At 53.1% G+C, this 282,510-nt stretch overlaps 2 protein-coding genes and 1 long non-coding RNA gene across 10 annotated transcripts; all 3 read left to right on the forward strand.

The window, feature by feature from the left end:
• Positions 1–1,564: 1,564 nt before the first annotated feature.
• PMVK (phosphomevalonate kinase) lies at positions 1,565–15,672 on the forward strand. Of its 2 annotated transcripts, XM_002715454.6 has the most exons (5): positions 1,565–1,972; positions 7,186–7,249; positions 10,889–11,041; positions 12,605–12,734; positions 13,790–15,672. In XM_002715454.6, the coding sequence occupies exons 1-5, from the start codon at positions 1,878–1,880 to the stop codon at positions 13,924–13,926; spliced, it is 579 nt and encodes a 192-aa protein (XP_002715500.1). In that variant the 5' UTR covers positions 1,565–1,877; the 3' UTR covers positions 13,927–15,672. The 2 variants fall into 2 exon arrangements, with proteins under 2 accessions (XP_002715500.1, XP_089156018.1); XM_089299892.1 differs by lacking the exon at positions 10,889–11,041 and having other exon boundaries at positions 1,798–1,972.
• Positions 15,673–41,803: 26,131 nt separating this feature from the next.
• KCNN3 (potassium calcium-activated channel subfamily N member 3) lies at positions 41,804–219,448 on the forward strand. Of its 7 annotated transcripts, none has more exons than XM_089299889.1 (9): positions 41,888–41,996; positions 105,887–105,982; positions 154,577–154,995; positions 189,063–189,107; positions 193,328–193,469; positions 201,211–201,321; positions 211,148–211,275; positions 212,051–212,120; positions 219,125–219,448. In XM_089299889.1, exons 2-9 carry the CDS (start codon positions 105,893–105,895, stop codon positions 219,419–219,421), a joined length of 1,302 nt encoding a protein of 433 aa, XP_089156015.1. In that variant the 5' UTR covers positions 41,888–41,996; positions 105,887–105,892; the 3' UTR covers positions 219,422–219,448. The 7 variants fall into 7 exon arrangements, with proteins under 7 accessions (XP_089156017.1, XP_089156015.1, XP_089156012.1 ...); XM_089299886.1 differs by lacking the exon at positions 41,888–41,996 and adding an exon at positions 62,134–63,466; XM_089299887.1 differs by lacking the exons at positions 41,888–41,996; positions 219,125–219,448 and adding exons at positions 62,134–63,466; positions 212,224–212,501.
• A 17,534-nt stretch (positions 219,449–236,982) lies between these two features.
• Positions 236,983–255,035, forward strand: LOC149125499 (uncharacterized). The gene is made up of 3 exons (XR_016211425.1): positions 236,983–237,058; positions 251,406–251,504; positions 254,889–255,035. It is a non-coding gene; the product is annotated as an uncharacterized LOC149125499 (long non-coding RNA).
• The last annotated feature ends 27,475 nt before the right edge of the window (positions 255,036–282,510 follow it).

The following is a 282,510-nucleotide window of genomic DNA, read 5'->3' on the forward strand; positions in this document are numbered from 1 at the left end:
TGACAGCAACTGAGCGGGAAGGGGGCTGGGGGCCAGGGGCCAAGTCTCGGTCAAGCAGAATGAGACACCAGGATTGGGAGTGCAGCAGAGGGGAAGGGGGTGGTCCAGCCTGGGAGTCTTCCAGGAGCCAGAGCTCCCAAGAGGCAGGAGGAACGGAGGGAGGGAGGCAGACTCCACATCTGCACTTAGCCACAAGGCACGGAGCGAGGAGGGGCCAAAAGCCCCTGTTGCGCAGGGCAGTGGGGCCAATGGGGCTGAGCTGAGGCCGGTGGCAGGGAGGAAGTGTCCGAGCAGAGGCTAGCTTTCAGATCACTGCCTGGATTTCCAGGGGTCTTGCTTCCAGGGTGGGGGGTCTGGACCCCACAGGGAAGAGACCCTGGGAGCAAGTTCTGACTCAAGTCAGCAGGAAAGCGAGAGTGGAGCAAACCCTTTCCTTTCAGCCTCTGCTGGCAGAGCTGAGGGCTCGCCTTTCAGTGGCGTCCCAAACAGGCGTGGAAGACAAACCCCCTGTGGCATTACCACCTGTGAAACCACAAAGCGCCAAGTCCAAAGCAGTCTATTAGGACTGGATGACACTGCGGGACTTCAAGGCATCTAAGGGTATGTCATCACATATTTTCCTCTCTTCCTACGCAACCCTGCAAGATGGGCCATTATCAGGGTGAACTCAGAGTGGCCTGCTCAAGGCCACGTCCTTAAGAAGCATCAGGGCCGGGACACAAGCTCTCTGCCCTCTGCGCTGCCTTCTGAGTGCTCTGAAGAGGGCTGTGCTTTCTGAGTCGCTTGCAATCCTCGAAAGGCCTGCTGCCGCTCTCTGCGCTATCACGGAATGACTGCCTTCTCCCCACAGAGGCCTCCACGCTCCACCTCTCCTTACAGGACTTCCTAGCTGGTACGGTGGGGGCAGTGAGGAGGCCAGGCCCGCGAGTCACAGCTAAACTGAGCACAGCTCCGTTTGCTCAACTGGAGCAGAGGCAGAACTGGGGACTCAGGGAAGGAGCGGATCCCCACCTCTCATTCTGCCTCCCCAGCTCCTGGCTGGGCTCCGGGGGAAAACTCAAGTTATCTCGTCCAGGGGTGGCTTCCAAGCGCCTACACTATCGCTGTCACTCCCTCTCTGGCTTCCGAAAACCCCTGGACGGAAGAAGGGCTTCTCGCTGGGCTGAAAGCGCCAAACTGCAGCAGCGCCTCCAGTTATCAAACCTGTTCCACAATGAAACCGCGTGCGTCCCACGACCCCCCCCCGGCGTGACGTCACCAGACCTAGCCCGGTGGTGTCACCGTCTCGCTACCTCTCCAGAACAACCCATTTTCACTGCGGGGAAAATGAGGATTTGCCTTGGCACAGGCATTAAGATATACAAACACGAAGGCAGTTTGAAAAACGTCTTTGACGTTTTACTCTCTGTCATTTTTCCCATAATGTTTTTAGGGCCGTGTGTAAGGGAATGTGAGGTTCATCCCAGGAAATATTAACGTGTAACCCCTCTCGGAGGAAAGTAGTCGCGTCCGGTCCGCCCGGGAGTGGGCGAGGTGGGCGGGGCCGTGACGCACGGCGTTGGGCGGAGCTGGACTCTTCCACGTGAGTCCGGGCAGGGGAGCTGCTCTACGGGGCAAGGCGGTAGTGGGAATGAACATTTGTCTCCGGGTCTCTCTCGTCCTTTCCCTCCATATTTGTCTAGACATGAGTGAAAGCCCATAGAAGCACAGTTGCGGGCTGCCCGCCCTTTCCATAGCCATGAAGAAGGAGAGCGGGCGGAATCCCTTCGGCTGCAGCTTCAACCTGGTGGTCGCGTCCATTTCGCGCACCGGGGCGGGGGGGCGACCTTAGGAGGTAGGGGAGGCGTAGGCTTTAGGGATCCCAGAGTGGTGGCCCCATGGCCCCGCTGGGAGGCGCCCCTCGGCTGGTGCTGCTGTTCAGCGGGAAGAGGAAATCCGGGAAGGACTTCGTGACCGAGGCTCTGCAGAGCAGGTGTCCGTGGGTTGGGGGAGGAGGAGGAGGAAGGGAAGCCCTCTACATCACGTGACACGAGGGGTGTGTTTGGAACTGAGGTGGTGGTGGGGTCCTGCGGGTCAGGGCAGGAAGATCACTGGGGAAAGGGGGAGAGGGGAAGATTGCCTTTGTGACAGCCAGTGGTCTACACACCCATCCCTAAAAGCAGGCGACCACCTTTCCAAAACCCTTAAGCTGTAGATTTCGAATTGCCTTAAGAAGCCCGAATGACAGTTACTGGCAAGGCGTTGTCTATGCGCTGTAGGGTTCCTGATTCTCACTGCACTGTTGCAGGATAACTGTCACAGATGGGGAAACTGAGGCTCAGGTAGGGGATTCACCTGCAACCCCTTCCCAAGTGTGTCTGATTCCCAGGGCAGGATCCTTGTCCAGGACGACGCCTAACAGTTGGGGTGTATTGAGCCTTTATTACTTGCCTGGTGTTGTGTGTATATATAAATATATATATATTTAAATGTTTATTTATTTGAAAGAGTTACACAGAGAGAAGGAGAGGCAGAGAGAGAGAGAGAGAGAGGTCTTCTATCCAATGGTTCACTCCCCAATTGGCTTCAACAGCTGGAGCTGCACCTATCTGAAGCCAGGAGCTAGGAGCTTCTTCTGGGTCTCCCACGCGGATGCAGGGGCCCAAGGACTTGGGCCATCCTCTACTGCTTTCCCAGGCCATAGCAGAGAGCTGGATCGGAAGTGAAGCAGCTGGGACTCGAACTGGTGCCTATATGGGATGCCGGCACTGCAGTCGGCGGCTTTACCTGCTACGCCACAGCGCTAGCCCCTCTGTGCATATATTATGTTACCTCTTTGTTAGGTGCAGTGTGGTATTGTTAACAATTCCACTTCACAGATGAAGAAAGCCAGCCTCTGAAATGGTAAACAACAAATGGAGACTGGTGCTGTAGTGCAGTGAGTTAAGCTGCCACCTGCAATATGGGCACCAGTTGGAGTCCTATCTGCTCCACTTCTGATCCAGCTCCCTGCTGATGAGCCTGGGAAAGCAGTGGAGGATGGCCCAGGTCCCTGGGACCCTTCCACCCACGTGGGAGACCGATGAAGCATCTGGCTCCTGGCTTCAGCCTGGCCCAGCCCCAGCCATTGTGGTCATTTGGGGAGTGAACCAGCGGATGAAAGATCTTTCTCTGTCTCTGTCTCTCCCCCTCTCTCTGTAACTCTGCTTTTCAAATGAAATAAATAAATCTTTATAACAAAACAAAAACAAAACTAACAAATGAAAACATGCCAGGGTTACAAAGTGAGTAGCAAATCTAGGATTCAATTCAGCTCTGACTACAAGGACTGGGTTCTTTCTGCTTTACCTCACTGCCTCCCCAAATACTAACACAGCCGACCCACTGATTCCACAACCACACATTCCACCAATTGCAAATCAAAAATCATTACAGGGCTGGTGTTGTGGTATAATGGGTAAAGTTGCTGCCTGGAATGCCAGCATCCCATACGGGTGCTTGTTTGTGTCCCAGCTGCTCCAGTTCCAATCCAGCTACCTGCTAATGGCCTGGGAAAAGCAGCCAAAAATGGTCCAAGTGTTCAGACCTCTGCCACCCATGTGGGAGACCTGGAAGAAGCTCTCAGCTCCTGGTTTTGGGCTGCCCCAGCCCTGGCTATTGCAGCCATCTGGGGAGTGAACTAGTGGATGGGAGATCTGTGTCTGTCTCTCCCTCTCTCTAACTCTGACTTTCAAATAAATAAATAAAAATCATCAAAATAATTGAATGCTATGTACATGTACAGATTTTTTTCATTTTTCTCTATACCATACAGTGTAACAAGTATTTACATAGCCTTTATTTGGTATTAAGTATTATAAGTAATCTAGAGATAATTTCTTTTTTTTTAAAGATTTATTTACAGCCAGCACCTCAGCTCACTAGGCTAATCCTCCGCCTGCGGCGCCAGTACCCCAGGTTCTAGTCCTGGTTGCTCCTCTTCCAGTCCAGCTCTCTGCTGTGGCCCGGGAAGGCAGTGGAGGATGGCCCAAGTGCTTGGACCCTGCACCCGCATGGGAGACCAGGAGAAGCACCTGGCTCCTGGCTTCGGATTGGCGCAGCGCGCCGGCCGTGGCAGCCATTTCAGGGGGTGAACCAATGAAAGGAAGACCTTTCTCTCTGTTTCTCTCTCTCACTATCTAACTCTGCCTGTCAAAAAAAAATTGTCATGGGACTATTAAAAAAAGGATTTATTTACTTATTTGAAAGAGTTACAGAGAGAGAGATACAGAGAGAGCGAGCAAGCGAGCTTCCATCTGCTGGTTCTCTCTTCTAATGGCTGCAACATTATGAACTGGGCTAGGCTGAAGCCAGGAACCTGGAACTCCATCCAAGGTCTCCCATATTGGTGGCAGGAGCCCAAGCACTGGGCCTTCTGCTGTTTTCCCAGGTTCATTAGCAGGGAGCTGGATTGGAATTGGAGCAGCCAGGACTCGAACTGTTGCCCATAACGGATATTGGTATCACAGGTGATTGCTTAACCCATTGTGCCATGATGCTGGATCTTAGAGATGATTTAGAGCCTAGGGGAAGATGTCTATAGTTACATGCAAATGAACCATATAGTTACATGCAAATGAACCTTTTTTTTTTTTTCCTGACAGGCAGAGTGAACAGTGAGAGAGACAGAGACAGAGAGAAAGGTCTTCCTTTTGCCGTTGGTTCACCCTCCAATGGCCGCTGTGGCCGGCGCACTGCGCTGATCTGAAGCCAGGAGCAAGATGCTTCTCCTGGCCTCCCATGGGGTGTAGGGCCCCAGTACTTGGGCCATCCTCCACTGCACTCCCTGGCCACAGCAGAGAGCTGGCCTGGAAGAGGGGCAACCGGGACAGAATCTGGCGCCCCGACCGGGACTAGAACCCGGTGTGCCGGTGCCGCAAGGCGGAGGATTAGCCTAGTGAGTCGCGGCACCGGCCGAACCATCTTTTTTAAAGATTTATTTATTGGAAAGGCAGAGGGGTAGGGAGGGAGGGCAGGGAGAGAAGTCTGCTGGTTCATTCCCCAGATGGCTGCAACAGCTAGTGTTGAGGCAGGCTGAAGCCAGGAGTCTGGAAACTCTATCTGCTCCCATGTGGGTAGCGGGGACCTAAGTACTTGAGCTGTTTTCTGTAGGAAGCTGGCCTTCCTACGTGTATTAGCTGGAGAAGCCGATTGGAAGTGGAGCATGGCCGGTGCTGTGGCTCAATAGGCTAATCCTCTGCCTTGCGGCGCCGGCACCCCGGGTTCTAGTCCCGGTCGGGGCACTGGATTCTGTCCCGGTTGTCCCTCTTCCAGGCCAGTTCTCTGCTATGGCCCAGGAGTGCAGTGGAGGATGGCCCAAGTGCTTGGGCCCTGCACCCCATGGGAGACCAGGAGAAGCACTTGGCTCCTGCCTTCGGATCAGTGCAATGCGCCGGCCGCAGCGCACCGGCCGTGGCGGCCATTGGAGGGTGAACCAACGGCAAAGGAAGACCTTTCTCTCTGTCTCTCTCTCTCACTGTCCACTCTGCCTGTCAAAAAAAAAAAAAAAAAAAAAAAAAAAAAAAAAAAAAAAAAGAAAAAGAAGAAGAGGAAGTGGAGCGGAGCAGCAGGGACTTGAACCGGCACTTGATGTGGGCTGCCGGCATCACAAAGGGTGGCTTAGCCCACTGGTGGCCACCATGTTGGCCCCAAAGCTGTCTTACATAAGGGACTTGAGTATCCTCAGAGTTTGGCCTCAGCAGGGGTCCCACAGATACTGAGGGGCAACTGTGGTGGCTTTTACTCAGTGTTTCCCCTTGAGTAGGATACTCTGTGTGGAGCATTTTGCTGGGGCACAGGCTGGGTGAATAGAGGAGGGGGAGGAGTGGGGTGAGGCAGTGCTGCCCTTGGAGGCCAGTGATTGGGGTGCCGAGAGGTCGTGGCAGAGCCGAGGGCAGATGGTGCCCCCTGAATCTTGGACCACCAAGTATCACCACTGTTTCCCAGGTTGCTTCCGTCCTTTTCCCAAACACCAGAGTCACACAGTGGTTGGAAGCATGGCCCCTAGGAGGAGACTGCTGGGACTGCGGTCCTGGCTTGCTGCCGCTTCATGTGTGATCTTGCACACGGTGCCCATTCACAGGGGCTAAGAATAGGGCGGTTGTCTGGGGAAAGCGAGATAACGTGTGAGAAAGGCTTAGGACAATTGTTGGCACCTGCCAAAGGCAGGGGTGAGATGTTGGCTATTTTTATTTCACCAGTGCTGGCTTCATTGCCTACAGTGTGGCTTTAGGCAACTCAGTTCTTCTTATACAACCTCAGTTTCTTACTCAAAACATGGAACAATAAGAACAGTTGTCCCATCGTGTTGGAGTTTTTTTTTTTTTTTAATTTATTTTTTATTTTTTGACAGGCAGAGGGGACAGTGAGAGAGAGAGAGACAGAGAGAAAGGTCTTCCTTTTGCGGTTGGTTCACCCTACAATGGCCGCTGTGGTTGGCGCGCTGCGCTGATCTGAAGGCAGGAGCCAGGTGCTTCTCCTGGTCTCCCGTGGGGTGCAGGGCCCAAGCACTTGGGCCATCCTCCACTGCCTTCCCGGGCCACAGCAGAGAGCTGGCCTGGAAGAGGGGCAACCGGGACAGAATCTGGCGCCCCAACTGGGACTAGAACCTGGGGTACTGGCGCCGTAGGCAGAGGATTAGCCTATTGAGCCACAGCACTGCCCTACATGTTGGAGTTTAACTCTGTGAGCACTCCAGGGCCAGAGCCAGAATCATGGGTCGCATTCCCATTGAATCACCTGGGTCCAAATACAGTCCCCAGTACACAGCTGGCTAAGGATGTGGAATCAATGGGTTATGATTGCCGGGGTGACCAAGCCAGGTGAGACAGAGAGGGCCCTGGCAGTGACAAGATTAGTTCATTTTACCTGTGCTGACCTAATCTAACCAGAGCATGGCCAGGCCTGGATGTCCACACTGTAAGTCGGCATTTTGTGCATTTTACCTGTTAGCCTCAGAGCTCTTTTGTATTTATTTGAATTTTGCAATAGCAACAGAACAGAAGCTGACAAACAGAAGTTGTCACTCCTAACTTACAGATGTGGAAATAGGATCGGAGAAGCTGAGACCCACAAAAGTTGCAACGTCACTGGTAGGAGAGGTGGGCGCCACTCTCCAGGCTCCTGGAAGCTCTGGGTTAACCTGGTTCTGCTCTCCCTGTCCCGCAGGCTTGGCGCTGGCGTCTGTGCTGTCCTCCGGCTCTCGGCGCCGCTCAAGGAGCAGTACGCTCAGGTAGCTGGTGGCCGTGTGGCGTCTTTGGGGTGGGAGGTGCCCTTCCCTCGGCGTAGGAGCTGTGGCTGCTGCTGGGGGCCTCTGTGCGGTCTCTGTGACCCTGCTGGCAGGAGCGGCCGCAGCTCTTGGTTTTCTGTGGGCGACTCTTTGGGGACACTTGCAGCTTCAACTTCTTTCCCAGCGGCCTCACTCACTAGAATGTGCAAGGGTGTGTGTCCTGGAGATGCGGGAAGTGACAGCTGTGATTCGGTGTGGTTAGTGAGGGTCTGCACGTGTCCCCTCACTCAAAAACCAGGGCACTGATGTCACACAAACACACACGCCCCACAGCTGGCTGGAGACCAATCCTGGGATTCTGCCCTTAGAAATTTAGACACATGGGTTGTCCAGATACATTGTTACCTGAGAGAAAACCAACAACCAGGAGTAGAAGGGAGTATACAGAGTGCTACATTTGTGTAAAACTGAAGAGGAAACCTGGGGTTGAGTGGGAATTATAAACGATGTATAAATATGCACTCAGCTACTCTGCAGATACTCTGGGGTGCCTGGGTCACGTGAGGCACTGCTGTGGCTGCTTTTATGTGCACCTGCTACCACCTGGGACCAACACATAGGGGCTGCATCATGGGTTGACTCCAGGGAGGGGACACGGGTAGGAGAGAGACTTTTTCACTGTAAATGCTGTATGGCTTTCAGATTTCGAACCATGTGGTTTAAAAATACAGCTTTATTAAAGCAGAGTTTTTAAAAATAAACAGGAACTTTCAGAAATCTTAGATTTCAGGAAAGGCACCTAGGACGTGAGATTGGTTTCTTGCATAGTGAAGAGCCACCCCCCCCCCCCCCCGCTTTGTCACCTGTGTTTTTGCTTTTGACCTCTGGGTGCACCCTGCCAGGGACTTATGCTCATGGGGCGCTGGGCAGCTGACCCAGGACTGGCTTTGTACCCATCCCTGTGGGATACCAAAGAGCAATGAGGTTCATAGTTTTAATTTTTTTTTTAAAAGATTTATTTATTTGTTTGAAAGGCAGAGTTACAGAGAGGCAGAAGCAGAGAGAGGTCTTTCAGCCCCTGGTTCACTCCCCAAATAGCTGCAATAGCTGGAGTTGGGCCGATTCTAAGCCAGGAGCCAGGAGCTTCTTCCAGGTCTCCCATGTGGGTGCAGGGGCCCAAGGACTTGGGCCATCTTGTACTGCTTTTCCAGGCCATAGCAGAGAGCTGGATCAGAAGTGGAGCAGCTGGGACTTGAACTGGTACCCATATGGGATGCTGGCACTGCAGGTGATGGCTTTACCTGCTGTGCCACAGCACTAGCCCCTGGTTTTAAATTTTTTAAGAAATGTATATAATTGCTAGAATTTATTAGGTATATTTACATATCAGGACCCATGCTGGAATTTTATCTTTTTTTTTTTTTTTTAAGATTTATTTACTTATTTGAAAGTGAGAATTACACAGAGAGAAGGAGAGGCATCCTCTGGTTTGCTCCCCAATTGGCTGTAATGGCTGGAGCTGAGCCAATCTGAAGCTAGGAGCCAGGGGTGTCTTCCTGGTCTCCCACATAGTTGCAGGGGCCCAAGGACTTGGGCCAACTTCTACTGCTTTCCCAGGCCATAGCAGAGAGCTGGATTGGAAGTGGAGCAGCTGGGACTTGAACCAGTGCCTATATGGGATGCCGGCACTGCAGACGGCGGCTTTACCCACTATGCCACAGCGCCAGCCTCCTGTTATTTTTAAAAATAATTTTATTTGGGAATAATTTTAGATTTATAGAAAAAATTGCAAAGATAGTGCAGAGAACTCTTGTATACTCTGCATCCAGGTTTCTGGTAGTAACATTTTACCAAATCATTTACATTTGTCTAAGCTAAGAAGCTTATGTAGGCACAGTATTATTGACTGTCCTTCAGATTTCGTTTGGATCACATTAATTTCCCCTGAATATTCAAGTTTTCAAAAAAATATTTTTAAGCAGGAACTTTTCCCAGTTGAAATTGGCTGCAGAATATCCTTGGATCCAGGCAGGACTCTGGTTAGAGGGGATTGGGAAAGAGAAGGCATGGCAGAGGCACCTGGGAACTTCTGTAGGTCCCCAATGAGCAGTTTCAAACCACCAATCTGCTAACAAGGTTCCCACACTAGGCCCTGCTCTGGACCCACTGAGCTGGACAAAATATGGGGATGAGGGAACAGGAGTTTGAATTTTTTTTTTTTTAAGATTTATTTGTTTGACAGGCAGGGTAACACACCCACACCCACACCCACACCCACACCCACACACAAAGAGAGAGAGAGAGAGAGAGAGAGAGAGAGAGATATGATCCTCCAGGGGGCCCCAATGGCCAAATAGCTGGAGCTGGGTCAGAACAAAGCCAGGAGCCAGCAACTCTATCCAGGTCTCCCACGTGGGTGCAGGGACCCAAGCACTGGGACCATCTTGCTGCTATCCCAGGTGCATTAGCAGGGAGCTGAATTGGAAGTGGAGCAAGCTGGACTTAGTGGTGCTGTGATATGGGACACTGGCATTGCAAGCTTAACCTGCTGTGTTACAACACTAACAGGAGTTTTTATTTTAAAAGATTTCTTCTTCTTATGGATAAAATTAATGAATTTGAAAGGCAGAGAGACAGAAAAAGAGGGGGAGTCACCCAGTGGATGGAAGATCCCTCCCTCTCACCCTGCCTTTCAAATAAATAAAAAATAAATAAATGAATAAAAATAAATAAATAGGCTTAGCCCTCAACAAAAGTGGAAAATCTGAACAAAAGCTGCATGCCAGGGCCTCCCAGCAACCAAAAAGAAATGTTCGTGCACCGATTTCCTAAGTCACTGTGGGAACTACTGCTGATGACCTGGAGGCTCCTGGAGGGAAACCGGGTCCCGGCTTTGGCACTGTCAGCTGCTGAGCCCGTGGGCCCAGGGCAGTGGTGGAGATGGACTCACGTGCTGCAGGGAGGGCAGTGGTGTTTCTCGGACTCCTGCCTGTCCTGGGGCCCCCTGGAGGGAGCCTCCTGCCTGTCCGTGTCCCAGGAGGGCAGCCAGGCCTGGAAGTGTCCCCAGGAGATCAGAGCAGCCCCTCCCTGCCTGAGACGGCCTCCATCCTCCGGGTACGGGAGGCCAGGAGTGCCTGGAGCCAAATGGAGTGATCCTGTTCCAGCCCAGGGCCGGGAACTTGGGATCCAAAGGAGGGGTTGAGTGGAACACACAACTTCCCTGGGATTCGGGGCTGGGGGCAAATGATGCAGAGGGGTGGTGGGAGGCCCTGGCATGCAGCTTTGTTCAGATTTTCCACTTTTGTTGAGGGCTAAGCCTGTGCCCAGGGGATGCAGACTAATTTCAGGATTAGTTTAAGCCAGAAATAATTGGGAAGGTTAAACTTGCAAAACAGAAAAAGCACACAGCACACTTCCAAGACGAAACCCTTTCTGGATTATCCCAAGTCCTAGCCTGCATCTGTCTGCTCTGGGCTGGGGTTTCCTTGTTTCCTGGGCCCTCTCTCCTATAGACCTTCATCTGACTTGACACTCACTTGTTGTGGTATTGGCCTTGGGGGAGGCGGGCAAGGGCGGAGTGGGTTCTTCCGGCTTTTAGGTAGAGAGTCTGGTGCCGTAGACTTCCTACTGTGCTTTGGGCAGGAGCATGACCTGGACTTCCGGAGACTCCTGGATGCCAGCACTTACAAGGAGGCCTATCGGAGGGACATGATCCGCTGGGGGGAGGAGAAGCGCCAGGCTGACCCGGGCTTCTTCTGCAGGAAGGTTGTGGAGGGCGTCGCCCAGCCCATCTGGGTAAGAGAGCTCCGGGGCGGCTCAGAAAACCTGTGCCCCGGCCCTCTGCCTTGGCCTCCTCGCTCTGTCTCTCCTGCCACCGCATTGGTCCATGACCCCTCTGTCAGTCACCAGGACAGTCGCCATAGCCTCTGCGCCAGTTCCTGGCTTGGGCTCTTGCCCCCTGTGACCCATTCTTTGCATAGCAACCAGAGTGACCTTTTGAAAACATAAAGCAAGTCCTGGCCCAAGGCGGCTTCCCCGCGGTTCCCGCCCCAGCGTTTGGGTTTGTGCCATGGGCTCCGGCCACCCTTTCAACCTCCTTCCTCTTTGAGCTGCAGATGACCCAGCCTCTCTGTGTTTCTCATGTAAGTCCTGCCCCTTCTAGAAGCAGCGCTTGGCACATGTCCCTCTAGCTGCCTGCTTTGCCTCGCCTCCCCGGCCCTCAGCTCCATGTATAGGACACCTGCCCAGGGAAGCCTTAGCTGGGGCTCTGTGACAGGTGCTCCCGTGTGCCCCTCCACTTTCCCACCCTCATCCATTCTGCTAGGAAACCCTGCGTATCTCCTTAGGCCAGGCATGGTTCTGGGTCTGCAGATCCAGCGGTGTGCATCTCTGACTTCCGGGAGCTTATACTCTGGCTGGGGGAAGGCAGGAGGTGGGCACAAAATAAGTGAAGATGTGTCAGGTGGGGGCTGATATTAAGGAGCCAATGGCAGCAGGCCTCACTGACAGGGAGGCATCAGAGCAGGACCTGAAGGAAGGAAGTGCAGGAGGTGGGGACTGGATCGTGGGGACAGAGTTGCATGGAGGCCAGGGGTGCGGCGTGTGCCTCTGAGTGTGAGGAAGAGAGCTGGGGCAGGAGTGGGCAAGGGTGTGCAGTGGGAGGGATGGCCGAAGAGCCTGGGTTTTGCTCTCTGTGAGTGGGGGAGAGGCGTGCTCAGATGGAAGACATGAAGGGCTCTCCCAATGCATAGGCAGGAGGCTAGGTCGAGGGTCATTCTGTAACCTAGACAGAATGACCGCCACTCGGCTCCACTGGAGAGAAGGGGTTGATTTTGCACGTAGTTTGAAGATGGAGCCAGCAGGGTATGCAGATGGGTTGGCTCCTGTGATTGAGCACGGGACACTGTACCAAGGATTTTGTTCCGAGCAGCAGGAGCAGTCAAGTTGTCGTTTTCTGAGGCAGGCAAGGTGCAGAACAGGATTGGAGAGAAAGTAAGGAGTTGCGCTTGGGCCATGCTGAGGCTGGGGCGTTTGCCTGCCTGCACGGTGCCTGCCCGTTGTTGGGAAGCTGCTCATTTACCATCTGTAAGGTCCGAGGGACGGGCATGTAGTTGGTTTTCTGACCACGCTACTCGCGTTGCTGGGCCCAGTGCCAGCACACAAGAGGTGCTTGCTGTATACTCGTGTAATGGTTGGGGGAACGAATGTGTCATCTGTGCTCAGCGGCACACACATCCAATGAATGAGTGAATGAATGAACACGGATGTGTTCCTGCCATGGGGTGGGGGGTGGAGGGGCACCACTGCTCTGGGTTCTGTAGCCCCCTTCCCCTCACCTGTTTGTGTCCCTCCCCTCAGCTGGTGAGTGACACACGGAGGGTGTCCGACATCCAGTGGTTTCGGGAGGCCTATGGGTCCGTGACGCAGACGGTCCGCGTGGTAGCCTCGGAGCAGAGCCGACAGCAGCGGGGCTGGGTGTTCACACCAGGTGAGCTGCTCGTGGTGTTTGTCTCCAGGGCCTGGTTCACAGCTCAGGCACCCCACATGTAGGACTGTAGGGTGCAGGCATGTACCCCCACGTTCTAAGTCTCCTGTTCTTCCCCAGCAGCCCTAGGGGAGTGAGAGAGAGCTTATCAGGGAGTCTGAGGCCTGGGGCTCAGGAGTAGGAAGTTGTGGAAAAGAATTGGAGAGGAAATCAGATTAGGGAGTGGGGTGGCAGAGGGCATCCTTTTGTGACCTTGGCCTGGTCCCTTTCCATGGGCTATCTTCTCAAGGCCAGTGGGCATCTCTGGAGGCCTGGCTGGGACCCACCCCCGTGGTCTATTGCCATTGCTTTCCAGCCTGCTGGGGGCCTGTGATGGCCAGGGGGCGAGCCTGATAAACCTCTCTCCTGTTTGATTAATGGAGCAGTGGGGGCAGCAGAGGAGCTGCTACTGGGCACCTCAGCCATGTCCCCTGCTCCCGGCACCTGCTCTGTGGGTTCAGGGCACAGCTCAGGCATCCTGCCTACCTGAGGTCACTGGGACTCCAGGGAGCTCAACTCCAGTCATATGACCATACAGGCCAGACCTGTGCTAAGCATTCTATACACATTATCTCACTTTATCTGCCTTCCACCCGGTGGCCACTCTTACTGCCATTCCCATGGTCACATGTGGGCGTCAGTGGGGAGGTTCAGTCTCTTTCCTAGGGTCACAAAGAGTGGGAGGAGGAAGTGACTGTCAGCCCTCTGCTTCTAACCCCGGTCACACACTGCCCCCAAGAGGATGGGGTCAGACAGGTTTAGGGTTGGAAGTGGACATAGACAACTTGGCCTAATGTGAAAGTGTAGTGGCCCGTTTGGGTGGTCTGTGTGGTGGCAAGAGAAGAGGTGACTCCACTGGAACCGCTGGGGGGCTCCGGTGACCATGGCTGCTGAACACAACCAAGCATTTCAGGATGGGAGCACGGTTCTGGGGGTGGGAGAGCCTGGCTGGGGACAGCAGAGGAGAGGCAAGGGGGTCTGGGGGGCCTGGGTCTCACCTTGCCATGCCTCGTTCACAGGGATAGATGATGCTGAGTCCGAATGTGGCCTGGATGACTTTGGGGACTTTGACTGGGTCCTGGAGAACCACGGAGATGAACAGCGCCTGGAGGAGCAGTTGGAGAATCTGTTGGAGTTTGTCCGCTCCAGACTTTAGGGCTCAGCACTGCGGCGGGATAGGGGTTGGGGGAGGAAGGTCCCTGATCTTGGCTCAGGAAGGGGGTTGCAGACAGAGGGCCTGGGTCTGGATTTCTGCGGGTGTTGGTGGATGTTGGGTACATCGGAGGGCCAAGGGGGACCCTGTTTTCTCCATGGAGAGAGTGTTTCAGCCTCTGGCATGAGTCTGGCAGCACCAGAGGGTGAACCAGCTGTGGGTGAAGCAGAAATGTCGCCATCCCTGGGGCCAGGCGTGTCGGCACGTGGTGGCCTCATTTCTCTGTGTGGTGCTCTAGCTGCAGGGCTCCCCAGTGTGAGTGCCAGTAAACCGCCTTGCAGCACACGCTCAGAGCGGGGTGGCGCTCATTTCCCTCACACGCTGCGGGCAGTAGGTCTGTCAGTGGCGAAGGTGGGATGGGAGTCTGAGGGTCCTGGCTTTTTTGGGCTGGCCTCAGAGAGGCTCTGTATTCCCCAGCAAGTGCACCTTTGATTTGTGAGGCCTTTGCAATTCCTGAATTTCTTCTAGATTCTTCTCTGCCGCCTTGTGAAACAGGCAAGGAGAGTCATTACCCATCCGTGTTTGGCAGATGCCAAGAACTTGGCTTGCCCGGGGCCAGAGGGTTGATAAGCATCGGTGCTCAGTGTGAAGCAGAGCAGAAGCTGCCTGACGCCTGGCCATGGCCCCCCCTGCCATGTCCCTGGGCGTGTGGTGCGAAGGCCCTGGCCGCTTGGCATCTTCAGGCCGAGCCTCCATGCCCCCTCTGCTGCCTGGCCTCATTCTCCCCCCACAGCTTGTGTTAGTTCTGCTGGATCAGGGGCCATCCAAGGACATGATGATCTCTGTGTGACCCAAACTGAACGTGGCCCAACTCTTCATCCGCTGCTGCTGCCGCCTCCCTTGCTGGGTGCCAGGCCCTGGGACACAAAGGTGAACTGGACACAGGCTCTTCCTCAAAAGAGCTTTCAGCCTGCAGGAGGGACTCAGGTGTACCTGAAACCATGCCTGGGAACTGAAGTCAGAGCCAGAGAGAACAACCGTGGAGCCCCAGGGCCAGAGCTGGGACTTCATGAGCCGAGGCCTGACACGTCCAGGTGAACACGGACCCCTCGTCTCGGGCGCTGCCACCGCTGCTTGGACATTGTGCTCTGGAGCCCAGAGCATATGCTGGAGAGCAGTCCTAGCCGTGGAAGTGACCGCAAGTCCCTAGGGCTAGTCTGGTGAATGTGCAGGAAAATGGGTCCCAAAACCAGGAAGAGTATGAAGCAGGCGGGAAGCGTGGGGTAGGACTCTGCAACTGAGAGGAGCCCTAGAGCCCAAGCCTTGTTGTTGACAAGGGCCCCTGGGCGGCTAGTGCAGAGAACCCCGCAGGGTGCCCCCAACAAAGAGACATGCAGGTACTCCAAAAAGTTAGTGGAAAATGGAATTAAAAGATAAGTTTATATAGCACTTAAGGTGCAGTGAAGGTGCCGCTTGGGATGCCTGTGTCTTATATTGCAGTGCCTGTGTTCTAGTCCTGGTTCTGCTCCTGATTCTAGCTGGCATCCTGCTAATGTGCTCCCTGGGAGGCAGTAGCCAAAGACTCAAATAATTGGGTTCCTGCCACCCATGTCAGAGACCTGGATTGAGTTCTGGACTCCTGGCTTTGGTCTGGCCCAGGCCTGGCTGTTGCAGGCATTTGGGGTTTGAACTGGTGAATGGAAACTCTGTCTCTCTGCTTTTCAAATAAATAAAATAAATTCAACATTTTAAGAGATTAAGTTGTTTTGGGACCAAAACCCTAGAAGTCACGCTTAGGTTTTCCATAATACACATTTTCCTTAAACTTTTTGGAGCCCTCTGGTATGTAGAAAATGTTTTGCACCAGAGGCTGGTGCTGTGGTATAGTGGGTAGAACTGCCACCTGTGGTGCCTGTATCTTATATGGGCTCTGGTTCCAGTCCCCTCTGCTCTGCTTCCCATCCAGCTCCCTGCTAATGCTCCTGGGAAAGCAAGAACAGAGGGCTCAATTGCAGGGGCCCCTGCACCCACATGGGAGACCAGGAAGAAGCTCTTGGGGCCTAGCTTCAGATTAGCCCAGCTCTGGCCATTGTGGCCATTTGGGGAGTGAACCAGTGGATGGAAAATCTCTCTCTCTCTCTCTCTCTCTCTCTCTCTCTCTGTAACTGCTTTTCAAATAAATCTTGAAAAATATTTTGCACCAAAATAAATTTATTTTTAAATTTTGTTTTCCATGAACTTTTCAAAGTCCCATCATATTGAGCAAATTAAAAAAAAAAAAAGATTTATTTTCTTTATTTGAAAGGCAGTTGTAAAGAGAGGGGGAGAGACAGAGAGATCATCCATCTGCTGGTTTACTGCTCAAATGTCTGCAACAGCTGGGGCTGGGCCAGGCTGAAGCAAGGAGCCAGGAACTCCATTCGGGTCTCCCAAGTGGGTGGTAGGGACCATTTTCTGCTGCTTCCCAGGCACATTAGCAGGAAGCTGGATTGGAAGTGGAGCAGCTTAACCTGCTATGCCACAACGTCAGACCCCCAAATCCAGCAAATTAAATCAGACAACAACAAAGTCAAGGGCTTAGTCTCAAATCGCAGCTGCCTGCGGGCGCCACTAATCTGTGATCCTCCTGACTATGGTTACAAGTTGTCCCCATTTCAAAGAAGAGCCGACAGACTGCGGGGTCTTGTGATACAGTTCTGCTCAGCTGGGACCACAAATTCTGCACTGTGTGAGCTGCCGTTTGAGTTCAGGTTTGTCTTGCAGCCAAGCCCACAGACTTGAGCCCGCCTCCACTCCCCCAACACCTCCTGCATCGCCACTTCAAAGGAGCCCCTTATTTGGGCAGAAATACTCTGGTATTTGTCTTTAGGAAGAACAGTTCCCGTAACTAAGGTGTGTGAGCAGAGCCGAAAGTGAGCCGCTTGTGGCCAGCCGTGCAGGAAGCCGTGGTCGCGCGGCCTGCCAGGAGCGCCCCCGACAGCTGGCAGGGGACGTTTATGTGTAATTCCGAGACTAGGCAGCAGGGGGCGTCTGTTGTGGATTCAAGGGCGGGGGGCACTTGAAGGAGGGTGGGGGAGAGGCAGGGTCGCCTCCCCTACGGAGAAGGTGGTGATGAGGACATCATGAGAACACAGGAAGCGGTGTGAGGCCAGGTACAGCGTGGGAGAGCGCGAGAACCCTACGGGGTCGGAGGGCAGTTCACGTGATGGGGCGGCCAGGGAGGCAGAGCAGACCCAGGATGGGGGGCCGCGATGTCTGGCCGAGGAGGCTGAGAGAGGCCCGTTGATGGCTCTAAGAGCGGGGGGAGCACAGGGGTCCCTGCAGCAGCTTCTGTAGGGTTCCAGGCAGGCGGCGGTGAAGGCTGAAGAACAGCTGGGGTTGCTGGCGGTGGTGTTCAATCCTGTTTCGCCTCAGCGCCCCTGAGCCGGGGAGGCGGGAGTTTTCTGGGCAGCGAGGCCGGCCCGACCCTGGGAGCCGAGCGGTGCGCCGCGCCGCGGGACCCAGCCAGGCCTCTGCGCGCGGGCCCTGGCTCCGGAGCTTCTGCTTTGTGGGCACCCCCCGCGGTCAGCACCGCGTGGCTCTCGGAGCTGGGGGCGCCGTCCAGTGAGTGTCCCAGAGGACTGCACAGGGGCCGCGTCTACAGAAGCGGGGCACCGACAGGCCGCGTGCGTGAGGGAAAGCCATGGAGCTTCCCGCGCTGCCTTCCCAGGGGTAGAGCCCGAGCTCCTGGCCCGTGTGAGCTTGGGGGTCTCGTGGCCTCGGGGCTGGACTTGCCACCCTGGCGCTGGGCGCTGGGAGGAACCGCGGGATCCTGACTTGGGAAGCCAGAGGTGCATCCCCCACCTCGTGGTGGGTTGGCGTCGATGCCTCTTGAGATGGGAAGCCTCCTGGCTGAGCAGAGTCGCTTCAGTTGCGCTTGAAAGTTCCTCCATAGTTTTTTGTTAACCGGCACTTCTCTAAATATCGGGAAGCCACCGCGTGCAAAGCTGGCATCTCATATAGGCGGGGTTCCTGCCCAGCTGCTCCATTTCTAATCCAGCTTCCTGCTATGGCCTGGGAAAACAGCGGAAGATGGCCCAAATCCTTGAGCCCCTGCACACCCGGGAGACCTGGATGGAGTTCCTAGCTCCTGGCTTTGGCGCGACCCAGCCCCAGCCATATGGACATTTGGGGAGTCAACCAGTGGATGAAAGACCTCTCTCTGTGTGTCTCCCCTCTCTCCCGCTCTCATTCTGCCTTTCAACTAAATGAATAAAAGTAAAAAAAAAAAAAAAAAAAAAAAGCAAAAGTCAGTAATGACACTGCCTTTTGACACCTTATACCATGATGACAACCTAAGCTGTGTTTGTTTCTTCTACCCTACCTCTGCCAGACTGTGCTAACTTCGTGGTTATATTTTCCCAGAACCTCTGTCATTTAGAACATTATGTATATGTTCTTTTAATCATTTGAATTATTTGTAACACATTCTCTTAATTTTTTTATTTGTAGACAACTTTGCTGAGATATGATGAGCATACAATAACTGCATATATGTCAGATGGGCAATTTGGTCAGTTTTGACATATGTGTGCTTAAAATATCACTGTAGTTATCACGGCTACATCTACAGCTCTCAAAATTTTTCCTCGTGTCCCCATTTAACCCCGCCCCTGCCTCTCCCTTCTCCTTACCTGCTCTCCAAGCGGATCTGCAGCTGACTGTATAGATTGGTTTGCATTTTCAAGAATTTTGTATAAATAATCATATAGTATATGTTCTTTTTTGTCTGGTTTGTTTTTTAAAAAAAATTATTTGGGGTGGACTTTGTGTGCAAAAGGTTTAACCACCACTTGGGGCGCCCGCATCCCATATTGGAGCGCTAATGCACCTGGGAAGCAGAGGGTATTGGCTCCAGCTCTTGGGCCCTGCCACCCACATGGGAGACTCTGGTGGAGTTCCTGGCTTCCTCCGGGGCCAGCCCCAGCTGTTGCCACTAGTTGGGGAGTGAACCAGTGGATGGGAGATAGATCTATTATCTATCAATGTACCTGTCTATATCTCTCTGTCACTCTGATTTTCAAATAAATAAACCTTTGCAAATTATTTTCCTAATTTATTTGAAAGGCAGAAAGAGGTGGAGAGGGAGAATAAGGTGGTGGTGGTGGGGGAGGGAGATAGCACTCCCATGCACTGGTTCACTCTACAGGCTGGGCCAGGGCAAAGACGGGAGCGAGGAACCACATCCAGGTCTCCCATGTGGACAGCAGGAGCTCAAGTACTTGAGCCATCACTGTTGCCTTCCACCCAGGGTGCATATTAACAGGAAGCTGGAATTGGGAGCAGAGCCAGAACTCAAACCCAGACACTCTGATGTGTGGTGTGGGAGTCCTAAGAGGTGGCTTAATTGTTTTGAGACTCACCCATGGTCTCGCAGGTACCAGTGGTCATTTCTTTTTACTGCTGGCCTTTGGTACGATTATACCACAGTCACCAGATGATGAGGGTTTGGATTCCTTCCAACGTTTGGATTTGACAAATGAAGCCACCATGAGCATTCATGCACAAGTCTTTCTGTGGACGTGTGCTTCCATTTCTCTCGGATAAAAACCTGTCTAACTTCATAAGAAACTGCCAAACTCTGTTCCAAGTGGTTGTAACACACGGCCACCAGTAGTGCAGGAGAGGGCCAGTTGCCCTGCAGCCTTCCCACTGATCCCAGTGTTTGATTCTAGCCATCCTAGTAAGGATGTAGTGCTACTCGCTATCATTTTATTTGCATTTCTCTAATATAAAGCTGATACAAATCCCATATTCCTGTTTGATAAAATCAGCAAACCAGAAATAGAACGCGATGTCCTCAGCCTGCTAAGAACACCCACAGGAGTAGACATTGTGACGCAGAAGATTAAACCATTGCTTTGGACGCCTCATCCCATGTCCAAGTGCCAGTCTGAGTCCTGGCTACTCCGCTGCCTGTCCAGCTTCCTGCTAATGTGTCCTGAGAAGCAGCAGGTAATGGCTAGCTCTTGGGCTCCAGCCACTCACATGCGAGACCCAGATGGAGTTTGGTCTCCTGCCTCAGCCTGCCCACCCTGGCTGTTGTGAGCATTTGGGGGGTGAGCCAGCACATGGAAGATCTCTCTGTCTCTTTCTAGCTCTGTTTTTCAAATAAGTGAACAATAAATAAATGGACATTAAAAAAAAGAATGTCTACAAAAACCTTAAAGCCAACAGCATACTTAATGTTGAAATACTAAATGTTTTTTCTGTAAGGCTGGGAAGAAGGCAACAGTGTCTGCCCTCATCACATAGTGAGTGTTCCACTGGAGGTTCTAGCCAGTGCAATAACACAAGAAAAAGAAATAAAAGGAATTCATGGGCCAGTGTTGTGGTGCAGCGGGTCAAGCCACCATGTGCAGCGCTGGCATCCTGTGGGAGTGCCTGCTGCTCCACTTCCAATCCAGCTCCCTGCTAATGTGCCTGGAAAAGCAGCAGAGGATGGCCAAGTAGAGGGAGGCCCAGATGAAGTTACTGGCTCCTGGCTTCCACCTGGCCTAGCCCTGTCAGTTGTGGCCATTTGGGGAGTGAACCTGAGGATGGAGAAATCTTTTTTCTCTCTCTTTCTCTGTACCCTCCCCTGCAAATCTGCCTTTCAAAGAAAATAAATTTAAATAAGTAATAAACAAGTAAATGAATAAATAAAAGAGATCCAAGGGGCTGGTGCTGTGGCATAGCAGATTTAAGCAGTGGCCCGCAGCGCCCACATCCCATATGGGTACCGGTTCAGGTCTCGGCTACTCCACTTCCAATCCAGCTCTCTGCTATGGCCTGGGAAAGCAGTAGAAGATGGCCCAAGTCCTTGGGCTCCTGTGCCCGTGTGGGAGACTCAGAAGAAGCTCCTTACTCCTGGCTTCGGATCAGCTCGGCTCTGGCCATTGCGGTAATTTGGGGAGTGAATCAGTGGATGGGAGACCTCTCTCTCTCTCTCTCTCTCTCTCTCTCTTTCAAATAAATAAAATAAATCTTAAAAAAAAAAAAGAAATCCAAATTGGGAAGGAAGAAATAAAACTATATTTATAGATAACATCTATGTAGAAAATTTGATGAGATTTCCAAAAAAACTGCTAGAATTGATAAATGAGTTTAACAATGTAAAATATCATGTCAGTACACTAAAATCAGTTGTGTTTCTACTTGTTAATGATGAGTCATCAAAATGAAAATAAATAATAGTATCAAAAATATGAAATAGCGATAAATCTGGTAAAAGACAGGTGAGGCCTACACATTGGGAGTTTTACCCAGCAGTTAAGATGCTGCTTGGGACACTTGCATCCCATAGCCAGGGTGACTGGGTTTGAGCCCCAGCTCTGCTTCCAATTCCAGTTTCCTGCTGATGAATACCCGAGGAAGCAATAGGTGATGGCTCAAGTAGTTGGGTTCCTGCCACCCCACACGGAAGACCTGCCCTGAGTTCTGACTTTGGCCTGGCCAGCCCCAGCTGTTGCAGATATTTGGGAAATGAACCAGAAGATCATTCTATCTCTGTCTTTCAAATATATGAAAGAATAAAGAAATAAAAATTAAGAGGCCAGCGCTGTGGCCTAGCGGGTAAAGCCACTGCCTGCAGTGCTGGAATCCCATGTGGGTACTGATTCAAGTCCTGGCCACTCCACTTTCGATTCAGCTCTCTGCTGTGGTCTGGGAAAATGATGGAAGATGGCCCAAGTCCTTGGGCCCCTGCATCTGCACGGGATATTTGGAGGAAGCTCCTGGCTCCTGGTTTCACTTCGGATCGGCCCAGCTCTGGCCCTTGTGGCCATCTGGGAAGTGAACCAGCAGATGAAAGATCTCTTTCTCTGCCTCTGCCTCTCTAACTCTGCCTTTCAAATAAATAAATAAGCAAATATTTAAAAAAAATTGAAAAGACCTGCAAAACTACAAAACATTGCTGAGAGAAATTAAAGAACTAAATAGATTAAACCATACTTACAGATTAGGTGTCTCTTATTAAGATATTATTCATTTAAAAAATTAAGAAATGATTACAGGGCCGGCGCCGCAGCTCAACAGGCTAATCCTCTGCCTAGCGGTGCCAGCACACTGGGTTCTAGTCCTGGTCGGGGCACCGGATTCTGTCCCGGTTGCCCCTCTTCCAGGCCAGCTCTCTGCTATGGCCAGGGAGTGCAGTGGAGGATGGCCCAAGTGCTTGGGCCCTGCACCCCATGGGAGACCAGGATAAGTACCTGGCTCCTGCCATCGAATCAGCATGGTGCGCCGGCCGCAGCGCGCCGGCCGTGGCGGCCATTGGAGGGTGAACCAACGGCAAAGGAAGACCTTTCTCTCTGTCTCTCTCTCTCATTGTCCACTCTGCCCACTCTGCCTGTCAAAAAAAAAAAAAAATTAAAAAAAAAAAAAAAGAAATGATTACATACAGGGACATGTACTGTATAGCTCAGTGAATTTTTAAAATCTTTTTTTTAATAAAAGATTTATTTGAAAGGCAGAGTTATAGAGAGATAGAGATATTCCATCTGCTAATTTACTCCCCGAATGACTGCAACAGCCGGGGCTGAGCCAGGCTGCAGGCAGGAGCAAGGAACTCCTTCTGGGTCTTCCACGTGAGTGGCAGGGGCTCAAGTACTTGGGCCATCTTGTGCTACCTTTCCAGGTGCATTAGCAGGGAGCTGGATCAGAAATGGGGCAGCTGAGACTGAAACCAGTGCTCATATGGGACGCTGGTGGTGCAGATGGTGGCTTAAGCCACTGTGCCACAACCCTGGCTCAGGTCAGTGGATTTTGACGAATGTGTCCACTTGTGTAATGTAAACCCTTGTGAAGACAGAGGTTATTTCTGTTATTTAGAAAGTTTCCTCTTGGCCGGCGCCGTGGCTCAATAGGCTAATCCTCCACCTTGCGTCGCCGGCACACCGGGTTCTAGTCCCGGTTAGGGCGCCGGATTCTGTCCCGGTTGCCCCTCTTCCAGGCCAGCTCTCTGCTATGGCCAGGGAGTGCAGTGGAGGATGGCCCAGGTGCTTGGGCCCTGCACCGCATGGGAGACCAGGAAAAGCACCTGGATCCTGGCTCCTGCCATCGGATCAGCGCGGTGCGCCGGCTGCAGCGGCGGCCATTGGAGGGTGAACCAACGGCAAAAGGAAGACCTTTCTCTCTCTGTCTCTCTCTCTCACTGTCCACTCTGCCTGTCAAAAAAAAAAAAGTTTCCTCTTGACCCTTCCCACTACATCCCTGCCCTTCCGGAAACAAATACTGCTTTATTTTCTTTACTGTATGTTAGTTTTTCCTCTTCTAGAATTTCACATAAATGGTTAACATCCAATTTTAAACCAAATTTGCGATATTCATTAATATTTTTGACTTCCCTGATTGCTCACTTTTAACTTTCCTATGGCACCTCAACTTCCCTACTTTTGAAATTTATATTTTAGGGTGTGTGGGCGATGTGTTTTCTGAACCCACATGTAGGAGGGAATGACACTTGGGCAGCGCAGGACGCGTGGCTTCCACTGTCTGCTCCTGTTCAGTGTTGCAGAGTCTGAGGTCACCTTGACTTTGTTCCTTTGAAGGTAACCTCCTTTCTCTGCCTGCATGCTTTTGGATTGTTTCTTCTTCTTCTTTTTTTTTTCATTTCCCCTTCATTTTTGAAATTCAAATCCTGGCATTCTCCAAGGCAGACTGTGGACGTGTCATCTGAGAAAAAAGTTGGCGGCTTTATTGCTCTCTGTAAAACATTCTTGAGTGATGAGATGGAGATTGAAATGGCCTTGTACACCCCAGTGCCTGCTGCAACCTGATGTAGTCACCTTGGGCGTGTGGGCTCAGATGCCTCCCAGCCGCGGCCTCTGCCCAGGGTCTCTGAGGGCTTCTCTTTGCCCAGAGGGCCTGGCCTCAGTGATGTCCAGTTCTCATCCCCTGAGAGTGGATTTGGGTTTTGGAAATTTGGGGCTAAATTCTGGTGAGAGGGGCAGGGTGAAAGATGCCACTTTTGGTGAGGAAAAACAGTGCCTGTGACATAACTACTCTAAAACTGGCTCAGAGTTGATTCTTAGAGGAGGATTTTTTTTTAAATACTTACTTATTTGAAAGAGTTAGAAAGAGAGGGAGAGACAGAGAGAGACAAGAGAGATGTCTTCCATCCATTGGTTCATTCCCTAGATGCCCGGGACCATACCAAGCTGAAGCCAGGAGCCAGTAGATTCTTCTGGGTCTCCCATGTGGGTGCAGGGGCCCAAAGACTTGGGCCATCTTTTGCTGCTCTCCAAGGTGCATCAGCAGGGATCTGGAAGTGGAGCAGCCAGGACTTGAACCAGGGTCCATTTGGGATGCCAGCACTGCAGGTGGTGGCTTACCCTGCTACTCTACAGTGCTGCCCTGAGAAGGATTTTTAAAGGCTGCCTTAGCATTCGTGCCTCTCTACCTCTGCGTAAGGAGCCCTTCCCAGTTGCTAGAGCTTGGCTCCCCCAACAAGCTAACCCAAGCAAGGGACACACCCTCTCCACCCTCAGTGTGAACCTTCTCACTCCACACCCTCAACAACTGAGAACAGGGTGTTTTTATTTTTTTCTTTCTTTTTTTGAATCTCTGATGCTTGGCACATAGTAGGTCTCAATACATGCTTGTGAAAATGTAAAGAAAAATGTGTGTTAGAAGCCAATATGACTCCTACACTCACTGTCCTGAAGTTGCCAACATCCACCATGGTGAATGTGTTTGAACTATGGCAAGCTGACTCCTGTTGCATTACTTTGATTTTTTATTTATTTATTTTCTTTTATTTGACAGGTAGAGTTATAGACAGTGAGAGAGGGAGATAGAGAGAAAGGTCTTCCTTCCGTTGGTTCACTCCCCAAATGGCCGCTATGGCTGGCACTACGCCAATCTGAAGCCAGGAACCAGGTGCTTCTTCCTGGTCTCCCATGTGGCTGCAGGGGCCCAAGCACTTGGGCCATCCTCCACTGCACTCCCGGGCTACAGCAGAGAGCTGGACTGGAAGAGGAGCAACCAGGACTAGAACCTGGCACCCATATAAGATGCTGGCACTGCAGGCGGAGGATTAACCAAGTGAGCCACGGCGCCGGCCCCTTATTTTTTTAAAAGATTTATTTGTTTATTTGAAAGGCAGAGGTACAGAGAAAGGGAGAGGGAGAGAGATCTTCCATCCACGGGTTCACTTCCCAAATGGCCACAACAGCTGGGGCTGGGCCAGGCCCAGGCCAAAGCCAGGGGCTGGGAACTCTAGCCAGGTCTCCCACATGGGTGCAGGGGCCCAAGGATTTGGGCCATCTTCCGTTGCTTTCCAAGGCTATAGCAGAGAGCTGGATGGGAAGTGGAGCAGCTGGGACTTGAACCAGTGCCCATGTGGGATATCTAGTGTTGTAGGCAGTGTCTGACCCAATGTGCCACAATGCTAGTCCCCTGTTGCATTACTCTTATTTATGCCCTAGTGTGCCAGCTCTCTGGAAAAAAAAAAAAAAAAAAAAAAAAAAAAGCAGCACCTGATTTGTAACACTTGACCACTTCTGTGGTGTAAACACTCTCAGATGGCCAATTTCCAGTGGCCAGCGTGATGTCAGCAGGCTAGCGGGATTCCTGAACTTTGAAAAACTGGCTCTTGCAAGTCACTAGCAGCCGCTCCGATCCACTACTGCAAACATTCTGCAGCTCTGTTTCTCCACCGTCACCCAGTTCATTTGAGTGGACCTTTGACTGTTTATACAGCATGTGTCTATGCACTGTATATTCTCCCATCAGTCTGATTAGTACTTTTTAATTTTGTTTTTTTAAAAGCGAGAGAGGAGAGAGCAAGAGAGAGAGGAGGCTCCCATCGATTAGTTCACTCCCCAAATGTGCACAACAGTCAGGAGCCAAGAACTCATTCGGGTTCTTTCCCCTGGAACCCAATCCCTTGAGCCAAGCCCGCTGCCTCCCAGGTATGCATTAGCGAGAACCTGGACTCTGGAGCACGCGGGACTTGAACCCAGGCTCTCTGATTGGGGCTGCGGTGTCTTAACTACCACACCACATGCCCACCTTCTGACTGTTGCCTTTATCTCATTTTATAGCGGTCAAACAAGGCCCAGAGAGGGAGGGAGGGCAGGGTGGAGAATATCATTATGCTCTTAAAGCTATATGATGAAATACATGAAATTTGTTCCCTTTATATAAATTTAAAAAATTGTAAAGTTAAAAACAGGAGCAATAAGTGTTTACGAAATGAAACAAAAAACGAGGCCCACAGACTAAGGAACTTGTCCAAGGTGGCCGAGCTTCCTGTCTCTCCCTGAGGTCAGTCTCTGGAGCCCCCAGCCTGAAGCCCTGCACACAAGGGGCTGGAGAGGCATCTGCTCTGCCCAGTCTTCTGTTCCCTGGTGTCTGCAGTCCCCGGGCCCTGTGGGTGCCACCAGCTCACTCCTGCTGGCAGCTGGGCTCGAGCAGTGCTGGCATTTGTCTTGTTCACTTGTGACCTGATAAACAGATGACAGGGGATTTAGCAACTTTTATCATCTGGGGATCAGCTGCTATCACTTTCGTGGCCTAATTCAGGGTCTGGACAGAGCCTTATTGTCTGACAGCCCAATGAGGTGGTGAGTTTAGGGTTTAACCCTTTCCTCCAGGCAAGTCCAGGGAGTATCCAGCCCAAGGCCAAGAGTGACGGCTGCCCCAGGAGATGAGAGTGATTTTGTCTTTAACGGTTTCCAGTTTCAGGGCCTGTGGAAGGAGTTGTCGGGGACCATGTAAGACTTCCTGAGACAGGCGATGCCACAGAAAGCAAGTGTCCTAAGGACCTCAGTAATGTAGCTCTAAACCCTTTATCTACAGATGAGCAAACCAAGGCCCAAATAGTGGGAGTGGTTTGTTCAAGGTTAGATATCGATTAGTTGGCAATGCCAGGACTCAGCCCCAGGGCTCCTGGCTCTTTTTCTGCCCTAGGTGTCTCTCTCAGATATGAACCTGTGAACTTTATTACAAAATGGCAGAGGAGGCCCAGCCTGAGACTGTGGAGGCTTGTCCCCATTCCCTGCCTCCTGGACGTTTCCAGCTTTCCCTAAGGAGGTCAGGCCACCTGCCACTGCCACCTGGCATGTCTTAGGTGAGTCAAATTTTACCAGGACGAGGAAGACACAGAGTCACTTCCCAGAAGGGAGTATTTCTGGGTGCTGGGGGATGAGGGGTGGGAGAGATGGGTGCAGACTTGGATGTGCTGTTTCTGGAGACCGAGGCTGGGATGCTGGGGTGGAGAGCCCTGCCCGACGCCATGGCTGCCTTCCATCTGGCCACAAGCAGCGTCTGCTAAGTGGAGACATTCCCAGCAATGTTCCTCCATCGTGACGCCTCTGGTGAATTTCCAGGCACAGCCATACCTGAGCCGATGGTGGCCTTGGCACCTGCTGCTGCAGGGACAAGATGGTCAGGAGGCCTCAGGACAGCAGCCTGGGGTTGGGCACTGTTCTAGCAGATCCGGGCTGTTCCAGGAACCATGCTTTAAATCCTGTTGTGTATTGGCCTCGCGAGCCAGGAAGGGCAGGAAGCCAAGGCCTTGAGTCCATTTGGCAAGTCACTTCTAGCACCTGACTCTGGAAGAGAGCACCAGGAGGGAGGGGCTCAGACCCTTGCCCGGGAGGGTCGGGGCGGGGGGAGCAGTGGGCAGGGAACAGCATAAGCGTGGGAGGTATTCTTGACGGTTTGCCACGTGTTTTCCCGTGTACTAGTTCATCTGGTTCTCGCAATAGCCCTATTTCAAATTGTTTAAATAGTTCGCATTTTAAAACGGAAGAAATGGAGACACATACAGGTGAATTGACTTTGCCCGGCACACTGCAGCCAGGTTGAAACCTACCTGTCGCTGTCTACCTGTTGGATCTTGAACAAGCTGGCTCACCTTTCTGAGGTTGATTGCCACCTATAAAATGGTGATAGTGCTATCACTGATAAGGGTTGTTCAGGGCACAGTGTGCTACCACCTAGCAGGAGTTTGGTGACCATGACTTTCCTTTCTGCCTTCCCCCAGGTCACATAGGCAGAAGCAGTGGAGTTGGGCCTGGAATTGAACTTCTATTCCATTTTTAGTGCTTTTGTTTGCTTTCTTTTTGTTTGTTTGTTCTCACCTTACCCTTTGGTGTATGTGTGGTAAAATTGGCATTTTTGGGAAAGGAATTCTTTTCCGAGGTAAAGGGGAAACAAATGTAGACGTGAATGTGCACACAGAGTGCAGGCAGCTGGTGACAAGTCTGGGTAGTGTTGTGCTCAGGCCGACCTGCCTGCGGCTCCACCCCTGTTCCTTTGTCCCCTTTCAGCAGGTCTGGCTGGCTCAGACTTGCAAATACCCCGCAGGCCAGTCCTCCAAGGTGCTTGGGGCCTCTTGGAAGCTTCTCCCACCTGCTCTGGCAGAGGGTCCCACATGTGGGCTCACTGATGGGTGACTGCCGGGCAGCCAGCCACGGCCATCCCTGGGGAAGACCCAGCTGTGCATTTGGTGGGGATGGGGCCTGGAGCTGCTTCCTAGCATATCTGAGGACTTGAACTCCTTCCCACCAGGGCACACGAGCCCCGGGGGTGAATCTGGGAGGTCTACACTTGGGAGATATGGGCCATGCAAGCTCCTTCCAGGTGCAAGTCAAACCTTGGTCATACCTGTTTTCCTTTTGTCTGTCATTCTTCATGGGGCCCTACTTCCATGACATATGGTGGGATTGAACTTGACCAGCTCACAAATGACAATATTCACTCATTCAACAAGTATCCATCACCCACTGCACATGAATCAGGGTGTCTTAGGCTGAATAAGCGAGTCTTTGGGTGACTCTCGGATCAGCTGGAGCCACAGATGACATAATCTCCCGTTGCGATGCTACCAGCTGCAACATACATAGTAACGCCTTCAGGAGCAGGAAGGGCAAGGTGATGGGGTGGGGGCTGGCAGTCTGTGGAATTAGGCATGCGGACTCTGGTGAGCCGTCACGATGACTTGCCCGTTCTGCAGGTGCTGCCGTCCATCACGACCCACCCAGGCATGAGATGAAGGGAGCTTGGGCGCGAAGTAGTGTCACCTCGTGCCAGCCCCAATGCTTCCACTGTCTTGCACAGGACAGCTTCACCCGCCTGGACCCAGGTTGTATCCTCTCATATGTCCTGGGAAGGGACAGACGGTCACCTCCACGTCTTGACACTGTGGGCCTCTGGGACCCATCTTTGCTTTTGGGAGTCTGTCTTCCTGCTGGTCACTGCCTTGGCCCCTGCAGTCCTGCTCCCCTCCCCTTCCAGGGACACTGTGGACATGGCTGTTTTGGTCTCAGAATACAGTGACCCATGGAGGCCCCTACGCATAATGAGATTTTTTTTCCCACTTTTTTTGTATTGTTGTTAGCCATCCCACATAGGCCCTGTTCCTGCAGCCTGAGCCTCACCCTGGGGGTGACCACTTTGGAGCTCTGTTCTCCAGCCTCCTGAACTTTTTGATCCCGGTTCCTGGAACTCGCCAGCCCTTGCTCACCTTCACACCTTTGAGTGTGCTGGGCTTTCTGCCCAGAACGCTCTTACCCCTTCTGTTCTCCTGGCACTGGCTTGGACTCTCGGCTTCCGTGCCACTTCCTGCCCCGATTTTCCTCCGCCTCTGTGCCTCCCCAAGGTGAGGTGTCCTTGCTCTGGAACCCTACTATACCCTCTGTGTAGCCTTCCACTCCCCACGGGAAAGTTTAGTTCATTGTCCCACGGCCCCGTGAGCTCTATGAGGTCAGAGCTCGGTCCCTCTTGCTGATGTAACTCCTACATTTAGCACGTAGTAGGTAGGCAGACAATGTTGTCGAATGATGAAGGAGGAAGTGAGACCATGATCATGACCGTGAAAATGATATGGGTCCTCTCGCTGAGACCCCAGGCACACAGTGGTGGTGGCCGCATTGCTGCTACCCCTTTTCCAGGCATCTGGAAGTCTGCGCAGGTGATGGCAAGTGGAATAGCTGAGCCCCAACCTGTGCCCCCACCTTGCCTCCTCGGCTCTGTTCCTCTCCTCCAGCTCCCCCTGCCTTGGTGGTGAAGGGTCTGGGTCTCCACCTGGGCTGGACTCCTCGTGAGTGCCCTGCCTCCCAGCCTGTGACTTTGCGTTGCCAGTTAGCTGCCTCTCTTGCTTTTCCAGACTCTCCACCCTCCTCCGTGCTGAGCAGCCCCTCAAGTCCCAGCTCAGTCGCCCCGCCCCACTCCTTTGCCGTTTGACCTCTGTGGCTGTCTTCGCTGAAACTGCTTCCCAAAGGTCACCCACCACAGACACAGCCACTTCCCAATTCTCCGTCATGCCCTGTTGGCATCAGCCAATCTCATCACTCTTTTCTGAAATAAACTTTTTTAAAAAAGATTTGTTTATTTAAAAGTCAGAGTTACACAGAGAGAGAAGGAGAGGTAGAGGGGGCCGGCGCCGCAGCTCACTAGGCTAATCCTCCACCTTGTGGTGCCGGTACCCCGGGTTGTATTCCCGGTCGGGGCGCCAGATTCTGTCCCGGTTGCTCCTTTTCCAGTCCAGCTCTCTGCTGTGGCCCGGGAGTGCAGTGGAGGATGGCCCAAGTCCTTGGGCCCTGCACCCCGTGGGAGACCAGGATAAGTACCTGGCTCCTGCCATCGGATCAGTGCGGTGCGCCGGCCGCGGCGGCCATTGGAGGGTGAACCAACGGCAAAGGAAGACCTTTCTCTCTGTCTTTCTCTCTCTCATTGTCCACTCTGCCTGTCAAAAAAAAAAAAAAAAAAAAAAAAAAAAAAGGAGAGGCAGAGAGAGAGAGAGAGAGGTCTTCCATCCGTTGGTTTATTCCCCAATTGGTTGCAATGGCTGGAGCTGCGCCCATCCAGAGCCAGGAGCTTCTTGCAGGTCTCCCACATGGGTGCAGGGGCCCAAGGACTTGGGCCATCTTCCACTGCTTTCCCAGGCCATAGCAGAGAGCTGAATTGGAAGTGGAGCAGCCGGGACTCAAGCTGGTGCCCCTGTGGGATGCCAGCACTGCAAGCAGCGGCTTTACCCACTACACCACAGCACTGGCCCCCTGAAATAAACTTTTATTTGTTTTTCATTTTATTTGAAAGAGGGTGGGGAGAGAAATCTTCCATTCACTGGTTCACTCCTCAAATACCTACAACAGCCAGGGTTGGGTCAGGCTGAAGCCTGGAGCCCAGAACTCCATCCAGTTCTCCCACATGGATGGCTGGAACTTGAGCCGTCACCTGCTGCCTCTGGGGTGTGTATTAGCAAGAAGCTGGAATTAGAAGTGGAACCAGGTCTCAAACCCAGGCACTGTGATATGGGATGCAGGTGTCCCAAGCAGCGTCTTAGCCACTGTGCCAAACACTGGTCGCATGGCCATTTCTTGAATACTCTTGTTCAGTTCTGTCTCTGCTCCTGCCTTTTCTGTTTCTGACTCCTCCCCTCTTCCCGTCCTAGAGATACAGGTGCGCCCCAGACCCCCTTCTTCTGCCTCCTCCCCTCCTCCCTTGGCAAGCTCCCCTCCATCCTGATGATGCTGGGCTCTTTGTGACTCACCGTGGACGGTCTAGATTGGACCCCTGTGTTAGCCATGCTTGTCATTGTCTCTCCAAAACCTGTGCCTTGCTTACGCTCCGCTCCTCTGTTCAGACTGAGACAGGGTGTCCGACTGACATGGAGCTTCAGATTTTTGAAAGCTTGGTAGACCAGAAAGGGAGTGACACTTCCACTGAAAAGGTGTCAGATGTTTTGAGATTCAGAAGTGGTGACTTCAGTTCCCTTTTTGGGATCACGGTCTCTTTATGGCAAGACAGTTGCACAGAGGGGCCCTATCATTGCACAGCTAAGTGGTGAGCAGGTTGCCTGAACACTCTCGCTTTGATTCAGACATCCCGTTTGGTGACATCAGCTCTTGTCATACTTGACTGAGCCTGGCCCAGCCTCTGAGATGGCATTCTTTTGAGGGACGGTGAGGAGGAGAACCATTTCTCGACTCTAAGGGGATCCAGGAGCACTGAGTGGCAGTGGGGGTGTTCTTGTTCATGGGGTGTCCAGGTCGAGGAGCAGGGGACAGCAGGCAGGCCCCACAGGTGTGTCCCATTGCACCCTGGAGCTGTGGAGACCTGGCACAGCCCCATGAGGACGGCTGGCAGTGGTGGCCTATCCGTGCTCAGATTGTGTGTGTCCCCCTGCACTGCAGGCAGCCAAGAGCAGGAACAAACTTGACTGACACAGCACCCAGCAGTGTCCACAGTAGAGAGAGGGCTGGACCTGCTGGCTGCTGTCTTTGGGGCAGAGCAAGAGCGCCCCCCTTTGGTAGGGCTGGGATTTCTCCACCACAGCCCGTCATCCTGGGAAGAGGCTGTTTTTGGTGGGGGAGGCAGGTTCTCCCCATGGCTGAGGAGCCCCTTTATCTCCGCGGGAGTGGACTGGGAGTGTCGGGGAGGAGCCTGTCCAGCAGCCCGTGGGCCTTCTCCCCTGTGCTGCACTTTCTGTCAGCTGTCCTCAGTCAGAGTCTAAAGGCACTGCCAGGGGACCTGCCTGTCACAGCTGAAGGGCTTGAACCTCCAGTAGATGTCTAAACATTCATATGTTAGAAATAACATGAATGAACTGTTACATAAAATATGTCCTAACCTTCTACTTTGGCAGTTCATGGAAAAATCCATAGTAGGGGGCTTTTGAAAAGTTCATGGACAGTGCATATTGCAAAAAAGCTATGCATAAATTTCAAAAGTTTTTGCACTGAAAAAAACTTATCTTTCTGAAAAAGTTGTTTATTTTAAAGGCAGAGAGAGAGAGAGAGATCTTTCATTGCTGGGACACTCCTCAAATGTCTGTAACAGCTAGGGCTGGGGCAGGCTAAAGCCAGGAGCCTGGAACTCCATCCGGGGCTCTCATGTGGGTGGCAGGGATCCAAGTACTTTAGCCATCTCCTGCTGTCTCCCAACGTGCACATTAGCAGGCAGTTGGAGTAAAGAGCAGAACTGGGACTCAAATCCAGGCATTAGGCCAAATGCCTACCCCAAATTTTGAATTCCATTTTCCATGAACTTTTTGAAGTACCCTTGTATACCTTAATGACAAAATTGGAAAATACATAACTCAAAGTTGCTAACATATCAAAATTGACTGTATTGAATTATTATTATGCCTGTCTGTTCTGTTACTGGACCAGAGATAGATGGATGATCAATAAAGACAAATGTCATTCATAAATTGTTATGTAGTTTACACAAAATCTATTTTTATTGCTTTTATTTTAGAAAAATCACAAATTTAAAAAACATAGTTCTGACTTTTAAAAATATCTCTTTATTCAATTACTTAAATTAAATTTTAAGAAGAAAGTGGTTGACCCATTTCCTTTTTAAAACAACTGTTTTTATTATTTTGTTTGAAAGGCAAAGACAGAGATCATACCTCCACTGGTTCACTCTCCAAATGGCCACAACAGCCAGAGCTGGGCCAGGCTGAAGCCAGGAGACAGAAACTCCATCCAAGGCTCCCAGGAGCCAGGTACTCAACCTAGGTCTAACCATCATGTGCTGTACCCCAGGTGCACATTAGCAGGAAGCTGGCTGGAAGCAGAGGCCAGGCTTAAATCCAGGCATTCTGATGTGGGATACAGAGGTCCCTAGCGGCATCTTAACTATTGCGCCAAATGCCTTCTGACTTTTTGTTGTTTTAAACTTCTTGGAAGAGGGGGAGAGAGAGAGATCACCCATCTGCTGGTTCATTCCCCAAATGGCCACAACTGCCAGGACTGGACCAGGCTGAAGCCAGGAGTCAGGTCTCCCACACGGGTGCAGGGGCCCAGGGGTTCGGGCCATCTTCTGCTGCTTTCCCAGACCATTAGCAGGGGGCTGGATTGGAAGTAGAGCAGCCGGGACTCGAACCGGTGCCGATATGGGATGCTGGCATCTCAGGAGGCAGCGTCACTTGCTGTGCCAAGCACCGCCCCCAACACGGAGCTTTAATAACTATGCCTGAAACTTTGAGAGGAGCACAGAAATGAATGCTCAGCCCTTCTGGCCAAGGGCGGACTCTGGTGCTGTGTCAAAGGATTTGACAGATGAGTTTGTCTTTCCTTTACCTAAGCCCCTCTCCATTGAAACCTCCTGAAGCAGGCTCATCTCCAGTGCTGCCTGTGACACCACCCACACACCTGTGTGGCACGGATTTCGCTGCCTTTGTTTGGAAGGCATGGAGAGACTTGAGTCAGAAAAGAGGATGCTGGCGTAGTGGGGCACCCCGTGCCGGCACTGAGCTCTGCTCTGAGGGAGCAAGGTTCCTCTGTGTCCACGTGTGTGTGTGAGTGTTTCATTAGAAGAGTTTTTTTTTTTTTTTTTTTTTTTTTAAACAGGCGGAGTGGACAGTGGGAGAGAGAGAGAGAGACAGAGAGAAAGGTCTTCCTTTACCGTTGGTTCACCCTCCAATGGCCACTGCGGCCGGTGCGCTCCGGCCAGTGCACTGCACTGATCCGAAGGCAGGAGCCAGGTGCTTCTCCTGGTCTCCCATGTGGGTTCAGGGCCCAAGCACTTGGGCCTTCCTCCACAGCACTCCTGGGCCACAGCAGAGAGCTTTATTAGAAAAATATTCACATACCATACAATTCACCCATTTAAAGAGAACTGTTTCATAGTTTTTAGTGTCATCTACAGAACTGTGCAAACTTCACCACTGATTGCAGGCATTTTCAGCCACCACCCCCCCAAAGAAATCCTGTACCCATCAGCAGTCACTCACTTTCTCCCTCCTCTAAGCCCCTCATAACCATTAATCTACTTTCTGTCTCTGTGGATTTGCCCCTTCTGGACACTTAATATAAATGGAATCATAATCGGGAGCTTTGGGACTTCTTCCACTTAGCATAATGTTTTCTTTCTCTTTTTTAAGCATTAATTTATTTGAAAGGCAGAATGACAAGAGAGAGGGAGAGACAGAGGAAGAGAGAGAGAGAGAGAGAGAGAGAGAGAGAGAGAGAGAAATCTTTCATTCGCTGGTTCACTTCCCAAAAGGCCTCAGTGGCCAGGGCCAGGCCAGGCAGAAGCCAGGAGCCCAGAGTTCCATCCGGGTCTCTTACATGAGTGCAGGGGCCCAACTACTCAGTCCATCTTCTGCGGCTTTTCCAGGTGCATTAGCAGGGAGCTGGATCAGAAGAGGTGCTGTTGGCCGGTGCCGTGGCTCATTAGGCTAATCCTCCGCCTGCGGCGCTGGCATCCTATATAGGCGCCAGATTCTGTCCCGGTTGCTCCTCTTCCAGTCCAGCTCTCTGCTGTGGCCCGGGAAGGCAGTGGAGGATGGCCCAAGTCCTTGGGCCCTGCACTCGCATGGGAGACCAGGAAGAAGCACCTGGCTCCTGGCTTCGGATCGGCGTAGCGGCCATTTAGGGGGTGAACCAATGGAAGGAAGACCTTTCTTGCTGTCTCTCTCTCTCACTGTCTAACTCTAAATGTCAAAATAAATAAATAAATAAATAAATAAAGAAGAAGAGGTGCTGCCGGGACTCCACCCTATGCTCTGATATGGGATGCTGGCGTCACAGGCAGTGAGTCAACCCACTGTGCCGCCACACTGACACCTAGCACAGTATTTTCAGGGTTCATCTGTGTTGTAGCAGGTTCTAGTACTTTGCTTTCATGACTGCATCAGATTCCAATATTTGATAGATTACTTTTTTTTTATTCACTGGTCAGTTGATGGACATCAAGAGTGTTTTCACTTTTTGGCTATTATGAATAATGCTGCTATGAATATTCATGCACACATTTTTAATGGACTTTTTAAAATTAAAGATCTATTTATTGGTTTATTTATTTGAAAGGCAGAGTTACAGAGAGAGAGAATGAGACAGAGAGGACAAGATCTTCCATCTGCTGGTTTGCTCCCCAAATGGCCACAATGGCCAGAGATGGGCCGATCTGAAGCCAGGAGCCAGGAGTCTTCTGGGTCTCCCTCATGGGTGCAAGGGCCCAAGTACTTGGGCCATCTTCTGCTGCTTTCCCAGGCACATTAGTAGGGAACTGGATCGGAAGTGGAGCTGCCAGGATTTGAACCAGTGCCCATGTGGGATGCTGGCACTGCAGATGGCGGCTTTACCCACCGTCCTGCAGCACCAGCCCCTGGATGTATACTTTCAGTTCTTTTGGGTATCTGCCTGCAGTGGAATTTCTGGGCCGCTGTGTTCTTCAACCATGTTGTGTGTGCATGTATGTGCAAGTGTGCATGTGTAGGGTGGGGTCCTCATGCCTGGGTGTAAGGGTGGCACTAGCAACCTCGGCTCTGCCACTCAGTGGGGAATGAAGGGAAGGGCTTTTGTCATACTGGGGCTGGGTGGCCACGAAAGGGTAGGGCCAGAGTGGTGGCTATTGCCTGTGGGAGAGACCATCAGTGAGACGCTAACACACTTGGCTTCAGGGCCGCCACCCTTGCTATCGTGCAGGCTTTAACTGCAGGGTGTGTGTTCTGTGAGTGTGTCTCATCTCCATTAGCTCCGGCATCTGTGCCCCTCCCCACCCCCTCTGCACTGTCGTGGTTTGGTCTCATGTTGTTCACTACCTCTTGGGTGCTGTTTATGTTTTCTGACCCCAGAAGCAATATACCACTACCCAGACTTAAAGCATGGCTGTGATGTGAAATGTAGCAAGTAGAACCCCCCTCCCATCCCAAATCCTAGAAGTAGCAGTCACCAACAGTGTTGTGTATCCTCTTCCAGAATTTCTCTGCGTACACTGACATGTTATTATTGCTGTTTAAAAACAGAATTGGGATAGCTCTGTGGGTGCTGCTCATCTTGCGACTCGCTTTTCCTTTCCATGAAAATATGTACAGATCAGCATCACTCCCCTAAATAGCTATATGTAGTCTATTGTGTGGCTCCACGATGGATTATGTAACCAGTCCCCTATTTCTGGACATTTGAGTTGTTCCCAAGTTTCTGAAATTATAAACAATGCTGCAATGCGTGTTTTTGTATACATACCTCTTTATGCACCTGTGGGCGTTTTTCTGTAGGATACATCCCCAGAAGTAGCAATGTTGGGTGAGAAGATGCAAACATTGAACATTTTAAATAGATACTCCAGAGGCGGGCATTGTGGCACGGAGGGTTAAGCTGCTACTTGAGATGCCCACATCCCATCTCAGAGTCTTGGCTACTTTGTACTTCTGATCCAGCTTCCTGGTAATGTACGCAGGAAGCAGTAGAGGATGGCTCAAGTACTTGGGTTCCTGCCACCCATGTGGAGGCTTGGATGGGTTTCCTGGCTCCTGGCTTTGGTCTGGCTCAGGCCTGGCCATTGTGGCCGTTTGGGGAATGAACCAGCAGATGGAAGATCTCCCTCTCTATCCATCTCTCAGCCTTTCAAATAAGTCTTCTTCCTCCTCCTCCTCCTCCTCCTCCTCCTCTTCTTCTTCTTCTTCTTCTTCTTTTAAATATTTATGTATTTATTTGAAAGTCAGAGTTACAGAGAGAGAGAAGGGGAGAGTGAACCATCTGCTGGTTCACTCCCCAAATGACTGCAATGGCCAGGGCTGGGTTAGGCTGAAGCCGGGAGCCTGGAGCTTCTTCTGGGTCTCCCATGTGGATGCAGGGGCTCGTGTACTTGGGCCATCCTCTGCTGCTTTCCCAGGTGTATTAGCAGGGAGCTGGGTTAGAAGTGGAGCCGCTTGGACTCGAACCAGCGCCCATGTGGGATGTCGGCACTGTAGGCTGTGGCTTTAACCCACTGTGCCACAGTGTTGGTCCCTTTTCAAATAAATCTTAAAAAAAAAAAAAAAAGAAAGAAAAACAGATGCAACAGGTTGAGCATCCTTAATCTGGACATCCAAAATCTGAAATGCTCCAAGATTTTTAAAACTTCTTGAGTGATGTCTTGAGTGATGACAAGATATCACAGAGTAAAATTTCATACCCGACCTCCTGTGATGGGTCATGGTTGAAATGCAGACTAAATGTATACACTAAAAATGCTGCATATAATTATGTTCAGGCTATGTTCAAAAATGTATATGAAATATAAATTAATTCTGTGTTTAGATATGGAACCCATCTGTAAGATATATCATTATATGTGTGTGTATGTGTATAAAAGCCCCCCAAAAGTGCAAAATCTAAAATACTTCTGGTCTCAAGAATTTCAGATAAGGGATTCTGAATCTGTAATAAATTTCCCTGCAAAAGCAGTTTGTATGGTTCATTCTTTTTTACATTAAAAAAAAATTTTTTTTTATTTTTTGACAGGCAGAGTGGACAGTGAGAGAGAGAGACAGAGAGAAAGGTCTTCCTTTTGCTGTTGGTTCACCCTCCAATGGCCGCCACGGCTGGCGCGCTGCGGCCGGCGCACCGCGCTGATCTGATGGCAGGACCCAGGTGCTTCTCCTGGTCTCCCATGGGGTGCAGGGCCCAAGCACTTGGGCCATCCTCCACTGCACTCCCTGGCCACAACAGAGAGCTGGCCTGGAAGAGGGGCAACCGGGACAGAATCTGGCGCCCCGACCGGGACTAGAACCCGGTGTGCCGGCACCGCTAGGCGGAGGATTAGTCTAGTGAGCCGCGGCGCCGGCCACATTTTTAAAATTTTTATTTATTTGAAAGGTAGAGAAAGAGAGAGAGAGGGTAGGAGGGATTTTCCATCTGCTAATTCACTCCCTGAGTGGCCTCAATAGCCAGGACCAAGCACTTGGGCTACCTTCTGCTGCTTTCCTAGGTGCATTAGCAAGGAATTAGATTGGAAGTGGAGCAGCTGGGACTCAACTGGCATATGGGTTGCCAGTGTTGCAGGTGGCAGTTTAACCTGCTGCACCACAATGTTGTTCCCAGGAAAATAATTTTTGAGGACAAAACACTTAAGTTGAACTCTGAGTGATAGCAGCAAAGACGCGGGGAAAGGGACCAGAGCTGTGTTGTAGGGGAAAAGCCTCACATCTGTGGTGCCAGCATCTCATATGGACACTGGTTTGAGACCTGATTGCTCCACTTCTGATCCAGCTCCCTGCTAATATGCTTGGGAGGATAGCAGAGGATGGTCCAACTGCTCAGGCCTCTGTACCTGTCGGGGAGACACAGAGGAGGCTCCTGGCTCCTGGCTTTGGAACTGCTTAGCCCCGGCCATTGTGGCCATTCAGGACAGTGGATGGAAGATTTCTCTCTGTCTCTCCCTCTCTCTAACTCTGACTTTTAAATAAATAAATAAGTAAATAAATAAATAAATATTTGAGAAAAAATGATGCAGGGAAGATGCTAGGCAGAGGGGACAGCATATGCAAAGGCCCGAATGTAGGAAGGACATTGGCCTGGTAAGGAGCTGAAAGGAGCCGAGTTGGCTAGAATTGGGAGAGTGTTGGGCCAAAGAGGATGTGATGAGAAGAGAGGCTCAGCCAGGGTCTGGCGTTTGAAGTCTGAGTGTGAAGAGGAGCCATTGGAGGATCTGAATCACGGGTGTGCTGTCATCTGAGTTGTGTTTTCAGGTCAGGCTCCTTGGGTGTGGAACATAGACTGTAACTGGGCGAGAGGAGGTGAGAGACCCATTAGGAGAGGCCGTGGTGAAGGCAGTGCAGATGGAGGGCGGTGAGCGGAGTTTTGGGTGGTGTAACTAGGTAAATGGTATTGTTCTGTGACAGGGAAGACAGAGCTAGTATGTATCTTAGGGGTAGAAAATCCAGAATTCTGTTCTGCCCAAGGCAGAGTTGGAGATGCTTATTAACCATTCACGTAGAGATGGCAAGTAGGCTGGATATTTAAGTCTAGGACTCCAGAGAAATCTAGGGTTCAGTATAATAACCATGCATTTGGGAACGGAGGTGGCCCACCTAGGAAGACTGTGGTGACAGAGATGAGAGGGATCCTGGGACCAGGCCCTGATGTCCTCCAATGTTTGAAGATCAAAGGAGGAAGGAGTCACAAAGGAGGGGACGGCAAGGGAGGCAGCCATGGAGGTCGGAGGAAATCCAGCCAAGGGGAGAATGTGGAGTCAGAGGAAGGAAAAATCCCAAGGGGAGGTGGCCATTAGGGTTGGCGACGTGGGGATCGTAAGACTCTGTGGCCAAGCCGTGTCCTGGGGTGAGTTTCAAGGTAGAGTGAGGGAGGCAAAGGTGGAGCTGGGGCGGCGGCTGCTCCCCTAAGCTCTCCAGTGGACGGGGAGGAGGCATGGGCCGGGTCTGGCCGGGGTGTGGGATCGAGGGAGGGCTTTCAAAGATCAGAGGACTGCACAAGGAGAGGGATGACACAGTAGAAAAGGAGGAATCAGTGTGGAGGAGAGGCATGGGCGCGGGTTGGGGGCAGGGCCGCTTCCCCTCTCACGGGAGGGAGTGGGCAGGATGGTCTCCATGCGGGCCGGCTGAGGGTGTGTGGGATTTTTCCCCAGGGAAATTAGAAGCCGGTCACTTGGCCGGCGCCCCGGCTCAATAAGCTAATCCTCCGCCTGCGGTGCTGGCACACTGGGTTCTAGTCCCGGTCAGGGAGCCGGATTCTGTCCCGGTTGCCCCTCTTCCAGGCCAGCTCTCTGCTGTGGCCAGAGAGTGCAGCGGAGGTTGGCCCAAGTGCTTGGGCCCTGCACCCCATGGGAGACCAGGAGAAGCACCTGGCTCCTGCCTTCGGATCAGCGTGGTGCGCTGGCTGCAGCGGCCATTGGAGGGTGAACCAACAGCAAAAGGAAGACCTTTCTCTCTGTCTCTCTCTCTCACTGTCCACTCTGCCTGTCAAAAAAAAAAAAAAAAAAAAAAAAAGGAAGCTGGTCACTGTTGTGGTGGTGGGAAGGTGGTGCGGGGGAAGGGAGGTCTGGGGAGTGTGGGAAGGAAGGAGGCATCCCTGGAGCCTGGGGCAATGGCCCCTCCAAGGGAGCCTGGGGGCTTTCCTGGGAGACATCTGAGATGGACGTACAATATCCCCAACTCGTCACCCAGATCTCATTCATTTCTTCCCTGAGGTGTCCTAGGTCGGATCTGGTGGACAAGACCCAGCAGGTCCCCATCCCAGCCCAGGGAGTCACCACAAGCCTGGGCAGTGGCGGGAGACCCAGCTGGCCTGGCCGATAGGGCAGGGCGCAGGGCCGGCCCATTTTCGAGGGCCTCCCGGTTCTATTGTTTGGGCCAGGCTGGGCAGGAGGAGGTTGCTGGTTGTCGGCCGAGGTACCGGGGTGGGAAAGGAAGCAGGGCTGCCTTCACCCTGGGACAGGGATGGAAACTGTGAGCCTGGCCTGTGGGTTTTGGCCTGGGGAGGTCGGGCTCTGTTTCCCACGGAGAAGGTAGGAAGCTGCCCTTCCCCTGACCCCTCGCTGCCCCGAGCGGCTTTTCCATTGTCCCAGCAGAGCGTGGGGGCAGCCGGGGCCCTCAGCTCCCATGCGTGCCCAGGCTCTCAGGCTGGGGGAAGGCTGGGTGCCGCCTTTCGGAGGCACAGGGACCCTGTTTGAGTCCCCCAGTGCCAGGGAGAGAGTTGGGGCTCACACCTCGGAGGAGTTGGTAAGGCCTGGCCCACTGGGGCTGAGCAGTCGCCTGGCCCACTGGGGCATTCTGAAGCTTTCAGAAGGGCACACTTTGGTGCCCTGGTGGCGTTTGCTGCCACACACACGGCAGGCTGGGCAGGCACAGGGAAGATTTTTTTTTTTAAAGTTTTTGTAAAAGAACAGTGGCCGCAGTGCAGAGATACAGAAACGGCCCCAAAGGACCCGTGTTCAAATCCTAGTCCCTCTTGGTGTTACCCGGGTGACCTTGGACAGTGTCCTGGCACTCCCAGGTCCCCTCCGAGTCAGCCCTGCCTGGTTCTCGGGAGGCTGCGAGGCCCCTGGCAGAGATGGCCAAGGCGAGAACCGCAGGAGCGCTCAGGATCACGCCGCTCTGAGGCCACCGCAAAGTCAGGTCCACTCACAGCCCGGGAGGGCAAAGCCTGCTTTTCAAAGGCAGAGAGGGCTCGTGGCACTCATCTGGGGGTTCTAGAACTCTGCGGATGCGGCTGTTGAAGACTTGTGGCCCGCTGGGAGAGGAAAATTCCAAGCCCAGCTGGTCTCTGAAGCCCCGTTCAGGCGAAGCGGCCCTCGGGGCAGGGGAAGCCGCTCCCTCCTTCTCCGGAGGAAACTTGTGCGATTGAAAATTCCGAAGATGACTCGACAGCTGGGTATGTTCTTTGTTGCTGAATAGGTTTTCTCCAGCGAATTCTCCTGGGTTCTTTCTGCTTCCTGCGCAGAAGGAGTCAGCTTTAATATCTCTGCTCCCTGGCAGTGAGCTGCTGCCAGCTGAATGGAGATGAGAAGTCAGATGCATGGGGGAGGGCGGGCCAGGGTGCAGGGCTACTCAGGACCCCAGAGGCTCCCGCTGGAGGGGGACAGGCTGCCCTGAAGGTTAGCCGGCGGTCAAGGAGGGCCTCGTCAGCCATTGCCGGATTCAGCCCTGGTCATCCCCTTCTCTCTCGATTCCTAGCGACTCCTATGCATCCTGCATGTCAAACCCAAGTGATTTCTCCTCTGGGAAGGTTTCTCCATTGTCACCAGACAAATTAATTGGCTCTCCTTTGTGCTCCTATGTTAATAGTGATATTTTTTGTTGTAAGGAGCAGAGAAAAATCAATGTATCTGGGTCTAAAGAATTAGAATTGAGTAACTTAGAGGCTGAACATTTTAGAAGTGACGGCAGCTTCAGGCATGGTTTGATCAGGAGCTGTGTGTCTGGTGAGTTCTCTAGGCTGCACCTGCCTCTGTGGTGCTGGCTTTGTAGCCTGTCTGGCTTCTCCCAGGGTGGTAAGACAGCTGCCACCAGCAAGGGAGACAGTGTCCTTGTGTATTGACAGACAGGAGGAAGGTCTTCTTCCATAGCCAGACAACTCCATGGTTGAACTGGTCTGAACTGGCCAAGCGATGCATGGACTCAGATCAGCCAGAGTGTGCCTCAAGGATGAAACTGTGTCTAGCAGGGCCCACCTTGGAGATGGGGTATCAGTCTAATTCAGATGTGTGGCTGTCCCAGGTCTAAGTACGTGGTTCCCTCAGGGATGGTATGAAGAGAGGGAAAGGGTAATTGTTGCTGGGTGTGCTGCACTCCCACGGCACTTGGTACACTACAATCATGAGCACGCAGGCTGGGCTCCCCAATTCTCCATAAAGTTTTTTTTAAAGATTTATTTATTTGAAAGGCAGAGTTAGAGAGAGAGGGGGACACACACACAAATGCACACACACATACACACTCAGAGAAAGAGAGAGAGAGAGAGAGTGAAAGTAAGAGAGAGAGAGATCTTCCATCTGTTGGTTCACTCCCTGAATGACTGCAAAAGCCAGGGATACGCCAGGCTGAAGCCAAGAGCCAGGAGCTTCTTCCAGGTCTCCCACATAGATGCAAAGGCCCAAGCACTTGGGCCATCTTCTACTGCTTTCCCAGATCAAGCATGCAGCTTGATCAGAAGTGGAGCAACCAGGTCTTGAACCAGTACCCATATGGGATGCTGGAGTTGCAGATGGCAGCTTAACCACTTTGCCACGATGCTGGCCCCTGTCCCCTCTACTGTTTATTCCTTTTTCTGCATACTTTTAGATTATTTTAATAATTCAATTTTATCTCTCTTTTGTGCATATCCACATAGCAATTTTGATGGCTCTTATTCCTTTGTGTTGATTCATATACCTATCTGTTATTATTCTTCCTATTGCTTGAAAGACTTCCTTTAACATTTGTAGTTCAGGTCTCTTGATGATGAATTATCTTTTGTGTGTCTGAAAACGTCTTTATTTTTTCTTCAGTTTTGGAGTATGTTCCTGGATTCTAAGTTCAAAGTTGGTAATTTCCATCTCCCTACTCAGTGGATGTGGTCCCATTGTTCTCTGGTTTGCATTGTTTAGGACAGGAAGTATGCTGTCAAGCTCATCTGTGTTCCTATGTGAGTAATGTCTCTGGCTGCTTTCATGAGTTTGTCTTTATAAATGGTTTGAGCTATTTGGTTATTATGTGCTTTAGCGCAGTTTCTTCATGTTTCTTGGACTTGGGGCTCATTGAGATTCTTGTTTCTGAATTTATAATTTCACAAAATTCTGAATAATTTTGTCCATTATTTATTCACTTATATTTAAAAATTATTTAGCTTTGTATTTTGAGAGGCAGAAAGAGAGAGAGAGAAGTGAAAGGGCTCACTCACACCTGTTTGATTTAATCCTCAAATGTCCACAACAGCCTATGCTGGGCCAGGCCAAAGTGGAGAATTCAATCCTGGTCTACCATGTGGGTGGCAGGGACCCAACCACTTAGAACATCACCTGTTGCTCCCCAGGGTGTGCATGAGCTGGAAGCCAGAATTGGGAGCAGAGCCAGGACTTAGGTCCAGGTATTCCAATATGGGATGCAGGCATCCCAACTGGCATCTTAACTGTGAGATGGGGCTGGCTTGGTGGCATGGTGGGTTAAACTGCCATCTGTGATGCCAACATCCCACAGGGGCACTGGTTCCTGTCCTGGCTGCTCCACTTCTGGTCCAGCTCCCTGCTAATGGTCTGAGAAAGACAGCATAAGATAGACCAAGTGTTTGGACCCCTGCCACCATGTGGGAGACCCAGATGAAGCTCCTGGCTTTAGCCTGTCCTGTGCTGACTATTGTGGCTATCTGAGGAGTGGACCAATGGATGGAAGATTCCTTCTCTCTCTCTCTCTCTCTCTCTCTCTCTCTCTCTCTCTCCCCCTCTCTGTAACTCTTTAAAAATAATAAATAAATAAATAAATCTTGAGAATCTTGAGGAAAAAACCAACTAAGCCAAATGCCCTCTCTCTTCACATATTTTTTTTTTTGTTCATCTCCCTCCTTTTCCCCCCAAGACCACTTGAAGTTTACTGATGCTCTGAGAAAAGTATATTTGGCAGGCTTAACAGAGATTAGACATAGTAGAAGAAGATATTAGTGAAGCTGAAGACAAATGGATAGAAATACAGAACATGAAACAGAGAAAAATGACTTAAAAAATGAACCCAGCTGATGTTTGACTGCAGCCTCATGACAGAGCATGGGTCAGAACCATTCAGAATTCCTGACCATCTAAAGTTCTGGCTATAAATGTTTGCTGTTTAAGTCCCTACATTTTGGGGCAATTTGTTATGCAGTGATAGATAACAAATCCATCCCCTTCACATTTCCTTCTAGCTTTTCCAGGGGGCAATTCTCTCTTCTTTACTGAGCAAGTTCTAAGTAAAGCCACTGTCAAATCTACTTTCTTAACTTCCATTTGTCCCAAGCCCACGTCAGTCAAGTTTCTGTCACGCCTCCTTTCACCAACACAGTGATCCGACTTTCATCAGTGCCTTTGGTGAGCTCCTTGTGGCGGGGGGGGGGGGGGGGGGGGGATCTTACACCTCACGTCTCCCTCTGCTGTCTGGGATGTTGTTGATCATGCTTTTCCTCTGACTTGGATGCTCTTTTCCTGTCCTTCCTTGTTTTTAGCCACTCTTCCTAGGTCTCCTATATGAGTTTCTTCTCTTTGGTCTGCTCTTTAACTGTTATTTCCCCCAGAATCTTTTTTTTTTTTTTTAAGGTTTATTTATTTCATTTGAAAGGTGGAGTTACGGAGGATGGGGGAAGATCTTTCATCTACTGGTTCACTGCCCAAAATGGCCACAATGGCTGGAGCTGGACTGATCCAAAGCCAGGAGCCAGAAGCTTCTTCTGGGTCTCCCATGTGGGTACAGAGGCCCAAGAACTCGGGCCATCCTCCGCTGCTTTCCCAGGTGCATTAGCAGGGAGCTGGATAGGAAGTGGAGCAGCCGGGACTTGAACTGGAGCCCATATAGGATGCTGGCAACACAGGTGGCATCTTAACTTGCTGTGTCACAGTGCCAGCCCCACCTCCAGAATCTCGTCCTGGCCTCCCTGCTCAAGTCCCTACTCTTCATATTTCACACACTTCCTCCCAAGGACATCTCATCCACATGTGTGGCTTCCTCAAGGTCCATGCTGCTGCAGTCTTGCCTGTGGTTCCCCCAATCAGCATCATGGTTTTCATTCTTGTCCTCTGGGTTGACGATGGTGATGCTGGCTGCAAATAATAGAAAACCCAACCCAAGCTGGTTCAACACAAGGTGCCATGTATTGAGAAGGTCACATAGTAAGAAGACTGGAACAACTCTGTGATGTAATCAAGCACCCTGACTCTTTTCAACTTTCTACTCTGCCATCACCACTGAATTCTTGAAGATTTATTTATTTATTTGAAAGGCAGGAGCTGGTGCTATGGTGTAGTGGGTAAAGCCGCCACCTACAGTGCCGGCATCCCATATGGGTGCCGGTTTGAGTCCCGGCTGCTCCACTTCTGACCCAGCTTTCTGCTATGGCCTGGGAAAGCAGTAGAAGATGGCCCAAGTCCTTGGGCCCCTGCACCTGTGTGGGAGACCTGGAAGAAGCTCCTAGCTCCTGGTTTTGGATCGGCCCAGTCCTAGCTGTTACAGTCAATTGGGGAGTGAACCAGTGGATGGAAGCCCTCTCTCTCTCTTTCTCTTTCTCTCTGGCTCTCCTTCTCTCTCTGTATAACTCTGACTTTTAAATAAATAAATAAATCTTAAAAAAAAGAGAGGCAGAATTACAGAGAGCAAGGAAGAGATGGAGGCTTTCCTGGGGAGATGGAGCTTACCTGGGGACCCCAGGGAGAGGAGCTGGTGGCCAGTGAGAAACAAGGGTGGGGAGAGGTGTTGGTGGCACTAAAGGTGGAGGACTAACACATGGGAGGGTCCTGGGGTCTTTGAGGAACTGGGAGCAGCTTGCGGAAGCCATGGGGGACCAGGACGGATGACACAAGGGAACAGTGGGATCAGTCCCTGTAGGGCTTGGAGCCACCTGAAGCAGGACCTAGGGTTTCATCCTGAGAGCTTTGGGAAGTCATTATGAGGTTTTAAGCAGAGGATCAGTGGAATCAGACTTGTACATTTTATGTTTTGTGGCTGCCCTGTGGAGGGTGGATTTGAGGGCTGGAGAGGCACAGGGGGGGCCTGTTGGAGGGGTTGGGGTGTGCTTTTGCCAAGAGAGGTGGAGAGAAAAGGGGGTGATCTGGAGAGCTATCTTCCAGGCTGGGGCAGGGCCGACAATGGGGCTGTGCCTGAGGTGGAAGATCCTGAGCCAAGGGATGATCTTGGGGAAGCAGAGTCTATTTGGGACAAAGAGATTAGATCCCCATGGATGAACACGCATATTATTTGTCTCTAATTCTCTGGCCAGATGCAGTGGGGCTCCAGGAATGTCTGTAGAAAGAGTGATGGGAAGACAGCCTTGGGCTGGCTGGCGTGGGTGAACAGGCAGCCCATGGCGCTGCTTCTGGGACTGAACATGGATTGGAGTGGGTGTCTGGCACATTGCACAGCAGAGTACCTGGGTCCCAGTCCCAGCTCCAGCTCCTGACTGCAGCTTCCTGCCAATGCGGACACGGGAGGCGGCAGTGATGGCTCCAGTCCTTTGCATCCCTGGACTGAGTTCCCAGCCTTCCCCTCTTCCCACCCCTGTTGTGGGCATTTGTGGAGTGAACCAGTAAATGGGAGTTCTCTCTCTTTGCCACTCAAATAAATAAAATACATTTTTTTATAAAGTGGGATTATGTTACGTTAATAAGATGGGATTTACTGTAGCTGTGATCACCTTCAATGAAATAAGAGCATAAAAAATCAGGTGCACGCTAATTACAATTGCATAAGAACCCCTGTACATATATCGTAATCTCAATTATGGAAGGAAACCATGATGCATTGCTGGATTGAAATACACTGAATATTTTTTTAAAAAGTTTTATTTATTTTAAAGGCAGAATGATGGAGAGAGAAGGAGAGGCAGAGATCTTTCACCTGCAGGTTCACTCCTCAAATGGCCACAATGACCAGGGCTGGGCCAGGCTCAAAGCAGGAGCCTGGCACTCTATCTGGGTCTCCCACGTGGGTGCAGGGGCCCCAGCACTCAGGCCATCCTCTGCTGCTTTCCCAGGCCCATGAGCAGGGAACTGGATCGGAAGTGGAGTGGCCAGGGTTCTAACCTGTGCTCTGATATGGGATGCCATTGTTACGGGTGGCCGCTTAGCCTACTGAGTCACAATGGTGGCCCCAATACATCGAATATTGACAATACCTATTGTAGGTAGGGGATTATTCATGATTTTTTCTGTTTGTTTTTCTATTTCAAAACTTTTTATAATGAGTAAGTATTTACTGTGAAAATTCAGAAAGCTCCATGTTCGCATGTTGGTGTAGATCAGCAGAGGCCGGCGATCTTGCAACTGCAACTCTGTTCATATCTGTAGCGAGCTCCACACCGTGAAGTGAGAGCTGGGCGGGGCCCCCAAGGGCTGTTTTGCTCCAAAGTGAATTTCACCCAAGTTGAGCAGCTCACAGCTCATCAGGAGGCAGATTTAGTTCTTTCTCATTGGCTCATTCAGTCAACAAATACTTGCGGAACTCCTCCTATGTTCGGCACAAGCGTGGGATGCTGGGTGATGTAAGAAGTGCCTCTGAGGAGGCCCGCGATGGGTGTCAGGGCACAGCCCTGGGGTTAGGGAAGGCCTCCATGGAGGACCATCTGAACAGGGCCTCCAAGGATGAGCAGGAGTTCCCAAGGCAGCAAATGGAGGGCAGGGGAGCCTGCACTGCTTCGTGAATTATTTTTGGAGATGCTTGCATGTGCTATAGGGGAAGATGAAGTCAGCAGACTATTTACAGAGCGTTGTTCCCCATCCCAGCCAGGAAATCAGGGCAAGGGGTTGAGTTCAAAGGTCTGGACTCACCAGGTTAGAAGAACTCCTCTGTGTCCTGGCTATTTTCTTACCCCCACCTCCTGCTGAGTCGTTGTGCTCAAGGCCTCTTTGAACAGTGACCCCTTGGGTCCATCCATGCCACCAGGTCCAGGAACTGGAAACATCTGGATCCTGCTGAGCAGAGAAAACAAGTGAGAGCGCTGGCTTTCTACCCTCCTACAGAAGCAAGGATGGTGTCCTGAGGGAGCTTGGGGCTAGGAATGGCACTCGGAAACTCTTAGTGTGAACTTGGAGAAGTGAGCGCTGCGCGTCTCCTGCGTCCCTCTGTCTTTCCCTCCTGTTTCTCCACTCTCTCTCCTTTGCATCTATTTCCTTCTCTTTCTTGTCTCTAGTCTCTTGGTCTCATTCTGTGCCTCCCTCTGCCTTTTGCAGTCTCTCTCTGTCCCCCCACCGCCCCGCCCTGTACCTCGCGCCTGCATTACAGTCACCTCGTGGTGTCGCCCACTGAAGGGAGCAGTGACTCGCTTTGCTGGTCTTTGGGAGGGTGGCGCCGCTGGGATGATTTGAACTTGGCTGACCTCGCTTGACAAGGATCTCATTCGGAGGAGTGTGGGTTCACAGCGCGAGAATAGAAAGGCCTCCTTCTGGCTCTCACACGCCCCTCCCAGAGCAGAGACATTTCCAGACAGATAATCATCAGGCTTCCTACAGGAAATGAAAAACCTCGGTGCCGTGGACTTGTGCGTTGGCACTGCCCGCGTTGCCCACTAAGCTTCACCGAAGCCTCTGCTTCTCCAGTGTGAGATAGAACCAATCTTTAATAAGATTTCTGTCCCGAATCTCTCTAATGAAGTCGCTGGTGTGTGTCCTCTAGATAAGCTCACAACAAGGCCAGCAGGTCCCCATTCTGATGTGAGCTGGGGCCTCACACCCCTGCTTAGCTGAGCCACAGGGCATTGGGCTGGCGTCCGTACTCGGAGTCCACACTGGGGCACGGCCCTGGGGCCAGAACCCTTACAGTGGGGAGTGTTTGGACTCTGGCTGGCTTGATGAACACAGCGGCACAGCCCTTGTCTGCCCAGGAAGCAGCAACACCCCCCCCTCTCCCTCAAGGCTCTGGCCTCCCCACACCCATGTCCCCACTCTCCAGTCAGCATAGCTTCAGAGGGAGTCAGGACCCAATCCAGCCAACACAGTGACCCAGTCCCTTTCAGTGACTGGTTTAGGTCTGAGCATGTAACTCATTAAAATGTTTTCAAAAAGGTGTTTTATTTGAAAGGGAGAGAGAGAGGGAGTGAGAGAGCATGCTCCCATCTGCTGGTTCCCTTCCCAAATGCTTATAATAGCTGGGACTAGGCCAGGCCAAAGCCAGGAGCTGGGAACTCAATCTGGGTCTCCCACGTGGGTAGCAGGGACCCAAGCAGTTGAGCCATCATCTGCTGCCTCCCAGAGTGCACTTTAGTAGGAAGCTGGAATGGGGAGTGGGGCTGGGACTTGAACCCAGCACTCCTATATGGGATGCAGGTGTCCCAAGCAGCATTTTAGCCATTGCACCCATGGTTTTGACCAGTGTGATTGTGGAGACAGTCTATGGCCATCTGGGACAGTTTGCCTTGTTATTACAGAGAGTGTGACAGGGGCGCATCCCTCTGCAGCCTCTGGATCTGGAAGGGTGATGAGGGCTGCTGGGTGTGTGTGGCCCCCTGGTGACCATCATGCTGAGGGTAGGAGAGCACAAAGTCAGAAAGGATCCTCATTCATAGCGACGTGCGCCAGCCAATGAAGGACCCTAGTGCGGGGCTGATACTCGTCCTTGTTTTTGATCCCTTGAGCTGGGATTTCTTTACCAGCAAAGGGGAGTCTCAGCAGGTACAGACAGGTGGGGAGACCCGGGACGGGCCCGCCATGCTCTGTAAGGGAGATCTGAGTTCTCAGGAAGAAGGCTGGGGGCAGGAGGGTGGCACATGAGCCTTGGAATCAGATGGCTTCATGCTGGGCACGTCGCCACCACCCCTTACTGGACCCAGCTGTGGGCAGGTCCCTCTGCCCCTCTGAGTTGAAGTCTCCTGGGCTGAAGGGAGTCCTAACTGTCCCACGGGTGCCCAATGAGCATCAGCTCCCTTCTCCTTGGATGTGTTTATTTGCCAGCTATTTTTAAAGGGACCAAGAGGTGCCAGGCACAGAGAGCTGTTTAGTGACATTTCAGTGCCGGGGGAGTTTACACTGAGACCGTTCTGAATCCTTTACCCACAGTTGCTCTGAGAACAAATCACGTCTCTAATGCAGCGTTGAGGGGGAGGCAAGTACAGCCAATTCTCAATTCTCCATGGTGATGAGGGCTGTGGATAATTGAAAACAGCAGATAATCCTGAACCTGCTTTGAGTCACTGACTTCCAGAGCCTCCCCCGGTGTCACTTTCCTGGTGCAGCTGACAGACTGCCACGTGGAGGCATGGTTCTCCCCGCTCCCTGCTGGTACATCACCCGGCAGAGCTGCTTACCCACTTCCAAATGCCCAGGTGGACACCGCCTCCCACCCGAGGGCATCCTGGAAGCCCACGGCCGAGCCATTTGACCTTGGATGTGGCTTCTGTCTATTCCTGGGCTGATTTGACTGATTTCTCCAAGCTCCAGGTAGAAGTGAGCACCAGAGATGCAGGGCTCCTGACAGCCCCTGCCCAGCTCCTGCCCAGGCTGGCCTGGGCACCACTAAACCTCACTTGTGCCCAGAATGCCTTCCCACGGGCTACACACTGCTTGGAAACAAATGGCACAGCCTAAGATCATTTGTACTCACTGGAGTTAAAGCTTCTGGAATCTTGACCTAAGCCCCCTTCTGAGTCAGTGAAACACCTTTATACAGAGGGGTGAAAAGTGAGGGTAAGGGGCTGGGATGTGGTGCATCCAGTTAAGCCACCACCTGTGATGCCAGTGTCCCATATCAGAGTGCTGGCTCAGGTCCCAGCTGCTCCACTTCCCATTCAGTTCTCTGCTAATGTGTCTGGGAAAGCAGCAGAAGATGGCCTGACATGGCTTGGGCCCCTGCCACCCATATGGGAGCCCCAGATGAAGTCTGGCCCAGACCTGGCTGTTGCCGCTATTTGTGGGGAGTGAACCAACAGACGGAAGACTTCTCTCTGGCTGTCTCTCCCTCTCTCGCTGTAACTCTGCCTTTCACTGGGTACCTCCTGCTGTCCGGCTCTGTGCTAACCGCCTCACCTCTGTCACTCCATGCAGAGCCCAGTTCTTCCAATTTAGAACTTGTGTCGCCTGAAGCAGGAGATGCTGGCTGCTGGCTTGTCCCTGGCAATCTGTTCTGGAAAAGTCCCGCCTTTGTACCAATACCTCCCAAAGAGGTTTCCTGCAGTCTCAGAGTGCCTCTCAGGATCTCTCGCCATCTCGCTCTTCCTCAGCCGTGCTTCCAGCGGCAGAGGTGTGTGGTGCCGAAGCACTGGGCCACCTGCTGCTGCTTCACAGGGCAGGGGACGTTGGGGGCTCCCTCAGCTCTGCTGGGGGATGCAGATGTGCATGACTCGCACTGCCAGAGCAGCTTATCATAAGATACTGGGGGAGGCCTTCTCTTTGTGACTCCCTTCTGCAGCCCCCCTGGCTGGCCCAGAGGTCTTTAATAGACGTGGCCAAAAGTAAGTAGGAAGCCCTTTGGCCTTTCTCACCTGCTCATTTGCCAGTTCCTGGGGCCACCAGCAGGCTTAATCACTGGGCTTGCAGGAGGGGAAAGCTACGGTGCTGAGAAAAGAGGATTAGTGCCCACCAGGCCTCCCGGGCAGCTGTTGGAGCTGCAATTTGCCCTAAAATTGGCCTTGGGAACACAGTTTTGGAAACAACAAGAGGAGGCAAGGCTTTCGAAATGGTAGGGAAATACTCCCCACTGGCATAAAGGCTTGCATCTGGCACTCGCTCTCGCTGAGATGTCCAGCCTCATCCATTTCCACTTGGAGACTGGACTTGCAAATGCCGGACGGGCAGCCAGCCAAGAGGGGGGCGCTGGGCCTCGGGGGCGGAGACGCAGCTACCGGCTCTTGGGCAAGTCCCTAGGCCTCTCTGCCTCCCAGCCTCTCTTTGTAAAATGGGGACAGAGAGAGGTATGTACATGGGGGTGGGGTGGGGGTTTGGAAGCATCTTTGGCCCCTCCCTCCGTGTCTCCCCCAGTCCTTTTATGTATATCATGTATGCATGAGTGCACACATACATGCACCTATATGTGTCTGTGAGGACATGCAGTTGGCCCTGTGCACCCACGGGTACTGTGTCTGTGGATCCAACCTGCCCCAGATTGAAAATATTCGAAGGAAAACAAGTCGTGTCTGCACTGAACACGTAGAGAGCTTTCCCCTCGTCGTGATTCTGCAAACAATACAGTCCAGCAACTCCTTCCATACACTGCACGTGTCAGGTACCACAAGGCAGCTAGAGATGATTTAAGGTACTTGGGGGAGATGGTCTAGGTTATGTGCAACTACTTTGTGTCTCTGAGTTTGGGAATCCACCAAAGGTTGTGAAGTCAACCCCCCAGGGACAAATGCACACACCCACAAACACACACGTATCCATGTCCAGCTCCAGGGTCTCCTGTGATGGAGATGGGCTTCCCTAGGCTGTTCATCCCTTCCTCCAGGCTTGGCGGGAGTGGAGGGGGTGCACGGCTCTCTCTGCCCTCCTTCGGGCCATGCTCTGATGTCACCAGGCATTCCTTGTGCAGGGAGACAGGCACTGCGTCCAGAGGGCCACACCCATGTCTGGTGACCCCCATCAGGCCTGGCAAGCTGTCCTGTGTGCCTGCTATTTGAGGGTCCATGGTGACGCCTGGGGCACTGGAGGGTGAACCGGGCAGCTTGGGGGTCTTCAGTTGGGGTGCTCCACCTGGGGCCCATCCAGTTGGATCCACATCCGTGGATGTGTTCTTGGTGATCTTATGTGTAGGTGAGTCAAGTGGACAATGCCGTGATTTCATGTGGAGACCGCAGTGGTGGGGGTAAGAACTGTAGTGACAGTGTCTCAGTCTCTTGGAGCTGATGTTCCTGGAGGTGAGGGGCTCTTGCTCATGCTAGGGGCAGGATCTGAGCTGGTGGGAGCACGCCCTGCGGGCACAGCGGGGAGACCAGCAGTGGTGATAGTGATCTGATTTCTGATAGGGACAAACGAGGCAGGCCTGTGTGGCAGTGGCAAGCTGGGTGCTTCAGCCTGCAGGGCAGCAGAGCTGGCCCAGAGTCGGGAGTCGGGACCCTGGCTGTTCTTATGTAAGAGCCACAGGGTGGGGCAGGCCTCTCCTGCAGACTGCTCCTGCCCGGTGCCCTGGGGCCTCCCCTCCTTCTCCCTGCAGCCTCCGAGCCCGAGGGACACTGGCCACAGTGATTAAGTGTCCATGTGCCGGGAGCCTGTTAAGACACTATTGCTTTTCTAATTCCGCTGACATCGACATTGGTTTTGTCAATCTACCTACACAGGTGGAGCTTGTTGCTTCCAATTTCAGGCGATTTCCATCTTGTCACTCTCTCCTTCCCTGCTCGGCCCATCGAATCCTCCGGCTCCTGGCCCCAGCGCCTCCTGCCAGGCACCCTGGCTGCCTCAGAGACTTGGCAATTAGAGATGGGACTCCAGCAGGGAGGGCAGCTTTGGATTATTACCGAGGAGGGAGAGCCCGGCCACGGTGTCCATAGCAACCCTCCAGTTTCACCTTCGCTGGGAGAGCAGGCAGGCAGGGAGGAGGCATGGCCACCCTCTGCATTATTGATGGCAAGCGTGGGGCTCCCGGCCACGGTGCCCTGTGGACCTGGTGAGGGCACGCGGCTTCTGACAGCGGCGACTTGAGCCGAGCTGTAGCTGGCAGCGCAAGCTTGGGGTGTGTGCGTGGGAGGCCCTGCTTTGACCGTTAAACCACATGGGCAGGTCACCCTCTGCGCTGGAAGATCTCTTACGAGTTGGGTGGGCCCTGAGGCCTCCCTGGGGTCCCGTCCAGCCCCTCACTCAACGGCTTCACGCTGCCATCACCTTGGCCACACCACAGGTGTAGTTCCTTTTTCCATAGTGCTAGAAAACCCAAGGAGACTTGACGGTTGTGGGCTGTCCCTGGCCAACATCTACCAAGCTGGATCCTGGCACCGGGGTCCGGGGTCCCTGGGCTTCCAGGGAAGAAGGCAGAATGTTGAGGCCGGGGTTCAGGTGTTGGGCCTGGGGTCCTCTGCGACAGCCTCCGGGGCCTCGTGGGGCCAGAGGGCGAGGCGATGCACGCGTGTCACCAGCAGAGGGCGCCACACTCCTCACAAACCCGCACCCGCGGCTGTGCCCCTGCTGGGGGCGCCCGGGGAGTCTCGGGACCTCGGACCTTCCCTTCTGGGTGGTGGCTGGCTCCGAGGGCTTGCTTGCGCTTGTGCCTCTTTCTGTGCCCTGGGCCCTGCCTTGGGCAGCACAGGTGTCTGTCTGGGTTTGGGAAACTGCTTGAGACCTTTTTTTTCTGAGTCTTTTGGGCGGGGGGGTGGGGGGGGCCCAGGAAGCTGATGTGTCCCATAGACCTGAATCCAGAGTGTGCTCTGTAACAGAGCAAAATGGCAAAATGGACAAAAACCCCGCAGAGTGAAGCTGAGGCTCTAGGGCGCTGTTCCCTCACCTGCACTGCTGTGTGGGGCTGGGAGAGAGCACAGGCACCCACCCAGGACCAGTGCACAGGTCTGGCCACTGAAGGGTCTACACAGGCTCCCTCAGTCACAGGCCCTGGCACGTGCCAGGTGCACACTGGCAGGCAGCGCTTCTTGGTCTGCAGAGTGTGCACCTGTGCACCTCCACCAGCTCCCTGTGAGCCTCGCAGGCACGGTGGTGGCAGAATGCTGGCACCTGGTGCCCATTTCCTGGGTCTTCTTTCCAGAGGCAGTATGAGCACCTGATATTTGAACTTGACCCCCGCATCTGGCCTTATTTTGTCTGTCCAGACAGCAAGTTTCCACACCAAACCATGGAGGAGGGGGCAGCAGCAGCACTGGAAAAGCATGTTGAGGGTGGGATTTGCATGGCAGTTAAGATGCCACTTGAGATACCACATCCCATATCTGGGTTCCACTGCTGGCTCTGCTTTCAATTCCTGCTTCCTGTTGATGCTCACCCTGGGAGGCAGCAGGTGCTGGCTCAGGGACTTGGGTTCCTGCTACCCACATTGGGGACCCAGATGAAGTTCCAGGCTGCTGGCTTTGGCCTGGCCCAGCCCTGGCTGTTGGAGGGCATTTGGAGAATGAACCAATGGATGGGAGATGTCTCTCTCTCTCTCTCTCTCTCTCTCTCTGTGTGTGTCTTTGCAATATATAAAGTTAAATGAATAAAACAGTTCACAAGCTAGCTGTGGCGGGAGGCTTGGTTGCATAGGCTCAGAGTGGTGCACCTGGCTTGGCATGGTCCCCAGCAGGAAAATGCAAATTCTGAACCAGAAGGGTGGATTTCCAGCCCGAGATTGCCCCTGGCACCTGCCCTGGCGGCTCCGCCCACCTTCTCTCTGCTTTAGGAGCAGCTCTGCCTTCCACAGTGAAACTATCTCCCCTTCCTGTGGATGGAGGGAGCAACCTTGGGCCTGGGCCACCAGGGACAGTTTTCCACGCCAGGGGCTGCCATGAGAGCCTGGGACCTGCAGAGGACAGGTTTGTTTGGCACACGGCAGGGCTTGTTGCCTCTTCTGCAAACAAGAGCAAGCCACTTACCTTCCCTGGAATTTGGTTCGGTTTCCCCATCTGTGGAATGGGGGTGGTAATCTCTCTCCTGGGACCCCATTGCATGGGGTAGGCCCTCAATAAATGCCGCAGGCTCAGGGAGTCTGGCCGTGCATCCCCTTGATGGTGAGACCCGGGCAACGCACAAGCGTTTCAGCTTCTCCCCAGCAAAGCAGGGCACCGGGAGGAGCCGGTGATGCACACACAGGTGGCCGTGAGTTGTGCTCTGTGCCCTGGTGGCAGGAGGCGGGTGCTGTGATCCCAGCTCACTCCCTGGGCAGTGGCTTGGGGAGGGCTGGGTGGGTGTTCGTCAGCAGAGGTCTCACCCAGTGTCTGGACGTCCAGGGACTCGGAGAAAGAAGCACTTGTCAGTTGGCCTCCCAGGTGGACTGTGACCTTGAGAGGGTCTCTTAACCTCCTCCTCCCTCCCTCTCTCTCCCTCTTTGTCTCTCTCTCTCTCAAGGGAACAAATTTCATATATGAAGAATATAATGATACTTCCCACCCTCCTTCCTTTCTTGTTTTATTTTATTTTATTTTTTTAGGATTTATTCATTCATTTGAAAGGCAGAGGGGGGAGAGACAGAGAGATCTTCCATCCACTGGTTCACTCTCTAAATGGCTGCAACAGGTCAAGCTGGGCCAGGCTGAAGCCAGGAGCCAGGAGCTTCTTCTGGGTCTCCCACGTGGGTGCAGGGGTCCAAGCACTTAGGCCATCTTCTACTGCTTTCCCAAGCCATAGCAGAGAGCTGGATTGGAAGTAGAGCAGCCGGGACTCGAACCAGCACCCATATGGGATGCTGGTGCCTTAGGCAGCAGCTTAACCTGCTACACCACAGCTCTGGCCCTACACTTTCAATTTACTTTATAATCACAATGTAATCCTCCACTAAATAAATAATACAACAAGTAGTAAGTAGAAATCACTGTTCCTCAGGAGTATAGCCAAGAGCTGTAAACAATAATCAAATCTTAAGATGTGAATTTCGCTCATATACATTTTTTTGTGCTCTGTATATTACCACAGATCAGGGAAAACATGATATTTGTCTTTTTTGGGACTGTCTTATTTCACCTAGCATAAACATCTCCAATTGTGTCCATTTTGTTGGGAAAGACTGGATTTCATTCTTTTTTATGGCTGAGTCATATTCCATAGTGTATATATACCACATTTTTTTAATCCAGCCATCAGTTGATAGACATCTGAGTTGATTCCATATCTTAGCTATTGTGAATTGAGCTGCTTTAAACATGGGGGTACAGATAACTCTTTCCTATGATGATTTCATTTCCTTTGGGTAAATTCCCAGGGATGGCTAGGTCATATGGTATAACTATTTTCAACTTTCTGAAGAACCTCCATACTGTCTTCTATAATGGTTCTTATGCCTTCCTAACATTTGGTTGATGGGAGCGGAGCAACAGAATCTCCCCAGCTTGCCTTCCAGGGCTGCCAGCATGAAGTATTTTTCCTGAAAGCAATGGGGAAAGTATAAGTGCTACACAAACACGGTCTTTTTAAGTTATTAGAGCATTCATTGGTTCAGTAACCAAACCCCTAGGTGAGAACACAATAAAGACTGGACTAGAACCATCTTGACCCAACCATCTGGGGTCTGGGGAAGGGTGTGGTTGATTTAAAAAAATTAGTTTAGGGCACAGTGGCATAGCAGGTAAAGCCACTGCCTGTGACACCGGTATCCCATATGAGCGCCAGCTGATGTCCTGGTTGTTCCACTTCCCATCTAGCTCCCTGTTAATGTGCCTGGGAAAAGCAGTGGAAGATAGCCTAAGTGTTTGGGCCCCTGCCACCCATGTGGGAGACCTGGATGAAGCTCTTGGCTCCTGGCTTTAGCCTGGCCCAGCTGTGGCCATTGCAGCCATGTGGAGAGGGAACCAGCAGATGCAAGATCTCTCTCTCTGCCTCTCCCTTTGTTTCTGTAACTCTGCCTTTCAAATAAATAAATCTTTAGAAATTATTTTAGAAAAGATTTATTTGAGAGGCAAAGAGAGAAAGAGAGAGCGAGCGAGCGAGCCCTCTTTTGCTGGTTCACTGTCCACATGCCCAAAGTTAGGAGCCAGGAGCTGGGATCTCAGTCCAGGTCTCCTTGTGGGTGGTAGGAACTCAATTACTTGAGCCATCACTCCTGTTCCTGTTCTATATTGGCAGGAAGCTGGAGTCAGGAGCTGGAACCAGGACATGAACCCAGGTTCTTGCATGTGGGGTGTGAGCATCTTAACTGCTGGGCTAAACTCTGCCTCTAGGGTGGTAGAGCTTTATCATACTACCCCCAGAAGGCTAAGGATAGCCCTCAAACACCATAGGCTTTTCCAGAAAACCACACTGCATCTAACATCCACATATCCATCCATCCACCCACCCACCCATCCATCCATCCATCCAGTAGGCCTATATGAGTGTATTTATGGCTAGGCACCCTGCTCAGAGGTGGGGATGCAGACGAAATTCGATCCCCCTTTCTGCTCTCAGGGAGTGTCCAGAGCCAGGGAAGGACAGCCGTATCAAACATCAGTCATTACCTCTCTTAAGCCCATCTCCAGTGCATTGTACCTTTGGGGGATAGCAACTTCCATGGACCATAGATGATGGAATTTTAAAGCTGAGTGATCCTGGAAATCATCTCTTCCAGCTCACTGATTCCACTGATGGGGACACTTACTTATTTGTTGTGAAAAGGATGGCGACTTCGGCCTCTTCTAGGTCTCAAGTGCAAACGTCCTTAAGCCCGGCGTCCTACTTATTTTCCAGCTTCTGTGGCGTAGCTGCAGATCGGGAGAGGAAGAAGACATCCCTCGGGCCCTCCGGGAGCGGGCGGAGTCGGGGAGAGGACCACCGCCAGGGAGGAGGCGGTGCTGCCGGCCCTGCGCGCTGAGGGTCCCGGGCTTAGGCCCGGGGAGTTGGGGGCAGGCGTCTTGGAATGGGGCTTTGGGTTTCCAGTGCAAAGGGAACCTGGAGGGATGAGACTGTCAGGGAAGGGCGTGCGGGAGAGGGAGCGGGAGCGGAGGGAGCAGAGGCGCGGGGCGTGGAAGAGCGCGTGGCTTGTGCGCGACCTACAACACAGTCGGTGAGGCTGGGACCTACGAGGGAGGCGCGAGGGGGGATGAGGCTGGGAGGAGGGCAGGGGCCAGCAGCAAAAGCAGACCCATGGCGGAGCTGGTACATCCGAAGGCCGCCGCTGCCCCCTGGTTCTGGTGAACGTGTCCTTGTTCCCTCCCCCTTTGCTTGCTGCGAGGAAGAATCCATCCGCCTTTCATTTTAGGGGCAGTCTGAGGAGTTGCTGCCCCTCCCTCGCCGTATGACCCGAGTCCCACCCCCTCCGGGAAGCCTCCCTGGACTGCCCTCTGCCTTCCGTGGACTCAGCTGTCTCCGCCAGGCTTTGGGATCTGACTGTTGCTCTTGGCCACCCTTCGGGTGTGCAGCGGGACTGTGGGATCCTGAGGGTTGACCCCGGGCATCTCGTGGTAAAGTTGGGGAACAGAAGCAGTGCTCCCCCCATCCACCTGGTGTAGGGGCCCTTATTTACTTCCATTTTGTAGGGTAGGGAGCAGCGGACCTCGAGGTCATCTTGTCTGGTCGTGCAGCTTTCCCATGGCCTAGAGCGGCCGTGGCCTGGCTCTGACTCCAGAGTCCTGGCTCTACCCAGGGCACTGTCCTCCTCCTGCTCTTGGCGGGGCAGCTGCGATGAGGGGTGTGAGCTACCTCGGTGGCTTCGGCTGTCAGGCTCCAGCCCATTCCCAGGTGGGCCCTTGGTTTCTGGCTGTGGCACAGTTTGGGCCCCTCCCAGGCTGCTTCTCATCCCCACTCACAGGGGCAGCCCCTTTGGAGCCCAGGGGCACTGTCGGAAGGACTGTGGCAGGGGGCCAGCCAGGAGGCCAGCACTGGCGGGAGGCAGGTCCGGGGGTGGGGGACCAGAAGTGCCTGGGCCTGGAGTCTGTTCCCACAAACTGAATTTTCACAGCGCAGAAGCTGTACCCAGCCCTGGAAACAGATACTAACAGCATGTGTCTGCTAATAACATAGTAATGATAATTTATTAGGAAATCATTCAACCTAAATATGTGATCTGGAGCCTTGAACCAAACAGGTGGCTCTGTTAAGAGATGGAAGAGAGGCAGAGAAATTAAGGAGCCAGAAGGGGAGGCAGAGCACGCGGTGGGGGGGGGGTACTGGAGGGGCTGCATAGTCTTGGGAAGACATGTGAGGCCCAGGCTTGCATCTGAGCCCAGCGCTGTGACTCGCAGTGTGTGTGTGTATGTGTGTGTGTGTGTGTGTGCGCCTGCGTACGTGTCGGGGATGACTCCATTTCTGATGACGACACTCCTCAAGAGTCCCGCACAGGAGTAGTGAGTCAGGTATGTGGGGTTGCAATACCTTGTATTGCAAGTACTGCTTGGGACCTGGGGGGAGTGGGGAGGTGGGCACCAACACGCAGAGGGCACTCTGGGCTCCTTTGGTGGGAACTCTGCCCCCCCCCCCCCCCGCCTGCCCCTGGCCACTAGCGACTCACCATTCAGTGGAGTCGCTTGAGGAGCTCTCTGTGAGCATGAGCCAGGGTGTGCACACACTCACATACGTAGGCACGCATTTGTATCTGTGTGTGTGTGCATGGCTCTCCTGCCCGTCCCTCCTCCATCTATGGAAGGAGTTGGACAGAGACCAAAGCATGATGAGGAATCCACACCCAGACAGGAAGATGCCTGCCTCTTACGGCCCCAGGTGTGCCCAGGGAATTCCGTCATGGTGTCTTTTTCTCTGATCCCTAAGACTGCCGAGGTTAAAAATGGAAATAAATTCTACTCTTGCCCCATCCCTTTGGAACCCCCTCTGTACACAGTGGGAGCTTAATAAATACTTGATGGTGATGATTCTGAACCCGGGAAGCCAGCAGCTGTTCTGAGCTCCGACTCTCTGAGCCCCCTGGGGCAAATCAGGCAGGGGCGACCATGGGTGGTGTTTTTTCTTCCTGCCAGACCCTCTGGTGATCCCGAGTCTGGCAGCTGGGGCACGGTCCACTTCACGCATCCCATTTTGGGGAGGCTGCTTCTCCCCAGACTTCTTCTTTTTGGCTCTTTTCCATCAATCACTTTAAGGACATTTATTGAAAGACTACTTAGTGCTGAGCAGCCTGGGTGACAGTGTAGGAGCCACGTGTCAGACTGACCTAAGCTCAGATCCTAGCACCTTGGACTACAAGCAGGACAACCTCTGGCAAATTACCCAGGCTTGAGTGTTCGTTCTTTCTTTCTTTCTTTTTTTTTTTTTTTTTTTACATTTTTCTTCTGTAAAAGGATAATGGTGACATCATTTCCATTGGGTTGAAAATAACAGGCACCTGTACACACATTGCAGGCACCCCCTCAGTGGTCGGTGAGCTTTTCCACCCGGCATCAGAAGGAGTGGATCCCCTGGGCTTTTGTGACCTTGACATCTCTGAGCATCAGTTTTCTTCTTTGTGAAGCGGGCACACAATGCTCAGCTCCTTGAGTGTCTGCAGGGTGTATGTACCTGGTGTGCGGCAACCAAGTGGACACTGCCATGAAGAAATGCTGCCTTCCCTCGCCCCGCCCCTCTCGTCACGGGGCACCGCTTCCCTCTTTAGGAGACCCTCTGTGCCTCGTCCTCACCGCCCCGCGGCAGTGTGCATCCCTGACCGCCGTGGGCTTGCGGCTTTCGGCCATACCTGTCAAGGGGAAAGGACGGCAGCGGCTGCGCTCCGGGTTCGGGGAGCAAAAACTACAGTTCCCAGCCTTCCCTGTGCGGCCACTGGGGCCGGACCGAGGGCGTCAGGCCCCTCCTTTGGGGAGGGGCCTGGGAGGGGGCGGAGTCAGGGGGTGGTTGGAGAGTTAAGCCAAGCCAATGAGACCAGCTGCTAATAAGTGGGCTTGGCTTACAATATAACAGTGGCAGGAGGAGGAGAGCAAAGCTACCGAGCCAGCGAGGAGTGAAGCAGAGCCCGGCCTCACGCGCGCTAGAGGACCACCTCCTGAGACAGAGTTCTTTCCCCCTTCTTCTCGCCCTGCTCCCCTTCTGCCCTCCCTGCCTGCCCACTACAATGCATTCTTGAGTGGCAGCGTCTGGACTCCAGGCAGCCCCAGAGAACCGAAGCAAGCCAAGGAGAGAGGACTGGAGCCAAGACACTCTGGTGGCGGAGCTTGGATGCCTGGCTTTCTTTGAGGACATCTTTGGAGCGAGGGTGGCTTTGGGGTGGGGTGTTGTGCTGCAGGGAATCCAGCCAGGCCCCAAGATGGACACTTCTGGGCACTTCCATGACTCGGGGGTAGGGGACCTGGATGAGGACCCCAAGTGCCCCTGTCCATCTTCTGGAGATGAGCAGCAGCAGCAGCCACAGCAGCAGCAGCTACCACCGCCGCCAGTGCCACCAGCAGCCCCCCAGCAGCCCCCGGGACCCTCGCTGCAGCCTCAGCCTCCACAGCTCCCGCAGCAGCAGCCGCCGCCGCCGCCGCCACCGTCGCATCCCCTGTCTCAGCTCACCCAACTCCAGAGCCAGCCCGTCCACCCCGGCCTGCTGCACTCCTCTCCCACCGCTTTCAGGGCCCCCCCCTCGGGCAACTCCACCGCCACCCTCCACCCTTCCTCCAGGCAAGGCAGCCAGCTCAATCTCAATGACCACTTGCTTGGCCACTCTCCAAGTTCCACAGCCACAAGTGGGCCTGGCGGAGGCAGCCGGCACCGGCAGGCCAGCCCCCTGGTGCACCGGCGGGACAGCAACCCCTTCACGGAGATTGCCATGAGCTCCTGCAAGTACAGCGGTGGGGTCATGAAGCCCCTCAGCCGCCTCAGCGCCTCCCGGAGGAACCTCATTGAGGCCGAGCCCGAGGGCCAACCCCTGCAGCTCTTCAGCCCCAGCAACCCCCCGGAGATTGTCATCTCCTCGCGGGAGGACAACCATGCCCAGCAGACCCTGCTCCACCACCCCAACGCCACCCACAACCACCAGCATGCCGGCCCCCCTGCCAGCAGCACCACCTTTCCCAAAGCCAACAAGCGGAAAAACCAAAACATTGGCTATAAGCTGGGACACAGGAGGGCCCTGTTTGAAAAGAGGAAGCGACTGAGCGACTATGCTCTGATTTTTGGGATGTTTGGAATTGTTGTTATGGTGATAGAGACCGAGCTCTCTTGGGGTTTGTACTCAAAGGTAGGGACTGTGGTTTCTCTTTATACCTTGAACAAAAGGCATCTGTAGGTATCGAGAGAGAGAGAGAGAGAGAGAGAGAGAGAGAGAGAGAGAGATTGACTGGGAGAGAGGAGGTGGTGGTGGGGAGAGGCGTTTGCTCAGTTATATTGAACACTCTAACTTCCCATGGTTTTCCTTCTTGATCCCGGGAGAATTCATTCCTCCCTTCCCTTTGGGGGGGACATCCCCACACACTGTGCCTAATTTGCCCACCGTGGTCGTGAGGATGAGAGAACCCCTTCTGAGAAATCGTTTCTCCTCCTGGCTCACTCGTACTGAAGCATAACCCAGCAGCTTAACGCACCAATTAATTACACACAGCCTTGACGTGTTTGCCAGTTCCTGCGACTTCCCCTCCTCGCCTCCCCTCCCTGCTCCACTCCATTTTCCTGAGGATAAAAAAGAAATAAATGCCTGGGTGGGGGGTGGGGATTCCGTCCCCTTGCCCTGGTCCCTTCCCTTCCTGTCCTCTCCCTCTTCCCAAGTTACTGCTTCCCTCTTCTTCCTGGAGGACTCGGGCGAAAGAGGAAAGCACCAGCGCCGGTGACCTAAGTCTCCGGAGGGCGCGGGGTGAAAATACAGGTGCAGGAAACCGGCAGTCCCTCCACTCCCTGGGGAAGGAGGACTGGGACTGAACCTGACACTACCTCGTAAACATCCCCTGATAAAAATGGCTACAGGTGTTCCCCGGGCCGAGCAGATGGGCGCCGCCTTGGCATCAGCGAGGGGAGCGCCCTCCGCGGGGTGGGATGACAGGGCTTCCCCCGCGTCCCCGTGAGCCCGCGCCCCCAGCTCAGCCCCGGCGCTTCCCTCCCGCCCCAGCTGCTTCTCCTCTGGATAAATAGAGATGAGTGTGTGTGTGTGTGTGTGTGTGTGAGTGAGCGAGTGAGCTGGGTGGAGAACGGCAGGCGTAGGCTTCAGGGGGAGCTGGCCCCTCTGCTCCAGTCTCTCAGTGCAGCCCCAAGACTGACGAGGGGGCTTCCCTCCCGGAGGGAATGCAGATGGAGGAAGGTGGGTCCCCATGGGTGTGATGCTTGCCGGGAGCCCTCCTGTTGCGAACTGCAAGGCTTGGAGACCTGGGGAGTCGCAGGACAAGTGGCCTTTCCATGTGTGCATGTGCGTGCGCTTGCTTGTTGCTTGGCTTTACTCTATTTATTTGTCATTTGGGGCAGGGGGTGGCTGGGCTGGCCGGCGGGGTAGCTGGGAGGGATTCAGCTGTTGAGGTTTCAAATAGAGCTTGTTTCAGGCCAGGCGCAGCTGCTGCGAGACTGTCACATTCCTTGTTGAAATCCAGCCGCAAAAACCTGGGAGGTGCTGATCGGATTTCCCCCATTCCCAGCATCTCGCTTTAACCGGGGATGGGCAGGCTCGCTTGCCCTGGAAACGGGCGGGGCGGACCTGTTGGCCGACCTGCATGGCAGAACACAGATTTCCAGGGTCCCCGCTGCTCCAAGGGGGCCGTGCCTGCTGCTCAAGGCTGAGCCCCTGGGCGAGCAGAAGCGTGGGGGTTTCCCCTGGAAGCGCAGCTCACTTAGTCATTCCCTCTAACGAGAGCCGGGAGCCGTGGAGCCCGCGGGTCCTTCTGCCCGCTGCCTTCTCAGAACTGCCTCTCTCGCGGGGTGCTCCCAGGGACGGGGCTGGCTGCTGCCTGGACACAGCCCTAAGCCCTTCCAGTCACACCCTGGAGACCTGCAAACCCTTGCTGGGGGAAACCAAGGATGGCCTAAGTGCTGGGGGGCAGGAGGAGAAGGGGTGACAGCAGCACCTCCAATTATAGTGGCCCCCATGGTCAGAGTGCTTCAGGAAGTGGCTCTTCCTGGGGATGGTGGCTGTATGAGGTTCCCATCATGGGAACCACACGTGGCTGTGTAACACAATGGAAGGAACACGTCCTCTCCCTGCCTGGGGCAGGAGGCACCCTGATGGAGTACTCAGGGAAAGGCTTTTGCAGGCCTGGGTGACAGAAGCAGACTCCAGGTGAACCAAGGGCAAGGCCACCAAAGTGCTTGTTCCCCATCTCCATTACTGACCGACTGGCCCATGGTGATCTGGCAGCTGAGCAGATCCTGCTCTGCCCCAGCCGGTGGGGTGGCTGCTTCCTGTGCACCTTGTGGCTGGTGCATGGCAAGCAGGGCTCCCTTTAACAGATCCTGCATTCCACCTGGCTGTCTGTTCTTTTGAGTCATGTCTTCCGGGGGCCTCCCATGTGCCAGGCCCCGTGGACACAGGCTGGGGAGCAAGGCACGTATCCCTATCTCTCCTGGAGGTAAATGGGATCATATTAAAGAATCAGGCCACAGTTGGAGTCCAGCCCTGCCACTAGTGGTCTTGTGATCTTGGACAAGTCTTATAGCTTCTGCGAGCCAGTCTTCGCAGCTGTCAAGTGGGGAGCATTATACTGGCTGAGTGTCAGGCACTCCAGACGGCGCCTGCTCAGTGTATGGACTCCATTGTGATTGGAGTTAGTGATGATAATGATGGGAGGAAAAGAGAGGTCTTTTCCCTCTGTTATTGAATAACACTTGCTCCAAAACTGCTTGGGGCCTTCCCAGATTGGGACTAGGATTTGTCAGCAGAGTGAGAAGTTGTGTGTTGCAGGGGAGAGGTGCTGAGCCAGGGCTGAATCTCAGCAGAGACCACCCTGTGAATGTGGGCCTGATGCTGAGGAGGTGAACATCCATCTCCCAGCCTCACAGAAGCCATGGACCTTGTGAGAGGGGAGTTTGGGTTAGAAGAAAGAGTTACCAGCTGGGAGAGTGCAGAGACAGGCTGTGCTGTGCCTTGTGGGAGAACTTGGTGTGCTGGGTTGGTTTTGCTTGCCAGTCTGGAGGCGGGAGGATGCACCGGGTGACAACAGGTCCTGGGTTAGGCTGGGTAAGTCTGCCTGGATGGTGGCAGTTCCCATGCAAAGACCCCAGAGCCTGGGCTCACATTTCCCCAACGATAGGAGACTTTGAGCCTGGGCTGATGCTTTTCAGGCTCCCTCTTATCCCGCGGGCTTATGGTCTTGTAGGTCGCACCTGTCGCTGGCTGCCGTATGTTGTTAGGAATAGAATAGGCCCTGGGCTCTTGGAAAGGAACCTGGCATGTGCCCCAAGCGTGTGTGCAAAGTTCAGGCACCAGAAAGCTGGAGTGAGGAGGCTGAACAGCCAGGACTGCACGATCCACAGCTCCCACCCTCCTGGGCTGTAGGCGATGACACTGGGAAGAAGTGCTGAGCTGCGAGGGAGCCGGGGTGGGAGGTGGGATTTGCTTCCCAGGAGAGATGTTCGCTGTTGGCCTGGGCTGTGGGGAAAGGCAGAGGGGGTGCCTTGGATAGCCCCCAGGTGCTCCTGGGTACCCAGAGCTGAGTGTGTATGTATGGTTTTTTTTTTTTTTTTTTTTTTTGACAGCCAGAGTGGACAGTGAGAGAGAGAGAGAGAGACAGAGAGAAAGGTCTTCCTTTGCCGTTGGTTCACCCTCCAATGGCTGCCATGGCCGGTGTGCTGCGGCCGGTGCACCACGCTGATCCGATGGCAGGACCAGGTACTTATCCTGGTCTCCCATGGGGTGCAGGGCCCAAGCACTTGGGCCATCTTCCACTGCACTCCTGGGCCACAGCAGAGAGCTGGCCTGGAAGAGGGGCAACCGGGACAGAATCCGGTTCCCGACCGGGACTAGAACCCGGTGTGCCAGCGCTGCAAGGTGGAGGATTAGCCTAGTGAGCCGCGGCGCCGGCCTGAGTGTGTTTTTAAATAAGTAGATTCACCCTGAAGGCTTAGGTGCTGCCACAGGGCTGGCTGGGGATCCTGCCTGTCAGTGCTGGTCGGGGGCAGAGCCTGGAGGATCTTCACTCTCTTCTGGGGCACAACACACCATTGCCTTAAACTGCTGCTGGGCCCTCGCCACTGGGGGTGGAGTGTGTGTGTGTGTTGAGTCCTCCTTCTCCTCCCCAGGCTGTGGAGATCACTCCTGCCACCGTGTCCTTGGTCGTGGGCTGTTGTTTCGACCTCCTTTCTTGGGGTCTCCAGCTTTGGGTTGTGGGTGCCCCCTCAGGCTGGCTGCAACAGTAAGTGCAGCCAGGCAGCTCTCCCTTCCACCAACCTCGGAATCCACCACGCCCACCCCAGCCTCAGTCCATGTGCATTTCACCTCCCAGGCAGAGACCATCCTCTGTCTGCCTGGCTCATGCCTCTCCTGTCTTCCCCACCAACTTCCTCCTCTCTGCTCCTCCCTGCCACCCCTGCAGGTTGCTGGGGTGAGCCAGGTGCAGAAAGCAAAGCTGGTGTGAAGATGCTCACCTGGGCTGCTGTCCCCTTGGTGGCTGCTCTTCTCACCTCTTGTTACCCTTCTTCTGGCCACCTCATGGGAGGGCACGCTCTTTAAGGAAAGCGGTGTCCCTTAGGGCCAAGGCCAACTTGGAGCCATCTCTTTGCTTACCTGAGAGGCCAGTGGGCCGCCCCCAGGCCACAATCTAAAGAACCAAGCTGTATCCCAGTTGTTCTTTTTTCTTTTTAAAGATTTATTTATTGGAAAGGCAGAATGAGAGAGAGGAAGAGAAAGAACTTCTGGGAGAGAGAGAGAGAAAGACAGACAGACAGACACATCTTCTATCTACTGGTTCACTATCCAAATGGTCACAATGGCTGGTGCTGGGACAGGCTTAAGCAGGGAGCCTGGGTCTCCCACGTGGGTGGCAGGGGCCCAATCACTTGGCCCAAACTCTGTAGCTCTTCAGGCACATTAGCAAGGAGTTGGATTGGAAGTGGAGCAGCTGGGACTCACACTGGTGCTCATATGTGATGCAGATGTCACAGGCTGCGGCTTAAACTGCTGTGCCACAGCGCTGGCCCCTCCCGGTTCATCTGAGCTCCGACCCTCCCTGGGGAGGTCTTGCCTGAAGCAGGGCAGAGCAGCAGCTGGGTGAGGCTGGGTGGGTGGCTGTGCACCTCCTGCTCAGACCCGGGACCACTTGTCGGGTGTAGGGGCAGTTGGAGGATGTCCTATCATTTTTGAGGAGATCCCTCAAACCAAGGCTCAGTGTCTGTGGAACCAGGCAGGTTGGGAAAGAAGGAACAGGGCAGACCCCTTTCCAGGGACCCTCCATGTGGGATGAGCTGTGGGACAGGGCCACCGAGGGTTGTAGACTGCTTATGGGTGATCTGGAGAGGGGCAGGAGCCGAGAGCCAGCCAGCTGCTCCTGGCCCCAGGCACACGCTTGGTCTTCACAGCCTCGCCGGGCGTGTTGTCCCAGAGGAGGCGAGCACAGCCCGGGTGGCGTGAAAGCTGCCCTGCTCCCTGCCAGCGTGGTGGCCACTTTGTCATCTTTGTGGACAGTATGCAAATGAGTCAAGCGTCTGCAGCCTAAAGGGGACAGCTCCCCTTTGAGATATGCTTTCCTTTGCATATCATCACACTATTTATAACTGTCCAGGGAGAGGGACTTCCTGACACGTCTGCATCCCTTCCCCACAGGCAGTGCTAGCGGGCTGGGGCGCTGGCAGCGCGGGCTGGCCGTTAGTCCCCTCCCCGGGCTACTTCGGAAGCCTGGGGTTCCCCTGAGTCAGCTTTCAGGAAGAGGGATTTGTGAGGCCAGCATCAGAAGACCTGCTTCTAAAAATATGAGATAAAGAAAAACAAAATGAAAAGAAATTGGAGTAAGCTTTGTAGTGAATCGCAGGCCTGCATGGAATGGAGATTCAGAATGGAGAGTGCTGGTTCTGTGGCAGTTATTTGTACAGCACATTTTGGGGGAGAAAAATGCGTGTGCCTCTGTGGTTGTGTGTGTGTCTCTGTATGCACGTACATGCACCTGTGCATGTGTGTGTCCCAGTGTGCCTGTGTACACATGTGTGTCCCCATGTGTGTGTGCACATGTGCTTGTGTATGTGTGTGTGCACATGTGCCTGTGTGCCTGTGTGTGGTGTGGGAGGTGTCTATGTGTTGAGAAACACCACCTTACTCAGCTCAGTGACAGGAAGACCAGCGTGTTCATTCGTGGCTGTTTTTGTTCTTTTTCTTTCAAAACCCCAAAGGGAGAGAGAGAGAAAGAGAAAAGCAAGCCACCTATTCCTCTTTAAATAGCGAGGGTGGGGGATTCTAAGACTGCGCTGTTCTCAGGAGCCGTGGGGAGGAAAATTCTAGCGCCTGTTCTTCTGGTGAGGAAAGTCCAGAGCAGGCTAATGGTGATGGGGGCCCCCTCCCCTCACCCTGTCAGCACCCCACCCAGGAGCTCAGCTGGGATCTGGGAGACAGGCAGTGAGGAAGGGTTGGGACAGTGGCCACACTGCTTCCTCTGTGCCCAGCACTGCATGGGGACAAGAATGCTGTGAGTGACAGGGAAGGGGAGGCACAGGCTGTTTGCTGAGCACTAGGCTGGTTTGTACCTGACCACAGTCCTGGGAGAGGCAGTGCTCATGGCCTCCCATGGAGCTAAAGTCACTGGGCCAGGCCACGCTACCTCTCAAGTTCAGGACCTTTCCCTTGCATGTGGATGACAGACAGATGGCTTATTCTCTTTAAGGAGACAAATCAAGGTTTATGTGTCTGAGGTTCTTGATGAAAAATGTTGAGACAGGACAAGCTTTACCAAGAGATGGACAGGAAGGCTTGGAATACTGGGGAAAGTGCCAGTGCAGGTACCGAGAGCAGAGTGTTTGGGGGGCTGGCCAGGGCATGGGTGGGCCCTTGGGGGCAGCAACGTTCAGGACGAGATTGTGGATGGGCCCATGGTTGGTTCTGGAGGTGCCTCCCAGAGGGGGCATCTGGTGATCCTGACACTGGACCAGTTGTGATGGGCACAGTTGTGGGGGTTAGAGAAAAGGAGAGACCACCCTGCAAGCAAGGGATGCTGTGGGGACAGCCGGCAGGAACCCCAGCCCAGCTGCACACACAGCTCTCTTCCCCTCTTTCCCGTCCCTTGCTCCTCACTCACTCCTGCTGCCCTCTCCAGCTCTGCCCATGCGGTCACTCCCCAGCGGTGATGCACATAGGCTCAGCATTTTACGTCTTACTCAGCATTTTTTTGCCTCTTGTCCCTCATGGTCCTCACAATGGATCCAGGAGTCATCACCACCAACTGAGTCTCACATACGGGAAAGCTGAGCTGCAGTCTTATGATTTATCCAGTGCCTGTCTCAGGAGAGAAGGTTCTAGAACAAGAAGTCTGGTTTCTAGTGCACTGCTGATCTCCAGTTCCAAATCCCATCATACTCCTCTGTGGTGATTTGCATGCAGGGACCAGAAAGGGTTTCTTCACTGCTTGTTCTAGAATGTTCTCCCTCGCCCTGGAGTCCCATTTTCCTGCTTCTCCGCCTGTGTCTCGTGCCTTTGTTTAGGTCTGGCAGCAGCAGCCATGCTGCAGGCCTGGCTCTGCTTTGAAGGCACCCCGAGGAGGTGCTTTGACCTCTTGCCTCTGGCTTGGGTGTGATCTTCGCCATGTCCCTTCGCTTCTGTGGGCTCCAGAGCTGAGCTCCCTTCCTGCCCTGAGGCTTTGCAGCCTGACTCAGGTCAGGGTGGCTGGCTGTGGCCTGCAGACTCCTGTTCTCGTGGCGTGCTAGGCAAGCACCAGACACTACCTGGGACTGGACTGGTTTATGGTGTTGGCGCTTGGGAGCCTGTGAACAGAGGCAGGAACCCAGGCTGGGGATATCAGATCAGCCAGCACGGGAGGGTCAAGGGCGTTTCTGAACGTAAGAACACTGGGTGCCAGGGTAGAGGAGGTGATGAGTGTAGAGAATGGTGGGGTGTGGGGGTCAGCTTGACCTTTCTGCCCTTTTGCGTGCGCAGGTGCAGGAAAGGGAAGACTGGGCAAGCTGCTGGGTCGGCAACATCCTGAGAAGTCTGAGCTGGAAACACTCACTGCCAAGGGCAAGGGCACAGTGTGGACTTCATGTTTGGCTGGCACCTGTGATTGCAGGGCCAGCGTTCTGCACTCAGGCCCTGAACACCTGTTGTTCTTTTCGCAGAGGTGGTCTTCACTGGCCCAGGTGGGCTGCTGTGGTAGTTAAAGACTTGGGATCTGGGTTCAAATCCTGACTTGGTGGCATGCCTTGGGCAGTGTGCTGAACTTGGTGCCTGTTTCTCCAGGTGGTAAGAGGGAATTAAATGCCACCCCCTCTCCACCAAAGAAGAGCACCTAGGACAGGGACAGGCACACGCTGAGCCCCAGCATTTGCCATTATTAAAATTGCTGCTTTGATTAGAATCGCTGTTGGAGGATGCCACATGGAGGGTCAGGACGGGAGGACATGAGTGCACATGTCAGCGTCCACATGCTATGGGTGTCCTCGCTGGAACACAGGGGCTCTGGAAGAGCTGAGCACATGGAGTGTGTGTCCTGCCCCTAGAATCCTGTGGCCTCCCTTTGGCGACAAGCTACCCAGTGCTCTTTCTGGCGGGTCTCAGTGAGAGAGCAGAGGTTGCTCCCTGGAAGGCGGGGCCTGGGCTGTGACCGAGGCTGGACTTCTGGAGCCTTCTTACCCTTGGGGCTCAGTTGTTCTGCCCTCGGAGTCAGCAGTCTGGGGCCTGGACTTAGCTAATTGGGTGTGGACATGCAAACAGGACAGGTGGAAGGAGAACAAAAATAAACCCGTGGGGCCAGGCCAGAAGCCAGGAGGCCTGGAGGAAGGTCAGGGGGACACATGATGACCAGGCAGAAAGAGGCGGACAGAGCAGGGCCTGAGGGGACGGCTGCCCAGAGGCTGGGTGGGACAGCAGCAGGGACGAAAAGAAGTGCTCCAACTTGCCTGGTGTGTCGTCAGAGCACAGCTTTCTTTTCAAGACTCGAGACAAGGTGCTCTCTGGAATTCAGAAGGTTCTTTCTGTCCCTTTTGCCCAGCTTCAAGCACCGGGCCTGTGGCAGTTGGTAACTTTTCCAGCCAGGTGCCAGGGGGCACTAAGAGCAACTGGGTAGGGGAGTGATGGGCAGGGGACCACGGCCTGCCCTGTGGAGCAGCCATTTGGCCTCCCCAGAAGGCCTGGTTGCAGGTAATCACAGTCGTATTCTGAGCAGAGCCTTGGTGATACTAAATGAACAATATGCAAATGATGTGTGAAAGAATATGCAAATTGGCATCTGTTATTTTTGAGTCAGCTTGTTGGGCATTTTCCTTAAAGGACGAGAGCAGGGCTCCGTGTCACGTGAATGGGAAAGCTGGCTGATGGGTCACTCCTTGCAGGGCTGAGGGGGCTGGCACCACCCCTTGGGGCTCACAGGGAGTAGTCCTGCTAGCCCATGGCCACAGGGACAAGTGCTGGGTGCTTGGGAACTTCAGGCTCCAAAGATGTGCCCAAGGTTAGCAAGCACACAGGGAGACGAGGATAGGTGAGCTGCTGCCTCTCCTTGCTGACTTGTGGTGACTGTGACCTGAGGGAGGCCTTGGCAGGAGCTGGAAGGAGTCTGCCCTGGCCCACTCCTTACTGCTGGGCTACTGTAAAGTGTGTGGTCTTGGTAAAACTGGGGATACCAGCATTCACTAGCCTGCTGAGAATTTCACTTGATAATGACCGGGTAGGCGGCCAGCCAGTGACAGGCCCATTGCAGGCTGCCCACAAATGGCGGTCCCTCCTCGCACCTCTCCTGAGTTGGCACTGCTGTGTGTTGGCCAGGCTCTGCCAGCAGAGCCTTCTGCAGAGCCTTTTCTCTCTCTTGAGATCTCTGGCTTCACAAGTTGGGGCTTAGCTGTTTTCTTCCTTTGCCAGCTTCCACTGGGAAGATGTTGGCTCCTGCACGTGGGAATGCCTGAAGTGGCTGATGGGGGGCTGGGTGTCACTGTCTCCCAAGGGGAGGGTTCCGGATAGGCACGTTGTTCTGGGTCAGGGGCTCAGAGCTGGATGGCATGGGTGGAATGACCCAGGGCCCAGGAGAGGCAGCCAGTGGTGTATCTGGCCCCGTGTAGTGCCGCACCTGCCCTGAATGGCCAGCCAGGTGTGCCAGCCTGGAAGGGCAGGGCCCCTGCACAGGCACCACCCCTACGAGGAAGGCAGGTTAGGGCCCAGAGAAGTCAGGTGACTTGTCCAGGGTCACTCAGCCTTGTGAGTGGCAAGGGTGCAGCGAGAATCTAGGAATCCTGGGGTTAGGGCTGTAAGTAGAGGTGATGACGTTTTCTCTCTCATGGGGGTATGGGGCGTGCAGAGGTAGTGAGATGAGATGCAGGCAGGGTGCATGCTAAGGGCTTGGTAAATGCCAGCTGTTAGTGGCATTAGTCTTCTCATCCCACAACTCTGACAACTCCAGGTGTAGACTTAGCAACACCCAGAGGCCTAAAGTGAGTCCTTGGCCCAGGCCCCTCCACACAGGGCCATTTGGGCTGCTAGGCCCCACACCCCTGGCCCTCATCTCTTTTTTTCTCTCCCATTCAGCTTCTCTAAACATGTCCCAGGCACCTGCAGTGTGGCAGGCCCCGTGCTGGGCCCCAGGAGTTCAAAGGGCATGTGTGTGTCCTTACAGACTCAAGCCAGCTACAGATCCCTCTTTGACGTGTGTGTTGTTTTCCACTGACTTCCTGAAGGAGCTCAAGCCTTCATCACAGACCCTGGCTCCGGCCTGGGCTGTTTGGTTGGCTGGCCTCATGCGACAGACTCTGTTTCTGGAAGGTGGGCTTTTCATTCCTCTCATTGGGAGTGCAGTGAAGGTTCAGTGTGGGACCCAGTGGGCACCATGGCCCTCATCCACGCTGGTCCGTGGGGGCGGGGGTCTTGCCTTGGCTGTTCCCTCCGAGAGTTCAATGCCTTCAGGATCACATGGGGCCCTCTGTGGCTGGACCCGTGTCCCCTGGCCTCTCCTGCCCTGGGCCTGGCCTTGTGCTTGGTTCTGCCCAGACTCCCTCTGTTCCTGGGGAAGTCACTGTGCTAAGTTGGGGGGGGGCGTGTCTTGGCCCCAGACACCAGGCTGGGTCCACGCTGTCTGCTGATGATGGAAAGATGCCTTAAGGGTGCAGTGAAATGGATGGGAGCTGAGAGCCAGCCTGGGATGGAGGCTGGGTCACCAGGGTTTCCTCCTAGTGGATGGTACTGTGTACCACGGCCATCCTCCGCAGCCTGGGAGAACACACTGCTCCCATAAAACGGAAACGACTTTCCATGAAAAAGACTCCAAAGCAATACTGAGTCTTACTCAGGGATCAAAGAGGGGCTGGGTTGGGGAGCGGAGGAGGAAATGAGTATCTATTGAGGGCCTACTGTGTGCTTCGCCACCTCGTCCCAGCAAAGCCTCCTGACAGCCCTATGAGATGCTATAATCACCCCCATTTCACAGATGGCAGGCCCGAGGCTCAGCGAGGTTAGGAGGCTTGCCTGGGGTCTCAGTAGGAACCCAGTTCCCCTCCTGAACTGGGCTCTTTCTTTCTTTAAAGATTTATTTATTTATTTGAAAGAGTTACAGAAAGAGTGCTTCCAGAAGACAGGGGCTCCATCCAGATCTCCCACATGGGTGGCAGGGACCTAAGGACCTGGGCCATCTTCTACTGCGTTCCCAGGCCTATTAGCAGGGAGCTGGATGGGAAGTGGAGCAGCCGGGACTCAAACTGGTACCCATGTGGCCTGCTGGCGTCTTTACCTGCTGCACCACAGTGCTGGCAGATTCTCTTGCTCTCTCCCAGGGTTCCACCTGTATCTAGCCCACTTCCCGCCCTTCAGGGGGATTCAGGTGGTGGGGCGGGGGCGGCTGTGGAGGAAGCATCTGTGGCAGGAAGGCTGGGCGGTGGGGCTGGAGGCTCAGCACAGCTTTTGTTGAGGACGGTGACCTCTGTGCGTCTAGTATCCAGGTCTGTTGGTGGGGTCGATGGTGTTTTCTCCCTCATGGGGGTGTGGGCCGGGCAGAGTCAGGGAGACAAGGTGCAGGCAGGGTGCACACTAAGGGATTGGTAAATGCCAGCTGTTGGTCACGTTGATCTTCTCATCCCACAGCTCTGAAAACTCCAGGTGCAGACTTAGCAACACCCTGAGGGCTGGAATCAGTGCCTTGCCCATGCCCTCTCTGTTCAGAATCATGCAGGCCCCCAGGCCCCCTTCTCCGGCCCTTATCCTGGGTTCATGCAAAAGCTCAGGCTTTCTGTCTTCTTCTTCCCCTGTGGGTCCCTCTTGTTTCCAGGAAACTGAAACCCACCTGCACCCTCACCACCACTGCCTCTCCAGCCCTGCCTCTATAGTGGCTAACAACTCACCAGGGCCTGCTCTGTGCCAGGAGCTCTGATGGGTTCTTGGGTTCAACACTGGGCAGACATGGAGCTCACAGGCTGGTGGCGAAGGCAGGTACAGTGTGGGTTTTTTTCTTTTTTACATATTTATTTATTTTTACTTGAAAGAGAGAGAGAGAGAGAGAGATCTTCTATCTGCTGGTTCACTGTCCAAAGGGCTGCAACAGCCGTGCAGCTATCTTCCCAGGCCATTAGCAGGGAGCTGGATCAGAAGTGGAGCAGCCAGGATGAGAACTGGTGCCCATATGGGATGCCAGTGCCACTGGCAGCGGCTTAGCTTGCTCCGCACTACCATGTGGGTTTTACAGGACACAAAGGTATACCCACAGGATCTGGAGCTGGCCTGCAGGCCCGAGCCCGCTCCTTTGCCCTGTGTCTCCCCAGCGTCTGTCCTGCTTTCGTTCCTCCTCCCTCCTGCCTGTCTCCTGGGTTCTTGTACACGGGCAGTGCAGCCTGGCACAGGGAGAACGGGCTCTGGCGCTGGGCAGAGCTGGGCGGCAGTCCTGGCTCTGCCACTGGCTTTGGGCAGTTACTCTGATGCTTTGATTCTGTTTCCCGGGGGGTTAATCAGCCTGATTGCCAGGGCCCTTGTGAGGATGAAGCGAGACGCTGCCACACGTGGGGCATGTGGTGTGGTTTTTGGCCTGTTTTGAACACTCAGTGAAGGCTGAGCTTGTAGGGGAAGAGAGAAGGTCTGGACCGATCATGGGCAAACTTGGTTTCTGGGCCTCTTTTTTGTTATCTGGGAAATGGGAGAGTGAGCTGGAGGAGGAGGAGGGGGAGGGGGAGGAGGAGGAGGAGGGGGAGGGGGGGAGGAGGAGGAGGGTGACATCTCCTACATCCCTGCAGGGGTCATGAGCAAGAGAGCTGTGATGCTGGCTGCCCAAGCTGCTGCTCCTGAGTGAGCATGGGCTGGGTAGGGGGTAGGGGCCGTGTGGGTGAGGGGCTGCGGGGGGTCTCTCTTCCTGTCCCAAAGGTGAAAACCCGTGAAGGCCTCATGGTTAAGTGGATTTTCTCACTCTCAGGAGACAGCCGGGAGACAGGCGCTTCTGGCCAGCCGCCCGCCCTGCTGCCTCCGCCCTGCAGGCCAGCCCCTGGCAGGAGGCCGGCCGGCCGGCTGTCTCCGGAGCCCTCCTAGCAGCGGGGATTTAATTACCGTAATGTAAGTGGCCGGCGAGGCCTTCTGGCCGAGGGTGAGCACATTTGTCTTCTCACTGGGAAGGCAGGGAAATGGACCTTGCCTGAGGTGCCCAAGGCCGCCGGGCTCTCCGGGAGCTGTCCCAGAGGTGGGGGTCGGGGAATGGTGTGCTCAGCAAGGGGGACACACAGTGCCCAGGCCAAGGACCCTCAGTGCCTGCTTGTGCCTTGGCTTGGCTGCCTCTGTTTGCCCGTGATTCTGGCAACAGAGCAGCCTGCCCTGTGAGGCCCACAGGCCCAGCACCACCCTTGAGAAGCCCAGGCAGAAAAGAGGGCATTTTACTTATCCAACAAATACTTTTCAGACACCTGTTACTCACCCGTCTGTTGTTCTGGAATGTAGTAGAAATTTTGCCCTTGAGGAATTTACCTTTCAGTAGGTAAACCTGAAAGCAAACTGCGTAAATTAATTGTAGAGTTGGCCCGCTGGGTCTGCCCGCCCCATGCCTGTGGCTTCTGCGTCTGTAGACTGAATACATACGTACACACACATAGAAAAGAGTGCCCCTCGACGGATCATGCGCAGACTCTGTTGCGGTCATTATTCCCCAAACAATGCAGTATAATGACAAGTTCCATAGCGCGAACGTTGTGTTAGGCACTAAATCATCTGGAAATGACTTCAAGAACACAGGAGGACGAGTGCAGGTTCCAGGCAAATGCCACGGCACTGCGTATCCGGGACTTGAGCACCTGCCAATATGCCCCCCCCCCCCAGCCAGGAGGAGGGAAGACTTATCCTGGGAAGGAGCGAGGAGTGCTATGAAACAGTGGAGCTGGGATTGGATGGCAGGGCTTCCAAGGGCAGAGTGGTGATTTTAAATAGGCCCAGGGAAGGCCTGGAGCCGAGGGAGGGCAGAGTTACAGAGAGAGAGAGAGAGAGAGAGAGAGAGAGAGAGAGAGATCTTCCATGTGCTGGTTTACTCCCCAAATGGCTGCAATGACCAGGGCTGAGCTACTCCTTTCCTAGGTGAATTAGCAGGGAGCTGGATGGGTAGTGGAGTAGCTGGGACTCAAACCGGTGCCCATACAAGGATGCCGGTGCCGCATGTGGCGGCTTTACCTGCTTTGCCACAGTGCCAGCCCCTTGATGAGGTATTTTATCCTCTGCTTTTCTTTCTGAGTCTTTGAGATGCAGGGTGTAGCTTACCCTTACAGCACATCGCAGTCAGACAGTAAATCTTCACTGGGAACACCTGATTTGTAGTTAGAATACATAAAATGTATAACTAAGAAGAGTAGACCCCAAGCGGTGTGTGACATCCTTAAAAGTTTCCAATAAGGGAATGCAGCGTCAGATTTTGAATTCAAATGAACAGAAGTGAAATGCATTTACAAATTCAGTTGTACAGGCCACAGTGTAGGAACTCAGGGGCACTCATGGCCAGTGTCTACCATACTGGAAGGTGAAGGTAAAGGGCTTAGAACCTGTGGGCCAAGATCACCCTGTGTGGGTAGCCCGGGCCTGCTGCAAACACTTTGCCCATCTGTTGAATGGGTGCAGTTTTGGGAAGAAATGTTAACAGATGACCTTAACCCAGGACTGAGTCAGCACTGGATCAGTGGGCGCTGATTCCCTTCTGTGTCCAAGGTCAGGAACAGCTATGGGCAGGCCATCTCTGCCACTGGGCTGGAGGGAGTGGGTGCAGAGGGGACATTTGCACTGGCGTGGGGGTAGGAGTGGGGAGGACTCACCTGTCTGAATGGGGCAGAGGGTGAACAGCGGGGAGTCTCCCTTTCCTTTGTGAGTCCTGGGATCTAACTGTGCCTTTAGGTCAGGGCGTCTCACCCAGGGTGTATGTGGGGTGTTGCATCCCAGGAGGACATGTGGCAAAGTCTGGGGCCATGAAGTTTGCTTGTTACAACTGGGGGAGTGTGGGAGGGAGTCTACGGGCATCTGGTAGGTAGGGGGTGGGGCTGCCCCACTGGCAGACTCAGCCAGCCCCAAGGTCAATGGCATGCAGCTGAGAAGCCCCACTGGGGATTACCCACAAGTTGCAAGGAGGGTGAATGAGCAGACAAAGAGATTGTAATGCGCCCCCCAGGTCCTCTTCTTCCCCACCCTTTTCCAAGAGGCAGCCTGGGACAGGAGCCAGCCAATCTGAGTTCAAGTCCTCACTCCCCTCCCCAGGACTCCTCAGTGGGGATCTTGCTTGGTTTCTGGCTTCCGAGTCTGTTCTTCCACGGAGGTCTCTTCTGTGAGTGGGGCAGGGTGTGGAGTAGGGAAGCCAGTAATGGGGAAAGTGCTGAGTCAGCAGCGATGGACTCAGCCCTGCTTCACAGCCCTGAAGGGTGACCCCTGCAGGGGTGCTGCCCAGAGCCCTCCCTGGCCCCCACCAGGCTGCCTGGCTGCTCTCCGGTCTGCTGCATCTTGCTTCTCCTTTTGCGTTTCCTTGAACAGGTGCAGCTGAAGGCTCTGATCGGGGAGGGCAGAACTTGCAGGAAGCTGCAGGGCTATTATTTCCGTGCCGTGCATGTGTGGGAGACAGAGCCGGGTGAACGGCAGATCTCTTGGCAGCTGAGTGTCTCAGCCCGGGCATGGGTAGCATTGCTGGGAGGTGAGTGGGCCAGGACTCCCTGGTGGCCACCTGGGGAAGCAAGTGTCTGTGCTGAGGTCAGGACCAGCCCCAGGGCAAGACAGGACATGCTGCCAGGGAGAGGTCTGTCCCGATATAGCAAAGTGATCTGAATGGTAGAGAGGCGTGGGTGACATCATGGTCAGCGAACGCCTGCGACGATGCTGCTGTCTGTGGGCTTCTTAGATGCAGTGGGGGAGCTGGATGTGGAGCAAGCAGGGAAAGGGCACTCTGAGTGGAAGGCGCACAGGGACAGAGGCCCAGAGCGGCAGCGTGCCCCGGGCATCGGGGGCTCTGAGCAGGCGAGTGTGCCTGGAAGGGTTGGGAAGAGCAGTGAAGGGGACGTGGGGGCCTCCTGCTGGTGGCAGCTAGGCACAGGAGCCTGAGGAGTTCGTGCTTTAAGGGCACAGGGCACCACGGACGGCGTGTGAACAGAGCAGTGGCCTGAGCAAGCAGGAACCTGGACGCAGTGTTACGGCCAAAGTTCTAGGGAAGGAGAAATGGAAGTTTGACCAGACTGGGGGCAAGGGGTGGGGAAGATGTGGGAGCAGGTGGGGCCCCAGGGAGCAGGCGGCCCCTGGGTTCACATCTCTCCTCCCTGGACGCCGGCTTGTGTGAGGGTCGAGTGAGTGCTGTGGCTCTTGGCACCTCCCTGCCCTGCTCCAAAGCCAGCCCTTGCTCGGAGGATGGCAGCAACCAGCAGTCATGCAGCCTGCAGGTCCCAGGAGCAGGGCGGCTCCGTGCCCATGACTTGGGGGCTCTCCTCCGGGAGCCATCAGCACTGGGTTCAGGCCAGGCTCGAGGAGGTAGCGTGCACGCTCTTCCTGCCCGTTTCTGAAGCCATCCCTAGGAATAGCGGCAGCCACTCTTGGGCTCTGGCTGCAGCTTGGGCAGTGACTGGCTGTGTGGATGGGCAGGTGGCCCGACCTCCCAGAACCTCGATTTCTGTGGTGTGGGGTGACAGGGCAGAGCCTACAAGGGGGCTGTGGGAGAGGATACCTAAGAATATGGGTGTCCCAGCCCTAGCTCACTGCTTCAGTTGGCAGGGTGTGCAATGATGTATGGGTAGGGGTGCCTGGAAGGCATTGCCCTTTAGCGGGTGAAGCCCTGGGAAGTAGTTGAGATGGGGAGGTCTGTCCTGGGCCTGTCAGCTTCAAGGGGGCAGAAATTTGCTGTTTTCCAGTGGGGAAATATGTGACCCTGACTAGCTACCTCAGAGTCAGCTCTGTGGGCCACCCCAGGTGCTGTCTGGGGAGCAGGTCAGTGGGCTCAGGGTGGCCACTCAAGGTGGTCAGCCTTGTCATTGGCAACCTCCGGGGTCCTTGAGCCTCCCTCTGATGGCCTTTCACAGAGGATTGCTGGACCTTGGCCCAGGGTTCCTGCTGGGTCCTGGCCCAGCTCAGGGTCCAGGGAGGAAACAGCCTTTGATTTGGGACCAGTGACCCGATGTTCATCCTGGCTCTGCCCCTTGCCTCTCAGTGGGACCTGGACAGATGTGCAGCCTCTGGGAGCATGGAGCAGGGATGGTTTCCTTTCAGGGGAGTTGCAAGGAGTCCAGGAGACAAGGAAGAGGGTGGTGTAGGCACCATGCCTGGCACACAGGGCCCTGCACGGGTGCTTGGTGAATGAATGAGGGCAGGGCAGGTGGGGAGCAGAGGGGTTTGGGGGAGGGAGGAGGACCTGAGGGAGGCCCAGGGCACAGGGATGGGCAGGGAGGGGTCAGGCAGACCTGGCTCCGCTCCTTCCTCTGCCCCTTCCAACAGGATGACCGTGGGCTCCGGGTCTTCGCCGAGTGCCCCCTGTGTGGGTGCTGGGGCTCTGAGGAGTGCTCTGATGTCTACCTCACAGCATTGGAGTGGGGCTAGGTGGATAAGCGGCACTCGTTCCTCTTTTAGTAAGTCCCCAAGTCCCTAAAAGGCAGTCCCCTGATGCCTTGATTACCCGAGACAGTGGCAGCCCAGGGCGCCTGGCTCCACTTTCCTGCTAACGCGCAGGCCCTGGGAGGGATCCGAAGGCAAGAACATCCTTTGTGCTCTGGCTGTTTGTTCTTTGATCTCCTGAAACGTGCCCAGGCCTATGGACACTGGCTGAGTGGTGTATGGCAGGAGCAGGGCGACGGGCACCTGCTCCAGGTGCAGACGCTGAGGGGCACAGCCATCTGCAGAGCGTGGGAAAAAGTAAACAAAAGCGCCTGAGAGGGAGTCTGCCTTTTCTGACCACCACGCCCCGCTCCACCCTTTGAAGCAGGTTGAAATAGAACCCTCTGCCGTAGGGTCACACGTCCCTGCCTGGTGCTGCTGCCTGACCCCTGGGGCAGTGCCTGGGAGCGCCTGGAGCTGTGGCAGAGGAAGCTCAGGGTGACTGAGACTGGAGAGGGGAGGGTGCCTGGCTGTGAAGTGAGTGCAGCAGAATGGGGGTGGAGGCGGCAGCTGTGGGGTTCGGGATGGGAGGAGGGGGTGTTCTAGATCCCTTGGGGCAGGCAGGAAGCCAGGGCTGATGAGTTCCAGAAGGAAAGCCCCTTGGCCAAGGCGCTGGTGCTGGCTGGGGTGGGCCCTGAGCCCACCTGCTCTCTGGGACCAGCAGGCTGCCGCCCCTCCCCCACCCCAAGAGAGAGGGTAGTGTGTTGACTGGGGAGGAAAGGAGCCAAGGCTGAGCGATGGGCTCAGGGCTGGGAGGGGCTTGGGAAAGGCAGGATTCTCATTTCTTCATCTTGGACCAGGAGGATGCACGGAAAGATCAGAAAGGGTTCAATTACCTGTGTTTATTTGTTTATTAAATTTGAGATAGCCAGCTCCCATTACTCCCCAAATGCCTGCAATGGCCCTTAGCTAGGGTCAAAGCTAGGAGCCAGGAACTTGATCCAGGTCTCCCATGTGGGTGGCAAGAACCCAATCCCTTGAGCCATCACCTGCTGCATGCCAGGGTCTGCTGGAGTCAGGAACCAAACCAAGGGATGGAACGCAGGTATGCGATGCTGGACGCAGGCGTCCTACCTGCTGTCCTCACTGCTTGGCTAGATGCCGGGCCCTGATGAGCCTGGTTGAATCCGGTTTCCTAGTGGGGTAGCGGAAGGCCTGTGTGGAAGGTGGTGGGGGCATGTCTCTCTAGAGACATGTCCCTCTCTCTGGAGGGGGCTCGGTGGAGGTGTGAGGGTCCTTTAGAAAGTTTATGGAAAATGTGCATTATAGAAAACTAGGCATGGATTTCAATTTTTTTTTGGTAGTAACAGCAGAATTTTTGAATTCTTTGAATTGTCTTCCCATGATTTTTGGAAGTATTCTCATACAAGGGAGGGAGGTGTGCTGTGTTCCTGGGGTTGTTGGTGTGTGTTGTGTGTGTGTCCAGTGGTATTTGGCCTCTTTTTTTGGCTAAACCCCTAGGAGGGCCTCCTGGCAGAATGGGAAGGCTGGGGTTGATTTCAGAGGCAGACCTCTTTGGCCTCTGCTGCCTCTGATGAAGCTGGGCTTTGGTGGGCCTTGGTGGGCCCCTGGTGTAAAAGAGCAGAAATCTCTTGGACTCAGGGTTATGGCACGGGAGGCCACCTTCTGGACCTGTCCCCAAAGCAGGTGCGTCTGGTTCCGTTTTGGGCCTACCTGGAACCAGTGAGCAGGCTGACGGGTAGCTAGGGGGGCACAGGGGGCAGAGGGGGTGCTTCTGGGACTGAGCAGCCAGGCTAAGCTTGCCTTTGGGCACTTCCCAGAAGTGTGTGGCACTGTCACAGTGTTGGCTGGGTTCTGAGGGGCTGGCAGAACACAGTGCAGGACCAGCAAACAGCTTTTCCTTGGTGTCACTCGGAACAGTTGGGCTGTGTGGAGAAGGGTTCTGAGACGCTGTCTGAGCCTAGTGGGATGCTTCTGATGCAGAAGCTGTGAGGGATTTGCCATTCCTGGGTGATGGGAAGGAGACACAGCGTAGGTTTGATCTTAGGGGAGTGTGGTTTTAGGTGTGGTTTTACCTCTCAGGGCATAAAAATGCCGCCCTGGGAGCTGGGAGTGCATTGTTCCAGACACCCGAGCCACACCCTCGTGGGGTATGGGGTAGCTGTTACTGAGTTCCCTGACACGACTTCGCTGTAACCATCTCAGCAGTCTCTCTGCTCTGGCCCCTTGGGGACCGCTCCAGGGTCTGAGTGGGGTGACGGGTACAGAGCCCTCAGTTCACTCTCTGCCAAAGTATCACTTGGTGTCTGATCATTTGTCCAACTGGAAGTCACTTTGTTTCTGTCCCTGACTCTCTCCCCAACTTGCGGTTTGGAGAATGAAGAAAGCAGGAAGGATCTCTTTCTCTAGAAGCTTGTTTCTTACTCTCCATTAAAGGTAGTGAAATGGCTTTATAGAGTCTAAAAGCCTGACAAGAATGTGTACTAAGAACGCATAAATTATGCAAATCTGTGTGTAGTCACTGGATTTGCATAATGGAGGGGCTGGAGGAGAGTTGGAAGGGGGAAAGGGAGGGGGGCCAGGGCTCCTGCCCAGATCCCTGTAGAAAGGGGGACAATCATGGCTCCTGCTGTGATTGAGCCCACCCCTGGCCCTGCCCTGCTGACCTGCAGTGTGGACCCCCCCCCCCCCAACCTTCAGGGGCAGACCCTGCTCACCACTTGTGTGCAGGGCTTCATTCAGTCTCCCAGCCGCCCTCCCTGTGCAGATGGAGGTCCTGAGGGGTCCCCCCGGGGCATTATTTCTCCAAATGTCTGTCTTGCCCAGTGCTGGCCTTCCTTGAGCACAGACTGGAGCTGCAACAATGGCCCGGAACCTTCTCCCTGGATGGTGAGGCTGAGGTGTGTGGACGGGGAGCACTTGGCTGACTGCCTGCTTCTCTTGCCTGTTCCTGCCCTTGCCAGCCTCATGAGCCTCTGCTAATCCCAGTTTGATGAGGCCAGCCGGTCGTGAGGACCCAAGGCACTTGTGGCCTGAGCCCCGCGATTGCTGCCTGGAAGCCTGGGGCTTGGGGGCTCAGGCTGAAGCCACGCTGTGCCTCCAGCACTGGAGGTTGGGCAGGTGCTGGGAGGAGCTGCTTCCTGTTCTGACAGAGGGGAACATAGTGACTGGTGTAGGGAGCTGCCCCAGGTAGGGGCAGACAGGTGAGGGTTCGGCTCGGTTCAACAGATTTCATTAAGCCCTGAGCTCAAGGGCTGGGCCCCGTGCTAGATGCTGAAGCACTGGTAGCACTGGTAGTGAGTGCCTACACTGAGTTCTCTCATCTAGCATTGACGACAACTTCACAAAAGGCCGCCCCTCTCACTGCCCCGCTTCCTGGAGGAGCAAGCTGAACCACGGACACGGGGCTGGGAAGCAGCAAAGCAGAGCATCAGGCAGAGCCTTCCGACCCCCAAGTCTGCTCCTGGGACTGTGGTGCTTTGCCCGCTCTGCGGGATCTCACCTAGACCCTTCCCTCGATCGCCTTATGGCCACAGAGTGGAACCTGATGTCGGGCACCGCACAGTGTGATGTGTGCCCAAGAGGCACAGAGCATTCCATCAAGGCAGGGAGAGCAGGGAAGGCTGGTGGAGGACGAGGGCCCCAGCGGCCAGCCAGATTCTGCCTGGCACTCGGAGAGGCCACAGGTTGGTGCGCTGGAGTGGGAAGTAGGAGCTTCTGGGTAAGCAGGGTCACTGTGGACGCCCCCAGCCCCCTCCTGCTCCCTCCTGGGGTACGATCTCCACCTCCACCTGCTCAGATCGAAGAACTGTGAAGGATAGGGCAAGGGAGGACCGTTCAAGGTCATGAAGTCCTCCTCACCCCCACCCATTGTTGCCCAGGGCAGGGATCTGAGAGGGGAAGAGCCTTGCCTGGAGCCACACAGCCCCTGAAGAAGCGGCTCAACCCTTGTTGGGGGGTTCACAGCTCTCCTGGGGTCTCCCTCCCTTGCTCACCCCGGCCCGTCTCCCAGGCCAGGCTGCCGCTTTGCTTGGGAGAGGACTTAAGGGTGTTGCCAGATGAGCACTGGCAGGACCTGCTGGTTTCATCACTTCCTGCCAGGCCCTCTCCCCGCAGCCCTTCCAGCCCTGAAGTTCCCTGCTTCTACTCCAAGGAGAGGCTCTGATGGGGAGGAGGGGGTGGGGTAGAGAGAGAAGTCCCTGGTAGATAGGGCCTGAAAGAATTTCTGCAGAGCTTGGGCAGGGAGGGGCCTCCACGTGGGAGCCACAGAAGTATGGATGGAATCCTCTGTTGCTTATCAGCTGGGTGACTTTAGGCAAAATGACCTACCCTCTCAGACAGTCCATGCCCTTATTAATAAGATGAGGGACAGTAGCACCTTCCTCCATGATTCCATCTTGGGATCACCTGGGGATTTCTAGGAAATACTATGCTTGGCTCCCGCTTCCAAACTCCCAATGCTGTTGTTCTGAGGTGCAGCGTGGGGGTGGGGATTTGTAAAACACTCAGGGGATGTTATTGCACCGACAGGTTTGGGGTGCACTGTCATAGGGTGTGTTGGGCTCCGGAACATGGCGAAAGCACCTGGAGAAACCTCAGAAGTTGCAGGTGGGGGTTTTGTTCTTCATTTCCCGGCCTCTCACTCTGGTGCGGGACCTGGTGCTGCCCTAAGTAACCTTTTCCCTCTCCACTTCTGCGGTCCCAGGACCAGCCTGAGTCCCCGACAGACCCTGAGGTCCTGACTGGGTTGGGGGCTGGGAGGGGAGTGGCACTTGCTGAGCCAAAGGCTGGGGGGGGGGGATGGACACGCAGGTCCCCACGGAGGCTTCTGGGAGACAGAGGTTGAGGGTGCCGGCGAGAGGGACACACGCCCTGGCCGGTGGAGGGGGCTGCCCCTTGGGAACCCTCTTCTCGGCTCCATGGCACTAACTGTGAGGGAAGATGCAGCTCTTGGGCTCAGCTCTCGGGGCAGGAAGTTGTGCATCACAGGCTGACAGGAAGGAAATGACTGCGCTGTGGGGAGACAGATGCGTCTGCCTGGGGCCCAGGGATAAGGTGTCTTGCGTGGGAGCTGGTCGCTCCGCCTGGGCACCAGGACGCTCTCTGGCCTGGTCCTCAGGTGGCTTCCCTGTTTATCTCCCTTTGAATGATAACGACTGGATTTAGCTAATGAGCACAGAAATCGAGCGGGGCCTGCGAGGCGCAAGGGTCGGCATGCTGGCGGGATGTGCCGCCTTGTGTCTTTAATCAGCCGTTCTCGCCTGGCTCCCCGACGGCGGCGCGGGCGTTTTGTCATCTCGCTTGCCGCCCTTTCCTCCGTCCGCAGCCTGGGCTTCCCAAGTGCCTTTGATTTCTCTTTCTTTCTGCCAGCCCCAAACACAGGGACACTTTTAATAGCACAAGGCCCTTTGGGTCCCTAACCAGTCAGTCACCAAATCCTGTCCAAAGTGCACGCAGAACAGACGCTTGTAAGGAAATGTATTAGCTCTAAGCCAGCGCAAACCTGTGAAATTTGTACATTTCTTTCAGAGCGTCTCCACAAATTTTACAATATTGAAATCACCACCGGGTGACCTTTCGGGAAACACTGGATAAATTGCAAGAGCCAAACAGAGTAGCTGGAGGGAGTGAGTGCAATGGCCACTGCATTTTCTGCCAGCTTCTCAGCTGGAGTCTTGGAAATCCCTGCCTCCCCCGGGCCTTCCTCCCGCAGACCTGTGACCTGGCCCCTGCCCTGCAGGCCTCTCCTCCTCCCCTGCTCCTGGCCAGGAGCTCGGGGCTAGGGTGCCCTCTGAAAACCACGTGCAGCCCCGGGAAGCAGCTCTGGTATGTGGCTGCCGGCACCTTGTCCTGTCTGTGTTTGTCTCTGTGCTCCATCATTCAAAACACTTCCACCGGCAGTGGCAGTGCCGGGGCCACTCCTGGGTGTGGCTGAGGGTGGTTTGCAAAGGGCTCACATGCTCTGTGGCCTGGGCAAGAGGCAAGGAGGCCCTGGGACTGAGTCCAGCACTCTTCCCTGTGCAGGATGAGGCCTGGCTCACGCAGGCCTGGACTGGCTGCATCTTCCTGTTCCACGCCAGGTCGGGTCTCCTACATGGGCGCCTTCCCTCCCTGACAGTTGGTGGTGCTCAGGGGGTGTGAACCAGGTGGAATACCCTGTTTGTGTTTTGTGTGGGGAAAGCAGAACTCAGAAGGTGCGTGACGTAGAAAACCATATCGTTTGGAGCCCTCGTGGGGTCTCCTGGAGACCTGGCGGCTGTGTGGTCCCTTGTGTATGGGCTCATTTCATGGACAAGTGAACGTGGTCACCAGCCTGGCTGCTGTGCCGTCACTGCCCAGCGACCTGCGTCAGCATCAGCTGGAGCTGCCACTTGGGTCCCCTGGGCCTCAGCTGCTGCCTTCCCCATGGAGTTTCCACCTCCCATGGGACTAACACCCTCCAACTCTGGGAGAATGAAAATCGGAGGCTCCAGATTATCCCGAGGGGCGTGGGCTCTTCTGTGGCGTCAGGAGCAACAAGTGCTATCTGAGCAGCCTGAGGTTCATTCATTCCTCAACTGGATAATTAATTCCACAAACATTAATGGAGCTTTTCTCACATCCCAGGCACTCTGCTAGCTTCTGGGGGTGGGGGAGAAACAGAATGAAGACACCGACTCTACTCAAGTCTGTAACCACATCCTCAGGCACTGAGCCCGGCGCCCGGAGGCCTGCATGCTGGCTGGAAGAAGCCCGGGAGGGTGGGGCAGTGGGAGGAGTGAGAGCGTAGCTAGGTCTTGAAGGCTGGCTAGGAATGAGATAGGCCAAGAGAAGAGGGTCCCTCCAGTTCAGCCCATGCCATGACGGTGCTTCTTGAAGGAGTATGATGTTGTGGTGTGAGAGCTGGACAGGGGTCAGGCCACGCAGGTGCCTTGCTTCAGAGACTCGTCTGCAGTCCCAGGGGGCCGTGGGGAGACCCGGAAAGGCTTTAAGGAGTGACAGGGCACGATCTGTGGCTTTGGCTACTTGCTCTGGAATCTACCTGGGCTAGCAGAAGGGACAACGGAGTAGGGCGTTCTAGGGAGCTAGATTCTAGCTCTAGATTCCAGATCTGGATCTAGCCAGCTGGTGACCTGTGTCCTGGCCTGCGGCATGAGAGGACTCTAGTTTTCTAAGCCCATGACCACCTTCCTCGAGGGCTCCCACACCCTCTGCTGTGCACTTGTCTGTCCGCCTCCGGCTGCCTGACCCCTGTGTCCTGGTTGTCCCAGTGTGGTCAGCAGCTGGTGGTGGCTGGAGGCAAAGGGGGCAGTCCTCCAGGAAGAATCTGCACTCCTGACCCCCTTAGTGCACTGACTGCCTGGCCCCTCCTTTTCCGGCCCGGCAGGAACACCTTCCTTCCCCTGGACCCCAGCCCACCTGGCTCCCTACAGCACACGCCCCAGGCCCAGCTGTGTCTCCTCAATGAAACACTCCCCAGGGCCTAAATTCCCCCTCCATCCGCTCCTGCTCTGCTCCCGAGTGACGAGAGGCAGCTGAGTCAGGGTCGCCGCCTGGCAGCCAGTGATATCTGTGCAGGGACATGTCACTGGCTTCCTTCCTTTCTCTGACCCAGGTCTTAAAGCCCAGCATACCTTCGCCTGCAGGGATTGCCTGCAAGCCCCAGCACCGGCCCCTCCTGCCCAGGGAGCCTGGAGCTGCTTCTGCAGGAGGCTTGAAAACAGCCGTGGTGGGAAGCCAGCTCCTGTTCCCTTTCCCGTTCTATCCCAGCCTTAGAGCTCCTCCCAGGGAGGGACCCCAAGGAGGAGTGGGCTGGGGTCTGTGATCCCAGCCATTACATGGGAAGGCTCAGGCAACAGGTTCTAACAAAGAAATAGCTGTTTAGTCAGTGGAATGAGGAAATCAAAAGTGACTCTGATTTTTAATTCCCAATTCCGAGTGTCGTGTACCCCCTGAATGATCAGATCTGTCATGGGGTAATTTTACTCAATTCTTTTCTCCTTGGGAATGAGGCGGGGTATTGTGTCCATTCGGCCACTCATCGAGTATTTATTGAGGACCTACTGTGTGCCAAGGCCTGTGCAAAGTGGGGGGGAGAGAGTAGAGACGAATCAGACCTAGTCTGTGCCAGGAGCATCCCAGTGCTGGGGCTCCCGCAGTTCCCTTCAGACTTTTGCCCTTTAGCTGAGACTCCTAATGCGCCTGTTTCCAGAAAACAGAAACAGCGCAGGAGGGAAGAAACGTGGAGAGTGGGATGAGGGTGAAGGGAAGAGAAAAGGGAGAAGAGCAGCAGTGGGGTGGGGCCGCTGGCCGAGGTCAGCCCAGCTGGCAGGACCCAAAGAGGGGAACGCCTGCGTCCTCCCTGCTCGCTGCCCTCAGAGTCCTCGGCTGAGAGTGAGGCACCAAGGACTGGGTCACCGTGGAGATCTGCTCAGCCCTGAATTTTGGGGCCTTGATGGGTGCTGCAGGTGTCTGGCAGAGCCCCTGAAGTCCGAGGCGAGGTGCTTCTCTGGCTCCTCCCATCTCAATACCGAGGGACCCCGCAGCGGGGACCCGAGGGAGTTCCCACCATCTCCTTGCTTGCAAGAGGTGCCTTCCAGCTGAATGCTGGAGGAAGGAAGGGCCAGGACTCCTTGCACATCTCCCCATCTGGACATACTCTTCTTGGGGTTTTGGGAGAGCCGCTTAAAACTCAAGGCCAAGGACAGTTCTGCCTGCCTGCTGTGCACCAGCTCAGGCATTTGTCGGGCTCCTTGGCAGGTGCTGTCCCACAAGCCACGCGGGTCCCATTCACCAGTCTATAGAGAAGACCTGGAAGCGTGTTGGCAACACAGTGTTAGAACATTTGGGGTTCCCAGCTGTGTAACCTTGGACAATAGCTTATACACTATGAGCCTCAGTTTTTCTGTCTGTGAGATGGGAGTGGCTCTGCTTATCTCCCAGGGATCAAATAGGAAACTGTGCAGAAAAGCCTGCTTTGTAAACAGGAAGCCCTAAACTGACACCCAGGGCACAATGATTTCAGTAGCAAATGGATTGTGATACTCGTTCCTATTCAAGGTTCCAGTCCTCTGTGGGCTGGGAAGTTTAAGCCACCAAGGGTTAAAGCGGGCTAAGCACATGACTGCGATTGTCCATAATTGATGGAATAAACCTTAAAGGAGTGACATATAATTGCAATTAATCCAGGCACTGTGACATCGCCTTGCTAAAAATAGTGTCTACTAATAATTGCTTTGATCTAATAAAACGATGCCTGTCTATGAGCCTGGCATGGGTTCTGCTAGTGGCTGCCCTGTCCCCCAGCTTGCTACACAGGGTGCTGTGGAAGCTGGGAGACACGGGGGCAGAAGAGCAGACGGAGGACCCTGATTCACTGAGACCCCATGACAGCCAAGGCTACAGCTAGAGGGTGAGCATATGACTCATTGGCTCAATTGGGGCACTTTTGAGTAGATGATATTAATTACTATTTATCACATTCATTATGCCAGACTCCAGGCACGCATGGGGCTCTCCTGGGCAAACGGGGAGGCTGTGTCACCCTGTGCGGAGACAGGGTCAAGCTCGTGGGAACCCTTGACTGGGAGAGTGGTTTCTCATCCATCATGTGGTTTTCTTCGCAACAATGTGCAGTAAAGATGGGGATTTTTTTTTTTTTTTTTTTTTTTTTTTTTTTTTTGTACTTTAAGACGGTGGTGGAGCCAAGTGGTGCAGCTGTGGCCTCTGGCCCGGTTTCCTCGCGGCTGGCCCCATGCAGGTGGGAGACAGCTGGCCAGGATCAGGACACTCTGTGGCTGAGGAGACGCACGCAGCTCAGAGGGAGGAACCAGCCAATCTGGCCCAAGCAGAGTGGGGGCAGGTGACCCCGTCCGCAGAGACAGGGCGTGGGGTTTGGCGGGGACTTGGGATGCTGCCTGATTCTGGGCTTGGGTCCCGTGCCTTGAGTTTAAAGTCCAGTTCTACGAGCTAGCAATCGTCTTGGCAAATGGTGTGATCGCCCCCTGCCTCAGTTTCCTCATACGTCAAACAGCGACATGGATTCCTTTTTGTGAGGCTCGAGAGCTCACATGGCAGTGAGTGGACAGCCCCAGGCAGGGTCTGTCATGTAGAGGCTGGAGGGGTGCTGGAAGCAATACCTTTGAGGAAACCTTGGGGGTCCTTGTGCCTTGAAATGGCTGTGGTTGAGCCAGTTAGGGTACAAAAAGCTCCTGCCTATAGATGGGGCTGCTTCAAGTTCTTGTAGGAAGAAAGTGGATGAGATCGATACACAGAGGAGCCAAGAGAGCCCATGATCTCCACAGGCCGTGGTTAGTGTACCCACACTAAGCGAGGCAGGGGCTTTCCCCAGAGATCCTTCATGCCTTGTAGCTCCCTGGAAGCCCTGTCCAGGCCCTTGGCTTTCTTCTGACCCTTGGTTGAGCTGGTGCAGATGTAGGCAGGTGGCATGGCTTTCGTGGTGCCCCATTACTGGACTTGATGGCACCTGCAGGCATAAGGTAGGCAAGTTGGCAACAGTTTGGTGCCAGCGAGCTTGGGGGAGACAGAAGAAGAGTTATAAAAGGACCACACTCGGCCTATTAATAGCCTGTGTTTGGTCTCCATCGCTTCTATCAACATCGTCCATCACAGGCAAACAATTGGAAAGCCTGTGCCAAACAGGGAGGCTGTGCCGTCTCTGCAAATGCCATTTCCACTTCTTATGTGGCACCAAGATGCCAATTGTTCCATGCCAACAGGCTGTTCTTCCAGACCACTTCCCTTAATTTACGTTTAAGCATTTGACTTTTTTTTTTTTTTAAGCGAAAAGAAGATGGAGAACATGGAGGAGGTTGTTACCATTTCTCCTGACTTGCCCCTGGACGAGGATTGCTTGTGCGTGCCCCCATACCCGAGTCGAGCACCTGCGGGGGTCGGGGGTAGAGAGAGGACTGAGATGGGCCCCGCCCCTTTCAGGAGCCCTCAGGCTGATGGACAGGCAGATCGGGGATATGGCTGAAACACCAGCCCAGACCCTGCAAGACACAGGGTTAGACTGGCTCTTTCTGTTACCTGTGTGTGCTTTTGGGGAAGATGCAGCCCCTCCCTGGGGCTCCTCTGCTTCCTTGCCTGTGAATTTGGTGGTGTTGGACTGGGTGGCCTGACAGGCCCCTCCCGGCTAAGTGTGAGCATTGGGGGAGGCCTGGCTGCCTCCTCTTCATTGGCTGGACTTGGTTAGGACACTGCAAACTCTAGGGAGCCTGGAATGATGGCCAGGAGTGCGACAGGGCTGGGCTTGGTTCAGGGAACTTGAGAGTAGCCCTCAGAGGACTCTGCCAGGTGGCTGTCACTCTCACCATATGTGATTTCGGGGCATCTTAAATAGTTTCATGTGGCTCAAGCATTGCCAGGCTTGAGGGATGGTTTTGCCCAGGGAAGGCATGGAAATGGGTTTGCTCCACCCTGGAATCCTCTGGTGAGGGTGGGAGGTACAGGCAGGGTCTCTGGGTTGCCCCGGCCACTGCAGAGCCTCCAGTGCACACCAGGCTGGGGCTGCAGGGAGAAGGGAGGGAAGGCAAATTGCAGGGGTGATGAGCTGAACTGATGGGGAGTGTAGTTCCTGCCTTGTGTCTTTAAATCTAACACCTGCTCCTTTGTGGCTATGAGGCCATGCGAAGGCACCTGCCCACTTCGAATTGTAGCCATGGGAAGGTGATTTAGCCAAGAGATTGATTGACTGCAGCTGTTTCAGAGAATCTGGGAGTCTGTTGTATGCTTAGGGTGGTCGATGGTTTGGGGAGGGTGGAGAGAGAGGAGTTCAGGCTTGGGGCTAGCCAATCCGGGCTGGCTCATTCTAGTTGGGAACCCTGGGTAGCTTTCTGCAGTGCCAAAGGATTTCCTGCTAGTTCATAGGTTGGGGTGGCAGAGGGAGAGGGTTGCTGTGTTGTTGTTGTTATAATTATTATTATTATTATTATTAAGATTGCAAGGCCGGCGCCGCGGCTCACTAGGCTAATCCTCTGCCTTGCGGCGCCGGCACACCGGGTTCTAGTCCCGGTCGGGGAGCCGGATTCTGTCCCGGTTGCCCCTCTTCCAGGCCAGCTCTCTGCTGTGGCCAGGGAGTGCAGTGGAAGATGGCCCAAGTACTTGGGCCCTGCACCCCATGGGAGGCCAGGATAAGTACCTGGCTCCTGTCATTGGATCAGCGTGGTGCGCTGGCCGCAGCGCACTGGCCGTGGCGGCCATTAGAGGGTGAACCAACGGCAAAGGAAGACCTTTCTCTCTCTCTCTCTCTCACTGTCCACTCTGCCTGTCAAAAAAAAAAAAAAAAAAAAAGATTGTAGGAGGAGAGAGAGCTCATCCACTGGTTTACTCCAAATGCCCATAATGGGCCAGGGCTGGGCACTGAAGCTGGGAGCCTTGGTCTAGGTCTCCCACATGGATGGCAGGAAACTAATTTCAAGCCTTTGCTATTGCCTCCCAGACAAGGCTGTAGCAAAGGAAGCAGTCAGGGGTGGAGTGTTGTATTGAACCAAGCATTCAGGTATGGGATGTGGGCGGCTTATCTACTAGGCAAATGCCTGTCCCCAAAGATTTATTTATTTTATTTGAAAGGCAGAGTTATAGAGAGAAGGAGAGACAGAGAAAAATAGATGCTTCTGTCTGCTAGTTCATTCCCCAAATGGCCACAGTGGCTGGGACTGAGCCAGGCCAAAGCCAGGAGCCTGGGACTCCATCTGGGTCTCCCACATGGGTGCAGGGGCCCAAGCATTTGAGCCATCCTCCACTGCCTTCTCAGGCATGTTAGCAGGGAGCTGGATCAGAAGTGGAGCACAAGGGACTTGAACCAGCGCTCATATGGGATACTGGCATCACAGGCAGTAGCTTAACCTGCTGTACCACAAGGCCCCTTCTCCCCCCATATAGGTTAATTTTGTAAGAGAAAATGACATTGCTTCAAGGCAACCCATCTCATAAGCACATTTATTTGCTTCAAATATTCTTGAAGAAAATGAGGGCTTCTGCAGTATGGATGAAGGATAGGTACCTTGGGCTTGGTGAGGGGAGAAGTAAATATTTGCAAGGAAGCCCTCATGGCACTAGCAATGCTGGGCCTGTGTCTGGAAGGTGGGTAGAGAAGTGGTTCCCTGTCACCCTGCAGTCCCAGGCTGCCAGGGTAGAGCTTGGGGCTGGGCCAAGACACCTTCACGTGGCCCTCCCCGCCCCCACTTTGAAGGTGTGGCCTGGGAGTCTTCCCAGCGCAATGCACGGAGGCAGGTGTGCATTCTGCTAAGCTGGAGAGGGCTGGAGGGGCCTTTGACACCGCAAGAGTGATGTCATTGCTGGCTGCCACGGGCACTTAGCGCACAGGCAGGGGAGGGAGGAAGGCAGTCAGGAGCCGATTGTTTATTAGGGAAGGAAACAGAGTGACTGGGTGACAGGTTTGGAGGTGACATACAGGATAAGAATCCAGGATTCACCGAACAAATGAATTCAGAGACCACTGGATGTATCAGCACAAATAGGAAAAGCAGAGCAGGCAGGGCTGCCTGCCCCTGTGAGCAGAGGCCCGGTTGCCGCAGTGCCTGGTTCTGAAGTTTGCTCCAGCACAGGCTGCTGTGTGACAGGGCACACGGGCCTCAGTGTCCTCAGCTGGAATGGTCTCCAGGACACCTCTGTGCCTGGGGATTTGCACTTCATGAGTGAGTATCAGCTGGCGAGGATGCTGGCGCGGGCACGTAGGATGCCAGACACATTGGCTTGTTTAGCTTTTCTGGGGGCCAAGCACCGAGAAAGCAGAAGAAAAACTTTTGTAAAAATCAGAGCCATCCCAAGTAGAGTCTCTTAAGGGCTGTCTTGTGAGGAAGTGAGTTCCCTGTACCTGGGGGTAATCAAGCGACTGAGGCCCAAATGCCAGCAATCTTATAGAGGTGAACTGATGCACTAGGTGGCTTCTCAGTTTCCTTCCGACTCCGAGACTCTGGGGCTTCATTGTTGATGTGTGTACAGTCTGTTTGGGGATGTTTCAAGGTTGCAATGGCTACCTCCATCTTCGGGCCTCTTTTCGTATGCTCTCAGCAGCAGTTCCCATTCCTAGCCTGCACGTTGGGTCCATGGAGATCTTTTTACAAATGATGGTGCCCAGGACCCACCTGTAGAGATTTTGACTTCATTGTTCTGAGGCGGAGCTGCTCTAGAAGTGGCTGTGCCATGGGTGCCTGGTAGGCCTCTGTCCTCCCTCCGTAATCCCTGCGGGTCTGGGCAGGTACAAGCCCTCTCTGGTTTCCTTGTGCCTCTGTGCAGAGCTGAGGAGTTGGGGCTGTGTGTCCCATCCACGTTCTTCCACCCAGCAGATGTTAGTGAAGTCCTTGCTTTGTCTCCAGCAGGCTGCTGGGTGGGCCGGCTGCTGGCCACTATGGCTGCAGCAAAGCCCTCATCCTGGGTGTTTCTCCCGCCCACGCTTAGCACAGGGCCTGACACATGGCGAGCAGGGAATAAAAATTGATTAAATCCCATGGAATCCTAGCCAATATTGTAAGTGGAGCAGGAACATAAATTATGAGTAAGCACACAGTAGAGAATTCATGAGATGCCAGTTCCCCTGTGCCCAGGCCCTGGAAAGGAACCATCTCCTTAATTGGAATGGTGTTTGTGGCCTTGGGGGTGACCCACACAACTTGATATTTTGGGAGTGTGGTCTCCCAAATGACATCTTCCTGCCTGCTTCCATCCGGTGGGAGAGCCTCCACCTGGGGAGGACCCTTTCCTCTGGACTGGAGTCCTAGTCCTCACGCTGGCCACTCAAGAGCCAGGCCACCCTCTGCTGAGGGTCCCCAGACCACCCTCAGCTGGGCCTGGCGGCCCATGTGATGGACCCTATGGTGTCCCTCAGGTGCCAGGTTCCATCTCCTCTGGAAGTGACAAAGTGGAGGGCCCTAGAGAAATGTCATTCACTCCAGAAGCATTTCCTGCCTAGACCCCTCACCCCCACCCAACCCCCAGCCAGGACCTCGGGCTGTTCATCCTCTATCCCACCACCACCGGGGCCGTGCTGGGCAGCAAGTAAGACAGGGAGTTAGTCGCAGCTGGGAAGGCTGGGTCCAGAAGGGTGAAGTTCCAAGGTGGACATTACCTGTCCTGAGACTCCCGCCAGGCCTGCCAGTGGTGGGGCTCTGAGCTAGACTCGTCCAGGTTCCGATCTAGCCCCTCCTCTTCCTCCACCAGGAGCTGTGGGCAGTGCCTGACCCACTCTGGCCTCAGAGCCTTCATCCCTCTTGTGGGCCCGTGTGGATGTTTGAGGCTCTGATTCGGGTGGCACCGTGCACACTGGTGCTAACTGTTGTTCGCGTTATGCCTGTGAGTTTTCATGCATCAGGAAATTCAGGAGGGAAGTAAGTGCCTACTCGCTTGGCACGTCTCTCAGTGGCTCTCTTCCTTCGCACCTCCAATATTCAGCTAACGTTTGTCAACCTATTGTGGACCATGGCCTAGGCATGGGCACGTAGGAGCAGAATTTGTAACCCTGGCCTCCCGGCCTCCTGGAGGGTAGACACAGTGCACAGCGTCAGTGCTCGGGTGGGGTCTGATGGCTGTCAGTGCTCTGGGTGCCCTGGCTGGGACCACCAGGCGTGGCAGCCTCAGGACAAGCAAGGAGCCCAGGGAAGATGACTGAGGGGGGTGGTTGTGGAGCTGGGGTTACTCCTAGCAGCCCCGTGTCATGTCTGGGAGTGACAGTGGGGTGTGGCTGACTTAGCTTCAGCTCTAGGGATGCCCAGCCACAGGGCTGGGGGCGGAGCCCAGAGCAGAAACTCCACGGAAGAAGGAAAAGGTGGTGGCAAGGTTGAGCCCATCCCCGGCCCCCACAAGATGCACCATCACCCCCAGCAGGGGCTCAGGCCGGCAGGAAGGCTTCCTGATGCTGGGCCTTGCAACTCAGCTGCAGGGGACACCCAGCAGGGGCACAGCCCGAGTCCTCAGGATGCAGCCCCTCCAAGGGGAAGGCACTCTCAGAAGCCCCCTGTGCCCTCAGGGGGGCCTGCAGGCCTCCCCTCACATTCAGGATGGAAGGTCGGGTTCACTGCCTCTCCAGAGTCACCTCCAGTGGCCCTCGCCACTCCCCAGTCATCCGAGCCCAAAGGAACTGCTTGTGGGTTTGGCTGTCAGTCCAGGTGGCCCAGCCTGACTGGCCCTCCAGGGCCCCCTTCCCTGCACCTCCATCTACAGAAGGGGATGCGGGGGGGCTGTCCCTGTGAAGGTGAGGGGGTGGTGATGGTGCCCAGGGCGACTGCTGGGAAGAGCTCCTGGGAGGGCTTTGGGTTCAGCAGGATAGGGCTGGAGGGGCATTTTGGCTTTTTGCTGGTGCCCAGCAAGGTGCATGGACGAAGTAAGTGCTCAGGCAACCCAGGTCCTGTGTAATCGTCAATGTTTGGTTCACCCAGGCTGCTCCAGGGGTCTTTCTGAAATGCCTGGTGGGGGTTGTTTCTTTGCCGTTACTGCAAATTGTTTCTGAAATGCTGACACTGGGTGTTCAGCAGCTCCAGACTGGAGGCCAGCTGACTTTCTCTGCACTGTCTGTATGGCCAAAGGGTACTTGTGTTAAAAAGAATGAGTTTTTCCTGCACGTGATCTCCCCTGTCTCCAACACCTGTGAGTAAAGTAAGGCAGGGTTCTGGTTTGCAGAAAAGGACTCAGAGGCCCAGAGAGGTTAAGGGACTCATCCAGTGCCACACAGCCAGCAAGTGGCAAAGACATGACTTGAATTTTGGCTTCAAATCCTATGCCATTTAGGAGGAGACAAGGCAAGTTTTCTGTTATCCTCCATGGCTAAAATTTAGGAGACTCATCTTGCTGTCTTTGAGGAGAGGACAGTGCTGGTGGGTCTGCAGCTACTGTCTTGTATTCACACGTCTGTGGTGTCCCTGTGGCCTGTATGTGTGCCACGGCCACAGGTGCTCGGCCCAGCCCGCTTCAGGGTCTATGCAGTGGAGAGTCTACTTTTGCAGGGCACTGGGGCCTACGGGAGTGAGGCGGCTTGTCTAAGGCCAGGCTTTTATGGTGGTGAAGTGGAGACCCTCTGCTGCCAAGCCCAGGGCCCATCCTCCAGTGCCCTCCCAGTCATAAAGCATCTGGGGTCCAGGAGCATTTTCCTTCTTAGGCCTGTTGGAGATCCAGGTGCCCCCCTAGGATCCCTAGGGCCCCCTGCATCCCAGGATGACAGCATGACCCGCTTCCCTTGCTCTCAGCAGTCCAAGGAAGCTGAGGGCCTGGGTGACTGCCTCCTGGACCATGAGTGACCAAACTAGGATTCTAGCAGTCAACTTCTGGCAGGGCCTGTGAGCGTCATTAAATCTGGCAGCTCGACCTGACAGGAGGAGCCTGAGCTGAGATCTGCACGTGAGGGTGAAAGACAGGAGCCTGGGATCTCAAGAAAGGAGCAGGGTGACAGTGGAGGAAGCGAGAGGCCGTGGCTGGGCGCGGATGTGAAGGTGCCAGGTTGAGGAAAGGAGCTGTGAGTCTCCCTGGAGAACAGTGCCCAGGAAAGCCGGCTCCCCTGTCAGAGGAGGAGGGGCAGGCTTAATTTGCATAGCATTAATTAGCAAGAGTGTCTAATTAGGACAACCATTACAGAGCCGCTGTATTAGGCTGATGGTGAAGATCACTCAATTTCGCAGCCTCTGCGTGGAGTGGAAGAGCTGACCCTTATTACACAAGGAGCCTTCTTTTAAAAAATTTTTATTTATTTGAAAGGCAGAATTAGGGGGAGAGGGAGGAGAGAGAGATCTATTCACTGGTTCACTCCCCAAATGGCCACAATAGCCAAGGCTGGGCCAGGCTGAAATCAAGAGCCTGGAACTCCATCTGGGTCTCCCACGTGGTGGCAGGGGTCCGGGCATATTAGGCCATCCTCCTGCCTTCCTGGGTGCATTAGCAAGGAGTGAGATCAGAAGTGGAATATCTAGGACTGAAACCAGTGCTCATAGAGGATGTCAGTGTCTCAGGTGGTGGCTTAACCACTGCGCCACAACACTGGCCCCTAGACAGGATTTCTAATTCAATTATTTCCCAGATTTTTTTTTTTTTTTTTTGACAGGCAGAGTGGACAGTGAGAGAGAAAGGTCTTCCTTTTGCCGTTGGTTCACCCTCCAATGGCTGCCGCGGTCGGTGCGCTGTGCTGATCCGAAGCCAGGATCCACGTGCTTCTCCTGGTCTCCCATGGGGTGCAGGGCCCAAGCACTTGGGCCATCCTCCACTGCACTCCCGGGCCACAGCAGAGAGCTGGCCTGGAAGAGGGGCAACCGGGACAGAATCCGGCGCCCCGACTGGGACTAGAACCCGGTGTGCTGGCGCCGCTAGGCGGAGGATTAGCCTGTTGAGCTGCGGCGCCGGCCTATTTCCCAGATTGAAAACACAAAATACAGTGATGCCAGAGAGGCACATCGGACCTCAGTTCAGTAAATACAGGCTGCAGGTGTTGTCGTTTTCCTTCTGGGGGCTCCAGCAGGGGCCCGAAATCATGAATGGATTACATGTGTGTAGACACGTGCGCATTCACATGCACACACATTTTGGTTTAGTTGCAGAAGGATCCTGCACACCCTTCAATTGGTTAAGCTAATATTTCACTGGGGCTCAGCGCCCCTCCCTGCCCCCACACTCTGCCTGAAGCATAGTTTTTGTTTTTCCCAATGTACCAAACAATAAACCACATTTAGGACTTCACAGTCTCGGGGAAGATCTACTGTCATCATTATGATTCTGGGCTGCTTTTGGAAGCTACGAGGCAGGCCAGGAGAGCAATTTATACGGCTGGCTCGGAGGCCGGGAACACACTCCATCACGCTCGGCACGGCCCCGCGGGAGGCAGAGGCCTCACTGCAGAAATTGGAGGGGCCAGCCAGACCTGCCAGGAGGAGCAAGGCATTGGTACGGGGTGGGGTACAGGGTCTGAAGACAGGCAGAGCTGGGGGTAAAAGCTGGCTTCTTCCAGTCTTGACGTTGCCGTTTATGGGTCATGCCCACAGACAGGTGACCTGACCTCTCGGTAGTTGGGGGGCAAGGCCCGGTTTGCAGCGAGACTCCTGGAGGTGTGCCTTCTTCCAGGTTACTGTGGTCATTGAGGAGTCCCAGGGCTGTGAAGGGCTGGCTCATGGCTGGGAGCAGATGGGGGCGTCTCTCAGGAACCTGGTCCCTCCTCCCACCCTGCCAGTACCCCTGACAGGGTAGCCAGACTCTACCAGTGGGTCAGGAAGTATCTCATGTGGGAACCCGCGTTGTTTTGAGAGTAGGGGCAAGTGTGGTCTATAGAAAAATTGGGCCCATAGCTAAAATCTGGGCTAGTGTATGACCTTGGAAAAGTCAAGCCATCTCTGGATCCTCAGTTGCTTTTCACCATTCATATGACCTTGTATGTAGGGTGAAGATTTGAGGTTAAGTGTGCAGAAGGCATATTCTAGGAGCTGATACTTATAGGCACTCAAAAAATGTTGGGTAAAGATGAAGTACCAAGTAGTTTCAAGAAGCACTTATTAAGCACCTGTTATACTCAAAACATTGAGAAGATGGTGGAGCTCATACAGAATCAACATATTATTCTGTGGATTCTGGTAGACTGGGAATCACGTGAAGCCGCAAACTCATCCCAGGTGGAGTGAATCTGCCCAGTCCCAGGGTTCCAAAGGACCCTGCCCAACTTGCTGGGGGGTGTCACTTTGTGTTGTGAGTTTAGTACTGTGACCATTTTAAAAAATGCTACTTGTTTGAAAGGCAGAGTGACAGAGTGGGAGAGAGAGATAGATCTTCCATCTGCTGGTTCACTCCTCAAATGCCTGCAACAGCTAGGGCCGGGCTAGCCTAAAGCTTCAATTTGTTTCTCCCACGTGGGTGGCAGGGACCCAAATACTTGAGGCATCACCTGCTGTCTCCCAGGTTCATTAGCAGGAAGCTGGATAAGAAGCAGAGCAGCTGGGACTAGAACCAGCGCTCTGATAGGAGATGTGTGTCCCAACATTTTATAGCGTGATAGTAGGAAGTGGGCACAGAGGGCATGTAATCGTGTTTAGAAGGCCAAAGTTTCGAGTCCTTTATCCCCATGTGTGTTCTGACAGCTGCCCCAGGCTGCGTGCTTGCAGCGTCACAGGGAGGGCTTCCACGTGGAAGCCCCTTTCTAATAGTCCGGGGTTCACATTTGAAACAGACAACTTTTATGATTATAAAAATAGCAGGTTCTCTCTGTAGGGATTTTGAGGAAAAAACAACAATAAGAAAGACACTACAGTACCTCGAGACATTTCATGTAGCCTCACAATTTTTTCTATGTGGAAAAAGTAAAAAAAAAATTGGAAATATGCTACCCATACAGTTTTGGGGTCTGAGTTTTCACTTGATATTATGTCATGAATCTTTTTTTTTTAAATTTTTTTGACAGGTAGAGTTAGACAGTGAGAGAGAGGCAGAGAAAAAGGTCTTCCTTCTGTTGGTTCACTCCCCAAATGGCCGCTACTGCCAGAGCTAAGCGGATCCGAAGCCAGGAGCCAGGTGCTTCTTCCTGGTCTCCCACACAGGCAAAGGGGCCCAAGTACTTGGGCCATCCTCCACTGCCTTCCCCGGGCCACAACAGAGAGCTGGACTGGAAGAGGAGCAACCGGGACTAGAACCCGGCGCCCATAGGGGATGCCGGCACCACAGGCAGTGGATTAACCAAGCGAGCCATGGCGCCAGCCATCTTCAACTATTTTACCCAAAAGCTTTTCTTTTTCTTTTCTTTTCTTTTTCTTCTTTTTTTTTTTTTTAGTGGCTACATAGTGTTCCATCATGGTGGTCTTAAATTAACTGCTTGAATTCTGGGGTATTTAGGAATAAATGGCTTTAAAAAGTGATTCTCATCAAATGGGACACAATTCTTAAGCATTCCTGTGGGTTAAGGATTATCACTCTGCTGTTGAAAGTCACTGTAGAGCACAGGACTCCCCACCCAGGTCCAGGTGTCTCTTTTCGGCCCTCAGTTGAGCGTAAGTGGGGCACGGCAGGTGTGGCAAGTGTCCTACTGTGGGGTTGGTGGCAGCTAATTAGCCAGTCATGTCTTGCTGCTATCACCCAAAGAACTATATCAATTTCATGCTTCATTGGAGTTCAGGCAGCAAAGAAAAGATGATAATTCAACATTTTAACGAACAGAAAACATTTCCAGTCCAGCCAGATTGCTTTGACGTGCTTTCTGGTGATTAAAAATGGGTGATTTTAAAAATTAAATCAAGAATCAAGGCAATCTGTAAAGGGTCGCGGGACCCCGTTGGCCTGGTGCACGGCTGAGTCCCCCTGAGGCTTGAGCTGGTCCAGGAGGGTGCCCCAGCCCAGGTTGGGAAGCAAATGGGAGTTGCCTCTTAATGTGAAGACTTGGAGTTTTAGGACAAATGGAAAGGTTCAAGGGAGAGCAGACAGCTTCTGGCCGCTTTCCCTTTCCCTCTTCCTCTAAAAGTGATGGAAATAGACTTGGATTCTGATTTCACTTAATTTCTGCCCAAGGAAATAAATTAGAGGTTGCACTGTGCAGCTGATCCCAGATCCTTCCCCGGGGGAGGCATGATGCTCCCCAGATGCCTTTAGACCCCTTTGAGAAGAACGTTATGGTCATTTCTGGCTGGAAAACGTCGTGTGCTCCCCCTGGTTCATTCCTGTGGGAGTTTTGCTCCTAAAATAGTCGGAGCCTCCTGAGCTCACTGCCTGCTCTTCAGCCCCACGTGGGCCTCGTGGTTGGGCTGGAGCTTGGGGCATCAAGCCGTGCTTTTGAAGACTGGGACCTTTTTTTTTTTTTTTTTTTTTTTTTTTTTTTTTTTTTGACAGGCAGAGTGGCCAGTGAGAGAGAGAGAGAGAGAAAGGTCTTCCTTTTCTGTTGGTTCACCCCCCCCCCCCAATGGCCACTGCAGCCGGTGCACCGTGCTGATCCAAAGCCAGGATCCACGTGCTTCTCCTGGTCTCCTATGTGAGCTCAGGGCCCAAGCACTTGGGCCATCCTCCACTACACTCCCAGGCCACAGCAGAGAGCTGGCCAGAATCCGGCGCCCCGGCCAGGACTAGAACCCGGAGTGCCGGCGCCATAGGCAGAGGATTAGCCTATTGAGCTGAGGCGCCGGCCACTGGGACCTTCTTAAAGGCTGGAGCTATGTTCTGCTTTCCTTTGGGCTCACACTGGGCCAACACAGCACCAGCCCCACTTAGGTATCCCTGGACGGGTGTGCTGCTCTAGTTTGTTAAACAGTGGGACATGGAAGATACCAGAGGAAAACTTGTGATTGAATATGCATTAAATCCTGACGTACTGCCTGTCACAGACCAGCTACTCAGGGATAGCAAAGAGATAGAAATCTCACTCTGTAATATAACCAATATAGATACGACCCCTTACATCGTGTTCAAGGGACTGATAACTAGTCTTCAAGTTGGTCACACCATTTGTCCTTTGTAGCTCGTCCAAGACTCACCTGGTTCTGGGGGTGGCTGTGTGAATTACGTGGCTTATGTTTGGAACAACCTGTGGGCAGCACTGGGTGGAAACCTTTCTCCAAAGGCAGTGTGGAAAGTCAGTAGCTTCTGGTGGGCGGGGCCCCTCTGCAATCCACGGCCTCTTGCACACTGTTGGAGATCTCCTAAGCACTCGACAAATGAGAAGCGGTTGAAATTGCTGTGAGCAGATGAGTTACTTCATGAGTTCTCCCACACATCCCCAGAGCCAGCTTGTGCCTGGCACGACAGGGACCTCAGGGGCTGTAGCGAAGAGATGAATGGTGGGGTTGACAAACACCAGGAAGGCGGCTTTCACTCTGCCTCCACCCACATGGGCTGGCTGAGGGCATGGACTTGGGCATCTGGCAGCCCTTGCTTCTCACCCCAGGTCCTTCCTTGTTCTCACGGTTGCCCTGGTGGGCTGCAGAGCCCTTCCGTGCAATTCTTAGCTGCGTCTCATGCCCGCCCTTAGTGCTTTCTCTGACCATCTGGGGTGACAGTGCCCTCCCTTGGGCTCCCCCAGCTCTAGGTTTCACTTGAACCTCTTCCACCACCATCATAAACTGTCATTCAGGTCTGTTTAAGTGGATATTTTGCATGTTTCTCTTCTGCTCCCCGCTACAGAGTGGGCCTGAGGGCTAGTGGGGAGTTGGAGGTGCTGACACTGAGCCCTGGCCCAAGCCACGCACTCCTTGAGCTTCCGTCTGTAACATCTATAAAGCAAGGGTACATCAAGGGGCTATTGTGAGGGTAGATGGGAACAAGTTTGTGAAGCCCCTTTGTAAACCCTAGAGTGCTTTGCAGCCATCACGCATACTGGTGAGCTCCTGGGGCTGTTTCTTAGGTGGAGTGAACTCTCAGGACAGAGCATAGGGCCATCACACGAGGAAAGCTTGCTAATGCTGCCTGGACCTCCTCTGCTGCCTTCACTCAGGCCTGTGTTCCCACCCCCTGGGGCTGGAAGGCATCTTCATTTCAGGCTTCCACATGCTCAGGAGTGCACCATGCTACAACCCAGGTGCTCTGATTTGTGGAGGATATGCAGTTCCCGACAACACAGCTGGCATGTACCCAGCCAGGCCCTGTTCTGGGCACTTCACACAGACTAGCTCCCTTTCCACCTGACGTGTGAGGCAGTCAAAGGCAGAGTGGTGGAGTAAGCAGCCCAAGGTCATGTAGCTCCAAGTGGCTAAGTCAGGGCTTGGCCCCAGCAGCGCAGTGCCAAGCTCATGCTGCTAATCACACAGCTACAGGCTCTCTAAGCCGCCCTGGGGCTGGATGGCTGCAGTGAAGGTCACATGGCCACCCCTGTTCCTCCCCCCATCTCCAGCAGGAGGGCCCCCTGAGGACTTCTCCTGCCCATGACCCCCCTCTGCTCCTGTGCTTCCTGTATCTTCTCTCTCCAGGAGCTGCTCTGCTGCCCTTGGCCTAAGCCAGGAGAGGAGAGCAGCTTCCAGGACGTTCTCATCCATTCCTGAGTTATCAGAGCCATAAGGGGCTTTGGAAATCCTCTGGTTCAGTTTTATAAGAGAAAACAGAGACCCACGATGGCAAAGTGTTAATAATGTCCACACCATATAATAGTGGCACCAAAAGGAATTAGGTCCAGAGGACTTATGAGCATGGGGATGAACATTCTAAGTAACACATCAGAAACAATCTAGCCATGTGTAACCAGCATAATACATCATGTCCGAATAGAGTTCATCCTGGCGATGCAGTATGATTTCTTATTTAAATATTTATTTATTTATTTAAAAGGCAGGGTCATAGAGACAAAGAGAAGAATCTTCCATCCGCTGATTCAGTGATGCCAGGAGCCTGGAACTCCATCCAGGTCTCCCACATGGGTGGCAGGGGCCCAAGGACTTGGGTCATCTTCTGCTGCTTTCCCAGGCGGATTAGCAGGGAGCTGGGTCGGATGTAGAGCAGCCGGGACTCTGGCTCAGGCTAACTCGGTGCTGTGGGCGGCGACCAGGAAAGGCTGGTGACAAGTGTCCTTTGTCGTACTCCTTCCCCTTCACACAGCCTTGGAAGAAAGAGAGACGCTCTTTTCTGGCCCTCCCTAACCCTCTCTTTCCATTTCTCCTGCAGGATTCCATGTTTTCGTTGGCCTTGAAATGCCTTATCAGTCTGTCTACCATCATCCTTTTGGGTTTGATCATCGCCTACCACACACGTGAAGTCCAGGTAGGTGTGCCCACGCCCACCCATCACTCAGGGGCCTTGCTCTGGATAAGCCCATCCCCACCCCAGAAATTCCCCCTCTAGGCAGCTCCTCGGGTGACTTCACAAGATGGTGTTTCTTCTCTTCCCATTGTGGCCCTAGCCAGAGAAGGAGTTGAGAGGCCGCCCTCTGTCTTTAAACAAATGTGACATCATCTTCGTGGGGAGATCTTGGAGGCAGACATGGCTTAGCAGTTGGGGGGCTGTTCTGCTTCGGACCCTCGTTTAGCGTCACTGTGCTCGAATGGACCCTGGGGAGCTGTGCTGTCTCTCGCTGAATCCTTTCTGAGCTTGAGCCACTGAGTCCATCCCCTCATCAGTGAGACAGGCGCACGCACCCAGCAGCAAACAGCACCGGGGAGGGAGGCATCCATTTCCAGACAGAAGTCTCACGTGGTTGAGTGGGCCTCTGTTTCCTGCTGCCCGGGTGGGACGTGGCACCCACACAAACGTGGGCTGGGTGGCTGACCCAGGGGGATTGCTCGGCATGGGCTGGGAGGGTGAGACTGGAGCGGGCAGAGCCGAGGCAGCTTCTTGTGACAGTGAGTCCTCTGTCACCCAGCCCTGCAGGCTGACCTGCTCTGCTGTATCATGCTGCTTACCCAGATGTTTTTCCTCACGTGTGTGTGAATCTGGAAGCCATCCCAGCCATTTGGCGGGAGTAGCAGGGATGGATTCACATCTGGACAGCAGGCGAGAGATTGACAAAGACCAGAACTCAGAGTCAGAAAAACTGGGGTCGAGTCTCGGCCACGACCTCTTCTCGCGGCGTGTCCGTGGCCAGCTCTGTGACTTCCCGGGCCTCAGTCTCCTCGTCTGGACCATGGGGGCTTTGTGCCGACTTTGCTGGGAGGTGGTAAAGATGGCACGAGGTGTATTGGGGGAGTGCTGTTCTCCAACGTATTCAAATCCAGGCCCTTTTGTTACCCAGTGTTTTGCGGGCGGAGCAGTTGTGCGGATGCAGGGTTGTGAGGGCTGCCTCCTCCTAGAGAGAGGCTCTGCCTTCGGGCTGTGTCGGGGCCATTGTGGCTGGCCAGGATGCAGAAGCCTTGGCGGGGCTCCAGTCTCTGAGGACCGAAGGACACTGATCTAGATGCCGGGATGCTCCAGTTCTTGGAGAGTTGCAGATGCTCGAAGCTGTGCTCCGTGGGCTGAGAGTCCCAGGCACCACCAGGCAGCTTCCTTCATGGAACTGGAACTGGATGAAGCTGGTGGGCTTTAACCCAGACCATTGTCTAGCGAACCCCAGAACAGAGCCAGAAGTACAGGCAGGGAAGAACCAGGCCAAGGAACCAAGAAAGCACAGGAACTGACAGTTGGGACTCCAGGCTGTGTCCTTCCCCACCCAAGACCAGCCAGGGGACCCAGGTTGTCCCTCAATCCCTGGGGTGCCCATGTTGTCATCCCTAGAGAATCTATGCTACTGTATATATCATCCTGACCGGAGCAGGACGGTTTCACACAGGCCAAAAGAAAAAGGATGCCAAAACTCAGTTAGGACCCAGGCTTGAGCAGTTACCAGCCTCAGCCCGCACAGTGGTCCTGCTGAGCCTGTGTCTTCTTCCCGTTGCAAACACTGGGGTGATGAGAGCCAGGTGTCCCTCCCTGATTCTCCTGGGGTCCTACTTCCTCATCTGGGACCAGCAGCCTCAGATCTGGTCTGGCCCAGCTGCAGTGTTCTGTCCTGATGCCAGGTACCCATTCCCCATCTTTAGTTCACGGTCAATATGAGGTTCAGCCCAACCGTGGGCTGTGGGGGATGCTGCCTGGGTCACTGATCTTGGTTCGACACTCTGGAAAACAAAGTGAAATCTTCAGCGTTAAACCCCAACTCAGACACTTCAGCCTGAATGACCTTGGGCTGGTAGCAGCTTCTCTGGGTCTCAGTTTCCCCATAGGAAGTAAGGGAGTTACATTGCCATCACCCACTTTGTTAAACTTTCCCAGCAGGGCTGGACCAGGCTAAAGTTAGGAGGCTGGAACTCCCTCTGGGTCTCCTGTGTGGGTGGCAGGGAAGCACTGAGCCATCTGCTGCTGCCCTCCCAGGTGCATTAGTAAGAGCTGGGCTGGAAGTGGAACAGCTGGGACTTGAACTGGCACTCCAATATGGGATGCCAGTGTCACAAGTGGTGGCTTAACCTGAGACACCATGACACCCGCCCCAAATTTGCTGACCTCTTAAGGAGGTTGTGAATAGTGTTGAACCCAGAATGAACTTTCATGAAATGGAGAGTTTGGTCCCTTTCCTGTGACCTCTGTCTCACTGCTTTTTTTTTCTTTTTTTTTTTAAAGATTGATTTATTTATTTGAAAGAGTTAACAGAGAGAGAGAAGGAGAGGCAGAGAGAGAGAGAGAGGTCTTCCATCCACTGGTTCACTCCCCAATTGGCTGCAATGGCTGGAGCTGCGCTGATCCGAAGCCAGGAGCCAGGAGCTTCTTCTGGGTCTCCCACATAGGTGTAGGGGCCCAAGGACTTGGGCCATCTTCTACTGCTTTCCCAGGCCATAGTGAGAGCTTGAATGGGAAGTGGAGCAGTCAGGACTTGAACCGGCGCCCAGTGGGATGCTGGCCTTTAACCCACTGCGCCACAGCGCCGCCGCCCCACCCCACCCCACCCCACCCCCGTTTCTAAATGGGCTTCATTGTGTACCAGCTGGGCCTCTGGATGGTCATGCCTGCCTGGTACTGGCCTGGCTCTGTCTGCACTGCCAGTCCCCATCACCCAGCCCCTAAACCCGCCCCTGTTTCCTCCCCCCACCCCCCATACCCTTAGTCATGTGAGAACAGTCACCTGCACCTGGCTCCCTTTGGGCCTCTTGCTTTTCCCATAAGGTGTTCTTTCTGCTCCTAGCGGGACCGCCTTCAGTCAGAGGGAAATGGGACTGCTTCGGGTCCAGATGGCCTGCAGGAGGAAGGGCTTGCTCCTACCTTGTAGGGGCCCTGTCCAGCCATGTGGTGTTTTCCCCTTTGGCCTCTCTCTCCCCCAGTGCAGGGACAGTGATGTCATTGATCTCCCTGTTCCAGGGACCCACAGTGTCTTACAAGGAGCAGGTGTTTGCAGCATGTGTTTAATGAAAGGGCTCTGGTTTTCACAGCTGGTTACAGCACTCACTGGCCTATGATCTGGAGCCTCACTTTCTTCATCTGGCAATTAGGCATCCCAAGCCCCCAACTTTGTAATTCTCTGGTTCGGTCTGGCCGCTCAGCTGGCTAACAACTTGCCTCCTGAGCGTGGAGGAAAGGGCTATCCCGGGGGACCCACAGAGGGTCTCTGGAGGCCACAGCTGGGAGAGCCCCTTCTGCAGGGTAAGCCAGCTAGTGCACTCTGAGGCAGGGGCTGGTCACTTGGCTGCCTTTTAGCAGAGACCAAATGACTGTCCCCAACCCTGGCCACCACAGGTGTGAGGCTTGGGGGGGTACCTTCTAGAACATTGTTCCTATTTGTGTTTAGATGACTTCTTCTTATGAGGAAGAATTCCAAAATGCTGTTGGATGACTCAAACTCTGGCTTAAAGCCAAGGAATCCCAGGCTTGGGCTGTTCCGCCAGTCTGAGCCCATTTCTGCTGCCATAAGAAAATGGCCCAGCCTGGGTATGTATGTCTCACAGTTCCAGGGGCTGGCAAGTGCAAGACCCAGGCGGCAGCGGGCACGGTTGTCTGGCGAGGGCTGCTGCTAGCTCCCAAGATGGCGCCTGTCACTGCAGCCGCCAGAGAGCGTGAGTGCCGGGTCCTCACATGGCGGAAGGTGGAAGCCAGGGGGCAGGGCAGGTGAGGCCGACCAGTCCTGGAGCCTCTCTTCTAAAGGCCCAGCCCTGTGCTGGAGGGGAGGAGCCCTGGCGATCTCCTCTTAACGGCCCCACCCACCCTTGTGTCCTTGAATGTGTCCTCTCCAAGGACCCTGGCCACCTCCGCATCCCCCTTGCGGCGGTTCCTCTACTGAGGGGCAGCAGAGAGGAGATGGCCTCCCTAGGAGTTGCCCCCAGTCCTGTTCTGCCCCAGGAGCCGGGCAGAGAAGGCGCCTGTGTCAGTCGCTGGCGGCCCCGTAGCTTCTCAGTCTCCTCTGCGCGTGGCTTCCAAACACTCAGCCTGGGAGTCCCGGAAAGAGAGGAAAATACGGAAAACAGTGCACTTCGTGCATTTGCTGAGACTTTGAGAACCGTGCTGTCCTTGAAGAGCCCATTCTCTCCTGCGTTTTTCTTCTGTCACCAACAACTTCCATGTTGGCAGTGCCAGCCTCCCTCCCTAGGCTGCAGATACCCAGGGCCCCTCCTGCTGTAAAGGAGTGAACTCCATCCCTCCCTTACCCCCTCCTTCCTCCCGCTGGCCAAGCTCTGTCATTCATTCAGTACGTGTTTAATGAGGCTCCACTCTGCAGAGCCTGGGGCGGGAGCTCAGCTCTCAGAAACCCTGAAATGGCCGTGGTCTCTCCGGCTTGCTACCTCTTAGAGGATCGACAGCTCTAATTAAGGCTTTTGGGGCCATCCTGGAAGAACGTGGACTTCAGGAAACCCAGCTTGGGCTTAAATCATGCTGTTTGTCACATTTTAAGGTGTATGGCGGCCATTAGCAAATGTCTTAGTCCCTGTTAGTCGGTTTCCTTTCTGTAAAATGGGACTGACACTAGTACCCACTGCGAAGGGTTGCTGCTCACATCAAATTAACACATGTGGAACAGCTCGGCCTTGATGAGGTTGGGTTTGCCTGGCAGTCAGGGTGGAGATAATGTCCCCAGCAGGGGTCTCCACACAAACAGAGGCCCTGAGATGGGAAACTGTGAAGGCAAGGCACTGGGCAGTGGGGTGGGTGTGCTGCGGAGGGGGCAGGCCCAGTAGGAACCAGTCGGCCTTGCTAAAGGGTTTTAGAATGTCCCGTGGGCAGCAGCAGGAGCCATGAAAAGGTTTCAAGCTGGGGAGAAAGATGACTTGCATTTTATAATTTAAAAATTATTTGACAGGTGGTGGGGGGGAAGTGGGGAGAGAGAGTGCTCCCATCTGCTCGTTCATTCTCCAGTGCCCACAGGGGCTGTGGGGCCGAAGCTGGGAGTTTGAAACTCAATCTGGGTCTTGTACCTGGATGGCAGGGACTCAACTACTTGCTTTCTCCCAGGGTGCAAATTAACAGGAAGCAGGAATTGAAAGCTGAGCTAGGATTCGAACCCAGGCCATCCATATGAGATACAGGCATCTTAACAACTGCCCTAGATGCCTGCCCCAGATCTGCTTTTTTAAAAAGATTAATTTATTGGGACTGGCACTGTGGCCCAGTAGGTTAATCCTCCACCTGCGGTGCCAGCATCCCATATGGGCACCGGTTCTAGTCCCAGCTACTCCTCTTCTGATTTAGCTCTCTGCTGTGGCCTGAGAAAGCAGTAAAAGATAGCCCAAGTGCTTGGGCCTCTGCACCTGGGTGGGAGACCTGGAAGAAGCTTCTGGTTCCTGGCTTCAGATCAGACCATCTCTGGCTGTTGGGGCCATTTGGGGAGTGAACAAGAGGATGGAAAACCTTTCTGTCTCTTCCTCTCACTGTCTATAACTCTACCTATCAAATAAATAAATATATCTTTTAAAAAATATTTATTTATTTATTTGAAAGTCAGAGATACAGGGAGGGAGATCTTCTATCTGCTAGTTCACTCCCCAGATGGCCACAGCAGCCAGTGCTGGGCCAGTCCAAAGCCAGCATCCAGGAGCTTCTTCCAGTTCTCCTACGTGGATAGTGTGAGTCCATCTTCTGCTGCTTTTGCCAGGCCATTAGCAGGGAGCTGGATCAAAAGTAGAGCGGCTGCAACTCAAACTGATGCCCATATGGGATGTCAATTGCAGGTGGCAGCTTTACCCGCTATACCACAACACGGGCTCCAAATCTGCATCTTAGAGCTCCCTAGCAGCCGTGCACAAATGCTAGAAAGGCCAGTTTCAGGGGCAGGAAGACAGAAGCAGGTTGGTTACCACGGTCTGGGCGAGGGTGGTGCCCTGGTCTGTTTCCTGTTGCTATGGCTACATACCACCGTCTGGGCAACTTATGAAAAATAAAGGTTTATTTCACTCACAGTTGGATCTAGAGGCTGGAAGGCCCAAAGTTTGGGGGTTGTGCCTGGTGTGGGCCTTGCTGGTGGGGACCCTGCAGAGTCCCAAGACAGTGCAGTGGGCACATACAAGAGAGAGCCAAACTCTAGCAATGTCCACTCACACCTGAAACAGCCCATTAATCTGCGAATAGATTTGCACTCACGACTTCCTCACCTCTTAAGGGCCCCACCTGGCCCACCTCACAATGGAGGTTAAATCTTAACATGAGTCTTGGTGGGGACATTCAAACTATAGCAGGTGACGAGGTCCTGAGCCAGAGCAAGAGCAGGCCCAGGAGGGGCTGTGAGAGAGCTGTTGAGCAAGTGGAATTGGTAGGACTGGGATGGAGGCGCTACCTGCAGGGAGAGAGGAGTCTGGGAGTTACTGGGTAACCATGGCTGGGAGCAGCATTCATTGCCACTAAAACCACAGGAGGAGGTCAAGGTGGGGAATGGCAATAGTTCAGTTTTGGATACTTTGAGTTTGAGGGCTAGATGTGCAGGGGCCAGTGAGATGAGAGGAGGGCACAGGGCAGATCCCTAGAGGGATGACCACAGCCCAGAGTAGGCAGAGTAAGAAGAGCCTGCAAGTGAGACCAGGAGGGTCAGAGTTAGGTTCAAAGAAGTCAGAGGGCACAGCTTCTGGTACAGGAGCATGCAGCCTGGCTTGGTGACTGGGGACAGGGTAGGGTCAGATCCACCTATATCCAGAGGAGTGGGGCAGGGCCCTGATGTCCTTATTAAAGTTGCAGTGGGTGGGGGCAGCATCCAGACCAGTGCCTGGATGTTCCCTATTGCTTGTTGAATGAAATCGGGGCTGCTGTAGACCCAGGTTAGAACACAGCACTTCCAGCGCCCTGTGCCTGGATGGGAACTTCAGAGGTCATTTATTTCACCTTGTGGCTATGGCCATGGTCATGGTGAAAGGCATTCGTGTCATTGCTGGGCCGGGCTACCCACTCTGGTTCAGGGGTGCCCGTCACCTCAAGGTTAGCTTCCAGAGGCTTCTTCAGTCTTCCTGAAACAACATGTGAACACCAAGATGCAAGCCTTCAGCCTCACAAATTTGAAACATAAGGGACCAAAAAGAGGGGAGACATTTCATTTATTAACTATAGGAAGTGGATATTTTTATTAAATACCAATAGAGGTCTCAGTGGACAGGGAAATTACTTCCAATTATAGGACATAAATTATATTCAAGAGCCAGCTCATTGTATAAAAAGGCTCACCCGGCAGCATGACTGTTCCGTGGGTGGGAGCGTCCTCCTGGGGTATGTAACATGCTGTCACAGGTACTCCAGTGGCTGCCCTGCAGGAGTGCCCCAGGCCAGGTGCCCCTGGTCCCCAGGGCTGAGAGAGTTAGTGGCATCTCTCGTCAGGATGGCTCAGGCTGAGCCACACTCTGTGCTCTGTGCCTCACCCTCTGTTTTCCCTATAAGAGAGAGTGGCCTCGAGTTACACCCCAAACTCACCTATAAGGTGATCTGGCACTGAGAGACAGGAGAGCCCTGGACCAACCTCTGTAAATTAACTAATCCCAATATAATTTATAAAAATAATGAGCCCATTTATTTAGTTATTCCATGATCATTTATCACAGGACTATTTCATGCCAGGTACAGAGAACACAGAAATCGTTCAGAAAAAATGTCTACCTTTGGGAGCTGCTTTGTGCTAGACCTTGGTCCACTGGGACCAGGGTCACAAGCCCTGTCAGCTGAGGTGTGCTGGAGACAGGGCTGGTGACAGGTGTGGGCCTTCCGTGGAAGGTGCAGAGCGCATCTCCTGGGAGGACGGGGCAAGTTTCCCAGCGGGGCGATGCTGAGCCTTGAATTCACCAAGAGCAGAGACTGCGTGTTTGGGCCAGAGCTGGCCTGAGCACTTCAAAGTGGGGGCAAAGGGAAGCACAGGCTGGAGGCGGCTGCTTCTCATGGGGTCTGGCCTGTCTGTACTTTAAGAGACTCTCAACAAGGAAATATCTGGTGGCGGCCTCATGGGCCACATAGACAGAGAGAAAGGTCTTCCTTTTTCCGTTGGTTCACCCACCAAGTGGCCGCTATGGCTGGCGCTTTGAGGCCCGCGCTGCGCCGATCCAAAGCTAGGAGCCAGGTGCTTCCTCCTGGTCTCCCATGAGGGTGCAGGGCCCAAGGACCTGGGCCATCCTCCACTGCACTCCCGGGCCATAGCAGAGAGCTGGACTAGAAGAGGAGCAACCAGGACAGAACCGGCGTCCCAACTGGGACTAGAACCCAGGGTGCCGGCGCGGCAGGCAGAGGATTAGCCTAGTGAGCCGGCCTGTTTGTTTTTAAAGATTACTTTATTTTATTTGAAAGGCAGAATGAGAGAGAGAGAGAGAGAGAGAGAGAGAGAGAATCTTCTATTTGCTGGTTTACTCCCCAAATGTGTGCAATGGCTGGAGTTGAGCTGATCAAAGCCAGGAGCCAGAAGCTTCTTTTGGGTCTCCCATGTGGGTGCAGGGGCCCAAGTATTTGGGCCATTTTCTACTGCTTTCCCAGGCACATTAGCAGGGAGCTGTATCAGAAGTGGAGCAGCCGGGGCTGGAACTGATGCTCATATGGGATGCTGGCACTACCATGCTGGGGTTGCGGGTGGGGCAGGAACCTAATTCCTTGAGCGATCATGGCTGCCACCCAAGGTCTGCACTGCCAGGAAGCCAGAGCCAGGAGCCAGATCTGGGACTCGAACCCAGGCACTCTGATGTAGGACACGGGCATCTTAACCATGAGGCCAGACACTCTTCTGCATGGCATTTTGCATCCTTTCCTGGGCCTGAGGACTGTGTCCTGGGTTTGCTTTTGTGTGTGGGAGCTGAGGTGTCTAGTGCACAGGTAGTCCTGAGTTAGTGGAGGCTGACCGTGTGTGGCTGCACAGTACCCCTGGGGGTAGGTGTGGCACGTGTGTTCTCCCCTCAGTTTGTAGAGAAATCAGCATCCCTTAAAGGCTGAGAAACTAACTGGGAGCCCACAGCCCTGGTTTCTGGCCTGTGCCTTTTGCCTCTCAAGGGGCTGGGGATCTCAGCAGGCTGCCCCTGTAAGCAGGCTGTGCCCCCGGGGCCCTCCTGACCACCCCCTGGTTGACCCATCTCAGTCCTAGCACCTTGGCACTCAGATCTGCAGCTGCCCAGGGCTTGTCATGGTGACTATTTGGGCCCTGCTGTCTCTGCAATGCTGTGAGTTTATTTGCCAAATATTTGAACCCTTTTGCCTCAGAGAGGGTCTCCCTGCCCTGTAGCCCCTTGCCTCAGGCAGGAAGGCATGCTGTTGCTGACTGGCGGCCCTCTGTGGCCCAGGGACGCTGGTGGGCTGGTGTGGGGCCAGGATGGTATCTGGGCCATCTGGTTTGACTTTCTGTTTTGTCCCTTGGAAGTGTCATCCTGTGTCCGCTTCCTGCCAGGGCGTGTGCTGTGTCTGTTGACAGGTGTCAAAACCCCTGTCCCAGGCATGTTTAGGCTTGCCCTGGCCAGGAGGGACAGCCCCAGACCTTCCACTCAGCCTGCTGGGCCTCTGATGACTTCCAGCTTCCTCTGTTGCAGGAGTCCGGATATTGGGGGGTGTTCTGGCGGGGACCCAGGGAAGCTGGCTTGGGACAGGGTCAGTACTTATGAATGAGGACTCCTGAGAGTTGAATCTACCCAGCTGTGTGTTACCTTGGTTGCCACATATTTGTCCTTTCCCTGGGCTGTGTGAGCTGTGAGGCTGTAGACATGACTTCTCAAGAAGCTTCTAGAGTAATTCAGGGAAACCGGAAATCACCATTGCAACTGCAGCAGCTGAGGGAAGAGCTGGGTGCCCCAGCCAGCCCAGGGCACTGGGGCCAGAGGTTTGGGCCCCATCTGTGCGGGATCCCCATCACTGTGTGAACATGGCCACACATCTTGTGCTGACTCCATCTCGGTTTCGTCATCTGTAAAGTGGGCAGATTGGGCCGGATGATCTCTGGGGCCTCTGCCTGCATCCAGGTTCCATGTCGGAGGGATGTTCAGAGGCAAGGAGAGGAAAGAGTGCAGGAAGTGGAGGGAGAGTGGCCGTGAACGGTTTTGGGTGCCGGTGACAGTCAGTCTGAATTTAGCTCTGTCCCTTCCCTTCTGACAGCCTTGCCTCTACTCACAGAGCTGGCTGTCCCCTTAACACAGCCTCAAGCTCAAACTCAAAAACAATAAAAAAGACAGTGCTTTGGCTCCAACACCTGAAAGTTTAAAAGTGACCACTTTCGAGTCTGTGTTAGTCGTAAACCGGACAGAGAGCTCCAGGCTATTAGGATAATTACAGTAAGTGACCAAGCACCCTGCCTGGGTTCTCAGTCCTGTTCTTCATCTATGGATGCAACCCCCTCCTCCTGAGTCTTGGGGAACAAGTGGCCACTTAACACAGGGATCTGTTTCTCTGTGCCTGCCAGAGGGTGCTGCCCGTGAGTTTGTCAGAGTGGAGTCCTTCCATTCCCTATTTGCTGTGGATTCCAGTTCATGCAGATGTTGAAGCCTCAATGTCTTTTGTTAACAGTTAGTGGATTGGTGCTGACAGTGATGATTTAGGGTGGAGACTTGATCTATTATGGCGGCCAGGAGGTGGGCCCTCTGGGAGGGCACTAGGGGCTTCTTCTTGGATGGTGGTTCTCAAAGGGCTCCTTTCTTTCTTTCTTTCTTTCTTTCTTTCTTTCTTTCTTTCTTTCTTTCTTTCTTTCTTTCTTTCTTCCTTCCTTCCTTCCTTCCTTCCTTCCTTCCTTCCTTCCTTCCTTCCTTCCTTCCTTCCTTTTAATATTTATTCAATGTATTTGAAAGAACAAGAGAGAGAGAGAGAGAGAGAGAGATCTTCCACCTGCTTGTTCACTCCCCAGATGGCAGTAACAGCTGGGATTGGGCCAGGCCAAAGCCAGGAGCCAAGAGCTTCATCCAGGTCTTTCATGTGGGTGCAGGGGCCCAAGCACTTGGACCATCTTCCAGTGCTCTTCCCAAGCCATTAGCAGGGAGCTGGATTAGAAGGGGACCAGCTCCTCCCCCCACCCTCTGCCTCTCCTTCTCTCTCTGTGTAACTCTGACTTTCAAATAAATAAATAAATAAATATTAAAAAAAAAAAAGAAGTAGACAAGCTGGGACTCAAACCAGTGCTCCAATATGGGATGCCAGCATCACAGGTGGCGGCTTTACCTGCTATGCCTCAATGCTGGCTCCAAGGGTTGATTTTTTAAGGTGAGTTGGGCCTACCTTCCCTCTCTGCTCCCTGGTTTACCATGTGACCATTCCTTTGCACGTGTTGTGCTGTGGCCACCCTCTGCCAGATGTGGGACTACTGAAGCCACCTGGTCTTGAGCTGTGACCTCCAAACCATAGCTAAAGGACTTTCCTGAGGAGTCCCCTTGGCCCTTGCAGCAGCCATTCTCCATTAGGAGTGTACATCAGGGCCCTGAACTGTGCCAGGGCCCCCCAATGCACTAGTGAACCCCACTGCCTGTGAGGTGTGTTTTGGCAGCACCAACCAGGGGGGGTTCCAGTGTGTCCCTGGTTGAGCGATGTCGCGCTCAATGAGGATGGAGTGTTCTCAGGGATTCCTGTGGCCAGCCGGGGGGTGCCCAGCAAAGGGCATTGCACACAGTGGGATCCATGATTCTTCACCAGAGCTGAAGGTAGGGGACTCCCCCAGGGTTTGGGAATTGGGGTGGGACTGTAGGACTTTAGGCGTCTGGTGGTTTCTGTGTAACAGCCCTTGCATTGTCCTACCACGTGAGTTCTGGTTCTTCCAAGTCTCTCATTGAGCAGCAAGCTAATGTAAAATGACATTTCCCTGTTTTAAGACCAATTTCTCTAAACCCCGTAACTGGATTAGGAAAAGCAGTGAGTTGCCTCAGTTTATCTTTGGCTTAAAGAAGTCCAGGCAGCTCAGTGACGCACGGTTCTGTTTCCTCTGAACACATCTCCCTGTGGGCCCGTCAGGCAGGTGGAGGGACACCGGGTGGACACTGGGCTGTGGTCAATAGACCTGGGGCCAAGTATGGACTTTATCATTTAAAAGCTTTTAAAAATTGCAGTAAAATATACGTAACATAAAACTTACCTTTTAAGCCATCTTTTTTTTTTTTTTTATTTAAAAGGCAGAAGCAGAGAGAGAGAGAGAGAGAGAGAGAGAGAGAGAGAGAGATCCCATCTGCTAATTGGCTCCCTAATGCTTTCAACAGCTGGGGCTGGGCCAAGCTGAAGTCAGGAGCCAGGAACTCAATCTGGGTCTCCCATGTGGGTGTCAGGGACCCAAGTACTTGAGCCATCACTTGCTGCTTCCCAAAGTTTGCCCTCGGGGAAAGCTGGAACGAGGGGTGGAGCTGCGATTGGAACCCAGGCACTTCAATGTGGGACGCAAGCATTCTAAGGGGTATCTTCACTGCTAAGCCAAATGCCTGCCCCTAAACCATTTTTTAGTGTAGAGCTCAGTGGCATTAGGTAATCCGCATCACTGCGTGACCATCACCACCTGCTGTCTCTGGGACTGACGTCATTTCCCATGTGACCTTATTTGCCTCCTCCAGAGCTTGCGGTAGGATTTCTCCATCCCCTCACCACAGGCATTCCCTGCCTTGCCAGCCCCGGACTTATCCCGCCTGACCCCCTAGCATCCCCGGCTGGGGTTGGGTTCCACGTGTGGATTCGGGACAGTTTGTAAACCACCAGTGACCTTGCTGGCATCTCCTTTTGTTGAACTCTTATGTCTTTACTTCATTGCCTCAGTCGTTCCTGACTCAGTCCTATAAGGTGGAACCTGTGTCATCATGTTTTACAGAGAAGGCAGCTGAGGCCGAGAGAGGATCAGTGATGTTCCCAAGTCCTGTGGCTGGTGAGAGGCAGGCTGGCCACCTGAAAGCCTGCTAGCTTTCTCTGTTTTGGAGAGAGAAGTCTGACCTTAAACCATCTTCCCCCCACCCCCATCCTACAAGGGCCCATAAGGGAGGGCTGAGTCATGGGGGCTCCCTGCACAACAGAAAGCATGCATGCGAGGAGCCCAGGGCTGAGCAGCCACCCAGATGCTGCCAGTCCGACCCTGCACCAGCTCCCCAGGTCCTCATTCCAGCCACATCTCCAGCAGGGACCCCCGCCTCTGCTGTGCCCCTGGCTCCTCTCCTAATAGAACCCCCTCCTTATCCTGGTCGCAGCCATACCCTGGGGTGAGGTGGCTCCCTCTCAAGAGTAAATCCAGCCACTAGGACTGGGCCTGCTGCAGGTCCCCACCTTCCCTCCTGACCCCTGGGAGCCTGACTCAGCGCTGGGGCCGCCTCTTGTGCTTTACTGCTCACTGCCCTCCCAGGGTCTGGCTTCCACCTCCTGGGCCAGGTCTCTGCTTGCCTGGAGCCAGTGTCCGTGCCAGTGCCCTGGCCCTCAGCATCAGATCCGCCTCTGCCCCCAAGTGATGCCAGCCGGGGCTGGGCATGACCTTCCCTTCAGACATTGTGTCTGAGGTTGCTAGTGGCTGCAGCGGGTCAGCCGCCTCCTTTTCTGACTGTTCTCATGGGGAGGTGCCAGCAGCCTCACACCCTGATTCCCCTGAGGTGGGCCCGGGACTTCCTGGGGTCTTCCCTTCCCCAATGCCACCAACCTCCCTGGCACCGTCAGAGATCCTGTCTCAGCCCTGACCGTGCCACTCTGCCCGGGAACCATACTGACCCCCACCTGGCTGTGGCCTGCCTGCCTTCCCATTCTGTCACTGCGGCCCAGGATGGCCAGTGCCGTCTGACCTGTGCAGCCTGGGAGTCCACGCTGAACAGAGGGTTTGCTGGAGTCCCTCTGTCAGCTCTCCAGCCCCGGCCCCTGGTCTCCCAGCCCCTCCTGGGCAGTTATCAGCCTGGGGTGAGGGCTGCACCTCCCACTTGCCTCGGGTGCATTTGCCTGTGTTCTTTTCTGCCCCTTCTCTCTGGTCTCGGGGTCTGTTAGTGACATGTGTCTGAGGCCCTCCCACCTCCCTGTCTTCCCACAGCTGATGAGCCGGACCTTGATAGCTCCACCCTAAACCACGATGCAAAAGTGGGAGCAGAGAGGGAATGGGGCCAGTAAGCTTTGTTTTGTTGGTTTATTGATGAGAGGACTGGAGAAAACAAAGACTTGCAAATCTTTTTCATTCTAAAAATGTTGTGGCCTCTCCTTAGGTTGTGGTTTTATGCCCCTCCCACCCCAACTCCCAGGAGTGAGCTTTGCTGTGTGTTTGTCTAGCAAGTGTGCACTGAGCCCTGTTCTGGGACAGCACGCTGCTCAGAGCTGGGTAGGCCTGAGAACTATGGACCAGCCCCCTCCCCCCACCCCCCTTCTCAAGTTCTGTGGAATGAAAGCCCCCTGGCGAGATTGGGTTGCAACAACATAGCCCAAGCAGAGCTGTGTCATGGGAGAGTGTTGGTACATGGCCACATGCCACCATGGCTCCGACACTCCCAAAGACACTACTCAGACACAGCAGCTGGGCTTGGCCATGGCTGCTGACCTGTGACAGCACTGGCCACGGTCACAAACCAGAGATTACGCAGCAGCCATGGTGGAGCCGTCTGCCAGGTTCAGAGCAGCCACAGTCTGGCAGCTCTGCAGGAGCACTGGGCAGGGAGTCAGGTACATCCCTGACACCTGCCTGCTGTGTCCGTGATGACAGACCCTGTGCCTCATGCCCTCAGGAGACAGGCAGCTCAGTGCTCTCCAAGGTTCCTCCCAGCTCTCTGTGTTGTCTCTGGCTGGAATGTTCTAGAAACATTGACAGGAGAGCAAAGAGCTATGACCAGCACCAGGAGTGTGGGGGGGGGGGTGGGGGGGTGGAGGGTAGGGAATGGGCAGGGCCATATTTGTCTTCCTGCTGCTGTTAGAAATAGCAATGTTCCGCACTGCTCCTGAGGACTGGACAAAAGGGGATTAATTCCTTCAACACAGAGCTGTGGAAGGGGACGGCAGGTCCCTGCCCTAAACGGGCTTGTGATCTAAAGGGGAGATAAGCACACAGCTACTCCCACACCCGCTGCAGCGGGAGCTGAGGGCACTGCCTGCACTTCCACCCCAGTGGATCTTAGGTGGGCCCTGAAGGCCAGGCAGAGGCATAGCAGGTACAGGGGTAGGGGTGAGGGTCCGCATGAAGGGGTAGGGACCTGCTCCAGCGGCTGTGAAGAGCGAGTAGCCTGCAGGTTTTGAGAGAACAGGGGAGGGGATGCAGCTGACCACAAAGCAGGTGGTGAGAAGTGGTGGGGGCGGGGCGGGTGGAGCCGAAGCAGGTGAGCAGGAGCAAGAGAGACGAGGCGTCCGTGGCTGGATCGGTGGCAGCCCCGGTGTCTGAGAGAGCCACAGAGAGCCATCTGACAGAGGGCTATGGACTGTGTCTCTAGGCTGCACAGGCAGAGCATCTGATGCAAGATTGAGGCCACACGGGGTCCACACTGAAGACCCGGGGCTGGGAATGGCGGCAGGGAGGTGGGTGTGGATTCTGGGGAAGTCCGACCCACAGCCACCAGCACCTGTTCTGACTTTAAGTGTAGAGTTGAGCTAGAGAGAGGGGAAAAATCTCTCTTCTAGGGGAGCCACCTGGCATGCTCCTGTGCAGGAGCAGAGGAGTGGGAACCCTCGGGTGCCCCAGGCTCCTAAGCTCACTGAGGGAACACAGCCCCACCAGGAGTCAGCCCGGTCTGTCTCTGTAGGATCTTTTTAGATGTTCAACAGGAGCTTTGCTGATCAGACTTAACAAGAACCTGGGGATTTTACAATTTTGCTCTTATTGTTCCTAAACCAAGCCTGCACCTAAAAATATACTGTTTCCCCAGCAGCCTCAGGGACTGAGCCACGGGGTTCCTGCTGCCTTTGCCTGCAGGTTAGACCAGATGCACGTTAGCAAGATGGACAACCGTCCCCCTCGGCCTGACCACCACTTACAGCTGCTATGGGGCTTCTCCCAATGTGGTGGGCTCCAAAGGTGCACATGCAGGGCTGTGTGTGGGAGAGACGCAGGTCTGTGGTGGGCCAAGGGAGCGGCTAAGGTCACCCAGGATCTGACTGGCTGCCGTGGCAGCCAGCAAGAGCTGTCAGCCAGCATGCTGATGCTTGGGGGCCTCCGCCTCGTCTCTTCTACCCTCTTTTCAGCCTCACCCTGCCCTGCCCTGTCGTGCTTCTCTCAGCATTCCTGGCCCTCCTGTCTCGCCGGCTTCAATCTTTCTGCCCTTTCTTGTCCAAATGCGCAGCATCTGTGGCTGTGGGTAGGTTTCTGTGTGTTGGTTTCAAGCTGAACCAATGGGGCTGAATTTCATGGCCGGCAGCGGCTGGCTTTGGAAAAAGAAAAGGAGGACAATGAGGGATGGAATCTCATAGCAGAGAACAGTCTGATCCAGAATTTAGTTCCCAGGTCTGGTGCCACGTTCTAATTCAGTGGGAGTCCTGGGCACCCGCAGTGGGGGGTGGACATGCCTTCCCGAACTGCCTGGCTGACTTCGAGGCCACGGGAAACCCGAGGGTCAGGAACGTCACGCAGAGCTATGATGATGGCAGCCCTGCGCCGACACAGGATTCATTGATCTTTCACGGCTGGTGCCTCTCAAGGAGAGACTGCAGGGGAATGGTCTGCGCTGGCTGTGCTCTTCTGCTCCCGGGATTGAAATATCAACTGGGCCTTTCTGGGAAGAAAATGAAATATAGCACAGCATGAAATGTTCTTGAGTTGACATCGAGAGTCAGCATCTCAGCTCTGCTGCTGTCTAATGGGCAGATCACTGATTTCCTCGAGTCCGTTTCCCTCTCTGGATAAATGGCTCATGGGCCATGCAGCGGTGTGGTGACCCTCAGCCAGAAGCACTGGGTAACAGTGCTCCCGGGGCTGGCATGAGCAGGGGTCCTCTGTGCCAGGGAGATCCCGCTGCAAACCCAAACCTTTTGCTCAAGGCACAGTGGTCCAGTACTTGCCTGCTGGTGGCAACTGCTGAGATCCTCAACACCTTTAGTCCTTGAGATGAGTCCCTGGAGCCCGTCCTGGCCATTCCCAAGGTCCCTTCTTTGCCAGTGGTCAGGGACACTCTCTGTGGCTTCCCTCTCCAATCCCTCGTCCCCCTACCGCCCCCAGCTCTATTTCCTGTTGTTTCTCATGAATGCAGCCAGGAAGCAGAAGTTCTAGGGGGCCCCTTGCCCTGTCCAGTGAAGTCCAGCTGATTCTCAACGTTGGGCCTGCACCACAAAACCAAGACTACAGCTAACACACAGAGCAGGAGTTCAGCCAGGGGTGGTGGCCGGACGGTGGGCAGCCACACTGCAGCTGAGTGGCCTGCGGGATGCAGACAGTAAAGTAATAAAGCAGCTGATGATTAGAGTGCCAAGGCCAGTGCCCCAGGCCTGTGTGTCTTACACATTTTCTTTGATCTTCACACTGTCCCCAGTTGGTTCCCTTCCATCCTGTGTCAGTTTACTGGGGCCGCTGTAACAAGTCACCATAAGCGGAAAGGCTTGAAGCAGCAGATTTATTATCCTGCCACTCCGGGGGTCAACGTCCAGAATGGGTCTGTCCAAGCTAAAAGCAAGGTGTTGCTCGGGTTGCTCTCCTGCCTGGAGGCTCCTGGGGAGAACCCATTTCCTTCCTTTTCCAGCTTCCAGCAGTGACTTCCTGTCCCCTTCAGAGCCGCCCCTGCCTGTTCAAGTCTTTCTCACATCTCTGATGCCATGTCGCCTGCTCTCCTTTTCTTTTTAAAAAAGATTTTTGTATTTTGTTTGAGGGTCAGAATGATTGGGGGGGGGAGAAAGAGAGAGAGAGAGAGAGAGAGAGAGAGAGAGAGAGAGAGAGAAATCTTCCATCCATTGGTTCACTTCCTAAATGGCCTCAGGCCAGGAACCTGGAGCTCCATCTTGGTCTCCTATGTGGGTGCAGGGGCCCAAGTACTTGGGCCATCTTCTACTGCTTTCCCAGGTGCGTTAGCAAGGAGCTGGATTGGAAGCAGAACAGCCTGAAGTTGAAACTGGCACTCCCATTTGGGATGCTGCCATTGCAAGCAGCAGCTTAACCCACGGCACCACGATGCCAGCCCTTCTGCCCTCCCTTTCCACACTGGAGGCCCACCTGGATCATGCAACTAGTCTCTCTTCAGGTCAACTGGTTAGCAACCTTAATTCCATCTTCCTGCTGAGTTCCTTTTTGCCGTGCAGCATATTCACAAGTTCGGGGGCTTAGGATATGAACATTCTGGGGGGGCCATTATTCTGCCCACCACAATACCCTATTTGCAGATAAGGAAATGAGGCCTGGATGTTAGATAACATTCCCAAAGTCACACAGCTGGTAAGTGGCAAGGCTGGAATCTGACTGGAGCTGCATGATCAAGCACCTACCACCACCCTGAAGGGCTCTCAAAGAAACACACGCGCACAGGGTGGCCCAATCAGCTGACTGTAGTGGGGGAAGGGCAGACTCAGGGCACCTGCCCAGTCTACACTCCCCTCACCACCTTCTTTTCCTTCTCCTTTTTCTTAGATCTATTTATTTGAAAGTTAGAGTTATAGATACAGAGAGGGAGAGACACACACAGAAATCTTCTATCTGCTGGTTTGCTCCTCAAATGGCTGTCCAATCTGAAGCCAGGAGCCAGAAGCTTCTTCCAGGTCTCCCATGTGAGTGCAGGGGCCCAAGCACTTGGGCCATCTTCCGCTGCTTTCCCAAGTGTATTAGCAGAGAGCTGGATCAGAAGTGGAGCAGCCAGAGCTCCAACCGTTGCCCATACGGGATGCCAGCACTGCAGGTGGTGGTTTTACCCGCTACACCACAGTGCCAGTCCCCTAAACTCACCTTCTTCATCCTCAGTGATAAGGTCAGATATCTCTGCATGGGCTCTCAAGTCTGGCTGTTCTTTGGGAATCCTTGGACACTATTGGGTCATATGGTGCCCAAGTCCCCCCACCCCAAGACTCTGATTTAGCTGCTGTGGGAGACAAGGAACACAGGGATTTTCCCAGGCTCCCTGGAGCTTCTAAGTGTAGCAGAGGGTGAGAAGCACTGCCCTGAGCTGGCCTATGGCCCGAGCGGAGCTCTGCTTGCCATGACCGTGTTCATAGTCCCATTTGACCAGGCCCCGAGCCCCTACTCTTATTCCCGGGGATCTTTGCTCTTGGGCCCTTTCCTTGAATGGCCACGGCTTCCTGGTCCCTCTTCACTGTCTCAGGTGAACCCTGGCTGTGGGCTGAGCAGCACTGGATGTGCACGGAGGACCCTCCTGTCTGGGAACAGGGTGGATTCTCCTCCAGAGCTGCTCCTGCCCTCTTGCGTGGCTGTCTGCAGGGCTGACTTCATCCATTTCCCCGTGCCTGGGTGATGTTTCCTGTTGCAAATGCCCCTGGCTTTCTGCAGGCAAACAGTGACAGTCCCCTGGCATTTCAGGGCCACTCTGTCTCCTCACAGGATGCGTCCCAGAGAGCAGCCGAGTCCACTTATGATGGCAGCAATTAAAGAAGGATGCGGCCCTGTCTCTCTCAGTGCCTTTCAAATATAGATAGATGGATGGGAGCACCCGTGCTGGGCAGGTGGCTGTGAGTTAGCCAGAAGCTCTTCAGAGAGGAGCCACTCCCTGGGCAGATTGCGTTCTTTCTGTCCCCTGCAGCCAATGACCACTCATGCCTCCAGCTTGCACCTGTTGGCTGATGTTGCTGGCAGCTGTGAGCCTTGCTGCCAGCTGTGGGGACAGCTGTGCCCCATCCCTGAGCCACAGGACACACCCTGGCTTGTTTCCCATCCCTGCTTGGTTGAACACGCTTAAAAGCAGGAGAGCATGCCGGGGTGAATCTTCAAGTGTAGGGGCGTGTGACTTTTCCTTGTTTTGAAGAAAACTGGCGATCTCAAGGCAGACAGACGTTGATGAGTTGATGAGTGTGTTTGGGATGTCCGCAGGGGGCGCTGTGTGCTGGTAGTGACACCAGGTGTCAGTGCTGGCCACAGGCTCCCAGGAGCCTCATTCAGTCCCTCTCTGTTGGCTCCACTTAGCCCAGCCAGGATCCATGGCAAAATGTTGACAGCAGCCTGAGGCTCGCTGGGACACCCTTCTTGTCCATCTCAGTGCCTTACTGCTGGTCAGAAATGTCCCTGCTTCTTCCTTAGAGTCTCTTGGATCCCCCGCAGAGGGCAGGGGGTCACACAGGGCCCAAGGGGAATTCTGAGCCACTTCGCAAGGCTTGGCCAGAGACAGAGAAATCCAATCTGTGCAGCTGGAGGGGAGGCAACATGATGGCAAAGGCTCTGGATGCGGATCTCGGTGAGGCCCGAGGGAGGCAGGAAGAGGCCCTCGCAGACAGACTCACCCTCCAGCCAGCCAGACAACTAAGCAGAAGGCCGCTGTGCTGGGGATGGAAGCTCACCGTGACAGCGGGAGTCGGCCCAGGCGGGGGCTCCTGGCACTGCAGAGTCCCCGCCTGCTGGGGGGCTTCATGCACGCCTGCATTAGCAGCTGGGGCTGCATGGAAGACTCCGCTTTCCTGGGGCTGAGTCTGATGCCTTGCCTAGGTGGAGGGGTTCAAGGAGTGGCCCTTCGTTTGTTTCTGCAATATTCTAGTCTTGGTGCTCTGCCTCAGGTGCTCGGTTTCTCCACGTGACTCTGCAGCTGTTAGTCTTGCTGAAACAAGACTCACAGTGTCATCTGCTGTTCACCTTTGCTGACTTCCAGATAAAGCTGAACCCCCAAGCTTGGACTTCAAGGCTCCCCAGCACAGCGGGCTCCATACTTCCCGGGGCCCTGCCTCTGTCCAGCTGCCCTGTAGTCACTGAACACTGGATGAATCTCAGCCGTCCCCCATTCCTGCTTTGATTCAAGCTTCCCTCCTTCCTGGCTCTCACGTGAACTCCTGGTGGCTGGGTGTGGCCTGGGCCTCCCCCTGCAGGTGTTCACAGGACAAGCTCAGTAAGTGCATGTTGACGTTTGTCTTTCTCGAGCCATGAGACACGTAGACCTGGGTAGAAATCCCAGCGTTGCTTTTCATCGGCTGCCTGACCTACTCTGCCTCACTTTCCTCATCTGTAAAGCGGCTGTGACCACAAAATGAAATGATGCACAGAAAGCTGCCGGGCGCTGGTCCAGGGCGCGGATTCGCTGTGCAGCTGTGCTTAGTCTGTTGCTATCGTTCTCTCTTCCCACCCCCACTGCCAGTGCCTTGCGTACTGTGGGTGCTTATAACTGAAGGAAGACACCAGTGAGTGGAGGTTGGGCTCTGGGCTCCCATCCTCCTCTCCTGGGAGCGGCGCCCCACTTTTCTGGTGCCCGGTACCCACCACCCCTCCCAGCGGGCTGCAGGGAGCCTTCTTGGAACGTCCAAGCTGTGAAGTCAGCAAGCGGAGCTCTGGAGGTTGAGCTTTTCACACGAGGCTGGCGCATCCCCTGGGGGTGTCAGCCCTTCGCGTCTTCCCAGGAACCCTTTCCAGGTCCTGCAGCTGTTGGCTAGGGATGCCAGCCTAGGAAGCAGCTGTGTCTCCACCATCTTGCCTCTTCCTCCCCCTGGATTTCTGCTAGCACTTTAGCAGGCAACTGCACTCAAAAATAAGTGGCAAAAGTTGCACTTGTTTGAAGTGTAAGATGTGTCACTGTCAGGGAGAGATTTTTCTTGCTGGATAAAAGATAAGAAATAGATAGCTAGTTAAAGAACTTTTTCTGGCCGGCTCTTCTTTCAGGGGGCGGCAGTGAGCATCCTTTGTCCTCTAGGCGTGGGCTCTGGGGGAGGGCTGACCATGCTGGCTTCAGAGGCAGCGACACAGGCTCACTGGGCTGTGCTGGTCTCACTGATCTCTTTGCCTCCAGTGAATGGGCTTTATAGAAGCTGTGCAGAGATTTTCCCCTAATGATTGTGGAGAGAAAAGAATAAAAAGTGACTCTAGAGGTATCTTGGGACCTTACCGTCATTGTCTGCTGACGCTTCATTTCAGAATGTAAAGGGCCCTCTCCTGTTTTGCCAGGATAAATGGTTCTCTTTAGTCAGAGACAGAAGAGAAGCAGGGCCTTCCACGTGAAAACGAGGGGCCTGCAGATTTCCCAATTTCCCCCAGAGCCCCCAGGAAAGAGGCCCGACTCTGCCGGTCCAGCGGGAGCCCAGAACAGTGTGGTAGACAGAGTCTTCATCTGCTTCCTCCCGACAGGCATCCCCTGGTGAGGCCTGGTGCCTGGGGAAGAAATGCCTGCTAAATGGGCCCTGGGAAAAGCCCCCTCAGGCTGCCTGGCGTCTTAAATGGTGCCGGGTGGGAGGGCCAGCGCTGCTCTGCTCGGGGCTGACGCAGTTTGCTTTCACCTGTGGGTCCCGCGTCCTGGCCAGGTTACAGCAAGGCTGGCTCCAGAGCTCTGGACCAGGACCTCCTCAAACGCTGGCCCTGAGCACGCATCTCCCAGCTGAGGGTTTGGTCCGAAGCATGCCCTGAGTCAGCTGTGGCTTTTGTATCCTTGTCCTGGGATGGAGCCACAGCTGTGCTGGACAGAGCCAGGCTGAATGGCCACTGTGGTGTGCCCCCAGCAGCTCAGAGGGCACATGCGGGCGAGATGGAGGAACTTCAGCCCCTCAGCAGGGGTAAGTGGATCCTCCTGGTTCCAGGTGTGGCTGTGATCTGCGTGGCTGGGTCAGGGGAACATGGGGGGTCAGGGTCACCATTGGATCATAGCCCATTAGCTGCCCTTTTTTTTTTTTATTTTATGTATTTATTTATTTGAAAGAGTTACAGAGAGAGGGAGAGATAGAGAAAAAGAGATCCTCTCATCTGTTGGCTTACTCCCCAGATGACTGCAATGGCCAGGGCTGAGCCAGGTCAAAGCCAGAAACCAGGAGCTTCATTGGGGTCTCCTATGTGGGTGCAGGGGCTCAAGCGCTTGGGCCATCTTCCATTGCTTTTCCAGGCACATTAGCAGGGAGCTGGGTTGGAAGTGGGCAGCCAGGACACAAGCTGGCGGTGCCCATGTGGGTTGCAGTCATTGCAGGTGGAAGCTCTGCCTGCCCCCGTTAGCTTCCATGCCCTATTCTGTAGGAGCGCAGCCAACAGAGCTGTCAGAAGCAGCATGATGACAATCATGATTTCGGGGCCCTAAATGGTGAAATTAAAGCCCCTTGCGTGTGTTCAGGACTCCACAGCTCTGCAAAGCCATTTCCCATGCACGTGTCCCTCAACCTTCACCGCAGGCGAGCAGGCCGGTGTGCAACCTCAGTCCACAGGGAGACCGTCGAGGGGCTGTCAAGACACATGCCCAGGACTGTGCAGGCAATGAAAGGCAGGGCAGCTGCCTCCCAAGGGGTACACAGCCCCAGCTGTTCCCTGCACTCAAGGCAGTTTCAAGTCCAGCTACAGGACGAATTTCAGTGACCCTTCACAGGTCCTGTGTTCTGCTGCCTGGTTCCTTGTGGGATGAGGCCACTGTGCTGACCAGGCAGCTCCAGGCTGTGACTGTGCACTGTCAGCTGTGGGGGTGGGGCTCTCCCCACCCCAGGAGGAGGTTAGCACTTGCTCCTGCCACGCTTTAGGATATTTCCAGCCAAATTCCTTGTCTCTGCAACCCTGTGGTAGATTCACTTCACAGACTTGGAGTCTCTGTGGGCTCCAGAAGTAGCAGTCAGGATTGCGTTATGGTGCAGTGGGTTAGGCTTCTGCCTATGATGCCAGGATCCCGTATGAATGACAGTTCGAGTCCCGGCTGCTTCACCTCCCATCCAGTTCCCTGCTAATGCACCTGGGAAAGCAGTGAAAGATGATCCTGGTACTTGGACCCCTGCCACCCTCAGTAGTGTTCCAGGCTCCTGGCTTTGGCCTGGCCCAGCCCCAACCATTGCTGCCATTTGGGAAATGAACCAGCAGATGAAAGATCTCTCTCTCTCTCTCTCTAGCTTCCTCCCCCTCTGTAACTCTGCCTTTCAAATAAATGAATAAATATTAAAAAAAAAAAACAACAAAAAAAAACGAGCAGGCCCACTTGCCCATGTCCTGGGGGAGTCTGGCTGTACTCACTGGTGGTTCACGGGGATGATGTGCAGAGGTACCCTGAGCGGAGCGTGGAGATGCCTGGCTGTGCACTCACCCAGTGAGTGACAGTGATCTTGAACCCTTGACCCAGTCCCACAGTGTTACCCAACCCTTGAGGCCTCAGTGAAGGCTGAGACTGGCGACCCTGACCTCCTTCCTTTCAGTTTGATCACATTCTAAGTCCTGCCTGAGCATGAGCACAAAGCCTCTTGTATGCTTTGTAGGAATATGTGGTAAATAATGCTATCCACATACAGTAATGTTGACATTATGTAGTTAATGTAATGCTTTTTCACCCCAAAGGCCTCACCGGTCTGCTCACAGTATGGCAAGGTGATAGGCTCCATTACTTCCAACTTGCAAGATCTCAGGCTCTCATTAAGCCTCAGGCTTCTCATCTGCAAAGTGGTTACAACATCTTTGTGGCCTGCCTTGCCCTTAGGAAATGCTTTATAGGGTCCGCTCCGCTTATTGCATTAATTTACTTTTTTATTTTTATTTATTTATTTATTTTTGACAGGCAGAGTGGACAGTGAGAGAGAGAGAGAGAGAGACAGAGAGAAAGGTCTTCCTTTTGCCGTTGGTTCACCCTCCAATGGCTGCCGCGGCCGGTGCGCTGCGCTGATCCGAAGGCAGGAGCCAGGTGCTTCTCCTGGTCTCCCATGGGGTGCAGGGCCCAAGCACTTGGGCCATCCTCCACTGCACTCCCGGGCCATAGCAGAGAGCTGGCCTGGAAGAGGGGCAACTGGGACAGAATGCGGTGCCCCAACCGGGACTAGAACCTGGTGTGCTGGCGCCGCAAGGCAGAGAATTAGCCTATTGAGCCGCGGCGCCGGCCTATTGCATTAGTTTAACCAGTGCTTCCTGGGGTGGTGGTGGGAGTGGGGTGCTGCTCCTGCATTAGCAGTGTGTTCTTCCCATAAATTACACGTGGGGTACAGCCCGATCAGCAGTCACAGAAAGGAGGCCTAAGGTCCAAGCTCTAGTAAGTTCTGTGGGGTAGAAGACTTAGGGTCAGAAATCTTTTTTTTTTTTAAAGATTTATTTATGTATTTGGAAGGCAGAGTTAACAGTGAGAGAGAAAGAGTGAGACAGAGAGCTTCCATCTGCTGGTTCACTCCCCAAATGGCTGCATGGCTGGGACTGGGCTGAGCTGAAGCCAGAATCCTGGAACTCCATCTGGACACTGGTATTCATATGGGATGTTGGCACTGCAGGCAGCAGCTTAACCTGCCATGCCACAACACAGCCCTGAGTCAGAAAGATTTATCTCTTGCTTGGCCTTTGATGCTTTTGTGGGCATAACTAATGTACCCTTGTCTCACCTGGCTAGAGAGGCCTGGGTGGGCGGGTGCCCATCAGTGCACCTGGCACAAGGCCTGGTCCATGTCAGTACCCACCTGTTTTCCCTCTCTTCCTCCCTCCCTCCCTCCCTTCCTTCCTTCCTTCCTATACTGTCAAACCCGGTCGGAGGCTAATGGTGAGAGTAGGCAAGTCCAGCAGAGTGCCTAATGCTGGGCAGTGCAGGTACGGGAAGGGAGCTTGGGGCTCGGGGTACCTGCTGCCTATTCACACTTCCAGCTATGCCCAGGAGCTGTACGCAGACCTCTCAGGTTGGCTCTGCGTGGCAGTTGTGGAGGCGAACGTTACACAGTGGCTTTCCTATAGTGCGGTTCGGGTCAGAGCCCATGTGGAGAATGAGAGCCAGAGCGAGGACAGTGCCCCGTGGACACGGCTGTTTCCAGTCCGTGAGCTCTTCCAGACAGCCCAGACCCATGCCTCTCTGAAGCCCCTCGGCAGCACCCGGTAGAAGGGGCTCAGGGCACATGAGCTAAGTGCATGATTTAGTGCAACTCCAACTGTATCTTCAGTTATGAACTTGAGACGTCCTGGAAATGAGCCTCTACTTTGCAAGAGGCTTCTCTCCATGTTTTAATCAGGAAGGGGAGAACTCAGCAGCCTCTGGCCTCAGTAGCTCACAGTCTCATAACAGGCCAGACTCTCATCAGAGAACTGCACAGATCGGTGTGACAAGTAGTATGAGGAGCCTAAGACCAATTTGGTCAGACTTGGCACAGAGCAGAGGGGACTGCGTGCACAAAGGCCACGCATGTGTCAGGAGGGAGGTGCACGTGGCAGCCTGGAAGATGGCCAGCATGGCCGCAGTGGAGAGCAGAGAGCAGAGGGAGGACACATTCTGTGCGTAGCTGGATACCCTCGGACAGGGCCCCTGATTCTCTGTCACTAGCCCCTGGGATGGTGCCGCGCACCTTTGAGGAATGGATGCAGCACTGAGGATGGAGGGACCCCCACCCCGAGGGAGCTGTGGTTGCTCCCTACCTGGGGTCCTAGCAAGCTCTGCCACAGACTCACCTCCCACGCTGCCTCTGGGCATCCGGGGCAGGTAGAGATTTTAGCTTTGGGTCTTTGGCCGCTTTGTGTTAGCTAGTTCCCTACAGGCATTTTGTGTTCTATTTCTGCCTCCCTCCCGCCCCCCACAGCGGGGTAACCGTCCCAAGTGTCTTGAACAAGTTCCAAGATTCAATACCGACTTGCTTTTTCTTTATTAAAAGTATTGTTAATGATTTATTGATAATTTGGTTTCCATTAATCACACTCATTAGTGGGAATCCTTTGATGTGGTTTCTGGTTTTCAAATGGGGCCATTAGTTCCAAAGCTAGTGGCTTTGTCCCTAGGTTGTTTTAGGGGGTCTGCTACCCCTCCCTGGTGGCTTTCTACTGTCCATGCCTCTGCCAGCCCCACAGGGATGGGAATACAAGGGCAGACTTTGCAGTGTCGGCCTCTTATAGGCATCTGGGCACTGCCAGGCCGGGGCCTAGCCTGGGGCAGGGAGAAGCAGGGCTGCTGCTAGCCGTTCATAACAGCGATGCAGCGAAGCTCCGACGTGCCGTTCACAGCTCTCCCGCTTGGCATTCCCCAGTTGCGTGTCTGACACCTCACTTGGCACATGATTTATTACAGCTTTTAAATAGCCCTTTCTTTCTGGATTGAACTGTCTGCATCCATTTGGAATGGGAGGATTGGCTTTTAGGTGTTTGTGGTGAGAATGTGCCTGAGGGTGGGGCTTGGGTGAAGGCTTCCTGTCTTGGTGCAGAACAAGGGACCACAACCCGGGGAACTGGCCTGTGTCTGGCCGGAAGTGAAAGAGGTAAGAAGGGCACACCAGGAGCTGCCAAGGCCTGGCCGAGGGAGGCCAGGGGCACAGAGAACCTTTCTTTTTGTTTTGTTTTTGCCTTGCCAACTCCTTCAGGGAGAGAAAACCAGCCAAAGGTCTGCCTAGATCCCCGGCAGGGGAAGGTAGAATTGGAACAGCCTGGAGGGGCGTCAGCATCCTTTCAGGCCACTCCCCTGCCTCCAGGGCAGCCTTTCTCTCCCAGACCCTCAGATCCATGTTCTACTTTGAAACATCCCAGAGTGGGGAGTGAGAAGGGGAACACCCCCCCCTCCCCCTGCCCCAGCTTCTCTCTCTCTCTCTCTTCCTCGAAGCTTGACAATCTTTCTAGCCAAAATCCCTCTTGCTGTAGTTAGGGCCTCTTAGGGACCAGTTAAGCTAGAGTAAAGGATGGTTATAACAAAACATGCAAATTCCCTTTGCTTTTAAAGAGAAGTATGCCTCCTGGTTATTACCTGAAGGACTGCCTCCTCAGCCTGTTAGCACCGCTCCGGGGTTTACTTGGCGAGAACAGTGGCAGGAATCCCTGGGTGGGAGGGTAAGTCCCGCCAGCTTTGTGTGGAATCTTCTGGTCTTTGTGGCTGGGCTGCACGGCCTCCTGTCACTGGCTGAGCTGCTGTTCAGTACAACCCCAGTTAAAGGGATGAGGGCTTGGCGTGGTTGTTGGAGCGTGAGGGAGACAGGGACTTGGAGGGAGTGACCCCGTCCCGGGTGAGGGCGAGTCATCTGGCTCTCCAAGAAGGAGCACCCATCAGCGCTGCCTTGGCCCTGTGTTTCCTCCCAAACTTCCTGCTCTAACCCTAACCCTAACCCTAACCCTAACCCTAACCCTAGTTCTGTTCTTTCCTTTTCTTTCCCTTCCTTCTCCCCGCTTCCCTCCCTCCCTCCCTTCCTTCCTTTCTCTTTCTCTCTTTCTCCCTCCCTCTCTTTCTTTCTTCCTTTCTTTCTTTCTTTTCTTAAGATTTATTTATTTATTTGAAAGTCAGAGTTACATAGAGAGAGGAGAGGCAGAGAGAGAGGTCTTCCATTGATGGTTCACTCCCCAATTGGCCACAACTGCTGCTCCAATTTGAAGCCAGGAGCCAGGAGCTTCTTCCAGGTCTCCCACACAGGTGCAGGGGCACAAGGACTTGGGCCATCTTCTACTGCTTTCCCAGAGTATTAGCAGAGAGCTGGGTCGGAAGTGGAGCAGCAGGGACTTGAACCAGTGTCCATATGGGATGCTGGCACTACAGGCAGTGGCTTTACCCACTATGCCAGCCCAGAGACCCCTTTCCAGAGTACATAGGTCCCCTGTTCTGTACCTCACAGCACTGCATGTATTGTTGTTCTGTCTGTCTCCTCCCCAGCCTCAGGGCCTGGTGCTTCACTGTTTTTTTTTTTTTTTTATTTTTATTAAAGATTTATGGATTTGAAAGACAGAGAGACCAAGTCAGAGTTCTTCTATGGCTGTAATAGCAAGGGCTGGGTCAGGCTGAAGCCAAGAGCCAGAAACTCTATATGGATCTCCCATGCGGGTGTCAGGGGCCCAAATATTTAATCCACCATCTGCTGCCTTCCCAGGTGCATTAGCAGGGAGCTGGATCAGAAGCAGAGCAGCCAGGACTCAAACAGTGCTCATATGGGATTCTGGCCATGCAGGCAGTGGCTTAACCTGCTGCACAACTCCCTGGCCCCTGGTTTTGTTTCTAAGGAAGGTTGGAATTTTGGTTACTCACCAGTGTGTGGGGCTCCCAGAGGTGCTATCCCACCCACCCAACCTGTTTTGTGGTCATCGAGTCACTGACTGACCTCAGATGGGCCCTTGCCATGTGCCAGCCATGAGGAAGGTCCAGACGTGGTAAAACCCACACAATATGTAGCCGTCTTGAGTGCATACTTCAGTGATGTTAAGCGCATGCACCACGTTGCTGTATAACAGCCTCCAGAACGCTTTGCATCCTGCACACCTGAAGCTCCACACCCACTAAGCAGCTCTTCCTTCCCCTCTGCACAGCCTTGGCAGCTGCTAGCCTTTCTGTCTGTGACTTTGACTACTCTGGGTGCTCCCATAAGTGGAGTCACACAGTATTTGTCCTTTCGTGCCTGGTCTATATCACTGAGCGCCGTGCCCCCATAGTCCATCCCTGACACAGCAGCCTCCTACAGTTGGGGCAGGATTTGGCTCCCAAACTCTTGCAAATATTTAAACCCCAAAGCCAGGAGTTCATGACACTAATAGGGTGAGAACTTAATCTAAGGATGGCGTCTGGGAGGTGGGCCTAGGGAGAGGTCTTAGGTCACTGGGGGTATGGCCTCAGAGGATGCTTCTCATGAGAGGGTCGATTAGAAACACGGAGTTGAACCCAGCTGCTGTCCCTCTGCTTCCTGGCTTGTCATTTGATCTTCCCTCTGCAGAGCTGAGTCAGTGCCCACTTGATCTTGGACTGTGAGCCTCCAAAACCAGGAGCCCAAAATAAGCCTCCTTCCTTCATAAGTAGCTTCTCTCAGGTGTTTTATTATAGTGCTGAAAAGCTGACTAGCGTGGGTCAGAATTTTCTCCCTTCTTATGGCTGAATAATAATAGTCTGTCATCTGTGTATACTACATTTTAAAAAATCCTTTCATCCATTGGTGAGTTGCTTCATCGTTGTGAACAGTGCAGCTATAAACACTGGTGCACCACTATTTCTTAGAGACTCTGCTTCTGAGAGCAGCCATTCTTAACCCGGGATCCTTGTTCTAGGAAAAGCAAATTCATGGCTTCCTACAGGCTCCCTGTGGGATTAGGATGCCAGAAGGGTTCAGTCCAAGCGACACGAAAGCAGCACGTCCGTCAGAAGCCCCCGAGGCCCTCTGGCAGCAGACTCAGGTGTAGGAGCAGTCATCCATGCCTGGCTTCCAATCCTAGCTTTGCTGTTTAACTGCCTGGCCAACCCTGGGCACTCAGTGGACTTCCTGGAGCCTTAGTCCTCTAATCTATAAAATAGGCATCTTCCTGGAATTGTTGGGAAGATCGACAGAGCACAGTGGCTAAGCGTATGGTGTGGTGGTTGAATCATGGCCGCCCAGAATATCCAGGTCCTAATCCCTGGGTATGCTGGCCAACGGGACTATGCAAGATGTGGTTGCACTGAAGGTGAAATGGAGAGATTATCCTGATGGTCCAAGTGGGTGCTAAGTGTAGTCACGGGTGTCCTTGGCCCAACAGCAAAGACACCATCCTGCATCAGAGTGTCCAGGCTCAATCCCAGCTCTGCTCCTGCCTCCAGCTTCCTGCTAATGAGGCGGCAGGTGATGACTCAAGTACTTGGGTCCCTGCCACCCACATGGGAGACCTGGAGTGAATTTCCAGCTCTGGCCTAGCCCCAGCTGTGGAAGTCATTTGGGGTGTGAACCAGTGGTGAGAGATCTGTCTCTGTCTCTGTCTCCCTCTGGTTTCTCCACCTCTCAAATTAAATGAATAAAAATCTTTAAAAAAGGAGGCAGAGAGAGGGAGATTGAACTTCAGGACAGCAAGTGTGAGGCGTGTTGAGTGAAGCAAGAGGTGGCAGTGCCGGGAGAAAGGGCTGTGAGGCCAGGCGGGCAGGCACTGTCCAGCAGCAGGAAGACAGAGAGATGCCCTCCCCTCCCCTGCACCAAGATCCCCCAGCAAGCGCCAGTCCTGCTGACAACCTTGACTTTAGTCCGACCTCCAGAGCTGCAAGTGTAAGCGGGTGTTGTTCACTAACGTCATGGTAACTTGCAGACCCCGGAGCCAGACTGCCTGAGTTTCCTCCGGCCCACACCCCTTGCCAGCTGAGGGGCCTCAGGCAAGTCCCTCCACCGCTTTGTGCCTCAGTTTCCTCCCTTGTAAATAATAGGGCCCACCCCATAGGGCTGCGATGAGGAGTAAAGGAGTTGAGAACACAGCCGGGAGCCTGCTCCTCACTGGATGCATGTTTGTAAAATAAAGGAACCAGGCGGAGGGACACGCTGGCTCCCAGGAGGCCTTGGGTAATGCCAGGTGGTGCTGACTCGGTGGTGGCCGCTCGGTTGAGCAGGTCCTCAGAGAGGCGCAGAGTCAGCCGCTGTGGCTCGGGTGAAGCGCAGGGGCTTGCTGGGATCAGCCCTCCATGGCCTGTTACAGCTGTGCTAGGATGGCTGTTACCGCAAAATAAGGGTCATGGTCATGTACGTTGGAGAAATCGCATTCTAAAGCCCACCAGCTTTATTTTCTTTAGAAAGCCCCGGAGGCTTTACTATCCTAATAAGACTGGTGAATGTCCAAGCATTTCCCAAACACTGGGCCACTGATGCCCTTTCCCGGCTGCTGCCATCGATGGGTACGAAGGCAGAGCAGCCCCGCAGAGAGGAGTGGCAGGGTCAGGTTTACCTGGCCTCAGGACAATCTAGAAAATACAGCCATCAGTCGCTGAAGGATGGGCCGTGTTCTGAGAATGCCGTGAGTCCGACGTTTCTCGAGCAGCATAGGCGAACCACGATAGTTAGAATCTGAGGTTATGGACCCACTGTGGTACTGTGTGGGCCGTGCTGCTTCATGCGTGACTGTACCGCTGCTGCTGCTGTACTGATACCCCAGGCAGCCCTGGTATCTGCAGTGTCTGGGGCCAGGCCCATACAGAGGCGCCCCTGCCACAGCCTCCTGTGCCCCCTCTCTTCCCATGACCCACTCGGTACTCTGAGGACACCTCTGGGCACCTCAGCCCCCAGATCCATGCTCCACCCAACTCCCCCTCCAGCTGTCCCCGGCTCTGTCTCAGGCGTGGAGATGACCCTACAAGGAGCACACTCGGCCATGGGAAGATGCGGGGAGGGAGCTGTGTGGGCCCTTTGGGCAGGGCATTCTGGGTTTCCAGAGACCCCAAGGGTGGTATTTAGGACAGGGGTAGACAAAGCCCCAGGGGCCCTTTGGGCTTCTTGGCTCCATGGCAGGGGAGGGGCAAGAGCAGAAGCCCAGGTGAGTAGGTGGAGGGCAGGCTGGTGGGGGACATGGCAGTGCAGCAGCTCAGGACCCCAACCTGCAAACAGAGCATGTCCCCCTCTGCCCCTGCCACCTGTGCAGCCTTAGCTTCGCTCACTCCGGGGTACACAGTTCTAGGCTCAGGGTTCGGCAGGAACTTGCATGCGTGGAGCAGGCATGCCTCACCACCAGCGGCTGCCTTGGGGATGGAGTCCCCTGACCTCCCGAGTGGAGGAAGAATGGAGAGTGATTGCTCTCTGCAGTTGTGAGGAGGGCACCCCTTCCCCCAGGGAGTTCCGGGCCCTGCCTGCCGGTGGGCCGCTCTGACTGAGGGGCGCTGCAGGTGTGCGTGGCGAGGTGGGTCTTGACGTGGTGCCTTTGTTTCAGCTGTGTGTCCTGGATCCGTGTCTCACTGGGCAGCTGAGTCAGAAGGGGCTGGGAACCGGTATAAGGCTGGCCTGGGCAGGGAGCCTTGAGGGAGGAGCCCAGCTCCCACAACTCCCAGCAGGGCCTCAGCGACCGGGGGCTCCTGGGGGGTGGGAAGCTCTACCCCATGATTATAGGGCACGGAGGGACTCGGGGTGACTCTCCCCGCAGAACAATGGCCATGCTGAAAAAGTCCCCATTAGACTCACCTAGTGGCTTTCCCCAGGATCCTTCTTTTAAAAAAAAAAAAATACTTTATTAGGTTTTTAAAATTACAAATGCAATATTGGCTTGTTTTAACACAGAGCTGTGTTCTAATTATTAAAGGGGAAAAAATCCATCGCCTCTCCGCTTCCTACGCCCTTGCCTCCCCAGAGGTCCCAGCATGAACAATTTGGTGTTCAGCCAGAGGGGATTAACACAGCTTGTGTGTGTGTGTGTGTGTGTGTGTGTACACAAAACTACCCCAACCCACACACATATATAGGGGATTTTTCAAAAAAGATTTATTATATTTATCTGAAATACATGGTTGTAAAGAGAGAGGGGAAGACAGAGAGAGAGACAGAGACAGAGAGATCTTTCATCTGCTGGTTCACTCACTCCTCAGTAGCCACAGTGTGGCTAGAGCTCCATGCGGTCTCTCTCTCTCTTGGGTGCCAGGCACCATCATCCTTCCTCTTGGGCCATTTCCACTGCTCTTCCATGCGCATTAGTAAGGAGCTAGACTGGAAGTGGAGCAGCCAGGACTCAAATCGGCACTCATGTGGGATGCCAGCATTGCAGGCAGCAGCTTACCCCACTGTGCCACAACATGGGCTCCAGGATTTTTGTTTTTACGTACTGGTGTTTAAAAAATGAGGAATTGGGGCCTGATGGCACAGCAGGTTAAAGCCCTGGCCTGAAGCGCCAGCATCCCATATGGGCTGCTCCTCTTTCAATCCCTCACTGCTATGGCCTGGGAAAGCAGTGGAAGATGGCCCAAGTCCTTGTACTCCTGCACCCACGTGGGAGACCCAGAAGAAGCTCCTGGCTCCTGACTTCGGATCGGCGCACTCCAGCTGTTGCAGCCATCTGGGGAGTGAACCAGCAGGTGGAAGCCCTCTGTCTCTACCTCTTTCTGTAACTCTGCCTTTCAAATAAATACAATAAATCTTTTTTAAAAATGAGGAATCATAGTATACCCATTATGCTACAATTTTCATTTTACTTAATATACCATGAACATTTTCTAAATCGATACACATAGATCCATTTCATTTTAGAAAACAGTTACATAGTGTTTCACAGTGTGAGTGCTATAATTTATCTACTGTTTCCCTGTTAATGTGTTCAGGTTGGTTTTAAATATTTTTTTTTTTGAGAGAGACAGAGACAGAGAGCTCCCATCTACTGATTCACTCCCCAGATGCCTGCAAGAGCCAGAGCTGGGCCAAACTGAAGCCAGGAGCCGGGATCTCCATCCCTCTCTCACACGGCTGGCAGGAACCCAAGCACTTCAGCAATCACTGGTGCCTCCCAGGATTTGCACCAGCAGGAAGCTGGAGGCAGCAGCCAGAGCTGGAAATTGAACTCAGGCCTGTCCACTCCCACTCCCACCCTTTTAAATTACAAAGAAGTAAATAAGCAGTTCTTTTTTTTTTTTTTAAGATTTATTTATTTATTTGAAAGAATCACAGAGAGAAAGAGGGAGCTTCCATCCGATGGTTCACTACCCAGATGGCTGCAACGGCCAGGGTTGGGCCAGGCCAAAGCCAGGAGCCAGGAGCTTCTTCTGGGTCTCCTACATGGATGCATGGGCCATCTTCCACTGATTTCCCAGGTGCATTAGCAGGGAGCTGGTTCTGAAGTAGAGCAGCCAAGACTTAAACTAGTGCCCCTGTGGAATGCCAGTGCTGCAAACAGTGGCTTTAACCCATGATACCACAGTGCCAGCCCACAAAACCACAGTGCCAGCCCACAAATAGGCAGTTCTTTTAAAAATATTTTTAGTTGCTTTCTCTGTCTTGTAAAAATGCTACAAAAGATTCTTTTGCCCTGGGAGAATTACAGAAATGGTGAGTGAGTGAAATATTTTTCTCTGCAGTCACACTGGCATCGCCTTGATGCCTTAAACTGCGTATGGAGTCATTGGGTAGCCTGTGTCTCCCAAGCATGGTGCCTGGCACTGTGGCAAGTGCTCCAGGGACCCTGCACTAGTGCCAGCAGGTGATAGGCATGCCAGCAGGTGAAGAGGCTCAGATGAAGGCTTAAGAGGGAGGTTTCAGGGCTTGCGTTGTGGCACAGAGTGCTAAGCGGATGCTTGAGGTGACTGCATGCCTATCAGAGGGCTTGGCTGCAGTCCCAGTTGCTCCTCACTGCCTACCTAGCTTCTGCTAACGCACCGAGGTCAGGTGGGAGGGTGGCCCGAGTGCTTGTTCCTGCCACCCAGTGGAAGACCCGGGATGGAGCTCCCAACTCTTAGCTTCAGCCTGGCCCAGCCCATGCAGTTGCAGGAAAATAGGGAATGAACCAGAAAATGGAAGACTAACTCTGTCTCTCCCTCTTTTCTGTTACTCTGCCTTTCAAATCAATCAATTTTTAAAGATTGAGAGAGGAAGACACACACACACACACACACACACAGAGAGAGAGAGAGAGAGAGAGAGAGGGAGAGATCTTCCATCCACTGGTTCATTCCCCAAATGACTGCAACAGCTGGGGCTGGGCCAGGCTGAAGCCAGGAGCCAGGAGCTTCTTCCGGGTCTACCATGTGGGTGCAGGGGCCCAAATACTTGGGCCATCTTCTGCTGCTTTCCCAGGTGCATTAACAGGGAGCTGGATTGGGAGTGGAACAGCTGGGACTCAAACAGGCACCCATATGGGCTGCTGTTGCTGCCCTAATCAATCTTTTTTTTTTTTTTTTAAGAGTGATTTGGTTCTAAATAGATGCTTCAAAGATGAGAGCATGGACTACAGGCTCAAATCCCTCTGCTATCATTTACCTACTATTAGATCCTGGGGAAGTCAGCTCATCTGTAGCTGCAGTAACAGCAGTGCTTTTCCTGTAGGACTGTACTGGATTCAAAAGACTGACAGAAAGCATCAGGCTGTGGTTCTGGGTTGTGGAACAGTGGGTTAATCCCTTAAGACTCCAGTTCGAGTCTCAGCAGCTCCATTTCACATCCAGCTCCCTTGTTAATGCAGCTAGGAAAGCAGCAGAAGATGGCCCAAATGCTTGAGTCCCTGCCACCCACATGGGAGACCCAGATGGAGTTCCAGGCTCTTGGCCTTGGCTTGGTCCAGACCTGACCATTGTGTTTATTTGGGGAGTGAACTAGTAGATGGAAGATCCTTCTCTCTCTGTAACTCTGCCTTAAAAAAAGAAAAGAAAACCCAGCCCGGGGCTGAGAAGGAGCCAGCAAGTTGGAAGCGGGGAGCTCTCCCCTCCCCAGGGTGACCTTTCAGCTGGTCCTTGAGGAGGAGTTGAAGGGCATTCAGTCAGCTGGGGAAGAAACTAACGCTCCTGGCCCCGCGTGACCACCCACACTGACCTTGGTTCACCAGCTCCTGGGCAGGCAGCTCAGAAATCCAGACACCTCTGTATTTTTTTATGCTAAAAACACCCTCTAAAGAGTCTCTCCCTGAGGGGTAAACAGGTCCTAGTTAAAACCAGCCAGGGGCTGGCAGCCCTGGTACTCGTGGTGGTACCCAACCTCCCGAATGCTCCCTGCACCCTTCTGTGTGATGCAGTGGAAAATGGTCAGAGACTGCCTGTTGAGAGAACATTCCTCCTACCCCAGACTCGGGCTCTGTCTCTGAGACCTCCGATGCTCCAGTCTGCCGAGGCACATAGACAGCCAGCAGTGCCCACTGGCCTGAAGGGCAAATGCCAGGGAGTTAGCCCACCGGCACATCCTGGACCAAGACCCAGTCTTGGACCAAAACTCCCAGGGCTGGTGCTGTGGCATAGTAGGCTAAGCCCCCTCCTACAACACCAGCTCCGGCCGTGTGGCCATTTGGTTGAGTGGACCAGAAGATGGAAGCCCTTTCTCTCTGTCTCTCCCTCTCTCTCTCTCTGTAATTCTACCTCTCAAATAAATAAATAAAATCTTAAGAAAGAAAGAAAGAAAGAAAGAAAGAAAGAAAGAAAGAAAGAAAGAAAGAAAGAAAGAAAGGAAGAAAATGGACTGGAAGCTGTCTACTTGCTAAGGAGTGGGAACATACAGCACACGGGCCATGTAAGGCCCAGCGCCTCCCCAGAGATCTCTGTGCATCCTTGACCATTTCAGTTTCTCTTGTAATGCTAAATTCCTGCCTCTGCTGAGTTCTCCACCTTCCTGCTGCACTTTGGGACCCCTCTGGGTCCTGGGTTGTCTCCCTGTGGGGCCCCCAGCTGAGGCTCTTGGGTCACCTGTCCTGGGTTCTGGGGCAGGGGCAGGGGCAGGGGGAGGCACAACGAGCGGGTCTGCATCGGGTTCTGCTTGGTCTCATGGTATTCCTGTCTCACAGGAGGGGCCAGCAGCAGCTATTTTCCAAAAACTCAGTAATTTTCATTTTATTCGAAAGGCAGAGGGACAGAGAAAGGAAGAGAAAGATCTTCCATCTGTTGATCTGCTGGTTCATGCCCCAGATGCCCACAACAGCCAGGGCCGGGCCAGGCTCGGGGCTGGGAACTCCCTTCAGGTCTCTCCTGTGGGCGGCAGGGGCCCAGAGATTGAGCATCGTCTGCTCCCTCCCGGGATGTGCATTAGCAGGAAGCTGGACTGCACTTGAATGGGGCCTCTTCGTGTGGGATGCAGGCGTCCTAAGTGGTGACAGCCAGAGGCCGGCTGGTGCAGCCAGTGGTTTTCTGACCCGAGGTGTGGGCTGGGAGAGGAAGGCAGTGGCCTCGCAGGCGCCTCTCTGCCCTTCCAACTACAACAGCTCTGAGCCTGTTTTTTTCCTGTACTGGGGCTTCCGTGAAACAAATCTCATGAGCAGAAATGACTCCACAGCTGGGAGGAATGAAAAGCCACACTTTGGAGCCAGTCCTGCACATCGCATCACAGGGAGAGACTCGCCCCTCGCAGACGGTCAGGGACAGGAGGCTCTCTCTTCAGCGGTGCTGTGGGCACGGATTGTGAAATTCTTGCTTGTGTGGGTGAAAAGCGCTAGTGTCTTCAACTGTCGTAACTTGGCTCTCATTCTCCAGGAACTGGGGACAGGGGAAGGATTTACGGTCTCCAGCCAAACAGGCTCTGGGCGCTGTGTCGTCCCACAGGGCCCGTGCCATCTGCCTCCTCTGGTAGCTTCAGGTGGGGAGGTGCAGAGTGGCCTGCAGGACCGCCTTGGTAGAATCACAGTTTCCGACTTGCTGGGCTTGGCACTGCCTCCGACCAGCTTGCCTGGTGTCCCTTACGGAGTAACAAATTCAGAGAGATGGAAGTAGGCGTAACAGAGCCAAAGTTCACTGAAATATGTTCCAAGGGAGGAACGGGGACTGGACGGTAGAGAGAGCTCATGGCACCCTTTCTCCCTGCCAGAGGTTTTTATCCCTAAAGTAAGTCAGGTGTGGACTGGTGATGTATCCACCAGCACTCACCTGGGCATTTGTGATTGACACCTCGGTGCTGCATTCCTTTGGGCTCTCTCTCTGAATGTGGCTACAAAATAGGTTTTTTATTAGAATACTTTAAACTCGAGTTAAACTGTGAAGTGTATGGTCCTGGGTGGGTGCTGGGTGCAGTGCCTCCCCCTGCATGCAGGTCTTGTGGTCGCTCCCATCTGACTATCCACCTGATAGCCTCTTTCTTTTCTTTTTTTTTTTTTCTTAAAGATTTATTTCTTTATTTGAAAGGCAGAGTTACAGACAGACAGGTCTTCCATCCACTGGTTCACTCCCCAAATGGCCGCAACAGCCATTGCTGGGCCTATCTGAACCCAGGAGCTTCTTCCAGGTCTCCCACGCGGGTGCAGGGGCCCAAACACCTGGGCCATCTTCCACTGTTTTCCAAGGCCATAGCAAAGAGCTGGATCGGAAGTGGAGCAGCTGGGTCTCGAACTGGCACCCATATGGGATGTCAGCACTACAGGTGGCGGTTTTTCCCACAATGCCACAGTGCTGATCCCTGACAGCCTCTTTTAAAGCCACCTTCCTTCTGCCTTTGCTCTTGCTCCTATCCCACTTGCTCCCTCTCTGTATCCAGTTCCTTGGAGCATTTGCTGACTGGGAATTTTATGTTAACCATCACTGCCAGCCCAGAAGTTCATTTCATCACTGGCAATCAGCTCTTGTCCTCAGGGAAACCTAATTAGGTGTTACAGGACTTTTGATGTTGTTTCCATGGTAACTCCCATAGTAATCCTGTGCACGTAATATATGCTCCAGGGAGTTTAAATTTTTATATATATAATATATATTTAATAATACATTTTTAAGAAAATTTGGACTTTGAGGAAATCTGGACTTTAAGGAAATATGGAGCTTTTTTCCTTTTGCTTTTTAAATATATATAGATATATTTATAGATCTATCTATCTATAGATCTTTAAATAATGGAAATTTTTCCCAAAGTTTTTTCCCCCACAGAGAGGGAGGACAAGAAAGCCCTTTTCCATTTTCTCTCCTTTAATTTAGACAATTCATAGCTGTACAAGAATGAAGGCTTTTCAGGTTGGTTGGAAAATGTCTAAGCAGAATCTCCCCTGACAGCTGAGAACACTCTAATGAAAGATTTTGCTTAAATGAAGAACCTGAAAGGCCTCAGGTTTTCAAATAGAATGAGGGAAGACCAGCCCAATGAGTCAGCTCCAAACTCACTCACCCGAGGACAAAAGGGTGGAGCTTCCCCTTGGAGGGAAAGGCAGGGAGGCCTGCGGCCAGCAGCCTGGCAGCCTCAGAGCGGTCTCCTGGTCTCATTAAGACAGCCGGCCGTGCCCTGCAGTGACTGTAGTGGGTTCCAGAGATTCCAGCTGGACTGGCCTGTCCAGAGGTGACAAGGAGTTGGCCCCTGGGGGGAGCTGTGGATGACACGGTTGTCTGTGTGACATTCTAGTGAGGGACAGGGGCAGCCCTGGTCTCACCGAGGGGCAGATGCTGACGGAAGGGCTCTGGAGAGAGAGCGCACCACTGACTGAACAGAGCGCGAGCTTGTTGGCACCCCATGCCCAGCGGACAGCCAAGGGTTTCTGGAGCCTCCTTAAATACCTGAAGCTGATTCCCTTGATGTCCTTATTGGCCATTCGGAAGTGCAATGCCCATGGTGACCTCCTTGCTAGCTGCCAGAACATCAGTTTGCCCCCCACCCAATTTGCCGCAAGAGTCACTGTTCCCAGACTCCACTTGTTTCCCTGCAGCACCCCTTGACACCCCCACTCCCCAAATCCTCCCTTGCTTTGTGCCTTGATGGGATCCACCTCACTTTGTATGCAAAAATCACTTAACTGCTGGCAAAATAACTTTTTAGATGCTTTGAGGTTACTCTTTGCTGTCTGAAGTGATGTGTGCACAGGTTGGGGGTAGCAAGGCTCCTGGCTGTGATTTAGTTACCTCTGGATTTGAGCAAGGCTGGCCAGCCAAACAGCTGTGTGGAGCAGGTGGAGGCACCTTCCAGGGGCTTGGCAGGACCATCTGAAAGAAGCCTGCCGGGCAGGGTATGCAAAGGGCCTGCCTGTTCATCCATGTGCTAACTTACAACAGCACTTGGAGAAGTTAGTGGAAAAGATGGAATAAAAGAGAAGTCTGTTTTGGGGCAAAACAATTGAATTCCATGCCTGGTTTGTCATCCTATCCCTTTCTCGTGAGCTTTTTTTTTTTTTAAGATTCCTTATATGAATTAGTTTTATTATATATGTTTCATTGAATAACTATTTTTCTTTATTTTTGTTTTATCTTATTTGAAAGAGAAAGGTGGGGGGAGACAGAGGGAGGGAGGGAGAGAGAGAGCGAGCTTCCATCCACTAGTTCATTCCCCAAATGCTTGCAACACCTGGTACTGAGGAAGGTTGAAGCCAGGAGCCTAGAACTCAATCCAGGTCTCCCACAGGGTGGCAGGGACCCAACTACTTGAGTCATCACCTGCTACATGCCAGGGTGCACATAAACAGAAAGTTGGAACTGGAAGCAACTTTCCTACCTAGGAACCCAAACCTAGCCATTCTGATGTGGGATCTGGGAGTCCCACATCTCCCCAGCGTGCTAAAACTCACTGGCTTAAACAATAACCAGTTGGCTCATGATTCTGTGGGTCAGTGACCTGGGCTGGGCTCAGCATGGCAGTTCATCTGCTGCCCCCAGCTGGGGTGAGCGTCTCCCATGCAGCTGGTCTGGGACTGCCTCACGCTGGTGCTGGGCTGCTGGTGGGAGCCACAGGCTGGAGAGACAGGGGTGTGGAGGCCACATGTCTGCAGCAAGCCCCAAGGCTCTGATATTTCCCAAACCTCTGCTGCATCGTGTTTTCTACTGTCCCATTGGCCAAGGCTAGGAACAAGGCTGAGTTCAGACTCAAGGGGTGGAGAAATGGAACATGCCTCTTGCTGGGCAGGTCACATGTATAGAAGCCAGTACACGAATGAGTAGCGGGACTTTGTGGCTGTTTCTGGAAGTTAGCATGCTAGGGTTGTCTGGAACAGGGCTTCCAGATGCTGCAGGAACCCTGTGTTGCCCGGGAAGCTTTGCAAGGTGGGTCCTGATCCCGCCTGTCATGACTGGGCTGCCTGAGGTCGCTACTGAGCTGACTGACATGACCTGTGTTTGATTCTCCTTTCCACCTCCAAGGGGCTTAACCTAGTTAGTTCTCACCAAGAACTAACTATTGAATTTAGTTGAGTTCAATTGAATTGGTTCTCCTTTTCCTCAATTACAAGCTCCTTAAAGGTGAGTTAGGCATCCCGGTGTTGAGTACAGGCTTCCAAAGCTCTCAGAAGTAAAAATCCTCCAGGCTCTCAGAAGCTCCCGAGGAGGCAGGGAAGTATTGGGTGTGGAGTGTCTTCCGCACAGGGCACTGTGTGAGGACAGAGTAGGGCTTGTGGGAGACCTGGGGTCATGGTACCAACGCATTGCACACCCTGAATGAGTAAAATCTCAGGAGGCAGATAGAATGAGCAGCTGGGAGAACATGGCTTTCCTGCTCCACTGTGGGAGGCTGGCCTGCAAGGGGCAAGCCACGGACAGGTCAGGAGGAGACCTGTCCATCGGCTCTGGGCCCCAGAGACTTCTCCCCTTGAGGGTTTCCTGTCCTGTGCCAGGTTCTGTCCATGTCTTCTCAGTCCTTTTCCAAAGTGTACCACCGGCAGTCAGGCTATTCCAGACCTGGGGCTGGGTGACCCAGACGAAACCCTGGGACAGCTCTAGCCCTGATGGAGCCGCAGGCATGCTTCCCAGCCCCTCTGGTCCAGCACTCCTTAGGATCATACCCCCCGCTCCAGATGAATTCTAGAACTTTCTAAGAGTTGGGGGTCACCTGGGACAGTTTATTCCGGACTGGACTACTTTTTGGGGACTTTCCCATGGTGTGAAGTGAATTGTCAGGTCCTTTGATAGCTACAGGCTTAGGGCTGAGTTTTCTACAGGGAGTTCCATCGTGGGTGGTTAACAAGGCCACTGGCAATTCATCCTTTCCTTGGTACGACACCGTCATCCACCTGCCCAGCCCTGTAATCAGTGAGACTGTACTCACTGCCTACTGTGTGCCGGGCACCATCTCAGCCCTGGAGGGAGATGGCAGGACTCTGCGGAGCCCCCCGGTGCTGACAGCACATGAGGAGGCTATGTGCGGAGCCACAGAATATGGTTCTGTGGTGCAGCAGGTGCGGGGTGGGTAAGGGCCGCAGAATCCACCCCCTCATTCCTCAGGGGAGATTTGTTGTCCAGGGTCACGCAGTAAGTGGTAGTTCTTGATCCACTGTACAAGCACTTACTGAACACCTGCTATAGGCTAGGATCTGGACCAGGCAGTGGGGCTTACCATGAGGGACAGGAGGACATAGACAGGGTCTGTGACCAGTGGGTCCCAAGCCTGGTTACACTGTGGACTCATCTGGGGAGCTTTAAGAAAAAGCCCAGTGCTGGCCGGCGCCGCGGCTCACTAGGCTAATCCTCCGCCTAGTGGCGCCGGCACACCGGGTTCTAGTCCCAGTTGGGGCTCCGGATTCTGTCCTGGTTGCCCCTCTTCCAGGCCAGCTCTCTGCTGTGGCCCGGGAGTGCAGTGGAGGATGGTCCAGGTGCCTGGGCCCTGCACCCCATGGGAGACCAGGAAAAGCACCTGGCTCCTGGCTCCTACCATCGGATCAGCGCGGTGCGCCGGCCGCAGCGCGCCGGCCGCGGCGGCCATTGGAGGGTGAACCAACGGCAAAGGAAGACCTTTCTCTCTGTCTCTCTCTCTCTCACTGTCCACTCTGCCTGTCAAAAAAAAAAAAAAAAAAAAAAAGAAAAGAAAAAAAAAAAAAGAAAAAGCCCAGTGCCACTGCCCCTCTCCTAGATGTTCAGATTTCTTTGGTCTGGGGTAGGCCCACACATGGGTATTTTTTAAAAAGATTTATTTATTTGAAAGGCAGAGTGACACAGAGAGGGAGCAATGCAGATCTTCCATCCTCTGGTTCATTCCCCAAATGGCTGTCACAGCCAAGCCTGGGCCAGGCTGAAGCTGGGAGCCAAGAATTCTACTCCGCTCTCCCATGTAGGTGGCAGGGACACAAGCACTTGGGCCCTCTTCTGCTGCCTTCTCAGGTACATTAACAGAGAGTTGGAACCAAAGCAGAGCAGCAGGGATTCAAATGGGCAGTCATATAGGATGCTGGTGTTTCAGGCAGCTTTACCCGTTTCACAACAACACTGGCCCCTCAAGTAATCCTAATGTGCAGCCAGGTCTAAGAGGAGCGACAGCAAATCTAGCAACACAAATAAATGCATAATTGAGACTTGTGCTTTGCAAGAACCGCAGAGGCTGCTGAGGGAGGAAACAGCAAGATGGGCATCTATAGCCCGCCCCAGAGCTGAAGGGAGTGAGGCAGCATTTGGAGCGTTTGTGATTCTGGGCTCAGCAGGGAGAAGGTGTAGGGTGTCCTCATACGGGACAGTGGTGGCATCTTCTGGGACAAATTGTCCCACCCTGCAGGCCCACAGAACCCTGGGTGGAGCCCTGCAGAGCCTGCTGTGGTTCTCAGTCTCTGCCCCATTGCCCTACCACGATGTGCTCCCACGCGCCTGATATGTCCAAAACCCCTAGGCCAGCAGGCTTCCCAACCCCTTGTGCAGTTTTAGAGTAGCTGGCAAAATGCAGTCCTCTTGGTATCTGTGTTAGAGGATCTCAACACGGATCTCAGGAGGCAGACAGGGTCGGGATCAACACTCCAGGGACAAGAGGTGGGCCCCAGGCTCACGTGGCTGGCCCAAGGTCACACACTAATAACTGCCCATGGGAAACTTCAGGCTCACTCTCTGGCTTCCAGCCCTACAACCCCACGTGGCCCCCACTACCTGCAAGGCAGGCAGACACGGCCCTTGGACCAACACCGTCGGTCCTCCTGGGCGGAGCTGCTGGGTCATCCTGGGCAGAGCTGCTGGTGGCCGAACCCTTCAGCTCCGGTGGCAGAAGATCCTGTTCCCCATCAAGCTATCAAAGGCATCTGCTACTTGGGCGCCTTAGTTCCTGCCCGGAGCAAACCCGGTTACCATAGTAACTGGATGTGAGTCTTTGTTGCGGGGTGGATGGCTTTAATTTCGTGTTTGAAGAGTTTGGCCAGGCAGTCGCGTTGCCATGGCTTGGCTTGTCGGGCACAGTTAGGGGCAGAGGGAGGCCTTGGAGTGGCCGTGAAGGTTTTCTGATGGAAAAGCCCAAGCCCTGGGGGCGGGAAAGGGAGGCCCCAGGTGGTGCTGGTGGCTGCCTCTCCTGTTCAGAGCTGGGCCTTCCTCACTGGAGCTCTCTCGGGGCAGACCCTCAGCAGACAGGGGCCATGCCCAGAAAGAGGGCCTTCTGCTCATGTTTGTTGAGTGACTGAATGAGCAAATGATCTTTGTGGTTTAAGAAGCCCTTGCACACCCGTATCTCTGTTCTTCCCCATCAGAGTTTAGAAAAGTCGCAAGGCTGGGCGAAGGGGAAACTGGGGCTCAGCCAGGGCAGAGACTGCCCACGTGGTGCTGCCACCCTGCCCTGCATTCTCACTGCTGCTCTTGCTTTCCATGGCCCCAGGGAGGCAGAGGAGACTCCTGTGTTCACATCATGGGACTGGATTGATTCGCCTCAAGTTCATGTCAGACTGATCCATACTCCTGGAGGGATCTGGTTTCATCCCCAGAGGCCCCGGGGCCCTGGGCAGGCACCACGGCTGCTCAAGGGGTGGTGAATGGGAAGGCAATGGAGGAGGAAGAAGAGAAGGCACATGGGATTGAGCTCAAAACTGAGCAGAAGCCCAGTCCCTGGAGGAGACAGTGGAATGTGCAGAACAAAGGGGGCACCCCATTCCCTAACCTCCCAGTGCAGGGCACAGTAGAAGGGAAGTGGGGCTCTGCCCAACTTCTGCCCAGCCCCTTTCCCAGCCATGCTGACCCAGCCTCTGCCCTACCCCCTCAGGGTTGAGAGTGTATTTCTAGGTTAAATACAATCCCCCACCTACCCACCCTTGATCCAACTCATGTCTCTAACCCAGCCTGGTTTCCTTCCAGCCTGCAGCTCAGGCCCCCCTGGTTGTTCATGGGCTGCCCCAGGCCAGGATGTGCCTATGCTGGTGCCCTTCTTTGGGTTGACCGTATCACAGCACCTCCTGCCTGGAGGCCAGCACAAGCCCCGGGAGACAACAGCTCTCTGGGCCCTGCAGCAGGGCTGCTGTCCTGAGCGGGGCATTTGCAGGTGAGCTGGGACAGACAGCAGCAGAGGCACTGGAATGCTGAGAGCCCAGAACATGATGCAGTGGGGGGCACGCCTGCTAGGAAGTCTGCACCCCGGCAAATGCCCCGTCTCAGGCCTCCAAGACTCAGAATCGGGGGAGTGTCGGAGCTGGCTAGGACCTTCAAAGCTTCTCATTTCCCAGATAGAGAACGAAGCCACAGAGGGGAAGGATGTGAAGTCCCTTTCACAGTCACCAAACATCATGGGGACCCCACAGTGGACCCTCCGTAAGAGCAAAGGCTGGGCCTTCCCCGTATGTGCAATCCAGCACTGAGCATAGGCTGGGCACACAGCAGGTGCTCAGGAAGTGCTTGTCTGAGCAGGCGTCCTCATGATGTGACGGCAGGAACCTCGGCTGCGTGCAAGGTCAGGGCTAGAAGGAAGCTTTGACTTTATGAAGCTCAATTCTCATTCTGGAGAAAGACTGAGACCCCACCCATTAATAATGCTAAAAGTGGGGCAGGTGTTTGGTTTAGCAATGAAGATGCCAGTTAAGGGGCCAACATCATGGGGTAACAGATAAAGCTCCTGCCTGCAATGCTGGAATCCCATATGGGTGCCAGTTAGAGTCCTGGCAGTTCCACTTCTGATCCAGTTCCTTGCTAATGACCTGGAAAAAGGAGTGGAAGATGGCCCAAGTGTTTGGGCCCACACCACCCATATGGGAGACCTAGATGAAGCTCCTGGCTTTGGCCTGGCACAGTGCTGGCCATCTTGGTCGTCTGGGGTGTGAAACAGCAGATGCAAGAGCTCACTGTCTGTCTCTCTCTCTCTATTTATTTGAAAATCAGAGTTTTATATATAAATAAATCTTTGGGGGAAAAAAAAAGATGCCAGTTGAGACGCCATGTGCCAGATCAGAGTGCCTTACTTCGAGTCTTGGCTCCACTCCCGATTTGAGCTTCCTGCTGATGCACACCCTGGGAGGCAGCAGTGGTGGTCCAGTAGTTGGGCCCTGCCACCCACGTGGGAAACCCAGATTGGGTTCCTACCTCTCGGCTTTGGCCCAACCCTGGCTATTGCAGGCATTCTGGGAGTGAACCAGTAAATGGAATCACTGTCTCTCTGTCTTCCTCTGTCTCTCAAATCTTAAAAAATGCTTAAAAATAATAATTGCTGATACTTAACAGCAGTGTGTGCTGGGTGCCAGGCAGCATTTTTTGCACGTTGTTTGTAGTAGCCCATTGCAGCCTAAGGGGGCCTCTGTGCAGCAGATAATACCATCATTGCAAGCACAGAGAGGCTCAGGAACTCGCTCAGGATCACAGAGCTAGTTAGTGATAGGGTCAGGCAGCCCGGCTGCAGAGCCAGCACACGTGGCACTGCCAGCAGTGCCCCGGCCCCCTCTCTGAGTGGGGAGCAGCCCTCTGTGCCAATCCTTGTGAGCTCCCTCATGCGGGAAATGTCACTTTCATTTCTGCATCCTCCTCTAGCACTTGGCTCCGGGTCTGCACACTCAGGGCTGTGTGTTTAATACAAATGAGCTGCTCATCGTCATGAAACAGCCAGCTGGGGGCCTGGCACTTTGCAGCTGGAAGCGACCTTGGGAAGTGTTTACAGTGGGGAAAAAACCCATCCTTCTCTCCTTGCTCAGTATAGAGCATCTGGTGACCACAGCACGTGGGAATTTTCCCCAGGCACCAAGCACTTCTCCAGTAGTCCCTGAGTGGGGTCCTACATTTCATTCAAAAGTGACACTGTCTGCTTTCTACTGGGATCTAGTGTCACAGCCCACAGGTTAAGGGCTCTGTCTCATAGGCTATGCTTTCTTCAGATGCCACAAACCCAAGGTTGTGTGTGTGTGTGTGTGTGTGTGTGTGTGTATGTTTTAATATGAGAGAGAAAGAGAGAGAGAGAGAGAGAGAGAGAGCTCCTATCCTCTAGTTCACTCCCCAAGTGCCTGCAACAGCTGAGGTTGGGCTAGGCTAGTCAGGAGCCAGGAGTTCAATCCATGGACCAAAGTACTTGAGCCTCCTAGGGTCTGCATTTTTCTAGGAAGTTTGAGTCAGGAGCAGGTCCTCTGATATGGGATGCGAGCATCTTAACCACTAAGCCAAAGACCCCCATCCCCACCGGCTTGGGAGGAGAGGGAGAGAAAGAGAGAGAGAGATCGATCTTTCATCAGCTAGTTCACTCCCCAGATAGCTGAAATGCTGGGACAGTCAAAGTCAGGAACCAGGAGCTTCTTCCAGGTCTCCCACATGGGTGCAGAGGCCCAAACACTTGGGCCATCCTCCACTGCTCTCCCAGGTGCATTAGCAGGGAGCTGGATCAGAAGTAGAGCAGCCAGGACATGAAGTGGCACCCATATGGGATGCCTGTGTTGCAGGTGGTGGCTTTACACACAACTATGATTATTTTTCTAGCATTTTTTATAATTTGAGAGACAAGAAGACAGAGAGACAGTGATTCCATTTACTGGTTCACTCCCAGAATGCCTGCAATAGCCAGGGTTGGGCCAAAGCCAAGAGCTGAGAACATGAGGGCTGTATGATAAAGGGTATCACAGGGGCACTGAACAGCCAGAGGGAACAAGTGCAGAGGGCAAAGGCCGCAGGAAGGGCTGGGGGCTCTGACCCCTCTCTGGGTGGCCCCTCCAGCTCCTCCAGGTAGCCCTGTCTGGAAGCTCCCTGACCCTGTTCTGCAGGAGTGGTACAGAGGCTTCGTCCCTGGCCATAAGTGATCACCTCACTGCCGGCCTCTGCCTCCTCCCAGGCATGGTGGCAGGGCTGCAAGTTGTAGGCCTCTGAACAGAGCTCAGTTCCCCCGGCCCCCAGCCCCCATCCGGAGGCTGCCCAGGAGGCCTGGCTGCTCATTAGCGATCAGAGACCCTTAACACATTAGGAACTGTGTGCCTAAACCAGGCTGAAGACCAGACCTATGATTTTGCATTATACATCACAGTGTCCTAGGAGGCCCTCTACAGAGGAGGCAAAGGAGGCCCAGAGGGCGAGAGTCTGAGCCAGGGCCCCCAGGCCACCAGCCAGGGCCCTCTCCATGCAACAAGGGCTCTAAAGCACACTCCAGGTGGGCAGGCCACCCCGCCCGCCCATCCTCCCTCCACCCTGCGGCGCGTCCCCTGCGTCCTGGCCACTCTAACTGGCTCTCTGCTCCTGCCAGCTCTTCGTGATCGACAACGGCGCGGACGACTGGCGGATAGCCATGACCTACGAGCGCATCCTCTACATCAGCCTGGAGATGCTGGTGTGTGCCATCCACCCCATTCCCGGCGAGTACAAGTTCTTCTGGACGGCACGCCTGGCCTTCTCATATACCCCGTCGCGGGCCGAGGCCGACGTGGACATCATCCTGTCCATCCCCATGTTCCTGCGCCTGTACCTGATCGCGCGCGTCATGCTGCTGCACAGCAAGCTCTTCACCGACGCCTCCTCGCGCAGCATCGGGGCCCTGAACAAGATCAACTTCAACACCCGCTTCGTCATGAAGACGCTCATGACCATCTGCCCGGGCACCGTGCTGCTGGTGTTCAGCATCTCGCTGTGGATCATCGCCGCCTGGACTGTCCGCGTCTGCGAAAGGTACTCCCGTGGCTTCTGTTGTGCGGGCTCGCGGCCCATCTGAGCAGAGAGGCCCGGGCTGGCTGGGCTGGGAGCGGGAGGAGGAGTGGGGGGTACGCAGGCTGCCAGTCTGACGGAGGAGGCAGGCATGTCCCCAGCCACCTCATAGGCGCAAACAGGAAGTACAGAGGAAAACTCTGAAAGTCTGGTGCGGAGGGAAGCTGGGACAGCACACGCACCCTCCCCCGCCTCTCTCTGCCTTCTTTGCCTAACAGGTTGTTGACCCTGACTCAGGCACAACAAGGTTGCTATTTCCAGGACACCTCTCCCTCTCGGGGACGAATAGTGTCTCACTTCTGGTTTTTTAAAGGCTCTGAGAGGTCCTGCAGTGATGAATCCAGTTTACTTTCATTCCTCCACTTTTTCTCAGAAGCAGGTGCCCGCAGTCCCCTCTTTGTTGTAGAACACTCTTGGGGGCTGGCTGCTCAAAATCTGGTCCACGCGCCAGCTCCATCTGTGTCCCTGGGCAGGAGGGAGCTTGTTAAAATGCAGAGTCTCAGGCCTGACCCCAGAACCGGGCAATCACAATTCACATTTTCACGCGCTCACCTGTGATCTGTGTGAGGCACATGACGCTGGGGGCAGGACCTTCAGGAGACATTGTTTTAGGAGGCCAGTGGCTGGTGGCGGGGCAGCGGTGCTGAGAAGGGGGTGTGGCCTATGAGAGATCTGGGGCCTGGGAACGCGATGCTGGCTCCTCAGAACAGCCACCCCCAAGGCCAGGGGCAGGACTGTGGGTCCCTCCTCCTGCCACCACCCAGAAATGGCCTTTGTGACTCTGTTCCCTTTCAAGCTGGCCCTGGGTTTTCATTTTAATCTGATGTCACTTGGGAAGTCTGAACCATGGTTAGAAACCTGGGTTCTGCTCCCTCAGTGGCTGTGAGACCTCGGGCGAGTTGCTTAACCTCTCTGAGCCTCGGTTTGTTTGCTTCCCCAACAAAGGTCGCTTGAGTTAGAACGAAGATGTGTTCACTGAGATTGATGGCTTTTGTGGTGTTGGGGGACAGGGCCAACATCCTGTGTGGCTTACACGGGTCCTGGGCATCACCTTAATTCATCGACACCTTATTTGGTTGTGGGCGTTTCAGTCAACCACAGACTTCATACATGGAATTGTGTCGCCAGGGGACACGGTGGGCGTATGGGGGAAGAACACCCTGCGGCGTTCACACCGCCATGCCCTCAGCCAGTAACAGTGTCCTCGGCATGGACCCTGTCGCTAAGCGATGTGTGGCTGCACCGGCCAATCCCTGCTGCGCTGCGGGGACATGCCCCAGGGGAACGACACACAGCCAGGGAGGAGCTGGCCCAAGCAGGTGGGCCTGGAGAGCCACATTCCCCACTATTTTGAGATGGTGGGTTCGCAGATGTTTTCCTCGGATTCAAGCCCAGCAGACACGAGGGCAAACTGGGAGGGTCGCCCCAGAGACCCCGTGCAGTGTCCCCAGGATGTACCATACCCTCTTATTGAGACCTGGCCCCTGCCCCTGACCCAGCCCCTGCTCTCAGAGGGACCACAACCCACCAGGCCTCCCGGCTCTCTCCGATGAGCAGATGTTCTTACTGCCATGGAGACAGCAGGTGCTTTCCGACGAACGCCTCTTGCTGCTCTTAGCTGGGCAGTGTCCCGCCAGTCACTTGATCACTTTGGGCCTCAGTGTTCCCGTCTATAAACCTGGGCTGGTGTACCTACCTCACTTTACTGTTAGGGTCAAACAAGGGACCATGTTTGAACTGCGTATTGCATACGAGAGTGAAAATGAGTAAGAGTGGGGGTCCCTCAGCAACTTTTGGGGATTTTGCCGCTGACTTAGAATACACTGACTCCCACTATATGTTGGCCTATGCTCTTCCTGTTCTCCTTTCTTATTGATGGAAGCTAAGTTTTGCAACTGCCTTAATAGTTGATATTGCAAAGCCCTTCAAGCACTTTAAGTTTTCCACGTCCTCTGATTGACGCTTATTTCAGATGAGCAAACAGGCTGAATGAGCCGCAGAGTACCTGCAAGAGAGCCTGGTTGTTTCTAGAAGCTGTCAGGAGCAGAAGTGATGCTGTTGCTTACTGGAAATAGGCATGGTTCAAAGTGTGTTGTTTGCAAAGTACTTTGTTGTATTTTCTTGTGCTGTTGGGGGGCCCTCCATAGTTTCTGAACCATGTCTGCTCTCCTGAAGGCGACCACGGAGCCTTTGTCTCTGCAGACTCACAGGCCTGACTGAAGACCAGGGCAAAGCTGCAGAGAAACATGTATGTCAGAAATTCTAGAATTTTCTGTACTCTTGCAAGAGCCCGCAATGACCAGGGGCTTCTGCTTAGATGTAATGGCAGGCATGTTACAGCCGTTGTCATGGGGTTAGCATCACCTCTTGTTTTTGGGAGCTCACCCTGTGCTAGTTTAAAAAAAAAAAAACAAAAAAAAAAAAAAAAAACAAACAAAAAACACAGGCCAGCGCCACGGCTCACTAGGCTAATACTCTGCCTGCGGCGCCAGTACCCCAAGTTCTAGTCCCAGTTGGGGCGCCAGATTTGGTCCCGGTAGCTCCTCTATCAATCCAGCTCTCTGCTGTGGCCCGGGAGGGCAGTGGAGGATGGCCCAAGTGCTTGGGTCCTGCACCCGCATGGGAGACCAGGAGGAAGCACCTGGCTCCTGGCTTCAGATCGACGTAGCTCCGGCCGTAGCGGCCATTTGGGGGGTGAACCAACGGAAGGAAGACCTTTCTCTCTGTCTCTCTCTCTCTGTCTAACTCAGCCTATCAAAAAAACAAAACAAAACAAAAAAAAACACTGATTTTATTTATTTGAAAGGCAGAGTGATACAGGGAGAACTCTTTCATCTTCTGGTTCACTGCTCAAATGGCTGCAACAGCTAGGGCTGGGCCAGGCCAAAGCCAGGAGCCTGGAACTCAATCCAGTTCTCCTACATGGGTGGCAGAGACCCAAACACTTGGGCCATCATCTGTGCCTTCCCCAGGAGCACTGTTAGCAGGGAGTGGGACTGGAAGTGGAGCAGCCGGGCACCCCATAAGGGAGGCTGGCATTGTAGGCAGTGGTTTAGCCTACTGTGCCAGTTCTGTGTAGCGTGCTTCGTATGTGCCCCTGCTTGTCCTTGAAGCAGACTTGTGATTGACAGGCCCCATTTTAGAGTTGAGTAAGCTGATGTAAATAAAATAAGGCCAAGGTCATGGAGCTAGGACACAGGGGCCAGAATTTGAACCTGGTTCTGATCCGGGCCTCATGCTTGTCTCGCCAGCCCGGGCTGAATCCTGCCTCTTAGGAGTGTGGTGGCCTGGACTCTCCCTGTGACCTTCCCACTCTGAGAGGCTCAAGGCCGTGAGGCTGGCACCTAAATCCCAGGCTTGCCGCTTTGCCTGCCTCCACAGTCTGTGCTCTTGCCCTTTGGGTCCCCGGCTCTGTGTTCAGTGCAAACGTGTGTGTAGTGGGCCCTGTGTGCAGCGCCTGGTTGCCCCCACTGGAACCCGGGCTCTTTTTCCCTCAGCTGGGCTCATGTTGGCTGGGTCTTGGGCTCCTCTCTCTGAATCGTTGTGCCTGGCAGGAGCGACCTCACTCAAGGTCAAGGCCCATGTCCAGAGGCAGCAAGTGTTTGCTGACTGTCATGGTGGGAGGCTCAGCCCCTCTGCTTCCAACAGGACAGCCAGGCAGGGCTGTGGCGCCAGAGTCCCCGTGTGAGGACTTCCACCTGTGTCCAGCCCTGCTTTTCTCACATCCCTCAGACAAGGATCCTGAGAGCAGCCCCAGTAAACCCCCTGCCCCTGGATCTCAGAGCTTCCCCGGGACTCTGACCTGTGGGCCTTGTGGGAGACATGTGGAGGCATGCTTTCTCCTAACCAGGTGGGGCACTTCTCCTGCAACGACCAAGCAATTTAGCAAGCTTAATGATCGTTGTCCTTCCCTGGTGTGTCTGATGAGTGGGATTGGCAGAGACCTTCAGACGGGAATTATTGAACCGGAGGCTAGACTTTCCAAAGCCGGAAGCAGGGGATGCTTTGGGGGAATGAAGCCTCAGTGCTGGCTTGGGGCTGGGGGTGGCAGTGCGGGCAAGATGGACTTGACCTCTCTGAGCCTGACCTGAGGGTGCTTCTGTCATCTCCGGCATCAGAGAGGGTGAGCGACACCCGGGACCACACTGCAGTGTGACAGGTTCTAGCACAGCCCATAGCAGCTGGAGCCCGCATGCCAGGTGGCTTTCGTCAGCCCAGACTTGGCTCTGACTGTGTACACACACTCCATGAGTTGCTATGGAAATCCCTCAGCAGCAAGTCGCATTTTAAAAGACAGTTCTCATATCTTGGGTTGACTTTTATGTGACAATAAAGCTTTTCCACATCTCCTCCTCCCCCCAGGCGGAGAGGGAGTCGGTAATTCCGCAGGGCCCTGGGGCCCCGGGGGGCAGGACCTCAGCGAGACGTCGCATCACGGGCTGCGAGGCCTGCCAGTCGCGGCAGCTGGCCTTCGCCGGGATTCTCCTGGCTGCCTGCCCACCTCCCACACGCCTCCCAGGGCTGGTGGTGGAACCTCCCCATCAAACACTGTCACACGCAGGGCAGCCTCCCCGGGGAGGGACTGGCCAGCAGCAGGGGTCTCAGTCCCAGGGGCTGCAGGGTTGGGCAACACCCCCTGAACATCCTCTGCCCGCTCCCACTGGTGTGTTTATATCTGCGGGAGAGGAGCAGCAAGGCCTGCCACCATACTGATACCTGGGCCGAGTCTCGCTTGGTAATGGCCTTCCCGGCCTCTCACTGGAGCCCCTCCGGACTCCTCCCTCCTGCGGCTGCCAGTTCTGCACTCAGGCTGGCCCGGCGGCCGCCTCTGGTTGTGCTGCCATACGTGTTCGTCTTTCTCTGCATCCTGGTATTTCCTGGAGCAGTCTGGTTCTAATGCTAGACAGAAGCTGTGAGAGACCCATTACAGGCAAGACTGGGGAGGATGCTTTCCTGCACCGTCTCCCACCTGCTCGGCCCCAGCAGTGGCAGGGAGCAAGAACACGATTCCTGCCAGCTCCCAGCTCTCACAGCGGGCTTGGGCTCCAGGAAAGCAGGAGGGAGCCCATCTAGAGCCCAAGGAAATTGAGACACTGGCTAAGCCATGTCTCTTGGGCCTCAGAGTAGGGAGTTGAGCCCTGTAGGGCAGTGCTGAGCAGAGCCCGAGGGCCACGGGGCTGAGGACTGTGGCTTCGCAGGAGCCTCTAGTTTGAGGCCCAGCCTCCAAGGTGAAGCACATGCACGATGATCCGCGGGCACTGTGGGAAGAAACAATCAGGACTTCTGCTCATAGTTATTTTTAGCTAAAGACTCATTTTTAAAATACAGGTGGAGAGTAGTACATGTGTGCAATTCATAACAAATAGATGTCTAGCAGAGGATGCTGGCTTATACATTTTAACTGGTAGGAGAACGTGGTTTAAAAGTTCAGGGTATCAGAGATGAGTAGGGACAGGAGCGTATCCTCCCACACTGGAAGGAGCCTGCTGGATTGAGGAACGGTACCGTCTTACTGGAATCCTCCAGAGTCAGCATTCTGCAGGGCGGGGGGCAGCCCAGGGCGGCTGGTGCCAGGTCTGGTAGATCACTCAGTGGGGAACAGGCAAGGATCCCACGCGAGGCCTTTGACAAATAGCTGCAGCATCAAGAGCGAAAGATAATCCTGAAGTCGCAGAGGAATGCTTAATTAGGAGAGACAAAAAGCCCCATGGGAAGATTCTGAGGCCATCTCTAACAGGGTACAGGAAAATGGCATCTCTGATGGAGAAGAGTGGGCAGATGGGGAATGAAAACGTACCTGGTGCAGGTGAGCAAAGAGTACCAAAAAACGAAAGCTGAGTTTGCAAAACTGAAACTCCGCACTGAGGGAGGGCATTGAGCTTTTGCTGTTGTTGTTGTTCATGTGGAATAGGGAGGCCAAGCTTATAAGTCCAGTAGGAATGCAGAAGAGATGAGACAGAGGGGTAAAATCCCAGGAGAATTATTGTGGAGGAAGAAGTGAAAAGCATGGGAGAAAAGCATAGTCAAGGATGTACGTGATGAAAACTTTTCCAGAACTGGCTTGGGTGGGGGATTTCCAGGGGGAGGGCTGGGAGCTCAGAGCAGGCACAGCAGTCTGGCTTTTTTTTTTTCCAGTTAGAAGGGAGGCAGAGAGCCACCCCTAGACAGAGCCTGATACATTTATTTATTTATTGCTTTTTGGAAAATGTATCAAGTCACAGGTGAAACCATCCCAGAAGCACCTGGGCAGCACACGCTGACTTCCTTAGGAACCCTCCATTCCAGGAGACTAGGATCCGTGTGCAGGGCTGCAATGCTGTGATCTATGTTGTCACTCAGGCGAGACACAAAAGAGGACTCAGGTCCTTCCAGTCTTGTGGACTCAGGCAGTGAACCATCTACACTCGGGGAGCCTGTGCACCACGTGACCGAGGGACGACTCGCAATTCAATTTTACTGGTGGAATGATGTGAAAGACAGGTGCACAGCCCTGAAACCAGGCCAACCAGACACTGGCTAAACGATGTGCCTTGGGCCATAGAGCCAGGGAGTGACAGACCTGGGAACCCAACGTCCTGCCCGAGGCTCTCGCTATTCCCAACCCTGAGGTTGTTACCTTCAAACAAACATTAAGGACCGCTACTGTGGCGTAGCAGGTAAAGCTGATGCTTACAGTGCTGGCATCCCATGTGGGCACCAGTTGAGTCCTGGCTGCTCCACTTCTGGTCTCTGCTATGGCCTGGGAAAGCAGTAGAAGATGGCCTAAGTCCATGGGCCCCTGAGCCATGTGGGAGACCCAGAAGAAACTCCTGGCTTCTGGCTTCAGATCGGCTCAGCTCTGGCCGTTGTGGTCATTTGGGGAGTGAACCAGCAGATGGAAGACCTCTCCCTCTCCCTTTCTCTTTCTCTCTCTCTCTGCCTCTCTGTAACTCTGCCTTTCAAATAGTAAATGAATAAATCTTTAAAAAAAAAAATCAGAGCCCGCAGAAAAAATAAAGAAAGCAGAGTGGAAAATTTTTGGAACAAATCATGAGACTTAAAATATGTAACAGTCATATATATATGATATATATAACAATTGAATTTATCCCCCTCATCAAAAGCCAATGTCCTTTATTTAGATGGGAATTAAAAGCAAAATTTATTTTCATGTCATTTACAAAAGAGGTACCTGAAACTGAAGACCCCAGAAAAATAAATGAAAAACACAGACTTTTTGCCCAAGTACAAATCAGGGGGCAATCAAGTAGAAATCATAATTTGAAGTCATGTTGAATTCAAAGCAAAAATCATTAAATGGTCTAAAGGAACCATTTAATGTGGGTAAAAGCAAACACAGTAAAAACTGTGAACTTTTATGCAGAAAAAAATGAGGTTGAAAATCTGAATTATTAAATGCTTTAATTAATTGAGAAATATTGATCTTTATAGCTGTAAACAAACAATGCATCTTCTTTTTACAACCCGCTGAACATCTACAAAAAAGTGTTCAGTGTTTTTTTTGGTTACACATTTGAAAAGATCAGAAAAAATGGTTCAGGCTGTATTCTCTGACCACAAGCTCATAAAACTTCAATTAAAAGGAAGCTTTTGGGGGCTTTTTGAAAGCAATCTCCCCAATTACAGCTTGATCAAGAGAAAATTCAAAACTCCCATTAAAGACTATTTAGAAGTTACCATGGTGATGACCATGTATATAAAAATGCTCAGATGAAAATATCCTTGAAGTTTTTTCATATTTAAAGAAATGGAGGCCAGTGTCGTGGTGCAGCAGGTAAAGGCAGCGCCTGCAGCACCAGCATCCCATATGGGCACTGGTTCATGTCCCAGCTCTCCACTTCTGATCCAGCTCCCTGTGAATGGCCTGGGAAAACAGAGGAAGATGTTCGAAGTGCCTGGGCCCCTGCCACTCACATGAGAGGCCCGGAAGAAGTTCCTAGCTCCTGGCTTCAGCCTGGCTCAGTCCTGGCTAGCAGTCATTCGGGGAGTAAACCAGCAGATGGAAGAGTAGTTCTGTCTCTGTCTCTCCTCTCTCTCTCTCTCTCTCTGACAAATAAGTAAATAAATCCTAAAAAAAATGAGGAAGGAAAATAAGTTCATTAGAAGAACAAAATAAACCTCAGGAGAGCAGGTTAATTTTATAACAAGACAGGAATTCATAAATTAAGAAAATGGAAAAACAGGGGTGCAGCATTGTTGTGGTGCAGCGGGTTAGCCACTTGCAATGCTGGTATCCCAGATGAGAGCTCCAGTTCCAGCTGTGTCCACTTCCAATCCAGCTCCCTGCTAATGTGCCTGGGAAATCTGCAAAAGATGGCCCAAGTACCTGGGCCCCTGCCACCCATGTGAGACACCTGGATGGAGTTCCAGGCTCCTGGCTTCAGCCTGGCCCAGTCTAGGCTATTGTGGCCGTTAGGGGAATAGAAGATCATTTGTGGATGAAAGATTCTTTCTCCATCAGTCCCCTCTCCCTCTCCCTGTCATTCTGCCCTCTGCCTTACACATAAATAAAATCCTTTCAAAAACCAGAATTTACAAACCCTAGAGATAACATCTTCTAATAAATGTAATCAGATGTTTGTTAGAAAACAAAATTAGGAATTTTAAGGAGGATAACTTCTGATTTTGATGACACTTGAATAAGTCAGAATATTTAATTTTTTTCTGAAAAGAGATCATTGAGGGAGAACTTTTTATTTTCGATATTAAGAGTTGTTATAAAACAAAGAGTAATTAAGTCTCTCTGTCATTGCTGAAAAATTAGTAATGATGGATCTGTAACTAACAACCCTGAAAAAGCCTAGTATGTAAGAAGCTAATATAGGAGAAAGAAAACCAATTAGGAAGCAATCGATTATTCAGTAAACCTTAATGGGGAAATTGGAAACTTGGCAGAAAAATCACCTCTCATCACCCACCAAAATAAATTCCAGGTGGATGGAAAAGAAGCTACAAACAAGCTCCAGGAAAAAAAAAAATCAATCCTGAGATGAGAAGGAAGGAACTGTCGAGCATAAAATCTCTGAAGAGACACGAAGGGAAGACGATTGTGTTTGATTACCTCAAACAAGAGATTTTAGATTTCTGTCCTTCAAAAAAAATCAACTTATTTAAAAATCAAATGTTACAGTAGGAAAAAGACTTGCAGCTGGGGTGGTAAGAGATGAAGATCCTGGCTACACAAAGCAGCCTTAGAACCAATCAGGAAAATGCATCTACCCAGTAAAAAAAATTAATAATAATAAAAAGGCTAAAAATAAAGGCAATCGCAAGGGAAGAAATACAAAAAGGCCAATAAAATGAAACATGCAACACATCTTCAGCCTCACTAAACAAGGAACTACAAATTAAAACTGCAAAGAAAATTACTTTTTCTCCTCTAGGATTGAGAAAACTTTAAATGAACATAATTCAGTGCTGGGGAAAGTTGGAGGTGGATGGGTTGTCTCGCATATTGATGGCAAGAAGGAAATTACCGCCACCTCCCTGGAAAGCAACAGCAACAGTTTGTCACAGGAGTCTTTGCAAGTTCGTAACTTTAACCCAGTAATTCTCCCTCTAGGAAGCTATTTTAATGGAATAACTAAATTACAGTAAGATTCTTCAGCATGGTGCCATTAGCAATAGTGAAGAATGAGAAACAAAGCACATGTCCAGGATTTAAATGACTACATACGTTACAGCACATCTGCAGAGTGGGTTACTGGGCAGCAATTAAAAGGTCAGCCCTGGGTGAGCGGGCGCTTGGCGTGCCAATGAAGATGTCTGAATCTGGGGTTCAGTCCCACACAGCCCATATCAGGGTGCTGGTTTGAGTCCCATCTACTCCACTTCCGATCCAGCTCTCTGCTAATGCACCTCTTTAGGCAGATGATGGCCCAAGTACTTGAATTGCCGCCAGCAGTGGGAGACCCAGATGGAGTTTCTGGCTCCTGGCTTCAGCCTGGCCCAGGCCCAGGCCCAGCCCCAGCCATTGATTGCAGCCATCTGGAGTGTGACCAGTGGATAGCAGATTGTCTCTCTCTTTTTCCTTTTAAATAAATCAATCTTGGAAGAAAAAAGAAGAGGATTGAATCCCATGTCCAAGTACCTGGATTCAATGTCTCCCTCTGGTTCCTACTTCTTTGAGCTTCCTGCTGTATGGACCCTGGGAGGCTTCAGTGAGTTCCTGTTACCCATATGGGGAGCCCTGGATTGAGTCCAGCTTCAGCCAGGGTGTGGTCATTTGGAGGAGAGAAGCAGCTGGTGGGAGTTCTCTCTGTCTACTGTCTTCTCTCTCTCTTTCCTCTTTCTCTCTCTCCCCACTTCTCAAATAAATATAAAAAAAGTCAATGAAATAGCCCTTTGAAAACTATAATAGGCAGGAAAATAGTCATGATGTAGTTTCTGGAAAATAAACACCTAAAATAGTATTATATAGGATGTTACCAGTTTATATAGATACATACTATGCATGGGCATGCTGGAAACATACATACAAAAAGCTGCTTTCTGTGTGGCTGTTCTGTGCAATCTTTGATACATTTTATATTTTCTACAGTGAGAATGCATATACATATAATTTATTGTCTTTAATGGAGAGAGGCAGCATTTGAAAAAAGCCCCTTTTCGACTTCCACAGGAACTCAAGTTTCACATCAACAGGGCTTGGAAATAATGTAGAAAGGCTATTTTCTGAACAATTCTCTCTGAAAAGCACGAAGTTTCTTCCCGAAGGAGTCCATTTGCTACAGAGCAGCCAGTGGCTGGAGTGGACAGGGCAGTGGCCGGCGGGACACCTTTTGTGTGAGCCCTCACCGTCTGCTGACTTGTGGGAGCTCCTGGAGTGGGCGCAGTGGTCTGCAGGGTTCCTGGGGTCCAGGTCACCAGTTCCAGGCTGCCCAGGCTCAGGGCCCAGCCATGCCTCTAGATGCCTCGTGGGATGGGGGGGAGACCCTGTGTCTCTAGGCCAAGGTCAAGGTTGGAGCAGAACGAAGAGGTGGGAAGGCAGGGTCTACAGGCCCCTGGATAGGCTGTGGGCAGGAGCAGGAGCAGAGCCACTGGCTCCAGGTGTTACTAAGACTCAGGTTCAGGTCTGGTGCTCCAGGGCTGCTTCTGGGCCCTGCCTGCAGACGGACCGCCATTCTGGTTTCACATGTGTGCTGTGTTTTTTCCACGTCTTTACCAGTTTCACAGCCACTTCTCTTCCTGCTATTTTTGATTAAACAAACCTTTCCTCTTTTTCATCTATAGTATTTGTTTTACTCTTTGGCATTGAACTTGTAGCTAGTTTCTTCCTACTTTTAGTTATATTAAATAATCGAATAATTAATGTATGATATCTCTTAGAAAGCAGAATCTAGAAATGGGGACACAGGAAAATTTATGTGAAATTTGCATTCTTAAAAAAAGTCAATTTTTTTATTTACCTGAAAAAGAGAGAAAGAGATTTTTTTTTTAAAAAGGATTTATTTGAAAGTCAGAGTTACAGAGAGAGAGAGGGAGAAACAGAGAGGTCTGTTAGTTCACTCCCTACATGTTGGCAGCAGTCAGCAGTGGACCAAGCTGAAGCTGGGAGCTGGGGACTCAATCCAGGTCTCCCACGCTGGTGGGTGGCAGGGACCCAACTCCTTGAGCCTTCACTTGCTGCTTCTCTGGGTGTGCATTAGCAAAAAGCTAGATTCAGAAATGGAGCTGGGATGCGAACCTAGGCACGCCGCCATGGAATGCAGCTGGTCTAAGCTGCTGCTTAACCTTTTTGAAACACCTGACCATAAAATTCGCATTAAGTGAATTTTAAGATTGGGGCAGTGAGGATGCAAAGGGAACTAAACATTGCAGTAAGAAGCCATTGCGAGCTTCCAGTGAAATCCACTCCACAATTACTCCAGCCTGTATCATCCCACACCTGCGTCGCCCTCCACGCCATCCTGTTGAGAAGCGACCAGCCTGTCTGCCTCCAGGGTTTATGCTGTAGGAAGGCCCAGCTAAGCTCTGGAGTCCTCCCTGCAGCTGGGGACAGTTGTCCCACCTTTCTCCCCGTGGAGTGACTGATTGCCAAGGATGGCACACTGGGGGTACCATGCTAGCTGCATAGGAGAGAGTTAAGTCATTTCTTATAGTGGACACCTTAAGGGTACCAGGGCTTAATTCATGTCCCTGGTGCAAGTTGAAGAGGGCTGTGCCGCTGGGAGGAGACAGTGCCAAAAACCCTACAATGGTGGGAGCCCTTGGAGGGGCTGAGCTGAGGAAAAGGGAAGGGTTCCTGTAGGCTGTGTCAGCCGCATCTATTTGTAGGCTGACATTAGTCAAGACAGGAAGTCCAGATTTTGTCAACTTTTCCATTTTTCAACTTTGGGGTTGTTTTGTGTGTTCCTCGTGATCCCATTGTGCCCTTCACTTCCTGTGTAGCATGGACCCCCCCCCAGCCCACCCCGGGCTGGCACCTCTGCCCCATGGGGCCTTCCCTGCATGCACCATGGCCTGGATGCCTCCCCCCGCCCCACCCTCTACAGTAGGCTGTGGCCACCGCTGGGCAGGTGTGGAACTCCATGTCCCCACAGTCCCTGCTCTGCTCACACAGCACAGCTGCAGGAGGGGGCTTTTCCTGGGGTCGTCTCCTTCCATTTACAATGGACAGCCCTGTCCCCCCTCAGCCTTGGCCGCGGTCCCCTAAGGCTGAGCAGAGAGGCACTGTGAACAGAAATGCCACCCTCCATGAATAGCCCCTACTTCACTGCACTCTGCCTCGATGCCTGCTCCCTCCTCTGTGCTCTGCCAGGAGTTTTTCTGTTTTAAAAGATTTACTTATTTATTTGGAAGGCAAAGTCATACACAGAGAGGGAGAAACAGACAGATCTTCTATCCTCTGGTTCACTCTCCAAATGACTGCAATGACCAGGGTTGGTCCAGGCTGAAGCTAGGATCCTGGAACTCCATCCAAGTCTCCCACATGTGTGGCAGGGGCCCAAGCACTTGGGCCATCTTCTGCTGCTGTCCCAGGCACACTATTAGCAGGGAGCTGGATCGGAAGTAGAACAGCCCTCCAACACGGGATGCTGGTGTGGTAGGTGGTGGTCCAACCTACTGCACCGTAACGCCAGCCCCTCTGCCCAGGGGTTTAAGGGTAACCATGATCCCTCAGTCCCTTGCAAGGAGTGGCCTTGGGAATCCACTGTCCCTAAAACACCTATAGGCTCAGCTGGTCAGGCCCAGGTGGGCTTGGAGACCCTCACAAGAGAGGGGCACGGAGCCTAGTTAGTAAAACTCCTTTTGAAAAAATTTAAGCATGTCCCTGCTGAGTCCAGGGAAAATGCCCCGCACATGGAGGCAATGACAATGAGCATCAGAGGGTTCATCCTGTGCTGGGTGCAGCCCGAACTCAAGGTTAAAACAACAGGCTTGGCCCTTGGTTGCACCATTTATCTTGCTGTGTACTTAACCTGCCCAGTCTCGCTGGCTCTGTTAGACACCCTCTGGGACAAGGACCTCATTACTTTAAAGGGTCATTCAATCTACTCGCAGACAGCTCTGCCTCAGAAAGATCCTCTGAACATCGCTTCCGAGTTAAATCTCTGCTTTCTAGGTCCATGCAAAAGAAGTCCAAGCAGCATAGATTGCTGCCTGAACCACTGATGTCAGGCCAGGTGTGGGTTTGGGACCTTGATCACACTCTTACTGCAGGTGACATTGGGTCGGGAAATAGGAGAATTCACAAAGTGTGCCCTCGGCACAGGGCAGGCCATTTAGCACACGGTGAGCCCCCAGTGAAGCAGGCTGTACTGCCTCTTCCACTGAAGGCCCCTTAAGAATTCAAAGATGGGGCCAGCGTTGTGGCGCAGTGGGTTGAGCCACAGCCAGCAAAGCCAGCATCCCTTATCAGTGCCAGTTCCAGTCTCAGCTGCTCTACTACTAATCCAGCTCCCTGCAAACGTGCTTGGGAAAGCAGCAGCGGGTGGCCCACGTACTGTGTGGGAGACCTGGATAGAGTTCCAGGCTCCTGGCCTCGGCCTGGTCCAGCTCTGGCCATTGTGGCCATTTGGGGAGTAAACCAGCAGATGGAAGTGTGCTCTCTCTCTCTCTCTCTCTCTCTCTGTATGTGTGTGTGTGTAATCCTACCTTTTAAAAAATTGTTTACAAATTACAGAGAGAGTTACAGAGAAAGAGAGGACCAGGACTGAGCCAGGCCACAGCCAGGAGCCAGGAATTCCATCTGCATCTCCCACATGGGTAACATATCCTTGGCTGCTTTTCCCAGGCCGTTAGAGGGAGCTGGATGGGAAGTGGAGCAGCCGGGACATGAATTGGCACCTATATGGGACACTGGCGTCGCAGTTGGTGGCTTTACCCAGAACACCACAGTGTTGGCCTCTTGTGATGCTGCTTTTCAAATCAATCAATCAAAAAAAATAAAAAAAAAACAGAGAAAAAAGAATTCAAAGACAGGTTTCCTCTTCTCTTCTCCAACTACAGCCTAATCACTTCACCCATTCCTCACAGGACATCTCCTGCTCACCCTGTACCCTGACCATCAACAGTACCACAGAGTGGAGGCCCGGGACTGAACTCAGAGCCCCAAGTGCTAGACAACCTCCCATTGCCTCAGCACTAGTTTCCTTTTAATGCAGCCTGAAAGCAGCCCCTAGGCAGGGCCCGGGGAGTTGGGGAGTGCACCCAGGCCACACCCCTGCTGGGGTCTGGCCTTCTCAACAGCTGCAGGGTGAGGTCCCAGGCTCTATTGCTGGTGTCTCCCCAGTGCCCCTGCAAGCGCCTGGCACCCAGCCACAGCTGACTTAAGGCTGCACAGGTGGGTCTGCTGTGTAGGAACCAGCAGGACTCAAAGTGACAAGAGACTCCCCTCCATCCGCAGCTTTTGTGAGGAGTAGGGGCTGGCCTACTCCACACTCGGTGCTCGGGCAGCCTCTGTTGAAAGATCTGAAAGACCTGATGCACCATTACTCTTTTTGAAAAAGATTTACTTATTTATTTGAAAGGCAGAGTAGACAGAGATAGACGGGGAGAGAGCTTCCATCTGCTGGTTCACTTCCCCCAAATGACTGCAAAGGCTGGGGCTGGGCTAGGTTGAAGTCAGGAGGCCCAAATTCCACCCAAGTCTGCCATGTGGGTGACAGGAACCCAAGTACTTGAATCATCATCCATTGCCTCCCAGGGTGTGCATTAGCAGGGAGCTGGATCAGAAGCTGGGTAGCCAGAACTCAAACCATTCACTCTGATATGGCATGGGGGCATCCCAAGTGACAACTTGGCTACTGTGCCACATGCCTGCTCCATGCAAGGATTTTTTTTTTAAGTAGTGGAGTTGGAGATGGCTCTTCCTTGGCTGGGGGCATTTGGAAGGTGTCGGGAGAGGCGTTGTTGCAGCTGAGACCTGGAAGATGAGAAGGAAGGCGGCCTCACAGGCCAAGGGGGTGAGCTTGCCAAGAAGAGGGAACAGGGTGTGCAAAGGCCCTGAGCAGGCCAAGAGTGGGCTGTATGGGATCTCCACGAGGAGGGGCGGCACGCATGCAGCGCATGGGTGTAGCAGGAGCCGAGTCTCAGAAGGGGGTGGAAGGCTGACAGTGGGGGGCCCTGAGGACCCTGTTAAGAGATTGAAGCCAAGTACAGGGGAGCCTTTGAAGAATTTCAACTAGGAGAGCAACACAGTCTGGGCCATTCTAAGAACTTCACTTGACACCTTTGTGAATAAATTGGGTGGAGGCCCTTGGATCCTGGTGCCAGGCTAAGAATTTTATATGCACATTCTCATTTTCTTTTTTTTAACTATTTTTTTGATTTTTAATTCTATTTATTCTATTTATTTATTTATTTAAATCAAGGGGTCAGCAGAGGGTGAATCCATTTCCTTGCCTTTTCTTTTTCTTTCTTTCTTTTTTTTTTTTTTTATTTGACAGGTAGAGTTATAGACAGTGAGAGAGAGAGAGAAAGGTCTTCCGATGGTTCACTCCCCAAATGGCTGCTATGGCTGGCACTGCGCCAATCCGAAGCCAAGAGCCAGGTGCTTCCTCCTGGTCTCCCATGCGGGTGCAGGGGCCTAAGGATTTGGGCCATCCTCCACTGCCCTCCCGGGCCATAGCAGAGAGCTGGACTGGAAGAGGAGCAACCAGGACTAGAACCGGTGCCCATATGGGATGCTGGTGCCAAAGGCGGAGGATTAACCAAGTGAGCCACGGCACCAGCCCCACATTCTCATTTTCTGCACTGGTCCCATGCACCAAATCTAAAATCAAACTCATGCTGCTCTTAAATTCTCTCTCTACTTCTGTTTTTGTCTTCTTTTTCCCAGAAACTTTATCAGTTAATATTCTTTTTGGCTTCCAAGTGGCAGCAAACCCAAAATAACAACAGCTTTGGGGAAATAACAATTTCTTCCTCACGCAGAATAAGACAGGAGAAGGTCTGCCCAAAGCAGGTGCCCAGGGACTTGGGGAACACGGGTTCTTTCCTCATGGCTCAGAAAGGCTGCTGAGCTCCAGCCAATCTACTTTCAGGAGGAGGTAGAGGTACTTTTCCTTGAAGGACATGTCCCGGATGTAGCACCTGTCACTCCCATTGCCATCCATTGGTTACATGGCTGGGAAAAACCCTCTTTATTATTAGTAACCATTACTCCCCCCTCATTTCTCTTACAAAGGAAAGAGGAGGAGGGATGTTTGGTCACAGCTATGTCTTGGTTCAAAATATTCACCATCCTGTGTCCACCCACCCCACCCCATCCCAGCCCACTGCTCAAGTTCCGTGGTTCTTATTCTATACAGTCTTACAAGGCTGTCTCTTCCTACCCTCCCTGACACAAGGCCCCATCATCTGATGCTGGCTGCAGGCTTCCAATTACACCACCAGATGCATCCTGTGACCCCTCAGAAACCCTCAGCTGCGCCCCGGAGGAGGGAGCCTGTGCTCCCAAATGTGGTGCCCAGGGCTCTCCACCGGCAAAATGCAGTCTAACTACAATAGAACCAGTGTGGTCCAGCTTTAGTTACAGTGGCAATGGTTGTGATCGTAACACCTCACGCTCTATACGGCAAGGTTGGTCAAGTTTTATCACTCGCAGAGTGGAAAGCAGGTATCTAGAATCAGAAAACCTGGGCTCCGGAGCCTCGCTGAGTAACGGGCCAGCTGTGTGGACCCGGGCAAGTCCCTTACCTTGCATTGAATAAGAGCTCATGACTGCAGCTGGTTCTTTTTTTTTAAGACTTATTTATTTATTTGATAGGCAGAGTTAGAGAGCGAGAGACAGAGACAGAGAGAGACAGAGATGTCTTCCATATGCTGGTTCACTTCCCAAATAGTCAAAATGGGCAGAGCTGGGCAGGAGCCTCTTCTGGGTCTCCGAGAACTTGGACCATCCTCTACTGCTTTCCCAGGTGCATTGACAGGGAGCTGCATGAAAGTGGAGCAGCTGGGACTCACTTTGGTGCCCATAAGGGATGCTGGCACTGCAGGCAGCAGCTTAACCCACTATGCTACAGTGCCAGCCACTGCAGCTGGTTCTGGACAATTCCCAGGTCCTTTTTGATCTGGATCTCATTCTTCCCTTGTGCGGATCAGAGAGAAGCCTGTCCTACCTCCTTCCTGGGCAGATCATGGAGTTTAAATGAGAAAGCATGGAAAGTATGAGAAACCACGGGGCATCTGCTCTTGTCAACCAGGGGCCCTCAGAAGTGAGCAGGCAGGGCAGGGAGCCCAGCCTCCTCTTCCACGGACGGGAACATGGAGCTCAGTGAGACTCGGCAGCCTGCGCTAGCCCCTGACCTGCAGGACCGCCCGGGCTGGGGCGGGGCTGGGGACCGGGCCGCCAACTGCAGGCTCTGCAGGGCCCTGTCCCAGAGCTGTACTGTGCCGCGAGACTGTGCTGGGGCCACAGGAGGAAGGTGAGACGTGCAGAGTGAACCTTGCTTTTCTTCTGGCTCGGGCTGTGTGTGTGGTCCCCTGGTCATTTCTGAGAGGGCCGCTCTCTGGCACCTAGAGCAAACTGGTGATTTTTAGTGGGAAGCCACTTCCTGTTATTGGACATAGGTAGGAAAGGGCCATTGTCCTTGAATGGGTGGGATGGGGTTTGGTGACTAGATAGACTTTTTCTGGAAAAAAAAAGTTTTTGAAGATTTATTTATTTATTTGAAAGAGTTGCAGGTGTAGAGGGAGAGAAAAAGAGAAGTCTTCTATCTGCTGGTTCACTCCCCAGGTGGCTGCAACATCTGGGTCTGGGCCAGGCTGAAGCCAGAAGCTTCTTCGGGTCTCCTATGTGGCTGCAGGGGCCCAAGTATGTGGGCCATATTCTGCTACTTTTCCAGGTGCATTAGCAAGGAGCTGGATTGGAAGTAGAGCAGCCAGGACACGAACTGATGCCCATATTCCCATATGGAATTCCAGCGTCATGGGCGGTGGCTTAACCCATACACCACAATGCTGGCCTCCCCTGAAAAAATTTTACATCAAATTAATAAAGATAACATCTATATTGTCAATTTACGGAGCTAAGTAAATGTGAATATAGCTAATTGGGTACTAGCTTTATAATTATTTTGTCAAGTTGAGCATATATAATTGTTTCCACTTAGTTACTAGTATTCTTAATTTGTTTTGTTCCTGTTTATAATTTAAACTGTGGATTTTTTTTCCAGGGAACAAATGTGCCTTAAGGCTTTTTGTTATTTCAGAAATTAGACTGTGGCACCCTGAGGTTACGGGCCTGTTGCCGTGGCTGAATCATGCCAAGGCGGGGAGCTGGAGAGACCAGCCATGGGCTTAGAAGCTCATTTGGGGCTGGTGCCGCAGCTCACTAGGCTAATCCTCCACCCTGCGGCCCCGGCACACCGAGTTCTAGTCCTGGTCGGGGCGCTGGATTCTTTCCAGGTTGCCCCTCTTCCAGGCCAGCTCTCTGCTGTGGCCCGGGAAGGCAGTGGAGGATGGCCCAAGTGCTTGGGCCCTGCACCCGCATGGGAGACCAGGAGAAGCACCTGGCTCCTGCCTTCGGATCAGCGCGGTGCACCGGCCGCAGCATGCCAGCCGTGGCGGCCGTTGGAGGGTGAACCAATGGCAAAAGGAAGACCTTTCTCTCTGTCTTTCTCTCTCACTATCCATTCTGCCTGTCAAAAAAAAAAAAAAAAAAAAAAAAAAAAAAGAAGAAGCAGCTCATTCAGGGCAACCTCAAGCCCAAGGGATGAGACAGCGCCCCCGATTGCCAAGGGCCGGCTTCTCACGTGCAGCGTCCCCCTTATCACTCACAATCACTGAAGGGCAAACCAAGGCCATGGGCGGCATGTGTGAGGACCCATTGCCTGTCCCCCAGCAGGGTCTGCTAGAGGGCCCCCCCCCCCGTGTGTGTGGCAGGGACGGTCATTATTTCTGAATAAACACAGGGCACGCCTGAGAGCTCACGGCTGTCCAGTCCACACAGCTTCTCTGTTGCCAGTGCCGTGAAGTGAGCAGGGCAGGAGTTGCAAGCAGAGGCTTTGGGGGGAAAGCGAGCCAGGACCTTGCCCCTGTCCGGGGGTCCTCCACTGCAGCACCGCATGCCGTGCTCCCACTGCCTCCGTGGTCCCCAGCAGCCGGGCGCGCCCACCCAGCCTGAGCCACCACCAGTCCTGTGCATGACCATCTGGACCCAGAGTTGCTCAAGCTGACCAGCCAATGCCCCCGTGTCTGGACGCTGCTGTTGCGGATGGCAGTGGAGCTCTGTTTTAGAGCCGGTCAGTTTCCTGAAGAGTCCGTGGGGACTGTGCCTGCACATCTGAGTGCTTCATAAAGACCACTCAGCAGGGTGATAAGCAATAATCATCGTCTTCCCCCTTATCAACAACCTTGCTTCTGATCATGACTGCTTTGACCCACAAGAGATCTTCCAAGGACTTAGCCTCCCCTCTCTGGCCCTCCCCGATGTTCCCAGTCCCTCTTCCTCCCTGTCCGTGTGCTCGGTGGCACCTCCCGCAGCTGTCCAGGCTCTTGCTTGTTCAAATCTGAAGTCTGCCCTCCCACTTCCCCTCTGCTCCCTGGCAGTCTCCTCTCCTCTGCCGGCTTCCTGTCCTGTGAAGTGTCACAGCATCTGGTTGCCTGGCAACACTTAAGGCATGTCTTCTGGGAGCCAGGGAGGGTCACTGGAGGAAGGAAACTCCGGGGGAATCTAGGGGTCTGGGGAGGAGGAAGCGGGAGACAGACAGATGGACAGACTGGCTTCCACTGTGAGTCAGTGTCGCCATTTACATGGTTTTAGAGTTTGCCCCTCCTGTTTCCAGATCCCAGGTGTCCAGGGGTCGGAAGTCATCGGGGACTCCGTGTGTCTTGGGAGCCTGGTGCTGCTGCTCTCCGAGGCGCAGCTAGCCTGAGTGAGGTCTGCAAGGTGGTTTCCACCTGAGCTGAACTCTGCCTCTATCTCGTCACCCGCCGCCCTCCCAGGGATACCACAGACTCCCGTCTGCATCTCCTGCCCAGATTCCGCAGCCACAGGCTGGCCCCCAGGCACGGGCAGGGGCAGAGGAGAGGCGGCCCCTTCTACGCAGGGCTTAGTCACCTGTAAAGGTGAGGAAACCAAGGACCAGAGCAGGGAGGCTGCGTGCACTGAGTCGCACATGAGGAGTGTTCCCTGGAGCTGAGACAGACCAGGAGGGTGGACACAGAGGCCATCGTCTCGTTCCCTTCAGGCCCTGAACGTGGCCCTCCTCCTCTGGCCCACGCCTGCCTTTCCTCTGACGAGACTTTCTCAGTGCAAGAGGCAGAGACAGGGGTTCCCATGCTGGGCATTGCCTGTCTTCACCACCGTGTGCCTTCATTCTGCTCCTGGGCAAGGGAGAGGAGCAAGGAGGGGCAGGCCCACCTGCGCCCTGCCCGGGAGCCCACTTCCTGGGCCGCTCCCACACATGGCAGGGTCTGGCAGCTCTGAGAATTTACAAATCCTTCTGCGAGAGACAGCCCCTCTGTGGCCAAGGATGGGTGTGTGACTGGCCGTCTCCATTCCTGTTTCCACGGTGTTGAGCTTCGGGATCAGAGGTGAGAGGCTGCTGCGCTGCTTGTGGCTGGGGAGCATCCGGCAGGCCCCGACCCCACAACCAGGATCCCTGCTCAGCTGTGGAACCCCTGCCTCAGCCCCCTTTGCTCAGGCCAGACCCTGACCAGCGCTTGCCCTCGCGTTCTGCCTCCAGGTGCTTGCTCTCTTTCTCCCTCACTCTCCTAACCCCCACCCCAGAAGTGCTCTGCAAACTCTGCTGAAAGGGCATTGCTCCCCCATGTTGGGACTCCTCCCAGGCACCCCCTCTTTTCAGTGGCAGGGGAGCCACACAGCCAGTGCTCCCACGCCCTGCCCTGGAAGCCCCACTGCTCTGGGAAACAGAGAACTCCTGCCCAGCATGTTTTTCCCACTCTGGGCCTCTTTGTTCTTGGCTACATGGTGATCCCCAGCTCCTTCCCACACTCACCCTGACCGGGCAAGACTGCAGCTCTGTGGCCTCCTGCAGAGCTGCCTCCCTTTCATTCTCTTTGGAAAGCCCCCCTGCTGTCCCTCAGGGCCTCAGCCAGGACCATCGCCTACACAGCACTTCCCTCCAGGAGGCGCCACTCACATTGACGTCTTGGTGAATGGCACTCCCTGGAGTTACACAGTGCACAACCTACGCTGCTGAACAAGGCAGCCCAGGTTCTGGCTTACTGCCCTGTGAATAAGCATGGCTCATTGTAACACAGATCCAGGGGCAGATACCTGTGAAAGGGAGACTCTCCAGCCATCTCTACACTCACCCCCACCCCAGCCTCCGCTTCCAAGGGGGTGTCACATGGTCAAAGGTGGGGCCATGGGCTCGGGCAGCCCCAGGCTCATACTCAGCATGGCCACTTGGTGGATCACTTGGTGGGTCTTTCATTCTGCACACGGTCCAGCTGAGCCTGGTTTTCCAACTCAAAAACTGGGAAATGACAGCTGAGGGTGGGGCCACGTGGCCCACGACTCACACCTGATAAACGATGGTGATGCTTTTTCTCTCTTTAAATAAGGCCCAAGTCCTTCTCTCCCTGCCTTTCAGAGATCGGCCCAGCAATAACCCGAGATGAGAAATAGATCATCCCTCAGATCCCCGGGGAAATACTGTGCAGGAATCCCACCTGCCGTCTGTCTTGTCTCTGTGTATGGAAAAGCTAAGCGCCGTGAAGGCCCTTGTGCTTCCGAGTCACGCTCCGTGACTGATGGCGGTTGTCGGAACAGGCTCGAGCAGGAGGGAGAAAGTATGCAGGCGGCGGGCTGCAGCCGCAGGCAGCGGAGCTGAGTGAAACCCAGGATGCAGCCGTGAGAAAGAGCAGAGACCTGGACTGGCCCCCAGGGGGCTGAGATGAGACCTTGCTCACTCACTGCAGGTCTCCTGAGCGTCCTCTCAGTCCTGCCAGGCAGGGCTGGCAGCGGGTGTGGCAGGTGGGCGGGCCCCAGGTGCACCCTGCCACTGCTCGCGGTGGGTGAGAAGTGGCAGAGAGGGCAGGGCACCAGAAAGGCTCACAGAGGGCGTGTGAGCCTGGCTGGTTTTTGCAGGAGGTGATTTCTGAAGCCCAGGGGGCTCCCGCAGAGGAACCCGCGTCAGCTAAGCTCAGAAGTGGGGGACATGGGAGAGAGGAAGGAGAATGTGCGACCACATGCCAGGTGCCCCAGCTGCCCTCCGGGCCAGGGAGTGAGGCTTTTTTGCAGTGTACAGACTCTGGGGTGTCCCTGGGGGCCTGGTTCCAAGACCCCCTGCAGGCCCCAAGTCCTTGGGTGCTCACAGCCCTGACACGAACGGCCCAGTGCTTGCATGTAACCTACCACATCCTTTGAATCAACTCTATATGACTTATACCTAATGCAATGCAGACGCTATGTAAATAGTTGCTATGCTCTATTTTTAGGGAATAATGACACCACCCCCCAAACGTGATCTGGGGTCTGAACACGTTCGGTAGAGATGCAATTGAAAAGCAGTGTCGGCCAGCGATCGGCTGTCGCTGCAGGCTCAGTCCCAGAGGCGCGATGTGCTCCCCTTTGGTGCCAGCCCAGCCCCCGCCTTCTTTCCGGACTTGCTGCTCTGTATGCTGGCGATACGGGGAGATGCTATTCTGCTGGGGGTGTGCCCCAGCTTATAAATCACTTCCGTCAGGCTAACGCGAGCGCCAGGCTTCCTCTCCATCAAAGAATGCGAAGCAGCGTACACAGGAGCAGGGGTGATGCTGTCACAGGGATAGCCCTGAAGGTACGGTGACAGGCAGCACATCTGTCACAAGAGTCCACCCCTCGGCTATGGTCAGTCCCAGGGAGATGTTTGTGTGCCCCAGTGTGCCCACATGGGGTGGCTGGGAACACACACCCCTCACGCCCTAGGTCAGTGCGAGCCACTGCGGGATTCGGAGCAGCCAAGGGCCTTGGGAGGAGCCCCCTGGCTGCAGTATGTAGGGGGCGGAGGCAGGGACTTGGATGACTGTAGACAAGGAGACCAGCTGGGGAGACTGCCACAGTGATCACAGGGACAGGACACCACTGCCACCAGGGCCAGCAGGGGTAGCTGGGAGGGACAGTGGGGCAGCTCTGGGAGGAGCAGGAGCCTGGGCTGGAGGGCCAGCTTGTTGGATGTTTGGTGGTTGTGAAAGAAGTTCAACAAGGCCTAGTGTTCCGGCCTGGCCGGGTGAGTGTTGCCCACAACTAGGAAATGCAGGACCTAGCAGCAAGGGGAGAGCAGGTGATGGGCAGGGGCAGGGCTCAGATGGGCTTGGTTTACCTGCTCTTTCCCTGGAGCTGCCCTGCGGCAGCAGAGAGTAGCCCCCGGCCCACCCTGCCCACCTCCCGACTAGCTCCACCTGCGGGGTGCTCACGGGCCACCCAGGAGGTACGAGGTCCAGGTTTGCTGAAAGAGCAAGCCCAGCCTGATGCCAAGACTGGGGTCCCACAGGCAGGCCTGGCTCCCTCAGCTCCCGAGGTAGGTGGAGGCAGAAAGCCTCTTCCCCTTGAGGGAGGGGCTCCGTGGAGAGGCTGGGGAAGAGGGAATGAGTGGGAGAGGGCACGACAGGGAGGGCGACAGTGGCTCCAGGGAGGAAAAAGGAGAAAGGAGGAGGCGGCAGAGGAAGGAAGAGAGAGAGGCAACAGCGGGGACAGCAGAGGGGCCGGGGGAAGGACACGGCGGGGTCGGCAGCCGGGAGCCAGCGCACCTGCTTGCGTGGCCCAGCGCTGGCGACTTTGAGGAAGCTCTGCTTTGTCTGCTCTGCCCAGCCTCTAGCCCCCACCCACTGGTCTTGCCCCTGCCCCTGCTGTGTGGCTGTGTGGGAGCTCCCTGCCTGGGCAGCCCGTGTCTTGGCTGCACTGTCTCAGTGGGAACTTGGCCTCTCGCTGTTTCAGTGTGGCGTGGGATCTGCTTCGTTGTTTGGCTCCATGCCTGCTCCAGGAGGCCCCAGGTCTAGCAGAGGTCTCATTTGCTGTCTGTTGCCTGAATGGATACGTTCCTGAATGGATATGTACCTTCCTGACGGTACTCCGCAAGTTCATGAAAAAGTAGAATTAAAAAATAAGATGATCTTGGTGTAAAAATTTTGGAAATCCCTGCATTGGCATGGGCTGTGTGTGTGTTGGCGGGGGGGGGGGGTGTCTTCACAAATTAGATGGAAAATGTGCACTATGAAAAAAAACTGCACAGATTTCAGAATAACTGCACAGGCTTATCCTTTTGTTCTGTTTTCCATTGACTTTTTTTTTAAGGTTTATTTATTTATTACTTGAAAGGCAGGGGGGGAGGAGAGGGAAGGGGGGCATGGAGAGAAGAGAGAGATGTCTTCCATCCCCAAATGGCTGCAATGACCAGGGCTAGGCCAAGCTGAAGTCAGGAGCCTGGAACTCCGACCAGTCTCCCACATGTGTGGCAGGGGCCCAAGTCCTTGTGCCGTCTTCTGCTGCTTTCCAGGTACACTAGCAGGGAGTTGGGTCAGAAGCAGAGCAGCCAGGATTTGAATTGGTGCTCATGTGGGATGCCAGCATCGCAGGCGGAGGCTTAACCCCGCTGCATCAAAACGCCAGCCTCTCCGTTGACTTTTTGAAGGAAGCCTGGACTGCCAGGCTCTGTGCGGAGTTTTGCTATTTGTTAGCACATGAAGTGATCCACTCGCTTCATCTTACAGAGGGCAGCCTGAGACACAGGGGGTATGGGCCCCACCTGGGCCATGAAGCCAGTCGGCCTGGGGCTGGCTGGGTCCAGGCCTCCATCCGCTGGGCTCTCTGTTCGTGCTCTCGTCCACGCAGCCTGTAGACACCGTGAAAGACGCGCTTCCGCTGCAACACTGCCTCTCCCAAGCATATTGTTTGTCTCCATTTTCATGCATTTTATTAAACATTTCCAAATCAGGAAACATGGAAATATTTTTTAATAAGAAGAAAGAAAACATTGCAAATTGAGAAACTGACTCAGAAGGACTTGCCAGAGGAGCCATCTGGCTTTTAATTTAATAACTACTCAAAGCGGGTGACCGCTCCCCTTCAGGAAGAAAATGGGCTGTGGGAAGAGTGGCAGCTGGCTCCCCTCAGACCGGTGTGTGCGCTCCCACGGTGGGGCGGCTGGGGAGACCCAGGAGGAGAGATGGGGCCTCAGCCCCAGCATTCGCCTGTGGGGAGATCACCTCCAGATGTGTGGCCCCAGCCCCACGTCCTGGCTCCTGCATCGTGGGTCAGAAGTCCCCACGGGAAACTGGTAGAGGAGCCAGGGAGAAGGTCTTGAGCTCACAGCCCAGACCGCGCCACGTGCCCAGTGTGCCTCGCAGCCTGTGTGCTAGACCGCTGGCTTTTTCAAAACCCCGCAGGCCTTGTAGCCATGCTGTGAGTCCTTGGGGCTGGAAATAAAAGACTGGATTTAGATTTGCCTTGGAAAGAGCCAGGGCTGTTACCTTGAATTACCTGGTCCAGGGGAAATGTCCTTATTTTCCTAAATTCAAGGCCAATTCTGGAAAAATAGGACAGCATTGATAGGGGTGAAGCGGAGGAGGGAGTGACGTCACGGCTGCAGGTGTCACGGGCACGGGGTCCTCAAAGCCATCTCTCTCACATTTTAAGGTGTTTGTGTGGGGAACCATTCATAAGGAAGCAGTGACTGTTTTCTCTTTTGCCTTGATGTGAATTCACCGTAGCTGGAATCAGCAGTCATAGGCCTGCAGCCACCATAAGCCGTTTATTCCTCAGCCAACTTTGAATTTCAATGGTGCTCTCTCAAGCACCCCAAGCGTTTCTCAAATGCTCCTAAACCAAGGCCAGTAATACCCTTAAGAAATGGTGATTTCACTGCATCTTCTCCACAGAGCTGGCAGCACCCCCGTGCCCTAGCTGGCTGAGGGCACTCCATAATTAGGAGCTGACTGCACTGGGGCCCTGGGCAAAGCAGGGGTCAGCACTGGAATAGACCCCAGGACTCTTTGATAACCTCGCCCCTGGAGTGATGCTGTCTCGGGCTCCCTCACCCAGGCTGTTGACAGCCAGTCATTCGCTGCCACCGCCACCATCACCGTCCTCCTGCCAGGGTCCCTGCCAGGCACACAGGTGCCGGCTCCACACCCCACCCCCTGCCCTGCTCACTGCAGCTACTGTTTCTGGTGGCAGAAAAGACACAGGCTACAGTCCCTGTCCCCTCCCTCACTTGTTATCAGAAGATAGTAGGGGCCGGCGCCGCAGCTCAATAGGCTAATCCTCCGCCTGCGGTGCTGGCACACCAGGTTCTAGTTCCGGTCGGGGCACCAGATTCTGTCCTGGTTGCCCCCCTTCCAGGCCAGCTCTCTGCTGCGGCCCGGGAGGGCAGTGGAGGATGGCCGAAGTTCTTGGGTCCTGCACTCCATGGGAGACCAGGATAAGTACCTGGCTCCTGGCTTCAGATCAGCGCAGTGCGCTGGCCACAGTGCGCCAGCCCTGATGGCCATTGGAGGGTTGACCAATGGCAAAGAAAGACCTTTCTCTCTGTCTCTCTCTCTCTCACTGTCCACTCTGCCTGTAAAAAAAAAAAAAAAAAAAAAAAAAAGAAGAAAAGAAGATAGTAGGACCAGTTAACTAACTGAGCTCCTCTTTGGGGTAGCGGCCCTTGTCCATCTGACCTGGTCCTGCTGGCCCTGGGTGGAGACTACATAGGGTCATTCATTCATTCACTCACTCACTTGACAAGTGTTTCTGCAGGATTAGGGGCACAGCAGTGAGAATAGAAGTCCTGTGCTTCTTGAAGCTTCTGTGCTGATGGGGGGTTGGTGTCCAATAAAGACAGAAATAAACCAAATGTATGCGATGTCAGGTAGTGAGAGCTGCTGTGGGAGAGTGACACAGGACAGGTGTGGGTGGGTGTGGGGCAGTAGCACGACGACAGGCGGCACTGTCAGAGAACGCCTCACAGAGAAGCTGGCATTTGAGCAAAGGCCTGAAGCTCCGTGCGGTAAGGATCTGCCAAGTAGAAGGAACAGCAGGTGCACAAGTTCTGAGACAGGAGTCAAGCTGGGCTGTTGGAGGAGCCGATGAGGAGACTTCAAGTAGATCAGGAGAAAATGGAATTAGAAAGACAAGTTTATTTCAGTGTCAAAAAAAATTGAAGTCTATGCATAGTTTTTTTTGAAAAATAATTTTGTTTATTTTTACTCTATTTGAAAGGAAGTGAGACAGAGATAGACACAGAGAGATCTTCCATCCGCTGGTTCATTCCCCAAATGTCCGCAACGGCCAGGGCTGGGCTGGGCCAAAGCCAGGAGCCTGGAAACTCTATCCAGATCTCCCACGTGGATGGCAGGGGCCCAAGGACTTGAGTCATAACTTGCTGCCTCCCAGGGTGTATATTAGCAGGAAGCTGGATTGGACTTGAACCCAGGAACCGGTATGGGATGCAGATGTCCCAAGATATGTCTTAACTTCTATGTCAAACACTTCCCCCCTGCATAGTTCTTTTCTAATGTGCATGTCTGTGAAATTTTTGAGGACTGGTTGAACAGATACCAGATGGGTGATGGGGAGGGCCACAGGAGATGGGCTCAGAAAGGCCCCAGGGGCTTGGGGGCAGGGTGAGGGTTTGCTCCTTAGATTCTTGCAAGCCCCATATCTGCCCTTGTTCTGAAGGTTCCAAGAAGCTTTGAACAGAAAGGTGATATGGTCTTAGTCCCATGCTGTCACGAGGTAGACTGAGGCTGGTGGGCATGGATCGGACAGGCAGAAGTGGGGAACTCAGCTAGGTGACTCCTGTGCTGGGCTGGGTGAGAGGATGATGCTGGCCAGGGTGCCAGCATCAAGGGGTAAGAAGTGGTCAGATGCCTGACTGTTTTCAGATGAAGCTCATAGGGTCTGATGGAAATAAGGGCTTTAAAGTGCACATCTCCCTACAAAGGGCTGGGGCAGACCCAGGACCTCGGGACAAAGAAGACTGAAAGGAGAACCCCAGTGGCAGTGATGAGGCCTGTCCCCACTCCTTGCCCCCTGTGGATGGCCTTGTCTCTAGGACTCAGGCCCAGGACGGGGCAGTCACATGCCTCTGTCTGAAGGCTAGCAAAGCCCTTGGACGTCGCCCCTCAGCGCAACTTGTGAGCCTGGCAGGGCAGACGCTGTTACATGCTGCTTCCCTGAAGAGACAGTAGAGTGGTTTGTTCAAGGTCACAAAGACATGAGGACGTGAAAGGCGGCCTTTGGGCTCTGGATCCTGTGGTCCTTCTGCTCTCCAAGGCCAAGCACATACGCACAGTCTGCTCCTAGCACAATAGCGGTTACCATGTAACAGGCAGCATTTATTTAGTTGAGTAGTCCTTGTGCCCGGCAATATGTTCTAATTGTCTTAGACGTATGTCTTATTTAACCCTCACATGACTGTGTGAGTTGGCACGAGCATTGCCCCCTTTCACAGGTGGGAAGACTAAAGACAAGTTCATGCCCACACCAAAGACACCTGATTCAAACACAGGCAGTCTGTCCCTGGAGCCTGTGTTCAACCATGACACTGAGCAGCCTGGTGGGCTCCTGGCAAGACTGTGCGGGCAGCAGATGGACAGTGCAGACACCGGGTGGCGTGGTATTGGACACAAAAAGCTCACTTTGGCCAGGCTGGCTGCAATAGGATTCGTGTAGGGTCTTGAGCAGTCAGTTGGAGGGATCAGTGATGGCAGAGCCAGGCAGGACGTCAGCAAGAGAGGCGGATGTCCAAGGCTATCTTGAAGCTTGGCAACATTGAAGAGGAGGTAAGAGGAGGCAGCCAAGAAAGCATGGTCAAGGTGGGAGGAAACCAGGCCAGCGAGCCATGGAGACAGCCACAGGAGGATGGAGGAGCCCCCTCCAGGGTCCAGGGCCACCCAGGGTCAAGTCAGCTGCACATCCTCAGGTTCTTCATTGGAGAACTTTGCGAGCACAGGGTCTACAGTTCAGTGTGCAGGGCTCGGGTTGTGAAGTTGAGGAGTGACTGGAAGGGGAGGACAAGGCGAGCCCCCCGGCTAGGGTTCTGCCGAGGCCAGGCTGCACTCCTCGCACAGCCAACGACCAGGCAGACCCAGGACAAGCGGCTGGAGCCGTCATACCACTTAGAGCAGTGTGAAAAGAGTTCAAACAAGCACACAGCAACGAGTTTGTACAAAAGTGTTCCAATTCCTTTGGAAAAGAAGGCAGAAAAGGCAGCCGTTTCATTCTGGCTTCATTTTCTATCACCCTGGTGCTGTAATGGGTCACAGCTAGTGTCAAGAAGTTGAGTTCTTATTAATGGGGAGAACTGACTCCAAGCCCAAGGAATTTGGCAGCCACTCTAACAAAAGTTTATCTGCCGAGGAGAACAGCTGAAGTCACTTTAACACGCTCCGCTGAGTTACTGAGGCAAGCATCGCTTTCACGGGGGAACAGCAAGAGCGGGAAGCAGGCCACATTTGTTCCGATTATTTACTGAGCATCTCTGATGTGTTGGGCCGTGGACAGTCACCAAGAGAAGGCCACAAAGCAGACCATACTATAACCTGAGGAGAGAATGGAGAACCTGCACACAGTGCAGACAGTCCATATTGCGGAGTCAGCAGTGAAAGTCAGGGATGGAAGGGTGGGGCCGGGATGATTGGTCACCCACAGGAAAAGCCGTGGAGTTGTGTCCCTACCTCACACCACACACACACAAATCAATTCCAGGTGAATTAGAGACTTTCATGAAAAAGGGAGCATTTTAAAACATCCAAAAGTTGGCCGGCGCTGCAGCTCACTAGGCTAATCCTCTGCCTGCGGCGACGGCACGCTGGGTTCTAGTCCCGGTTGGGGCACCAGATTCTGTCCCGGTTGCCCCTCTTCCAGGCCAGCCCTCTGCTGTGGCCCGGGAGTGCAGTGGAGGATGGCCCAGGTGCTTGGGCCCTGCACCCCATGGGAGACCAGGAGAAGCACCTGGATCCTGGCTTCGGATCAGCGTGGTGCGCCGGCCACAGTGCGCGGGCTGCAGCGGCCATTGGAGGGTGAACCAACGGTAAAGGAAGACCTTTCTCCCGGTCTCTCTCTCTCTCACTGTCCACTCTGTCAAAAAAATAAATAAATAAAAACATTCATCGAAAGTCTTATAGCCTCAAATATGGAAAAACTTCTTTAAAAATCATGTTACTATAAATGAAAAGGGTTAAATCCAATTACAATAAAATTTAACATTTCTATACATCAGATATACTATAAAGAAAATAGAAAGGCAGGCATGAACTGAAAGGAGATATTTGCAAAACATAAACTAACAAGGTTCTTGTTATCTAGAATGTATAAACAACTCTTATAATCCGTAAGGAAAAGACTAAAACAAGCCAATAGAAAAATGAGCAGAAATTAAGCTTGGCATTCCACAGAGGAGAAGACGTGAATGACGAATGAGTGAAGGACACCAGCCTACTCACTGGTTTGGTAAAAATTAAAGTCAGTGATGGCAAGTCAGATGAGCAGATGGAGAACGGGAGCTCTTTTTCATTGCTCGAAGAAGTCTGGTAGCTGCTGCCATCTTGGAAAGCAAGCTGGCATTTTCTAATGACGTTAAGTATGTGCATATGCTAGCAGCAAGCAAATTCCCTCTTAGGTATGTTCTTTAGAAACTGCCACGCGGTGCGCTGGGAGTGTTTGTGGCAGTATTGGTCGTTGGAGGAAACCCCTGGAAATGAGCCAAATGCCCTTTAATAGCGCGTTAGTAAGTAAGTCGCAGCATATTCCTTTGGTGAAATACAATGCAGGAATGAAAAACCGCTACAGCCAGATGTGTCAACATGTATGCGATTGATAAAAGAGTTCATTTTATTAGCTATATATTGCTTCATAACAAATTGCCCCAAACTTAACAAGTTAAAATAATACATATTTACTATCTCATGGCTATTCTGAGTCAGAAATCCAAGTACTTAAATGAGCACCTCTGGCTGGAGGTGTCGCGTGAGGCTGTAGACTGTGGTCTCTGGGCTCAACCTAGAGAGTGTGTGGCTTCCCAGCTCCCCAGTGAGGTTGGGGGCAGCTGTGCTCCCTCATGCTCTGGGCTGCTCCCTGGGCTTGGCCTCAGCCTCGGAGGGCCGCTCCTGCCAGGGAAGCCACAATCTTATCACAACCGAAGTGAAAGTCCACTTCAGCCTTGTTCTATTTGTTCTACACGAGGTCCAGCCCACAAGTAGGTGAGTGCCTTGGGGGGAGGGGAAGCATTAGGGGTCATTTAGAAGCCACACCCTTGTAGTACCATTTCCTTTTCATGATGTTCACAAACACACAACACATTACTGCATTGTTTGGGGAAGTAGCTATGTGGAAGTGTGGCAAAGAAAAAAACAAAAAATGATAAACACAAACATCAGGGTAATGATTCTGTCAGGGCTGGGGGTGGAGACTGAGGCTGGAGAGCACCCACAGGTGGATGCGGCCGTTGGGGTCAGATGTGAGTTCCTGGATGCTAACTTCCTGCTTATGTTCTGTAGCTTAATACTACATGTATTTTCTTTTTTTCCTCTTTGGTTTGCTTTTGCTTGTTTGTGTTTAAGGTTTGTTTATTTATTTGAAAGGCAAAGCATCAGAGAGAGAGAGAGAGAGAGAGATTTTCCATCTGCTGGTTTACTCCCCAAATGGCCACAGCAGCCAGGGCTGGACCAGGCCAAAGCCAGGAGCCTGGAGCTCCATCCTTATCTCATGCGTGGGGTGACAGGGGCCCAAGCACTTGGCCATCTGCTGCTGCTTTTTCAGGCACATCAGCAGGGAGCTGGATCAGAAGCAGAGCAGCCAGGATTGGAACCAGTGCTCCATACAGGATGTAGGCTTTGCATACAGTGGCTTAACCTGCTGTGCCACACGCCTGCCCCTTTGGTTCGGTTTTATGTTTTTTTTTTAGTCCTACGTGTGCATACTTCCAGGCTGACCTGTCTTCTGTCCGCCCTCGAGTTCCACTTGCCCTGCTCCAGAGGAGCTGCTTCCTGCTGGGCTGGTTCTGTGCATCCTCTCTCACTGCCCTCCAGGGAGGCTGAAGACTCCGCCCCCTTCCCTCCCACCCTCCTTTCCCGAGTCCCTCCTCACTTGCGTTAATTCAGCAGTCAGTGTTTACATTTCTCAGTCAACACTAATTTGACTCTATTCATAGCTGAGCCCCGTAGTAAAGCAAGACCAGTTTTCTTCTCCTGCAAACTTTTTATTTTTTTTTTCCTGGAGCAGTTAATTACTGCATTTGCTTGTTTGCTTTGGTTCGGATGTGTTTACCACCAATCCAGCCCCAAGCTCTGGCTGTGGTCTGTCTACATCTCTTCTCATGAAGTTCAGGCACACTGGGCCTTTATTTATTTATTTATTTATTTATTTATTTATTTATTTTATCAATGTCACCTCCCTGGGGACATCTCCCAGAGCCTTCTCATCTGCTCGGGTCTGGACTGCCTTCCTCCACGCCTGCTCGCATCCTGCAGAGGTCTCACCGTCTCCATCCTGCCGTCTTCTTCCTTGGTCTTGGGGAACCACCCTCCCCTGTGGCCTCCTGAGGAAGGCACGTGGGAGGCACATCCGGGAAGTATCTTCCTTCTGCCTTCAGCCTTCCCAGAGCTTTGGCTTGTGTGGAATTCTGGGATCCCATGGAAACAGGTCGTTTCCATTCATAATTTGGAAGCCTTTGCTCCATGGCCGCCCAGCTTCCAGTGTTGCTGCAAAAAGAGTCCAGAGGCGTTCTCATCGCTGTTTCTGTGTCCTGCGGGACCTTCTCCTTTCCCCTGGTGCTCTGAAATGTCACAATTCTGTGCCCCACTGTGTGCCTGCTTTCTCCCGCCATGCTGGGGATAGTAGTTCTTTGATCCAGAAACTCATTTGTTTGAGGTCTGGGGGATTTTTTGTTATTATTTCCTTAATGCTTACTTCTCTCCTTCCTCTTCTTTTTTCTTCCTCTCCTCCTCCTTTCCCCCTCAATTCTTTCTCCCCGGACCTACTATTATTTACACTGTAGACAGAGTCGCTACCTCCCTCTGTTGTAGTTCCACTTTCTTGTTCTGCCTCTGGGAGACCTCCTTGGTCTCCTCAGCCCCTGCAGGGAGACTCTTTGTAGAGCTCTACATGCCTGTCTCGCGGGTCCTTGTCTTAATTTTATGTCTCCCGGGGCGCTCCTCGGAGGATTGTGTTTGAGAGTTTGTATGTGACCCAGAGTCTTTTTCCCTTTGGCTGTGTTAAGTGGCTGGTCCCTGCATCTTTAATGTGAGAGAATCCCTCACATGTCTGAAGATTCCAGGTCGGCTGCTTGCTTTTCAAAGTCGGAGCCCGTGAACCAGAGTTGTACGAGGTTCGAAGGGGCACACGTAGACACACCTGACTAACCCACCATCTTTAGCACTCATTTATTTCACAATAGTAGAAAGTGGGGAAACCCCCACAGGCCGCACCCTGAGAATAGATTCACAATGACTGCCCTGAGCTCAAAGGAAAATCATGTCTTTCCCTCCTCGGCCTTAAAGAGAAACATGGAAACCTGCCACCAGCTCCCTCCCCCTACCCATTTCTCTGTTGCAAAAAATAGCATGAGATTAGTACGTGAATTTGTGACATGTGTAAACCACTCTCAAACTGTGACTAGGTTAGCAACGTTTCTCCCTCCTCTCTACTCCCACAGTCCTGAATCACCAGGCCGGCTCTCTCGCTCATCACTTCCTGCTTGGTGAGTTGCATGCATGCCTTGTCTCCATGACAACGCTCCACGCCACAGGAGCGCAGGGGTGTGTCCCATCCATCTCACCTTCTCTGGCCCACCCCACAGAGAGACGGCTGAGGTCTCACAGAATGACATCCTCAAGAGCTGCTTCTCTCCTCAGCACCTAGGTAGCGCCAAGGGGATTTTACATGGTGAATGACAAAAGAACCCACAAGCATATAAAGGGATTTTTTTTTTAAAAAAAAGAAAAGGCAGTAAATTGGACATGAACTTTAAAAAGAGCCATTATCTGTTGCTTTGGACTTAATGCCGCTGGGATGTCTAGTGTCTACCTCAGAGTCCCTCCCCCCGCCCCCCACAGGAATGGGGTGGTCCGTGATCCTGGTAGCCATTGCACAGGAAGGGCACAGAACTTTAAACCTCAGAGTCTGCATGGAAAGGGGTGGGGGAGCTTTGGAGAACTGTGTGCACAGCAAAACCAGCAAGGTGCGCAGAGGCGGGCTGCAGATTGGATCCCGGTCTCGTGGTTGGGCACTCGGGCTCTCCATTGCTTCTCCCCGGGCACTTGCTACCCTCCTAGTGGTCCTCACTGTCTGGGGCCTGACTTCTTCTTCTTCTTCTTCCTCTTTTTTTTTTTTTTTTTTTTTTTTACAGGCAGAGTTAGACAGTGAGAGAGAGAGAGAGAGACAGAGAGAAAGGTCTTCCTTCCGTTGGTTCACCCCCCAAATGGCCGCTGTGCCGATCCGAAGCCAGGAGCCAGGTGCTTCCTCCCGGTCTCCCATGCAGGTGCAGGGCCCAAGGACCTGGGCCATCCTCCACTGTACTCCCGGGCCACAGCAGAGAGCTGGACTGGAAGAGGGGCAACCAGGACAGAATCCGGCGCCCCAACCGGGACTAGAACCCGGGGTGCTGGCGCCATAGGCAGAGGATTAGCCTAGTGAGCCACAGCGCCGGCCAGGGGGCCTGACTTCTTAATCATTTCCAGAGAGCAAGTGTTTCATGCCCCTCCTCTGTCCAAGAACTTAGAGTAGATCCATTCTGTAGAACTTAGAGTAGATCCATTCAAATAGTTCTCCTACCTAAACTTCAACACACACCCCCAGGCACCTCATCACAGCCCGCAGCCCACCCAATGCCCGCTGCACTTGGAGACTCACGCCCCTGTTGTTTTTCTGAATATCGTTTCTCAGAACGATGGCACCAGGCCCCCTCTCAACACAGCTGTAACTACTGCTGTTAGTGGGCACAGGCTCTGGGACAAGCACGGTGCTTGCTTGTAGGTTGGTTCAGCAGTTAAGACAACTTCAGGCCAGCAAGCCCAGGACCATGGGCTCGCAGCTTCTCACTACTCAACCCCCACACTCTCATTGTCCTTAGACCCACCCCAGGCTCCTTCTCCCAAGGAATGTCCTTCGGATGAACTGATAAGCTTGGCTTTGACTCTTACACAGTTGCTTATGTGTTGCTGCTTGTGGCGTGGAGCTGCCTAAAGGCTTCTCCCTTCCCTGCCCCTGCCCCTGCCCCTGCCCCGTGCCCAGTCACTGAGTCTTACCGCTTCACAGTCTGGTTTTCCAGCGCCACCTCAGCACGGGACCTGCCACCGCACCACCCAGCCAGAAGGCAGCAGGCAGGAGTGCAGAGAATTGCACAGCCTAAGGGGCCTGGCAGGGCAACAGAGCAGGACAGGGCAGGCAGCTGCCCATTCAAGGCCACATTAGAATGGGGATGGTGCTAATATATGGGGGCAGGGGCAGTGCTGGGGGCTAGAGCTGAGCACCACCAGCTCATGTGAGTCAGATACACACTGAGTAAGGAACATAGGCTCAGCCTCAGGGAAACCAGGCCCAGTGGAAGCAGCAGCCACAGAGCATCCCTGGGGAGCAAGGGAAGCGGGAGGCGAGGGCAGGGAAGGTCATTATCAGCCAGACTTTGGGGAGGAGCTGTCTGCGCTTCAGATGTCCCTGGCAGTACCAGGCACCCTGCCCTTGTGCAGACAGTAACACAAAGTCCATGCCACCCCCACTCATGGCTGGCGGATGACTCAAGTTGGGGCTGGACAGGTACTGCTGACGTGCCTGCAGGGGATCCGCTAGGGCTGGGCTCAGGAGACTGCACCTGCTTCTCACCTGGCCATCCCCCTCCCTCCACCCCCGGCGCCCCGCGTTCCATCTTCACAAGCATCCTGTTCACCACCTGCAGCTCAGCCCTCCCAGCAAGCCATGCCGTCCCATCATTCCTTTGCTCAGAGACCTAGAATTGCTTCCAAAGCTATGAAATTCAAATCCAAACTCCTCCTCCTAGAACCCCAGGCCCTCCAAAAATCTGGCCCCTGCTCTCTAAAGCTACCTCGCCAGCTGCTACTGAAGTCCAGGTGCCCTCACTAGAACTTGCCAGGCACCCCTCAAGGCACTTTCTCCTCTCTGGTGCTGAGTGGCTGGCAATAGGGCCTTCTGGGCTTCGCTTCAGTTGCTTCCTGTGTATCCCCGGACAAGCAGGACAACCTCTCTGTGCTTCCAGTTGCTGACCTGTAAAGTACTTTAAAGGGTGTTGTAAGAATGAGAGCGATTGCAGGCAAAGCACCCACCACACAGCAGGTGCATAATAAAGGGTGTTCCTCAGACTGCACTCTGGGTCCCTGTCCCTGTTCTGTCTGGCACAGCATCTGCCTCCTTCCAGGCCCATCTCGATTCACCTGTGCCCGCAGCCCTCCCTGCACACCTGCCCTAGGAGGGAAAGGGAGGACATGCAGCATTTGCCGATGTCCCTGGGCCATGGACAGACCCTGCCTGATGGACACTGGGGCCAGCAGCCGCCGCTGCCTGAGGGCCTCTTTGTTCCAGGCCTGCATGTGTGTGTGTTAGCTCATCGTCGCCTCCTCAGTAACGAAGTGCTGCGCATTACGTTTCCTAAGTAGCTTTCTGCCCCATCCGGCCAGGTCGGTCTGTTCTCCATGGCCCTGTCTCAGTTTCCCCGTCCTGTGGCCCACAAGTGGCTGGCTGGAAGAGTGTGTCAGCAAGTGATCTCCCCACGGGATAAGACACAGAGGTCACTGCATGCTCACCAGCCCTGCCCGCCAGGTGCAGCCTGGCCACCCGCTGTGTTTGGAGCCCTGGGCGGTCTCACCTCCCAGGATGCCTGGTCCCCTGGCCTGCCCGGGGAACTCACACCTTGCTCCTGGGTCTCGGTTTGTTTGTGGTGCCACGACAGAGCATCACAGGTTGGGTAGTTCGCAAAGAACAGAAATCTACGTGTCACGGTTCTGCAGGCGGCAGCAGGCATGGCTGTCCTGTGAGGACAGACGGCTCCTGTCAGTGTGTCCTCACGTGGAGGAAGGTGGGCCGTGGCATGGATTCTCTGTTATAAGGCTGCAGCCCCACGCGTGTGACCCGACCTCCTCTCGAAGGCCCTACCTCTTCAACAGCCACGTTGGCAGCACCTGCATTTTGGAAAGGCTGCACTGGAACCATAGAAGGCACCTTCTCTGACTCACCCTTGTGTGTTTGGGCCAAGGTCATTGTCTCCAAGGTGCCTGCCACCTCCTGCAAATGCCTGAGTCCTCAGCAGACGCCCCTCCTGGGCTGGGCTGGGGTGGGTACCTCGGGCATCGGGAGAGGGAGTGGTGGTGTTACATCCCCCGCTGGTCACTCCCACGCCAGGGCAGCCGCAAGCCCCTGGGGACACTGCAAGGTGTCCCTGGAGCCAGCTCCCCAACAGCCTGGGCGCCACAGCCTCCCTGCAGACAGCCTGGAGGTGCGGGCTTTGAGGGCCATCAACTTCCTCAGAGGAGATGGGAAAATGTGTTTGGTGATTTGTTTTTTTGAATATTTTTCCCTGTCCAGGTGCTTGGGATTTGGAATTAATCACATCCACATACATTTAGACTGTTGGAAGGGAAAATTCACATTTTATTAGTGCATGAGTTCACCCAAAGCTATCTTCCCAGCACTAAAAAGATGTCGACAGTATGGTGCAAATTGTGACAGCACATTTTGCCTCTGGGAACAAGGACCCAGCTCGTGGCAGCACTTGGGGTTGGGGGAGGGAGAGGGAAGAGGGTGCTGCAGGCAGGACCTGGGTGGGCACTGTGGCTGCACCTTCAATATCCTAGAGACCTGTGTGTGTCACGGCCACTGCTATCTCATGCCTTCTCCCCTCTAGGTTTGTCACAGCCTTGACTCCCAAGAGTGGCAGTGGCATCAACTAACTCCTGTCTTCCCCCTTGGCAGGTACCATGACCAGCAGGACGTAACTAGTAACTTTCTGGGTGCCATGTGGCTCATCTCCATCACATTCCTTTCCATTGGTTATGGGGATATGGTGCCCCACACATACTGTGGGAAAGGTGTCTGTCTTCTCACTGGCATCATGGTGAGTACCCGCTCTGCCCACTACCCTGCCCTCAAAATGTTGCCAAGAGCTTTTATCGCACACACAGTGGGACCTTCACAGCCGGGGCTCAGGGACGGCTGCTGCTTGGCAGACCTGTGTGCATGTCCCCCCCTGCACACAGAAAGGCCCATGTGAAACCTGTGATCATGGCTCGCTTCTCAGCTAGCTTTGCCAGGTTCAGGGTCCTGGTAGTTAGTGGTCTAGTCACAGCCCCCGCAGAGTGGCTGGGGGTAGCTGGCTGACCTCTGCTCCCCACCCCAACTCCAGCCAGCTGCCCGATCTTCTCCCTGCCTTCTTCCCTGTCCCCTGGATCCCAAAGACCTTGACACCCTTTCTGATGAACTGGAACTCACAAAGGGAGGGACCGAGGAAACAGCACTGAGCAGGCCTCCAGGGACCGGTGTCGGGCACTGGGCTGGCCACCAACATGGGTCTTTGTTTGGCCCTGTGGCCCTGGGCCAGCTCTCAGCTTGCTCAGGCTTTGGTTTCCACATATGCGTTGTTGAGGTGCCAGGTACCGAAGGAGCCCAGTCCCGTCCGGCACGGGCATCTGGCAATGGTGTGGCTGCATCCCAGGTGCCCAGCAGGTAAGCCACATCCTTGTAAGCAATGTTTCTTGGCCCATCACTCTGCTGCTCCCCTCCCCCTACCATTAACCCTTGTGTGCTTCCCGAGGCCCACGCCCTTCAGATGTCCTTGTCACAAGGTGTATGAGAAGAACGTGGGCTGGGGACTCAGAGCAGGGTCTGAATGTCCATGGCCGCCCCTCACTGTGGCCCTGGGGAAGGTGCTGCCTGCGGGACCGCCCACTCTGAAGTGTTGGGGGTGGGGGTGGGGCATGGAAGGCCTGCCCAGCCCTCCTCTCTGGCTTGTGAGGACCAAACAAAATGCCTTCCATTAAGGTGCCTGTGAGCACCGGTGCTCACGCTCACGTGTGAACAGGGAAGGTGCCCCCTGGGCGTCTTCCATGCTTGGGGTGCGGGACCTCTGACCAAGAATCCTCGAGCAGGGGGACTCTCTCTGCAGAGGAAGAAGCTGAGGCTGAAAGATGAAAGCCTGCATCTCAGCCTGGGGAGAGGGTGGGGCGGGGGAGGTGGAGGTGGAGGCGAGGAGGCCGGGGCCGGGTACTGCGGGGTCTCCAGGCATCCCTGCCCCACACCCCCATGCTGCTGCGGGGAGCCCCTTCCTCTCAGCGCCCCTGCGGGTTTCCTCTCTCACCACTTCTCCCTGCAGTGGGTAGGGTGGGCTGTGCTCCTCCCGCAGGTCCGAGCTGAGGCCTCCCGTGGCTGGGGGCTGCCCCCATGCCACACCCAACTCGTCCTGTTGGCCTCTAGGGCCCTGCAGAGCACAGAAGGCCCTGGGGTCAGAGAAAGGCCAGGGCCAGTGGGCCCGGGCTGGACACAGCCCTCTCCTCATTTTTGATGCCAAGCCAGGGCAGCCCATGTGAGCAGGCAGCCTCTGAAACGGCAGCTAATGACAACAGGCTTAGCGCCGGGGCTGGGATAAATCGCGGGTAAGTGTGAGGCTTTAGAACAAACACCGCCCGGCGTTTAGTAGGAGTCTGCCTGGCAGGGCTCCAGCTGTCACCAGGAAACCAGGGAGAGCGGCTTCCTACCAGAAAGCTCGGAAATGCCACCCGAAGGCCAGCGCACCCCTTGCAGGAGCCGCACCCGGGGCGTGGGCTTTGTCCTCAGAGGCAGCCCAGAGCCTGTTGCCCACCGAGGCTGGGCTGTACAGGGAGCCCCTGCAATTTTTTTTTAATCTTTTTTTTTTTTTTTTTGACAGGCAGAGTGGACAGTGAAAGAGAGAGAGACAGACAGAAAGGTCTTCCTTTTCCGTTGGTTCACCCTCCAATGGCAGCTGTGGCCAGCGCGCTGCAGCTGGCGTACCACACTGATCTGAAGGCAGGAGCCAGGTGCTTCTCCTGGTCTCCCATGGGGTGCAGGGCCCAAGCACTTGGGCCATCCTCCACTGCACTCCCGGGCCATAGTAGAGAGTTGGCCTGGAAGAGGGGCAACCGGGACAGAATCCGGCGCCCCGACCGGGACTAGAACCTGGTGTGCTGGCGCCGCAGGTGGAGGATTAGCCTAGTGAGCCGTGGCGCTGGCCCCTGCAATTTTTAAATACCAGCCATTCTGCCTGGCTCCTGGACCGTGCATCTCAGGGCTTCTGCCGTGACCAGGCTGGGTGGAGCAGGCTGCACCCCTCGCCCCGGGCTGTGGCCTTGCGGCAGTACCCTTCTTTGCTACCAAGGTGCACAGCCCTCCTGGGCATTTTTGCTCCTTGAGGAGGGAAAGATGATCAAAGCAGAAGAACAAACAGATGGGGAGGAACGGGTGTCCACCTTCCACATGAAAGATAGAGCACCTGCCTTTCATCTTCTCCTTCTGCCTAAGCCCCGGCGGCATGGAGACAGGCCCCTGTGTTCCCAGCCACAGCCAGGCTACTTCTGCCTGCTCTCAGGCCTTTTACACAAATTGAAGCTGGTTGCCTCACTCTGGGGCCAGCCACAGCCGTGAACCCTGGTGGCATTTCTCTATCAAATGTCACTTTTCTCGCTGAGTCACTCCTTTCAGGGACTTCACGTTGCTGAAGATCCTGCCCCTCCCGCCTCCCAACCAACACTGTGTCTGTCTCCCCTTTATTCCTGCAAGTGCCTGTGCTGAAGGTAGGGCTTCCTGTTTGGTTGCCATGGACACCATGAAGGCCAAGGCAAGGCCTGCCTGGGAAGCGAAGGGAAGGATTTGTGTGTGCGGGTTGTAAATAGTCTTAATCATTGTTTTCTCTTGGCAATCCCAGTAACGGTGTAATTACCAACCATTAAGCAGGGTATATAGTTGTCTGAACAACTTGATGTTGCTGGCACACACGCGGTGCGTTGGAGGGCATTCGCCCTGGAGAACAGATGTGTCAAAGTCCAGCATCTTTCTGTGAGCAGTTTTCAGGGTAACGGTTTCCATGCAGCCGAGAGAACACTGGCAGCCCTTAGTGCCCAGCATTGGACGTGACAGCAAGCGTCAGACGTGCTCTGGCCTGGCCTGTTGGCTCTGCGGTCACCCAGAAGTCCCCTGGGGCCCCAGAGTCTGCATGGTGGTAACTGCATTTCAGTACAGCCACTTCCTAAAGCTGGGCTCGCTCTGTGACCCTTCACAAGTCCCAGCCAAATATCTAAAAGCTTCCAGATGTCCATGGGGACACGGAGCATCCCCCCAGGGCCCCCTGAGAGATGGCCTCTTTGAACTGCAAACAGAAAGTGACAATGAAGGAAAAGGTAGCACAAATTGAGTCATCTGGGGAGGAGGCAAAAAGAGGGCTCAGCAAGACATCTGCTTCATGTCGGTTTTAGAAGACGAGCTTCTTCCCAAACACCTTGGTTTCAAACCGGTCCGCGTTATTTTAGCCGTTCCATGGGATCTGTCGCAGAAACAGAATCCGACCGTAGCTCCTCCAGGCTGCCCTCCTCCATTTGTCACTTTCATTTATGCTTTATTTTCTTTTATGCTTCTTTAGTTAAGAACACCTCATCCTTTTCCCCTGGGGATACGTGTTTTTCCAGCTTCTAAGGTTTTCCAGCTGGAAGATGTGTGTTGGAAACCAGGAGTGGGAGGACCCGTGTGGAGGAGGCTGGGCCCCGAATTGGATCCAAGTCATGGATGAGTTAGGCATGTTCTCCCCACGCCAGCCCTCCCCACTCCCTGCCGTGTTGCACTCACCCTGTGTTCCCTGCTCGCCCGCGCACCTGGGAGAGCTCCACCCCACGGGAACAGGAGCTGGGCAGAGCAGACCCCTAGAATCCAGGTGGTGTCAGGCAACTTGGCACATCCCAAGGCAAAAAGCTGAGTCACAGACCTGCCCCCGTGGCAGCCACGCCAGCAGCTGCTTGCCTTTTCTGTCCCACAGCCGCCAGCCTCTCCTCACTTGGCCCCTCTGCCCCGCGGCCATGGCTGAGATTCCCCACAAGGACGGCACGAGCTCCCACGAGCAGTTAACCAGTGTCTGCCGCTTTGTGTTCCATGAAGCCAGCCCCCATCACTGCTGCTTCCCACGAGCATGGCCTGGCTGCCGTGTAGCCCCGTCAGAATGATAAGTTTGTCCGAGTATAAAGGCCCACTGTCCCCAGAGGCCCTCCGGCGACAGGCAGTCCCCACGCCTCTCAGAGGAACACAGCAGGGCCGCGACGCGTGTGTGTGGCAGGAATCCCTTGGTGTGCTACTTCCCCTTACAGGGCCAAGCTTGACCATGAACTTCTTTTTTCTTTTTCTTTTTTTTTATTCTATTTCTTTTTCCTTTCCTTTCCTTTCCTTTCCTTTCCTTTCCTTTCCTTTCCTTTCCTTTCCTTTCCTTTCCTTTCCTTTCCTTTCCTTTCCTTTCCTATCCTTTCCTTTCCTTTCCTTTCCTTTCCTTTCCTTTCCTTTCCTATCCTTTCCTTTCCTTTCCTTTCCTTTCCTTTCCTTTCCTTTCCTTTCCTTTCCTTTCTTTCCTTTCCTTTCCTTTCCTTTCTTTCTTTCTTTCTTCTTTTTTTTTTTTTAAAGATTTATTTGTCTATTCAAAAGTCAGAGTTACAGAAAGATAGGGAGAGAGAGAGAACTGAACCAGGCTGGAGTCAGAAGCTCCGTCCAGGTCTCCTATGTAGGTAACAGAGGCCCAAGCACTTGGGCCATCTTCCGCTGCTTTTCCCTGGCCATTAGCAGGGAGCTAGATCAGGAAGTGGAGCAGCCAAGACACAAACCAGCACCATATGGGATGCTGGCATCACAGGTGGTGACTTTACCCACGCACCACAGCACCAGCCCTGACCATGAATTTCTGACTTGAGTCTTAGGTTCTGTGTTCTTCCCTCCCCTCTCAATCCCATCAACCCATCAGTTTTTCTTTTTTTTTTTTTTTTTTTTTTTTTTGACAGGCAGAGTGGACAGTGAGAGAGAGAGAGAGAGAAAGGTCTTCCTTTGCCGTTGGTTCACCCTCCAATGGCCGCCGCGGCCGGCGCGCTGCAGCCGGCGCACCGCGCTGATCCGATGGCAGGAGCCAGGAGCCAGGTGCTTTTCCTGGTCTCCCATGGGGTGCAGGGCCCAAGCACCTGGGCCATCCTCCACTGCACTCCCTGGCCACAGCAGAGGGCTGGCCTGGAAGAGGGGCAACCGGGACAGAATCCGGCGCCCCGACCGGGACTAGAACCCGGTGTGCCGGCGCCGCTAGGCGGAGGATTAGCCTAGTGAGCCGCGGCGCCGGCCTCCCATCAGTTTTTCTTATTCCTTGGCTTCCCCCCTTCCTTGCCCCTTACGACTCTTGCTGTTGAGGGTGCAACACAACGTATTCCTGTCTCATTCTCTGCTGCAGCCCTGCCTCTCTCTGCCTCTTCCCCGTCTCACTCTGGCTGCAGCACTGTGCCCATCCCTCTCTGGAGGCTGGTGCTGCCTGCCTGCCTTCCTTCACAAATTGCCTCTTAATGGAAATGACCATGTGAGGCATCATTAGGGTGACTTTCCTGGTTACATCCAGACAGTGGATTATCTAAAAGAAAAATGAACTTGAGAGCAGCCACTGCTAAGTGTTCATGTTGAAATCAGGGGCCGAGAATGTACCTCCTCCAGAAAGCTGTCCGTGAGGGAGTCTCAAGATCTGAACGCTGAAAGACACTGACGAGTGTCACCTGGCTCCAGGCAGGCCGTTATCTTCATCGTTCCTTGGCTAAAATACTCTGATTAGAAGCCCCCTGTGGTCAGGTGGCCAGGCTGCAGTCCATGCCAAGAAACTCCACCTGTCCACTCAAGACGGTGGACCATTGCTCGTTTTATTGGTGTTCCCCTAGGTGGCATGGTGAGCAAGGAGACTCCCCACTTCAGGCTGGGTGCACCCCAGCTCTCAGGGAGGGCCTGCCTGGACCCAGGCAGCCGAGGGAGCCTGGGGAGGCCCTCTCGTCTGACATTCCATTTTTAACACAATGACAGATCCCTCTTTTTGGGCTTTCAGCCCCAAGTACTTCTGGAACGCCACATAAAGGCGAGGGCTGGTGCTGGGTCTGGAAGAGGGAAGGAGAACACACATCTGCCCTCCAGGACGGCTGCTTTTAAGTTATTTTCTGCCTCTGGAGGCCTGGCCAAAGGGATTGCAGCCACAGACCAGGCTGTGCAAGGCCTGTATCCTTTGAAAATTGGGCACAGAGTCTCCTGTAAACCACAGACGCCAAGAAAACAGCGACAGAAGAAAACGAGGTCAGAACGGGAAGGTTCACGCAGACACCGCTCTCCCCACCTTGTTGCTGTGTGGCCGAACCCAGCAACAAGGCTCCCTGGGTGGTTTAAAGGGGAAGGGAAAGCACCATCCACTTCAGCCAAAAACTTTCCGCTGCCCACGGGGAAGGAGAAAGAGAGAGACAGAGACCAGGCAGGCGAGAACAGAAAGCTGGTCTCCCCGTGGAGGCTGCTCCCAGCGGTGGGAGATTAGGGTACTCCTGGAAAACATTCTCTTCCATTTCTTGTAAATTTTGTGAGACCTGCTGAGCCCACATGTCACTGATCAATCCCATCAATCCCAGGACCCCAGACTGCTACACTGGCTTCTCTGCGAACAGAAATTTCTGTTTGCATCTAGAGGAGGAGCTTGTCGGCTTTAGTGAGTGCATCTTCTCGTGCCATGAGTGGCAGCCAGGGTGGTCCCCGGTCCAGCATGCAGGGTGAGGGCCGTGGTCTCTGAGGAGAGTCCTCTCTCTGCAGCCACAGGGCTGACTCCTCTCATCGGCCCCAGGCGAGTCAGGGAAGGCGGATTCTCCATTCTCTCTCTTACCCTAGTGCCGGAGAATATTCCAAACCCAGTGGCAGGATGCTGGAATGGCCACTTTCCTTTCCCCAATAGCCAAGTGTGCACCCCAAAGATTAGGAGGGGCTGAGGAAGTCCTGCCACTCTGTGACTCAAGCAGACCCTGGCTCTCTCCTCTCCACCCTGAACCCGCCCCCGTAGCCTGGAAGTGGTGCAGCAGGTGCTGGACAGGTTCTCTGAACATCCTGGTCTTGGGCAGAAGTGTTGTTCTCATCTTCCAGTTCTTTGCGTGACCCACAAACTTCCTGGTGAAAGCCAGAAAGCTCCAACTCCCTGTGCTGAGTCACAGCCTAGACTTCCAGGTAGAAGGGCCCAGCTGTGGAGCAAGCAGAGCACCGAGTGCACACGCTCACGCTAAGCAGGTTCCCACTGGGAAACCGTCTTTGGGGAAACCGGGTGGCGTCTTCATCCCATTATTCTCAGGAAAACTTGCAAATGTAGCAGGCATTGCATCCAGGCTCCAGTCTCTCGGGCCACAGGTCTGGAGCTGGGACAGGCATGGAGGAAGGTAGCCCCTCTATGCTGGCTCTTCTGTCATCTGCCAGGCTGCGCAGCCTAGGAGGGGACCCAGTGGTTAGCCATTGGTTAACTCTCCAAAGCCTCAGCCCCATCCAGTATCCTGCCCCTTGAAGAAGCAGGTAGCACCATGAAGACTCTGTCCCTAAGAGGTCAACTGTGCAGCACAGCCAAGAGCACGGCAGACCCCCTTGCGGCTGGGGGCCAGGGCCCCGATGGGTTTTGACGGCCGTGTGGCTTGGTCTGGACCAGCCAGAAAGCTTGAGTTCCGACACCACTCCCAGGGAACCCCTCCAGTGGGCACAGGGCAAGTTAGGTCTTGAGCCTTGCCTCTTACTGATGTGCTGTCTCCCCTCTGGTCCTCTTGGTGTCCCCCCCTCCCCAACAGGGTGCGGGCTGCACTGCCCTCGTGGTGGCCGTGGTGGCCCGGAAGCTGGAACTCACCAAAGCAGAGAAGCACGTTCACAACTTCATGATGGACACCCAGCTCACCAAACGGGTAAGAGGCCGAATATCCGCGTCTCCCCGGGAGACTGGGGACCCGAGCAAAGGCCAAGCAGAAAGGAAGAAGCCGTCACTCGGCATGAGCACTGCAGGAGCCCTGCCACAGTCCCTGATCATTAAATCCATAGTGTACAGTGGTAGAATCCATACCAGCTAAGTCCCCCGGCGTGAAGCGATGTTTTTGTTTATGCTCCAATATCTTCATGGTTCTCATTAGGAAAGCTGTAGAGGGTCTGGAAGCTATATTGGAAATGTATCTAAATTGAGTCCTTAAAAAAAAAAAAATCGTTGGACACAATCATTCCAGTGGAGCTCACGTTCCTGGATAATGTCGTTCCTCAAAACGTCATCATCCAGTTTTCCCCTCTCGGCCTTGCTGGATAATGTCTCTCACTTGTACCCTTATGGGCAGGCGTGGGGAGATCATTCAGCTGAGCAAAGTCTGACACCCGCCCTGAATTGTGGGGAAAAGAAAGGGCCATTGGGAAGAGAGGGGAATGAGCCTTCCAGGCAGGAGCTGTTTACTTAACGACAGCTTTAATGGAAAATCCTTTAGAACTGTAGTCTGAACGAAGGTCAGGCGTATGATTTTCCTGCAAGAATCTCTTTTGGAGACTGGAGAGAACAGGCCCCGGGCTGGGGTCTCAGCCCCCACGCTCACTGCCTCGCTTAGGACTGAAGTGGGTTCAGGGATCCGTGAGCCACCACATTTTGATCCGGGGTTTTGAAAGCTGGGGAAGATATTCGGTGATTAATGTTGCAGAGCAGTAAAAATGTGTTAGAAATAGACAAAGGCAGGAAGGGAGAACAAAGAGAGAGAGAGAGTGACAGAGAGAGCGGCACGCACGCTCTCAGGGGAAGGCAGTGGGGGAATGCAGTTGCCAAGGCCTCTTCAGCTTCTCAGCAGAATTATTTATGGTGTTTGATTGTTTGGTCTTTGATTACATTTATTGGATTCTTTAAAGAGCCTCCACAGATGTTGAAAGGAGCGGGTACAGGCAGCTATTCTTGTACTGTTGACACGCAGACGGGCGGATGAGGCGCATGGTAGCCCTGAGCTATCAGCTGTACAAAAGAAAACACGTGTGAGGGCGTTTGGCCCGGCAGTGAAGACACCCTCGTCCCTCACTGGGGTGCCTGGGTTCGATTCCCGGCTGCGGCTCCTGACTCCAGCTTCCTGCCAAAACAGAGCCTAGGAGGCAACGGTGATGGCTCGAGGAATTGGTTTTCTTGCCTCCCCCTGGGAGACCTGGATTGAATTCTGAGCTGCAGGCTTCAGCCTTGGCCCAGGCCCAGCTGCTGCAGGCATTCGGGGAATGAACTAGCAGATGGGAGTTCTCTCGCTCTCTCATTCTCTCTCTCTCTTAAATAAATAAATATTTAGAAAAAGGAAAGCATGCTGTGTAGCATCAGGATGGCAGAGTTGAAGGCGGTCTGAGTAGGAAGGCCTGCTGGGCCCCACCTGGAACCCTGCCGCCTGGCCCCTTTCAGTACCTTCTGATCCATGCACACGTGAAACCGGTATCAAGGAAATCACGAAGTTTCGGAACAGACGCACACAAATACACTCGCACGCATCACCCCAGGACAATTTAGTGGGGTTCCACTGAGTTGAAAGTAGGTGCAGGCGAGAGGGGAGCATTTCCTTACCAGTCTCTGTTGATTCTGGTTTGCTTGTTTAAAACAAGAATATACTTGGTGTTTCATGTTATTCTTTCGTCCTCTCCATTTTTCACCCACTAAATCAGACACTAGGGGAAAATAAAGCCAAGAAAAGCCAGCTCCCTCATAAGCCAAGCAAATAAACAATTTTTCTGCAACATAATTGTAGGAGATGAGGTTGTAGTGGCTAATTTCAATCTTTCAAAAAATTATTTCTCCAAAATCCTCTTCAAGTCCACTTCCTTTGTGAAGAGAACTGAGAATCAAATCAACAAATATTTATTGCTCACCCGCGAGTACCAAGGCACCTTTTTAATCGAATAACGTCTCACTTTGCTGAGAACACTGAAATCTGTTGAAATGTCCCTTTAATACCCAATGTTTGCTCCCAGAGAAGCAAACACCACAAAAGTGGTGCTTACAGAGGGGCGATATTCCAAGCCAGCAGGACTGGCTTCTTTTACATAAGCTTCAGTGTAATGACGCTGTGTGCCACCCTGGCCAGCCCTGGCTTGAGCTCACTTTTACCAGCCCACTGACGAAGACCCCTTGATTTCCTCTTGAGGACCTTGGTCTACCCTTCCCCGTCCTCTCCAGTAGCTGTCGTGTGCAGCTGGAGTCGTATGTGGATCAAAGAGATGCCCAGCTCTGTCTGCTCACAGGCTCTCCGTGAATTCTCAGAGAGCTGCAAGCAGGAAGCAGGGGATAGCCACAGAATGGTGAGCCCCTTCAGAGCGGACAATTAGTGGATAAAAGATAAAAGCAATCTCCCACCAGAGCCTGCAACCTTCAAACGCCAAAGCAGAAAGGAATCAATGCCTGTTAATCATGACAATACTCAGGTGGCTCTAGCAATTACTAATCCTACGTGTCCTGCCAGGGAGGCCTCAGCCCAGCCTCTACTTACCATAAGAGAGCACTGTTTTTGTTTACTCGTGGGGAGGGGAGGTCTGACAGCACCAGGTAAGAACGTGGTTCTGCTTTTCCTGAATCCCAGGGCTTGTCTTTCGCTTGTATAACTTATCAACCCTGGTGGCACCGTCATCTCTGTATTTAATGCAATCAGATCTTCCCACGCTGACTTTGCAATGTCACTGCCGTGGTTATTCTATAATTGTAACTTATTGCTAACCTCTGGGCTCCCAGATGAAGTATCAGTAAACGACAAAGACTGTAAAAAGCAGCCTAGAGCCCACCCTTTCTGCCCCCCAGTGCTCCATGTCCCCGTGTGTCTGTTTCATAGAAGCAAACATGCCCACCGCGGAGGTCACTCCCGGGGGGCACCACGAAGGTAAGAGCAGGTCCTCGTTCTGACACTTAACCTCTGAGGACCGGCTGCCCTCAGAGAGGCATTTCAGAGGCATCATGGGCAGGAGGTCTGTGCACCTGGCCCAGGTCATCCCTCCTCCTCCTTGCTGCAAAGCTTCCTGGCCCTACTTTGTCCCAGTGACATCCCACAAAAATCACTGAGCGAGACCAAAGCCAAACTCATACCTGTTCTAAACGAGTCCCCTGCCCGGACTTCCCTGGTCTGCTGTGACGATGCCCTTGTTCCTGTCTCCCACACTAAAGACTGAGCGCTACCTCGGACCCGTCTGTGCCCTGGGACCTGAGCACTTGCCGGGCCGGACTGGAGCTTGCTGTGTCTGTCGGTGCACACCAGCCCCGGCGCGGCCTCTGCCCAGCCTTTTCGCAGCACAAGGGCTTGCTGCCTGCCCCTCGCTGGGGCCTCCTTTGCCCCTGTCATCCTGCACATGGTTTCCCTATGGACCTCAGATGTAGCCCTGAACAAGGCTCAAAAACCTTGATGCCACCCGCCTCAACCCTCAGTACCTATTCAACAGTGCTAAAAAAAAAAATTAAAAATCTTCCTTTAAAGATTTATATATTTAGGCTGGCGCCGCGGTTCAATAGGCTAATCCTCCGCCTGCGGCGCCAGCACCCTGGGTTCTAGTCCCAGTTGGGGCGCCGGTTCTGTCCTGGTTGCTCCTCTTCCAGTCCAGCTCTCTGCTGTGGCAGGGAGTGTAGCGGAGGATAGCCCAGGTCCTTGGGCCCTGCACCCACATAGGAGACCAGGAGAAAGCACCTGGCTCCTGGCTTTGGATCAGCACAGCGCGCCGGCTGCAATGTGCCGGCCATAGCAGCCACTTGCGGGGGTGAACCAACGGAAGGAAGACCTTTCTCGCTCTCTCTCTCTCTCTCGCTGTCTAACTCTGCCTGTCCAAAAAAAAATTTATATATTTATTTGAAAGGCAAAAGGACATAAAGACAATAATCCATCCACTGATTCACTCCCCAGATGGCTGCAACAGCCAGGCCTGGGCCAGACCAAAGCCAAGAGCCAGGAACTCAATCCAGGTCTCCCATGTGGGTACAAGGGCCCAAGTACTTGAGCCATCATCTGCTGCTTTCCCAGACACATTAGCAGGGAGCTGGATCAGAAGTGCGAAGTATCTGGGACTTGAACTTGTACTCTGATGTGGGAAGGCAGTGCCATAAGTGACAGCTTAACTCACCAGATCACAACACTGCACCCCAAATTTTTCTTTAATCATGAACATATGTCAAAGTTTTATCATACTAGGAAAAAAAAAAACTTTTCTGCATGTTGATTCAAAGGTTACTCTTAGGAGAGGCATTTTGGCCGGCGCCATGGCTCAACAGGCTAATCCTCCTCCTTGCGGCGCCGGCACACTGGGTTCTAGTCCCGGTTGGGGCACCGGATTCTTTCCCGGTTGCCCCTCTTCCAGGCCAGCTCTCTGCTGTGGCCAGGGAGTGCAGTGGAGGATGGCCCAAGTACTTGGGCCCTGCACCCCATGGGAGATCAGGAAAAGCACCTGGCTCCTGGCTTCGGATCAGCGCGATGCGCTGGCCGCGGCAGCCATTGGAGGGTGAACCAACGGCAAAAGGAAGACCTTTCTCTCTCTCTCTCTCACTATCCACTCTGCCTTCAAAAAAAAATAAAAGGAGAGACATTTTGTGGGCAAAACAGCAGTGGCCGTTGCTGTGGCAGAGATGAAGAGTGAGGCCAGCGTGCACTCGCCGGCGACCCACAGCTGGCTGGCCACCAGTAGATTCCCAGAACATGTCTTTATCTCTTTAACATTTATCAGATAATCAATTAAGTGGTTAAAATCAGAAATGCTAGCTGGCGCCGTGGCTCAATAGGCTAATCCTCCACCTTGCGGCGCCGGCACACCGGGTTCTAGTCCCGGTCGGGGCGCCAGATTCTGTCCCGGTTGCCCCTCTTCCAGGCCAGCTCTCTGCTATGGCCAGGGAGTGCAGTGGAAGATGGCCCAGGTGCTTGGGCCCTGCACCCCATGGGAGACCAGGAAAAGCACCTGGCTCCTGGCTCCTGCCATCGGATCAGCGCGGTGCGCCGGCTGCAGCGGCGGCCATTGGAGGGTGAACCAACGGCAAAGGAAGACCTTTCTCTCTCTGTCTGTCTCTCTCACTGTCCACTCTGCCTGTCAAAAAAAAAAAAAAAAATCAGAAATGCTAATTCTCCCTGAGAGAGGACTGTAAATTCTATCAGCCTCCAGGGTTCCGTCCCAGACGGATTGGGCGCAGTCTTCCTTTAAACACCGTCACGGAACACCGTGCAATGGAGCTGGAAGGACACTTAGGGCTGAGCCAGTCCAGCCCAGACGACAACGCTGAGACCGGAGAGGGCCCAGGATGAGCCCGGCTGGGTGTGTCAGGGCAGATCCCACCCAGGAGCCCGTCTGTCCCCAGGCTAGCAGGCAGCTTCTCTAGCCTTACGGGGAGGGGGCTTACCTGGGCAGTCAGTTCCTTGGAACTATCCCTGTGGCTGCGGTCCCAGCCTGCAGCGAGAAGAGCCAGAGCATCCCCGGAACGGATTATAGAGCGACCTGCCGCTCGCTACCGCACTGGGAACCACAGAAACACCTCTGGCCTCGCCACAGTTCCTTGCCCGACACAGGGCAGAGTCCCCAGTTCCCAGCGCAGAGGGGGCTCCTGGTGAGGCAGAAGTGTGGGATGCAATGGGGAAGTAGGAGAGGTGGGTAAGCAGGGTATGAAAGAGGACGGCCGTGGGAAGCCGCAGGAACTCTGCACTGGCAGATGGGGAGGCAGCCAAGCCCCCTCCCCAGTCCTGTGTGCAGAGTGCACCGTGGGCGTCTGAAGACAGGGCTAGCCGGCTGGCTCTGCGATTGCCATGTTTACCATCGCTCAGGCTGTCCCGGTTCAACTGTGTAACTGCTTGGAGTGGTCCAGCCCTGATTGGGCCCCCTTCTCCCCCAGGCAACCCCCAGGCAGGGCACTCCTTCCTGGGCACAGCTCCAGTGGTTTCTTCCTGGGGGTCTGCCAGCGGGGCTTCTGGAATTACTCTCCAAGGCGCCCCGAGGCTGCTGGACACGTGGGGGTACCCCGGAAGGCAGCTCCTTCCACCCCTCTCCAGCTTCCTCCTGCAACTCACAGGGCCCCTGTCATACTGAGTGGCAGAGAGGTGGCCAGAGCCTGCCACTGGCCTGGGACACTGGGCCAAGAGCTCAGGGAACAGACGTGTGTTCTGCTGTTTCCTCTTGTTGAGGGGGGAGAAAGAAGCTGACATGTCCTGGGGGCAGGGGATGGAGGTGCAGGGCACCCAGGCTCCCTGCTGCTGCTGGGAGTGTGTTCTCATTTACCAGCCCAACAACTCCACAGCACATGGGCACTCTCTAGCCCTGCGCCTGCCTTCATGTTCCTTTGAAGCACTGATGGCCTGGTACAGTGTTGCAACCTGCATCCCGTGTGCACCACCCCCACCCCCAGCCCAAGACCATAAACTTCCTGTGGGCAGGAATGCCACTGGCTTGTCCATCAGAGCATGTTCACTGTTGGCAACAGTGTCTGATGCTTTCCATGAACTCCTGAGCAAAGTGAGCCTCGGTTCCGTGATGGGTGCCGGGTGGAGCCCAGGATCCCACCGACTTGTCAGGGTTTTCTGGGGGTTAATGAAACAACAGAGACCCAAGTGTCCCGCCCAGGGCCTGCCACAGAGTGGGCATCCAGTAGCTCTCCACCACCACTGTGCTTTGCAAGATCCTGCCCAGGCCTGGGGGTCTCCCGGCCGTCCCCAAAGGTCGTGGGCCACAGAGCCCAGGCTCTGGCCCCCATCAGAGTGGAAACATCCGTTTTGGGGGGGAGGGAGTTAATGGACCCCCCAGGAAGCAATCAGATCAAGAGCTTATGGGGGTCTGAGGGAGGGGGAGGCAGTTGGCCTCCCGCACACAAATGACCCTGAAGCCTTCTGAACCTGTCCTGTCCGGGCCAGCCTTGCCAGTGTGCTGCCCCCATCCCGAGCCCCGCCCCTCCCACTCCCGCACCCTGGGAGCCTCTTTCCGGCCTGGTGTCCCCTGCCCACCTGGAAAGCTCCCAGGAAGGGTGCACGGGGCCGTGCAGGGGCCCCACACATGCCAGGAGGGACGCGTGACCTCGTGTGCGCCCCACTCCGGTGATGCTCAGAGCAATGAGCCAGGTGAATTGGCGGGAGACCCAGGACACAACAGCCTTGTCCACCGGAGAAGGCGCCGTGCAGTTAAAAGCCTATTTCTTTTTCTCTTGCAGATATTGATCCACTTAGCTTTGTGCCAGGCCATTTGCTGGCAATTAATTTCGGGGTCAGCACAGGGCTTGCATTTAACTTCACTTTCCAGATACGCAGGGGCCTCTTGTTCAAACCTGTAGCGATGACGCGACGGCCTCTCCCAGCTGCCCGCGCCGCGCCGTGGCTTCTGCGCGTTCCCTTTGGGCTGGAGTTAAGTGCAAGAGCTGGACTCTGTGTTCTGTCACGTGGCTAAGTGAGGGCCGTGATGACTAAGGAAATAAATTCTGAGCTCCTTTCCAATTCCTGGATCCTGGAAAACAGGAAGTCATTTTGTCTGTGTGAGATGAAATGTCATCAGGTCTTCCTTCAGACCCTGGGAAAACCTTATGTGCTGCGGGGCCCTGGCTCTTGTTTTGACTTTGCCATTAGCTAGCTGTGTGATTCTGGCCTCGCAGCCCAGCTCTGAAGCCCTTGTCTCCTGATTCCAAAGGCGGTGGGGGGAGGTGGCTGTGGGCTAGATGACAGCCAGTATCTGTGCAGTGCTCTACAATTTGTATAGCACTCCAATCCATGTTGACGCAGCTTGCCCGACTTGGGCTGTGCCTCAGTTGCTTCATCTGTGAAATGGGAACAATAGTGGCAGCTGCCCCATAGGGTTGCCCTGAGGAATGGATGAGTGACTTGATACAGAGGAAGTATTCAGATCTCTTGCCTGGCCCCTGGCAAATGCTGGCCATTACCCTCAGCTCTGTCTGCCGCACCAACGTGGCCTCGTCTGGGCCCCACCGCAACCCTTAGGGTAGGGCCTGCTTTTTCCCACACTCTAGACAATGAAGCATTCGCTCTGAATACGCCAACTACCTCCTAGAGCAGAGTCACCCCAAGGCTTCCCAGCCTCACATGTGTGCTCCACACCAACACCACGGCCACGGTCCCGGGCCTGTCCGCTGTGATGCCGCGTGGCTCTCTCAGCATCCGGGGAGGAGGCCCGTGGAGCCCGACCTCTGCCGAGCGTGGAAGCCGGGCCGGGGTGGCTCCTGCTGGCTCGCTGGGAGGAGCTCTGGGAGGTTGAAGAAGCCCCGTGGCAGCGTGGCCCTCTCGGTGGTACGGCTTCCACGGGGACAGAGGCTTCCCTTCAGGGCCACCTCCCTCGCCAGGGGGCCGCTGCACACTGCGGCCCGGGTTCCCCCACGGCCCACCCTCCCCGTGCCTGCCGCTGCCTGCTCGCCGCACGCCCACTGTTTCAGTGTCTGCTCACGGCCACCTGCTTCCTTTCAGGCAGCAAAGTCCCAGGGGTGGGCAATTAAGCCCTTTAGAAGCATGTTCACAGTGGGTTTTTACTGAACAAAAAAGCAATATTTATGTCACTTAGACATTTCTGAGAAGACTTAGCTGTTCTTTTAAAAACATCACTTCAGCGCCAATGAAAAATATAATCCAGCCTCAGTAATAAATTTTTTAAAACATACACACACACACATACACACACAAGTTATCAGCCTAGGCCTTCCCACACGTCTCAGCGTTTTAACAACGTCCCATCTGTCGGTGTCAGTCTGAGGAAGCGGGTCTGGACTCTGCAGTGTGACTAAAACCCTTTCTGGCGAGTCAGCTGAGTTCTGCTGGCCTGGCCGCCGCACCTCTGGGCCCAGGCGCGGGGACCTGCGCCAGCGTGCGCGGCTGCCGGCGGTGGGGCTGGGGCATCACAGATCTGTTGAGCTTGTGCTGCATAAGGAATGTTTTCGCTCGCTCGCCTTGCTAATTGCTGAAGATGTCTGTGTTTGGCTTCAAACTTTGTCCCCTGCCATCTGGAAGCCACTGATGTGTCTCCGCTCCGCCGTGAGCCGGGGGACGGCGGTGGTTTCCATGTCAACAGGTGACAGCAGGGTCTGTGGAAGCGAGTGCCGAGTGCGTGCGGTGCGCAGCCGAGGAGCCAGCCTTGGGAGACAGGCAGCTCTGGTTCCACACCTAACACTCTTCGCCGCTTGTCAGACAGGGCTTCAGAACGCGTTCGGTTTGATGCCAATTCCATTTACATGCGAAACTGCAGCGTGAATGTTTTTGGCTGTTCGGGGAAGGAAGCAGCAGACTCGCAGCTCCCCAGAGTTCCAGTTGGTGGGAAAGACATTTCTTGCAAGAAAGCCTTTTAAAATCTTCCACTGGTAGGAAATCTGTTCCCGCTCTCCATCCAAGAAAGGCACCGTGGGCGCTGACTGGGGGTCTCAGGGAAAGCAGGGAGCTGTGGATCTGACTGGGCAGTGGTGGCTTCTACTTACCTACCCAGAAGGTAGCCGGGGCTCCAGGTCTCGCTAATGCCACCTGTCTAAATATATCACTGGCAACGGCAGCTGGGAGGCGGTGCTGAAATCATTAAGGAAGGGGAATAGATGCACGCCTGCTCTCCACGCTCTGCTCTGCTGTGGCCAGGAGAGGATTAATAAGAGATGTATTTTCATCACCTTTTCTAGGACTTCCATGATTTTGATGAAAAAGGAGAACGCCACAGCAGCGTTGCCTTACGCGCTAGCTGCAGCAGCAGGCATGAAAAGCCTGTTCCGGGAACCCAAGACAATTAACCTGATAGCAGGCTGCGTTATTTACTGTTCCGTAGATCAAGAACGCTGCAGCCAACGTCCTGCGGGAAACGTGGCTCATCTATAAACACACGAAGCTGCTGAAGAAGATTGACCACGCCAAGGTCAGGAAGCACCAGAGGAAGTTCCTCCAGGCTATCCACCAGTGAGTATGCCAGGGCCACGGCCAACCTAGGGGCACCCCTGCGGCTGCGGGAGAGACGTAGAGAGCCTTTGAGCTTCTGCACAGACATACACAGACACATGCGTGCAGACACATATGCACACACTCACACATGTGTACTCAGACATGTGTGCATGTACACATAGACACATGCACACAGACACGTGTGCACACATGCACAGACACATGCGTGTATGCAGTGCACGGGACATGCATGTACACATGCAGACATGTGTGCACACATAGACACGTGTGCACATGCATGCATAAGCACACATGCACACAGACACAAAGGCATACAGACACATATGCACATACACACAGACACACAGACCCACATGCATGCACCAGGCATGGCAATACCAATCAAAATCATCTGACACGTTCTCTGGGAGAGGAAACACTTCTCAGTGTAATGGAGAAGCACAGGATGAAAACACTGGTTTTGACTTGGGGGTCTGGGAGACCCTTTTCCGGGCTACAAGCAGAGCATCCAATATGGGAGGCACAGCCTGGGCAAAGGCCGGGAAGGCAGGCGGTGACCTGAGAAAGGCAAGGAAATGAAAGTGATGCGAGCAAGCATACGTGGCGACAAGCGCTGGCTTGCCCGGGGACCTTGGCTCTGTCAGTTTCCTGTGTTCAAGTTCCCAATGCCAGGTTTCACCATCGAGTGATTGATGGGGCTGTAGAATTGGCTGGTGGGGCTGAACCTTAGCACGGACTCACAGGGTGTGGCTGTCACAACTCTTCCCTGCAGACTGAGGAGCGTCAAGATGGAGCAGAGGAAGCTGAGTGACCAAGCCAACACCCTCGTAGACCTTTCCAAGGTGAGTGGTAGGACTGGCAGACTCCCTAAGGAGTTCTCCGACGCTGGCATCTGGACTTCTCAGGTGCCAGGAAAGCAAACAGCGATTCCTCCTTGGTTAAAAGTAATCCACAGGGGGCCAGCATTGTGGTGCAGCGGGGCAAGCCACCAGTTATGGTGCTGGCATCCCATTCTGGAGAGCTGAGTTCAAGTCCTGCCTGTTCCACTTTCCATCCAAGCTTCCCACTAGGAGACCAAGATGGAGATCCTGGCTCCTGGTTTCAGCCTGGCCCAGATCTCGCTGTTGAGGCCATTTGGAAAGTGAACCAGCGGGTGGATCTCTCTGTCTCTCCCTCTTTCTCTGTCACTCTGCTTTTCAAATAAATGAATTTTTAAATAACAATCTGCGAGACAGACATTCGGTGCGGCAGGTAAGCTGCCCCTTGGGACACCCACATCCTCAGGAGAGCGCCTGGGTCCGAGGCCCAGCTCTGCTTCTGACCCAGTTCCCTGCTACTGCGCACTCTGGGAGGCAGCAGGTGATCGATCAAGTGCTTGGGTCCCTGTCACCCACCCGGGAGACCCGGACGGAGCTCCCGGCTCCCAGCTTCAGTCTGTCCCGGCTCCAGCTGCTGCAGGCATGTGGGGAGTGAACCAGCAAATGGAAGACTTCTCTCTGTCCATCTGCCCTTCAAATAAATTGTTAAGAGTGTCGCTCTAGGTTCAGATGTGTTACATCTGCAGCCTACCAGTGGACCTTCTTGTGTTGTAACACCTGGCATTTGCTCTTTGCTGGGATGAGGTAGCCGGCCAGCTCATTCTTCTGAGGATCTTCTTTCACTGGCTCTGCCTTGAGGGCTCCTCAGGGTGAGCAGGAGCTTGCTCAGGGGCGGGGCATGTTGACGAGCACCGGTCCTGAGGGGGTCACGTCCCGCTGGGCGGGCGCCGAGGTCCGCCTCCCAACCTTGCGCTTTGCCAGTGTCATTGGGAATCCACTGCCCTGCATCCTCACAACCAAGTTCTTCTGGGCCCAGATATGCGACGGTGGTGGGGCGCCTTGCTTTACTTCCTTGGGGGGGGGGGGCGCAGCCTGTGATGAGCTCGAGGACGCTGGAAAAGAGAGCCCTCCCTTGGGAGCCTGGGCCACCCCGCGTTTGTGGCACTGAACCCCAGTAAGCACCATCTGGAAGTCGCTTCTCTTGTGAGCCCCACAGCAGAAGGACCTGAAGTCTGCACTGCCCGCGGAGCCCAGGGGTGGCGCCACTGCAGAACGGGCCTCCCCCTCCGTGGCGCCTTCTCCCCGCTGCCTCTAGATAGAAATTGTGAGGCCAGGGTGGATCCCCAGGGCTGGGCTGGCAGAACACCCTGGCAGTGAGCAAATCCACTCTCTCTGAAGAGAGGGAGCAATCAGAGATGCCTGGGTGGGGGCCATGTGCCGGTGGTGCATTCAGGAGGGGGATGGAGCCCAGGAAAGGGCCTCGTGATCCTGTGAGCACCGTAGCCGGGCAGCAAGGGGCCTGGCACGCGGGGAGAAGGCTGGGGGCGCGGCGGGATGCTCAGGTGGAGCGCGGGATTCCTGAGAGCTGGGGTGGGGAGGCATGCAGGACTCGCTGATGCAGTGAGGCCTGGGGTGGGAGTTCCAATCATCTCATCTCTTCAGAAGAGAATGCACTGTGCCTGGGTTTGAAAACCGAGAATTCATCCTAAGGGTATGAGGGGGCCTCTCTCTAGGCAGGACCTCAAAGCAGCCCTCCTCAAAGTGGGGCTCCAGGAGAGGACTGGCCAGCACCGGCCCGGGGCGCAGCCTCCCCTGCCTCGCCCCCTCCTGTCCACGTGCCCGCTTCACCTCCCTCCCGCGGCCCTCTGTGCCACCTCTCTCCAGCGCAGAGAGGTGTATTATATTTTAGCCACAGGTAAAGACTTCTGTTTCTCTTCATTTGAAAGTCAGAGACAGAGAAAGAGAGAGCTCCCATCTGCTGATTCACTGCCCAATTGCCCACAACAGCCAGGGCTGGGCCAGGCTGAAGTGAGGAGCTGAGGACTCCATCCAGGCCTCCTATGTGGACGCAGGGACCCAGCCACTTGAGCCATCGCCGCTGCCTCTCAGGCGTGCGTCAGCAGGAGGCTGGAAGTGGGAGCACAATGGGACTTGGACGCACATCCTCTGATGCGGGGTGTGGGCGTCCCAAGCACCACCTTACCTGCCACGCCAGAGCCTGCCCCTGGTCTTAATAGTAAAGCCTCAGAAGAGATGAGATGATTGGCCAGTATGGGACATGTGCCCACCCCTGGGCCAATCAGCTGTGACTGTGAAGGTTATATAGGACAAGAATGTCTGGGGGCCCATCCTGTGAGCTTTAGGAATGGCCCAATGCAAAGCCCTAAAAGGTGTTCCTTCTTTTTCTTTTTTGAAAGATTTATAAAGGCAGTTACACAGAGAGAGAAGGAGGGCAGGGGGAGAGAGAGATCTTCCAACTGCTGATTCACTCCCCAAATGGCTGCAATGGCTGGGGCAGGCCAAAGCCAGGAGCCTGGAACTCCATCTGGGTCTCCCACATAGACAGCATGGCCAAAGCATTCAGGCATTCAGACCATCTTCTGCTGCTTTCCCAGGCACACCAGCAAGGAGCTGGATGGGAAGTGGAGCATGTGGGACTCGAACCAGCACTCACAGGGATGCTGGCATCAGAGGCAGTGGCTTAAGTGGCTGCACTACAGCGCCGGCCCCAAGTGCTCCTTCCAAGAGCAGCAGTGAGTGCTGTGCCACCTCTGTCACACGGGAACTCTGGGCATGGCCAGCTTTTGTGCGGGCTGCCTTTCTGAAGTGCTCCCCCCAGGCCTTTCAGAGAGAGGGGACCCCGCAGAGCAGGGAGGGCGTGTGAAGCAAACCCTCAGACAGCAGGAGAGGTGCTCTCGCCACCTGGGGAGCCGTTAGCTGCCCAGGAGGAGTGTGCAGGAAAGGGTTAAGGGAAGATCCTGCAGAGCATTGTGGGGGGGACAGGCTTGGAGGGCTGGAGAGGAGGTGAGCCCTGTCCTTCCCAGGAGACTGGCCCAAGGCCCAGGCAGCAGCCTAGCACATTTCACATTGGCCCCTCCCACCTGCCCCCCCCACCCCGTCACCAGGCAACAGAGCAAGGGCAATCACACTGCCTGCTCCCTGCTCCTTCTCTGTACTTCCACCTCACCCCCTCCCCACCCCAATCCTTTGGTCCCCCCTAGATTAGGAATCTGGGGCGTGGCCTCCGCATAGTCCTTCCATTCTGAATCACTACCTAGGAGCGTGACGGAGCCTGGAGGGGCTGGCCTGCATCCGGTTGTTTCCATCCCTCCATCCCGACGTGAAAAATAATCGCTTCCATCCCAGGCTCCTGTGCTGAAATCAGAGGACGCTTTGTCAACTACAAAGGTTTTGCAAATGGCAGTTCTGACTAGGAACGTCAGATGGGATGAGTGATCTTCCCAAGGCCGGACAGCTGGCACACACACCAGTGCTGGGGCCTGCCCTCCGAGCCCGACCTCGCCAGGGCAGCCCCGTGATCACACGCGGGTGCACCTCCGGGAGGGCCGGTGCCCGTTCGCTAGTGAAGAAGTCCCCCCATCCTCCAGGGCGTCCTCAGGAAGTGTCCAGCCTTGGCACTGACGGAGCTCATGGGACAGGCGCCGTCCTCCTACCACCCCTTGTGCTGGCCCAGTGAATTCCCCATGGGGCATGTGGTCAGCTGGCAACGTGTGGTGTGTTCAGACCCCTCCCCGCCTCTGGCTTCGTGTATTTTGCCACCTTCTTTTCCGCCTGTGTTTTTCTCTTGCTGTATTTCTGGCTGCCTTTGGCCCCTGGGAACACCGACAGTTCTCACACCTTCCTGGAGTAACTTGAAATTTCAGGGAGAATAGGAGCGGGAGTCCCTGGCAGCTCACCAGCAGCCCTAAGAGCCGCAGCGCTCTGGCTTGGGGGGACGGGCAGGGGCTCTGATCAAGCTGCACCAGCCTGGGGGCCTGGGGCTGCCTCCACGGAGCCTGTGTGTGGCTCGCTGCCGGGTCTGTGTCCACAGCCTGGGTGGCCCTGCTGAGTTTGCTAGGAGAGATGACTGCCATGTGGACCAGGATGTGCACACCCACTCAGAGGCTGTGGGGTGTCTGGGGCACGAGCCCTGGCATACTGCTGAGAGCAGGAGGGCTCCTGGGGCAGCAGGGGGCAGAATCGGTCAGAAGACCCTTTGGCTTCAGCTGTGATCCAGTCCACAAGGGCCTTGGCCGGACAGCAGGGTCTTCCCGGGGTGCCCTGTATCAGGCAGCATGGCCGTGGCCATGGCCTTGCCCTTGCGCCTTGCCCAGGGAGGAGAGGGCCATCCCTTGGCGAGGCAGCTCCTTTTGGCTGAGGATTGCGCCCAAGAAGTCAATTATATTTTACGTTCTGGCTGCTAAGTTGAAGCCAGGGGGTGGGGAGGGGCAGTAACTCATAAGTGTGTGTGGCTATGATTAACTCCAATTTTATAAGGAGGCCAAGGTTGAGAAAGGTTAAGTGGCCTGACAGAGGGCACATGGTTAGTGAGCTGCAGACTTGCACTTGAACCCGGCCTGCTAATTATGAGTCTGCTGCATTGTCCGCTCCCCGCCGGTGTCTGCTGTTGACTCGTTAGGCGCCAGCAGCCCGTGTGTGCGATAAGAGCACGGGGACAGGTTGGAGCATCTCTGAAGGCAAAGGAGCTGCTCCTTCTCCTTTACACTATACTTTCTCTTTTTTATTTTATTTTTTTTAAAGATTGCATTTATTTATGTGAGAGGTAGAGTTATAGACAGAAAGGTGTCTTCCATCCGATGGTTCACTCCCCAAATGGCCGCAATGGCCAGAGCTGTGCCGATCCGAAGCCAGGAGCCAGGAGCTTCTTCCGGGTCTCTGATGTGGGTGCAGGGGCCCAAGCACTTGGGCCATCTTCCACTGCTTTCCCAGGCCATATCAGAGAGCTGGATTGGAAAAGGAGTAGCTGGGACTAGAACCAGCGCCCATATGGGATGCCGGTGCCACAGGCGGAGGATTAACCTACTGTGCCCCTCTTTTTTAAATTAAAAGATTTTTAACTTTAATTGTACATATGAGGGTACTTCAAAAAGTTTATGGAAAATTGGATTAAGGGGCCGGCGCCGTGGCTCACTTGGTTGGTCCTCCACCTGCGGCGCCGGCAACCCATATGAGCACCAGATTCTGGTCCCAGTTGCTCCTCTTCCAGGCCAGCTCTCTGCTGTGGCCCAGGAGTGCAGTGGAGGATGGCCCAAGTGCTTGGGCTTCTGCACCCAAGTGGGGAGACCAGGAGGAAGTGCCTGGTTCCTGGCTTTGGATCGGCATAGTGCCTGCCATGGCGGCCATTTGGGGGATGAATCAATGGAAGGAGACCTTTCTCTCTCTCTCTGTAACTCTTCCTGTCCAAAAACAAAAACAAAACAAAACAAAACAAAAAAAAGAGAGAGAGAGAAAGAAAAAAAGAAAATTTGGATTAAAAGATCAATTTATTTTGGTGCAAAAAATTTTGAAATCCATGCATTTTTTTTTCAATGTTTTCCATAAACTGTTTGAAGACACCTTGTACCTGCAGGGAATTGTGTGATGTTTTAATAACTGATCAATCAGGGTAACCAGCATTGCCATCTTATTATCATTTCTTATATTTAAATTTTTGTTTATTTGATATATTTAAAAGGCAGAAAGACACAGAGTGAGGGAGAGGGAGGGGGGAGGAGGGAGAGGGAGGGGGGAGGGAGAGGGAGAGGGGGAGAGAGAAAGGGAGAGCGAGCTGTCATCTACTGGTTCACTCCCCAAATGAAGCCAGAAGCTGGGAACTCAGTGCAGGTTCTCTACGTGAGTGGCAGGGAGCCAACCACTGGAGCCATCACCCGCAGCCTCCCAGGGTGAGCATCAGCAGGAAGCTGGATCTGAAGCAGAGCCAGGACTCGAACCCACACCCTCTGAGAGCTCTAGAAGCCTCTCCACTGCTGCACCCAACACCTCACCTCCTGTATCTCATGTTGGAGAGCCCTCCTGGTTCTCCCCAAATATGCAGGAGGTTGTTGAGAACTGCAGCCTCCCTGTCGCTCCCCGTCTTCGTGGAGGAACGACACTAAACCTTGCCTAGGCTTCATATCCGAGTCACGGCACCATTATGTCGCTCCCCTTCTTCGTGAAGGAACGACACAGGACCCTGCACTGTTCTTTTGTCTGCTTGGCCCTCCCCGGGTTTGCTGCTGGTTCTTCCCGGGTTGGCTACCGTCCCTTCCACCTCCGTGGAAGGGCGGTTCCCCCTGCCACTTTCCCCACTTCCGCGGGGGAGCGGCACACCGCCGGCCGGCTCTCTTGGGGGCTGCTCAGGTGTTCCTTCAGATAGATGTTCCTGGTGCATGTTGTCTCTCTCCTCCTTTATAGTCCTCTTCCACCAATCCCAACTCTGCTACCCACACGCCGAGTATGCTGCTCTCCTCCAATCAGGAGCAGGTCCTGCTGTTTATTGGTTGAACTGGAGGCAGCTGTGTAGAAGCTGTTTCTCCCTTCTCAGCGCCATATTGTGGGAGAGCAGATGCATAGAATAAGTCTTAATTCAAGTAACAGTCTAGTCCGAGTTGCTCCCCACACCTCCCCTCACCCCGGGGTGGCTGAAGCACCTTCCCGCCGGCTACCTGGGGGAATGAATGCCTCTTTTCAGCCCCCTCTCTCCTTGCCCTGCTCGTCTCAGCCCCTCATCATTCTACTCTTTGTGCTTTTAGATCAACCATTGAGCTCCCACAAACGACAGAGAACACGCAGTCCATACAGGATTTCTAATAACACTGTGTAATTAGGACACATTGTTTTTTATAATAAGAAAGAAAAAAATGTGCCCCTTCAGCCGCCCCATCTCCCAGAAAGGATGTTGGTCCCTCCTTCCCCGGCCAGATCAGACAAGGCAGGTGCGGACGTCACTCCCCCGTGACGCAGGGCGCATTCAGCTTTCCCGCGCTGACCTGTCGTCTTGTCCCTCCGTCCTGTGTCCCCGCACACAGATGCAGAATGTCATGTACGACCTGATCACGGAACTCAGTGATCGCAGCGAGGACCTGGAGAAGCAGATCGGCAGCCTGGAGTCCAAGCTGGAGCACCTGACGGCCAGCTTCCACTCCCTGCCCCTGCTCATCGCCGACGCCCTGCGCCAGCAGCAGCAGCAGCTGCTGTCTGCCGTCCTGGAGGCCCGGGGCGTCAGCGTGGCGGTGGGCACCACTCACGCCCCACTCTCCGAAAGCCCTATTGGGGTCAGCTCCACCTCCTTCCCGACCCCGTACACAAGCTCAAGCAGTTGCTAAATAAAACTCCCCACTCCAGAAGCGTTACCCGTAGGTCTTAAGATGCAAATCGACCGTCTCCTGGCCGCTTCGCCACCGAGGAACGTTGAGACCTGGCAACGGAAGGAAGCGAGGCCCAGCTGACTGACGGACTCGTGTTCATCCAGCGTGCTTGGTTCGACTTGCCTTGAAACCGGAAACCGAATCTCTGTCTAGGTGCCTCTACTTGGGAGCGGGAAGACGGCAGGAAGCGCCGCCTCTGGCAGGGCCCTTGCTGCAGAGTTGGTGGAGAACAGAAACCCACGCTCAATCTCAGGTCTTCACGCGGGGGTGGGGGAGGCTGGGCGCACTGCAGGAGCCAGCCGCGGAGCCAGCCGGGGAGAGGGGTGGTGTCAGGCTTGGGGAGGGGCTGCTTGCCAAGGAGCCTGTTTCCTTTGGTCTGAGGAAGCCTTGGAGTGGGGAGGGGACAAGAGTAACAGAACTGCCCACAATTTGCCAAACCAGACACACCCAGTTTAGATGAGGGGTGAGGGGAGACGCAACTCAAAGCCAGATATCCCATCCAATCTTCCTTAAACACCCGTATCTACCCGTGTGTGTGCAATGGGCACGCACACACACACACACACACCCCACACTCAGTCCAGCTCCTTTCTAGTTTGAGCTTAGCCCACATCATAAAAAGGGGAAAAGGGGACCTGGTACCTTATCCTGCACACAGTAGGTGCTCGGTAAACGTGCGTCTAGGTGGTTTGATGCTGACGTGGGGGTGCTTGCGGTGCAGGTAGTCGGCTAGTGTCGGCCGCTTTCTGAGCTGCACCCAAGATGTGAGTCCCTTCCAAACCAGTGTGGGCTGGTTAGCCCGGCGTGTGCCCTGCGCTTGGCTTGAGATGAGTGCCACGCCACAAGTGTTGGCATTCGGGAGGGAGAAGTGGGTTTCTCAAAACAACCACTTCTGCGGAGTTTTCTGTTTCCATCGAAGCAAGCTGCGTACCAGTGGACCATGTGACCAGGTGTATGTGAGGGGCCAGGGACGGGTGCACACCAGTGACACCTCAGTAAGCAGATGTCCCACCTGGGGATTTGCTGCGCTGTATCTGTCCAGCAGGAGGTTTCAGTCCCAGGCATCAGGAGTGCAAAAGGGTCAAGTGCCTCACCTGTGAGCTGCCGAGCTGGGAGGAGAGGGGGTGGAGAGTGGCCGCAGGGCCCCTTCTGCCTGACCTGCGAGGCGGTGAAAGGAAAGGGAGCTCTTAGGGAGCCTTGTGGGTTAGGAAAGAGGACAGCGCTGCCCAGAGCCTGACCCTGTTGTCCCAGGTCACTCTCGGTGCAAAGACTATCCAACACATCTCAAACTCCAAGAGACTTCAGAAGCATCGAGATCCAGTGCAGTGCCAGGAAGCAAAGCTTCCTCTCAGCGCTCCATAATCTGACCACACAACATTCGTGACGCGGAAGCCAGCGTGTTATTCCTCACTTTTCCCATTCAGAGGTCTTCAACTTCTGCTTGTGGAAAACCAACGCTAAGGCATAGTTCATCTGTTTAGGGTAAAGGGAAAGAGGGTGGCTTGCCTGTGGTTGTCATCTTGGGCTTCGCTGGGTAACCAGACAGCAGCACCACGTGGAAGGCGGTGCCTGGATGAGTCCCCTTGTGCAGCACGGGCCCTGGTCTCCTAGCACAAGCGGCTCGCCGCAAGCCAGGGTGGATAACCCGAGAGTGAGAGCTGCTCTGTGGCTCAGCCCCGCCCTTTGGCTCTGCTATTGCTGCTGCCCCAAGCTCCCTCACGGTTTATCTTAGGAACTGCCTTGAGCATTTTCTAGAATTGTTTCGCATACCAGAGATGCCACACCTGCTGTTGGCTTTTTATTTTTTTACTTGTTCTTTTAACGTATTACTTACCCGAAAGATCTCTCCCTCACTTTTTTTATGTCCCAAGAATGGTGCTCCTGTTTTCAGTGACGGTCCCGCCGAACCTAGAAGCAGATATCTAGACAGATGAAATACCCATGCAGTTCCTTTGTGGCATTGGTTCCACTTCACAAAGCAAAGGCCACTGACAGGCCCGCCCTAGTGTGCCAATCTTTTAACCAACCCACAGCCCTCAACTACTGGCTCCCACTCGGCCCTTCTATTCTCCTGTAACTCTGCGAAGTGAGGGTGTGGGTGTGGGTGTGGGTTTGTGCACATAGAAGGACTTAGTCTTTATTTCAAATAAATGATGTGTGAGATTCCACTGCCACTCCTCCTGCCTAGAAGTGCACACAGACTGTCACTTATCCGTCATGGTCTGTGGAGAGCTCTTCAACCCATCCCCGAGGCTCTCACTTAGGTAAACCCCGAGGACCAAGCCAGCAGCACTAGCCCAGGGAGTGGTGGGGGTCGTTTCCATAGCAGTAGCCGCCGGCATCCTGGAGACACACGAGCGTTGGCGGCATGACTGACCAATTGGTAGTGCAATAGCTATCCTTGGCAAAAGAGTGCTTTAAAAAAAAATAATAAGTGACTGACTCTGCATGTTGATCCGCAGCAGTGCTTCTCTAGTTCGGTATTTTAGCTTTAAGTGGGGGAAGTTATGCCTTCTCCGGCAAGTACAATCAATCCTTGCTGACTTAGCTACTGGTGACCCTGGGTGTAGCTCGCCCAGGTTTTCCTCCTACATCTGTTGGCTAATTCCTCTCAGTCAGATGAGAAAAGGGGGCAGGTGGATTCTCACGCCAGGCCTTCTCATACCCTACTTCCGAGTTTAGTAGTGGAGATTTGATTATCTACTCTACAATCAGCTGTCATAAAACTGACTTCTGGGTATCCTCACTCCAGTACTAAACTGGTTGATTTCTGCCCACTCCTGGAAGGCTGACCCAAGGCAGTGGCTCTACTGCCGTCTTTCTGATGACCCAGTGACAGGTCAAGGCTCTCGAATATTCCTTGCAATGTCTGGATGCTTGAATTAGAACTGCAGAGCCACCCCCTTCCCCCATCGCTTAAGCCATATTCTAGCTTCACGTACTGTAAAGCCAGGACGCCCTGTGCTGCCCTCAGACCACTGATTCAGCGAGACTCCAAGACACAGCGTCAGTGGTGAATCACGCCAGACGAGGGGCTCGCTCCTCCTTAGATTGAAGTCCAAATAAAAACCGCACCTTTGGATCCAAGGCCACCTGTGTGTGATCGTCATTAGTAAGTCGCCATGCAGCACCTAGGATGATGCCTGCTATCTTCCGGACACGTGACTCATGCCACCCAGTCTCTGCAGTCCAGAGGAACAAGCGGGGTGAGGCCCTGAGTTCCTGCTGACATCTGCCCTCAGCAGGAACTGGTGGTTGCAAGCAGCCTCATCCAGCAGGAGACGGAGAGAAATGCCCAAGTGCCCAGCGAGGGCGCGCTGTTGTTCTCATTAAATGCCAAGAAGGAAGAGCACCGCAGAAATAACCATTTTAATGTACTTGGGGATCTCCCTTTACATTTCAGTTCTTCCCTTTAGAATGAACAGTCATGGAAAAGAAGAAAACCGGTGATACAAATCAGCATCAGTAAAGATCTAGGACATCAGTGGCCGAGTAATATGCCCACCTCATGAACCACTTCCGCTGTATTTAAATGGAGACGTGGCTGATATCCCTAAGTACAAAATATCCAAAGAGAAACATTGTCTTTAGCAGTGGCCCAGCCAGACTCCATCCAGTCTGCACCTCGTGCTGATTTGAGTGCAGTCGGGAGTTAACCAGTTATTACCTACCCACTAGTGAGTGAGCTCAGCAGGGAGAAATACAGGATCTGCATGCAGTTTCAGGACCTCCCTCCTTCTGGGCACAACTTGACGAACAGTGCAAACCCCCTTTCAGACTCAGTGTTCCTCCCCAGAACAACCGGCATTGCCGCCGCCACGGTGCCGCGGCCGAGGCCCCGAGCAGCCATTGCACTACCAGTAGGTTACCGCTCTTTTAAAGCCACTGTCTTTAAACCTTGAAGTGTGTCCCCGGCTTATGCAGTCATTCTGCTTCCCTGAAAGTTGCTAGCAGCAGTTTGAGGATCCCCTGGTGGTGGCTTTGCCGTCCCTACTGACTCGGCGGCATCTGGTTTCAGTACCTTAGACAGCTATCTGCTGGCTTCCCGGCAGCCACGCCCAGCCCCTCTCCTCCCCCTCCCCCGGCAGGCAGTCTGCCCGCTCGACGACGCCCTGGGCAGTATCCCTTCCTTCTGCACTGCCACCGAAGTTCTGGGTGTGGGACTGCTGGTGCCACTGGAAGGGAGCATCCCAGGGAGGGCAATATTTCCCGTCCGCCTGTGGTGGTAGAGAGCTTGAGCCAGGCTGCGTGACCAGAAATTAACAGTATACTCCTGTCAGACAAGTAATATGTAGGTTTTTATTGAACTAGACCACAGCTTATTCAAAAGTACTCAGTGCAATGGTATATACGTATATACAGATAGAGAAAAAACAACTGTGATCTTTTTGTCTTTCATCATTACTGGAAATACCCCCACCATGAACTGGAGTTCCCTCTGAACAAAACCAATGTCAAATCTTCAACGTATGACCTCCAAATCTAGGTGCCAAGCGCCCTGCGACACTTGTTTACACACCTGAGAAATGTATGCTGGAAGCTGTGAGCTTGGGCCCTGGACCATGTGTTGAAACCAACAAAAGAGACGTCGTGACCAACCCAGCTGGTGGAGGAAAAGCACAAAATTCAACACCAACCTGTAGTCAGGATTCCAAAGAGATGCTGACCTTTATAGCCAAAAAAAAAAAAAAAAAAAAAAGACAAATCAAATATGAATCTGATTGGAACAGCCAGCATCCAGCTTCACAGGACGGGGCACATTCTGTGGTTGTGTCATTGAACCAGGTTTCTGAACCCCAGCCAGGACTGTTCCATCTCCGTCAGACACAAATCTGATGGTGCGACAGCTCCGTTTTGGCCCCAGACTCTCCATTCTGCACTGGCCACAAGAGGACAACAACAGAGTGACAGATGTCCGTGGAGGAGACGTTATCATGGCAAACTCGGAAACTCAAGTGTTTATACTCAGAATCGGACGAGCTTCAACATGAATTTGCGTCTTGCCTCTGTACTGCTTGCTATTTTTTAACCATAGGAGAAAGCATAACAGTTTATTTTAAATATGAAATATATTGCTATATTATAAAATATATTGTAACTTTCAATTAACATTTTGTATCAAACTAGTCTTTAGCAGGTCCCGTGTCAGCCTGCTCCGCCACGACTGTTTCTGAGTACACATCATCGGTGGTGACTGCCTGACACCCACACCAGGGGTCCTCCCATCCCCACCCCACCCCCACCCCCACCCGCTGGGCCGCCACAGTGTTCTTCTGCAGGAGCTGAGCCTTGGACACAAAAGAACACTGGTCCCAGCTTAGAAAACAACCATTTTACCCTAAATTCTATCAAGCCATTTCCGAGGAGATTTTAAAAGCCATCACTCCTTTAGTAACTGTGCAAAGCCAGTTTAATAAAAGCGCAGGCTCTTTCTATGTAATTGCAAGCACCGTAGTCCATAAATTAAATGTCGCAATCCCAGCCAGCCGGTTTCCCTTTGGCAATGTCAGCATTAGGCAGAAGGAAGACTCCTGTTTTCCTGTGACTCAAAAAACATTCGTAACCCTGGGCATCCCGACTTTCTCTTGGGAAGAGCCAAGCCAGGATGGGAGTGCCCTCTTGCCCAGCCAGAGCCCGGCGACCTGCAGCTGTGTTTTCTGAGCTGGCGACGCCCTGGCGGGAGCGAGGTTTCCACACACTTATCACCAACATGGAGCCCAGCTCCTTAGGGGATGGTGCAGGGAGGAAGCCGAGAGCTGGGCTGAGCTTTCTTCCAGTTATTCTAGCTGGGGGCACATGCAGTCCAGTGGAACCGTGTCCTTTCATAGCAGAATTGGGCAGCTCATGAAATCTGGTCCCCGCCCCAGTGTGTGGCAGCCAGACGCGTGGTCTGATGCATGGCCCTCCCGCAGTAACTGGGGCACTGGATGGAAACGGTCGTGTGTGGTTTCAGAGCGAAGGTCTCCTGGAGTCCGTGTAGACTCTGCTGAGCCCACGTGTGTCTCGTGCCTCCACAGACTCTGAGAACTCACACAGACACACACACAGAAAGCGAAACAACAGCGCTTCTCCTGGGAAACAGGCTGGCATCCTCTCAAACTTCCATTTATTTTAGCTTACATGTAGGTAAGGCTTAAACCTCCACGACATGAGTTGATTCGCGCCAGCCCAGAGAGAAGTACCGAAATGCCCAGCTCCAGGCTGCTGGTGCACCCGAGCCCTACCTTGTTTTATCTTTATGAAGCTAAATTCTCTCAGTGTCTGTGTTACTCCCCAGCCATATGTCAGGCAGGCAGAGCTCTGCTAAAGCCATCCGAATCCCAGGTGCCTGTGCTGAGCCGGCCCCTTCTTCCTGGACAGTGGAAACAGCTTATTCTGTTTTACAAATGACTGATGAATGTACCGGGGGTAATTGACTTGCTTCCTAAGAATTTGCTGCTGCTAACTGGAACTGTCTCTTTGGGCTTTTTCTTCTTGCACCTCCTAGACTAAGACATTGACATTGATAGAGAGCAAATACTGTCTGAACTTTCCCATCAAAACTGTCACTCCATCTAGAATTAGGGAAACCAATACCATTTCTGGACCGGGAGAGAGCAGACTTTTGCCAGTCCTCTAAGCACGTGCCTGTGGCTACCCTTGCCGTTCAAAGAGTGGTCTGTAGCCCAGCGGCACTGGCACCAGTTTAGGAATGCAGAACTGTGAGCCGAGACCAAACCCCCTTCATCAGGTGGGCATCATCCCATCTTCTGGTGCACGGCAGAGACCACACCTCAGTGAGGACCAAACTCATTGCTAGTTGGAGAATTAAACCATTTCGCCTTCGAGCCTCACTTATGTGATGACGTCAAGGTCCCGTATGAGCATAAAGACAAACGTGTGTGATGATTCCACGTGGGGCGACATAGCTGGAGTGGCATACAGAGAACTCAGTGACAAACCAGTCAGTGGCCAGCTTTTTTCTGGTCTAATTCCAAAAGGGCTGACTTCTTAGCCTTGAGGCTCCTCAAAGCTCCTGTTAGGTTTTTAAAATTTGAGCCTAAACTACCTGGGCCATCAGAAGATCAGGTGGAACTCAGAGACACCCCCCTCCCCACCCTTAGAAGGTCACACAGTTCTCAGCTCAGCTCAACATAGAAACTGCCCTGTGTCCTGGTGCCCTCGTCCCCTCCAGAGATGGCTCCCTCCCCGAGAGGAAACGAGCAAGCAAAGTTAGTGCAGCCATCCAGAAACATGCCTAATCGCTTTTCAAGCCAATTTTCTCATTCATCACACCAAGCAGAGACACTCCAAAGTGGACAAGGGAAGACATGAATTCTGATCTTGGCACCGCGAATCGATATGTACCCAGAAACAGTTCTGTTCTCAACTCATGGCTTTAACCTGTTCCTTGTAAAAAGTGCCTTGGACTTCAGTCTGAAGAGGTCAGTACAAATATGTATGTATGTGTGTGTGACTTGTATGTAGACAAATACTGACATATTTATACATACATAGGTGCACACATATATACCCGCACACTCATCTATAAAATATACATATATATAAATGCTTCATAATATATCAGATTGCTATTCACAGCTCCATTTCTTTTGTCTGGTCCTATGTTTATTTGTTTAGTGAGAACTTTACATAGAGAGGTTCTGTTCAGGACATTAATGTATTTTTTGTTTGTTTTTTACTTTTTATTAAAAAGGTAAAGGCTGTTAAAAAAAAAAAAAAGTCAAGTGCCTGAAGGTTTTGGATGGAGTTGTGGTAAACTTTTCTCAGGTCGCCAAAGAGGAAGCCGATTTGTCCTTTGGGAAACATTCTTTTGTTTCAATCACTTTGTTTTCCCTTGGTGGATGGACATACATAAGAGTGGTTTAAGTGATCCCACAGCTTTTGTTATCATCCAGCAAAAATCACGTTCCGTGCACCGCCTGCCACCCGCTGCCCAGCGCTCTGGTCCCCCACTCTGTAGGGTTTGGTCGGTATTGTCGCTGTTTTCCTTCCAAAGAGAAAGCAGGATAGATCGCAGGGGGTAGGATCTGGATCAGCTCCAAATACGGCTGCTTTTCAGGAGCGCACCCAGGAGAGCTGGCGGGGACTCCGCGTGTACCGCGTGATCCTGGGCGTGGCAGGCTGGCGGAGGGGCCCCAGGAACTTTTTAGAGTTCCCAAGGCCTTGCCTTTCTCCAGTAACACCATCGCCCGGATGAATCAGCCTCTCTCTCCACCTTAGCGAAAGGTCTTTCCTTTCTGGGGTGTGACAGCTTGTAACGTCCCCACTCACTCTGGTTGGAAGTTCCCCAGGCTCCAGGGACAGCTGCCAAGTTCCCACAGCTCTGCTCACGAGCCCCAGGACTCATTATGCTTCTGGAAACCAACTAAATCTCTCTAGTTCCCTGCCCTACCATGGGGAGTCAGAGGGTGATGGCCCGGGTGTGATGTCAATCAGAAGAGACACTGCAAAACTTCACAGGAGGAGGAAGGCACGGGCGTCCAGCTGTGCTCATGGCTACGGCCACACCAGGGGGTGGGAGAGGGAGTTCTGCAAATTCATAGCCCCCTCCCCAACCAAACCCTCACTTTCCTCCTTTGTGAGTTTTTCTGTAGCTCTAGACCAAAATAATAATAATGCAATTTAGGTGCTTTCAAAACAACTATCTGATATTTGAGACTTTTTCTTAGTAGACTTCAAAATATTTTCAAAAACATACCTAGCTGCGTTTTTACTGCTATTCCTTCCTTAAAGCTCTCTTCCCCAAATTCCTTAGGCGTGAATATGCTTATCAATTCAGTGACTCCTAAATAATAATACTTTGTACTTATAAAGGGCCTCAGATATCTATAAATGGTCTGGTACCCCGTGAAGGAGACAAGCTTACCCTTCCACTGTTCCAGCAGAGAAAACTCTGGCTGCATGAAAGCGAGCTGCAGCGGAGTCATCTCAGCCAGACATTCAACGGCTAGTACAGGCCAGGACTTCCCAGCGCCTGCGGGAAGTGAGGGGAGGCTCAGGCGCTCTGGGGAGGGTCGAATCCGGGATGCACGTGGCCCTGCGCTGGAATGAGAGAGCTGGGCCCGGCTGCTGTTTGCGGGCCTCTTCGGGAAGCTGCACCGTCTTCATGCTGAGACGGAGGGAGCGGGGCAGGTGGAACGGTTCCATGACCTTCCCCCCGTCTCTTGGACTGGAGCTGGAGAGAATGGCATTTTTAAATGTTTCTGCAAATGCTGATACATTATGATGGCATTAAATAAAATCAAGACAGGAACTGACTCAAACCAAACACCAAGAACGCAAGAGGCTGATTTCCTTTCCTTGTATCTTCTTCCTTTTCTGCATCTGTGAAAACAGATTTTTTTTTTTAAGGAGGAAATCTTAGTTTAGGGCAGAAACAGGATCCCCTGGGAAAGGGGCTCCTTTCAAGCCCGGCCGGGGTTGCCCAGGGTTCAGCAGGTAGCGCGGTTCGGGAAGGCCCGTGTGAGGGCCAAGGCCTCCGCACACTGTACAGCCTGGAGAGCATGGAGAGCACCGAGTATGCGTGGCGCAGCCAGCCCCAGGCGCCAACTATGAGCCACGCTGCCGACGACGCAGTCCCAGACCTGATGCCCCGGGTGCAGGGGCTCGGTCTTCATGTCACGGCGGAATCACCCCGGGGCCCTAGGAAGCCCATGAGCCCGCGGCGCTGGCCCCTGTAGGCTCAGCAGTCCTGGGAGCCACGTGGGCCCCTCCGCAGAGCCCAGTGCATCCACACCCGCCCCGAGGCAGGCGCTGGAGCCTGCGGGAGCCGGGAAGCGCCAGGGGGCAGTGTTTGAGAAGGATTCGCTCCATGCTCCACACCTTGCCATCATGCAGCCCAGGGCACACGGACCCGCGCCCACCCGCACTAGAGGTGCGTCTGCCAGCCCCTGCGCTCTCTCTCAGAGCGCGCTCCGCCTGTCTTTCTTTGGCCTTAGCTCAGGACAGGAGTTGGGGGAGGGACACGCCGATGTTTGTATTTAGGCAAAAAAAAAAAAAAAAAGTTAAAAATACTGCGTTGCTAGCAGGTGTCTCAACCTCACGCAGAAATAATGGGACCTGCCGATTCCATCTACTTATCTTTTTCTAACCATAGTTAAGCATTAAGTAAAAGTCTGCCCCCTTTCTTAAAGAAAAATTGACCAGCCATTACACCAGCATAAGTGAAAGCTACAGCCACAAAGCATCAGGACTCCCACGTGGGCCCGGGGCTCAGACCTGGACCGCTCTGCTGAATTCAGAATCTAGGGGACTGCGGGTCAGAGCGCCCCCTGCAGGTCAACGTGCATAGAGCCCTGGAAGGGAGCCGGCCCCGCCGCAGGTCTCCAGGGAGAGGCTCACCTGTGGGACCACAACCGGGAGGCCTGTGGGTGCAGGTGCCGGGCAGGCCACGCCGGACGGTGACAGCCGGTCACCCCGGTCACAGCCCTTGCCTCACACGGAGGGGATGGAGATCCAAAAGGAGAGATTTGTCCAAAATCAAGTGCAGGATTTGGGGCAGAAGCTGAGTGGAATCTCCCAGGACACACCGAGACAGCTGTCTGTGCCGGTGTGGTACACTGAGGCCTGCTCAGAGCCTGAGTGTGCTCCCCTTGGAGTCACCTGTCAGTTACCGATTTTGCAGATTAGGTAAGAAGAGGCTCTTGCTTCCCAACGCACACCGCGTTATCAACGTCTCTGAAGCGAGGCATGTTGTAACTGGCTCAGTTAATGCACCTTGTGTTTTATATTCCACAGGCCTTGGTCACTTCTTCAAAGTTATCTGCCTTTAGTTTTTTTGTTTGTTTGTTTGTTTGTTTTTTGACAGGCAGAGTGGACAGTGAGAGAGAGAGACAGGGAGAAAGGTCTTCCTTTGCCGTTGGTTCACCCTCCAATGGCTGCCGCGGCCGGCGTGCTGCGGCCGGCGCACCGCGCTGATCTGAAGGCAGGAGCCAGGTGCTTCTCCTGGTCTCCCGTGGGGTGCAGGGCCCAAGCACTTGGGCCATCCTCCACTGCACTCCCTGGCCTGGAAGAGGGGCAACCGGGACTAGAACCCGGTGTGCCGGCGCCGTTGGCGGAGGATTAGCCTAGTGAGCCGCGGCGCCGGCCTGCCTTTAGTTTTAAAAAGCATTCCGAGCTAATACTTGCAAAGCTACAAGAACCCCCACTGTTAGGAAACATTAAATTAGATTATTAAAAGGATGCGATTGTCTATGCAACATTACAGTGGATTATGCTAATAGTGGTCAAGGTTATTCCTCTTCACTGCAGTCAGCGTTGCAAACAGTACAGGAAGATTAGCCAAAATCAGTGCTCTTTTTGCAGCGTGAATATGAAATATACACTTTTATTAAATGCAGTCCTGTCCCCTGCAAACCAATGGTGGGGAAAATGCATGCACTGTGTCACCCCACCCCCTGCCTATGGGCGATTTCCCCTTTCCTTGGGTAAAGCCACTTTCCAAATAGGTTCTGCCACCTACTTTCAAACACTGGGGGTCTCACTTAAAAGCCATCAGGTACTGTGCAGAAAAGAACACATGCAGTGACGGGGTCCCCCCACCCCAGTCACCATCGAGGGAAATGGCAGGGCTCCTGGGTGCACCTGTAAGCCGTGGCCCAATCGCCCTTTGTGCACCTGCCTCGCCTCCCACCCGTTGGAATGAGAAGGTAGACACATAACTCAGCCTGAACTTCAGAATTTAGGAATCTGAACAAATGTACTCCTTGGATTTCCCAGAGAATTCTAAGAGTAACAATCCAGTGTCCACCTGCTGCACAGATCCAGGACCATCAGACCCGGGTGGGTTTCTGTCCAAATGAGAAAATGCTCGTCTGGCACTGTCGGCAGATGCGCAGCAAGAGGAACAGACGCGCACCGCTCTGCTTGGGAAATCAGGCCCGGCCGTTCGTGTGCTTCCGCCCCACCGCCATTCCCCGGGTCTTTGGTGGAATCACCCTTCCCCACTCCCACCGAGCACTACTTCCGGACCTACCGCGGGCCCTGGCAGGCCTCAGGCAATCAGGGTACCACACCAAGCACTGGGGTTGACTGAGGGCCACTAAGTGAGCCATGAAGATGAAGCCAAGACCACCAAAGCAGAAGAAAAAGGGGGGGAGGAGGGGGCCTGAAGTGGCGTAATAAGGGGCAGACACACGTTCGGGGAGAGGGCGCTCGCCAAGCAGTAGGATGCCTGCGTCCCACATCGGAGTAGCCAGGTTTGATTCCTGGCTCTGGCTCCTGACTCCAGCTCCCTGCTGATGCAGACTGTGGGCGGCGGTGGTGATGGCTCAAGCAACTGGATCCCTGCCACCTACATGGGAGACCTGGCTGGAGCTCCTGGCTCCTGGCTGAAGCCCCAGCCCAGCTCTAGACATTATGGGCATTTCGGGAGTGAACCAGGGGATAGGAGCTTGCTCCCTGCTTCTCCATCCCAAATAAACAAATCATGTCTATGTATATAGTATATATATGAAACACAGGGGGTTTTTGTCCCTGGTTCCTGATATAGACCTCCTAGACCCCTTAGAATGGCCTACGTGATGGAAGCATCTTTTGTCCTAATGAGGTGACCCTCGGTGGACACCTGGATACCTTCAGGATGGAGACTGGGTCCCAGAAACCCCAAGCCTTAGCTAGCATCCTGGGAAGTCAACCGCACACCACCTGCAGTCCCTAGGGAGGGGAGAGGGTGTGGAGGTTGAGTTAACCACTGGTCGTGCCCACAGGACGCCGCCTCCACGAGAAACCCTAAACGGCAGGGTGCAGTGTGTGCGTCCATGTGCCAGAAGGGTGGCACGGCCCAGCTCCGGGGCTCCGGGGCTCCTGCCCTGCACTGCCACATGTGCCTCTTCCCCTGTTTCTTCCTGTCCTTTACAACAAACAAGAAAGCGAGAGCATAAGGAAAGTGTGTCCTGAGTTCTAGGAATTCATCAAACCTGACGAGGGGGTTGGAGGAACCCGTGGTTTTAACCCAGCTGCCAGGGGTACGAGGGGCCCTGGAATTGAGATTGGCCCCCTGAGATTTGAAATATTTGAAATCGAGGGCTCGAGCCCTCGACCTGTGGGGTCCATGCTAATGCCAGGTGGTTCATGTCAGAACTGAATTGAATCGCTGACCTGCTAATGGATGTCTGGAAAAACCAAGGCGTGCTTGTTGGTGTTGGAAAACATGCCGCCTTAATAACACCCTGGGAGCCACTGAACTTTCTCATTCCCTACAGCCAGTCATTTACATGCAAGCTATTTGAAGGGGACTTTTCTGTCACATCCAACACAAAAAAGAGTCCCAGTGGAGAAGAGCCCACCTTGTCCGCACCTGTCTAAACGCCCCCAGGAGCAAACAGAATGAATTAAAGGGAAATGCCTATTCAGTAGTTACAGCACTTAAAAAGTTGAAAGCCAGAAATGAAATAAGATAGCAAGAAAAGTGGGAGTGTCAGCATTGACTCGGGGGGGGGGGGGGGGGCCTTGAACACCAAGGGGAGGGAAGGGGGCTGGAGGGAGAAGACCCACAGGGTGAGATTCTGTTCAATGAACCAAGTTGTTTGTTAAGGAAAAAAAAAAAAATCACAGCTAGAAGTGACCTGTCTGTCAGGAGAGGGGTGACGAGTGGAATAAAAGCGACCCAGCGCCGGGCACGTGTCCTCATCTAGTTTTTAATTTATAATGGACAGAATTCTCTTGGCTCGCACAGTTTGGGAGCTCAGAAGTCCAAGGCAAGGGGCCTGCCTCTGGTGAGGGCCTCCCTGCTGTTAGCCCACCACGGAAGGCGGATGGGCAAGACAATGACTTGCAGCCGCAGGCCCTTTTTGTCATCAGCGTGAATTCACCAGTGAGTACACAGAGCCCCTGGGACCTACACACTCTCTCCAAGCCCCACCTCCCAGCTCTGCTGCGCTGGGGGTGAAATTTCCAACACACGCTTCCGCAGAGCAGTTGCAATGTTTGGAAGGAAAAGATCGGTGTCTTCAGAGTTGGTTAGGCTGAGCTACAGAGAGTGAGCATGACTCGTGTAACTGAAATCAAGTCTATAGCTGCCAAACGAACAGAAGTTAATAAAACAAATGAGAGGGGCCGGCGCTGTGGCTCACTTGGCTAATCCTGCGCCTGCAGCGCCGGCACACCGGGTTCTAGTCCCGGTTGGTGCGCCAGATTCTGTCCCGGTTACCCCTCTTCCAGGCCAGCCCTCTGCTGTGGCCAGGGAGTGCAGTGGAGGATGGCCCAGGTGCTTGGGTCCTGCACCCCATGGGAGACCAGGAGGAAGCACCTGGCTCCTGGCTTTGGATTGGCGTAGCTCCAGCCATAGCGGCCATTTGGGGGGTGAACCAACGGAAGGAAGACCTTTCTCTCTGTCTCTCTCTCTCTCACTGTCTAATTCTATCTGTTAATGAATAATAAAAAAATTTTTTAAAAATAAAATAAAACAAATGAGAGAAAATACCAGTCCAAAGAAGGGAAGAAGTGGGGGGATACATAGAAAAGTTGGGAGGACTAGAAAGTCAGAGCAAAACGGGGTAAATGTATCTACATAGCTCCATGATCACAATGAGAATTATGGAACCCAGGCAGAAAAGAAGGACTGTCAAGCCAAAAGTATTTTTTAAGATTTATTTCATTTATTTGAAAGGCAGAGTTACAGAGAGACAGGGAGAGAGAGAAAGATCTTCCATCTGCTGGTTCACTCCCCAATGGCTAAAATGACCAGGGCTGGGCCAATCCAAAGCCAGGAGCTTCTAACGGTGCAGGGGTCCAAGGACTCGGGCCATCTCCCACTGCTTTCCCAATCCAAGGAGCTGGATTGGAAGTGAAGCAGCAGGGATTCGAACCGGCACCCATATAGGATGCTGGTGTCACAGGCAGTGGCTTTACCGGCTACACTACAGGGCCAGCTCCACAAAAGTTTGAAATTAGCCAAATTAATACTATTTACAAGAGACACATCTAAACACAGGATAAAGAAAACCTGAAGTGCAGATTTGAAAGATTCAGCAGGTGTATTCCAACCAGTACAAAGTGGGCACTGCTATGGCACCTCGGTGGGGCTGAGAGACTCTGATGCAGAGAGCAGTGAGTGGGGGCAGGTACTTGGTGCAGCGGCGAAGTCGCCACAGGGGACTCCTGCATCCCATGTCTGAGCACCTGGTTTGAGTCTTCTGCTTCCAACTCAGCTTCCTGCTAATGCACAGGGAGGCAGGCAGGCAATGGCGGCTCCAGTTCCTGGGTCCCTGCCACCCACGTGGGAGACCCGGACTGAGTTCCAGGCTCCTGGCCCAACCCTGGCTATTCCAGGCATTTGAGCAGTGAATCAGTCGATGAAAGATCTCTCTTTGTCTCTGTCTCTCAGCCTTTCAAATGAAATGAATAAACCAAATTAAAAAAAAAAAGTATTGAGTTCACCAAGCAAATAAACAATCTAAATGAATATGATATGTTTAATAATATGGCCTGAGGGTCTGGCGCTATGGCATGGCCAACATCCTATATGGGCACCAGTTCGAGTCCCAGCTGCTCCACTTCCTACCTAGGGCCCTGCTAATTTGCATGGGAAAGCAGCAGAAGATGGCCCAAGCACTTGGACCCCTGCAGCCCATGTGGGAGACTAGATGAGGCTCCTGGCCTCAGATCAGTTCAGCTCAGTTGTGGCCATTTGGGGAGTGAACCAGCAGATGGGAGATCTCTCTCTCACTCTGCCTCTGCCTGTAGCTCTGCCTTTCAAATAAATAAATAAATCTTTAAAAAATAATAAAAAGGCCTGAGAATCCATAAAACAAACATTTAAACCACAACAAAGCACAGACAAACCCACAATCATGATGGAAAATCGTTGCACATCTGTCTGAGGAAGTAGGACATCAAGCAGGCACAAAATTCTGAAAAGACGTAAGAAAATCTGAATGACATAATAATCTTAAAATTATATGCTTTTTCCTAGAACGTGGAGTATTAATCAAGATTGAGCAATTAATGAACCCTAAAACCATTTTACAACTTTTAAGGGAATTGCAACCATACAAACACAATTCTCTTGACTACAATGTGATCTCTACTAAAAATTAGCAAAACAAAAAGTTATAACCAAAAAAAAATGCCATTGGAAATTAAGAAACATAAATAACTCACAAATCAAAGAACAAACTGTAATGGGACTTTTAAATATGTAAAAGAAAACATTAATGAAAATACATTTCAAAATGAGTTGAGTGCAATTTTGAGAAATTAGAAGGCACGACATAATAACAACTAATAAAATAGAAGAGACAGGTGGCGACAAGGGTAGCAATGAAGTCCGGAATAAACACACCCCAGGGAAGACGGTTCTTTTTTTTTAGCTTTCTGCATGGGAAAAGCCCTTGATTTCACTTTGGGGAGTGCATTTCTGGAACCCCCGGGGCCGAGTCGTCTGCCCGCAGAGCCATGGGCGCAGGAGCAGGGCCTGCCCACCAATAAACAGAACGGGACGGAGGCCCTGTGTAACAAACACCGGCCGAGACAGGCTCCAGGTTTCCATGGCAGGCTCTAGGCTGCCATAAGGACCTGCCGGAAAGACTGACCTCCACCCCCACCCCGCCCCACAGGAGCTAACGGCAGCCGCTGCCTTTGCTCCTTGGAGATAGAGACCCGCAAATACCCCAGCCGGCGCGCCCCCCCTGTGCTCTCTTCCTACCGCGCCCTCCCACCATGCTGTTCCGAGCATCTCTTCCTCTTACATTAATAAAACTTCGCTTCTACTCTCACCGTCGTGTCCCATCACGTGAATCGCCATGGACGCCAGGACACGAGCCCAGACTCATCTCACGGGGTGTCCCGCAACACCAGCACGCGGAGTGCCACGTTCCGAGGGGTGGGGGGCAGGGACAGCCTCAGAGCTACCGTGGGGGTCCTGGAACACAGATCCCAGGCCCAGGACCCTCTTCTCGCTTCTGGTAGGTGGGGGTGAGCCTGTACTTGGTTAGCCTGACTGCTGGCAGGTGGCAAGAGCCCCAGGCACATCCCCCCACCCCCTGCTAAAGGGCCTGTAATTGCTCCCAGGTGTGGCCCAGGCCCACTAGGACCACCTGGAAAGCTCCCCAGCTGGGTGACCTTCAAGCTGATTGGAGAAGCAGAGAGGCACCAGTATCGGCAGTATCCTATAGAATTAGTGTTGCCCGGAATTAGCCACGCCCCCTCTGCCTGCCCTTTAAAAGGTGCGCTTGGTCCTTTGTGGTGGAATGAGAAGGTCATGCCAAGATGGCCGCTGGCAACAGAAACTGCCTGGTAACAGGTCGTGATTGGATGGCTTTGGAAACTGCCTGGCAACAGGGTGTGATTGGTTAGGGCATAGACCACTCCTTGACTGGATTGGCTGCCTTGGCTATATAAGCTGCTGTAGCAACGGAAATAAAGGAGTCTGCAGGCTGCTCGCCTCAGGCCCGATTTCACCTGGCTCCTGGAGTCTGTGTGGTGACTCCCGGACTCTTGCCCCCACCACGCTGCTCCTCTCAGAACGAATCCACAGCAACAGTCTTTAATGAAGGGGACGTGTTCACCAGAACATGTCACCTGTGCTTCTTGTCAAAGAACGCCATCGCCCCACCATCCCAGCAGTGTGGACCTCGAGGGACGAGGCCGTAGGTAGGTTCCTGCCCTCTGGGCGACTGCCGTCATGCCGGAAGAGCTAGCTTGGAGTTTTCAAAAGTCAGAAGTTGATAAGGCTCTCAGGGTGACCGGGATGGGGGGGGGGGTGTTTCAGCATTAGGAATGATGCTATAGACATTGACAAGGTAAAGAAGATATTTGGAAATAAGTGAAAAAGATTCCTAGGAAAATGGACTCTGGAAAAAATAGAAAAAAGTGGAATCGTCACAAATTATTTTTTAAGACTATAAATCAATAAATAGTTCAAAAGTCCCCCAACGATTCTCCCCTGAGTCCCAGGCTGAGCAGGCAGCCTTGGCCAACAGGCGGCCTGCGCCCTTGAAGGATGTGGGCAGACAACACAGCTAAGCCGTCCCAGCCCACAGAAACTGAGGAAATACTGGTGTGTTGTTTGGGGCCAACAAACTTGTTACTGACTATGGAGCAATGGAAAATTCATCCAAGGGCCAGATGTTTGGCGCAGAGCAGCCAATAATCCCCTACAGCCACAGAACCTGGGTGCGAGTCCTGGCTCTGGTTCTGATCCAGCTTCCTGCTAATGTGCACCCTGGGAGGCAGAAGATGATGGATGGCTCAAGTAGCGGGGTGTCTGCCGGCCACCTAGGAGGGTGTCTGCCGGCCACCTAGGAGGCCAGGGTGGAGTTCTTGGTTCAACCCCAGCTGTTGTAGGCATTTGGGGAGTTAACCAGTGGACAGAAGTTCCCTGTGTGCCTATCTCTTTGTCTCTCACTCTTTCAAATAAAAATGAAAAAATAATTTTTTAAAAAAATTTATTTTGAAAGTGAGAGTTACAGAGAGGGGAAGAGAGAGAGAGCTCTTCCATCTGCTAGTTCATTCCCCAGTTGGCTGCAATGACCACCACTGGACCAGACTGAAACCAGGAGCTTCTGCCAGGTCTCCCACGTAAGTGCAGGGGCCCAGGGACTTGAGTCATCTTCTGCTGCCTTCCCAGGCCATTTAGCAGGGAGCTGGATAGGAACTGGAGCATTGCATCGCAGGCAGTGGCTTTACCCACCATGCCACACGCCAGCCCCTAAATGAAATTTTTTAAAAAGAAATTTTTTTTAAAGATTTATTTATTTATTTGAAAGTCAGAGTTACACAGAGAGAGGAGAGAGGTCTTCCATCCGATGGTTCATTCCCCATTTGGCCACATCGGCTGGAGCTGCACCGATCAGAAGCCAGGAGCTTCTTCCGGGTCTCTCACGTGGGTGCAGGGGCCCAAGGACTTGGGCCATCTTCCACTGCTTTCCCAGGCCACAACAGAGAGCTGGATAGGAAGTGGAGCAGCTGGGTTTCGAACCGGCCCCAATATGGGATGCCGGTGCTTCAGGCCAGGGTGTTAACCCACTGTGCCACAGCATCAGCCCCTAAAAAGAAAATTAATACAAAAGGGAACTTCTTTAATCAAAAAAATCTTAAGGCACACATCACAGTTCATGGTGAAATCAGAGGGTTCGATATTTCTCCTTCAGCAGTGAAGATTCTAGCAATGAAATACAGCTAGAAAAATAAAGAAAGGGTTAGAAAGGTAGAACATTTTGTCTTTACCTGCAACTGATAGGATCAGAATGAGCAAGACTGAGGGGTGTGTGTGTGTGCGGGGGAGGGGGGTGTTGTGGAGGCCGCCTCGGATCTCAGCATCCCACTACGACCACAGCTGCGCCACTGCTGATCCAGCTCACTGCTGCTGCGCCCCAGAAAGCAGCGGAGGATGCCCCAAGCACTTGAGCTCCTGTCTCCCACGTGGGAGACCAGGATGCAATTTCCCAGCCACTGCAGCCATCTGGGGAGCGAACCAGCAAAGGATCTCCGTCTCTCCCTCTCTATGTAACTCTGCCTTCCAGACAAATCAGTAAAGTAAGTGAGGATGGTTGTCGGATACAAATTCAATAAGTAAAGGTTAATTACATTCCTAGAATCTATCAACAGGAGGCTAGAAAATGGGTTTTTGAAGAGGACACTGGGACGGGCATTTGGCCTGGTGGTTAAAGTCTGTTGGTGTCGCTCCCCCTCTTCGTGGAGGAACGACACTAAGCCCTGCCTAGGCTTCATATCCGAGTCACGGCACCATTATGTCGCTCCCCGTCTTCGTGGAGGAACGACACAGAACCCTGCGCTGTTCTTTCGTCTGCTCGGCCCTCCCCGGGTTTGCTGCTGGTTCTTCCCGGGTTGGCTACTATCCCTTCCACCTCCGTGGAAGGGCAGTTCCCCCTGCCACCTTCCCCACTTCCTCAGGGGAGCGGCACACCGCCGGCCGGCTTTCTCGGGGGCTGCACGGGTTCCCTTAGATGTTCCCCATAGATGTTCCTGGTGCATGCTGTCTCTCTCCTCCTTTATAGTCCTCCTCCGCCAATCCCAACTCGGCTGCCCACACGCCGAGCACGCTGCTCTCCAATCAGGAGCAAGTCCTACAGTTTATTAGTTGAACTGGAGGCAGCTGTGTGGAAGCTGTTTACTTCTCTCCCAGCGCCATATTGTGGGGGAGCAGATGCATAGAATAAGTCTTAATTCCAGTAACTCAGTCTAGTCCGGTTTGCTCCCCACATGTTGGGATGCCCCCTCCCATCCGGGAGGGTCTGGGTTTGACTCCTGGCTCTGCTTCCTGTCCCGGCTTCCTGCCAATGCACAACACGGTAGAGAGCTAACAATGGACTCGTCCATCAGCAAAAACGTGGTTCATTGCAGAGCTGGCGTCGAAATGAAGTTGAGGGGAAACGGGATGTTCACTAAGTGGCATTGGAAGAATGGTTATCTAAATTCATACACATTCATTCCGGTTGGATTTAAAACATCAGTAAAGACAAAGGTGACACTTTCAGAAGACAAGGGAAGTATTTCTTAAACAAGATTCCAAAAGCTCAGACCACAGGAGAAAAGATGGACAAATCTGAGTTTATTAAACTAAGATCATATTTTAAAGTGATAAGGCGCAAATTAGGAGATGTTTACAGCTCATGCAACTTGAAAGAGATAAAACAGGCAAAAGGAAGTAACAGGGACCTCACGGAAAAGGAATCGCTAATGGCCCCAAACACGGCCGCTGGGCAGCTGATGGTGATGGTCAGCTGCCTCCGTGACCCGAGAAATGTGAAGGAAATTACAAGGGACCACGTCACAGCCACTAGAGCGGCCACAGCCCTTCCAAAGAAGGTGACACCAAGCACTGTGTGCGGAGCAACTGGAAGGCTCCCCCGGGGCCGCCCCCACACTACCTGGTACCGGCACTTTGGAAAACATTTGGTGCCTCTTAGACACGTTAAATATGTGCCTATTCAAGGATCCAGTGTTATTTGTAAAACAAAACCCACCAAAATTAGCCTAAATCAAGACTAGAGGGGCTGGTGCTGTGGTGTAGTGGGTTAAGCCACTGTCCGTGACACCAGCATCCCCTGTGAGCACCGGTTCAATTCCTGGCTGATCCAGTTCCCTGCTCATGCACCTGGGAAAGCAGTGGAGGATGGCCCCAGTGCTGGGGCCCCCGCACCCATGTGGGAGACCTGGGTGAAGCTCCTGGCTCCTGGCTTCAGTCTGGCCCAGCCCTGGCTGTTGTATTTAAGGAGTGAAACAGCAGATAGAAGATGGGGAGAGAGATGATGGGGAGAGAAATTAGAATGGATTGGTAGTTTGCGGGCAGTCACACACTAGGATATTATACGGCAGAGAAAGTGAAATGAGTGAGGGTGGGCAGTTAAGTCTGCAGCTGGGACCCTGCATCCCACGTCAGAGCGTGAGTTCAAAGCTCTGCTCTGTTCCCGATTCCAGTTTCTCAAAGGTGAGAGCTCAAGTAGTTGAGTCCCTGCCTCTCACATGGGAAATTCGATTTGTAAATATTAATTTATTTTCATCTAATTTGAAAGGCAGAGAGACAGAGAGAGAGCTTCCATCCACTGGGTCACTTCCCTAATGCCTACAGCACTCAGGGCTGGGCCAAAGCCGGGGTCCTGGAACTCGACCTGCATTTCTCACATGAATATTAGGGACCCAACTACTTGAGCCATCACCTGCTGCCTCTTGGGGCTCAAACCAGCCAGAGCTGGACTGAAAATAGAGTAGCCATGGGGTCAGCACTGTGGCGCAGTAGGTTAATGCCCTGGCCTGAAGCGCTGGCATCCCGTGTGGGCACCAGTTCGAGGCCCAGCTGGTCCACTTCCAATCCAGCTCTCTGGTATGCCCTGGGAAGGCAGTAGAGAATGGCCCAGGTCCTTGGGCCCCTGAACCCACGTGGGATACCTGGAAGAGACTCCTGGCTTCGGATCGGCACAGGTCCGGCCATTGCGGCCATCTGGGGAGTGAATCAGAGGAGGGAAGACCTCTCTCCCTCTCTGCCTCTGCTTGTCTGTAAATCTGCCTTTCAAATAAAATTTAAAAATCTTAAAAAAGAAAAGTATCCAGGATATTGGATGTGGGTCCCCAAATGGCAATTTAACTTCTGTGCCAAACCCTACCCCAAACCCTCACCCAGGGGAAACCAGGGTTGAATCCCTGGCCTGGCCTCAGTCTGACGCAGCCTCAGCTGTTGCAAGCATTTGAGGAGTGAACCAGTGGATTGAAGATCTCTGTCTGGTTTCTCTCTCTTTCTCTCTTTCTCTTCCTCTTCCTCTCTCTCTCTCTCTCTCCCCCTGTCCCTCTTCCTCTTCCTCTTTCTCAGATAAAATCTAAAAAGAAAATGTGATGTATGAACTACAGCCAGGTCCATCGCAGGAATGAGTCTCAGTCCCATAATGCCAAGGGCAGAAGCACGCTGGGAGGAAGCATGGTGCATGTTCCAGTTATACGATGCTCAAAACCAGGCAATAAAATAAGTTTTAAAAATTAAAAAATACAAGCCAGCGCCGCGGCTCATTAGGCTAATCCTCTACCTTGTGGCGCCGGCACACCAGGTACTAGTCCTGGTTGGGGCAGAGGAACGCCTGTGTCGCAGGCAGCGGGTTTTCTTGCTGCGCCACAGCGCCAGCCCCCCATTTAATTCCTCTTTAACGTACACACTTTTGTGTGTGCCTGCTACACTTTATAGTCTGAGGAAGCTCTTCATACAGCAGCACCCCCAAAACGCAAGGTGTCCCCTGTGCCCAGGGCAGCTGGCTGGCGTCGGTGGTGAGACAGACATGGGAGGCGAGGAGTAGAGGTGACGCCGACCAGGGAAGCACAGCAAGGCTGAAGGGACACCCTGGAGGCTTTGAGGCCATCTTGGCCCTGCAAAATCAAACAGATGCCACAAATGGCACCCGTATGTCCACAGAGACCTGGGCCTCCAGCCCAGACAGGACCCCTCTGAGAAGGGAGGCAGGAGACGGCAGGCCTGGCGAGCTTCCGCACGGATCATTTTGAATCCAGAACAACCCAAGGACCCCATGCTTGGATTTCCAGTCAGCAAGGTCGGGATTGTTATCCTGACTTAGGTATTTACTAGCTAATAACCTTCTGACGAGAGAGTCACGTAAATGCCAAGTCTCAGTTTTTCCATCTGTGAAGTGGGAACACTAATAGTACTTTTGCCAGAGGGTTGCCATGAAGATGAGATAACACAGGCGAGTTCAAGTTCGCCTCGCCAGCTCTAGTGCGGCCAGCAGGGCCTGGCACGGCTCGCACCGAGTCCTTTATTCCCAAGCTTGGTGTTTTCCTCGGAGGGCACCGGCTGCTTGGCTGCTGCCTCTTTGCATCTGACGATCACATTTCCTCGTCTCTGCCCCCTCTGGCTCCTCCTGACTCTATCAAAATGAAGTAAAGAGGCCTGGAAATTCCTGCAGAGCGTCCCGAGGGGCGCCAGCGCGGGGCGCAGAGCGCAGCGGGCACTGTTCATGTGACGCCCGGGACTCTAAGCACATCCTGCTCTGTGATTAACAAGAGGCTTTGCTGCCTCAGAAACACAATCTCCACAATCCTCCCCATCATCAAGGAATCGTTGGGACTGGCAAAGATTTCCTCCCGGTCCAATCTCGCAGACAGCGCGCAGTGGGGACCGCGCGGAACACTAAGGGAAACCGGGGAGGGGAGAGGGGCTTCTGCCTCTGCTGCGTCCCCGCCCGCTGCGCCCCGCCCCCGGGACCACCGTCCCCCTGACCTCAACCAGGGCGGGCCGAGCCCTCCTGCCCACCCCAGCGGCCGGTTGGACCCCTCTGCCACCTGCACAGGGGCGATCAGCCCGGCGTGTGCTTCCAGCTCCTGCGCCGTGAAAACGCTTTCTTCCCCCTTCCCTCTCCTCCAGCGGGTGAAATCAGAGCCACTTCACCACGCATCCAATTTCAACAGTCTACTCTTCTCTCACCAAAAGTGCTACGATGCTTCCAGCAAAATTAATTATAAACTGTGATCTTCCTTTTCCTGCTATGTCCGTTTTCTCTCAATATGTCAGAATTCTTGGAACCAAGAAGAGGAGCTTTGCAATGAAGACCATCTAGAGTTCCAGCGCTGTGCTCCCCCGTGTGGGAATTCTTCAGGGCTCCCCTTTTTGTAGCACACAGTCCAGACGTCCAAGCCTGCCACCGGTGGCCCCAACCTGCCTCCCCAGCCTCCTCCGCTCTCTCTTCCTCCTGTTCCCCCTCCTTTCCTCGCCCCCTGCCACTCCTTCCTCTTCAGCTACCCACGGCCAACTCACACACACACACTGGTTCCGCACACGGCCTGCACGCGTTCCTCCCTCTGCTCAGCGGGCTCTGAGCCACACTTGGAGCAGAAAGCTCTTCTGCCTGGCCAGCACTGTGGCCTAGTGGGTTAATCCTCCACCTGCGGTGCCAGCATCCCATATGGGCGCCGGTTCTAGTCCCGGCTGCTCCTCTTCTGATCCAGCCCCCTGCCAATGGCCTGGGAAAGCAATGGAAGATGGCCCGAGTGCTTAGGCCCCTGCACCTGCATGGGAGATCTGAAGGAACTCCTGGCTTCGGATCGGCCCAGCTCTGCCATTGTGGACATTTGGGGAGTGAACCAGTGGATGGAAGAGCTCTCTCTCTGTCTCTCCCTCTCTCTGTCTATAACTCGACCTCTCAAATAAAATCTTTAGAAAAAAATTTTATCTTTTTTTTTAAGATTTATTTATTTGAAAGGCAGAGTTACAGAGAGAGAGAGAGAGAGAGAGAGAGATCTTCTATCCACTGGTTCACTCTCCAAATGACTGCAATGGTTGGGCCTGGGCCAGGCTGAAGCTGGGAACCAGGAGCTTCATCTGGGTCTCCCACGTGGGTGCAGGGGCCCAAGCACTTGGGCCTCCTCCACTGCTTTCCCAGGCCATTGTCAGGGAGCTGGATTGGAAGTGGAGCAGCTGGGAAATGAACCGGCGCCCATATAGGATACTGGCATCATCACAGGCAGCAGTTTTACCAGCTGCACCCCAATGCTGGCCCCTAATATGTTCAGTCTGTTCTGGTTGAGCCCCTGGATGTGGACCGCATGGATGCAGAAGACCAATTGCAATCCTTGGGGGGGAAATGAGCCACAGAGACAGAGAACTCCCATTCACTGGTTCACTGCCAAGTGCCCTAGACTGCTGGGGCTGGGCCAGGTTGAAGCCAGGAACGAGGAACTCAATCCAGGTCTCCCACGTGGATGGCAGGAAGCCAAGCACTCGAACCATCATCGTTGTCTTGCTCCTTTAGCAGGAAGCTGGAGTCAGGGGCTCTGATGTGGAACACGGGCACCGTAGGGTGAACGCCACCCCTGTAAAACCTTCTGAGGAGGAAAAATTCAGGAACCGTCAGGTCTGGAGCAGGCGCTGTGCTGGGATTTCAGATCGAATCAGGTATAATAACCAAGCATCTCTTCCGAGGCAGCTGCTCCAGGTGACAGGTGAGGGTCACCTGGTCGTGGCCAGCGGGGCTGGTACGCTCTGTCCATGCAAAGGCCCGGCTTGCCCGCCCCACCTCCCCATGAAGGCCTCCTTGGCAGCACATCGAGGCCCAGCATGAGCAGCCCTGATCAGGGGGGACCCACCAGGTAGAACCTGAATGCCGAGGAGAGACAGGAGCCAAACAGGCCGGACCGGAAGCCACAGCTTAGGCAAATGTGTCTCTGTCTCTTCCCATCCTCTTCCTCCATGCCCTACCCTTTCTGCGCACACGTTGCCTCCGGGGGGTCAGGCTGAATGCTTTTGTGCCTCAGGGGCGTGGAGGAGGTGCCGGATAATAAAGACAGAGCAGACTCATCCTGCATCTCAGGCTCACGCGTGGGGCTCAGCCGCTGCTGCACCCCGCAGCCGACGCGGGGATTTGCGGATCCACTTCTAGCGAAAGCCCACCAGCTTTGAGTTCCTAATTTATTTCCACAGACAAACTGTGTTCTCTCTCCATGGGCAAGCTAATGGATTCCATAATTACTTGCTTCTGCCTTATTTTCACATCATATTCCAGTTTCGAAGTTGGAGTCTGGTGATTAAGTACCTATAATATCAATATTTCATTTCCAGAGACATTTTCATTTTAAATGAGGAGGGAAATGCTCATGCCCCCTCACACACAAGTGCACCTGTTTTTCCAATTTGGCAGTTTTCTTCATTACTTTCATAGCAAAGGAATTGCAAAGATGAAATATTGTTGCTAAAGCTTTTTTTTAATTTATTTGTTTGAAAGGCAGAATTACAGACAGAGGGAGAGACAGAGAAAGAGAAGTCTTCCATCCACTAGTTCACTCCCCAAATGTCCACAACGGCTGCAGCTTTGCTGATCTGAAGCCAGGAGTTTCTTCTGGGTCTCCCATGTGGGTGCAGTGTCCCAAGCACTTGGGCCATCTTCTACTGCTTTCCCAGGTCATCAGCTGGGAGCCGGATCGAAAGCCAAGCAGCCTGGACTCGCACTGGAGCCCATATGGGATGCGGGTGCCTCAGGCAAAGGCTTAGCCAACTACTCCACAGCACCGGCCCCCTAAAACTCTTAAAAAGCACCGCGCTGCTGTTGGATAAAGTCTCCTATTCATTGGAGCCGCATGATTCAGAGACCCCCCACCCCCCCACCCCCCAAAGGCCAGAATCATTCTGTTTTCCATAAAGAAGGGCGCGGCAGCAGGAGGAACAACCGCGGGGTGTCAGAGTGACAGCGGCCGTCAGCCCAGCCCTGGCCCTGCCACCCAAGCTCCCGGCGGCAGTTCCCCGATCTGCGCCTCGGAGATGCCACGCCCGGTGCCAAAGGCGGCAGAGATGCCACGCGATGGTCTGAAGCGGCGGCCGTGGACGCAGATTGTCCTGCCCGACCCAGAGCTGGGGCAGAGCGCAGCACTCTGGGTTTTAATCGCTCCAGGGGCGGCTGGTTTACAGCACGCAGCATCCAGTTTGCTCTGGTTTAGCTCTCACAGGCCCTGGGCTCAGAGCACCATTCAAGGATGAGCGCACGCGGCCTGAAGACAGCACGTCGTTGGCCTGGGGGCGCCGGCTCGGGTGGAGCGCACAGGTGAGGCAGCGGGCCCTGCCATGGTGGATGGAGGCCTGCAGCACTGTTTTCATCTCAGGAAAAGACAAGCCGGGTCCTTGGACTCCTCCAACAGAGCGGCCCTCCAGAGGAGCTCGAGCCTCGGCGAAATGCTGCCACCCTGTGGGCAGGAGCGACACGGAGCGTGACCGCCGCGGCCAGCTCGCGGCCAGGCAGGGAAGGCACAGACTGCTGAAGACCCTTCCCTCAGGAGCGGGCCACAGGGCGGTGAAGAGCCTATACAGACAGGCGGGGGCCCAGTGCTGGATCTGGCGGGGGCGGGGATCACTAGACGATTATTAAATACTTACGTAATATTCTTCCCAAAGCAATCACATCGGTTCCACTTCTAGTGAGCCCACCTCCAGCTTCCTCATGCCAGCAACCTCCAACCACAGCATATGCGCCCCAAGGCCTCTCTCTCTTTTAAAAACTTATTTATGGGGCCAGTGCTATGATGTAATGGACTAGGCCTCCACCTGCGGTGCCAGCATCCCACATGGGTGCCAGTTTGTGTCCCAGCTGCTCCTCTTCCAATCCCTGCTCTCCACTATGGCCTGGGAAAGCAATGGAAGATGGCACAAGTCCTTGGGCCCCTGCAACCCACCTGGGAGACCCATAAGAATCTCCTGGTTCTGGCTTTGGGTTGGCCCAGCTCTGGCCATTGCAGCCATTTGGGGAGTGAACAAGCAGATGGAAGACCTTTCTCTCTGTCTCTCCCTCTCTGTGTCTGTAACTCTGCTTCTCAAATAGATAAATAATAAAAACTTGTATTTATTTATTTGTATTTGAAAGACAGATGTAGAAAGCAAGATCTGCCATCCACTGGCTCACTACCTAAGTGCTGAAGCCAAGAGTTGGGCACTCCATCAGGTCTCCCACGTGGGTGACAGGGACCCAAGCTCTTGAGTCATCACCTGCTGCCTTCCAGGGGGTGCATCGGCAGGAAGCTGGAATCCGAAGCCAAGCCAGGACTTGAACCCTTGCATCCCAATACAGGATGCAGGTGCCCCTGACAAGACCATTTAAATATGCCATCTGTTCCCTAAGGACAGCAAATAGCCTGTGTGACCATCACAGAACAAATACACAGTCTTTTAAATGAGAAACCAAAAATAATGACAAGAAAAACTCTGTGCCCGGGCCAGCATTGTGGTAGAGTAGGCAAAGCCACTTCCTCAGCACCAGCATCCCATACAGGCGCCTGTTGGTGTTCCAGCTGCTCCACTTCTGATCCCGCTTGTGGTGGAATGAGAAGGCCATGCCAAGATGGCCGCTGGCAAGCAAGCATCAGTTTCTCAGGGATAGCTTTGAATCCCACCTGGCAACGGAGCCTGCTTGGCAACAGGCTGTGATTGGATGGCTTCAGAAACTGCCTGGCATCAGGCTGTGATTGGTTGGGGCATAGACCGCCCCTTGGCCAGATTGGCTGGTCTCGGCCATATAAGCTGTTGTACTAACAAATAAACGAGTCTGTGGGCTGCTTGCCTCAAGCCCACTTTCACCCGACTCCTGACTCCCGACTCCCGGGGTCTGTGTGGTGACTCCGCGCCTCTTGCCCCCACCATGCTCCTCTCAGAAGCGAACCCACTGCAACATTGTTGAGAAATCAACTGCAACACCAGCTCTCTGCGAATACTCCTGGGAAAGCAACAGAGGATGGCTCAAGTGCTTGGGCCCATGCACCCACCTGGGAGACCCAGAAGAAGCTCCTGGCTCTGGCCTGGCCCAGCCCAGCCCTGGCCAGTTTGGCCTTTTGGGGAGTGAACCAGCAGATGAACAATTCTCTCTCTCGCTTGCTTGCTCTCTCTCATCTCTCTAACTCTGCCTTTTAAATAAGTAAATAAATCTTTTTAAAAAGAAAGAAAAATGCTGTGTCAAGGCGCAGTTGCTAACAGAGAGAACATGGATCCAGTTAATTTCTCCTGGTGGGGCGGACGCCTTGTGAGTGCACCCACTAGCAGATGGCGGCTGTCATTCATATCTGCTCACACCACACGGTGTAAAACTCGGGGAGGGTATTTCATCGTGACATACGATGCCACCCTTTGAGCAAATGCAGTCAAGCTAAATGCTATAGATACCTAATGCAGCCTTTCAGATAAATTAAAAAATTTATGCATCTGCCAAAAGAAGAAATTGCTGGATGACAGAGCATGTCAGAAGCATATGGAAACTGGCTGGAAGGCACTCCCCATGGCCAAATCTGGAAAAATTAGAGTTGGAGTCAGTGCTGTGGCTCAGAACCAGGTGGGCACTGGTTCTAGTCCCGGCTGCTCCTCTTCTGATCCAGCTCTCTGCTATGGCCTGGGATAGCAGTGGAAGATGGCCCAAGTCCTTGGGCCCCTGCACCCATGTGGGAGACCCAGAAGAAGCTCCTGGCTTTGGATCGGTGCAGCTCCAGCCATTGAGGCCAATTGGGGAGTGAACCATTGGAAGGAAGACCTCTCTCTCTGTCTCTACCTCTCTCTGTAACTCTGTCTTTCAAATAAATAAAAATAAGTCTTAAAAAAAAAAGAAAAATTAGAGCATCAAATTAATGAAGTAGCAGGTTACAGCCCATCGAGTAAAATAGGAAGCATGAATCTAAACTGATATGAGTCGATTATATAAATAGAAAGTTTGGCGATGATGGGGTATGTACGTGGTTTTGGAATACTTGCCTGCAAAATCTGACTACCAAGGGGACAAGAGTAACTGCAGGGAAGAGCCCGGCAGACACACCATCAAGGGGCCCCAGGGTGCGTTATCAGCGATGGAACAAATCAGAGTCTCGCTCCCCTGACGGGAAGCCGTGGGGACAGGGGATCACTGCTTCTGCAACACTCCTCCGTGGAGAGCAGCAGCCAGACCCAAAGGAGGGACATTTTACAAAATCGCCTTGTCCTCGCCAGACGTGCCCACATCAGCAAAGTCCAGGAGTGCAGCCTGGGTCTCCGACCTGGGTGCTCGCCCCACAAAGGCCATTATCCTGACGACTGGCAGTGTCTGCATGCGGACGCGGGCGGTGAGGGCTCAGCATTAACTTCAGACGGTGGCGACCGGGTTAGGGCTGGAGACACTAAAAAGTCTGGGGGCACCCCAGGTTCATAACTGACTCGTCCGTGGTTGGAGGGGATTCTTTGAACCCCATGTGCAACTGCCTTGCAGATTTGTGATTTTTTTTTATTATTTATTTATTTATTTGATAAATAGAGTTAGACAGACACAGAGAGAAAGGTCTTCCCTCCTTTGGTTCACCCCCCAAATGGCCGCTACGGCCGGAGCTACACTGATCCAAAGCCAGGAGCCAGCTGCTTCCTCCTGGTCTCCCATGCGGGTGCAGGGACCCAAGCACTTGGGCCATCCTCCACTGCCCTCCCAAGCCACAGCAGAGAGCTGGACCGGAAGAGGAGCAACCGGGACTAGAACCCGGTGCCCATATGGGATGCTGGCACTGCAGGCAGAAGATTAACCAAGTGAGCCATGGCGCCGGCCCCAGATTTGTGATTTTTTTAAATGAACAATTCAACCATGTTTCAATGTTTATTTAATGGAATTGAGAGGCAGAGAGACAGGGAGAGAGGGAGATTTCCCAACTGCTGATTCACTCCGCCAGATACCTGCAACAGCCAGGGCTGGACAGGGCAGCGACTGGCGTGGACAGCAGGGACCTGAGTACTGGAGCCATCAGCTGAAGCCGGAATGCAGAGTGAGGCCAGGCCGTGAGTCCCGGCCTCTGATGTGGGACGCTGGCCTCCCAAGAGGCATTCTAACTGCTGCCCAAGCACTCAGACCTTTTTTTTTTTTTTTTTTTTTTTTTTTTTTTTAGTATCAACTCTAGGATCCGATTCTTTGGCTCATGATCCAGTCTCATCTCCTTCGTGGTTATGTGATTTGGGGCAAGTTATTTAACTTCTCTGCATCTCAATTTTCACAACTGTACAAGGGTCACCTCCCCAAAGAGATTGTCAGAACAACCTGTCAATCAGCAAGGCCCAATCCGCTGCTTACTGCCACCAGAAGACCACGGCCTTGACAGTCCGCTGGGTGGTAGGAGGAGGGCTCACAGGTCGGGTATTCATGAGGCTAGGAGGGTGTGGTTTAACCTGGATCTTCCAGCGCAGGGGTCTAGGGGAGGAGGCCTGGGAGTTGGCAAAATGCAATCATTTAGGATTAGCCAACACCAGGCAAAGAGGGCTTGGAAAAGCCAGCCCTGAGGGGTCAGCACAGCGTGCTAGGCCAGTTGGGCAATTCCTGCTCTGAGAAGAGGGCCACTAATCTGATGCAGGCTAGCTGAGCCCCAGGTGCTCAGATAAATGCGTTTTCTAGAGGTTCCCAGAACAAGCAACAAGGCTGTTTGCAGCTCCATCGTCGTGGGCAGGAGTTTCCTGGAATTCAAGTCATGTTATGCAGTCTTGGTTCTTAATCCTATTAAACCACGCCGCTATGGATAGTTTCCATTCTCAGCAGACTCTAATAAGACCACGACTTAGGGACAACAGGCGTAAAAACCAGGATGCACAGTCACCCTACCTGCCACCAAAGTCATATAGCACAGGTATTATTATCTCCACTTTGCAGTTAAGGAAACAGAGGCCTGTGGCCATTAGGAAGAGCAACTAATTGAACCTTGGCAGTTCAAGGAAAGCTTCCCAGAGGAGGCTGGAGCCAAGTTTAGTTCTGAGTAATTAGCAGGAGCGCATCAGGGGACAAAGGGGAGAGGGGATGAGAGGGGAGTGGGGCAGGAAAGGGAAGGTGTAACTGCAACAGGAGGCAGGGCCTCCTGTGCACCTGCAGGCGCCTCCTCTGGGGAGGGCTGCAGGGGGGCGGGGGGCAGAGGAGGGGCCCGGGATGCCTGGCCGTGAGGGTTGGGCTCTCTTGAGGGTGACCCCGAGTCCCTGGAAGGAGGAAAGCAGGGAGCAACATGCTCACTTGGGCTTTTCTGTTAGACTTGGCTGCCGCTGCCGAGACATACTGGAAAGCAACACTGGAGAGCTGACTCAATAATTCAGAGAGAAAAACGCAAGACTTGAAACACAGGAGAACTGGTGAGAATGGGAGGGAAAAAGGCAGTTGGAAAGGAAAGGAGGAAACAGAGCCAACAGGGCTTAGGGTTTCGAGTAGAAGGAGGAAACCCAGGAGAGGGAGAGGGGGTCTTTGTTGGAATCACAACTGACATGAGAGTGAGGCACCCATCCATGGCCATATTTCATCTTTTAAAAAAATTTCATTTTGGCGGGGCCAGTGTTGCCACGCAGCAGGTTAAGCTGTTGCTTTCGATGTCTGCATCCCCTGTCTGGAGCACCAGTTCAAGTCCCGGCTGCTCCACTTCTGATTCAGTTCCCTGCTAATGCACCTGGGAAGGCAGCAGAGAATGGACTAAGCACTTGGGCCTCTACCACCCATGCAGAGATCTGGATGGGGTTCCTGGCTTCTGGCTTCAGCCTGGGCCAGACCTGTCTGTTGTGGCCTTTGGGGGAGTGAACCAGCAGATGGAAGATCTTTTTCTCTCCTGCTCACTTTCTTGCACGCATACCTTTCAAGTAAATAAATCTTTTTTTTTTCCTTTTTTTGACAGGCAGAGTGGACAGTGAGAGAGAGACAGAGACAAAGGTCTTCTTTTCTGTTGGTTCACCCCCCAATGGCCGCTCTGGCCAGCGTGATGCAGCCGGTGTACCATGCTGATCCGAAGCCAGGAGCCAGATGCTTCTCCTGGTCTCCCATGGGGTGCAGGGCCCAAGCACTTGGGCCATCCTCCACTGCACTCCCAGGCCACAGCAGAGAGCTGGACTGGAAGAGGGGCAACCTGGACAGAATCCGGCACCATGACTGGGACTAGAACCCGGTGTGCCAGCGCCGCAGGCTGAGGATTAGCCTGTTGAGCCGTGGCGCCAGCCTAAATAAATCTTTTTTAAAAAATAATTTTTTGTTTTCAACGTCGACATTCAGGAAGGTTTTCGTCATAGAGGTCTGAGCTTTATCTGTTCCTACATAGAAGTGCTACCAGTTAGCTACCGTAAGTGCTGACTCAAAGCGTGATTCCTGGGGCAGATGGTCTAGAAGGCAGCCATCAACAAAATGACCTGTTTTACACTCAGGCCAAATGCCCAGCTACCACGCTGCCATCCAGGGCAGCAGCCAAGTGTCCTAAGAGCAGGAGAGTGGATCTGGTTCCCTGACGGCTTTCCCCCCAGTGGGGGTGGGGGGCTGCAGGCTCACAGCTCCAGTAGCTCCAGTCCCCAGTGGGTGCCAAAACTGGAACCAACTGCAGGGGGAGCCCTTGACCACAACCTCCAAGGTGGGCTGGGGACAAGGGCAGAGCCCAGAGGCTTCCTCTCCAGGGAGGTGGTGCCCGGTCTGTGAGGATGCGGCTGAGCTGTGGCAGCAGGCGGCGAGGGAGACCTCGGCTTAAGACTGAGCTCCAAGTGTGCACAGGAAACACACAGCCCTGAGCGCTCAAGGCTGCACATTGCCGCGCCCCTGTCGCTTACTTGGGAACTGAGGAAACTGCCTGTGCTATTATGCTTGCTCTACTCAGCGACTGAGCCGTATACAAATGGTATTTTGGTCATTAGCTATTAAGTTCTAATGAATGAATGGATTTTTTTAGAAGCTATTCAGAATGCTATCTGGAAAATAAACAGTATTTTTATCTCGCTTGTTTTCCAAAGTTCTTCCCTATGCATTGTTTCATCTGAGCCTTCCCACAAGCCTACCAAGTAAGCAAGGATATTTTTAGCCCGATTTTTGGACTGAGGTTCAGTGGTTTCAAGGCTTGACCTAGGAGAGCCTTGGGGCTGCCTCCCAGGACAGCCAGGACTCAAAGGTCTGGTCTTGGGCTACCAGACCCTCGACAGCACCTACAGCTTTGCCTGTCACTTGGAAATCTACTCAGAGCTATTCAAGGTCTCTTGCTATGTTGAAAATTGAACTTAAACATCTGCAAGAGTTGGGGGAGGAGGGAGATCAACAAATAAACCAGGGCTGGTGCTGTGGTGTAGCAAATTAAGCCACCACCTGCAATGCTGGCCCCCCACATGGGCACCAGATTGAGTCCCTGCTGCTCCACTTCGAATCCAGCTCCCTGCTAATGTGCCTGGGAAAGCAGTGAAAGATGGCCCAAGTGCTTGGGCCCCTGCCACCCACGTGGGAGACCCAGATGAAGCTCCTGGCTGCTGGCTTTGGCCTGGCCCAGCCCTGGCCATTGTGACGACTTGGCGAGTGAGCTAAAGGATGGAAGATCTCTGTCTCTCCCTCTCTGTCTGTAACTCTGACTTTCAAATAAATAAATAAATCTTTTTTTTTTTTTTTTGACAGGCAGAGTGGACAGTGAGAGAGAGAGACAGAGAGAAAGGTCTTCCTTTGCCGTTGGTTCACCCTCCAATGGCCGCCACGGCTGGCGCGCTGCGGCCGGCGCACCGCGCTGATCCGATGGCAGGAGCCAGGAGCCAGGTGCTTTTCCTGGTCTCCCATGGGGTGCAGGGCCCAAGCACCTGGGCCATCCTCCACTGCACTCCCTGGCCACAGCAGAGGGCTGGCCTGGAAGAGGGGCAACCAGGACAGAATCCGGCGCCCCGACCGGGACTAGAACCCGGTGTGCCGGCGCCGCAAGGCGGAGGATTAGCCTAGTGAGCTGTGGCGCCGGCCATAAATAAATAAATCTTAAAAAATTTTTTAAAAAGATAGATTGAACTTGACCTACAATTTTATCCTAATATCATTCAGGGTTTTGCTCACTCATGAAGTCATGGGTGAGGGAGGTTCTGAGGAGAGGAACGTGGCTGCCCCTCAGGCTGGAGTTGATCTCTCCCGTGTTCGTGGACCAGTGACCCACGGAGCTCCCACTGAGAGCACCTTCATTCTCGGGATGGGAAGACAGTGCCGTGGAGGGCGATCGCCTTTTATTAAGCATGCCATTAGATGACATAGCTTCTTCCTCCTGGGAACGCCGTTCCTTCCGGTAGAATATAGACTAAATGGTCTGTCCTAGAATAAAATGCACTGGAGACTATTGGTGCCAGCAGCCAAATTGACTTAAATCATTTTCCAAAAATCCTGTAGTTTCCCTGAGACTTATTTTTTCTTACCCTTGGGATAGCAAAAGCCATTGGAAACCAAGAACACAATAACAAATAACTTTAATCTACACTGAGGAGGAAATAATTCGAACGACGCATTGCGGCTGTCAGTGGACACCAGGGATCTGTTCCCCTCAGGTGTCGCCAAATACTCAGCCTCCTGCGGGAGTTGCTCGGCGGGAAGCTTTATTTACTTGTGACAAGCACAGGAGACAGTGGGAGGGGGCGTTCCCTAAAGAAACCACCTCCCTGAGAAGCAGGTTGCCGGCTTTTTATAGCGAGGGTTAGGGGCGTGTCCAAGGGGAGGGGGAGGGGAGGGCCCTTCCCGCTCAAGCTCCTCCCCTTCTTTCGCAGCTTTTCTCGTCGCTGGCTCCGTGCAAGTACAAGGTGGCAAGATGAGTTTTCCTGGAACCTCCCGGGACACATCAGCTCAGAGAGAGTAAACTGTTGCAGCTTCCGGCCCCTGCCGCCCGCCTCCCTCTTACATAGTCCCCACTCTTGTTACAGAATCATTTCCGTTTTTTTTTTTTTTTAAGATTTATTTTATTTATTTGAAAGTAGAGACAGAGAGGTCTTCTATTCACTGGTTCACTCCCCAGATGGCCGCAACAGCCGGAGCTGCACCGATCCGAAGCCAGGAGCCAGGAGCCAGGAGCTTCTTGGAGGTCTCCCACGTGGTGCAGGGGCCCAAGGACCTGGGTCATCTTCTACTGCTTTCTCAGGCCATAGCAGAGAGCTGGATCGGAAGAGGAGCAGCCGGGACTCGAACTTTTAAGGAAGATTTTGGAAATTATCTGTTGTTTCAAAGTAAAGCTTCTGTTGAGTACATCATTGCCTCCACTTTCATTTCAATGCTGCCTTGTTTCTATTAATTAAAGCCCAGCATAGCACTTTGTTAGGTAAGCCACCCTCAGCTGCAGGCCGACGCAAACACAAGCACTAAGAGAATTTTCTAACAGACTGAGAAGCCAGAGGACGCCTCTGGGTCCCCGCAGAGCCAGGAGTGGCCATGTCCTCAGCGCTTGCTCTCGTCATCCTCCAGTCTTACATGTTCTTCCTCGACTCCACTGTCCAGACATCCACCCCCTAACACACACCGTCTCAGTCTAACACCCATCTTCTTCCTTAGCTTCCTTGCTAAAGCTGATTGGCCCCCTACTCAGTTGAGTTGCATGCCCTGAGCCAATCTGGGTGGCAGAAGAGTGGAAGCAGGTTCTGATTGGCTAGACTTAGGTCATGAGCCCACCCCCGGAGGGCGGAAGGGCAGCCCAACCTGATCCTATTGGATGGTTCCTCAGAAGGCGGGGCTCTACGGTATGAGGAGGGCCTGCAGGGCTTGGTGTGGACCCAGAGGTTCAGTTCCATACTTCTCCGGCTAGTCTCTGCACGGTAGGCGTGGGGCCACATTGTGCTTCTCTGTGTATGTTAACTTCTCCATGGAGATTACCTGTTGTTTTCATAAGTAGAAAAAAATCAATGGATGCAATATATATTTCAAAAGTGTTCTATACAGCAAGATGAATGATTCAGCGAGATAAAGTTGCGGGACCGTATATAAGTAATACCACGCCGTTTGTGTAAAACGCTCCTGAAGCACACTACAGGAATTGCTTGGCGATGCCGACTCCAGAGGGTGGGCGGGAAGCGGATTGAGCGGACCCCAGAAAGGGGACAGTAGGGACGTGGGTTCCGTGAAGAAACCGCCTGGTGGAGAAGCAGTTCGCCAGGGTGTTTACCGCGAGGGTGTGGGGAGTGTCCGGGAGGCAGGAGAGGCCCTCCCCTTGCTTGCCAACGGGCCTTTGCACAGTATATCCTTAAAGCTCTGCTTTCCCTGTGGGTGGTCTGGGCACAGCGCGGCAAGACCATCTCTCTGGAACGCCCTCAGATAAGCAAGGCTGTGGCGGAAGCCGGCAGCTTCTCCACCCTGCTCCTGCAGCCCACTCTCGCCCAGATCCTCTCTCCTGGTTACTGAGGCCAAGTGCAGGCTTTGCTGTAGACCATTTGGACCGTTGGACTATTTTCCATCCTGCACATGCCTGCCATTGTCAGTAAGTGACAAACAGCACAGAAGACAAGTACTTACAGGTTTTTTTTTTTTAATTTTTATTATTATTTTTTATTTGAAAGGCAGAGTTACAGAGAGGCAGAGGCAGAGGGGGAGAGAGATCTTCCATCCACTGGTTCACTCCCCAGATGGTCACAACAGCTGGAGATTAGCTGATCTGAAGCCAGGAGCTTCTTCTGGGTTTCCCACGCAGGTGCAGGGGCCCAAGGACTTGGGCCATCCTCAGCTGCTTTCCCAGGCACATTAGCAGGGAGCTGGATCACAAGCGGAGCAGCCGAGACTCGAACCAGTGCAAATATACGATGCCGGCACTGCAGGCGGTGGCTTTACCAGCTATGCCACAGCACCGGTCCCCTTATAGTTGTTTTAAACATTTACTTATTTTTTGAAAGGTAGAGTGAGAATGAGAGAGAGAGAGAGATCTTCCATCCACTGGTTCACTTCCTCAATGCCTGCAACAGGCAGGGCTGGGCCAGGCCAAAGCCAGGAGCCAAGAATTCCATCCCAGTCTACCACGTGGGTGGCAAGTACTTGAACCAAGACACAGACATAGCAGCAGGAAGGTGGATCAGAAGCAGAGTAGCTGGGATTCCAGCCAGCACTATATGGCATGTGGGTTTCCCAGGCAGCCACTTAACCCACCGGAAGTACTTAGAGTTTCAAGCAGGGGTAGGAATAACACCCTCCAACCCCTACCCCCACCCCTGCAGGCTGAATAAGACCTGAGAAATCATTTGGTCTGGCCCTGCCAAGGCAACCACACGTGAAATCTGGATTTCCACGTGCAGAAGCATGAAGCAAGACCCCTACCTTACACCTTACACAAAAATCCACTCAGCATGGATTAAAGACAAATCTACGACCCGACACCATCAAATTATTAGAGAACATTGGAGAAACCCTGCAAGATATTGGCACCGGCAAAGACTTCCTGGAAAAGACCCTGGAGGCACAGGCAGTCAAAGCCAAAATTAACTATTAGGATTGCTTCAAATTGAGAAGTTTCTGTACTGCAAAAGAAACAGTCAGGTGAGTGAAGAGGCAACCGACGGAATGGGAAAAAATATTTGCAAACTATGCAACAGATAAAGGATTAATAACCAGAGTCTACAAAGAGATCAAGAAACTTCACAACAACAAAACAAACAACCCACTTAAGAGATGGGCCAAGGACCTCAATAGACATTTTTCAAAAGAGGAAATCCAAATGGCCAACAGGCACATGAAAAAATGTTCAAGATCACCAGCAATCAGGGAAATGCAAATCAAAACCACAATGAGTTTTTTTTTTTTTTAAACAAGCAGAGTGGACAGTGAGAGAGAGAGAGAGAGAGAGAGAGAGAGAGAAAGGTCTTCCTTTTGCTGTTGGTTCACCCTCCAATGGCCGCCACGGCCGGCGTGCTGCGGCCGGCGCACCATGCCTATCCGAAGGCAGGAGCCAGGTGCTTCTGGTCTCCCATGGGGTGCAGGGCCCAAGCCATCCTCCACTGCACTCCTGGGCCACAGCAGAGAGCTGGCCTGGAAGAGGGGCAACTGGGACAGAATCCCGTGCCCCGACCAGGACTAGAACCCAGTGTGCCAGCGCCGCTAGGCAGAGGATTAGCCTAGTGAGCCGCAGTGCTGGCCACAATGAGGTTTTACCTCACCCTGGTAAGAATGGCTCATATTCAGAAATCTACCAACAACAGATGCTGGCGAGGATGTGGGGGGAAAGGGACACTAACCCACTGTTGGTGGGAATGTAAACTGGTAAAGCCACTATGGAAGTTTGTCTGGAGATTCCTCAGAAACCTGAATATAACCCAGCCATACAACCCAGCCATACCACTCCTTGGAATTTACCCATAGGAAATTAAATTGGCAAAAAAAAAAAAAAAAAAAAAAAAAAAAAGCAATCTACACCTTAATGTTTATTGCAGCTCAATTCACAATAGCTAAGACCTGGAATCAACCCAAATGCCCATTAACAGTAGACTGGATTAAGAAATTATGGGATATATACTCTACAGAATACTATACAGCAGTAAAAAAAAATGAAATCCAGTCATTTGCAACAAAATGGAGGAATCTGGAAAACATCATGCTGAGTGAAATAAGCCAGTCCCAAAGGGACAAATATCATATGTTCTCCCTGATCAGTGACAACTAACCAAGCACCAAAAAGGAAACCTGTTAAAGTGAAATGGACACTATGAGAAACGGTGACTTGATCAACCCTTGCCCTGACTGTTGATGAACAACTTAATACTTTATCCCTTCTAGTATTTTTGTTTGTTTGTTCTACTTAATACTATTGGTTGAAGTCTGTAATTAATACACAGTTATTCTTAAGTGTTGAAACTTAACTGAAAAGTGATCCCAGTTAATTATAAGAGTGGGAATAAGAGAGGGAGGAGATGTACAATTTGGGACCTGCTCAAGCTGACTTGCCCCAAATGGTAGAGTTAGAAACATACCAGGGACGCCGGTGCCGCGGCTCACTAGGCTAATCCTCTGCCTTGCAGCACCGGCACACTGGGTTCTAGTCCCGGTCAGGGCACTGGATTCTGTCCCGGTTGCCCCTCTTCCAGGCCAGCTCTCTGCTGTGGCCTGGGAGTGCAGTGGAGGATGGCCCATGTGCTTGGGCCCTGCACCTCATGGGAGACCAGGATAAGTACCTGGCTCCTACCATCGGATCAACGTGGTGCACCGGCTGCAGTGTGCACCGGCGGCCATTGGAGGGTGAAACCAATGGCAAAGGAAGACCTTTCTCTCTGTCTCTCTCTCTCACTGTCCACTCTGCCTGTCAAAAAAAAAAAAAAAAAAAAAGAAACATGCCAGGGGATTCCACTTCAATCCCATCAAGGTGGCATGTACCAATGCCATCTCACTAGTCCAAGTGATCAATTTCTGTTCACAATTGATCATAATGATAGGACTATAGGACTAAGAGTCAAGGGGATCACATAAACAAGACTAGTCTGAAAATACTAACCAATAGAATAAAAAAGGGAGAGAATGATCCAACATGGGAAGCGGGATACACAGCAGACTCATAGAATGGCAGATGTCCTAAACAGCACTCTGACCTCAGAATCAGCCCTTAAGGCATTCAGATCTGGCTGAAAAGCCCATGAGAGTATTTCAGGCATGGAAAAAAAAAATGACCTAAATGAAAGATCTCCGTGAGTGAGATCCCAGTGGAAAGAACAGGTCATCAAAGAAGGAGGTATCTTTCTCTGAAGGGAGGAGAGAACTTCCACTTTGACTATGACCTTGTCTAAATATGATCAGAGTCAGTGAACTCAAAAGGCTTCCATAGCTTTGGCAACTCATGACAAGAGCCTAGGGTGATTACTGATGCCATAAACAAGAGTGTCAATTTGTTAAGTCAACAACAGGAGTCACTGTGCACTTACTCCTCGTGTAGGATCTCTGTCCTTAATGTGCTGTACATCGTGATTTAATGCTATAACTAGTACTCAAACAGTATTTTTCACTTTGTGTTTCTATGTGGGTGCAAACTGTTGAAATCTTTACTTAATATATACTAAACTTATCTTCTGCATATAAAGAGAATTGAAATTTATCTTGATGTGAATGGAAGGGGAGAGGAAACGGGAAAGGGGAGGGCTGCGGGTGGGAGGGAAGTTATGGGGGGGGGGGCGGGAAGCCATTGTAATCCATAAGCTGTACTTTGGAAATTCATATTCATTAAATAAAAGTTAAAAAAAAAGAAATTCAGTAAATCTCTAGCAGCCTAATTTTTAAGCTGATAATTTTATATGGCCCACAAATCATGTTATAAATACCCACATGGCCCGTAGCAGAAAAAAGTTTCCCCAGCCCTGGTTTAAAGGAAGGGACAGTCAATAAGCTTAGGTTACAGTGATCTGATGCTGAGTGACAGACTGACCACACTTTCGTGGCTAAAAATAGCGCACACTTACTCTCTGGCCATTTCTGTGGGTCAGGAATTCAGGCCCAGCCCGCGGGGTCCTCTCCTCCAGACTCTCCCCAGGCTGTGATGGAGGTGTCGCCTGGGGCTGCCGTCCCGTGAATTTCCAGTGGGACAGGATCTGTTGGCAAGCTCCTCCCACAGTCCTTGGCGGGATTCAGTTCCTCGGGCTTTGTCCTGAGGCCTCCCTCAGCTCCTTGCCGCATGAGCCTCTCTGTAACGCACCTTGCGACATCAGAGCAGGCAGGGGGAGCAATAGAGGATAATAGGACAACAGTGGTGGCAGCGAGCTCCGGTTACCCCCACTGTGTTCTGCTGCCTTGTGGAACAAGGGGTAGGTCCAGCCCACACGCTCAGGGGAGAGGGTCGCGCAAAGCCATTGAAGGTGGGAACCCTTGGGAGCCAGGTCAGAGGCTTTCCATGACGATAGAAAGAGCCTGCAAGGCTTCCTGGAGGAGGAGGAACTTACCTGCAACTTGAAAGGATAAAAAATGGCACAGAATGGCAGGAGAGTAGAAGGAAATGTGGAAGGGCAGAGCAGATGCACAGGGAGGAGAGCAGACAGGCAGGCAGAGGACGAGGCCGTGGGGTTAGGGAGAGTGAACTTCTCTCGGGAGTAACAAAACGAGAGGGGCAGGTTAGGCGCTGAGGGCCAGACAGGCGTTTTAATTACCCTCTGCAGTGACTAGCGCCGCTCACTCGCCATCCTCGTGGAAAGTTGACTCTGTTATGACATATTAATGAGTCACTCAGGTCATCGTGACCGGAGGAGACAGTATGCCACCATAATACCTAACACCCAGAGGAGATAACGCGAGAGAACTTCAGAAAGGTTGTGGGGAAATGGAATTAAAAGATAAGCTTATCTTACAACACAAATCTGGGGGTCGATGTTGTGGCACAGTGGAACCGCACTGTGTGATACGGGCACCCCATATGAGCGCCTGTTTGAGATCTGGCTGCTCTGTTTCCTACCCAGCTCCCAGCTGATGTGCCTGGGAAGGCAGCAGATGATGGCCCAAGTACTTGAACACCTGCCACCCATACGGGAGACCTGGATAAAGTTCCTGGCTCCTGGTTTCTGCCTGGCCCAACCCCAACTGTCACAGTCACTTGGGGAGTCAATTGACAGATGGAAGATTTGTTTCTCTCTGTGTCACTCTGCCTTTCAAATAAATCGGGACTGGCACTGTGGTGGCAGTAGGTTAAGCCACCACCTATAGCACCAGTATCCCATTTGGGCGCTGGTTTGAGTCCTGGCTACTCCACTTCCAATCCAGCTCCCTGCTAATATACCTGGGAAAATAGCAGAGGATTGCCCAAGTACTGGGGCCCCTGCACCCACGTGGTAGACACAGATGAAGCATCTGGCTCCTGGCTTCAGCTTGGTCCAGCCCTGGCCTTTACAGCCATTTGGGAAATGAACCAGCAGATGGAAGACCATTCTCTCTCTCTTGCTAACTCTGCATTTCAAAAAAATACCTCTTTATGGGGCTGGTGCTGTGGCATAGTGGATAAAGCCACCACCTGCAGTGCTGGCATCCCATATGGGTGCCAGTTGGAGACCCGACTGTCCCACTTCCAATCCCGCTCTCTGCTATGGCCTGGGGAAGCAGTAGAAGATGGTCCAAGTCCTTGGGCCCCTGCACCCACATGGGAGACCCGGAAGAAGCTCCTGGCTCCTGGCTTTGGATTGGCACAGCTCTGGCTTTTGCAGCCAATTGGGGAGTGAACCATTAGATGAAAGACCTCTCTCTCTCTCTCTCTCTCTCTCTGGCTCTCCTTCTCTCTCTGTATAACTCTGACTTTCAAATAAATAAATAAAATACATCTTTAAAATAAAATACATTTTTTTTGACAGGCAGAGTGGACAGTGAGAGAGAGAGACAGAGAGAAAGGTCTTCCTTTGCCGTTGGTTCACCCTCCAATGGCCGCCGCAGCTGGCGCACTGCGCTGATCCGAAGCCAGGAGCCAGGTACTTCTCCTGGTCTCCCATGGGGTGCAGGGCCCAAGCACTTGGGCCATCCTCCACTGCACTCCCTGGCCACAGCAGAGAGCTGGCCTGGAAGAGGGGCAACCGGGACAGAATCCGGCGCCCCGACCAGGACTAGAACCCGGTGTGCCAGCGCGACAAGGCAGAGGATTAGCCTAGTGAGCCGCGGCGCCGGCAATACATATTTTTAAAAGTGCAAAAACTTTGAAATCTGTGCATTGTTTTTTCACAGTATGCATTTTTTCATGAACTTTTTTTTTAAAGGTTTATTTTTTTATTTGAAAGTCAGAGTTACACAGAGAGAGGAGAGGCAGAGAGGGAGAGGGAGAGAGAGAGAGGGAGAGAGAGGACTTCCATCCGCTGGTTCACTCCCCAGATGGCTGCAACAGCCAGAGCTGTGCCGATCTGAACCCAGGAACCAGGAGCTTCTTTTGGGTCTCCCGCATGGGTGCAGGGGCCCAAGGACCTGGACCATCCTCTACTGTCTTCCCAGGCCATAGCAGAGAGCTGGATCAGAAGTGGAGCAGCTGGGCCTTAAACTGGTGCCCATATGGAATGCCAACTTCAGGCCAGGGCATTAACCCACTGTGCCACAGTGCCGGCCCCTCATGGACTTTTTGAAACTCCTTGTATGCATGGATTTCAATTTTTTGCACCAAAATAAATTTATCTTTTTAATTCCATTTTCTCACATGCTTTATGAAGTACCCACCTATACTCATATAAAATTGAAAACAAATTATATATTTATTCTTCTATTTTAAAAAAATATTTATTTATTTGAAAAGCAGAGTGAAAGAGAGAGAGAGAGAGAGAGAGGAAGGGAGTGAGAGAGATTCAGAGAGATTGTCCACCTGCCGGTTCACTTTCAAATGGCTGCAACAGCCAGGGCTGGGCCAGGCCAAAGCCAGGAGCTGAGACCTCTGCAGGGTCTCCCACATGCATCACAGGAACCCAAGCGCTTGGGCCATCCTCTGCTGCTTTCCCAGGCGCATTAGCAGGGAGCTGGATCAGAAGTGGAGCAGCCGAAACTCCAACCCGCGCTCCAATACAGGGTGAGTGTCCCAAGCGGCAGCTCAAAGGCGGTGCCACATGCCAGCTGCGAGTTACATGTTCATTCTAACCTCACCATATTGTTTGTTTTGTATGGGTAAATGTCAGCTGTCATATAAGGAGTCTATAGGTCTTGAAAACACCTTTGCCATGAACTATGTTGATTCCAGCGCAGTCAGCTAAACAACTATTTAATATTAAGTATGGGTGCGAGGCATCCTGATGTAGTACAACAGGCAAGAGGTTTAGAAGCCAGAACGAGAGTGTTAACATCATCTGAAGCTACTCTTTGAATGTCTCCAGAGAAACATCGTGGTAACGTGCCAAAGCCTGCTCTTGGTGAAGTGAGGCCGGGACACGGAGATATCCTCTGGCCCCGGCCGCCTGGAGGTGGCTGGCGGCTCCCACCAGAGCCTATTTAGTGACGCAGTAGGGCAAGAAACTGGTGAATGAATGGGACTCCATTCTGAAGGCCTAGAAGACAAGTGATTCTTAAAGACACAGCACAATGCAAACCCCTCCTGCTACAGAAAAACTCCTGAATCTACTGAATGAAATCTCAAACAAACAAACAGAACTCTTCCTATGCTTAGCTGAACCGGCAAGAAAGCAAGAGAATTCTTCAGAGGCCAAAGCGAAGCAAAGCACAAACTCAGGATGAAGAGCACTGAAGCCGGCTGCTGTCCCGCGGGCGGCTCATGATCGATCCCCAATCCCCAGGAACTTGTAACTTGGGTTTTCTCAGCCGTGCTATGAGTCAGAAGTCGAAACTTAGTACCCTTGCTGGCTGGAGATTTGGTCGTAAAACCTTCCATAAATCCTGGACCCCAGGAGGCTATACTCTCAGGGAAAGAATGAGCTAGAAAGAAAACGTCTCGTGAGGGAAAAGGACACAGCTCCGAACAGAAAGGAGGTACGAACTCCCCCCAAATAATTCATATGCATCAAGCTGGCCTTCTCTACGCCTTGGCACCAAAATTCATTCTACTACTTGGCCAAAAACAAAATCTAAGCCAGGGTGAACGTTGTGGTGCAACAGGTTAAGCCACCCCTTGGGATGCCCACATCCCATATCGGATTGCTGGTTCAAGTCCCGGCTCTTCCACTTCCAATCCAGCGTCCTGTGAATGCACCCTGGGAGACAAGAGATGATGGTTCATGTGCCTGGGCCCCTGCCACCCATGTGGGAGATCCAAATGGTGTTCTGGACTCCTGGCTTCCTGCCTGCTGTGGGCCTTTGGGGAGTGAAACCACAGATGGAAGATCTCGCTCTCTTTCTCTCCCTTCCTCACTATCTCACTCTGTTTACCTTTCAAATAAAATGAAAATTAAATAATCAAAAAAGGCTACTTCTTTTAAATATATTTTTAAAAACTAAAAGGTTGGAAATTAGTAATTTAAATGCTTATAATTAGAAAAGTAAAGATTTGAGGCCGGTGCCGTGGCTCACTTGGTTAATCCTCCACCTGCAGCACCAGCATCCCATATGGACGCCTGGTTCTAGTCCCGGTTGCTCCTCTTCCAGTATAGCTCTCTGCTGTGGCCTGGGATAGCAGCGGAGGATGGCCCAAGTGCTTGGGCCCCTGCACTCGCGTGGGAGACCAGGAAGAGGTACCTGGCTCCTGGCTTCAGATTGGCATAGCTCTGGCCATGGCGGCCATTTTGGGGGTGAACCAACGGAAGGAAGACCTTTCTCTCTGTCTCTCTCTCTCACTGTCTAACTCTATCTGTCAAAAAAAAAAAAAAATCAGGGGCCAGCATTGTGGCATATCAGGTAAAGCCTCCACCTGTGATGCCAGCATCCCATATGAGTGACAGTTTGAGTCCCGGCTGCTCCATTTCTGATCCAGCTCCCTGCTAATGTGCCTGGGAAAGCAGCAGAGTACAGTCCAAGTCCTTGGGCCCCTGCACCCATGTGGGAGACCTGGAAGAAGCTCCTGGCTCCTGGCTTCAGAGCAGCCTGGCTCTGGCGGTTGCAGCCATTTGGGGAGTGAACCAGCAAATGGAAGACCTCTCTCTCTCTGTGAATCTATGCCCCATCTCTCCCTCTTTCTCTCCCTCTCTGTAACTCTGCCTTTCAAATACATAAGCATTTTTTAAAACCAGAATAAATATGAGGAAAATAGTAGGAAGACATAACAAGTAATGAAAAATAATAAAATTGAAAACAGAGAATCAGTGAAACCAAAGTTGATTCCTTGAAAATTGCTAGACTTCTGAAAAAATTTATTAAGTTTGTGGTGGTGGGGGAGAAGGCATGAGTAAGCAATACTAGAAATGGAAAAGGAGATAAAACTTACAATTATGGGCAAAGTGAACATTGAAAACAGAGAAGTATAAACAAATCAATGCCGATAATTAAAAAATTAGATGAAATGGACAATTTCCTAGAGAATATAATTTTCCAGATTCAAGAATAGAAAAGCAGAATGAATAGTTCTCTAAACATTAAAGAAATTGAATCAGTATTTAAATTATTTTCACAAAGAAGATACCAGGCTCAGCTATTTTCCAGGTAAAATTGATGAAAACTTCCTAGCAAAGATTGCTCTAATCTTACACAGATTCTTCCAGAGAATAGAAAAATAAGGGACGCTTTCCAGCTCACGTTTGGTGGTGTCACCAGCTCTGTGGTCATTACACAGGATCTCTCTAGCATAGTAGCTTCAGGGCAGCTGGCTTTGGGCTCCCAAGATACAGAGACAGGGAGAGACACAGGGAGAGATGATGTGACCCTGTGACTTAACTAAAGAACCATTGGCCGGCGCCACGGCTCACTTGGCTAATCCTCTGCCTGTGGCACCAGCACCCCAGGTTCTAGTCCCGGTTGGGGTGCCGGATTCTGTCCCGGTTGCTCCTCTTCCAGTCCAGCTCTCTGCTGTGGCCCGGGAAGGCAGTGGAGGATGGCCCAAGTGCTTGGGCCCTGCACCCCATGGGAGACCAGGAGGAAGCACCTGGCTCCTGGCTTCAGCGCGCCAGCTGTAGCAGCCATTTGGGAGATGAACCAATCAATGGAAGGAAGACCTTTCTCTCTCTCTCTCTCTCTCTCTCTCTCTCTCTCTCTCTTTGTCTAACTCTGGCAAAAAAAAAAAAAAAAAAAAAAAAAAAAACATGAGAAGACATGGCAAAGCTCTGGTTAGACGCTGAAGAGCCGCTGCATACCGCCTGATCTCTTTCCTCCTCCACCCAGCCGGCAACATCCTTCAGTGGTTTCCCTTCTCGCTTGCGTCCCATAGTGAGGATGATGAGGCTGTGGAGTGAACTGACTCATGATAGACATGGCTCATGAGAGAAACAAATCTCAGTAATTTTGTGACCATAGCACAATCGGGTTTTCCTGACTCAACAGGCACCTGGGAACACATCTAACAAAAAGAACTACAGTATCACTGTAGACATCGTTCACACTTTGTTGAAATGCATAAAGAAGAACTAAGCAAAAAGAGTTATGTCATCCCAATGGTTAGAAAGAGTCAGCATCATAAATTCTCCCCCAAATGACTCATCCAATCAACATTCTAAAGGGTTGCTGATGATTTGACCAGAAACTCTAAAATACATGGGATGGGATGGGATGGGATGGGATGGGATGGGATGGGATGGGACGGGACGGGACGGGACGGGATGGGATGGGACGGGACGGGATGGGATGGGGAGATGGGATGGGATGGGATGGGATGGGATGGGATGGGATGAGATGGGATGGGATGGGATGGGATGGGATGGGATGGGATGAGATGGGATGGGATGGGATGGGATGGGATGGGATGAGATGGGATGGGATGGGATGGGATGGGATGGGATGGGATGGGATGGGATGAGATGGGATGGGATGGGACGGGATGGGATGGGATGAGATGGGATGGGATGGGATGGGTGTTTAGCCTAGCAGATATGTTGCCGTCCCCATCCCACAGCAGAGTTCCTGGGTTCAGTACCCAGCTCCGGCTCCTAACTCCATCTTCGTAAGAACGCAGACCCTCGGAGGCAGCAGGATGGCTCAAGTAATTGGGTTCCTGTCCCCACGTGGGATTCTTGGATTGAGTTTCTAGATCCTGGCTGGCCCAGCCCAATGCCAGCCTTGCAACCATTTGGGGAAATGTACCAGCAGTTGGGAAACCCCCCTCTCCCCATCTCTCTTAAATAAATAAATAAGATATTTTTGAAAGATTGATTTATTTATTGGAAAGGTAGAGTTACAGAAAGGGAGAGGCAGACAAAGAGAGAGAAGTCTTCCATCGCTGGTTCACTCCTCAAATGGGCCAGACTGAAGCCAGGAGCCAGGAGCTTCTCCTGGGTCTCCCAAGTGGGTACAAGGACCGAAGTACCTGGGTCATCTTCCACTGTTCTCTCAGGTGCATTAGCAGGGAGCTGAATTGGAAGTAGGGAGGCTAGGACTCGAACCTGCACTCACGTGAGATGCCAGCGCTGTAGGTGGCTGCTAAATTGGCTATGACACAGGGCTAGCTCCATAAATAATGATTTTTACATGAAATGAAATATATGTGGTGCTGGCACTACGAATCACTAGGCTAATCCTCCGCCTTGTAGCGCCGGCACACCGGGTTCTAGTCCCGGTCGGGGCGTCGGATTCTGTCCCGGTTGTCCCTCTTCCAGGCCAGCTCTCTGCTGTGGCCAGGGAGTGCAGTGGAGGATGGCCCACGTGCTTGGGCCCTGCACCCCATGGGAGACCAGGATAAGTACCTGGCTCCCGCCATCAGATCAGCGCGGTGTGCCGGCCGCAGCACACCGGCCGTGGCGGCCATTGGAGGGTGAAACCAATGGCAAAGGAAGACCTTTCTCTCTGCCTCTCTCTCTCACTGTCCACTCCGCCTGTCAAAAAAAAAAGAAAGAAAGAAAGAAAGAAAGAAAGAAAGAAAGAAAGAAAGAAAGAAAGAAAGAAAGAAAGAAAGAAAGAAAGAAATGTGAGGAGCAGGCTTTTAGTGGTTAAGATGCCCACGTCCCACATCAGAGTGCCTGGGTTTGTTTCCTGGCTCCACCGCCTGACGCCTAACGCTAGTGCAGACCACGAGAGGCGGCAGCAGTGGCCCAGGTAACTGAGTGCTTGCCACCCACAGGGGAGATGCCGGTTGCGTTCTCAGCTCCCAGCTTCAGCTCCAGCTCAGCCCCAGCCCAACATCGGCCACTGCAAGCCTCTGGGATGTGGACCCATAGACGGGTGCTCTGTCTCTGTCTCAAATTTTAAAAAATGTTTTAATAAAATAAATTATATGTGAAAGAGCAAGGGACCAAGAAAATCCAAGACACTCTCTAAAAAAGAACAAAGTTGGGTTTTTACCTTGGGTATTTACCCTGGAAAAATGAAGACATATTAACAGAAAACTACTCAGATGTTCATAGCAGATTTATTTATAATAAATAAAAAATTGAAAGCAGCCGAGATGTCCTTCAGTGAGTGAATGGTTAATTAAGCAAACTGGTGCATCCTTGTGGTGGAATGAGAAGGCCATGGCAAGTGGCCACTGTAAGCAAGTGTCAGTTACTCAGGAACCGCTATGAAACCCACCTGGCAACAGAGCCTGCCTGGCAACAGGCTGTGATTGGCTAGGGCATAAACCGCCCCTACCTTGGCTACTTAAGCTGCTGTAGCAACTGAAATAAAGGAGTCTGTGGCTGCTCGCCTCTGGCCCGCTTTCACCCGACTCCCAGGGTCTGTGTGGTGACTCTGCGCCTCTTGTCCCCACCATACTCCTCCTCTCAGAACAAATCAACCTCAACATCTGGCGCCCAACATGACAGAGAGAGACAGCGTGTCGGACTTGGCGAGGTCCCCCCTGGATTTCAGCAAGTAGGCCCCCTGGTGTTTTGTGTGCTGTTTGGTTCTGTGAGGGTGAGCACAGAACCTCTCCTACGCCCCTTTCCTTGTCCTTGTCCTCAGTCTAAGTGACCCCAGGTTAGGCACACACTGCTCAGAAGTGTACGCCACTTCTCGGCTCCTCCTTTTACTTTCGATTCACCAGGCAAATTCAGATAAGGGACTGATCATCCCAGAATTCGGAACCAAGTCATCTTCCCTCACTCGAGAGAGGTGACGCTCCGCAGACACCGTGTGGGCATATGGCGTAGACCTAATGAAGCAAGGAAGTCCCCCACTAAGCACAGGACATGCGTACGATCTGATACACCACTGTCTGTTCGTCTAACGTAGGGACCCCCTGCAGAATGCCATCAGCCGCTGAGTGCTAGGAATTTGCATTGTTATGGCAGCAGTGCTGTGCGTGTCTTTCCTTTGGCTAGAGTTGGTGTGGTGCACCACTATTAAGCGCTCAAACATGGGAGAGATACCCCCCTCTCAGAATCCCATGCAGATTACCAAACATAGTGAATCTGTGAGTGATAAGAGTCTGACACTACAGGCCTCTGCCTCACAGGCAACAGTTGATGACTTAGGGAGAGAGAGCTCCCACAGTAAAAATAACAAGGTAGCAATGCCTAGTCAGCCACCCCCACCCCCAAATACTCCTGGGATAAACACAGACGACCTTGAGGCAATAACCCATGTGAGGTCATCCCATCCACACCCAGTGAGGATCCCCACATTTGTGGTGGTCCCCAGGCACCCCAGGCTCTCAGGGCAGCCACTAGACCCCAACCCACCTGCATGTTTGCCATTAATGTAGAAGTGGATGCAAAATTCAGGCCCTGGATTCTGACCCCTGTAAAAAGGCTTCTGCTAACCAAGGGTCAAGGATATGCTTGTGTCTTTCCAGAGAATGTGGGACAGCCCATTTGGGTACCAGCCAGAAACATCAAGCCTGCAACTGACAGCCAACCAGAACCAGCTGAACAAGACTGAGAGTCCACTTTGTTAGAAGATGCACCTGCCCTATCATCCTACCCCGAAAACTGCCCATAGCCACATCCGTTACTGTTTTATACCCCACTAGCTCTGGTCAGCCACTCGAGTGGTCCACAGCCTGTGTGCGGTCATGCCATTCCTGATTACCATTGTCCCTCATTCCTACCCCCATCTGAGCAAGCACTCCTGTGGTCTCCTGCTTTGAGTGCTGGTTAGTCAATGATGGGTAAGATCCTCTGGGGGACAACCTAAGACAGGCACAGCCACATACGGAGACCACATGGAAATGGGGTCAACAATGGTATGGCCAAGAATCATGCCTCCCACTGCTCAAAAATAAACTAAAAGGGGGAAATGTGGTGGAATGAGAAGGCCATACCAAGATGGCCACTGGCAAGCAAGCGTCAGTTACTCAGGAATGGCTTTGAAACCCACCTGGCAACGGAGCCTGCCTGGCAACAGGCTGTGATTGGATGGCTTCAGAAACTGCCTGGCAACAGGCTGTGATTGGTTAGGGTATAAACCGCCCCTTGACCGCATTGGCTGCCTTGGCTATTTAAGCTGCTGTAGCAACTGAAATAAAGGAGTCTGCAGGCTGCTCCCCTCTGGCCCGCTTTTACCTGACTCCCAGGGTCTGTGTGGTGACTCTGCGCCTCTTGCCCCCACCATGCTCCTCCTTCAGCACAAATCAACCTCAACACATCCTTCCCATAGAATAGGACTCACTAGGAACAGGCTATGAATGCAACAGCCCGGAGGGCCCCCAAGGGAATTATGCTGAAGGAAAAATGCATACATCAAAAAGCTACATACAGGTGCTGACATCGAGCTGCAGTGGGTTGAGCCACCTCCTGCACTGCCAACAGCCCATAGGAGTGCAAGTTGAGTCCCAGCTGCTCCACTTGTGATCCAGAAACCTGCTAATGCACCTGGGACAGCAGTGGAGGATAGCCCCCCGAATGCTGGGGCTCCCACCACCTATGTGGGAGATCTTGATGGAGTTTCTGACTCCTGGCTCAGCCTGGCCCAGCCCCAGCTGTTGTGACCATTTGGGGAACAGACCAGTGCATGGAAGACTGCCCCCCTCATTCTTTCCTTCTCTCTCTATAACTCCACCTTTTTAAAAAAAAAAAAAAAAAGATTTATTTTATTTATTTGAAAGACTGAGTTACAGAGAGTGGTTGAGACAGAGAGGTCTTCCATCCACTGGTTCACTCCCCAGATGGCTGCAACAGCCAGAACTGTGCAGATCCAAAGCCAGGAGCTTCTTCCAGGTCTTCCACATGGGTACAGGAGCCCAAAGACTTTGGCCATCTTCTACTGCCCTCCCAGGCCATAGCAGAGAGCTGGATCGGAAGAGGAGCAGCTGGGACTAGAATCGGCGCCCATATGGGATGCCGGCACTTCAGACCAGGGCTTTAACCCACTGCGCCACAGCACCAGCCCCAAACTCTGCCTTTCAAATGAATAAATAATTCTGTAATTATCACACAGTTATTCTTAAGTGTTGAAAATTAACTGAAATGTGATCCCTGTTAAACATAAGAGTGGGAATAAGAGAGGGAAGAGATGTATAATTTGGGGCATGCTCGGGCTGACTTGCCCCAATTGGTAGAGTTGGAAACATACCAGGGGATTCCAATTCAATCCCATCAAGGTGGCATGTGCCAATGCCATCTCACTATTCCAAGTGATCAATTTCAGTTCACAATTGATCATAATGAAAGGACTAAGAGTCAAAGGGAGCACATAAACAAGTCTAGTATCTGCTAACACCAACCAATAGAATAAATAAAGGGGAGAGTGATCCAACATGGGAAGTGAGATACTCAGCAGACTCATAGAATGGCGGATGTCCTAAATAACACTCTGGCCTCAGAATCAGCCCTAAAGGCACTCGGATCTGGCTGAAAAGCCCATGAGAGTATTTCAGGCATGGAAAGCCAAGACACTCTGGCAAAAAGATCTCTGTGAGTGAGATCCCAGTGGAAAGAACAGGTCTTCAAAGAGGGAGGTGCCTTTCTCTGAAGGGAGGAGAGAACCTCCACTTTGACTATGACCGTGTCTAAACAAGATAAGAGTCGGAGAACTCAAGGGGCTTCCATAGCCTTGGAAACTCATAACTGGTGCATAGGGAGATTACTGATGCCATAAACAGGAGTGTCAATTTGTAAAGTCAACAACAGGAGTCACTGTGCACTTACTCCTCATGTAGGATCTCTGTCCTTAACGTGCTGTACACTGAGGCTTAATGCTATAACGAGTACTCAAACAGTATATTTCACTTTGTGTTTCTATGGGGGTGCAAACGATTGAAATCTTTACTTAATGTACACTAAACTGATCTTCTGTAAAAAAAAAAAAAAAAAAAAAAAAAAGAAATTATCAATTCCCAACTTGACTCTCACTGGGATTAAACATGACAATAGGTCTGATCTGATTTCATCATCATTTAAAAAAAAATCATCTATTATTTTTCACTTTATGTTTCTGTGTGGGAGAAAACTGTTGAAATACTTACTTAAGGTATACTAAGCTGATCTTCTGTATATTAAGATAATCGAAAATGAATCTTGATGTGAATGGAAGGGGAGAGGGAGTGGGAAAGGGGAGGGTTGTGGGTGGGAGGGACGGTATGGGGGGGGAAGCCATTGTAACCCATGAGTCGTACTTTGGAAATTTATATTCATTAAATAAAAGATAAAAAAAATTTTTGGTTTTTTTTTTTTTGAAAAAAAAAAAACTACATTTAGTATTGTTTCATTGATAAAACTTTTTTTTTAAAAAAGAGAGATTTATTTTTTTGGAAGCCAGAGTTACAGAGACAGCAAGAGAGACAGAAAGAGAGAGATGGAGAGAGATCATTCTTCCATCCACTGGTTCACTCCCCAGATGGCTGCAACAGCCCGGACTGGGCCAGGCCAAAGCCAGGAGCCAGGAGCTTCATCTGAGTCTCCCACATGCTTGGGCCATTTTCCACTGCTTTTTCCCAGGTCATTAGCAGGGAGCTGGATCAGAAGTGGAACAGCAGGGACTTAAACAAGCATCCTTGTGGAATTCTGGCGTCGTGGGCTTTACCCACTATGCCACAGCTCTGCCCCTAGAACATTCTTAAATAACAAATTACAGAGCTAGAGAATACATTCGTGGTTGCCAGAGTTTAGAGATGAGAGGAGGGGAGGAGTGGCTGTAAGGGGTACCACGAGGGAGCCTTGCAGTGATGCAATGTTTTGTGTCCTGATTATGGTAGCAGTCACACAGATATGCACAGATGATAGATGTGAGGAAAGACAGTAACATGCACATCCCAGGAACTCCAAGTAAGATGGCTGTTTGCAACCCACCTTAAGACACACTGTAGTCCAAGTGTTGAGAGACAGCAAGACAAATCTTGAGAGCAGAAGGAGGAAAGCGACTTGTGATACACAAGGGAGCCTAAATAAGTTTATCAGCAGATTTCTCCTCGCATCCTTTGGAAGCCAAGAGACAGTGGGCTGATATATTCGAAGTGCTCAAAGAAAAAACTCTGTCAAAAAGAAAAAAAGCCTGTCAACCAAGAGTCCTGTATATAGCAAAACCTTCTTCAGAAGTAAAACAGAAATTAAGACTGGCCCAGGGAAATAAAATCTGAGCCTCTTTTGCCATTGGCACTGCCCTGTAAGAACTGCCCAAGGGAGTCCTGTGAAATGCGTGGGCGCTGGACATTCACTCCAAACTGGAGGAAGAAATAAAGATCTCCATAGAGGGAAATGCTTCATAAAAGCTAATATGATGGAAAGAGGGAACTCTACTTTCTGTTTTCTACATGACTTAGGAGCCTAATATATTTTAAAGAAGTTACTAGTCTAAAAGCTAGTGTCAGGGCCAGCCTTGTGGCACAGTGGGTTAAGCTAGTACCTGCAATATTGCTGGCATCTCATGTTGGAGTTATCAGTTGGAGTCTCAGCTGCTCTGATTCCCCTCCGGTTTCCTGCTAAAGCATCCAGGAGGAAGTAGATGATGGTCTAAGTACTTGGGCCCCTGCCACCCATGTGGGAGACCAGAATGAACTTCCTGGCTCCTGAGGGCATTTGGGGAGTGAACCAATTGATAAAAGATCTCGATCTCTCTCTCTCTCTCTCTCTCTTCTCTCTTCTTTCTTTCTCTTTTTCTGCTTTCCCTGTTGCTCTGCTTTTCAAATGAATAAATGAACCTTTTTAAAATAAAGTAAAAGCTATGTTGGGATTGACATTGTAGTGTAGCAGGTAAAACCACTGCCTGTGGGGGCTGGTGCTGTGGCATAACAGGTAAAGCCTCCAGCTGCAGTGCCGGCATCCCATATGGGCACCAGTTCAGGTCCCAGCTGCTCCTCTTCTGATCCAGCTCTCTGCTATAGCCTGGGAAAGCAGAAGATGGCCCAAGTGCTTGGATCCCTGCACCCACGTGGGAAACCTGGAAGAAGCTCCTGGCTCCTGGCTTTGGATCGGCACAGCTCCAGCCACTGCGGCCAATTGGGGAGTGAACCAGCGGCCAGAAGACCTCTCTCTCTCTCTCTCTCTCTCTCTCTCTCTCTCTCTCCCTCTCCTTCTCTCTCTGTGTAACACTTTCAAATAAATAAAAAAGAAAAAAAAAAAAACACTGCGATGCTAGCATTCCATGTGGGCAGCAGTTCATGTCCTGGCTGCTCCACTTCCCATCCAACTCCCTGCTAATGAGACTGGGAAAGTAATGGAAAATGGCCCAAATGTTTGGGTCCCCTGCCACCCACATGGGAGACCTGGATGAAGCTCCTGACTTTGGCCTGGCCCCATCCCCTCCATGATGGCCATTTGGAGAGTGAACCAGCATATGGAAGATCTCTGTAACTGATTTGCAAATAAAGCTATTGTCATTATAACCTTAGTCTGTAACTATATTTCATTTTCTATGTAATTTAAGAGACAGACAATTACAAGTTTATGTTTGGGGCACAGTGTGTAAGGATTATAGCTCTGTGACATCAACAACCAAAAGGGGCCAGGTCAGAGCAGCAAAGGAGCAGAGCTTTTGTATTATATGGGAGTAAAGCTGGTATCAATTCAATTCGAGTGTTAAAATTCTAGGGCCTTAAATGGAATCCCCATGGTAACCACAAAAAATAGATAGGTCATATACACAAAAGAAAATGAAATAAACATTTCATTACCAAAAGATCAACTGAAAACAAAAGAAGACGGTAATACAGGAAGTGAGGAACAATAAAAACCATAAAGCATTTAGAAAACAAATAGCCAAATGACAGAACCCCCTCCATATCAGTAATTACACATTAATGGATTGAACTCTCCAATCAAGCATGAGAGATTGGGAGAATGGATAAAACCAGATAATCCATCTATATGATGTCAACAAGACACTCACTGTAGATCAAGACATAAGTAAATTGAAAGCGATAGGAGGAAAGAAGATGTTTCATGCAAATAATAACCAAGAGAGGGCAGAATGCCTATATTAATATCACATAAGACAAATCTTCAATTTTAAAAAAGGACAAAAAATAAAGTTTTTAAAAAAGCTTCAGCATAGCACAAACACAGAACACATAATAATTACAAGCATGTATACACCCAGTGCTTGGCCATCACGATACATGCAGCAAAAATGGAAGGAATTGAAAAGAGTGGGCCAGTGCTGTGCTGTAGCTAGTAAAACAGTGCTGGCATCCCATATGGGTGCCTGTTCAAGTCCTGCTGCTCCATTTCCAATCCAGCTCTCTGTATGGCCTGAGAAAGCAGCAGAGGATAGCCTAAGTCCTTGGGCCCCTGTACCTGCATTGGGAGACCTGGAAGAAGCTCCAGGCTCCTGGCTTCTGATCAGCCCAGCTCCAGCCATTGCAGCCATTTGGGGAGTGAACCAGTAGATGGAAGACCTCTCACTCTGCCTCTGCCTCTGCCTCTCTGCAACTCTGCCTTTCACATAAATAAATAAATCTTTTTTAAAAAATAAAAAATAATTGAAAAGAGAAATACATTGTTCTTCAGTAATAGTTGGACTTCAGTATTCCACACTCAACAGTGAAGGAAAAACCAGACAGAAGTGAGGGAATGGGGGACTTCAACAGAGTAATAAATCAACTATATCTAACAGTCGTAAAGAACACTCTGCTCAACAATGAGAACATTTTTCTCAAGTGCACATGGAACATTTTCCAGGATTGATGTTAGGCCGCAACTTAAGTATCAATAGATTTCTAAAGAGAGATACCAGGTTGTTGCGGTGCAGCTGGTTAAGCCACTGCCTACAACACCAGCAACCCATATGAGCCCCAGTTGGAGTCCCAACTGCTCCACTTTCTATCCAGCTTCTTGCTGATGTGCTTGGGGAAGTGGCAAAAAATGACCCAAGTACTTGGGCCCCTACCACCCATGTGGATGACCCAAATGGAGTTGTAGTCTCCTGGCTTCTGCCTGGCCCAGTCCTGGTCATTGCAGCAATTTGGGGAGCGAACCAGGGATGGAAGATCTCTCTCTCTCTCTCTCTCTCTCTCTCTCTGTCTCTGTCTCTCTCTCTCTCTCTGCCTCTCCATCTCTCTGTGCAACTCTGACTTTCAAATAAATAAATCTTAAAAAATAGAATAAAAAAGATGTCATGTGGGGCTGGTGCTGTGGCATGGCAGGTAAAGCCACCGTCTGCAGTGCTGGCATCCATATGGGCACTGGTTCCAGTTCTGGCTGCTCCACTTCTGATCCATCTCTCTGCTATGACCTGAGAAAACAGTAGATAATGGCCCAAGTCCTTGGGCCCCTGCACCTGCATGGGAGACCTGGAAGAAGCTCCTGGCTCCTGGCTTTGGATTGGCACAGCTCCAGCAGTTGCGGCCATTTGGGGAGTGAATCAGTGGATGGAAGACTTTCTCTCTCTCTCTCTCCCACTCTCTCTCTCTCTCTCTCTCTCTCTCCCTCCCTCCCTCTCCCTCTGCCTCTGCTCTGTAACTCTGCCTTTCAAATACATAAATAAATCTTTAAAAAAAACTTATAGGAAGCTGCAAAAGCAGTGCTGAGGGGTAAATATATAGCTTTAAATTATTACATTAGAAAAAGAAAGATCTCTCGGAGGCCAGCGCTGTGGTGCAGTGAGTTAATCCTCTGCCTGCATTTCTCCTCTTCCCATCCAGCATGCTGCTATGGCCTGGGAAAGCAGTAGAAGATGACCCAAGTCCCTGGGCCCCTGCACCCACCTGGGAGACCCAGAAGAAGCTCCTGGCTCCTGCTTCAGATCAGCTTAGATCCAACTGTTGTGGCCATTTGGGAAGATTTTGGAAGATTTTTCTCTCTGTCTCTCCATCTCACTGTCTGTAGCTCTACCCCTCAAATAAGTAAATAAAATCTTAAAAAAATAAAAGAAAGTGATGTTAAGCAAACTTTACAACCTGAGGCATAAAAAATGAAAAATTAAACCAAAAACCACTGAAAGGAAGGCAGTGATGAAAATTAGAGCAGGAAGATCAACAAAAGTCACAAACCTTTAGTGAGACGAAGGAAAACCAGAGAAGACACAAATCATTAAAATCAGAAGTGAAAGTGGCAACATTACTACTGATTCTATAAAAATAAAAAGCACTGTAAGAGAGTTCTATGAGCCACTATAAGCCAACAAATTGGATAACCTAGATGAAATGGACAAATTTCTAGAAACACAAAATCTATCAAGACTAAATTATGAAGAAATAAAAATTTTATTTAGACCTGTAACTACCAAGGAAACTGGAACAGTTATTAAAAAAAAAAAAAAAAACTTTCCCACAAAGGAAAGGCCTAGATTTGGCCACTTCACTGGTGAATTTCTCCAAACATTTAAAGGAGAACTAATACCAATTCTTCTCAAACTTTTCCAAACAGGTAAAGAATAGGAAATGCTTCCTAATTTACTTTATGAGCCCAGGGTTACCTTGATATCAAGGCCAAACAAAGACTACAGAAAACTATAGAATAATATTCCTTATGAATATTGGTACCAAAATCCCCAACAAGCAAGCAGGAGATTAAAAGGAATACACACCATGACCAAGTAGAACTCATTCCAGGGATGCAAGGATGGTTCAATACACAGAAACTGATCAGTACAACACACCACATTGACAGAATGAAGGAAACAAGAAACATGAGCATCTCACTCAATGAAGAAAAATCACTGCACAAAATTCAACACCCTTTAATGATAAAAAAAATTCAACATCCTTTCATGATAAAAATTATACAATTGTATAAGTAGAAAGCCCTCCCCCCCAAAAAAAAAAACCTGTTACAACTAATAATGGATTCAACAAAGTAGCAGAATCCAAAATGAACATGCAAAAATTAGCTGCATTACTATACACTAACAATGAACACTTTGAAAAGGAAATTACGGCTGGCTCCACGGCTCAATAGGCTAATCCTCCGCCTGCGGCGCTGGCACCCTGGGTTCTAGTCCTGGTCGGGGTGCTGGATTCTGTCCCAGTTGCCCCTCTTCCAGTCCAGCTCTCTGCTGTGGCCCGGGAGTGCAGAGGAGGATGGCCCAAGTCCTTGGGACTTGGGAGACCAGGAGAAGCACCTGGCTCCTCCTGGCTTTGGGTCAGCGCAGTGCGCTGGCCACAGCACGCCGGCCGCATTAGAGGGTGAACCACCGGTAAAAGGTAGACCTTTCTCTCTGTCTCTCTCACTATCCACTCTGCCTGTCACAAAAAATAAAAAATAAAAAAATGAAAAGGAAATTACAAGAATAGTTCCACTGGGGCTGGCGCTGTGGTGCAGCGGGTTAACACCCTGGCCTGAAACACCGGCATCCCGTATGGGTGCCAGTTCTAGTCCCGACTGCTCCTTTTCCAATCCAGCTCTCTGCTGTGGCCTGGGAAAGCAGTAGAGGATGGCCTAAGTCCTTGAGCCCCTGCATCTGGGTGGGAAACCTGGAAGAAACTCCTGTCTTCAGATCGGCACAGCTCCGGCCATTGCAGCCAATTGGGGAGTGAACCAGCGGATGGAAGTCCTCTCTCTCTCTCTCTCTCTCTCTCTCCCTCCTCCTCTCTCTGTGAAACTCTGACTTTCGAATAAATAAATCTTAAAAAAAAAAAAAGAACAGTTCCATCTACAATAGTATCAAAAAGAACAAAATACTTAGGAATTAACTGAACCAAAGAAGTAAAAGAATTGTGAAAGCTATAAAACATTGCCAAAAGAAATCAAAGAAGACCCAATTAGAAACCAATGCTGTGGTGTACTAGATGAAGACTCCCAGGCTTAAAAACATAAAAAAGAAAGGATTGATCATGCCTGCCTGATAAAGCAGCCATAAAAATCCCTCAAGTGTGGGGTTTGGAGCGCCCCCTTGTTAGTGAATGCACGCAGTTGCCAGGAGAGGGCGCCCTCAGTTGCTCCTGCCGCCACTTCCTGAGCTAGCCCTTTGTGTTCATGTCTCTTCATCTGCGTCTGTCACATCAGAAACCAGAGAGCGTGTTTTCCTGAGTTCTGTGAGCCATTCGAGCCAGGAACAGACCCTGAGCGGCAGGGCCGTGGGAACCTCCAGGGGAGAAGGTCGGCCAGAGGGTGGGCAGCAGCCTGCACCTGTGACTGCCATCTGAAAGGAGCCCACAGGCACTAGGTTCCTGATCCACAAGACTCAATATCATACACTCACTGATTCTCCCTAAAGCAATGTACAAAAGTAATGCAATGCCATCTACATGCCACAGTATTTATTATGGTTTTTGACCAAGCAATTCTAAAGTTCATATTAGTATAAATGGTGAGAATACAAAAAATATTCTTTTTTTTTTTTTTTTTTTTTTTTGACAGGCAGAGTGGACAGTGAGAGAGAGAGACAGAGAGAGAAAGGTCTTCCTTTGCCGTTGGTTCACCCTCCAATGGCCGCCGCTGCAGCCGGCGCACCGCGCTGATCCGATGGCAGGAGCCAGGAGCCAGGTGCTTTTCCTGGTCTCCCATGGGGTGCAGGGCCCAAGCACCTGGGCCATCCTCCACTGCACTCCCTGGCCATAGCAGAGAGCTGGCCTGGAAGAGGGGTAACCGGGACAGAATCCGGCGCCCCAACCGGGACTAGAACCCGGTGTGCCGGCGCCGCAAGGTGGAGGATTAGCCTATTGAGCCACGGCGCCGGCCCAAAAAATATTCTAAGGCAGGAAGGGAAAGATGGTATTCAATAAGATATTGAAAAATATTTAAAAATCTATAGCAATTAAAGCAGTGTGGTGTTGTGTTGCAGTTGATTTGTCCTGAGAGGAGGAGTGTGGTGGGGGCAAGAGGCATGGAGTCACCACACAGACCCCGGGAGTCAGGTGAAAGTGGGCAAGAGGCGAGCAGCCGGCAGACTCGTTTATTTCAGTTGGTTCAGCAGCTTAAATAGCCAAGGCAGCCAAACCAGTCAAGCAGCCATCTTGGCATGGCCTTCTCATTCAACCACATTTCCCCCTTTTCATTTATTTTTGAGCAACAGGAGGCATGATTCTTGGCCATACCATTGTTGACCCCATTTCCATGTGGTCTCTGTATGTGGCTGTGCCTGTCTTAGGTTGTCTCCCAGAGGATCTTACCTGTCGTTGACTAACCAGTGCTCAAAACGGGAGACCACAGGAGTGCTTGCTCAGATGACGGTAGGAATGAGGAACAATGGTAATCAGGAATGGCATGACCGCACACGGGCTGTGGACTGCTTGAGTAGCTGACCAGAGCTAGTGGGGTATAAAGCAGTAACAGATGTGGCTATGGGCAGTTTTCGGGGTAGGATGATAGAACAGGTGGGTCTGCTAACAAGGCGGGCTCGCAGTCTTGTTCAGCTGGTTCTGGCTGGCTGTCAGTTGCAGGCTTGATGTTTCTGGCTGGTACCCAAATGGGCTGTCCCGCATTCTCTGGAAAGACACAAGCATATCCTCGACCCTTGGTTAGCAGAAGCCTTTTTACAGGGGTCAGAATCCAGGGCCTGAATTTTGCATCCACTTCTACATTAATGGCAAACATGCAGGTGGGTTGGGGTCTAGCAGCTGCCCTGAGAGCCTTAGCTGTCTGGGAACCACCACAAATGTGGGGACCCTCACTGGGTGTGGATGGGATGACCTCGCATGGGTTATTGCCTCGAGGTGGTTTGTGTTTATCCCAGGAGTATTTGGGGGGGTGGCTGACTAGGCATTGCTACCTTGTTTGCTACCTTGTTATTTTTACTGTGGGAGCTCTCTCTCCCTAAGTCATCAACTGTTGCCTGTGAGGCAGAGGTCTGGAGTGTCAGACTCTTATCACTCACAGATTCACTATGTTTGGTAATCTGCATGGGATTCTGAGATGGGGGTATCTTTCCCATGTTTGAGTTTTTAAGAGCAGTGCACCACACCAACTCTAGCCAAAGGAAAGACACGCACAGCACTGCTGCCATAACAAAACAAATTCCTAGCACTCAGCGGCTGATGGCATTCTGCAGGGGGTTCCCTACATTAAATGAACAGTGGTGTATCAGATCGTACGTATGTCCTGTGCTTAGTGGGGGACTTCCTTGCTTCATTAGGTCTACGCCATATGCGCACACGGTGTCTGCGGAGCGTCACCTCTCTCGAGTGAGGGAAGATGACTTGGTTCCGAATTCTGGGATGATCAGTCCCTTATCTGAATTCGCCTGGTGAACCGAAAGTAAAAGGAGGAGCCGAGAAGTGGCGTGCACTTCTGGGCAGTGTGTGCCTAACCTGGGGTCACTTAGACCGAGGACAAGGACAAGGAAAGGGGCGTAGGAGAACCGAACAGCACACAAAACACCAGGGGGCCTATTTGCTGAAATCCAGGGGGGACCTCGCCGAGTCTGACATGCTGTCTCTTTCTCAGTCACTTTGGCGCACCAGATGTTGAGGTGGATTTGTTCTGAGAGGAGGAGTATGGTGGGGACAAGAGGCACGGAGTCACTACACAGACCCTGGGAGTTGGGTGAAAGCGGGCCAGAGGTGAGCAGCCCACAGACTCGTTTATTTCAGTTGCTACAGCAGCTTAAGTAGCCAAGGCAGCCAATGCGGTCAAGGGGCAGTTTATGCCCTAACCAATCACAGCCTGTTGCCAGGCAGGCTCCATTGCCAGGTGGGTTAGAAGCGATTCCTGAGTGACGCTCACTTGCCAGTGGCCATCT

This window comes from Oryctolagus cuniculus, chromosome 7 (assembly GCF_051225735.1).
Source record: "Oryctolagus cuniculus isolate XC-2025 breed Fujian yellow rabbit chromosome 7, ASM5122573v1, whole genome shotgun sequence".
NCBI classification, from domain to species: domain Eukaryota; kingdom Metazoa; phylum Chordata; class Mammalia; order Lagomorpha; family Leporidae; genus Oryctolagus; species Oryctolagus cuniculus.

Coding starts and splice junctions, on each gene's coding strand:
- KCNN3 (XM_089299886.1), top strand. CDS start 62,552: ATGGACACTTCTGGGCACTTCCATGACTCGGGGGTAGGGGACCTGGAT. Junction 105,983..154,576: donor ACCACACACGTGAAGTCCAG/GTAGGTGTGCCC, acceptor TGCTCCTGCCAG/CTCTTCGTGATCGACAACGG. Junction 154,996..189,062: donor ACTGTCCGCGTCTGCGAAAG/GTACTCCCGTGG, acceptor CTACTCCCACAG/TCCTGAATCACCAGGCCGGC.
- PMVK (XM_002715454.6), top strand. CDS start 1,878: ATGGCCCCGCTGGGAGGCGCCCCTCGGCTGGTGCTGCTGTTCAGCGGG. Junction 7,250..10,888: donor TCAAGGAGCAGTACGCTCAG/GTAGCTGGTGGC, acceptor TGCTTTGGGCAG/GAGCATGACCTGGACTTCCG. Junction 11,042..12,604: donor GCGTCGCCCAGCCCATCTGG/GTAAGAGAGCTC, acceptor CCCTCCCCTCAG/CTGGTGAGTGACACACGGAG.